This window comes from Lathamus discolor, chromosome 4 (genome assembly GCF_037157495.1).
Source record: "Lathamus discolor isolate bLatDis1 chromosome 4, bLatDis1.hap1, whole genome shotgun sequence".
NCBI classification, from domain to species: domain Eukaryota; kingdom Metazoa; phylum Chordata; class Aves; order Psittaciformes; family Psittacidae; genus Lathamus; species Lathamus discolor.
Genome location: NC_088887.1, coordinates 27,705,686 through 27,994,043, shown reverse-complemented (window position 1 = coordinate 27,994,043; position 288,358 = coordinate 27,705,686). Strand labels below are relative to the sequence as shown.

Below are 288,358 nucleotides of genomic sequence, written 5' to 3'. Positions count from 1 at the left end.
GCAGAGATCAGAGTGAAGTAATGCTGTGGAACCCGCAGCCATACCACATGGGTCACTTGGCTATGCAGCCTCAAATAACTCCTATGGAATCTCATTTCCAAGATGAAAGTTCTCAACAAGAGCTCTGTATTTTGAGGAGGGCAGGCAGAACCGGTGTAACCAGCTGAAGTCCTAGAAATTATGAATGAACATTCATGCGAAGATGTTTTCATTGTTCAGCTTGGCCAAAACCTTGCTCTGACTTTGTTGTTCTCCTTGTTGAGGGAAATGGGTTGTAGTAAGCACAGCTATTCAGACTGCAGTTTCCTACATTTGTGTCACTCTTTGGACTTTAAATTAAATAGTGAAGAGACAAAGGAGACTTGGCAGGCAGTCACACTCACAGCAATCTAATGTCATATGGGTTCTCTGGAAGAAAAATGTTCTGAAACAGGTGAGATAATGTGCTTAACTTTGACAAAAAACAGCCACTAAGCACTCTCTGGACAAAGACTCTCAACATTTTATCATCGGTACAAGGAAATCAATACTTCTAAAACATCTGACTGTGGCAATGGCAGCTGAAGGTCCATGTTGACATCAAAGCAGATTTTTGCAGTGCGGCTTTGAGTTCTCAAAGGCCACTGTTTTTCTGTTTCTCTCCAACCCAATCAGGTTCAAAGAGGTGGGAGGTCGGCTTGCAGACACCTCTTGAACAGTGAATTCCTTTAATGCAGCGATAAATAAGTTTTTTCATGTTTCCCTAGCTTTTGGTGGAAGGCCATCGTTTCTTCATCTATTATGATTATCAAAAGAATCTCCAATAAAACTGTGCAAACAGAACTGCAATAATCATATCTGTCTTGGTAAAAACCCAGTGCTGACATCTCTCTTTCCCAGAGGAAGGGATACACTCGGTGTTTTCCTAGAAGCTTTTCATTATTACGTATCCATGTATCCCTGACCTCCCGTTTGCCTACAGCTGAAGATGAGACTGAAAGAATTAATAAATAAATACAGATTTTTAAAAGGCTTGTAACTGCTTGAAATGCTTGTGCCGTGAGCAGCCCCAGGTAGAACACTGCAACAGGAAAGTTCTCTCTTACAGTCTATTCCATTTAATTGGTGTAATTCTCCACACAGCTTAATCATAATAATAACTCCAGAATAACTCCAGAAGTTAATTCTAAGTAAAACGTGACTCATACATAGTTGCGTAAAACTTGCTTCCCTGGGATTCAACAAGTTTGTGTTCTTGCCTTTCTCAGGAATGTTTTCACTCCAAAAAAAAGGGGGTTCATCATTCCTGACCACAGGAACTGGAGTCTGACCTGCACAACCACACACAGCCCAGCTGACATCCCTTACAGCTAAATGCCTTTCCAGTAAAGATCTGCCCCATCCTGTCCATGCTAAAGGTTACCTTCCAGGTAGCACTAGGGAAGAAGCCAATTTCTTCCTTTTCTTTTAGATCCTCACTAACCTGAACATAATGACTTGTTTGTATATGCTGCGTGAAAGTTAAACCACTAAAAACCCAGCTCAATAGGACATTGTTTACACTGAAGCTACTTTTTAATGCAACTTTTTAATTACTATAATATCAATTTCTTGCTTTTGCAACATTAATTAATACCGCTGCTGCTAATGGAAGTGGATATAGTTAATAATGTTCCTTGTGGGTTTTTTCTCAGTATCAACCATAATGTTTCTCTTTACATTACAGAAATTTTATGTCTGAACTCTCTGAAATCACATCAGGCTGAACCCTGCACTATAACTTGTCATAAAGAACAGGTTGCTTCTTTGGGGAAGCAGAGATAGCCATGGCTCTTGACCTCTCTACAGAAAGGCAGGCAGACAAGATCCTAGTTCATACTGAACAAGAGACAAAAGCCAGGTCTCATATTTATCTCTGTGGATCCAGAGGACATGGAACCTGTTAGTGCAACTCAGCAGCCTTGACATCTTAACAGTCTTCAATCTCTGCTCAACGCCCCTGATAGAGCTGACGTACTGCGTGAGCCATTTTCTCATAAACCGGATCTAAATTTGAGCTTCTTATAACCTATCATTTAAACTGCTGCCTGAAGAGAAGACAGTGTTTGTGTGACATCTGTCCTGTGCAATAAAGTAAAACAAGACAAAACTCAATTCGTGCAGCCAAAATGACACTCGGTATTTGTAGTACTCAGCAGTAAAGAAAACTTTATTTTCTCATTTTCTCCCCTCTCCACTGATTCAGTAAAATCCATTTCAGAAGCTAATCATATTTAAGTAGCTTAACTTATTATAGTCATGATGGCGGGCAAGCACACTTCAGTCTAATATCCAAATTATTCTCAGGGAGACAATCCATTGTGTCAGCTATGATCAAAGTGTCCATTTATATTCACAATGCTATATACAAAATGATTTAGTTTCAGCATCTAGTTTTTTTTTTAGCCATAAATGATTATGTGATAAACAAATCATTTTGAACATAAGAGAGTGGTATCATGGTAAACATTTCCCTATGTCTCAGCTTACTTACTAAGGGATGTAAAAAATCTGAGAAACCTTGATACAAAATGGTTCTCTCAGCTCCTCAAGAAAGAGAGAGGATACAGGATATCTTTACTACATTTTCAAAGGCACATTTAAAGAGGGAATACCATTAGAAGTGATCCTGCTGTTCTCTGTCCTTCCTGGAGTTGTACTCCAAGCATAGATATTTTTATGTTCTTGCTTTATCTGTAAGCCTTGTTTTAAATAAGCAGCCCAAGAAATCAAGAGCTTTTATGGTGAGCCTTTGCTTTGTATTGCCTCCCTAATTAAATAAGTGGGCCTCTTTTCTGAATGAGATTTCACATTTATAGCAGAAGAAGGCATCCTCTTCATGGGAAGCTGCAGAATTGATTTATGTTTTGGAAGTAAAGAAGTTTCTGTGAGTTCTTGGATAAAGTATTGTAAAATAACACTGGCTCTCTGTTAGCCATTTCTTAGTTAAAGAAAACTTCATCTCTCTGTTAAATACTTATGCACATCTTTAGTCTAATAGTCAGCATTTATCCCCAAATTCTAGTCTCAGTCAGAAAAAGATCAGTCGGTACAGCTCACACATATGAAAACCTTTTGTGGGCTTAGGTTAGTATCCTTGTGTTCAGATCAGCAAGAGTTGAACATCCGTGGGATTATTAATGTTAAACCAGAGAAGCAGCTATAGAAAGACTCAGGAAAAGCGTTTAAACACCCAAGGTGTCCTTGAGATCCTAGGACTTCTAGAAAACATTGAAAAGTGTGTCTTTCTTCAGCCCAGTTCACAGATTTCATGCAAAACTTCATCTACTTTATCGTATTTGTCATCTCTGAACAGTATCTGTGGTCTTTTTTTTGCTGGCTCCCTTTCAGTTGTAGCCAAAGTTGCATGTCTGAATACTGGTGCAGGTTTTGGATAACACCCAGTTGAGTCTCAGGATGTGGAGAACCTCCTGTTTCCCCAGCATACAGCTCTCCACCATTTTCACAACTGGATCTTTGTCTTCCTCAGGAAAATCTCTCCACTCTATTTTCAGATGCTCCTGCAACAGCTCCCTTGTACCTGCTGTGGATGCCTGGCTCTTCTGGCAGCAGCCCTGACAGCACCAAGGCTCAGTGCTTGTGCTTTGAGTCCTCTTCACCTCCTCAGTCTTTCCTTCAGCGTGGTGGCCAGAGGGGCGCTGAGCCTCACACCAGCCCCAGTGAACAGTTCCTGGGTACAACGATCAGATGCAGCATGGACCAGCGAGCCCATGGGCAGCCTGCCCACAGCCAGGCTGCATGAAAGAGCTGGGCTCAGGGTGCTCCATGGCTCCTGTCCCCAAAGCCAGGGGATAGTCATGGATAGATTTGATTTAGTAGTACGCCACCAACCTATGCGTATTGGCTTTGATTCCAAAAATTGCCGTAGAATCTGGGTCTGTGGCAGGTCCTTTCTCTGGTATGTTAATATATATATTTATATATATTATGCACTGAGCAAACAAGTATTTTTGTTTCTTTACTTTGTTTGAAATTCTCAGAAAATGTTGAGGTTTGCGTACGCAGGGATGCATGCTACCAAAAATATCATTTGATATTTGGTAGCAGAATGATTGGTTCCTGCCTTTTGTTCTGGCCCCTGTCAATTTACATCCCTGTTGGATTTTTTTAAAGGCCAGTGAAATGGCCTTCATCCAGGCAGCAAGTCACCCTGGTGCCATTAAAGTAAACAAGAAAACAAATAAAAGCTACATCTGTCATGTTGCCTGAGCTATATTGATGAGAAGGGAAACCAGACCATAGAAGTGATTATGTGTATTGGATATCTGACAGCCTACTCTATCATTGGTCTCTGGCTTAAATACTTTGCTAGAAAGAGGACAATGCTGCCTATAAAAAAGAAGGATTATCTGAAAAGGAAGCATACCCTGCTTCTTGAGGGTCTGGGCTTTTTTTACTCAGGCTTTTTTTTTTTTCCTCCTTTCCCCTTCCCTTGCTTTAAGCTAGATAAACATGAAATTTACTGACTCTCATACAAAGTGTTGGCACATCTCTTTTAAAATATGCCTTGTTTAGGCTATCTGAGGCTCTGAGCTCCTGAAGAAAAATCTGCCTATTACAGAGCAGCTGTTAGATAACTGTTAAACTAAATTAATCCCCCACTAGAAACCTTATTCTCCTCACTGCCTGCAGGTGGATCCTCCATAAAATGTGTAGTCTAAACACCTGGGGTGGGCTTCAGTTGGTTAAATATCAGTCCTCAGGGTGCCTTAGCTTCTTCAGGTTCACCTGGAAGGGCAGTGTAGGGCTGGCAGACATGACCTGGGAGTGGTGAGGTCATACATCTTCTGAGGTAGCAGGTAGGTTAGGCTGAGGGTACCCAAACGGTATTGCATGTCTGTGGCTTTGTTATTGGTCTATACCTACAACACTATGGTTAGCAGAGAGGGGTAGTCCCCTGGTTTCCCCCTGCATGTTAGTGGGGTATATGCCTTGATGAAAGATCTGCAGCTCTTGAAATTTCAAGTGAAAGACAAGAAAAGCAATGTAAATCTCTTGGCTGTTTCAGTGCAGACAAAAAAACACCCTGTAAGCCGTAAGGAGTTACAGCAAATTCAGTTGTTCTTAGCATGCGCTGTAGCTCTGGGTAGCATCCATTGAGCTCTGCTGTTGTGACAGCAATGAAATCAGTTGGGGGTGGGGGGGTGCATGCATCTATAAATTGTGGTCATTCTCTGGCACCACAGTAACTGCAAGAGCTCCAGACTGGTGGAGTTCTTGAGTGTTCAACTCCTGCTTCAAGAAGGCAAGGACTGGGTTTTAGATCTGACCCTTTGCTGAGACACAAGTCACATCCCGATGATAACACTTCTGTTCCTGGAGCTCCTCAGACGTGCACTTTGTGGTATCCGTTAAGACTTCTTGTTTTGCACAGTGGTATGGCAAGCCATTCATTTCATTCAGAACAATAGCTGCTTGCCAGCTTTTGTTTTCTGAGGCATGACAGAATTGCTTGCTTTAGTGACACAGAAACAAGACCTGCTCTGCGCGTAAGCATGTCTTTACACACAGAACCATAGAATAGTTAGGGTTGGAAAGGATACATATATGCATGTGAGCAAACATGTACCTTTGTGTATGAGCATGTAAAAATCCTGGAAGGGGGAAGGGAAAGTGCATAAATATATGATCTCCCATCACAGCAGCACAGTAATTCCAATGGACAGGAAAATCCCCACTGAGGTGAATCACTTGCCAGCACACTCCTCCGCCTGTAAGACCCAGAAGGTAATATGAAGTCTGCTCCCTCCCCGTTATGTATGGGGACGACATTGTTCAAGGAATAGGAAAACTGAAGGGGTTTATTGTCAGTACCATTTTCTGTAACTCCATTTTCATGCTTCAGTATTTCTGATGTAAACAAATCTAGCAATAAAAATGAGAGCAAACTAAATCAGAGGGAGGGACAACTGTGGAACAAATCCAGTAGTGCTTTTCAAAACATGTGGCAGGAAGAGTTCTTAATTCTTCAGCTGCCCAGTATTGCCCCTAAATAGCCTTAGTAAAGTAACAGCTCATTTTTTGTAAGTAAATGCCTACTGTGTGGCACAATTCTGCAGAGCATCGGTGCTATACCCTATTGCAGACAGCTTCGTGGGCTGCAGCAGGGAGCTGCACCCCTAAACAGGGCTGAATCCTCAGCCATTGCCAGCCTCTGCCTTATGGATCTCTGAAGTGCTGGGTAGTTCAGTTCCTTGTCTGATAATGGTATAACTTCTTAATTATACCATGAATATGTGAGGGAACTGCTCATCTCCGAAGAGCGTGGATATTAAAATTAACACTATCTCAGTTTTCTCTGTTGCTGTGTGGGTACCACTTCAAAAAACTAACATGGAGCAGACAACTATCAACTGAGATGTCAGAAAAGGCAGTCATTAGAGCAGCTGGAAAGGCTGCTATTCATTGCTGAAGGAAGTGTTTGCTTAGTCTGTGTCTGCAGGTAACAATGAATCTACTAAAATAAACTCTGGATTCATTTCCTGGCACTTCATTTCTTTAACGCTTGATCTCTCCATAATAAAAGGAATTGTTGTTTGGGTTTAAAGGATGAAACATGAACAGGTCTCTGAAGCTACGTATTTTAAATACTGTATTTATGAAGAGTAGCAGTGAGGGAACCCTTGTCTCTTCCATTTATTATTCTTCTGATCAGCCAGGAGCTGGTGTGAGGATTTCAAATCTGCCATGTTTCAGGAAGCCAGTTATTGCATGATGGCTCCTGTTTTGTGCTGCTGCTGATACGTGTTAGATTAAAGAGGGACAGCCAATTCTTGGGTTTAATCCTCAATCTTATAATTCTGGAGGCAATATCATATTAATTCTAGTAGAAAAAGTGTTGAATAACTTTATTCACTCAGGAGGAAAAACTGCTGTTTCAGAATGAGGCTTACCCATGAATAAGAAAAAGAGCAATACAAGAAAAGTCCGCATTTTGGGGCATCGTCCCTAAAGGCAAATAAAGGCAAATAAGACACATCCTTGTGTCGACTGGCATTAATCACTATGGGTTTAATTAATGCTTATTGGCTAGTGGTTTGGACTTTATTTCATGTAAGAATGAGATCTAATTATAAGATCAGTTAGGAGAAATACAAAGTATTTCATTAAAGATGCCAGATGTTCTCGATGTAAATTGTTTTATAAACAGCCAAACATCTTACTGCTGAAACACCTCAAAAGTATCACACTGCGCTGGCTAGAGTGTACTGTAAGACTGTATCTTTCCTCTCCTTCTTGAGAAATGGCTCTTGGTCCAGAGTTCTGTAAATGACTACTGGAATATATGAGTTTGGGATGTAGCTCGTATTAACAGGAGGTAAATCTTCCAGAGACATGAAATTCACACTGACTGAGGTTTCTGTACTGGTCGGGAACGAGTGGCTGTGCCAGAAAATGTGTGAGCAGCCAACAGAATTCATCCTATTACTGTCAAAGTGCTGCCAGCACATGCAAGTACAGAGGTGCAGGAGGAGGACGAGGCAGTGGCAGCCCCCGTGGAAGCACCCTGACTCACAAGAGCCCTGTTAGGAGTGATCCCTGCTGCCTGCTGGAGAAGCAGCAAGAAACGTGACTCAGGTCCTGCAGGGCTTCTCCTTTGGCTGCCTCTTCTGCCTCTCTGTCAGGGCTGCTGCCATTCTCTGTCATCAGCCCCAGCTGCCTGCTGCTCCCTAGCACTTGGGGGTAGCAGGCGATGGGCAAAATGAATCATCACTTACCTGGCTGTCTGGAACTGCTGGATGCAGCCTCTGCACCCTCTGAGGTGCCTCTGCTGCTTTCTGGTCATCATTTTGGGATGCTTTCTGGTTCAAAGTGGCCTTTTACTTCCATGCAACTGTGTTGAGCATTTCCCTTTCAGCCCTTGCTAATGACATTTCTTGGGTACTAAATTGACAGAGAAAGGCTGGATTAATTCAAATGTATTTCTTTCTAATCAGAAATCATCTTAAAGAGGGATCGGGTGCGCAGACCATTAACCAGCTTTAATCATGAGCCCAGTCCAGCCTCTTACTTGCTGTGGGATGTCTTGAGATTTAACCCCACCTGTCAACTAAGCCCCACACAGCTGCTCATTCACTCCCCATCTCCCTCCCCAGCAGGAATAGGGAGAGAATTGGAAGGATAAAAGTGAGAAAACTTGTGATTTGAAGTAAAGATGGTTTAGTATGTAAAGCAAAAGCTGTGCATGCAGGCAAAGCAAAGCAAGGAATTTATTCACAACTCCCCATCAGCAGGGGCTCAGCCATCTCCAGGACAGCAGGCCTCCACCGCATGTAATGGTTACTTGGGAAGACAAATGCCATTGCTCCAAATGTTTCCCCCTTCTTCTTCCCCAGCTTTACATGCTGAGCATGGTGCCATATGGTGTGGAATATCCCTTGAGTCAGCTGGGAGTGGACAGGGTCACAGCTGTGTCCCATCCCTGCTTCTTGTGTACCCCCAGACTACTCACTGATGGGGTGGGGTGAGAAGCAGAAAAGGCCTTGTCGCTGTGTAAGCACTGCTCAGCAATAGATAAAACATCCCTTTGTTATCAACACTGTTTCCAGCACAAATCCAGAGCCCCACACCAGATGCTATGAAGAAAATTAACTCTATCCCAGCCAAAGCCAACACAATACGTAAGCATAAAATACATAAACGTAGATATTTCACTTCTAACAGTTGTCAATCAGTACTGTGTGACTCAGTGATAAAGACAAAAAAATTACTGCAATGCAAATACCCATTGGAGTACTTAAATAAATGGGGATAAACTCTTTAAATGCCTTATGTGCACAGTGCTGATAATTATAGCTAGTTTTAAAAATACGTGTATTGTGATTCTCAGTTCTGTCCTAGAATAAAAACTAAGGATTCTTCTCTATAGCTGGAGGAAAAAAAATCTGTTCTTCTCTAAAAAGACTTTTCCAACATTACATTTTTGTGCTGAGTAAGTGTATAGCATCACAGTTTTGTGGGGGGGGGTGTGAGTGCGGGGTGGCTGTTTTCCCAGACACTGGTTAAAGAAGTCTTGTCACATGGCTCTGGCTCTCAGTGCATGCAAAGGATGGTTTCAAGAAGACTTTCTAAGTGCAAAGCTTGTATGATGTATTTATCAAACGTGCTTCCTGACATGTCGTCTTGGAAAAGGAAGGGAAGCAGCCAGTATGCTGGCCTGAGGGACTTGACTACGAAAGGTTCTGAGCTATTATCTACAGAGAAACAGACTTTTAGGAGACTTGGCCACCTACTCCAAGCGTGTGCTTGGATGTTGACCTGGCACTGCGGAATTCTTTCCTTATATTTTTCACCTCCAACCATAAGACTTCGAATCTGAATTTGAAGTTTATCCTACCAGTGCCAATGAGGCTTTTGATAAAGAGAAAATATTGGATTAAGCTGAAAGCACCATTAAATATTGAAGAATACTTACAGTTGCAAATGTCTAGAGGAAAGACCAACCCTTTAGTAGGACAGTCATTAAAGGAAATGACATGTTACATGCAAGATAAGAAATTATTCGAAATAATCTTCGAGGCTGGATCTTCTAGAAGCAGATTAAAAGCAGTTTAATTTTGACAGTCTGAGTCCATCTTGGAAGACAGATATATTTCTGGAGATAAAAGTCTGCCTTTGAATACTCCCAAGATCAAGTTTGGCAATATTGTGATCGTATTCCTTCACGTTGGTATGACTTTTCACTCAGGAATTAATGCTACTGTCCTGTTTGCTGCCAGACTTCCAGTAGCTGGAAAGGAGATGGTGAGATTTGCTACTGTAGTGTCTGGATTCTGAGTTGAAGTAATTCAATAAATGGGGCAGAAATTGAGCATGGCATATGTGATGCTCATTTTGATATACTGTTGAGCTGTTACTCCAGGCTTCGACTGATGCTAGATGCTGTCTTCAGGAATGATAAAAGATGGCTAGTTAATCTGATCTGCATTCTCTTTCATTGTGTGTTCCACAGTGTTACATTAAATGTACTTCTATTTCATGTTAATCCATGTGGGATATTCTTGTTGCATGCAAAAGCTTGCTTCTGTCTCTCCAGCATAAGACCTTGTCCTGTTTTATTTTGGTAAACATATTGTGTGGGAGGTGATAGGAGGAGGAGATGCAGTGACTCTGATGTTGTATTTTTAACTAGAGGCATAGTAAAACGATGTTGATACGGTGGTATAGCTGTGCTCTGCGGCTCACCCTCAAGCCTTAATCACAAAGAAAAATGGGGGGTTGGGGAGAGGTGAGTGAGCACTGAGGGGTTGTTCTTGTCCTCATGAACACACAAAACTCTTCCCAGTGACCTGTGCTGAAGTCTAGCACACGTGATGAACATGGGATGTAAGTGGGATGTGCACTACAGCTCAGCAGATGCTTCTGGTCCCTACAACTTGGATGTAGTTCCAGCTGGTAGGGCTTGTAGGTTGATGTGGTTCAAGAGAGTCCACATGCATTTAAATGTATTTAATACTGTTTTGAGACATTCTTCTCTTAATATGCAGAATTATCTCCTCCCCACTGTTGGGTCACAGTTTTATGGTGTCCCATATGGACTCTGTGTGTGATATTAAAAGGCACAAAATACAGGTAATGCGCTTGGATAATTTCAAGCAAGAATGATTTCTTCTCAATTGTCAGTTTGACTTTATAAAGTGAACTGGTGAATCCTTGCTTCTTACCTTAGGTGGTTTTTGGCCTCTCTACAATCTCAGAGGAATCATTACATCTATTTATAGTATTCCTTTTTAAGTTTAACTTCATACTGTATAGACCATAAATGTAACTTAAAATAAAAGCCAGCTTGTATACTAGACTGTATTCCTTTGGCAACAAGCAAAATGGATTTTGTGGTAAATTTTACAAGCATCAAGTCTCATGATAACAGGAACTGAATATAGTGTCACCCCACACCTGGCAACAGCAGTGTCTTACTGGAGAACAAAAAGGATATGATATATAAACTTTGAAGATAAAATCAGTTTTAGCTGTAGAGGTTTAATTTACAGGCAGGGGAAGAGGCAGAGCTGCTGGGTTTAATTCATCCCTAAAAGATAAAATGAAGTAAATGTAAAATAGGGGTGACTAGACAACTGTAAGGATAATGATGTGTAAGTGTTGAAATACAGTGAGTACTGGGGCAAAGCAGACTGAATCTTTGGAATAAATCCAGAGCACCACTGTATTTTTATGGTCTTCCAGGGAATCCTAAGTCAGTCCAGCTCTTGGTGATTTTTGCCTTGCATCCAAATGAATTCCTCTGTGTGTGTCCAAGTCCTGCCAAATGGAAATGCAGGATTGCTAGTAACAGCCTGTAAAGCTCCCCATCGCCTCCCTTTCATGGGTCACTTGAAATGTTGTGCTACATGTTTGCTGCTGTCCCCTTGGCTAATACCATGAGGAGCAGCTCTAGTGAAATAGGCATAAACAACTACAAATTGACTTTCAAGTGGCTGTCAAGCACCTAGAAACCCACAGCTTCTGTTTAATGGAAACACAAAGCCAACTCTGTGAAACCCTAAAGGCAGCCAGAGTTACAAATGTGACTGGTGTAGCTATTCCATTGAGGTACAAAAACACTGTATTCAGAGCCAGGCTTGCCATCAAGCTCACAGCAGAGCTCAGTGTTTCCAAGTTGTAATTCAAAGGATTTAATCCTTCTGAAGGAATATCTGTATGATTGCAGAGAAGAGACCTTCTTACCTTCATTATAAGGTGTTATAAATAGCTCCACAGAAAAATGAACCTCTGCTACATCCATGAGATCTAATAAATGTATTACTTTAGTGTTTCTGACACAGTATGACTTCAGCCACTGATTAGATCTGTCTTGCGTATGCATGCATAGAGCGCAGTGATAGAGATGGATGTGCTTTCTCAGTTGAAATAATAGCAAGTTTTCTTAATACTGAGTTCTTTATTTTAAGCATACGGTGCAATAAGCTTTTATTTGGTTTATCTTAGTAGTTACACCAAATCTACAAAATACGGGCTGATATCTTATCTTATTCCTCTTTAAATAAAATACATCTCTCAGAACACTAATCTTCTCAGTGACCGTGTCTACAGCTTTCCTTCTGTGCTCAGCAGGAAAGTGAGATGCCTGCTGAAGGCCTTGCAGGGTCCAAAACTGCGTGTTTTGAAAATGTTAGCTTTGCTGAGGGCTTTCTGTCATGAATTCTCATTGCAGATAAAACGATTCTGGGGGAAAGGGGAAACACTGAGGGACTGGAAAAGAATAAAATCATAATCCAGCTTTTCTAGTAACTCAGCAGTGCCCATAAAACTCAAGAGAGACGGGAGCCTATAAAACAACAGCTAAAAGAAGTGTTTGATTTCTGTGTTAACCCTTCTTATTTTTTAATCTACTGGATTTTTCCCAAACACCATAATGTAAATAAAGGCTCAGAATGCTAAACAGCTGATGTGATTTTGCATACCACTTTACACCTAATGTGTTGCAGAGAAAACCTTCTTTATAAATTCAAGGAGCTGTTTTGCATTTGGCATTTCTGATTCGTTGATACCTCCTTGCTAAGGAGCACAGACTTTTCAACCAAAAGAAAAAAACCCTTCGATTCAGAATGAGGGTGAATTATATGTAGCCTTTTCACTAGCCTGGCTGGACTGTTTTCAAATCCTACTTTAGTTTGATCCATAGCAATTTGCTTTCATAGCGTGGGATATCAGCTATTTCTATAAGTGATCAGGCAGGAACGTTTTCTTTAGGAAGGCATTGTACTTAATGGTCTGAAAATTATTCCTTCAAATATGTACACTCAGGCTCCTAAGGAGTGTGTTAAAGGATGTAATGTAGCCATAACAGTGTTGTTCTTTCTTAGTGTTTGTTTCTCTTGGCTTAACTATTAACTCTTTACAGGCTGCAACAAATTAAAATCTGATCTGCGTGGAATTAGGGCTGACACATGTTGGGTACTTCTGAGGGAGGAAAAAGCCATGTCACCCATTTTCAGCTTGCACGATCTAACTCGCCAACACGCATAGTGGAACCGGTGTTCCATAGAACCAGTGTGGTTCTGTGACCAGCGCATGCCTGACAAAATCAGATCTAGCTTTTCAGTGTGCTTGTGAGGTGGTGATTCTTGGCAGCTGTAGTGAGGAAAGATGAAGAACCAAAGGGGACATTTGTGACTTGACGTTCCTGGAAATCTGTACGAGTCAGCCACTGAAAGGAGGATCTCCAGACCTGTAATCCTGTATCTTAAAGTAACCTGACTGAACTTCTGTGAGTGCCACTTCAGGGATCTTGTGGCACTCCTGTGCAATATTTTCCTTTCTAGCCAGGTCTGCAGGATGTTCCTATTTGTGTGGTGCTTGCACAGGACCGCCGTGTGTTGATATATGACTATGGAGTTAGGCTGGCTTTGATGCTGTCCTGGTCTATACTAATGGATGTACAAAGTGGGGTAAAGCCATGGCTGTCCAAAGAACTCCTACTCCATTCTACAACTTTCACTGACTTTGATGGAGTCAGATGTTTCACACACAAATACTCCAGTTCCTTGCCCGATAAACTGTTAATCTATCTGTAGGAGGGCATAAGGCTTCCAAAATCCATAGGTGTTCTAAGTAGTAATAGTGATTAGATAATCTCAATTTACTGTGTTCTAAATAAGTATGGAATCCACACTATTCCTCCATATGTAAATGCTCAACCTAGTGTTACTGTCAATGAGCCAAGGAAACATTGCTCACATCTCTAATTCTATAATTTCTCCCATGCCTAAGAAACAGTAGTCATTAAAAAACTTAACTATAAATCATGCTATAATTTTGCAAGGAAGCTCAATGCAGTAGCAGACCTCTCCCACATTTTGAGAGACAGACCCGACTGCCGCATGAGTGAGCTGGTGCAAGATCTGCCTAAATGAAATCCCAGGTAAAATGGATTATTGAGGAATGTCGCTTTCTGCCAATAGCAAAGCTGCTTCAACACGTGGACAGATAGAAGCAAGAAGTGAGGAGAGAACTGTGAGAGATTCAGAGAACTGGGCTTTGGGGTGGGGGCTGGGGAAGAAAGCCTAAAGCACATGATAAAGCTGACCTAGAACAGAAGTGTATTATAGCAGTGTGTAATCTCTACTCTGCCATATACTGTATTCTTTTACCTATAAATTTTATCACTTGCCCTGAAAGATGAGGATGTGAACAGTGTCCCTGATGAAGTGCTATCAGGGACACTTAAAAGAAGCTTCAGCCTTTCCCCTTATCCTGCAGAGCTTTGGCTTCCTCTGAAAATCAGAGGTCTGCAGACTCAAGGGAATAACTTTGGTCAGTCTCCAGCTGGAAGACGAAGATCCTTCACAGCTCTCACCTGCTGCTCAGAGGGACCTGCTGCATGGCCTGTCAGCCTGTTCATAAGAGACTTCTGGTATTTTATGCACCATCTATTTCCTGACTAGATGTGGCTGGAGCTCCACTGGATCTCCCAAAGATGCTGCCACACTGCCAAACATAACACGAGGCCAGAAGAATGCTGATAGCTTGTCATAAACAAGGAAAGCTGGACTCTGCGAATTGCCGGAGGGAGAGCTCCTGGCTGCTGACACATACCGTGCCAAGGGGAACTTTGTCACAAGCTTCATCTGTTCTGTCTGGGAAATACTCAGGTTGTGCTTGCCCTGGGATACTGCTCTGCGATGTTGCAGGGCGTTGATGCCTGGTCTGCCATCACCCTGCAGCAACTGTGGATAATCCATCGCTTGAAGCTGGGAATGAAAACACAGTGGAGCCCATAGATACAGGGAACCTGCATGATCAGCCCCTCTGTGCTGGCGTTGGGAGCCTGGTTTTTTCATCTCCTGAGACAGCAGCTGATCTTTGACAGATATATACCGGAAATAGATATACGATAAAGGAGACAGGATGTAGCCTGATGAAAAAAGGCTTTATTTACTTCTCATCAGGCTTTATTTCATGAAGATTTTAATCTCTTAAAATAGATGATATATAAAAAAAATGAGAAAACCAGCCTACTTACAACCTACAAATTTAAAAGTACTATAAGGAGTAATATTACACTAGCATAACTATAAGGACTAACAGGGCTATGATCTTATTGGCATCATGGAGATGTGGTGGGACACATCCTGTGACTGGAATGTTGTGAAGGATGCAGGCTTTTTAGGAAGGACAGGCAGGGAGCAAGAAGGAGGTGTCACCTTCTGTGTCAATGGCTGGCTGGAGCATATGGAGCTCTGCCTGGGGATGGATGAGGAGCTGACTCTGAGACTATGGGTCCGTTAAAGGGAGAGCAGGGACAGGGAACATTACAGTGGCGGTCTGCTACAGGCTGCCCAGCCAGGAAGACCGAGCAGATGACCCTCTATAGACAGATAGGAGCAGCCTCATGTTCACAAGCCCTGGTCCTCATGGGGGACTTAACCACCCCAATATCTGGTGGAAGGACAACACAGCAGGGCACCAGCAATTCAGGAGGTTCCTGGAACTTACTGATGATAACTTCCTTCTCCAACTGATAGAGGAGCCAACGAGGAGAGAGGCTGTACTGGACCTTGTTCTCACCAACAAGTAGAGGCTAGTGGGGAGTGTGAAGCTCAAGGGCAGCCTTGGACGCAAAGACCATGAAATAATGGAGTTCTAGATCCTTAAGGTGGTGAGGAAGGTGCACAGCAAGCTCACAACCTTGGACTTCAAGAGAGCAGGCTTTGGCCTCTTGAGGGATCTGCTTGGTAAAGTACCATGGGAAGAGGGGCCCGAGAGAGCTGGTAAGAAATATTCAAGGATCACCTCCTGCAAGCTCAGGAGCGATGCATCCCAACAAAGAAGTCAGGCAGGAATGCCAGGAGGCCTGCATGAATGAACAAGTTTCTCCTGGGCAAACTCAAATACAAAAAGGAAGCCTACAGAGGGTGGCAGCAAGGACAGGATGTCTGGGAAGAATACAGAGAAATTACCTGAGCAGCCAGGAATCAGGTTAGGAAAGCTAAACCTCACACAGAATGTAATCTGGCCAGGGATGTCAAGGGCAACAAGAAAAGGTCCTATAGGTACATTGGTGATAAAAGGAAGACTAGGGAAAATGCAGGCCCTCTCTGGACATGGAGAAGGCTGAGGTACTTGATATTTTTTGCCTTGGTCTTCATTGGGAAGTGCTCCAGCCATGCTGCCCAAGTTGCAGAAGGCAAAGGTGGGCACTGGGAGGAAGAACTGCCCACTGTAGGAGAAGATCAGATTTGAGACCATCTAAGAAACTTAAAGGAGCACAAGTCCCTGAGACCTGATGAGATACATCCACGGGTCCTGAGGGAAACGGCAGATGAAATAGCCAAGCCATTATCCATCATATTTGAGATGTTGTGTCAATCCAGTGAAGTTCCCACTGACTGGAAGATGGGAAATGAAATCTCAACTTTTGAAAAGGATAAAAATGAAGACCCAGGGAACTATAGGCTGGTCTGTCTCACCTCGGTGCCTGGCAAGATCATGAAGCAGATCCTCCTGGAAATGAGCCAGCAGTGTGTGCTTGCAGCCCAGAAAGCCACCGTATGCTGGGGTGCATCAAAAGAAGTGTGACCAAGAGGTTGAGGGAGGTGATTCTGCCCCTCTGCTCTGGCAAGACCTCACCTGCAGTGCTGCGTTCAACTCTGGAATCCCCAACATAAGAAGGATTTGGACCTGTTGGAGCAAGTCTAGAGGAAGCCATGAAGATGCTCAGGGGGGTGCTGGAGTACCTCTCCGATGGAGACAAGCTGAGAAAGTTGGGCTCGTTCAGCCTGGAGAAGACTCTGCGGAGATCTCAGAGCAGCTTCCAGTACCTAAAGGGAGCCTACAAGAAATGTGGAGAAGGACTTTTACAAGGGACATGTAGTGACAGGACAAGGAGGGAGATTTAGAATAGTTATCAGGAAGTAATCCCTCACTATGAGGGTGGTGAGACACTGGCAGAGGTTGCCCAGAGAAGTTGTGGCTGCCCCATCCCTGGCAGTTGGTTGGATGGGGCTTTGAGCAACCTGGTCTAGTGGAAGGTGTCCCTACCCATGGTGGGGGGTTGGAACTGGATGAGCTTTAAGGTCCCTTCCGACCCAAACAATTCTGTGATTCTATGGTTTATTATTTTTTTTAGCTGCACTTTTCCCTTGCTACCCTTCAGCTCCTGGTGCTCACTTCTCTCATGCTGAAATCTCAAGGAGGTTTCTAGCCAAAGGTTGTGATCGTATTTCCTTAAGTGCCCTTGCTAATCAAAGGTAATTGCAAAGTCAGGAGGGTTTCACTTATAATCAGTTAAATGCTTTTGCAGTCAGTTGGTGTTCTGCAGGCTCATTCTCGTGAGCTTGAAGGAAGCTCACTAAAAATGGAAACACCAGACTTTTCGCAAAGTTTATTTGGGGGGGGGGTTGGTTGGTTTCGGTTTTTTGTTTGGTTTTGTTGGGGTTGGTTTTTTTTTCCCCAAAACCGATTCCTCCTAATCCCAGAGCGGAAAACCCAACTCTTATGCAGAAAGAAGGTAATTTATGTTGAACCTTTGATGCTCAGTAATCATGTTGTTGATGTTTGATGATGGGCTCATGTACCAAGGGTATTTCCAAGTTAGAGCAAGCAATTTTCAAGTAGTGAATTTGCTTTTCTTCTTCCAGCTAACACTTTTGTCATAGAAATGACTTCTAGTATATTTGGCTGCACAAAGGAAAGAGGACTCTTCCACAACTGTTTTAGCTGGTTATTTAAGCCATGTGAGAATCTTTAATCAGAGTTTACTGAAATTAACAGAGAAATTGCAAGGTTATGATGTTTGCACATATTCTTGGCTTAACATACACTGTATTGAGAGATTTGTTTGTGATTTCTCAGTTTTTGTTGAAACCACTGCTTCAATCATTTTAAGAAATGGCAGCACAAGGAAGAAATCAAAAGATTAAGAGGGTGGTTTTCTTATTGCGTAAAGACCTAGCATGCTTTCAACTTTCGGAAAATAGTTCGGAAAAAAAGCAAAACCCCTTTGAAATTTGCCTTCAAAACACCAAGCTGCTAAGGTTTTTCCTGGGATGAATGTTTCTGGGATAGCAGAACAGTGACACTGGCCTAAGGCAGTGTTTGACATCAGAGGCCACCTATGAAGATACAGCACACTTGGCTTCATGATGTGAAAATCACAGTTACTTAAGCGGAGCTCATTAAATCGTGGATTTCCCCTTTTTTCACGCAACATCGGCATTACAAATTTTTTCAAAGAAACTGTTTGATTGAATGAATCCAAGTGAGCTGCTGTTCCTTTTTTAATTTTACCCAGTGCTTGCAGACCTCAGGCTCCCGGGGACTGTTGTTCAGGGCTTTAAACTTGAGCTCAGGAGGTTAGCTAACATTGATCTCGACACCCCCGCCCCCCCTTGCTTCCTGCCTGACCAGACAATGCCGTTTTGGTTTTTTGCCAGCTGTTTGAGTAGTGAGTGATTCCTGCAACCGCAATGAGGGTGCTGCCGCTGTGTTTCTGTCAGGGGGGTATCAGATGATTAGGAATTGAAAAACCCCTGCCTTTGGGCTCCCACAGTTCTGTGCAGGCTGGGCTGCTTTAAGACTTCTCGGTTCTGGTGCAAGCTTAACGTGTAGGCAGATAAAGATCTTGGTCATGTGTCCATGGGTGCCTGGGAGAAACCCCCAGCTGCTCCAGGGAGCTGCTGTGGGGCTTTGGCAGAAGGCCCGGGCTGAGTGGCCCTCCACAGCCGTGGTCCTCCCTGCTGAGAAAGCCCTGCTGCTCGAGTCCAGCTTTTGCAAGCATAATAGGCAGTTGATTCATAACAGAACCAAGCACTTTGTGCTGTTTAGAGGAGGGGAGTCAGGGAGCAGAAACAGCAGAAAGTCACCCATATGCAGATGCTCAAACTTACATAATTTTTCAGGAGTTAGAATCTACGAGGAATAGCTGGCAAACCTTTTCTCACAAACCTGAACAAAAATATGCTTCAACAGAGAAAAGTGTCCAAAGCTACATATGATATTGGGGTTACATCGGCTACATTAGGTGCACTGTTGATCATTTATTCGTACATGATACAGTGAGGTGAATACAGAGTATTGAGCACAGGGATTTACTCTTACAGCACAGTCATGAGTCTGTCACTACGGAAACTCCCAGGCACAAATGTGATCCTCCGTCTCTGGGACAGAGGATACCAAGTACTGAAGTCACAATAGAGTAACAAGGACTACGAAAGCACAACTTTCAGTGCCAGGTTTGTGCTCTGAAACCCAGTAAACTGTTTCTGTCTTCTCAAAACAGGCTTTTGTCCCGCAGAAACTCTGATTTAAATGATGGAAAACTGACACTATGTTTTTCTGACAGGTAAAGCACAAAGCATAGCATATCATCAGTCAGCAAGCTTTGAGTATTTCTGTTTTACCACAGAAAACTGTTGTCTCAGCCTCAGTTGATCTTGGTGATCTTTGCCTGTATTTCTGCAAGTTTATAGGTTTTGGAAGCCATTTTGTATGTTATGCCTTGACACTACCAAGATTTTCTGCAAGTGTCTTTAACACTGACATGGTTTTTAAGTCCTTATTGTGAAGTTGTTACTGGTTTTTGTTTTGGGCTGTTTTGATAGCCCTGTGCTCTTTTAGAACGAGCACTCAATGGAATTGAAGAACAAATAAAAATAAGCATCACACATCAAGCATTCTCATAAAACCACCCCAGACTTGTTCTGCCTACTAACCAAACGGACTAAGGGATGTCTCAATTACTTCCTCCTAATGTATTAGATTTTTGCTGTGGGCTTTGCCCTTCTTATTCTCCCCTCAGACAGACATGGATTATTGAGATTTATTCCAAGCTGTATTGATTTGCAATGCAGAGCTGTGGCCTGTCCACATCTGAGCTGCCACCCCTTGAAAAATTGCTGTATCTCATAGTATGGTAGCAGTCAGTGGTAAGAAATTTAGAGGAAAGAAAAAGCCATGGGAACAACGCCTCACAAACTTGTTATATAGAGTTACAGCTTCCAGTTTCATTAATATTGTTAGACATTACTGACCTTGTCCATAGTCTCCAGCTATTCAGCTGAGGAAGCTGGGTGTGCACAACAGCACAGCTAAGGTCGAAATGTAGTCTTACATTGATGCAACCTCACTGACTTAACTAGATATGACTGAGAATAGCATGTGGCCAGCTAGATGACATAGAAGATAGGCCAGGCTCCTTCTTTCAGTGGATAATTGTAGACCCCTCCCTTCAGAAGCTGCTTGTAACACCACAGTGTTGGAAGAGAGGGAGAAACCTCTCTCTAGTCACAGTTGAGTGATATGAAATTCAGAGGGGGAGAGGATTTGGACACACAAAGATTTTCTGTTCTGACCTTCAGACCACATTTAGGCTCTGGAAAGCTAACAGGGCACCTTATGCTGGGCCAGAAGTTGATGCATTTACCCTCCCATCGTGGAGACTATGCTGCCCTGAAGCAGCTCCTGTGAAGGTTTTGTCTGAACACATCATGTTGCCAGCTGCAGTAGAGAAAGTTCAAAGGCTGTTCAAAAGTCCTTTGCTGTAGGAAGAAAAGGTGGAAAGCTGTAAGAGAAGGGTGGTGTGGGCAGTGGAGGCACTCAGGTCACCCTCCATTGCAACATGAGATAATCCCTATTTGCAAGGCAGGGCTGCCTTCTACCATTGGTAGATTCAGTGTTTAGCTCTGGATCCTATTCTGGATGATAAATCCCCAAAATCTGTGTCTATGGACATAGACACTGAGTTTAATCAGTGATAGATGATTTAATAAAGGCAACATAGGCCAGTAGTCTGTTAGGGGCAGAGATAGCTGGAATAATAGAATAGCTTGTCAAATAATACAGTTACTACCTGAGTATTACAGAGCAGGGAATACGGTGTTTTTTCCCAGAGAGGGAAAACCCATCGGAGTTGAAAAGCAGGTATTTTCATATATATAAGTATACAGGTACAGAATGGAATATACAAAGGCTGTATGTGCAAATTTGTTTACAGCACTGTGCTATTCATACACCTGCTTGGGTTCCCAGTTTAAGCTTTGCAAGTTAAAGATGCCACAGTGCTTGTAAAAGACGTGCTGTTTTGTATTGTCATTTATGGTGGTGGATTTTCTTCCATCTCTAAACTGCAATTAAATGTTCCCACCATCCTGTAAATTAGCCTTTCTCTTTTTCTCTCTCAGATTTGCAACTCTGTGTTCATATAATCCTGTAATTATGTAACTATTTTCATTTCAGCACTGATTCAGCAATGTACTTCAGCATATGAATAATCTCTTTGAACCCAATGGGACTCCTCACATGCTTAAAATTAGGCATGGTTTAATTACTTCACTAAATCAGCAGCTATACTGGTATACAGAAATGGGTATAAAGGGAGGTGGCTTGCATCTACTGTAAACACAGTTACTGAACTGGACATTTCTAAACTCTAATTTTACCTTCCTTCTCTGTATGTTTTCAGCTGAATCACAGCATTGGAGACACAATATGTGAGGTGTTGAGACTGAATCATGTCTTCTAAAACTACATCTTCTCTAGGGGCAAAGCAGTTTTAAGAGGCTTAAGCCCTCACTTGCCCTGGGTGCTGGTTTTGACTGCCCTTTCAGGCATGCCATTGCAACTGATTGCAGACCAGCACCAGAGAGGGCGCTTTTTTAATGTAAAAAAAGTGAATTGCTGCGCTTATCAGGATTACGACATAATCTCATATTGCATAGATATATCTCGGATGGTGATAAACCACGATGTACGAGCAGGAGCTGATAGTGGAGATGGAAAGACTTGAGGCCACCTCAGTCTACTACTGAAAAAAAGATATGTATTTATCTACATCCTGAGAAATCCCTACTGTGGACTTTTATCCTAAAATTGTGTATTGTCTAGGACCTGTAACTCTAACAGCTTTAAGCAAGGCATATTCAAGAGGTCTCTAACTTTTCCCTTATGCTATGTGAACTAGGAAACTCGAAGCATAGCCACTTATTTGGAATTACAGATTTTCTATATTCAGATGAAACAGGACAGCAAGAAGTACTCTTGAAGAAAATGAGAACAGAAAAGAATAAAATGAAGCATTGCAGACTGCATTTAGTAGCAGAATATGAAAGTCTGTACAAAGTATCTCCAATTTTCACACTAGGAAATGGAAGCAAACAGGCCGAGTTCTTCAAGTTAAGTACAAATGAATGACTCCTGAGGCCCAGCATTGTGATATTTTAAAGAATTTTCCTTACTGTCATAATGTCTCATCCTAGCATAAAAGAGCTTTCAGAGAGCAATGGTCTTACCCTGAACCAAACAGGACTGCGAGCTTTGAAGTCTTTGGTACTTGCACAGTGATGATTTTACAAAGATATTAAGACAAAAAATCCTCTGCAAGGGCAGGCAAGGACAGAATTCTGTCCCAAAGTCAGAATTTAATCTTAGCACACCAAGAGCACCAAGAAAAGTGTCAAATTATGCTCAAAGACTATTAAAGGCTATTTTAGAGGCACAAAATCCATACAACAGTTGTTAAAGTTCCCGTTTGTGGCTTAATATCCACTAATGGAGATGAACTTACCTGAAGCTGTGAATAAAGAGAGGCTGCCCAGACAAACATTTATGGAACAAGGTGGCCGTCTGCAGGGAGCCTGGATCTCAATTAAAAAGCCAGCACATGGCCCCGTAAGAAAAAAGAGGACAAAAAGTAAAGAGGAGGGATATTTTTACTCCTTGGCTAGGAGATCTATTTGGAGATGTTCATGGAGTGAATGGGAATGGACCCCTTACGAGGAAAAGAGGCTTCAGAAAGGATCAAATAAGAGGGAATTTGATCTATTTGTTTCACAGATTAGGTTCTGAAAAACAGATCAGTCTGTTAAGAAAAGGCCTGACTATTGGGTTCTATTGAAGTTCTGTTTCATGTGGGTTTTAATGGTAGTGGCCCAGTGGTGGTAGCACTGCTGCTAGCAAAATGACTAATGCCCTGGAAGGTATTACAGGAATAATTTGCCATCTTGCAGAGCTCTGTCCATAACTTCATGAAATGTTTTTTTGCATCAAACCCTTATTTTCTGCCTGAACAGTTTCTAAACAGTTAATGTTGATTTACAGATTCATTGGATAGAGAATAAATACCCTTCATCAAATGAGATGTGCTTTTTTTGTCTGAATTTCTTTAGCTTTATATATTAGACATCATATGAGTCAGTTAAATAGGTCTTTTTATATCTCATTCCACCAAAAACATTACTGAGGAACTGTATATTATATAGAAAAAATGCTTTACCTTCTGATGTTCTAACAGCAGTCACCTTTGACTCCAGAGCTAGGCTACTGTAGCTCAGGGAATCCAATTAAACAGCCTTTGTATAAGAAAAACATAGCAATATTTGGCACTTCAGAATGTAATTTAACTACCTAAAAGCTATTTTATGCAACCTAAATTAGGATTATAAACCTTCTGTTCCTACTTACCTATGCAGTTTTGCATAAAATCGTCACTTTTGCAAGCAATAGGAAGGAACACAGGTTGGGATTTTTTTATTTGATCTTTGTTTTGTTGTCAAGCAGTGAGACTGCAGTGTTCCCACAATTTGGACGCTGCTACAGTGAATTCCTAGGCACTGGGCCTACGTGGAGCAGTGGTATGTGCTGGCTTCTCACAAGCTGCAGTGGGAATAGCCGAATACCACAGAAGGGATCCAAAAACTACACAGCTTGTCAGCCTATATTCTGTCCAAATGTAATCTTAAAGAATATGAGGATAAGGGCATATCATAAATTCTGCCTTTTTAGGGCTCTGTATTTTACCTGTGGCTCCATGTCTTCCTCCAATTAGGATGCCAAGTCAGTATCTGTGCGTAATACTTTTGTTTCTTTCCAAGAATAGATCAAGGATTGTTTTCTCTTCTAAAGCATCACTCAAGAAAAGGTTTTCTGTCTTCTGTTGTAAGTACTAACTGCTGAGTGTGGCAAGTCTTTGGTAATATACACTGGAACAGGGAAGTGGGGTGTCCTCATTTTCTCTGCAATGACTATTTTGGACATGTAGGTACTCATATGATTTGCCTTCTCAGATCTTCCACAGTTTCAGCAAAAGGGATAAGGATTATGGCTCCTTGTTCCTGTGCTTCCTTTTCATGGAATCCCTTGAGTGGGAAGGGTGCTTAGGAAGCCTCTGGCTCAAGCTCCTTCTCAAAGAAGGATGAGCTTTGGGATCAGGCCAGGCTGCTCAGGGCTTTCTGTATTTGAGTCTAGAAAATCACTATGGATGGAGGTTTCTTTTCTTTTCTTCTCCCATGGATGACAGCCATTATCCTGGTGATAAGACCATTCTCTTGAAGTAAACAGGCTGAACAGGCCCCAGAAGAATGGGGGTTTTGGCATTTTATATAGGGAAGGGTAGCAGCACCATCCTTCTACCAAGGATGCAGCCAGTACTACAGTCTCTTTAGCGTGGTTGTCAGGTGCTTTCTGAGAGTGTATGTTGGAGTATGGGTTTCAGGAGGTGCTAGTAAGTATTGACTTTATGGTTAATTTAATGGCAGTAAAATGTCAGTTAAAATGGAATTTAACTGTATGATTTCTTTATATACATAGGGACACGTCTTCTCTAACGTACTCTTCCCTCGTCAGTGGTCTTTTCCTGCTTCAGCTCCTTGATATGCTCAAAACGTCCTTCAAAAATTGTACTGAAGTTATGTTGTGGACAAACTCTATCAAAATTAAAGGACAAAAGGTTCATTAATGTTGATGAATAATGAATCATAGGATGTTGCCCTTAGATAAACCAGCTATAAACATTAATACAAGTGACCATTTAATGTAAATACAAGTATGATGTTATAATTTATTTTCTGTTTCCTTCTGTTTGCTAATTCATTGATGTATTAAATTGCTTAACCGGAAAAAAGACTTTGCAAATAACTATTTCATTTGATACTTATGAATTATTAATACTAATAGTTTAGGAATTGAAGAGTGGAGGTCAATTGGAATGATGCTACCACCTGTGACACATGGTTTTCTCAGCTTGCCCTTATCTTCCTGTTGCTCAAGATTTAGATCAGCACAGGTCTCTTCATAATCTCTGATTTGCGTGTACTATATCTGGGCAGGACAAAGATGAAACAGCTCAGAAGAGCCTCCTACTTACCATGTGTCCTACAGTCTATGTAAGTAACCAGTATACTGAAGGAAGAAGGAAAACACCTCTGTCCCCATGTATGAAAGTGAAATAGATTGGTGGAGCCACACCCTAAGGCAAGGGCAGAGGGAAGTGGTTCAACAAGTGATGGATCCCCTTCCCTCCTACCATCAGACAGAAGGAGAGAGCTTAATGGACAAGGATGTATGGAGGGAGGTCCCTCCTCGGAGAGGTAAGCGAAAACCCTCACAATCCCTTCCTCCCTCCCAATTGCCCTTGAATAACAGGTACGAGGTCTTGGAAATTCAGGGCCAGGTGAATGGAGATGGAGAGGCAAATCTATCTAGTGAGTCACCCAGGGCTAGTCACTCACCCCCATGCCTCAGAACTTCCCCAACCAAGAAGAAAAGAAGAGTAATTGCGGTGGGTGACTCCCTTCTGAGGGGAACAGAAGGGCCCATTTGTCGACCGGATCCACCCCACAGGGAGGTCTGCTGCCTGCCTGGGGCTCGGATTAGAGATGTTAAAAAGAAACTCTCTGAACTGGTGCAGCCGTCTGACTACTACCCACTGCTGGTTTTTCAGGTTGGCAGTGACGAAATTATTACGAGGAACGTAAGGGCAATGAAGAGAGACTTCAGGGCCCTGGGACGGCTGGTTAAAGGGTCTGGAGCGCAAGTGGTGTTTGCCTCCATACCTGTTGCAAGCGAGGGTGAAGGGATATATAAGAAGACTCTGCAGGTCAATGTATGGCTACGTGACTGGTGCCATAGGCAGGGTTTTGGCTTTTTCAATCATGGGCTGCTGTATGAGACACCTGGTTTGCTGGTGGCAGGTGGGATACACCAGTCCCAGAGAAGAAAAAGGGTTTTGGGGCAGGAGTTAGCAGGGCTTATTGACAGGGCTTTAAACTAGTTATGAAGGGGGGAGGGGATTTAACTGGGCCTGTTGGGGACAAGCCCAAGAGGAACATGCTAGGGATTGAAGGATGGCGGGCTAAGGAGGACGATCAATCTCTTGTTTCACCTGTGGGAAAGGATAGCTTTTTAGACCCTGCCCCGCAGGGGAAAAAGGGTACTAGGACTGGCTCCCTGAAATGCCTGTACACCAATGCACGCAGCATGGGGAATAAACAGGAGGAGTTAGAAGTCTGCGTGCGGTCTAAAGGTTATGATCTAGTGGCAATTACAGAGACATGGTGGGACAGTTCACATGACTGGAATGTGGTCATGGATGGCTATGTCCTTTTTAGGAAAGATAGGTCAGCAAAGCGAGGTGGTGGAGTTGCTCTTTACGTGAGAGAGCAACTAGAATGTATTGAGTTCTGTCCGGGGTCGGATGAGGAGCAAGTGGAATGTCTGTGGGTATGAATTAAGGGGCAGACTGGCACGGGTGATACAGTTGTGGGGGTCTATTACAGACCTCCTGATCAGGACGAAGGAGTTGATGAGGCTTTCTACAGGCAACTGGAAGTAGCCTCGCGACTACATGCCTTAGTCGTCGTGGGGGACTTTAACTACCCCGATATTTGCTGGAAGACTCACACAGCCAGTCATTCACAGTCTAGGAGGTTCCTCGAGTGCATTGATGATAATTTCTTAATGCAAATGGTGGACGTACCAACTAGGAGAGCAGCGCTGCTAGATTTAGTACTCGCCAACAAGGAGGGTTTGGTCGACGTGGTGACGGTCAATGGCAGCCTTGGCTGCAGTGACCATGAGATGGTGGAGTTTAGGATCCTGTGTGGGAGGAATAGAATAGCTAGCAAAGCCACAGTTCTGGATTTCCGAAGGGCCAACTTTGGCCTCTTCAGTCAACTGCTAAGGGAAGTCTCATGGGAAAGGGTACTAGGCGGTAAAGGGGCTCAAGATAGTTGGTTAGCATTCAAGGACCGCTTCTTCCAAGCTCAGGATCGGAGCGTCCCAATGAGTAGGAAATCAAGTAAGGGACCTAGGAGACCGGCGTGGTTAAACAAGGAGCTGCTGGGCAAACTCAAGTGGAAAAGGAGAATCTATGTATTATGGAAGGAGGGGCTGGCCGCTTGGGAGGAATATAGGACAGTTGTTAGAGGATGTAGGGAGGCAATTAGGACAGCTAAGGCCTCCTTGGAACTCAATCTTGCTAGTCGGGTTAAAGACAATAGAAAGGGCTTCTTCAAATACATAGCAAATAAAACTAACACAAGAGGCAATATAGGCCCACTGCTGAACGTGGGTGCCCTGTAGACAGAGGATATAAAGAAGGCAGAGGTGCTGAATGCCTTCTTTGCCTCTGTCTTTACTCCTGCAGACTCTCCCCGAGGGCCCCGGATTTCTATAGCCCCAGAAGGAGTCAGGACAAAGGAGGAGTTTGCTTTGGTAGATGAGGATTGGGTTAGGGATCAGCTATGCAATCTGGACATCTGTAAATCGATGGGTCCGGATGGAATGCACCCACGGGTGCTGAGGGAGCTGGCGGAGGTCATTGCTAGGCCACTTTCCATCATCTTTGGTAAGTCGTGGGAAACGGGCGAGGTGCCTGAGGATTGGCGGATGGCAAAGGTCACACCAATCTGTAAGAAGGGCAAGAAGGAGGACCCGGGTAATTATAGACCGGTCAGCCTTACCTCCATCCCTGGAAAGGTGATGGAACAACTTATTCTTGACTCCATCACTAGGCATATCAAGGATGAGGGGGTCATTAAGAACAGCCAACATGGTTTTATGAGGGGGAAGTCATGTATGACCAACCTTATAGCCTTCTATGAGGAAGTGACTAGGTGGAGGGATGATGGTAGAGCGGTAGATGTAGTTTTTCTTGATTTCAGTAAGGCATTTGATACTGTCTCCCACAGCATCCTCATAGATAAGCTAAGGAAGTGTGGGCTTGATGATCAAGTAGTGAGGTGGATCGAGAACTGGTTGAAAGGAAGAAGGCAGAGAGTTGTGGCCAATGGCGCAGAATCTAGCGGGAGGTCTGTGACTAGTGGAGTCCCTCAGGGGTCGGTGCTGGGACCGGTGCTGTTTAATATTTTCATCAATGACCTGGATGAGGGAACTGAGTGCACCCTCAGCAAGTTTGCTGATGACACAAAACTGGGAGGAGTGGCTGACACACCAGAGGACTGTGCTGCCATTCAGCGAGACCTGGACAGGCTGGAGAGTTGGGCGGGGAGAAACTTGATGAAATTTAACAAGGGCAAGTGTAGAGTCTTGCATCTGGGGAAGAACAACCCCATGTACCAGTACAGGTTGGGGGTTGACCTGCTGGAAAGTAGCGAAGGGGAAAGGGACCTGGGGGTCCTGGTGGATAGGAGGATGACCATGAGCCAGCAATGTGCTCTTGTGGCCAAGAAGGCAAATGGCATCTTAGGGTGCATTAGAAAGGGAGTGGTTAGTAGGTCAAGAGAGGTTCTCCTCCCCCTCTACTCAGCCTTGGTGAGGCCGCATCTGGAATATTGCGTCCAGTTCTGGGCCCCTCTGTTCAAGAAAGACAGGGAATTGCTTGAAGGAGTCCAGCGCAGAGCCACAAAGATGATTAAGGGAGTGGAACATCTCCCTTATGAGGAGAGGCTGAGGGAGCTGGGTCTCTTTAGCTTGGAGGAGACTGAGGGGTGACCTCATCAATGTTTACAAATATGTAAAGGGTGGGTGTCAGGATGATGGAGCTAGGCTTTTTTTAGTGATATCCAGTGATAGGACAAGGGGCAATGCGTGTAAACTGGAACATAGGAAGTTCCACGTTAACATCAGGAAGAACTTCTTTACTGTAAGAGTGACAGAGCACTGGAACAGGTTGCCCAGGGGGGTTGTGGAGTCTCCTACACTGGAGATATTCAAGGCCCGCCTGGACAAGTTCCTGTGTGATGTACTGTAGGTTACCCTGCTCTTGCAGGGGGGTTGGACTAGATGATCTTTTGAGGTCCCTTCCAACCCTTGGGATTCTGTGATTCTGTGAAAATTTATATTGGATGTAAGGAAGAAGTTCTTTACTGTAAGGGTGGTGAGGCACAGGAATGGGTTGCCTAGGGAAGCTGTGAATGCTCCATCCTTGGCGGTGTTCAAGGCCAGGTTGGACAAAGCCTTGGGTGACACGGTTTAGTGGGAGGTGTCCCTGCCCATGGCAGGGGGGGTGGAACTAGATGATCTTAAGGTCCTTTCCAACCCTAACTATTCTATGCTCTCGCACTAGCAGATGGGTTGAGATATAGTAGCTTTAAGGACTGTATACATCAGAATTTGTTTGTTCTGCTGAATTGTATGCCATGCAAGGTACAGAAATTTTATGGTTGGTGCTGCTGTTGGATTCTTACTAGTATTGCTCTGATTTCTCACTGCTTATTAAGAAATTATTCATACTTGTGATGAGCATCATACAATGACAAGTCATACAATAGCATTTTTATGCTACATCTTTCCAGCATTCATGAAGCTGTTTGGTTTTGCTTTAAGAAAAGAGAGTCTGAGTAGCTGCTCAACTTCTCCCTCTCTGACTTCATTTTTATTTTCTCATGACCTAAGTTTTCAGATGTTGGGCATAGAATTATTATGATGTAACTCATGATCACTTGTGGAGGATTGTCCTTTCACGACAATCACTAACTCATGATCACATTACTGAAATGATGCATTATGGATTATAATGTTTTACGTTAGGAAGGTGATTTCTAGCAGAGTACCTTCAGTGCAGCTAGACTGCAAGCAAACACCTCTGTTTAGTTTTGATCATGGATTACACTGGAGTGGAGAAGCTGCTTAACAAGAGCTCATCAAGGATCCTTTGGACGCAGGGTCTGTGAAGCATAAACAAGGAGGTTATATTGTGACCAGCTCCCAGAATTAATCTGTTTCCTATTCATTCAATAAAAAAAGAATAAGCTTTTCTCACTCTAAAACAGCTTATTCGTTACTTTGGAGAGCCAAAACCCCTTTGGTTTAAAAAAAAAAAAAAAAAAAAGGCGCCTAATTTTTCCTCATAATTTCTGTTAAACTGTTCCATTCATGGTAAGGCTCAGTTGATCTTAATAAAGTTCTATCAGTAATGCGTTTGACCCAGTGAGTAGACTTTTCTCCTACATGTGTTTGTTTAATTGCTACTACCTTACAACTTACCAGCTGGTAATATTCCTGTTTTGTATTATACATGGGTATTGTTTTCATGGGCTTGAGGATGGTTTCTTTACCACATCCTAATAAATACCATGATTACCATGGGGCCCTGATTATAACCCATGGGCAGTACATTCTCCTCAGTCTTCTGAGTAAGAATCCTCTTAAATTTCACAATACTATTCAGAAAAAAAACCCAAAAAGGTAAATGTTATTTCACTTTGTATTTTGTCTTGTTGGCATTCATTGTCCCTGCTCTGTGGTCAGTACAGTGTGCTGCAAGGGATTTACGACATGGTTAAATCTGTTTTAACCATTAGAGCCCAGAACTGCCTTAACGTCTTTTGGCAAAATACTTTCCAGGGGCCCAAATAAGCTTTTGGATTTGATAATCCCCATGTTGATATTGTCAGCGAAAGCTGATGAGTGCTTGCAGCAGGAGTGGCTTTGTGCTCAGATGTACCAAGTATTTGTCATGTATACTATATATTATTGGTGTTTTCCTACAGGTAGTCTGGTAAAGATTTAGTATCCTCAGTGTTTTGTTTTTATAAAGCTTAGAAATGTAGTTAAAAAGGGACAATGGAGGATTCTGGAAGAAGCTTGCAAGCAAAACAACCCTGAAACTGCTCTTAGAGTTATTTTGTTGTGGACACTTGTTCAGCATCACGTGAGACGGTAAAGGGAGAAGTATGTTTCTGGGATGTTGGCACGTAACTAGGAGGAACTGAAAAAAATCTCCATCAAAAGCAGTGTGGCCAGCAGGTCGAGGGAGGTGATCCTGCCCCTCTGCTCTTGTGAGACCGCACCTGCAGTGCTGCTTTCAGCTCTGGGGCCCCAAACACAAGAGGGAAGTGGACCTGTTTGAGTGAGCCCAGAGGAGGCCACAAAGATGCTCCAAGGGCTGGAGCACCTCTCCTGTGAAGACAGGCTGAGAGAGTTGGGCTGGTTCAGCCTGGAGAAAAGAAGGCTCCAGGGAGACCTTAGAGCAGCTTCCGGTGACTAAAAGGGGCCTACAAGGAAGCTGAAGAGGGACTTTTTACAAGGGCAGGTAGGGACAGGATAAGGGGTAATGGTTTCATACTGGAAGAGGGTGGTGAGGCGCTGGCACAGATTTCCTAGAGAAGCTGTAGCTGCCCCATCCCTGGCAGTGTTCAAGGGCAGGTTGGATGGGGCATTGAGCAACCTTTTCTAGTGGAAGATGTCCCTTCCAGTGGCAGAGGGTTGGAATGAGATGAGTTTTAAGGTCCTTTCCAACCCAAGCCGTTCTATGGAAAGAGCGAAAGAATTAATTTCATATAAGTCATTTATATAAAGGCACTGATACATAAAATTAAGAAAAATGTGACTGTTGACTTTTGTTCTTAAGTGCTTTTTAATTCTCAACCCAAGAAAAACTTCTGGAAAAATCAATGCTTGTTAGCAGCTGCAAAATTTACTTTTCTACTCAAAATTTTGTTTTAGTGAATTGAAACTTGCTTTTACAATAGTATAGCTGCTGCTCAGACCTTGGAGGTAACTTTCTATTTATTGCCAGCACTCCAATTCAAAACTGCTGCCTTGTAGCATAGCCACAGGACTTAAGTTTTCAGACTAGGTCTGCCATACATTTTCCATGAAAAATAACAAAGGTCAGTGTTTCTCATCTAGAAACCCTTAGCCAGGACATCATCTATTTCATAGATTTACTTGGCAAAGCATTCTAGGAATGTAATCATTTGAGATGTCTCACAGACAAGAGATAAGTGCTGTTACATGGAGGTGTGTTGCTAATATTGATGGCCAGAAAGTAATTGCTTTGTGGTTACTGGTAGTGTGATGTATACTTGGATACACACCCAAAGAGCAGAAAGCAGGGAATGATGGATTTAGACAGATAGCTCTGATAACATCTTTGCTGTTCTGTTAAATTATTAAAGGCTACCTTGGCTTGAGTGTCTCCAAGCAGAGACCTGGTTCCTGGGGTCCCTGCTCTTGCCTTTGCCCAGACTGTGGTCCCCAAGTGCTGGCTCATAGCCATTTAAAGCCTTGTATCTCTTCAGGATGGGGGTCAGAAAGGATGTCAGGCAGGACCAGGAAAGCCTCTCCTGAGTCTACCCCTGAGGTAACCGTGGTTTCTGCTCCAGCACAGCACAGCCCTGGGGTTGTTGGACCGTGCTGCAACTGCATGTTGGGGTCCCATATCATTATCCGAGCAGGATGGACACCTCTGCCCCTGCCACACTGTGGGGTGATGAGGAGACCCAGGCTGCCAGGGGGAAGCCTGGAGCTGCTACATCTGTTTTCTGTTCAGCCCGGGTGACAAACAGGAATGAGGAAGTGCAGGCAGGGGTACCCTGGGGAGGGATGTTTAGAAACAGTGAAGGTGGAGCTGCCCAACAGCCCTGCAGGCAGCATTTGCCCTTCCCGTGCAGACTGTTTCCAGAAAGACTGTGCTGAGCTCCTGGGGGAAACTCCTGTCGGAACTGGAGTCATCAAAACTGTTGTGAACCTCCTTAAAAGCGTAAGGCTCCTGCCCTCCCTGGGCATGGGATTGCAGTTCTTCCCATGTGCATAAATTTGTGCTGTTTCTTTCTCTGCTGCTTCCTATTTTTATTTTGCTCTAGCCAGTATTGGGAATACAAACTGAGGCATATGTTGAATTTGCCATCTCCTAATCTTTAAGCTGACCTGCAGCCATAAAATCAGGGCATTTAATATTTTTACTTCTGCATTAAGCATTCCATGCAGAGTCTGACAAGGAGGCCCCTCTTGGCACATCACTCTCCACAAGGTGCTGAATGTTTTCGAGTAAGGAATAAGTCTGGTGAAATACCTGGGTTTTGTTATCCCAAATGAGCTGTGTGTTATAGCCAAATCAAAATAGTTTGCTTGGGGCAGGATGAAGGAGGGGTAGAAATGGAAAACTGAGGAGGTAAACTCACAAATCTGAAAGTAATAGTAGTGCTGCCTTTGCCTCCAGAGCCTTTAATTTCTCTCTGAATGCTCTAACCCTGTGCTTCCGGGTAATACAGAGTGAGGGGGACCATCCCTGTCAGTCTAGGAATTCAAACGGAATCAAGCTGCATGTTTTGAATGAGATGAAATGTACTGTGGAAGATTCTAATTCCTGTAAAGCAAAGATCTAAAGATCTGAAAATTTATCTGAACTATATGTGCATGTAACCTTTTGCTTCTCTCACTGTTCAATGAAAATAAACCTAGCTTTTGCACATCTCTGTTATGGAGCAAATGCAAGAGATGGTGCTAGAAAGGCTTTATATCCTCAGACACTTCCAGTAAATGATTTTATAATACCACACTTGTGGCCTGCCTCTTCATGCAAATGTTTATGAAGCGCCCAATGTATATCTCAAAGGCACAGCAGGGACAGATGCAGTTCTTTGAGTATGACCTCATTAGGTCCTCTATAACTGTTTGAGGAAGTCTTGTTGAAAACGGTTGCCTTCAAGCAGTATCCTGGTTGTCCTTCTGCATATAAGAGAATTGAGCAAGAAGCTCACAGTGGAAAAAACCTCAGAAAATTCTAGTACAAACACAGAGCTGTTGAGCTCAGGATGAAAGCACCAAGAAGGCATTTTTATGGCGAATTTTGTGAGCTTTGTGCTAGAGCTTTCATAAAATATAAAATCACTTTCTTTCTGGTTAGGTTCTGTCCAAAAGAAAAGAGGATTTAGTTTGTTCTTTGTAAAATAAATAAAAAACATTAGTCAGATGTCCCGTCAGTAAGGATGGGCAGAAACTGTGTTCACTGGGCGCCACACAGATAAGAGCAAGTTTGCCCCTATTCTAAAAGCATGAAGATTTGGAGGAGGCTTCGGTGTTAGCCTTTGGGCTCCTATGAAAACAAGTGTGTGTCTTTAATTTTCAAACCACAATTATAGAAATGAACCACCAAATTGTGGTAAAACTGAATAATTTCAGAATAATACTGACATCCAAACAAAAGCATGAGCCAAATTTAGGAGTACAAATTCTGCCGTCCCGTTTAACCACAGCATAAAATGTTCCCTCTTCCTTAAATAAATGGTTATGATCATTGCAGGTGCTACCTGTTCCTAAGTGTTGTTCCTTACTACCTCTCTAACCTAAACCTGAAGCTCTGGAGAGCAGGCGGCAGCAGGAGACCAAATGTTGTGCCTGTTTCTAAATATATACATGCAAATGTGCTAGGACTGAATTGGCTGAAAATGTTGTTTCTCCATGTGGAACACTGAGGGAGAAGACATTGCTTTTCACATGGATTTCTTTTCTCCTTTGGGATCATTCTAACAAATTGTTTTCTGTTTGGGTGGAAAAATCTATCTGCCCTTCATTCCAGCTGATTTTAATTCCCCCGTCACCTGTGCTGCTAGGAAAGCAGCAGATAGAGAGGGCCAGGTGAGGAACAGGAAGCAGAGAGCAAGGAAAACACTTATTTTTATCCAATACTACAGTTGTTTCCCTAACCCTGTGCTTGTGTATGGATGGCTGGTTTGGAAGGCACACCATAGGGAAAATAAATCAATAACAGGTGTTCTCACAAGTTTGGAATTAAACATTTACAAAACACAGACAGAAAGCTGGTTTTGTGGTCACATTTTTTTCCACTACCCAAACTCAGTGGAAATTTTCATGACACTTTTCTCAGTTTATAACAAAAGTTTGGAGATTTTTAATTTCTTTATGGTTCTAGATGTGACTTTTGAAATTGGCCGATGAATTTCATTGGGGAAAGATTCTGATGTGCCTTCTGGGTAACTGTTAAGGAATGATGAATTCCCATATTGTAAAGCTCCAGATTTTTATTGTTGTCACAAGGCAGATAATCTGACAACTGATCTTACTAAAGGATAGAAAAAATAATGCAGTCAGTATAGCCTTGGAATGTGTTTCCTTTAACATCTATCAAATGCCAATTAAAATCTTCTCACTAATGCAGTAATCTCTGTCTTTTCATGTAAACTGTATTAAGTCTACTTCTGATTGACTTAAATATGTTCATTAACTGGAAATCTGAGGGGCTGCAGAAAAGTGTTATTTCATGAGCTATCCTTTGAGTCAACCCATATTATTCCACTGGCAAAAAATGTTGTAAACCAGCAAGAAACAAACGAATGCCTAGAAGCCAAAGGCATGAATGATGTTGTAATTATACTTATTAAATCTGGACAAAGAGCCAGTTCCATAACTGCCTTAGGTCTCTACTGTGGCTCACTTCTGCGTGACACAAAGTGAGAGGCATAACTTTAGGCAACCTTACCACATGTCAGAATAACTTCCCTAAACCAAAAAAAAAATTACGAAGTCAGGGGTGTGAGGATGACACCAGCTCTCAGGGTGTGAGCTCCAAGCGGAGCAGGAGAGGATTCATACCATGCATGTGTTTGGACAGCAGTAACTCTTCTGAAGGGAATGTAAAGACCTCCGCTGAGCTTTGCTCTGGGTACTAAGGCCCCTGGTGTTACGCTGGTGCTCCATAGTGATGTGCAGTGTGGAGTTCCCTGACTTGCTCTGAGCAAGAAAGCTGTGGGAGGGGTACTACCCCAAACCCCAGAGAGACAGGGCACCATGTTCTCCAACTGCCCTTGCTCTACTCTCCCAAAGCCTGGTATTTCTGTGTTGTGTTACCTAAACTTTCTGTTTCTGCTGTCCTTAGCACCTGTAGCTCTTAGCTGATCCTCTGCTGAGGGTTTCTGCAAACCAGCCAGGCATGAGGGGGAAAGCACTGATAAGAGAAGTGAAGGAAGAAAGGTGTGCTTCAGAGATGCTGCCTACCAAACACACAAAGGAAGCATGCAGAATCAGACAAAAGGCTGTACAGCAGAAATTGCTCTTGTCATCCAATGTACTACTCACTGCCTCAAGGAAATGAGTTGCTTTTGTTTTGTTCCTGTTTTACAGAAAACATGGTGGTTAGTATGCCCAGCTGAACTTGGAAGAATTTGAGCTAACTTGTTTTGTCAAAAAAATCACTCCAATATTATTTATTGAAGTTGAAATATTACTCTTCTGAGAAGAAATGGCTGAAGAATAAGCATCTGAAAAGGGGATATTCTAAGGCTGTCTCAACAAAAAAAAACCAACACCAATGTCTTTGGGACAGAAATGCATCTTGTTTTCAAGAAAGGTACTCTAAATGTATAATACCTGCATGTCGTATTTCAAGTCCAGCCAGTAACTCAGAACCACACAGCCACGCTCTCACTTCCCGCTTCTTCCTCCCCCTGCTCCCAGAGGGATAGGGAGGAGAACTGAAAGAACGTAACTCCTACAGGTTGAGGTAAGAACAGTCTAGTAACTAAGGTATAACACAAATCACTATTGCTACCACCAATAATAATAATGACAAGGGAAATAACAAGGGAAGAGAATACAACCGCTCACCACCCACCGACCGATACCCATCCTCACCTGAGAAGTGATCTCGCCCTCCCAGGTAACTGCCCCCAGTTTATATAGTAGGCATGACGTGCTGTGGTATGGAATGCCTCTTTGGCTAGTTTGGGTCAGGTGTCCTGTCTCTGCTTCCTCCTGGCTTCCCCTCCTCCCTGGCAGAGCATGAGGCTCATAAAGTCCATGGTCAGACTAAACATTACTGAGCAGCAACTAAAAACATCGGTGTTATCAGCACTGTTCTCAGGCTGAAAGTCAAAACCACAGCACTGCACCGGCTACTAAGAAGGAGAAAAATGACTGCTACAGCTGAACCCAGGAGAGTATCCACCCCTTATTCCATACCATTCACGTCATGCTCAGATCCCACACTTTTCAATACACCATCACTCTTATCTCATATATATATATATATATATACACACACGCACACATACAAAGAGAGAGATATCATTCCTTAGTGCATGAACGCATCCCTGTAAAGCTGCTGAGTCCATTCGGTCCATGATGTCAGGCTCCATCTCTTGTAACAGTCTTTCAGGGCAGGAGAGATGGCATGCAGTGTTGGATTGTTGCTTGCTGATGATACCACAGAACTTGTCGGGTCACTGCTGAGCTCATATGGTTTTGGCAAAGTTAATTCTTTGTTGGGATGACGGTAGGAGGGAAGTCAGGGCCAGTCGCTGGTGACCTGAAGACATCTAGTTGATGGGCTATAAAAGTATTACACAGCAGGCAACAGCATACAATTGCATTAATTGACTGTTTTACCCTAAAATCAAATCCCCTTGAGGTATACATTGGACTTCCCCATCTTCCCGCATTACCCACCAAGTATATCCGGGTCCCTGAGCAAAAGCAATCCCATGAGTGGGTTTGCCTTTACCTGAAGCAGGAATAACCCAGACTGTCTTCCCCAGCAAATTCTTCATGTGCACCACAGGAACTTTGTCCCCCTCTACAATATGTAAAAGTTCTGACTGGGCTGGGCCAGCTCTGTTGGCAGATCCTCTGGTGTTAACCAACCAGGTGGCCTTTGGTAAGTGTGTATCCCAATGCTTGAAAGTTCCCCCACCCATTGGTTTTTAACAGCCCATTGTACCGTTCCATTTTCCCAGAGGCAGGTGCATGGTAAGGGATGTGATATACCCACTCAATGCCATGCTCTTTGGCCCAAGTATCTATAAGGTTATTCCGGAAATGAGGCCCACTGTCTGACTCAGTTCTCTCTGGGGTGCCGTGTCACCACAAAATCTGTTTCTCAAGGCCCAGGACAGTGTTCCGGGCAGTGGCGTGGGGCACAGTGTATGTTTCCAGCCATCCAGTGGTTGCTTCCACCATGGTAAGAACATGGCGCTTGCCTTGGTGGGTTGGTGGGAGTGTGATATAGTCAATCTGCCAGGCCTCCCCGTATTTGTACTTCAGCCATCGTCCTCCATACCAGAGAGGCTTTAACCGTTTGGCTTGTTTAATTGCAGCACATGTTTCACACTCATGAATAACCTGGGCAACAGTGTCCATTGTTAAGTCCACCCTTTGGTCACGGGCCCATCTATATGTTACATCTTTGCCCTGATGGCCTGAAGTGTCATGGGCCCACCGGGCCAAAAATAATTCACCTTTATGTTGCCAATCTAAGTCCATCTGAGCCACTTCAATCTTAGCAGCTTTATCCACTTGTTGGTTGTTCTGGTGTTCCTCAGTGGCCCGACTCTTGGGTACATGTGCATCTCCATGGTGTACCTTCACCACCAGGTTCTGCACCCAGGGAGCGATATCTTGCCACAGTGCAGCAGCCCAGATGGGTTTACCTCTGCGTTGCCAGTTGCTCTGCTTCCATTGCTGCAACCACCTCCACAGGGCATTTGCCACCATCCATGAGTCACTATAGAGATGAAGTACTGGACACTTCTCTCGTTCAGCAGGGTAACTGAGGTACTTGGTGTAAGATCTTGGATGGCTTATCCACTGATTTTAATGCAAAACAAGTGTAACATTTTCATTTTATTCTCTTTATCCTAGCTGAAGACTGGATCTCTTGACCTTGCGAAGTGGATACGAATATATATTTGCACAGCAGCAATGCTTTAGATTTTATTTTGACAACAGAAGTTAAAAGTCACATCAGCATCAGGATGAAAAGCACCCTACTCAGACTTGTTGATATAAAATAAATCAGTGGGTACTAAAGTAAAAGATGAATCCCTGAGGCATCTGGTTACACATAAGAAAATAATGTCCTGTGACTTAATTCCTTGGACTTTCAAATATGCACTCAGGTAAAAAGTGTATGCAAATTTACTTACACTGTCTGCTGCTCTGATGTTCCGACTGTAATGGTGTATATGCATTCTTCTAAATACTGTGTCTCCCTATTTAAAATTCAGCCCTGGATTTGGATGAATACAGTTTGAAACTGTCTTAAATCTACGATACAGAAAACAGCTGTGGTAATTGATCTATTACATTGTCAAAAGATACACTGTATAGACAAGTGAGGAAGAACATAGAAGATGAAGGGTTAAGTGACGATGTGAGCAGAAACTGAGCTCGAAATTGGAGCTGTTCTAAACTGAGAAAACAACATAGCTCCAAGGTGTTTTATGACTTGAAAAGCTATTCATTCTTTACATAACATTACCATTAGTTACCTATGTAGGTTGTATTATAATAAAGCTGAGAGTTAACTGAACCTTACATTTTATAGGTGCATGTTTAATTGAATTGTATGTTTTATCTGTAGTAATAAAATACGAGACTCATCTGAGTTAACACACAGTTTTACAGTTTTAAGGTCTGAAACATCTCCAGCATTTCCATTCAGGGCTCTTTGCTATATGAGCCATAACATCCATCAGGGGAAAGTGCTAATCTCCAAACCTTTTCATTTGCAGCTAGAAAGCTATCCTGCTCATCATGCTGATGCTGTATTAAGCAAGTAAATAAACCAGCTTCCTGTTCTGGAGTGAAGTGAACCTACAGACTCAAAGGAAAATTCTCCTAATCATCACAGAGCACTCAGCTTTGCATGTGATTTAAATCTAAAAGCACCAACACAGGATAGTATAATTAAAATGTATTTTCAAGCCATGCTGAAGGACACGCAACTGTTTCCTGTTGATGCTGGAGGACAGAGGAGGACACTTTTACATAAGACCGCATCACATGAGAAACTCTTACTTAACCATCTGCACTGTGCTTGCAGTGTTTTGTTTCTAGCCTTTGTTGACAGAGAATAATCTTTCATATTTCTCCCTATTACAAGAGGCTTAAAAGCGCTTTATTTCAGGTATAGCCCAGGAAAAGGCCTGATTCAGAATGTCCTGCTACTTGAATTTTGTCACCAGAAGAGCTGAATTTGTTTGATGTGTACTTCTAGACTATGATTCTGCAAACTGAATTTCCAATATTTTTCCAAGGAAAACCAATGATCTGATCTGTCACTGCTCCCTTATTTTAGCACAGTCACTTGTCATAGAATCATAGAATGGTTTGGATTGTTAGGGACCTTAAAACTAGTATAGTTCCAACCCCCTGCCATGGGTAGGGACACCTTCTACTAGACCAAGTTGCTCAAAACCCCATCCAGGCTGGCCTTGAACACTAATAGGGTTGGGGCATGCACAACTTTACTCTTTGTCCTTTACTCTTTTTGAAAACTAAAAAAGCTTCAACCCAGTTCCCCCTCAAATCAGCATAGAACCCCCTCTTTTTGATAATGAAGTTGTCTTCATTTGGCAAAGCTCTGCATTCAGCTCTGTAAGCGGTCCAGTTGCATCACCATGCTTAAAAGGAGTCTGGGAAGTTGTATGAGATCATCCAGCACATTGGAGGGGCCTAAGGGGGCAGGAACCTGCCATACCCCATCTACAGTTCCTGTGGCTGCATCTCAGACACAGCGCATGATCCCAGGTCCAGGAAAGGTTTTAAACCAGAACATCCACTGGTAGGCAGTTATGTTGAAGCCAGTGCTATGCCTCGGCTGTACCAGGCTCCATGACAGAGAGCTGGGGTGAACCAAGTGTACTGAATGTCTCAGTTTTCAGGGCGTGCTGGAGTTTGGCCTATTTCTGTTTGTGTATAAATGAGTCAAGGCTTGTATATGGATTCAGATTGCTTTCAGTCCATCCTGACGTCTCCTGAGCTCTAGCTACAGAGGCAGTACGATATGAAACTTTTAAGCTAGAATCAGGTGTGGCTGAAAGGCATTGAAATTCAGCTTAGCCAAAACTTGTGTGAATAAGGAATTATCTGGACAAAACAGACCAGGAAACATTTCTTCTGGAATTGGGTACGAAATTTCTTTGCAGTACTTTAGTGTCCATGAAAACTCAAAGATTTTCATGTCCACTTCTGTTATTGATGTCCAAGATAGTTTTTAGAGATAAGTTATCTGATATCAGTTTATTTCATTTTCTCTAAAGGGTTTGCTGTATTTTGGGTGTTCTCTGACTGAGCTGGAAGAGAATGAAAGAAATAACCTTTTTTGTTATTGTTGTTTTATTGCTATCATATGTTAGTTTTCCAACTACGATGGATTTGCAGTGGATTCTCAGTGCTCCTGTAGCTGCTGACTTCTCTATAAGCCAGTGGAGCCAATGACAACCTCTACAAAAAGAAATCACTACTTGTACTCTGAAGATCATCCTTGATTAGTAATGGTAATGATTTGTATTCATCAGAGGGCAGAACACATCTATCATACAGATTAACAATCTGTTTCTCTCTAAAACACTGCTAGTAGAGCAAGCATCTCTAGCTGAAGCTGAAGCCTTAGTCTCCCAAATACAAGTTTCTCTTGTCTAACAATGTTTACCATGTAGATATGCAAAAACGTGTAACACTATACCCTTGATTGTAATACACAGTGGAAATGTAGCTCTTGATAATTTTTTCTGAGGTTTTTAGCTTTGTGAATTCTAAGATAAACAAAACCATAAGCTGACTCTTAAACAACTATCTTTTATTAGAAACCAATGCCTTGAACAGTCATTCCCAAGAGAAATAGTATTACACTGGTAACAGGAAATCATGAGTCATTTATGTTAAGGTTTGGTCTTTGAGTGTAAATTCTCTTTGAGCAAAGATAGTATTCTTTCATCTCTCTGTAATAGCACCCAGGGTTTGAATTTGAGACATTGGGTGTTGCAGTAATGTATACATAATAATGCATTCCATGCACATTTACTGCACAGATTTGCATGTTATTCATTTCAGTTTGCACCCCGGAAGAAGAGAGGAACCAAAGATTATTTAAAGAAGAAATATTTTGTTATCATGCCCTACCAGCCTTCCTGCTGTCTGTGCCGAGATGACTGGCTGTGTGATGAAAGGGAGAGCAGCGGGTGAGAGGGTGTTCTATACCTTGACTTTAGCAAGGCCTTTGACACTATTTCCTGCAGTATACTTGCTGCCAAATTGGTGAGATCTGGACTGAATAAGTGGACAATAAAGTGGGTAGAAATTTGGCTGGACTGCTGGGCTTGAAGGGTGGTAATCAACAGTACAAAGGCCAGCTGGCAGCTGATTACTAGTAGCATGCCTCAGGGGTCAATACCATGGCCAAGACTGTTAATGGCTTTATTTATAATGTGGACAATTCAACTGAGTGTGTGCTCAACATGTCCCTTCCAGAGTAAATTATTCTATGGTTATTTTCATTTGGGAACTCACCAAATAGGTAGGGTTGCACACAAGCAGATGTAAATGAATTCACTCAGTGAATGTGCTAGCTCTCCTTGCTTTTAAGAAGCACTTATTTCAGAATAGTGCTTGACAAAGTGTGGATGCAATAACACACTGACTTAATCTATAGCACAGCACAAAGAAAGTGGCATAGGACCAGGATGGACTAATCTGTCCTGAACTGGTATACTCCTGTTGGCTGAGGTGCTTCTCCTGGGACTGACTCTTATGTGAAAAAACAATCAGTAAATAATGGTCTTTGGTCTAATGGTCTAACCTGAAGAGGTAAGAGCATACAAGTAGGACATGCCGTTTTCCTGTGATTCAGCATCACCCTCAGAGATCTGCCAACTCTTTCACTGGATAATTCGTGTTTCTTTATGACCTGCCCTAAAACCTAGATCTGCCATTTTTTCTCAGAACAAAAGTGGCATAAATACCACTGTTGTGGGCATTTGTATGAGAAAGAAGTATTGCTCTGTAGTAGACAAGAAATTTAGTATTTGCATGGAAAACAAAAACTTCCATGTCCAGGAGAGAGGTAGCAGACAGTTTGTTCTTAATAGTTTGTCCTGGGTTCAGCAGCAGCAGTCATTTTTCTCCTTCTTAGTAGCTGGTGCAGCACTGTGTTTTGACTTTCAGCCTGGGAACAGCACTGATAACACCAATGGTTTTAGTTGTTGCTAAATAATGTTTACTCTGACCAAGAACTTTGTGAGTCTCATGCTCTGCCGGGGACGAGGGGAAGCCAGGAGGAAGCAGAGACAGGACACCTGACCCAAGCAAGCCAAAGAGGTATTCCATACCACAGCACGTCATGCCCAGGGAGGTAACTGGGAGTTACCCGGAAGGGCACAGGCTCTCTTCTCGGGGTAGGGCTTATTTCAGCGGGTGGTGTCATATTCTCTTCCCTTGTTATTTCCCTTATCAATATTATCATTGGTGGTAGCAGCAGTGATTTGCGTTATACCTTAGTTACTGGGCTGTTCTTATCTCAACCCGTGGGAGTTACATTCTCTCGATTCTCCTCCCCATCCTTCTGGGAGCGGGGGTGAGGGGGGGAAGGAAAGAAAGAGGCAGGAAGGGGGGGAATGAGTGAGCAAGCTGTGTGGCTGGGTTTAAACCACGACATGGTTTGAGGTCTAGAAATTTTTATTGATGGGTTTTGTGGCCCTCTGTACCAAAATAGTTGTATTTTATCCTTGAAGCAATATGTGATTTGAGAAAAAAAAAAAAAAAAAAGAAAATCCCTTGGCATTATATCCATTGGCTAGTTATTTCTAGACACCTATTCCCACCTGCTGTTTTATAAACTACAGATTTGAAACATTTCAAATAGAACGCAAGACACTCATTTTTCTGTTCCCATCTTCTGTTTTCAGTGTGCCTGATGTACATGATATGAGTCATCCCTGTTACTTTTACACTTCCTGACTACCAGTAGTTTGGGATGAAGCTATTTTTTTTCCTTCTCAGCTGACATTTTCTTTGGGAGCAAAGGGCAGGGAAATATTTTAAAGTAAATTTAGTGTTTAAGAATGTTGCTAAAATAGCATGGGAACTTCTTTCCTCAGTGAAATCTGAAAAAGGCATAAATTTCATCCATTTTTTTTGCTGGTGTTCTTCTATCCTAACCTGAAAAGAAAGCCTTAAGGAAAAAGAGGTCTTTTAATTTTCCATACCATCTGGATTTCTCCACCCCATGTTTTCTTTGTCTTTGCCCTTCCAGTTTTTATTCCTGCTGTTTCTATTTTTTTAATTTCTTCTCATTTATTCATCCCACCTATTCTGTCTCTCTTACGTGCTTTCCCTCATCTGCATTTCATTTTCCATCTCAATTTCTCAGCTTCCTTCTGATTTCTACCTTCTACTTGCTCCTAATTCTTTTCTGTCTTTCTTGGGTACAAAGGCTCTAAATTATATGCCAAGAGTAGGCAAATATCTCATATTGTAAAACCATATTGGCCTTAATGGCTACTGGCAAAAAAAAAACCAAAACCCCCCATAATACTCAAATGCTCTGTCAATACTCACATCTTTTCAATACTCAAATATTCTCTTTCAGTTGGAATACCTTTTCCCCTAGATACTTCCCATATTTTTGGTTATAGAGATGGAAGCAAGAAAAGTGAAAAATATAAAAAATATAAATATAAAATATAAAAAATATAAAAAATACATATGATCAGGCGGTCTGTAACAGATCCCCACAGTAATGTCTCCCATGGCTGTTTTCCCTTTAACCCTGACCCACAAACTCCTTGACCAGAGGCTTGCCAGACTGGTCAAGGAGGCTTTAAACTAGATGTGTTGGGGGAGGGGATATGATTCCATACCAACACACCCAGTCAATTGCCAACACCTATAATAAATGCTCCGAACAATGTACATATATTCCAGCCACTCAAGCCAACAAAACGGCTTCATCTGGAGCTCGGCTCAGATGCCTCTATACAAAAGCCCGTAGCATGGGGAACAAACAAAAGGAATTAGAGATGTGTGCACGTTTAAGGGGGTATGATATAACAGGCATCACAGAAACATGTTGGGATGGCTCCTATGACTGGAGTGTTGGAATGGAAGGTTACAGGCTCTTTAGAAAAGACAGGCCTGGCAGGCGGGGATGGGGAGTTGCCCTTTATGTTAGGGATAGGCTGGAGAGTATGGAACTCTGTCTGGGGACAGGTGATCAGTTAACAGAGAGTTTGTGGGTCAAGGTTAAAGGGAAGACAGCTATGGGAGACATTACGGCGGGGATCTGTTACAGACCGCCTGATCAAGGAGAACCTGTGGATGAAGCACGCTATAGACAGATAGGAAAAGCCTCACACTCACAGGCTCTTGTTCTCACAGGGGACTTCAACCACCCCGAAATCAGTTGGAGCGACAGTACGGCCTGGCACAAGCAATCCATGAGGTTCCTCGACTGTGTAGAAGACAACTTCCTTCCGCAAGTAAGAGGAGCAGACAAGGAGGGGTATCATGCTTGACCTCATGCTCACCAACAGGAAAGGGCTCACTGGAAATGTGACACTCCAGGGCAGCCTTGGATGTGGCGACCATGAGATGGTCGAATTCAATATCCTCAGGACAGTGAGAAGAGCGTGCAGCAAGCTCACTGCCCTGGACTTCAAGAGAGCAGACTTTGGCCTCTTCAGGAGCCTGCTTAGTAAGGTTCCATGGGATATAGCCCTGGAGGGCAGGGAGACCCAAGACTGTTGGTTAATATTCAAGGATCACCTGCTCCAAGCTCAGGAGTGCTGCATCCCAACTAGAAGGAAGTGCAGCAGGAGGGCCAGGAGACCTCCTTGGATGGATAAGGAGCTGCTGAGGAAAATTCAGATTAAAAAAGAGGCTTACAGAAGGTGAAAGTAAGGACAGGCGGCCTGGGAAGAATACAGGGATGTTGTCTGGGAAGATAGGGACCAGGTTAGGAAGGCTAAGGCGCAGTTAGAATTAAACTTGGCCAGGGATGTTAAGGACAACAGGAAGGTATTCTACAGGTATGTAGCCAATAAAAAACAGACTAGGGACAACATAGGCCCCCTGAGGAAGCTTTCGGGAGAACTGGCTACACAGGATTTGGAGAAGGCTGAGGTTCTGAATGACTTCTTCGCCTCGGTCTTCACTGGCAAAGGCTCTGACTGCACCACCCTGTTCTTAGAAGGCAGACGCAGGGACTGTGAGAATGAAGACCTTGGGCCCACTGTAGGAGAGGATCTGGTTCGAGACCATCTTAAAAATCTGAATGTGCACAAGTCCATGGGACCTGATGGAATCCATCTGTGGGTCCTGAAGGAGCTGGCGAATGAAGTTGCTAAGCCACTGGCCATCATATTTGAAAAATCATGGCAGTCAGGTGAAGTTCCCAACAACTGGAAAAAGGGCAATATAACCCCCATTTTCAAGAAGGGGAAAATGGAAGACCCAGGGAATTACAGACCAGTCAGTCTCACCTCTGTGCCTGGCAAAATCTCGCAGCAGATTCTCCTGGAAGGCATGCTAAGGCACATGAAAAACAACAAGGTGCTTGGTGACAGCCAGCATGGCTTCACTAAGGGGAAATCCTGCCTGACCAATTTGGTGGCCTTCTATGATGGGGCTACAGAATTGATGGACAAGGGTAGAGCAGTTGACGTCATCTGCCTGGACCTGTGCAAAGCATTCGACATTTTCCCACACGACATCCTTGCCTCTAAATTGGCGAGACATCAATTTGAAGAATGGACCACTCAGTGGATAAAGAACTGGCTGGATGGCTGCACACAAAGAGTTGTGATCAATGGCTCAGTGTCCAGCTGGAGACCAGTAATGAGTGGTGTCCCTCAGGGATTGGTGTTGGGACCGGTCTACGTCACTGACATGGACAACGAGATTGAGTGCGCCCTCAGCAAGTTTGCTGATGACACCAAGCTGTGTGGTCCGGTTGATATGCTGGAGGGAAGGGATGCCATCCAGAGGGACCTCGACACACTTGTGAGGTGGGCTGATGCCAACCTTATGAAGTTCAACCATGATAAGTGCAAGGTCCTACACCTGGGTCGGAGCAATCCCAGGCACGGCTACAGACTGGGCAAAGAAGAGATTCAGAGCGGCGCTGCAGAGAAGGACTTGGGGGTGCTGGTCGATGAGAAAATGAACATGAGCCGGCTGCAGTGTGCGCTCGCAGCTCAGAAAGCCAACCGTATCCTGGGCTGCATCAAAAGAAGCGTGACCAGCAGGTCGAAGGAGGTGATCCTGCCCCTCTACTCTGCTCTTGTGAGACCTCACCTGGAGTATTGTGTGCAGTTCTGGTGTCCTCAACATAAAAAGGACATGGAACTATTGGAACAAGTCCAGAGCAGGGCCACGAGGATGATCAGGGGACTGGAGCACCTCCTGTATGAAGACAGGCTGAGGAAGTTGGGGCTGTTCAGCCTGGAGAAGAGAAGGCTGCGTGGGGACCTAATAGCAGCCTTCCAGTATCTGAAGGGGGCCTATAGGGATGCTGGGGAGGGACTCTTTGTCAGGGACTGTAGTGACAGGACAAGGGGTAACGGGTTAAAACTTAAACAGGGGAAGTTTAGATTGGATATAAGGAGGAAATTCTTTCCTGTTAGGGTGGCGAGGCACTGGAATGGGTTGCCCAGGGGGGGTGTGAATGCTCCATCCCTGGTGGTGTTCAAGGCCAGGTTGGACGAAGCCTTGGATGAGACGGTTTAGTGTGAGGTGTCCCTGCCCATGGCAGGGGGGTTGGAACTAGATGATCTTGAGGTCCTTTCCAACCCTAACTATTCTATGATTCTATAATCTACTATATTAAAAGACAAATGCTTCCACTAATGTAAAATGCTACTGCCTCAAACAAACAAATCTGCAGAGTCAAAACTTAACTTCTCATTCATTCTTTCTTGCTCATTTTTAAGTACAGCTGCTACTGAGATGAGACCGGTACACAAAGCTCACTGCAAGGAACAGACACAATTCATCTTAAAACACTGTGCGACTGTCATACTTGTAAATCCTTATGACAGACTTTTTTTACATTATAAAATGTAAAATATACATTTTATCGCTCCATACTTATTCAGCCATTTTGTTTCATTTCCACAGTCACAGTCCAGAGCAAAGATGATTATCACTTGTGTGATGTCAGAGAGACAGCGAGAACATTAAGCACAAACTCTTAGCATCTACCTACAGCAAATATCATAAGTAGCTTTGGTTTGCCCCATCTGATAATGTAAAAGTCTTCCACAGGCAAGTTAAGTAATGCACAGTGTTATTTCAGAGCAACATTTCTTTCTGTAAAAAGCACTTGCACCATTATTTCCTTTCCCATTCCCATTTTAACATATACCCATTTTTAAGAAGAGCAAGATTGGGGGTTTCTTTATTTCATAAAGCCATGATTCGTATTCTCAGGTTGGGAGGGTGTTTTTGCATCATTTCTTCTTGTGGAGGCAGAAAATCTATAATCGCCTTCAAAAAGAATGCATGTCAGAACCTGACAGAGTGAAAGGTATCCCTGCCATCATGCGTATGACTCCAGTAGACTCCACAACTCTACTTCTGTCTGTTGTAACCTTAAAAAAGCCCTCTTAAGATTGGACTTTGGATGTACTTTGAAGTCAGCAATTCATTAAGTGTGTCATTCAGGTACAGACTCAACCTATAAAACATTTACATTAGTTAGAAAAATTTATCCTTTACTGACAGGAACAATGAAATAGGCCCATTTTTAGAATGCCCTAAAAGATCACTTTCCACTTCAACACTCAACCACAGCAAAGTTTTACGGTACAGATGTTGCTTCCTCAAATAAGAACTTGCCAAATAGACAAAGATCTATGACCAGACTGGATGAAGACCATCCACCCACAACTTCTATTTGCCAGGACGGTAACCTTGGTTTTTCAGCTAGACTTTGCAACTGATGCTGAAGACTCTGAGGGATCATTTCAGTGGTGCTTCTGGTATAAATAAACCCAGTAACTTGATCAGCTGTGCAGCTTTAACATTTTTATCAGGAGAGTTCCTTATAAAAATTTCAAAAATGTTACATCTGGTTTATTAACTGCAGGAGCTTAAGGGGACTTTTACTAAAACACTTGGATTTTTACATGCTCTGGAAGGGGAAGAGGGATTTAACTGCCTCTCCTCCAACATCCAGTCTTACTGAGCCCAGTAAAGCTCATTGTTTCATTGCTCACAGGTAGACACCTACTTGTGAGCAGATGCTGTTCTTTTCAGTGGGTTTATTCAAGTGTTTGGAGTTGTACACTTCCTTAATTGCTTTCCTGAATTGAAACTCTGAGATGACATTCTTTTGGTTGACTCTGTCGTTTCCTATTTGGCTGCACTTCTCTTCACAAAAATGATTGTGCTTGCTCTCCAGTGTCTCAACAAGCAGTCAGAAATGCCTCCACAAATCTTTGAATGCCAATACCAATGGCAAAACAAAGGTACTCCATAGCACTTTAGATTTGGCATTTTCACTTTTATTGATAAAACCCCATTTTTTTTATCAACTGCATTTGTCCTTTCTGATTTATTTTTATACGCACAACTTTTAGAATCACAGCAAAATATGATTTACAGAGTTATGTCTAACTGACTGTAAGTGGGAATATCTAAAAAGCAGGAGCACTGTTCAAAGCACTGATTTTTAAAGATTCATTAGCTGTGAAATATATTCATGCTTCTTGGCTTGTTTCTGGTTTTCTGTTCACTTCTGTTATTTAGCTCAGCACAGCACTTGCTTTATTGTGAACTCAGTCTGCCCCAAAGGAAAAAAAAAAATCAGATCACTCTAAATCATATCTCAGTAACAGTAAGAGATAATATCTTCTGTTTGTTATGCCTGCAAAAAAAATGCCTAGGCCAACAGGACTGCCAAGGCTCATAAAACTCTTGCATCTCTACCAATTTATTGGCATGACTCTATCATACCTTCCTTTGATGTTTACTGGCTCATGCCAGCATTAAATTCCTTTGATTTTAACTCTCTGTGTGTGCTTAGGCATCTTTTTTGTAGTGGATCTTTTTGGTTTGTTACATTTATGTCTGTTTTTTCTAAGGAAATTGATGCGCAAGATTATCTTCAAATATGGTGTTCTGAAAAAGGGAGGGTCTGCTAAGTTTGATAAGCTCTTTTCTTTTTTAATATTGAGATTAATGTGGACTTGAGTCTAAAAAGATATGCTCCAATATTTTCTTACTTGACAAATATTTAAAGGTCATTACTTCAGATAGTCTTCTTTTTTCTTTAAAAGGCGTTGAATCTCCTGCTATGACGAGACCCAGCTCTTTATAGTAGACAACATAATCAGCCACTTTCATTATTATATTGTATGATAGTATGACTTCATTCCTAATGCAATTTACTTGAATATTTTGGCAGATGTGTGCATGAGACTAGAGGAGCCGAACTTCTATTAAATCACATCCTGAAACAACAGATTGTGTTGTAGATCTAGCTATGCAGAGGTTTCCAGCTCTGCTCATAATTTACTGCACATTAAAGAAGACATAAGGAAAGTACACCCTCCAAAACACTGAAAACCACTCTATGATATGACTAGAAATGACATGCATAGATAAGCAATCTGCGATGAAGAGGTGTACATAGCACTGCTACCTAGTCAAAAGAGGCCAGTAAATGTGTCCACTTGTGATTCCAATGACAGCACTTAGAAGAAGCAAAGACTTATTTTGTGAAAGACATCTTTTTCTTCTACTTTTATGTGCATATATACTGCCTTTTTTAGGACAAGTGACAATACCAAAATGTGATTCTTTCTGGAGGCTGCAAACTGTGCCGGCGCTGTAGGGTTTTAGGAATGTGTGTGCAAATGTGTTACTGGTTGCTATACAGTAATGAGGAGAGGTCAGAGAAGTTCTCCTAGCACTTGGAATGAAGTCTTGTGAGTGTCTAAAGAATTTCCATTAACAAATTCAGAGCAGCCTCTGAGATCTGTGTCTCTGCCTAAACATAGGGGTACTCAAATGGCAGAACGCTGCTGAGGATGAAGCAGGATTGTCAAACACAGGCTTCAACTCCAACCTCAAGGAGTACTGAGGTAACTTTTAAGATATCTTGGGTTGAGGGACAAGTTCCATAACTTGATAAAATGTTCTGTGGAAAATCAGAGTGACTAAAAACCTGATAAAATGTTCTGTGGAAAATCAGAGTGACTAAAATCTGCATCAATGTTCTTATTTCATCCTTGTACTTTCTTTTGCATCTTTTCATTGGTGTTATCTGTTCTAGATCTAACGTCTTTGACTAGGATAGTTTCAACTTGAATTAAGTCAACTTTAAACTGATCACAGGGCAGAAATATTCTATGTGAAGCATTAGATGTAAAGCTTTCTGTACTTTGGTTGTAGAGAACTATTATTAGCACAAACCTGAAAGCATTATTAGTTCTCTACAGCATCTAAAAAAACAAAAGAAAAATAATGACAGAACTAATTTCATTCTGCGGACCTTGATATTTGAATGAGCTTCTCTAATATGCTGAGATTAAAAATACAAGCCAATATGCTCGAAATGTGGGATCATTAAGCTCTGAATGCCATGGGAAGATAAGCTTATCTCACCTTTAATACTATTTCCTCTTTTCTTGACTTCCTGAGATCTTGACTTAAAGATATATTTAAAGAAGAGAAGAAAACCAGATCAAAACATAATACTGGAGGTGCCACCTTGGTCAGCAAATCAGTAAAAGACGTACTTAGATCTGAATTGAGTAATATAACAAAATACACCAACGACTGCAAACCTCTGATGAGAAAAAAAACTCTTAAAACATACCAGACTTTCATGACTTTGAATAATCTTGTGTTTAAATGCGTGTTTGAATGCATGAACTCAGAGATTACACAGGGCAAAAAACAGCCCCAAATAAAATCAGAAAATGTCTTACCAAAATTTGAATAGGAATATGCATCCCAAATATAAACAGAGACATTACTTTTGTAAGTAGCTGATTGTTGGTCTGCAACACATTAAAAAATAGCTGCAAAAGCAATAGACAATAACAATTGGATTTTGGTTGGAATAGAGACCCAGTTTGACCTCCCATGCCTTAAATGTCACAGAGTATCTTTCTTCTACCATCAAGATCCAATGAAAACTTAAGGATAGACTCTCAGTCTCCGGACATTTCTCTTATTTGCAAAAGATGAACTTCAACAGACACTTCCCACTGAAGAAAAAACAGCCAAAAAATAAACAACAACAACAAAAACCCAAACCAAACACCAAAACAAAACCAAAGCAATACTTAATGTAAAGCTATGATTGAAAAAAAGTAAAAGATGAGGAAAAGAAAAAAATAAAAGGTGTTATTTCCTCTATTGCCTGGTGTATTTTAAGCTTAAGAATCAGAAATCAGGAGGCTGTGACTGTGCTTAGCTTTTGTTACTTAGGTGTTACTGAGAAGATTTCCTGGGTCTATCTGGCACTGCATTTGGGGTTTTTGGTTTGGAGTTTTGCCTACTTAGAACTTGAAAGCAAGAGAAACTAGTGTTGGTTGCAGAGCTGCTTCAAGCTGTCTCACTCCCTAGACAAGATAAAGAACCACCTCCCTTAGACACAGCTTCTTCTTACCACTTCCTGAGGGAAAGTGTTGCACAGGTACTCCTTCCTGCACCTCACCACTTCAGAACTGAGCCTCCAAGACTTCCAAGAGCCTCACCGCAGTCAGTAGGATTATTCATATGTTATATATTGACTACAGTAAATGTAATGGCTCAATGCCAACAGCTATTTGTCACAAAGAGATATTCTTTTGCAGAAAGCAACCATATTCAGCAGCAAAAGGACCATTTTGAGAAAATGGGAAGTAGAAATCTACCTGAACACAGAAAAGAGATGGGTTGACTGCCTTGGTTGATACAATAATTTCTTTTAGGGAGCGGCTGACTACCCAGGACTAGCTTCTAGATGGCTCTGTTAGAGTCCTCATCCGCCCACTGGAAGCATGGAAGACCATTAGAAGAGAGTCAGTGGTGTCTAGTGAGCTCAGAAATCCTGGGGCTGTGCTACTGGGGCAGTGGAACTGTTTGACATCCATTCTTTCAATTCTTTCTATTAATGAGAGCAAAAAGTGTTAAAGTTTGACTTGTGTTTCTTGTGTTTTAGTTTCTAGTGTAGTAACCTATATTTAACTTTAACTTTCAAAATTAAAAGCCTGATCTTTTCGGTTCCTATTTCTACTATTCATTTAAATAAATATACAGATGGAAAGATATTTTCAGAAGTGCTCAATGTTGGCTTCTATTCTGTGGAAGTCAGCAATAAAACTCCTACTGATTTTTACTTGGGAGTAGAACTACGTCAACTCTGAACAGTTTAGAAAAGCACAACTTTAGCATCATTTTGACTAAGTGCTGCCCATCTATAATCTTGAAGAAATTAAGTCAAAACATTTAATTAAATATACCACCATATTTTCAGTCCACACTTTCTCCTTAACATGGATGCCTTGTCTGCACAGGCAGAGACATACCACAGAGTAAGTCAAATACTTCCCACGGATATTGCTGCTTAATTCAAGCTGCTGTTATGACATTTTATGTAGCTCTCAAAGTTTACCTGAAATGTGCTGGAAATACACCAGCCATTTGTATCCTTGCTGCTACACATAAGTTCTTTCCTTTTTTTTAGTTTTTAATTCAGATATCTGAAGGAATTTAGGTAATTTATATTTGAGCTTGAGCAACATACCATTAACATCCCACCTAAACACAGTAGCTGATGCACTTCTGCAAGAGCAGAAAAAAGTATTCTTACTCATAGTAATTCCTATTTATGCCTATATATCTATATTCATATATATGTACCTGTACATGGACATACATATTTTGGTAATGTAAGCACACTGACTTTTAGTGTCTTTTTCACACTAGATTCAGGATATTTCCTGAAGAATGAACCTGTGGTTCCAATGATAGTTTAAGCCTATGTAGGCTGAGATGACTGCACAAACAAATCTCACAAAAAAACCCAAACTGTGTGTTTCAGCCAAATCAGTTCTGAATGGACTCATTACCTACATATCGGTCCTGGAGTAAGACAGAAGGTGGAAAAGCCAGGCTGAAAGGAGGGATAGGTCACCCACACACAGGCTGATTTAAATGGCTGTGGAATTGCATCAGAGTATCTTCAGTGTTTTTTTTTACATGAACTGGAGACTGCAGGATTGTTCTCTCCAAACTCTATCTGGTATCTGCTAGTTAATAAAAAGGCTTTTGTTGATCATGATGAGATGTGGGTCAGCCTGCAAGCATGTACTAAGTGCAAGAAATGTCCTGCTTTCTTAAACATTTTTCATGAGATTAAGTGATCAGTGACGACTCAGTCAGTTCTGAATGTCGCCAACAATGCAGCAAGGCTAATGTGTTCCTGCCACCAGCCCACATGATTAATGGGGGTCAGGGCTGCTTTTCTCATCTAGATGTATAGATCTAGATCAATAACTACCTTAACAGATCTGTAGCTAAAAAATACACCATAGTGAGTGTATCATATTATAAATATTTATGTGTGTATATGATATATATATTTAATATACTCATGTATAGAAATAATTTCTGGGCAGAGAGATAATGTTTAAGCCAGGAGGAGGGTGAAGGAATAGTTACTTTCATAGTGTGACAGTAAGAGCTCTACTACATGTGGTGTAAAAAGCATAAGCCAAATGGAACAAATTAACTATTGGACCCATTAATGTTTGATTTATCTGCTTAATTACCTGCAAATTTTATTCTTTTTTTTTCATTTGAGACTTTAGAGGCTGCACATCAGCATTTATATCTGTTTATTATTTTCAATATATTTAGGTTTATAGCCATGGTTTAGTAGATATACTGTACAGCTATTATGATAGAAACACTTGCACATTATGTTTTGCTAATCTGCTAATTCTAGTAGAACTTTTCATTTATTTACTCTGCCATAAGAATTCCTCTTCTGTCTCTGGAAATTGAATTTGTATGAGGTTTCCTGAATGTATTATGTTCAAAACTCAGAGCAAATGACAGCGATATTTGCCACCTCAGCTGTGCTGTACAACTGCCTGCCACCTCTTAAAACATGCAGTTTTGTTTTTTAATTGGAAAAACAATTGAGGCTCCACTTGGGGCAATGAATGTGCAAGTAAGATATGTCAGGTGATTTATTTAAACAACCTCAGTGCTTTCAGAGTCATTTCTCACGTTCTCAAAAGTGGCTTTAAATTAAATGAAGTCAACTTTGAACTAAGTGCTTTTGAAAATAGAACGCAGTGAGCTTTAACTGGATTTTAGCTTTTACAGCTTAATCTGATTCCCTCTGTGACTGCATAGTGCAGTAACTCACAGTAAACTGAACCCAGAGTTAGTCTGTGGGGAGGTCTTTCTTTTGTGTACAAAGATAGGCTTTCAGACATAGGTGTCAGAATCTGTTCTCTCTTCTATTCTGTGTTGCAATCATGAAAAAAATAGATGGTTCTTGAAATGTCTAACATGACACTGATCCTCTTTAACTTCATGTGTTTCCATGCTAATATAAAAGCCGCCACATCACTTTCAATGCTTCACTAGTAGCTCATTAAAAAAATGCAAAGAATAATGTCAGCATCTCTGTTACAGTGAATATTTTAACGTTCACACCTCTGCCAATGGGTGCATGAACAGCCACGCTGTGTGAGCTGCATAGGTGCTGGGTGCCTGGGCCCTAGCCCGAAGGCAGGGAAGGGGCAGCCCTGCAGCCCTCCAACCCCGCTGGCTGCTGAGGCATAAGGTACAGTGTGTACAGGCCCTCTGCATCCATCGTGAGCAGGTTGGGATACTGTGTTAACAGCTGATGAGAAGAGCCTTGCTTTAGCTTGTCAGTACACAAAGTCTAGTTTTATAGCCTTTTTCAATGGAGACAGTGAGCGCCTGTCACAAATTCTGCTTTGGAAGAGGAAATTTCATCTACTGTCCTACTCCCAGTATGTTTTTGTGTCTTGGCTGTAAGTCAGGGAAAGATATGTCCTTTTTTCTTTATTATTTTGCGTGTGTGTGCATAAAGGAATAAGGCAGATGTATGCCAAATCAACTTGTAGTAATATTTTAAAATCCTTTTACTGATGGAAATTGCAGGGTGATTACAAAACGCAGAATATCTAAGAATGGCATTATTCTTGTATACAGAACAGTCTGTGGTTCTTCATTGCAATTGCCCCCCGCCTCCTTCTTCAGCACAAAACCATCCATTACAAAGCTCCTGCAGTCACTGATTTATGGGCTGGTGATCAAACTTTCATGCTTCTAATATTGTGAGTATTTTATAAGAGATGGTTGCAATTCCTAGATGGACTGAGCATGTCTGTTCCTGTACTGTTGTGCAGCTGCTTTATTATGCTGCTGGCCTCTCATCAGTGATTTCGGTCTTACTATGAGACTCTACAGAAACTAATATCTCGGAAGAGTTCATTTATATTTCGATGATCACCTAATCTGCATAGCTGCACTGCGCAATATGCTTTGTAATAACAGTTTGTGATACCCATGAGCTGATAGCCATCCTGCAGCCAATTTTCAAGGCCATGTGAGATGATACCGGTCTTTGTCCCAGAACGATATCAACTGTCTCACCAAGTAATCTGATCATGTGTGTATATTAGCCTAGCCACATTATTTTGAGCACCAGCTAATATATGAGAAAATGCCTCAGTGCAAATTTCTGAGGACACTGAGTCAGCCTGCCTGGCAAATGTGAATTACAGCTGCAGGGAGGGTCCATAACAGGACTCAGCAAAGGATGTAATATTTTGAAGCTTCCTTCTCTTCCCCCTTCTTACATTTTATTCTGCAAAATAAATTCACCTCTGGATGATAACCATAGGAGGCATGAGCAATCTCTGCAGCACGTAATAATACAGGAAGCCAACAAGAAGCATTACTTTTCATTTAAAGCACATTTTTTCCTTTATTTTCAGGTCTACAACTTGGCTTGAACTGCAGATCTTGAAAAAGCTACCAGATTTTTGTAACAGGAATGGAGTTGTCTTTTTTCTGCACAGGCTATTCCATGACACTCTTTCACAGTCTCCCAATATGAATTTACACACGGCAAGTTACAGATGCACACTTTAGCCTCTGCCTCCCACTCCTCCTACCACAAATGCTGCTGCAGCATGGCACTGGGAATGCAAACATATCGGCACTGTGGAGGGTGATGCCATTTGTCAGAGTGAAAGCCCCAGTTGTTTACAGAGAGAGCATGTGGGGCTACAGCAGCGTCACTGTTGTTCATAGCTCCCATTTCCATCCCTCCAGCTGGAGCCAGATTCTTTCAGGTAATGCTTTTAGTTTCTCAAATGGCTGTATAGGGAATGAAATGACAGAAACCTGTGGCACATACACACCCAACTACTGCTGAAATCATTGTACCCATGTAAGAGTTTCTTGGATTGGGTGTTTTTTGTCCACATTTGAAGTGCAGGCTTATGGCTGCACAGACTTCCTTATCACCTGCTTAATATCGGTGGAGTTGTGTTCCAGCTAAATTTGTCATTTTATAACATAAAGGCCTCAGACTTCACTTCCTCTGAATAGCCTCTCTTGACTGCTTCAGCTTTTCACAGCCTTAAGAAAACCTAGTATATTTTTTTTCTTCATGAACAGTTGAGGAAAGGCTAGTTCATGTGGTGAGTTAAGCCTCCTATAAGCAAGTTGAGGAATAGGGATGCTTTTGTTGAAATTTCTTGACAAACACATGCTGTGCATTAAGTTGGGTCCACTACTGTTCTTAAATTTATTGGTTTTAATTTCACCACTGCAAACTAGCTGACACCTTCAAAATCAAGTCAAGCATTGTCTTTGGGTCTTGGAGCATCTCAACCTGCTGTGTTAGCAATTAGCAGGTATTTTAGGATGTGGGGCACTGTGCTGAAAGAATCAAAATAACAATTCATTTTCTCATTCTGTACAAATGTCTTCAGTTAACTGAACTTAGAATCAAAAACGTATTTTATTTATATATATACACACATACATCATCTGCTGAATTTCCTCTTTGTTTCTTATTTCAGTTCCAAGACAGTGTTGAAACAAAGCACCATGTCCAACTGTACAGAAAGCTCCTTTTACCCAGCTAGCAACCTCTTTTTTTATCTTGGGATCCATTCAAATATCCATGGAAGGCTTGTGTGGCCTAGAATTCAAAAATACCAAGACTTCTGTTTAATAACTTCACTACTGTGCAGTTGGTTGATTTATCAGCCACACTCTTCTCTCATGTACAAAGTCTGTAAGGGACATAATGTGTGTGTTAGTATGGTCAATCTCATACAAGGGAAGAGGAGGTAACAAGAACCCAAAAGCTGGGAGGAGTGTTCAGGAAGTCCTGGTCTTTGGAGAGGGCTGGACACATGTAAGACAGCAGGACAGCTCTGGGCAAAGCTGCAGAAGAGCTAGATCCCATGGACAGGAACCTGTGGACAAAGCTCTAGAGCTGTGTCTGTGGAGAGATGGGCAAAGCACCAGGCAAGCATAGGAGGGGATAAAAATACTAAGGAAATCTTTAACAGAGAAAAAAAAATAAAAAAAAAATTAATGACTTCTGAATAGTGCTTAAAAAGCTTAGTAGTACACTCAGATATTGAGAGAAATCAAATACATCCTGTTAGTTGCCTCTGCTTTTGTGAAATATTAATGATTTGGGATATTCACACCACAAACTGCAATGTTGTTTTATCTGGGAATACAAATCACAGTAGAATAAGCTGCTGAAAAGAGGCTGAAAGCACCATAACCATTTCATCTGGTGGCCTTCATAACATGCAAAAAGCACATTGTAACTTTCAGTTACAGGCGTGCAAATAGCTAACTATCATTTACATAGTTGCTCTGGAGTTCCTGTGGAGTTAGATGCTCTCAAGAGCCTGCTTTAGCCTTTCAAAAATGCTGATTGTCCTCTGAGCAGTGCTAAACAAGACTTGCCTGAAAAAAAAAATGGCCTGTTGTACTGTAGGGTGACTTTTTTTATTTGTTGGGAAAAGCATGTTAGCATTGAGTTGTTTGCATATAGGACGGTGAGGAAAAACACCACCAGAAAGCCTGCACCTGCAATACTTTACTGGTAAATTGACCACAAGCTATGAGGCTAAAATTATCTAGGAAGATTCAGTGCATGAAGTGGTGAACAAAAAAATAAAGGAATGTTAAATGTTTAGCCCTGATTCTTCTAGGAATATCTCCATTATGTAGTAATTGGGTGCACAACACCAGGGGTACAGAATCAAACAAAGAAGCAGCCATCCTGAAGATCTCTTCTTTACTGACATCATCAGCAAACAACAGCAGCTTCTGTCAACGAAGGGAGAAGCTGTAATAACACTGTATCTGTTTGGTAAGGAGTGATGGCCATGTATGCTCACATCCTAATCACTGGAGCAATTACTGTTGTTTGCATCTCCATCTCATTTCCTCAGCTGAGCACTCCTGGGATTCTGGACTGTGATTTCATTAGTCACTTGGCTCTGCCATTTGCATTGTGTACCTGCTCCAGTAGATACCATCTACTCTTAATACTTCTGTGCTATGTAGAACAAATCATTTGCATTTGAGTAGGTCGCTATGGCTACTGCCTACCTAACTGTGTACTGCACCGGTAAAAGCCAAAAACTGACGGTGCTTTGCAGAATTCAGACAAGGATCAACTGTTCACTATTTGAAATCATATCCACATCTATTGTCATTGTCATTGCTAACAGCATGTACTTGTGTAGGGTTGATTAGGTAGAATCTTCCTCTTCCTCTTCCTAGTTCGGATTAATATTTAGAGAGTCTCTTTCTCAGGGCTGCAGACTGACTCCAAAGGAATAAAATGTCTCTAGAGGACACCTGCATGACAGTGAGCAGATTAATTATACCTGCAGTGGTTCAAGGTGTAGCACAATACCTAAAGGTTTCCCATTAAAATTAATTCCGTACTATTTGAAAATACAAATTCCTGCTGGAGTTGTCTGAAATAAATCTGGCAATTTATGCTGTAGTAGTTTTCAGAGTACAAAAAGACTCCTTAACTGGGACTAACACAGAAGGTGCCATCTCAGTAGGATCCAAGACTTTAACCTGCAGAGGTTCTCTCAGAAACACTAACCCTAGTGCTTTGTTCTGCTCTCTCTATGAATCACAAAGGCAGGGAAAATGTGTTATCCCCAGCGAAGAAAATGGTGAGCACTGAAGTGAAGCAACTCCAGAAGGAGACAGTGAGTCAGCATCAAAGTCTGAATCAAAACTCAAGTTTGCCAACTTGGAGCCCTCTCCTCAGAGTTGAGAGCAAATGGAGGAATCTCCATTAAAGTACTCGCTGTAGCATTGTACTGAAAGAATCTGTCTGACGAATCACCCTTAATAAGAAAAAATACACCTGAGAATTGGACTAATAACACTAATTTTGTTGATGTGCATGAAATAAGCATCCACCATCAGAAATTCAATGAACATTGGTATATTACATGTATTCTACAAAATCACTTGCACTTACTTGCAGATACCTGACAATGCTGCCATTGTGTCCATGCCACAGGCTGCTTGTCCCCCTTCAGAAAACATGCATGAATCCTTCCATTACAACTCTCTGCTGGGAGATCCATGGAAGCATCAAGGGCAGGATTATTGCTTAAAAGTAACTGAAGCATGTCCCGAGGGTTGCAATACTGCTTTTGTTTCCCCCAGAAACACCTTCAATGAGATATTGTTTTGGGAGGGGGGCTGGAGAATTTAAAAATTTCTCTCTCTCCACCAAAAGAAAGGACTCTTTTCAGGACAAAATATACATCTGACCTGACAACGTGCTCCTTTGGTGGGTGTGGGAACAAAACATAGGTGAAATGCCTCTTCACTTATTTACCACTGGAATTTATTAGGTTATGAAGCAGGCTGAGGTGTTTTATTGCCTATTGTAGAGTAATATCAGCATTTGTGGATAAGGTCCACTTGCTTCACGAGTGTTCAGTGAGAAAAGTGTATGGCTGAACAATATTTCCATATAGGTAATATATTAAAATGGAAAGGCTGTAAAATAATATTAAACATCATTTGCACATACACAGGCAGAGCACAGAAGTGGTCAAAAAATGAAACTTGACATGCATGCTTGCTCATCACTTTGAAAGTTATCAGATTAAGACTGAATAACAAAGCTCAGCAATTAAAGAGAAAATCACATCTGATCGAAGTTTGGGATTACACGCTGAAAGCATTTTATTAGATTTGAAAGTCCCATCATGCTGTGATCCAGCTTGTGCTGCTCTTTTCCTCGGAAAGACCATTTCCAGCGTTCACCCTGCTGTGAGGCAGTAGCGGGCTTCATTGGATGCCAGCTGGGATAGCTTCCAAGGCCTCGTAGGACTGAATTTCTATACTGAGATGGCAAGTGGGGAAAGCAAGGAAAAAAGTGTATTGGACCTTGTGTAGAGATCCTGAAAAGAGAGAGTGGAAAATAGGACACAATCCCTGCTTTGTTTCCTACCGGCAGGTCATCTCCGAATTTCATACACCTTAAAAACAGCTCTCAGAAGAGTCTTTAGTTATGACCTTTCAGTGTGGCTAGCTTCATGAAATCTTAGCAAATATTGTCACTGGGTTTCGGATGTTGTCACTGGATTTTGCATACTGTCACTGTTTTTTATTGGCTGTAAATTGAAACACCTATCTTACAGATGTCTTTCAGTACATTTGCCTTTCCCTACGTTTCCATTTGAACTTCCCTGCTCTCCCCCAAGGTGTGCAATCCACTTGTCTGCCCCACTCCCAGCCACCTGGGAGAAAGGACCTCCAGTCTGCCCACTGTGAGGAAGGAATCAGGCTTGGCTCATCCAGAGAAGCAGCAGTGGAAATAATGTTTGATTTTAGCACTAGGAGGAAGTGACTACAAAGACCTACCAAGCCAACTTACAACAAAAGGGCTATATGAATCTATTTTAGTCTTCCATCTATTCCATTTGAAATTTTTTATTTTTATATTCCCCCCCCCCCCCCCCCCCGAATTTGCAGAAAGCTTCCTTGTGATTGCTTCCATTGTTTCCGGAAAGAACTGGTTTTGAATCACCTCCATCAGCTTCAGCAGGATGTTGATCATCTGCAACCATGGCACTGCCTTTCCAATGGCTGAGTGTAGAAGCCAACCATTTAGAAACGTGCACAGCAAATCCTTCCCTAACCCCTCAAAGCCATGTGATCATTATCCCAAGAAGCAGAACAGTATTACATTATTACAGATAAACCTGCCACTGTTGCTGTTTAACTCAATTTATAGGTTGTGTTGTGTCATTGATGTGTGTTTCTTAAAAGCACCTACCACTTGCACTTGTTGGATATATTTCAGATCTGTATGTCTGGAGGGGAGGGAGGAGCCTCATCTGTTATCTGCCTGTCAGAGATATCTCAAATTCAGTAAGCATGACAAGCAGTTCCCCAAAGCCTTCATACATCACTGGTTTGTTCACTTGGATGAGAAGATTCATACTGGTCTAAGAACAGTCTTCTAACAGTAGAGAGCCTGGCTATGGGGACAAAACATAGCGTGCTAGGGTCTCCCTCAGCATGTTGTAGCCTGCCTGCACACAGCAACTCGGGTTGCTCTCCCCTGGTATGTGAGCACCTGTCTGCATCCGGGGCAGCTTTCGCCAGGAGCCTCGGTGGATCTAAGTTCTGACTGCAACAGAAGATGAGTGTGACAGTGGCAGTGACAACAACAGAGCCCAGGCTTCTCACCTGAGCCATATGCCAGGGCGATGCCCACCTCCTGCCGCTTACGTGGCCTGGGTGCAGGTCCCTATTACAGGGTGGGTCCACTAGCGGCCACCTTTGGAGCCCTGGTGGGAGCGGAGATGCTGCCATGGAGTCCACCAGTCAGAGGCAGAATGGGTCAGGTGGTGTCACACTGAATTTCAGATACAATAGCAGCTGTTTCAACATGAAACTCTCCTAATACTCATTTTCAGCTCTCCTTACAGGTTTACTATACCAATACCTGAGAAGCCAAGGAAGTAGTTTGCTTTGTCCTCTTGATTACAAGCTGTCTGACAAAAGCCCTACATTTTACCTTTATTTCTTTCTCCTTCAAGTGCAATAAATCTCTGCTCTGCCAATGTCCCCATGTGCCTTTGTTACCGATAGCAGTCCCACAAATTCCGCATTGATCTTGCAGTTAGCAGTGGGCAAAGGAATACCATGGGGACCACAGCCGCCTCCCTACGCTGATAAGCACGAGGCTTAGGCTTCTGGCACTTCAGGTACAGCCCGCCTGTGCTTGCTCATCACCTCCAGCTGAATAGCGACTGAAGATCCCAGGCTGGTGTGTGGCCTTGCCAGGAAAGGCAGAACTTGTTAAATAGCCTCTAAATCACCTAGGTGTTTGGATTTGGTGAGTTTTTTTGTGGACGCCCCGCAACCGTGGCGGTTGCATTCCTGTACACAACACTGCAGAAGGGTGATGGTGCACCGAAGCCCAGGGATTCCTGCGAGGGCCCTCCTGCAGCGGCAGCGGGCAGGGCGGTGCGGTGGCTTTAAAACGAACATCGATGGTGCCCAAGTAGCCAAGGAGAACGGTTCTGCAGCTGCGAACTACCGCTACGAGGGCATCCCCTCCAATGCTTTAAGGCTAGCCTGGGAGCCAGCCCGAGGCCGCACCAAGCCGCCGGGCCCAGGCCTGAGGAGCCGGCTCGCTGCTCAGGCCTCACCCCCCGGTGGCCGGGCACAGGGCCGCGGTGCGGGGGACCCGAGGAGAAAGGCGGGGTCGCGCCCGGCTGCCCGGCGCTGAGGGCCTCCGGCCGCCGCTGCTCCGCCCGGGCGCCGCCGCTAGGGGTCTCCGCGGGGCGGTGAGAAGCGGGCCGGGCCGGGCCGCACCGCCCGCTCGGGGGCGGTCCGGGCCATCAGCTGACCGGCCCCGCCGCGCCGCTCGGCTGGTGCCGCCGCAGCTCAGTCGCTCTCCCCGGCAGCGGCGCGGCCCCGCGGATTTACAGCCGGACCCTGCCGTCTCTCGCCGGCCGGCCTCCCTCTTTCCCTTCCTCCCCCCCTCCCGGCCGCCGCGATGCTGCCCCACTTAGCCCTCCTGCTGCTGGCCTCCGGCGCCGCTCGGGCTCTCGAGGTAAGCGGGGCAGGGGGCGGCCGGGCGGGGGCTTCCCCGCCGTCCTCCTCCGCTTCTCCGACGCTTTGTCTGCCCGCAGCCGCCTCAGCACCGGGGGCTCGGCCGCCGCGGGGCGGGGCGGGCGAGGTTCGCCGGCACCATCAGGCAGCCGGGTGGCGGGGGGCTTCCTTCCTGGCTGCCGTCGCCCTCCTGCCACCGAACAATAGGGTTGCTCCCGCCGAGCGGGGCGGCGAGGAGGAAGTGGGCTGGGAGCGCCGGGACTGGCACCAGCCGCCCCCGCCACGCGTGTCCGCGGCCGGCTCCGTCCCTGCTGCCGGGGGGGGGGGGGGGGGCTGCTCCCTTCGCTGTCCGGCTGCCGGGCGCTGCCCCGTTAACTTCGGCCGCCTCCCGTGGAGCCGCCTGGCGCGGCTGGCGGGGGTCGGGGCGTCGGCGCCAGCCGACGGGCAGCGTGGGGGAAGGGGCGAGCGCGCCCCGCGGGGCCGCCGGCTCCGGCGAGAGGGCTCCTCAGCCGGGGGCTGGGAAGCGAAACTTTCCCTGCGTGTGCGAGCGCTGCGGGCGCGGCACCTGGCGGCATCCCCTTGTGGGGCAGGAGCCGGGGGACGCGGAGCCGGGCTGCGGGGGTGCCGCCGGGGGAGGGCAGGGCAGGGCAGGGCAGCGCCTCCTCCATGGCGCACCCGCAGGCAGGTGTGCGGGGCGGCGGTGGGGAGGTCCCCGGGGGCTGGCGCAGGGTCCCTGCCGGTGCGGCCGCGGGGCTGCGCGGGAAGGGGGCGGCGGCCGTGCCGTGTTCCCTTCTTCCCCTCTGCTCCTCGGCCCCCCCCGGGCCGGTGCCGGGCGGCACGGAGCGGCGAGAAGATGGCGCCTCTGCAGTGCAGCAGAGAGGCGCCGCCGTGCGCGCTGCGGCCGCCAGCCGCCCGCGCCCCGCCGCGGCCGCCCCTGCCCGCCCTGGCCTGCCACCAGCCTCCGACCGGGGCCCCTCTGTGTGGGGCTGGGGGTGGGAGGGGTCTCCGGTAGCGCTCCTGCGGCCGGGGGTGCCAGCGCACCGCGGTTCCTGCCGGGGAAAGGGGAGCCGGGAGCATCCCGGTGAGGTGCGCGAGTCCCGACCTCAGAGGGGGGCAGGTGTGGGTGGTGTCGGTGCTCCCGCGCACAAAAAGCTGTGGGAGAGGAGAGTTATCTCTTGGTCTCTTTTGATCGCTGGTTAGCAGACCTTGGCCTTGAGACCTCCGGGTTTGTCCTTCTCTAGTATTAACCCCTGCTTCTGCATCTGCGGGCTCAAGGGGATGGGAGAAGTGAGGTGAATGCCAACCTTGAGACAGGAAGCAAAGCCTGAAGCTTGTGCTGTCCCCTGGGGAGGGGGATGCAGCCCTGCGGCTCTGGTGCCCTTCCCAGGAGGGACCCTGGTACCTGACACACAAGAGGAGACAGCTCTTCATCCTGGCTCTCCATCGCTGGTGCCAAGGCTGCCAGCCACAGGCTCTCGCTTTGATGGGTGTTCTTGCCAGTGTTGAGCAGCGTTTATCAAGCTGAGCAGTTGTAAAGATGCTCAGAGGTTTAAAGCTTCCAGTTCCAAAAGTCATTTGGGTTTTGTCAGCTTGATACAACCATTTGTTGTCTGAGCGCAGCAGAAGGAAATCTCTGCCTTGGGTGCACAACTGAAGTAAAAAATGTGGTTTTACTGTTGAGACTGTGTGTCAGGATAGACCACGGAGGGATGGGCATTTCTGTTGGGTCCCTGTCACCCTGGCCTTACAGATAGGTATGTAGGCATTGCCACTGTAAAGGTGCTCACAAGAAAGGGGGCTTGGATTTTGCACCAAAACCGTTCAAAGGAGAGTCTGTACTCGGAGACCTCCGCAATGGTGTCAGCCTCAGTGATAATCCAGAATATTCAGAGACATCTTTCACCTTGAAGCATTTGCTTCAGTGGGCACTGATGTTTTTGCGACAGCTTTCGATCTTGTTCTGTCATTCCACATGAAACATCTGAAGCTTTGCATTTATCCGTTGACATTTTGGAAAGTGGTTTTGTCGTAAAAAAGTATTTCATAATAAGAATTGTGTACATACATTAACTGCACTGGAATTGTCTTCTTATACTAGAATGTGAGACTGGTTTTTGAGTTGGATTCTCTTTAGATCTTCTGAAATGAAACGTTTTTCCCTGGCATTTTAACAAGTGCTTTGCGGAAAGCAGGAAAGAACCTGCACTTTGCTTTCACAGTTACAGGGAATGGTATAAGGAGGAGGGAAAGCAGGAACAAAAAAAATTCTTTCTATATTACACATGAAGAATTCCTTTCTAAATTTGCAGGTAGATTAATATTTATTTATGCAGCTTTAAAGGAAATACACCTTAGTGATGCTGTGGTGATGGTGTGGTTGCTTAGCATGCTGCTTCTGCCACTCAGGTGAATCATGCTTACTGGGGTTAGGAAATCCATTAGCTCAGAGCTCTCATAATTTTCAAAACTTGGATTTTTCAGTAGCTGTTTTTCCATTTAGTATCTTGCCATTTATTGCCTGATTTCAATAGATAAATTGACAGTAATTATCCATGTGAATTTATGTGAATGATCCATGTTCTTGTAATTGGCACACTGAGGTTATCGGGATTTCTGCCATGCCTGTTCTGCTCGCTGCTCTAGCTCCGTGTTTGTAAGTGAGACCTTTTACCAGCTGACTGAAATCAAGGTAACGCATTGATATCATGCAAGCTGGCTCTTGGAAGGTTAGTTGACAAAAATTACATGGCCTGACAGCTTTTTTTTTTTTTTCTTTTTTTCAGTGGATAATGTACTTCTTTATAGGTTCTTATTTTTTTTTCCCTTAATTTTTTTTAAGTGGAAGACTTCAAATACTTCTTTCTTCCTTGTTTAGTTTTCAAGCAGACCTTCAGAAATGCCTTTGTAATGTGGGAAGGTGAATGAAGCCTTTCCTTGCCTTCCATTACAGGCGTTTGGTTTCTCTTCCCATTAGTTCTGTTCCCGAATTCCCCTGGTAAAGCCTTTGTGTTTGTTGGAGGGTCCCTTTTTACGCTGCCTGTTTAAAACGCTGCTGTGCTGGGGTGGGTGGCTGCGTGCGTCAGTGGGGCAGGGCAGGCGCTGTGGATTCTTATGCACCATCAGGACCCTCAGCAGTCAGGTGAATAAATGAGATGAATGAAAAATGCAGCATCTCCCTTGCTCCCTCATTTGCCTTTTGTTTGATTAACAAGCTAGAGATGATTTTGAGACTCGCTTTCTCTTCAGATGTGTTTTCGGGGTGGGGGCGGGTGATCAGCTATTGTGCTGCTTCACAAAACAGGTATGAAAACATGAGGGAGCTGACAGATTCTTGTTTCCATTTTTTCCCATGAGCCATTTATATGACAGATGCAAGTGATCTTTCTTAATCAGTTGTAATTGATTGGAGTTGCCTTGTGTGGCAAACCTACAAGAAGTATAGATCATCTTTGATGGCTTTTCATGACTTCCCTTTGCATATATTTAAATAAACTGTAAAGGATAATAAACAGTTTGGTTCGTAAGTTGTACGAAGAAAAGGGATGATAGTTTCTTTTAATTGGCAGTTCTTTTCCAATACAAAGCCTAGCAAAACAGCTGAAGAACATTGTGACTTCATGTAACTACTTCGTGAATTGGCAGCTGTTTTTCTGATCAGAGTAATTTCTTTTTTCTTTTTTTTTTTTTTTTTTTTTTAAGTTACTCAGTAGAATAATTAACACAAGCTGTTGGGTGTGGAGACTTGATTAAGAAATTACTAGATAGGATCACAGGATCCTTCAGAAGGTCTCTGGTCTGAACTCCTGCCCAAAGCAGGGCTAGCTCTGAGATAGACCAGGCTGCTCAGGGCTTTCTGCAGTTGCGTGTTGAAAATAGAGCTCCAAAGAACAGAGTCTGTGCAAGCTTGCTGGGCACCCTGCCTCATCCACGTTTGGTTTGGATGGTTCACCTCTGCATTTAAACATGTCTCCAAGCTGTTACTTGTTTATTTTTAACACAGTGTCTCTAGGCTTAATTTATATCCTTAATCCTGAATTCTTTGAGCAAGTGTTGTTTTGACATGTTACATCTTCCAAGAAATGTATGTAATATCCAGGAGTCAAAAAAATTGTATTTGGGTTTAATAAAAAAGTATTTGTATCTCTCAAATGTCTGTGTATATGTGTACCTATGTATGCATACACATTATGCATTAAAATCACCTGTGTCTATATAATTTGTGAAAATGTAAATTGAAATCCCTGATAGATTTGCGTAATTAATGTATGACATTAAAATCACCGTATGTGTACATCTGTGTATATACATTATATTAGTGTATAGGATGTATTCAACCAGTAGTTACTTACATATCTCCTTATATCCAGATAATGAAGAGATGAAGTTCTAGACTGCTGCTGATAAAAATATAATTGGATCTGTATATGGTAATAGGTTCATTGAAGTTAGGTGAGCTATCTGGTGTGGTTTTAACACATAAGTCTAGAGCTGTATGTTATTGGATTTGAAGTCTGGGGATTTTGAAAAAAAATCCCATGGTGTAAGAAGATTAGAAGTAAAGCAAATTGAAAAAAATACTGAATGACTTCCTGTAAGCTTGGTTAACTGTTAGAGCATGCTCTTGCAATGAGAGTTTACAACAGTTGCTGCCAGGCTGAGGATTGCCAAGAGCAATGTTGATAACAAGCTTGGGCCTGGAATATTTTGGAGACAAGGGACTCCTCTTAATAGAATATAAACTTTCACCCTGACCTGCTTTTTGGTTTTGTTTATAACTGAATGAAGTCTTTTGATGAGGCCTTGTTCCCACAACTTGATCTAGAATCCGCCCTCCTTCCCTGATTCTCCTTTAGAAACACCTACAGTTAATGTTCGAAAACAAATTTTCCGTCCCTTTTGGTGATATCAGACCAGCTGAGAATATCAGCCGCTAATGGCTGGTATATGGTTTTGAGTCTTCAGCTCTAAATAAGTCGCTTTTCTGCCCTTGATTATAGTGTGACATTGGTTCCAAAACCTGGATGTTTGTCAATTTTTTTCATTAATTTTCATTTAAAAATAACGTTTAGGGACCAACCTGATTATTAAATCTTGTGCTCTGCTGTAGATTCCAAAAACTCTGGAGATGCCTCCAGTATACCAGAAATAGCTTCCTTTTCTTGTGAGAATTTAGTCATATAACAAAAGAGAAATCAAATAAAGGAGGATAATAGCCTCTTTTCAAGGGGATCGATTGTAAAGACAGTCAATTAGTGCGTGTGTGTGTATATATATGAGTGTTTAGTAAAAAAATAATGCCATACCTGAAGCTCCTTGCTATGTGGAGCATATAGGATTGTTTTGACACACTGCATGTTGTGAACACATGCCTGACAATGATTCAGACAAGTACAAATCCAGATTTCACCTGATGGAAGTACTGGTAAGGGGCAATACATTCTGCATTTTAATTTAATCAGTTAAATTTAATTAATTAATGTAATTAATGCCATTATCTTGCAGTGGCTCAGAAAATGTGCTTTTCAGATGATAAGCATGAATGCAAAGGTATGAGAATAAGTGATGCTTTTTAGAAAGGGGGAAAACCTTAAACCAGCTGCTGGCGATAAGGACACTGCTGTTCTACAGTTGTATGTTTTAGGCTTCTTGCCCTGCTTTGATTAATAGAAACAGGAGAGCGATAGATAGAGGTATTGATGGTTTCTTTACTGTAGCTCCCAGTGTAACAGCTTTATAAGTGCTGTGATTTCTTCTGAGAAGCAGGACTTCTGGCTTTTGACTTCTTGATAGTCTTCCCAGCAAGTTCAGGAGAACTTGATCTTGAGGACTTAAAAGGTAGGTGTTGATTGCGGTGATTTACAAGGCTGTCAAAAGAAGCAAACCTTCTAGTGAACTGATGGCATTCCATGGACTGTGGGACAGCTGAGCTTTAAACAGAGGAGCATATGAACCAGGACATTTTTTTTGTTACTGGCTGCTCCTTTCAAGTGGTAGTTAAACACTCCTGTTCAGCTGTCAGCCTGCCTAGCTCTGGAAGTGGCTGCTGAAAGCTGCTCTTCTGCTTTCACCAATGGCCACCGCTACGTAAGCTCAGCCTTTTCAGTGCTCTTTAACCCATCTCTGGGCTGGTTTTATCTTATGTCATCTTATGCCACATTGAAAGAAATAAGCTGTGCTTTCTTTGGTAGATGTCATCTTCTGCCAGATGCTTCAGAGACCGAAGCTGGAAAATGGGCACAAGCAATTGAAGTAGCCCAGCTGAAAGAGCAAGGAGCCGCTTTGGGGAAAAGTGTGAACCTCTAAAACCATGTTTGCTGAAGTCTGTGTAATAGCATTTAATTAAGGTGTTAGTCCGCTATCTTCCCTCTTGTAACCTGCAGCAAGGTATGAGCAGTCTTCTCACAGCTAACTCTTCTTTAGTTCTAGATTGCTGAAAGTTAGCGTCAAGTCACTGCAAAAGGTGGAAATCCCTAAGGGGCTTCATTCAGGGATGGATAACTATTCAGTTTCCACTGACCCATTTTGAGCTAATCCAGATAGGAATTCTCTATTTGTCCTTGTCTAGTCTGTCTTCCCCTAGAGCAGAGCTTATCTATTCAACCACAGTAGATAACGTGACAGGAATGGGGCAAACCTGGCTGTACCTGTTAGTAAAGGCATTTAAAAATTGCTCCTTTTCAGAGCAGCTACCAGTGTAATCCAGTATGACAGTATGCTTTACGTAATTTCTGTTTGGAATTGCAATCAGTAGGACAAAGTGCATGTTTAATAGGAATTCCAGATGGGTTCAGGGGGCAGAGTGAGCCAAACCCTGTGTTGTTTGGGAACTGTATTAATACTGGACTTCAAGATTTTTCAAACTACGAAGGAGGAGTTTACAGATACACGGCTCAAATTTAGGTAATACAGTTATTTGGTGCTAATAGATTTGAAATACATGATTAATTTGGTTTGTTTTTTTTTTTTTTGATAGAGGAGTTGTCTCCTCGTTCACCTTCAGAATTTAGTAGTGGTATCCAGTGGACACACACAGAAAAACAAAACAAAAAAGTAGAGATGGGACAGGATTTTGGAGTTACTCCCAATCTCCTGGTTATGCTGTCACATTGTGTTTATTCCTGCAGCAAACCTTCTCCTACCTTATCAGCACATTTTTGAAGTAGAGATTGCTTATTCTGAAGCTCTGACCCTTATAACATTGTGGTGTTTTTTTCTCTAAATAATGATTTCTGCAAAGGGCTGATATCCTCCCCCCAGCCCTTGCTTTGTCAGATACCATAATTCAGTTTTGAGACAAACAGCTAACTTGTTCTTTCTATGCTTAGTTGAGTAAATTTATTTGTAGTTTTAGCTTTGGATCTCAAATAGAGATTACTGAGCTGATACAGTAGTTTTACAGCATTCTTCTTTCTCATTGTTTGAAAGGTAGCTTGGAAACATAGGGACATTTGTTCCCTATGTCTTATCTGAAAACATGGAGGGAGGGATTTTTTGGATGCATAATTGTTAAAGGTTTGATTCTGTTGTAGTTAATTTTCAAAGCTCCTTGTAAATGAAGTCATGACTTCCAATTGTTTGTTTTTCCTTGGAAAAAAGACCCCCTCTTTTTAATATGCATCCCATAAAATGCCTGTAAATTTTTTCTTATAAAAGTGAAAAATACAGTTGTATCTTGGGGAAGATAAACTAGGGAAAAGAAGAAAACTGTTAATGTAGCTAAAAGGTGGTGGCTTTAACATTGCATTTGTTAGTTTGGGTTTGTTCATAGATGTTGTAAACCTAAATGTACTAAATGTTGATTGGTCATAGTTTAATTGTTGAGTACAGAAATAAGGAGGTTTTGTGCATGCATAGCATTGGCAAGCGTCTAGACCTGTAGCATGTGTTAAGCTGTTGGGTTGTTTCGAAGCTTTTTTGGTATTTTTCTGCAGCTCTGGAGTTGTAAAGCCTGGAAAGTCAAAGACCAAATAAGGGACCCAGAGTACGTGGAGTGTTTGAGGGAGTTTTAAAGTTCCGAAGGTCCCCAAGGGGACCTAGACAGTGGCAGTCTCCTTTGCTTTTGTTTAGATTCATTTCTGCTTTTGCGTTGAGTTCTTTTGTTTCTCATAGTCGTGATATAAGTTGTGGGGATCTTGTTTTCCTTTTCCTGATAGCATTAATGCCTGAAAAGCCAGTTGCCATGTGCAGTGCTCTTCATAGCTGTGATCACATCTCTGAGCTGTTGAAGTGTTTCACCTTCTACTGCTTTAGCCTGTCATGCCTGTTTGAATCTAGGCTGAGGTGACATCTCTGATAAAAATTGTAACTTGCGTGGTTGAGTTACAAGTTGTTTTATTTTGGTGAATGGCCAAGACGAGATGGGTCAGCATGAGAGGGGTAGGTGCCCATTATGGGCAGCTCCTACTGTGTGGTCAGGGAGTGAAGGTTATGGTACCCATGTGTGTGTTGGCCTCTTGTGATCAGCTCCTGGCTTGCCATAGCTGACAGGCTTTATTAAGTCCTTAACAAATTAAAGGGGGGGCTTTCCTTTGGGCAGAAGAGCTAATGCCTTTCTGAAGGTGTTTGCAGGAAAATCCGATAAACAGCTGAGGCTGGAGAGCAAATGTAATCTCTGATGAACAGCAGGGTAAAATCAAGGCATTTTTACTTTGAAATCGCAATCTATTTCTGAAAATTTATTTAAATGAGATTCAGGATTTGTCAAATAGCTTTAGATTAATATATAGTTACAATACAAATTCTAAATTGCTAAATTCCTGTTTAAATCTAACAGAACTTCTGTGGGTGATGGGCAGAAATAGTGAAGGTCAAGACCCAGGCTCTGCAGACTGAAGCTGACATACGCTGCTTGGCTTGCTGAACCATCCTCTTCTATTTGCGTGGGGTTGCGCGTGCTTGAATATAAATGCATACATGCATGTTTGAAATATGTTTTAAGGAAATTGTATCTCTTAACTGATAAGAGGAAGAAAGCTTTAATTAAATCTGTCACTTAAGACTTCTGAGTAACGAAAGGCTGTTATGTACTCCCTTTATAAGTAGAAAGGCAAAATGTGACTTAAATGGAGCAGTTGACTTGTGGGACTCGACAGTAGTGGGTAGGAGTCTTCTGTTGTAAAACTGGTGTTTGACATCAAGGCTAGTAATTCAGTGGCCGTCTCATTTTAATGAGGGATGTTGAGGCCTGGAGCCTGTATGGAAAATGGGCCATGGGAAGAATTAGTGTTGGGTGAAGCCAGCAGTGCTTCCTGCTGTTCCCCCTGCCCTGGGCTCCTCCTCTGCCTGCATCTCCTGCCCCCTCGCCGCCCTGCAACTGAGCAGTAGGCTTTGCTGTGGGGCAAGTTTCGATAAAATCAATATAGATTTGATGTTACCCTGCTGTGTGCTAGATGTGGGCTTGGGAAGTTGAGCCCATCCTCTCTAAGAAGGGCTCAAGAAAGAGAAGGCTGAGGACAGGAATTACTCTGTTGCTCTGACGGATAAAGGTAGTAACTGGGGGGAGGGAGGAGTTTTTAAATTCCATCTCCGGAGGTAAAACCAGATGAGAAAAATGATCTGTAATTTGTCAGGAGGAAGACTGAACACTCTTTAGTTGCTTTCACAAAAAGGAGGTATTGGGCAAGGAAAGGCATGCCATGTACTGCTGTCTTGAAGGCACTTAGGAAACTGGGAACCTGTTTTTGACAGTATGGGCTTGGGGCAAGCTGAGAAGGGAAACACATGTTTTTGGCTCCAGATGTGAAGACTCAGCAACTAATTTTTACCAAAGAAGTAAATGCAAGATGTTGGGCTTAATCATGGTGAACAAGAGAAATGTAATAGCTTGGGATGTGCAGGAGGTCAGATCAGATGTTCTCTGTTCAGATTGTGGGATTTAAATCCCATACCTATGGGGAGCTTCCAGTGCCTTTAAGCATGTGCCCCAAGGGGAATACAGCAGTGTCCAGTCTAACAAGATTTTGTAGACAGTAACACTGTTTGCAAATACAGCATAAGTTATTTGCTTGTTGATTTTAGGATAAGAGTTTTGGTGTTATCAAAATATAATTATAAGCATTAAACTTGATTTACTTATTTTATTTAAACCTGTTGTGAACTGCTTAGTATGGTTTGGGATTTCACAGATAATTGCTTTACTATTTGCAGAACTATTCAAAGAAACAATTGGAAAGTGTCTGTTCTTAGCGTTAAGTTGTGATAAAAGGTAAGTGATAAGCTTTCTGAGCCCTTTGAAAGGTATAGGGATTTTATCAGTCCTGCTGAAACAAAAGATGTTGGAGCTGTACATGGCTGGGCTGGTTGGGACTATTTCTCATGCTGCTGGGTAGTGCCAAGCAGGTTTGGATTGTATCTGCTTACGTCTTTGCTTCATGCATTAGCCCAGCTCTGTGGCTTTCCAAAACAGAAATTTTAAAAGAAATAATTTTTAAGGAGTTGGCTTGAGTTGTAAGTGACCTTAACACATAAGGAATACTTTAATGCATTTTCAAGCCTTCTCAATTTTCAAATGGCTGAGCCTGCAGAAGGCAAAAACCTTGGGAGGATGATCACTAAATAATGTATCTTAGGAGCGATAGTTCCCCAGTGTTTCTGTGACAGCTGAGGCTGATGTAAAATGCCATGTGAGCCCTTGGGAATGCTGCATTTAAGCTGGAGTGCAGACTTTGGTTTTGTCCATTACTTATGCTTTTTAGTTACAGAGAATAATTTGGGTAAGGAATTAAGCACATCAGAAATCTGCAAGTTAATTTTCAGTGTGGTACCCTTGCCAGGAGTGCCAGCAGCTTTCCCTGGAATTAGGCTTCTTGGCAAGGTATGAACTCGTCGAGGGAGATGAAAGAAAGCTGAAGTGACTGTGGGTGTCTCTGCTTATCTCGCCACTCCGTCAGAGTACCATGTGTTTTGTTCAGCCTGCGCTTGTCTGAAGTCTTAAGATTTGCTTTGAATTCTTGCCTTTACTTTGCCTGTTCCAGAAGAGTGTGTAGAGACACCTCTTAGGTTCTCCCTCCCCTTGCCCAGCGCTGCAATTCTGGGGCTGCTCCTCTGCAGTTCTCCTGCCCATCTTGGCTGATGGATGGGTGTTGTCAGGAGCTGTCCCTCCAGGGCTTTTGAGTGTCTTCCACACACGTGAAAATTCCTGTTCTTATTTATTGTGCCATCAATAAATGCTTTAGTAATTAATGTTAAATATGTCTTTGGGTCAGTGCTGTGTCTGTCAGGTCTTTTTTGGTATTCAGCTGCTTTTGTCTTGCTCTAACAGTTTTAATTCTTGTTTCAGGAGAAACAGTGCAGTATAAGGTTTATCTAGGAAGAAAAATCAACAAAACTCAGTAAAAAATACCCCAAAGAAATGTCACCCCCAGCTGTCACTCTAGCTGTCTTACTTCAAGAACCATAATGGTGTCACTGGTTTCCTAATTCAAAGGCTGCTTTTAATCATGTCGGCAGCCAAATTGCTGGTCTGCCTGAAGGTGATCTGCAAGGGAGTTAAAAATGGGAAGACCTTGTATGCTGCCCTGTGGTTTGTGACTTAATAGTTTTCGTGAGTTAATGGGAAGAGGCAATAAACAACTTCAAGAGTGTTTTTTGAGAGTTAGTGAATCTCTTACAAGAATCAAGTGCAAGAGTAGGGAGAAAGCTATACAATTACTAATTAATCTTCAGGTGGTTTAGCACTTAATTAAAATGCCTATAGATTTTGTTAATGTATAACTTGCAGATTCAATCTTCTACTGCTTTGTTTGAATTAACAATGTATGTTGTAGGATACCAGGTTCCTTTGCTAAACCAGGTGGTACAAAAATCCAGAACCGATGGGGATTTTTTTGAATCAAAATGTTCAGAGAAGGAAAGGGCTGTTTTTTCAGCCAGCCATTCCCATGGCTCCAATTACATGTTATGAAAAAAGCACATAAAAATTCCTCTGGGAAGCGCCTCTGCGTTTTCAGCCCTATGTAGTTGAATCACTTATGGCATCTAAATTGGTACAGTGTTGAGAACATTGAAGGTTTTGAATTGTGTGTACCACATCCCCTTTGTTCTGCTTGTGCTTTGAAAGGAGAAAATGCATCTGAGGCAGGAAGGATACACAGGTTTTGGGTAGCCTGCCTACCTTGTTGAGATGTGGCTCTTCAGATCCATAAAAGATGCTTTTCTGTGTGCGATTTTTATGTTTCCTTTAGGATACTGGGGAGGACACAGCTTTCTGAAGAACTTCCTTTAAAATTATGGGTTTTGTTCTTGGAAATGTTACTTTGGAAACTTTGTTTAAATTGGAGGTTCGGTAATGGGTGGGTTTCACTGATTGCAAGTCTGGTATTCTGGTTATATGCTCATGTCTTTCAGGGTTTATCTTTGCAGTGGAAATCTTGAGTATGAAGAACAGAAGATGCAAAGAGTGTAGAAATGCAATAGGGGTTGAACACGTATAGAGTTAAACTGAGACTTTGCATGTCTTTTTAAACATTTTTGTACAAATCTGTGCTACTGGTTTGTTTTAGTCTGCTTAGAAATTTACCCTCCCCTCTGTCTTTTCCTCTTGGACCTGAAATGATACTTCAAAAATTTCTTCGTTTAAACAAAAACACAAAAAAACCCCAACCAAAGCGAATGATTTTTTTTTGTTTGTTTTGTGGTGTTCTTTTAGGGTGTGTTTTTGGTGTGTGTTTTATGCCAGAGGGGTAGCTGCCCCTCTGACATACTTTATTCTTTAAACTTCCCAGACTGATTCTCCCATCTTTGTCAGATCACGTGTATTGTATTAAAATGTTTCTGGTGCCCAGAATAGTAAATACTGGTCTTTTTGGTTTTGGTCTTAGCCAGGTTTATGTACAGTATGTGATGTTAGCTCTGTGCAATGCCTAGATTTGGTTTAAGCGTGCAAGCAAGCTGTATTCCTTTACAAGTAACAATAATGGGCAGGTGGCTTGTAAACCAGCACTTGACAAGTTAATTGCATGAGTTTCAGTACACCTAAAAAAAAAAACCACCCCCCCCCCCCCCAAATGGTATAATGGCTTTGTTTTCAGAGGCAGCACACTGGTTATGAATTTGTGTTTGCAGAATAAATAATGCAGTTCTACAGCTTGCATTGTTTTGATTAGGCGTTCAGAAATGCTTATCATAATTGCTGGATTGTTGGCACTTGCAACAGGCAGCTGGGAATTTTTGAGAAATTGCTCACTTGTGGAAAAATGAAGTTTTGTTTGAACAGAGCTAAAAATGCAGTATTGATGAAGGAGAGGTTCTTATTTGGAATGAAAATGACTCATCACAGCGAGCCTGTACTGTCCCCTCAGTATTCAGCAAAGTCTTAATTTTGTAGTTGGTTTCGATGCTAATGCAAGCAATGTTATGACTTGTGTGAAGAAATATGCTGGTTTAATTTTGTAGACGTGGGCTGGTTGCCTGAAACTGTAATATGTAGCCCAGTTGCACTTGAAGGTACACATAGAGCAAATACCGTGTTAACGCTGGTTTAGTGGACACACCTATATCTCAGGGTGGATTTCTCTCTCTTACTGGTTCTTAATGATGGGAGGAGATGGGAAAGATGCATTATTACAAGCAAAGCATGTGATTTTATCACTAGGAAAGGTGATGCTCAGTGCATGCCTCTGTTGGCTTTGGTGCTGGAAAGTTTTATTAACTCGTGTTTTTGTATGCTTGGCATGACTGTGCCATCTCTGCTGTGCCTGCCACCTCTGCTCCCTGGTCTCTGCCTCCCTTCTTCAGTCCTTGTCCTCAGAGCCGTGGTGCGAGCCACAGGTTTCTGATTTATGCCATGATAGAAGCGCCTCTCTTGAGCCCTGTGCAGGGATGGAGTTTCTGCCTTCTGCCGCAGATTTTGGTTTGCGGTAGCGAGTGGGTGTGCTTGACTCGGATTGTTGTTTTCCCTCCTCTGTGTGCGAGCACATACAGTTCCCACACAGATAATTTTTCTGAGGTGTCAGAAGGAAACAATTTTCTCTCAATGAAAATTAGCTCTTAAAATGATCTTTAGAAGTGGGGTGGGTGAGTATCTACTGATTCCCTTCTCCTAACTGATGCAAGACCTAAGAGTAGGCTTTGGCAGGGTACTACAGCTCCCCTACTGGATGCATCTTTTTGTCAGCTTTGCCCATACCTTGAGGAGCTGAGGCACTCCTGATACAGTTGAACAGTTGTTATGGCTTTGAGGGAGTCTGCCTCCCTGCCCCTACCAGTTCTGAATGAGTTTATACTACATGGCACTGGTTGTCAGTTTGCCAGCAGGTCTCATTGGTGTCTCAGCTATTTCTAATAACTTTGTAAAAGTAAGTGAAGAAAAAAGACCAGCATCCAGAAGCCTAGCTATTTTGGACTAGGATGTGCATTTTGTGCTCCTATGTTAGAGCCTCTTGGGAGGTGGAAGCAATCATGTTGAGCCTTGTTTGGCTATTTTACATGTGCTGCTATCAGTTGAGAAAGTCTATTGAAAAGGCATGTTAAGCCTTGAAGGAAAAGATACCACAGCAAGCATAGAGAATAGAATGGGTTTGTGTTACGATACAAGGTGAGTTGGTACAGCACTTTGGCTTCAAGAAACTTGGTGAGTCTGATTTTTGGTGTTCCCTTTTGATTAAAGTTGGTGGCTTTATTCTGTGCCTATATTAGCATTTATGTTCAAATCGCAACCATGAGCAAGATGGGGCTGATGGGTTGACTTGCTGGGCTTGGTGCTGTGCCGCGCTGCAGCGCGACCTTGGAGCATGCTGGCTTCTTCATGGTGGAACCCGACCAGAAGATGTTCTCCAGGAACACACCTGAAACATGCTGGCCCCTCATGGGTGTCCGTGCCACATGGCTGGACTAGGTGTGATTGGAAGGAAATGCACTGAGGACTGGTAGAAGCACAGCTGTTCTACTTTGCAGGTCCTTTCTGTGTCTAATGTAGTCCCAGCTGCAGCAGTGGTGGGAGGGACAATGTCTTCCAGCCATGGCAGCTTGTAGGGACACTTAGTTTGTCTTAGGGTAGTGTAGTCACTGAACCATAGTCAGAAATGCAACCGCACATGCAAAAAAGAAAACGTATCAAACTGCTTTGGAAATTTCCTTGTGACTGGTGATTGTAATGCAAGGAGTTGATGCCTCTTGTGTCACCCATCTAATATAAAGGCACTGGGGTTGCCGTGTCTGTTGGCCAGAAGTCGTGAGTACACATCACTGTCCTTCTACTAAGGCTCCTAATGAAGGGGATGAGGGATATGATCTTAAATAGTGTTTGTAAACAGAAAAGTTCAGCTTGCAGATGATGGTTTTTTTTACACCTCTCCCCTTTTTATAAGGGGGAAAAAAAGTGACCATTTGGAAAAGGTCAGTTAAAACAATTCGTATCTCTTCCAAAGCACTTCAGTGACTCCTTCATGTAATCTAAAAGCACATTCCTCTGAGGGCAGCAAGGGCGCTGTCACATCCGCTGTTGCAAATGCATTGGCACTGAGGAAACGTGCTGAGCCAGCATGTGGCTGGGACCCAGGCTCCCCAGGCATCCCTTCCTAGCCTCAAGGGGTTTGTTGTGTTCATCATTTAAAGGAGCAGTGCAAGAGCAAGAAACAGTTTCCTGCCTCCTTTGCGGTAGCTGAATGCTTTCTTTCTGGCTGTGAAGTGGATGTTTTAATAACGTTTTGATGTGGTTTGTATGTTATGTTTATATCTAGGCTGAAGCTGGCAGAGCTGGATGCCCAGCCTGTAGGGGTGTGTGGTTTTGGTTGGATTTTTTTTGTAAGTACTGACTGTGTGGAATCTCTAATGAAATTAAAAGAAATTATTGCTCACTTTAAATAGAAAGGCTGGCTTAGGCTTTCTTATTTTGGTTTTTTGTTTATAAATCCTTGGCAAGTCATCTCCTGTGTTGTTACCTATTCATTGTGAAGATGTTAACAGCTTCAGAGATGTGAAAATAAGATGACCCTGGCTAAATGGGGTGATGACCATAGGGTAGAAATAAAAAGCCCATGGTAGGTGAAATTCAAACAGTCTGAGGTGGCACGGCAGGCTGTTGGGGTTGCGAACAGTGTTTGTGCTTGTGTGTTGACGTGTATGCATACTAAAGGTAACCAGTGCTAATTATGGCCGGCTGTAGAGGGCCTATCTGAGGAGAGGGTCGGATGCACAGGGCTCATTGGTATCTCTGAATTTGTGTTTGCTCACTTGAGTGGAAAATGTAAGCTTGGGGTTATCTAACACACCTCCCCTTAATAAACAGTACATTAGATTCAGCCTGCTAATACTGTCCTAAAGTTGACCTTTGCAGTAATAAAGTTAAAGGTGAAGTGTAGCAGGTCAGATAATACTGAGATGTACTTGCAGGAACTGAACGTGTACAGCAAGCTAGCATCTCTAGACTGATTTGCACTGATTTGCAGTGTCTTTCGCCATCATTGCTGTTGCTGGAAGAAATGTTCTGTCTTACCTGTAATTGTAAATGAATTGGGGTGACAGAGATGCTGCAAGGCTGTGCTCTGCTGTGTGTCACGGCCTTAGAAAGGAGATAAGATTGGAGCTGTAAGAATATGAAGATGAACAGCTGCATATGACAGCTCGCATCTGAGTGTTAGGCTTTTCTTTCGCAGAAAGAAAGCAGTATTTTTCAGAAGTCTAATAAGCCTTAATGGATGCAGTAATGTTCTCACCTAAGCATTACTTTTACTTGTGGTCTTCAGATGTTTGCTGAAGTTGCTGTTGCAGTGTGTTAAGTTGGCAGCAGAGGGGAAATGCATGGAGGTGGCTGACAAAAGCAAATGTCAAGTTACAATTCTTGAATGAGGATGAGATGAAAAGTCAAATGTTCTGCCTGTCTTAGAGAGAGATGTCTTAACTCTTTAATGCTGAAAGCAGGCAACCCCCTGGCTGGATCCCTGGGGGGTCAGGCAGGGTGGTATCATGTTGTAAAGGGACACAGAGGTTAGTTTGCTTTGTTGCCTCGGGTTTTGCCTCAGTTTTCAGATTCTGAACTATTTCAGGGTTGTGTTTTCAGTGTGTGAAGCATACTTGTTTGTTCTTCTAAGTGTTGTCCTCATTGCAAGTTGGTGTTAATTAGGCCGCTGCTATATGTAGTTTTTGCTGACAGATGGGCTTTGCACAGACTCGTGCAGTGTGTTGCTCTGCTGTGGCTGCTCAGTCTCGTGTACTGCCAGCTTGGGCACTTGCAGATGCCTCTTAATCGATCTGGTCTCGGTGCGACCGGATCCAATGCCGCTCTGTATGATCTTGTTACGTTCGCATCCTGTGGCTTGCACTGAGTGTTTTGATGCCTGCCTGACCACAGACAAGTTAATTTTCTGCCTTCTGTAATTTGTTTGTGATAAATTGAATGGAGAATTAGAAAATGGGTAACGTTCCTGTAATAAAAAAATCCATGTGATCCATGCATACAGTGTTGCTGTGGTGGCTCAAAAAGGGTTGTCTCAGCCCTTCGTGCTGGTAGCAGAAGAGGAAGCTCCCCAACTGGGTTTGTGGTCCAGTTCATCACCATCCTGACTTAAGGAGCTAACAGTCCCTGGGATTGTCTAACAGGTAACATCATTCTTCAAAACAAGAAGTCAACAGAAAATCTGCTTGGAATTGGTCTGTCTTAACACGAGCGTTTTGGTTTATAGGTGGTTTCTGTAGCTTCAGTGGCGGCTAGTTTTGCGAGTAAGCATTGTTCTGCTCCAGGGAAGCGAGGGATGCTCCACACCAGTGTGTTGATCTGGCTGGGCAAGGAGCATTTTGCACTTTGCCTGTGGGTTTGTTTGGAACACTGTCCTGAGGTTACTGTTTGTTTTGTTTGTGAGAAAATAATTCCACCTTTTGCTCTTTAACTTGTGTCCTTGGCAAACTGGCTAGAGGTCTGTATTGTCCAGTGGATTTAGCTAGTGTATGGGGTGGAGTTGTCATTGCTGTGCTGTTGTGTATATTGCAGCAGTCTTGGTTGTGCAGAAAAATAAAAGACTGTCTATTTTAATTTTCCTTTTTGTCTGCCTGTTTCCCTGCCCTCATCCTTGCCCAAAGGTCGGAGATGGGTATTCTAGGCAGCATGTGTACCAGTTTTTGCAAGGAGTAATATTGCCTTTGATTCTTCAGGTTTGTTAATATTTAATAATTATCAAATAGCCAGTTATTTAATAATAAGGGTTTCATTATTTGTTTGGAGTATTGTGTTCAGCTCTGGAGCCCTCAACATAAGAAGGACATGGACTTGCTGAAGCAAGTCCAGAGGAGGGCTACAAAGATACTCAGAGGTCTGAAACACCTTTCCTGTGAAGACCAGATGAGAGAGTTGGGCTTATTCAGCCTGGAGAAGACTCTACAGAGACTTTGTAGTAGTTTTCCAGTACCTAAAGGGAGGCCTACAAAAAAAGGTGGAGACTCTTACAAGGGCCTGTAGTGACAGGACAAGGAAAATGGCTTTAAACTGATAGAGGAGAGATTTAGGTCACACATTAAGAAGAAATTCTTCCCTGTGAGAGTGGTGAGACACTGGCAGAGGTTGCCCAGAGCAGCTGTGGCTGCCCCATCCCTGGCAGTGTTCAAGGCCAGGTTGGATGGGGCTTCGAACAACCTGGTCCAGTGGAAGGTGTCCCTGCCCATGGCAGGGGGATTGGAACCAGGTGATTTTTAATGTCCCTTCCAACCCAAACCATTCTGTGATTCTGTCCTTGTTAAGGTAACTAAGTTTCTTTTATCTGGTAAGGGTGATGTGGAGGGAGACTGCAGATCCAAGAAATAAATCAATGTTTTTAATAAATTTTTGGTGGATGTTTTGTAAAGCTGTTTTGTGTGAGATACGCTTTTTCTTTAAAGTTTAAAGCAAGGATTTAATTGCTGGCAGTTTCAAACTGGGTTTAGTTTCATGGCCTCAGTGAATTTGTGAAAACAAGATGATACGTTTAGGAAGGAAATTATTTTGGTTAATTGTATTAAGGTCAGCTTTGATAGTTGAATTAATGGAGAAATATGTCTGTATTGATGAAAATGTGATGTTTCTTTCTGATCTCTTGATTGTGAAGGTTGATGTGGAAAAAAGAAAATTGAATAGAACATAAATAAACTATTTTTGTCATGGAGTCCAATTATAGTTCCTGAAGCTGGCTCTTGACAGCCGACTTCATTCCAGGTTCTGCACTTATTTTGGTATTCCTTGAAGCTTGGTAGACATTTAAATTGATACCGTCTTTGTGTTTGCTCTGCCTCAGTCTGTTTGTCCATAACAGATGTTTTCCAAAGCTGAATGGGTTATTTCAGATTGACTAGTAGCAAATACTTTCTGTGATGCTGTAATCTTACATTTCCACCTTTCAAGATTCAACAGAACTGCCTGGGAAAGCCTCGAAAGTGGGGCGGGCTAAAAGGAGAAAAAGAGTGGGCATCCTTTCTCTTCCTCTCCTCTGACATCCCCTCAGTCATGTCCCCTTTCTCCTTACTGCATTTCCTCTCCAAGGAAAACCTGTAGTGGTTTCTTCTGAGGGGAACTGTAGGGAGTATTTTTATTACAGCTGATCCCATTTTACTAATGGCAAGAGAAGAAAAGTCTTGTGGTAGCAGACCCTACTTTCTGTCCCTTGTAAACCATGCTGTGCAAAGAGAGGAAGAACTTACCTTTGCTTTGCACACATGCTTTTTTATTATATGATGAAGTAGTAAAGAAATTGCATGTGCAGGTTCAGAATGAAAACATCAGCCATGTAACACTGATCCATTCCGAAAATGAATGCTTGTGTTGGTTTGTGTTGCGCTGGAGACCTGGGATTTGTGAAAGTCTGAATGGCAGCTGGAACAATGCACGTTTTGTAGCCATGTGCTGTTTTCAGCAGAATAAAGAATGAGGGAAAGAGTGCTTGAATGGTGGTCTGGAGAAGCTATTTGGTAAATAAAATTGATTTGGCTGGTTTGCTTTTATAGTAGTTTGCTGTTAACTCTCCAGTTTGCTTCCCATAAAATTTTAGCAATAGTAATTTGCGTCTTAACTTTGTCTTTCTGAAAATACTTTGCAGAAAGTTTAATATGCAGATAGTACAGTAAAAATAGTTCCATATCCCCAAATCTAGATTTACAGAAACAAATTTTTAGGATTTTTCAACCCATCTGGTTAAAGTTATGTGCTGTGTTTGAGTCAAGCAGTGCCACCTTTGAGCAAGTCACAGTGGGGCGAGGGCACTGATAATTTTTAACATGCTTGCCACCTTGGCGGATAAAGCAGAGTAATGTGCTTACTGTACTGTGGAATACCATCTGAGAGTTAATGCATTCTGCTGGTGTAGCTGCATCCCCAAGGGATGTTCCTCCTTGGAGGCTGGGGTGAGCCCGGCATGGCTGTGTGCCCTGCAGGCACTATGTACTCTCTGCACTGCGCTGTCCTCTCCAGTGATCCTAACACTTGGTGTTATCTGGACTTCTAGAAATGGGTACTAATTTGCTAATGTATTTAATAAAATACAGTGTTTTGGGGGAGCGGGAAAGACATCCTTTGAGGGGATCTTACTGTAGGAACGTTTCTAGGTATGTCCACCTCACAGCTCTGACCCAGATTTTCAGCTTAGTTGGAGCGGTGCAACATGACCACAGAAAGTGTGGTCTAAACCCTTGCAGGTCTTTAATTCAGTCTCCTCTTCAGTGGCAGTGGTGGCCTTTCAGTGGTTCAGAAGGTTGTTTGGATACCTCTTACTGAAGCGTCTTCCGTTTCCCTCGATGCAGAAGTACTCTCTCGGTGACCTGAATGGTCCTGAACCTAGAAGAGAAACACAGTGGTGGTTTTCTTCCTCCTTTACAGCTGCCTCTGGACACATCTTCATATTGCTGTTTCTGTGCCTTGTTTTTTCATGCAAGCCCTGTGCAGGTGATCAGTGAGCTTTTTCATGCTTCAGATGTTGCTGTATGTGTAATCATATGCATCTGTTGTGTGGTTGTTGAAATGGATTTACAGTGTCTGTTTATTCAGGGTAGTCGCTTTTGACAGATTTTAATGAAAAGTTGCTGATCAAGAGTGGGTAGATGCATGTTTGGACAGCTTGTGTCTAAGAAATGAGAAGGTTGCCTGAGCTAGACATAGAACATAGTATTTGTATGAAGAAGAGCTTTCCAAGTCCTGTGAAAACAGGCCAAAAAGGCCTGGTGACACGACTGCCCTGAAATCTTGCAAACATCAGGAAAAAAAAAAAAGGTATGAAATCCCCACTTGTTTGGAAAGGTTTAAGAACTGATGGCATGACATTTAAAACAAACCTTCATTTAATTTATTCTGCTATACAGTGTGGGAAGAAGTGTGTGTTGTAGACTCTGAACTTAACAGGCAAACATTCGAAGATCTGCTGAGATGTTGAAAGGCATGGCTATGGAATTCAGCTCCCTATGAATGTGTAAGGACACACCTGTTGAAAACAATAACTCTCTTCCTGTTGAAAGCTGAGAAATTGTTGTAGAAGAACTAAAATTTTCACAGTAGTTTGCATTTGGAACTTGATAAAGTGAACAGGTGTTTGCCAAGGTCAGGAAATGGTGAGGGGAGGAAAAATCCCTGTGTGATATTTTACCGATACTTAGTGCTCCTTGGAGCCGGGGATGAGTTCATTGCTGTAATTTACTTCTGAAATGTAAAGAATGTTATTTTTTTTTTATTGTGATTTGACAACTGAGTTCACTTTTCAAAACCTTTGTGTTATATTGATGTGAATTAAACCACTCGAGTTATGTCTGCATCATGTGATAAATTACTTTATATGTGTTTCATGTGTGAAAATAATAGGATGTTTTATATAAAAGTATGTACATTTTTAAGGGAAGCAAGTCTTTATAGGTGCCCACAGCAGGCACTGGGCCTTCCCTCAGGAATTTGATCTGTTCAGGGATCAGTGTGTGAGACTAAGAGACTGCTTGAGGTCTGTGCTAAAGATCTGCAGTGAGTGCGTCTAAAGGAAGTACATAGACTGGTTATTCCTATGGCTTGTCTGAAATACCAGTATTCTTTCACTGTTACTGTACTGCCTCTTGGCTCATTTTGTTAGTTTAGATTTGATGTTTATTTTCTGCCTTTATGTAACAAAATATATCTGAAGCTAAACTTACGATGATGTTCTTGGTTACCTTGAAATAACTTCAGCTTTCCTCATGTTTATAACAGTGCAAGTAGAAAACCAATGCTGGTGTTAATGGATGATAGTCTCTATTACATTAGCAGAGGGAAGAACTGTGTAATGTGCACTGGCTGACCCCAGAGAGTGAGGATGAAAGATACTGGTGACCATGTCAGCAAAAAGGAAAACTATGCTGTTGGTTGGAATGACTTGAGGGGCTCTTAAAAATTACACAGTTTCCAAAGTAATGTGGTTGCTGATTTTGCCAATACAGAGCTATACCATGAATGCCCATTGGTATTGGTATGAATGTACATCCTGGCTGAGGAAGTTGGGGCTGTTCAGCCTGGAGAAGAGAAGGCTGCGTGGGGACCTAATAGCAGCCTTCCAGTACCTGAAGGGGGCCTATAGGGATGCTGGGGAGGGACTCTTCGTTAGGGACTGTAGTGACAGGACAAGGGGTAACGGGTTAAAACTTAAACAGGGGAAGTTTAGATTGGATATAAGGAGGAAATTCTTTCCTGTTAGGGTGGTGAGGCACTGGAATGGGTTGCCCAGGGAGGTTGTGAGTGCTCCATCCCTGGTGGTGTTCAAGGCCAGGTTGGATGAAGCCTTGTGTGGGATGGTTTAGTGTGAGGTGTCCCTGCCCATGGCAGGGGTGTTGGAACTAGATGATCTTGAGGTCCTTTCCAACCCTAACTATTCTATGATTCTATGAATTTAACAGTTGTATGAAAAAGGTCAAGATCAACTCTGTGGCACTTTCAGATCATCAAATAATGCAGATGAGATTGTTCATAGTTAATTAATGTTATCAGATGAGAGAACTGATTCAAATAAAACAACGTAATAAAGATGAAGTGCTGTTTTCTTACAAATAAGCTGACTAAAATCATTACATACCATTAAGTACAAAACCCCCAAAGCATTAGCCCTTTCCTAAGGGAATAAAAAAAATAATCTCCAGTTTCTTTAATCATGTTGAAACCACATACTTCAAGACAAAAATGCTCATTTTTCAATGCTGCCATTATATTCCTGATACTTTGAACACAAACCTTTCAAAGAGTCCAGATTTTTTGTTTGTCTTTTAAGTGAATAATCTGGAACATTAATACAGCATCTTGCTTCATAAAACTCATCAGATGTAGCATTGTTTCTTCATTTGTGACAACTATTATCAGCATGATGCACTTTCCCAACTCCCACTGTTTTACTGAGATATAATAAGTTTTTATTGAGATACACTAAGAGTTTGTGAAAGATGTCACACACTCTCCACTGACAGAGGGGAAGAAAAATTTTTCTGCAGTAGAGCTCCAGGCTCTGTAACCAAATGAAAGTCCTACTGAACACTTAGGATGCCTCGTAAGGGACGTACAGGCAACCTTTTTTCTGCTCACTAACAGAGAAACAGGCAAGATGGCTGTCAACTTTTATTTAAGTCTAGCTAGGTCACAATGTGCAGTGAAAGCAGAAATAATGTTTATTTTACTTCACTTGCTGCAGTGCTTAAGGACTCTAAGTAGGGATGCCGATGCCTCATCAGGAATTTGAGCAGAGTACTAGGTGTACACAAGCTATCCATGATCCGCACAGTATGGCAACACATAACAGGTTATTTCCTCTCTAGTCCTCTCCACAGATTTATCTGCAGATATTAAAAACTCTTTATGACCTACACTGACAAAACAGTTACCCCAAGCTGCAACATAGTCTCTTTTCTGGATGTTTTTTCCTCTTCTGAACAATGTGCTCTCTGAAAGCTGCGCACATTTGTTTTCACACACTCAATCTCAGAGCAAGGGACCTTTAAATCTGGTATGTCTTTTACAACTGGGTTTCGCTTGTCATGCTGAGAGGTTGAAAGAAACTGTACCACTAAAAACACAGCACAAGATACAGCTGACATCAGATATCACCTTAAAACTGTGCTCTCATTCCATCTAAAGGCTAAGATATTCTAGAGCAGCCAACCGCTGCCTTCCTATTTCCCACCTTCAGAAGACTCCCTTCATGCTCTCCTTTCCATCTCCAGCCCCGTTCAGTTGCTGAAACAAGCAGCAGCTCAGAATATGAGCCGTGATTATTTTGGTCGAATTCCTTGAAAATGCCAATGGGAAATTAAGAAAAGAGTAAAAAGACCACAAAATGGTTTAGGTTGGACCGGACCTCAAAGATCATCTAGTCCCAACTGCACTGCCATGGGCAGGGAGTGCACCACAGAGCTCAAATGTCCAAGCAGGTAGTTTTCCAGCTTCATGTTAGCCTTGACACTATCTCAAGCACTACCTTCGTACAGTAAGTCACCAAGGACTGCTTAGTGCTTGCAACCCAAACTAGCTGAAAAGGTCAGACTTGCACTGGAGCTTAGGGTCCTTCTCAGTGGTAACCACCATCTTCCAGCAAGAGACAAGCTCAACAGTGAGCTACAGGCAAGCAGCCTTCCCACAGCTCTCCCCTTCCTACCCATGAGGTCAGGAAGACAGGCATAGCTTCCCAGTGTTTGCTGAGGTGTCAGGAGGGTTCAACTTAACACAGTGTAGCAGCACAGTGTTCAGACCCAGAAATCCTGGCAGCACTTGGGAGAGGATACAGCGGCTCTCTTAATTGTGCCCAGCCCAGGCTTAGGCAAGCATTCATCATCACCTTTAGTCTGCAGTGATCAGGTACTCCACACAATGCAGGACCTAAAACAGAGGTTTTACTGAAAATACAGCAGTTTCTGGTATAACACAGAATCATAGAATAGCTAGGGTTGGAAAGGACCTCAAGATCATCTAGTTCCAACCCCCCTGCCATGGACAGGGACACCTCACACTAAACCATCCCACACAAGGCTTCATCCAACCTGGCCTTGAACACCACCAGGGATGGAGCACTCACAACCTCCCTGGGCAACCGATTCCAGTGCCTCACCACCCTAACAGGAAAGAACTGTCTTCATACGGGAGGTGCTCCAGTCCCCTGACCATCCTCGTGGTCCTCTGGACTTGTTCCAACAATTCTATGTCCTTTTTATGTTGAGGACACCAGAACTGCACACAATACTCCAGGTGAGGTCTCACAAGAGCAGAGTAGAGGGGCAGGATCATCTCCTTCGACCTGCCGGTCACGCTCCTTTCAATTACTATGAATTTGGAATAGTCTCTAAGGATGTTCATAAGCCTTCAAATCAAATGTCTGTGAGAATCTCTCTCCTGTTCTCACTGTTGTCAAGATTGAGAGCAGTTGCTATTAGTGAGCAGACCTAGCAGAGAACTCTTGGGGTCTTTAGTATAGTTAAAAACCCCAGAAACTCCCATTCTGAATTTTGGCGTCTGGCTCACCTCTTCAGTCAGTTACTTTCTCTGTCCTGGCCTGCATGTGAAACATTTGTGTGAGCTTCTGTTAAGCATAATAACAGCATGTCCTCTCTTGGAAGAGTGAGAGCTGTCTGGCACAGTTTTTCTCATGTTTCAAAGTTTTGCATAACTAAGCTTGTATGAGATACCTACTGCTGCATTATCAGGAAGTTGTTATAATAACTGGAAGAAAGTCCTTGAATTAATAGGATCTAGTCCTTCCCCCAAAACCTAAGTAACAGTCCGGGTACGCCATGTGGTCATGGCGCTCTAGTGCCCAGTAAGATCAGAAATACGGAACCCATGGTGGTGATGCGTATTGTGAATAGGAAAGGGAGAACATCAGAACGTGCTTTCTTTTCTGTGAAATCAGAAAGGCTTTTTGTAAAGACCATCTGCGGAAGAATTCAGATGAAGGCTGTGCCTTTAAATGTACATTTTTTAGACCCAAAGAACAGTTGTTCTAAGATACCCCACAGGTAGGGTTTGAAAATTTAAATACATGAATTGGAAAAATTCATGTACTTGCGTAGCATTGGCCTTCATGTATGGGGCAGTTGGCTCCTGTTCTGTAGTGCTTCCTGCATATTAGTTTAGGGGGGTTTGGTTTTGTTTTAGGGTTTTTTTGTCTTTTTTTTTTTTTTGTCAACCTGAGTTGCATAATAGATTTTGAAAAGTTGTAGACTTCTCACAATTATGTGGTTCTCTTTCCAGTTCTTACGTCGTTGGAAATTGATTTAAGTCTGACTGAATTCCCTTAAGTCTGATTTTTGGGTTGTTTTACTTAGTTCTTCAAGCTGAGGAGTTGTATTTTACAGAATAACTGGCTTGCATGGTCAAGCCAATAGCTCCTTTGGTTTATTATTTGCAGTAAGATTAAGTCTCCTGGCTCCTGGGTGGTGGTGTGTGTTTGTTTGTTTGTTTAATTATTTTATTTTTTATTTAGTAACGAGTGACTCAAATACCCTGAAAACAGATCCAGGGCAGGATTTGTTTCAGCATGACATGTCTAGTAATGCTGTATTAATTACCTTATCACTATTGCAGTTGTGAGGAGGTAGAATTTCATATATTTTTGTGGAGGGAGGGTTGAAGGAACTGGACCTTCTATTCGATTCAGAATGAATCAAAATCTGTCAACCATCTATTTGACTCTGCTATGTAGCAACTAGTATCCGGCTTCTGTACGTGTTTGGAAAGTAACCCAGGTAATTCGCTGTGTTGTTTAATCCTAGCGTTGACGTATTAGTTCCTTTTGGCTTGCTCACGTTGGTATTTTTGTGAGCTAAAAAAGGTTTGTCTAATTACAGATGTGTTGGCATCTTGGGTAGGGTAAATAATACCTTAGGAAGGTTCTTACGGACGTACTCTTCCTTGTAGCAGTCAGAGAGTCCTCAACTTGGTAAACACTAGTGGTTAAAGTCAGCAAATGCCAGAAATACCTTGTTAATTCATCTCCACATTGTTTGTGGAATGAAATTGGTAGTAGTAATAGTAATAAGCCATCCAGTGCGACAACTTTCAGAGAAGACTGTGACTCACAGGCCTGATGCTTGGGCAAAGAATGGACCTTTGGCATATATATGGAGTGCTGTAACAGTGCAGAATAGCTGAAGCGCTTCATGTTAAAACTAGTGAGTTACATCAGACTTCTCACATGGCTCTGTTCAGATGTTTGTAGTTCAGCCAAATGGCAGCAGAGGAGGATGCCAATTCTGCTTAGTTCAAAGAATAACATAAGCAATGTGGTCGCTAAACTAAGCAGTTAATTTAGCGATATAGGTTGTGCCTCTGTGCTGAGGGCAGATAATGATCTGTATGTAAAATAAATAATGACAGTGAAGTGTCAACCTCAGAGCTCCCTTTGAAATGCAGTTGATGAAGGGTGGAGGTCCTGTTTCACAAACAGAACGTCAGCTCTGCTGGTAGTGGTGAATTTCTGCTCAGGTAGATAAGGGTTTGTTCAGTCAGACTGTAACACAAGAAAAATCTGCTGAGCAGATGGGTTTCAGCTTCTGTTCCTTCTTGGAGGAGCTTACAAAATGTGCTGTATATTTCCTCCACTGCAGTAATAATTCTGCAGGTTTAGAGTAATTATTTCAGTGTTTCATTGTTGTCTTTCTGCAGCAGGAAAATGATGTAAGCCTGCAGGATTTTCCAAATCTGGAAAATCTGCTATCTCTGAAGGAGGTTTTTCAGGAAAACTCGGGTGCCTTGTGTACTTTAACTCACTTTGTCTAATTACGATAGTGTCAAAAATACAGGATGTTTTTTATTGCTGTGTAATAAATTAGTCATAGAAGAGTCATGTTTGGAAGTGTAATTTTGAGTATTGTGGTTTTCATACTGGGCATTTTTTTTAAAGTTTATTATTATTTATTTAGAAAGTTACAGGGCCAAGCATTTAAACAGAGCCCTTTGAAATGGGACTGGGCTGTAAACAAAGTCTGCCATTTGTCCTGGTGGCATCCCGTATAGAACCTAAAAAGAATAAAAACAGTGCTGAAGGAGTAATTTAAATAACTTATTTCCTTTCTTCCTTCTTCAAAATCCTTCTAAATGAAAGATACGATTCTGTGACAGGTTGAGTACTAACAAATTTTATGGAATGGCAGTAAGATGTAAGTATCCCTCAAATGGAATAGCATCCTCTTTGCAAACTATCCTTTTGCAGCCCAGTTTTAGCAGGAAAAGTTGACAAAATAAATAGTGTAAAAAAAGCAGCAAAGATGTTATACGGAAGAATCCTTTTTCCTTGAGATGCTTAGCTGAATGAGGAACTGGAAATGTGATGAATGAGATGTGAAGCCATCTTAAAGTCAACAGCTACTTCGCATGAATTCCTGAATAGTGAAGAGAGCTATTTTGTTTAAAAGTAAGTCAGTAATTTAGATAGCACTGACATTTGAGTGATGTGGTTAATTTGAGAAGCTGACATTGCTCAAATGTTAACTTGTTTATCAAATTTCTTGAACTAGGATTGTTCCTCAATTTTTGACCTGGCAGATATAACTTAAATTTGTTTCATGGGTTGGAGTCTGGCTCTGCATATGGTAATTTTCCATTTCACATAATTCACTCTTTTGTAAGAGAAAAGGTGCTTTAATATAAATGAGAATTAGACATTAGACCTTATTTAGAACTCTTGTGTACTTGCTCTTGCCATGTAGTTTCAATTTTACATGAGTGAGTTTCATGGGTATAATAGGATCCCAAAAGCTATTACTGAGCTTGGAATAGTGAAATGCAGTTACTTTTTTCTTATACTTGATATGTTTATTTAAGATAAAGTAAGTGATAGTGGCTCTGAGTGTTGGAGTAGAAAATAAAATGCTGGAATTAGATGGTTTGTACTGAATTATTTCAGTTGAAAACCTCAATTGGGTTCTGTAAAACAAATTCTTGTGCTTGTTTTGGGGTAACGACAGGCTTTCAGGTGATGACATTTAAATGCAGTATCATAACATTTCTGCATTGCTGGTCATACCAAAAGAAATCGTAACACTTGTCATATATATATTGGTGTTATTAAACACTTCTTTTGTCAAAGTTGCACACTTGTTGGATTCCACTTTTTTCCTTCACTTTTTTCCAAGTTAGATGATGGAGGATATTTAATTTTTATAGGAATTGGTGTGTTTTCTAATTTTGTGTGAGTTTTGTTTGATTTTGTTGGTGGTTTTTTGTTTGTTGTTTACCCTGCTGCTATTAGTCAACACGTTATATAGCCATGTAAATGACTAAAGATAGCTTCAGCATCTTAACTGAGGGGCTTTTTGTTTAAAAAAACCAAAGCAAACCCAAAACCAAAAACCCAACAAAAAAACCCTTCTTAACACACTCTTAATTTTCTTTGTAAAATCTTGATTTCCCCCCCTGTTCCCCTGCTGATACTTTCCTCACATTTATGACCATGTTCAGAGATGCTGGGGTTTGTAGCTGAGTTTCAGTTTTTCAGAGTCCTCTCAGGAGCATGGAAATGTTTTCATGGTGAAGCTGGACAGGCTCTGCAGGGGCCCAAGCTGGGGAAATCCTTCCTCTTTTGGGTGTATGCTTGCACTTGTATGCAGGTCTGTTCTTCGTTACAGATACGATAGCAAAATTGCTGCTGAAGAAGTATCTCTTGTAAACACTTGGTTTCTAGGTTGCTCAGCCCTTTGGGGAGGGGAGCACTCTAGTTCCCGTTTGCTCCATGAGATACCTTTGAATGCTCAGCACTTAGTCCTGGCTTATTTTTGGTTTGGTTTTGGTACTTGTTTTGATTCCAGGGTAGACCGATGCCTGAGCCCTGGGTTCAGGTAGCATGCTACCAGTACTTGGAATGTGACCTGAGGGAAGTGTTAAAACTAAGATGTATGGAATGAATACAGCATATGTAAATGGTATGGGTGGGGACAGTGGTCATCTGCCAAAAGATAGTTTTGATCAAACTATTGCTTTCTCTGCAGCCTTGGAGACAGATTCGCTTTTGATATATTTGTAGAGCAGGCGATCCTTCGAGCTACTGTGGAGAAGTGGGCAGTGTGCTGTTGTGATGCCCTTTTAGCATCGATATTGGATTCATAGCATGCCAGGAGGACTATAGACAGGTATTTACGCTTGGGCTAAATAGGTTATAGTCAGGGCAAATAAACATCTCTGATTTTCCAGGAGCTTTTCAATGGAGGTTTTTGTTTCTCAGCCAAATTTCAGGTGCTCTTTAGTTTACAGAGTGCTTAAGCTTCTTCAAATCTGATGGTGTTTTGTAAAGGAGATCTGGGTCTTCCCAGGGATTTCTGTAGTTTAGGGACATGTCCCTTTTACTGTTTGACAGAAACGTTTGTCTTCAGAAGGGAGCAACTATACTGAGCTGTTTTACTGAGCAACTGGTAAAATGTTTTTTTTGGCCTATTTCAGTAGGCTGTTGACAACAATAATTGATGCTGCTGTTTGTATATTAACATTATACAATAAAACCCTGTTTCTGAATTATTCATGTTGATTTTGACAACCTCTTGCGACACAGTTGTCTCCAGGGAGGAGTAGAGCGATGGAAATGTTTCCTTGGTTTTGAGACAGCCATCTTAAAGTTGTGGGGAGACAATAATTCGACATTTCCTCCCTTTCTGGTTTGAGTGCTTTATTTTTTATTTTTTTCCCTTTTTTTTTTTTTTTGTCTGATTGCATTTATAAGAAAAGAAGAGTTGGGTTTTTTTTTCTTTATGTATGTATGTGAGCAGGATTTTAAATATAAATAGACTTTTTAAAACATTTGTGTTCTGTGTAGGTACCTCATAAAACTAGGAGAACTAGTATTCTATGGCTTAAATTGGAAGGTTGGCAGTCCATATTCTCTTACACTCTGCTCTAAAGTGAACGGTTAACCAGCGGGCAAGAAGCCATGGATTTGTGTCTGGTGACATGAACCTGTATTAGCATGACATTTGCCTGCTTTGAACTGCAGACTTGGAATTGAGGAGTGATCTTCACTTCTAGGGTGCAGCAGACCAGACACAGTATAGTGGAAGAAACTTGGTCTTAACCAAGTTTAACCAAGGTCTTAACCCTGTTATCTCCCAGTTTCCTCACTGAGGGTGTGAGGCCAAGCAGAGGGTCCTTTTACACTCAGTACCTTTAGTTTTAGTGCCATTCTTTATACGAGAAAATAGCTATGAGCAGCTCCACTGCGAAGATAGAATTCTGTTTTGTTAATAGCCATAGAGGAGGCAAACGGCTTTGCACACAAATTGGTGCTGCTGCAGTTAGTGGAAAACCTCAAATTTCAACATGAATGTGGTATAGAAGTTTGGACGAAGTACAGGCATGGTTTGGAAGGGTGGCGTGTTACTTGAGTATGCTTAATGCTTCACAAATTTTGAGCCCCTGTTTGATTTTTTTTATCGTCAGCAGAAGTTACTAACCTTAACATTGTAGTCACTGACTTCTTGGTTGAATGTCTTGAACTGGTGTTAGCATTAAAAATGGAAAACAGTGAAGGATTATTTTAATCACTTCCTAAAATAAGGAGGACATTTGTTGTTCTTGAGTATGGGGGTTGTTATAGAATGTCCTCTCCTTGAAAGTAATTGCAAATGAAGCAATTAATACAGATTAAATACGCTTTGAAGGCTTATGAAAGTAGCTTCAGGTTAGTGTTTGCAGAATAAAACCTAAATCATGGTAGCTGTCTTAGGGACCTCTGGGGAATGTTTTTTTTTTTTTTTTATGTTTCGATGTTTATAATAGCACATGCAAGGTCTGGTGCTTATTTTCATATTATGTTGTAGTCCTTAATTATAAGTTAATAGTGGAGCTATCTGGAGTGAAGTTGTGCTACTTTAGCCTCGATGGAAAACCTCTTGAGGGTAAAAACTTGCAGCCTGTGTTTTCTGAGTACAGCCTTAGTTGTGAAAAGAGCTAATGCTTGCTGTTGAAATAGGGATTATGAAAAGCTATTAGTGAATACACTAATTACTTTTGTAACTGCAGAAAGCAGTGACACAGAGAGTGGATAGGGAGAGGGCTATGCTTTCTGTCTGAAATAATGGTGTTTGATAGGAAAAAGCCGTTTGATGTTAAAATTAAGTGGTAATGAGTTAAAAAAAAATCTCACACTTTGATAAGGTAGACAATTCCTTTTTAAATTTCATAATTAGATAAACTCAGTCCTCTGTATTCTGCTACCAAAATCCTTTTTGAGTGTCTCAGAAACTGTATAAATGGCATCCAGCATGCCTTACGGATGTGGAGTGCATGGACGTACTAAGGACCCTTTGCACCGCTCCTCAAATAATGTGTTAAATTACCAGGGCTGAAGATGGGGAAGCAGCGGTACCTCTGTACTGTAACTTAGCATGGGAAGGAAACAGATTCCCTACATACTAATCTCTTAATACTTGCATGATGGGTTTTCTTGTATTTAGTTTGATATTTTGATATCAAACAAGTACTTGGAATGATTGTTTTCCTTCTCAAAAGAATCAGAAAAATACCATGAAACTTTTGTTTTCAAAGATGTGCTCCAGTAATTAAACAAGGTCACTCAGGTATATTTTCCAGGACTTAACCTTCTTTTGTTCTCAACTATTTGACACAGTCTGTTGGGAAAACAGCTGGATTATGTCCGTCGTCTTTCCATATTCAAAGCAGTTATAACCAATAAGCAGTTATATATCTAATGGGCTTTCTCTTATGGAGTTATCTTCTGGTCCCAGTCTTTAGTGTCGATTGGATTTCCTTTTTTTAATATCCCCACCTATAGGATGAGTTCTTACTATGCTTTCTCTTTGAGAGTAGGCAAAATGCTAAGAATCTATACGTGAAAGGTATTTTAATTTTCATTACTGTCAAATAATATTTTAAATGTTTCAGCATGTAGCTGCTCATAAGAAGGAAATGTGACAGAAGAGCATGCAGGAAGGTGTGCACAACTGGAGGTGAAATGAGTCTGTCAGCTGAATGACAGGCCCAAGCGATGCCGAAACTCTTTAAGGGACAGCCTGCTGTCAGCATTGAGCATTAGCGTGGCTGTGGATCCTTTCTTTCCAGACGTGTACCCTTGCTACACTTTTGAAAGTTAATAATTAAAAGATGTACAACAACTTAATAATTTTATTTCCTCTATAAAAAAATGTCAAGCTGGTAGCTGAGCATCTTGTGATGTACTAGAGTAGTGTATTTATACAGAGCTCTAAATAGTGTACAGTTGATTGAAGTAATCTTTCAGAATGCATTAGTTGCCATTTTTAAAATTCAGGTAGTTCCCATTCTAGAAATAGATCTGTGATCCAGATGTTGTGTAGAAGCGATGAGTAGCGTTTTATTTGCAAACTGGATATACTGTGAAAACCAAAGCATAACTTTGGGGTTACTATGAGCCGACATGCTGATTGGTCCTACTGTTATTTAATGATTTGCCAAGAGGCATGGAAGAAACACATGCTACTTCTTCGAGGTCATATGCAAAATAGACAAAAATAATTTGTGATTAGTTCTGTTAATAAGCTTGGAGATTTTTACTTTTGCAGAATACTAATCAAGCAAATAGTTGCTGTTAATGTCATTTGTGTGGCATGAGTTATTCTTTGGGAGACTAATCTGCCCAAGAGCTTTAGGATTAGTCAAGGAGAGATTTGCCACTACAGGCGTTACTGTAACAAACTGGACTGTAGCTTTATGCTATTCAGAATTACTGGATAAAAGCTGATTATCTGTGTAGATCAGTACTCTAGATTATTTAATTGCATTGTAATGCTGATGATTTTTCTTGTCAGGAAATGAATGTAAATGAATTAAACCACTGGCTGTGAAGAAAATGTGAATGATACATAACATTCTTCACAAAGTCGCTTATTTAAGCTGGATATACCATTTGATATGACCAGTGATTCATGAATTTGTGTGTTTAAGAATGTTATGGCAGCACGTATAGGACAAATTACCACATTTAGTTTTATCTTACTCTCCTGCCATTTGTTGAGTTAATTTATCTTTTGAAGTGCATGTGTTCTTAAAAAAAGTGCTGCTTCCTTCCCCCTATCTCCCAAAATATTGTTGTTCAGTCCTCTTTATGATAAAACTGCTGTTGGATCTCTCTGTTAAAGTCAGTAATAGTTCATTAGGTTTACCTTATCAATAACTTATGCAGACTAGAAACCTCTCTTGAAATCAGCTAAGTTTAATCTTTTTAGCTTTCATTTTGGTTTAACTTGTCAGTGTTAAGTTTACTGTTGGGCTCAATGATCTCAGAGGTCTTTTGCAACCTAAATCATCCTGTGATCTAAATGTTTAGTTCTGTTGACAGTGTGTATTAATTGCTCCAGTATTTCTTTATGATTAGAAACATTTAGCTGTCCTAATCAATATGAAGAAGTGCTATGCAGAGCAGTTCATCTGTGTGGCCCTGCCAGCTCAAAATACAGAAAGCTACATGTGATCATGACTTGCTTTGGTAATGTCATTAAGCTGGGAGATGTAATTTTTGAAGGAAATGATATTGTAAGTAGACAGTCACAGGTTGTCATATTGTTAGAGCTACATTAATAGCATTCTAAGTAAATGGTCCCTTTGTCTTCTACCACTTTAGCTGCCTTCTTAGCTTCCTTAGGTGAGGGAGAAAATAACCAAAAGTTCCCTATTACAAAGCCACTAGGCAAGGTCTCCATGAAATTACAACTAAAGATTTTGAGTGAAAAAAGGTAAGTAGATCTCCTACTGCATTATTAATTTAATAGAGATCTCAGGTGGACGAGCTGACTGTGAGTAGATTTCACATTCACACACATCACCTGTGGAATGACTCGCTTCTGTTTTTATTGAAGTTTTGATAGGGTTGCGGTGCATCTATAAAGAAAGAAAATCATTAATTTGGAGGATTTTTTTTGCAAGTATTTGATACAGATGTGTCAAGTTTGAGATGTTCTCCAGTTTCTGAAGATGTTAGAGGGAGTAAGCCTGTGATAGTTTCACTAATCAAAGCAAGCCAGACAAAGACCAAGGTGTCATCCTGGTTACTGGAAAATCCTCTAATCACCCAGTGGAAGGACAGTGATGGTTGACTGTTAAATCATACAGTGCTTACTCCTTCCACTGGAGAAGAGAAATTGAGATAGTAGAGGGAAATCTGTGCCAATAGAAGTGTTCCTGAGGGCAGGAAAATTAATGTTCTTTTCTTAAAAAAGAAAATCTAAAAAAAAACCAACCCAAAAACAAAACCACACAAAACCCCAACTTGTCTTAATTGTGGCATTTTAACTAACAATGCTAAGCGAATATGTTAGGGTAGTTAGATGTTGACTCTGCAATGTTTCTTGGTGGGATTTTATTATTCATGAAGCTGTTTTGTGTTTGTTTAAATAAAGAGTAGGGAAACACAGATACAGGGTTTGCATACCTCGTGTGAGACAGTAATTCTGTTTCTTCAGTTTTTCATTAATTTTTAAAATGTTTCTAATATTCTCCTTGAGAAGCCTTCTAGCTAAAGATTAGAAGTTAAAAATAGATATTTAAACCTAATTGAATACTCTGCTGTACCTCAAGTGCAACATGTTTGCCTTTGGGGCATATAGGCCAATGGAGAGCCACGGACTCCTCTCAAGGAATTTAGCTTGAAGAGGAGATGTATCTTTGTGTTGGGTTTTCTCAGATGGTAAAACTGAAGCGAGTACTTTCAGCTTATACCTTCTGAGGTTGGCTACATGGGAGAGCAGAAGGCTGAAAGAAAGAACTCTTGACTTGTTTGCCTTAATGCTGCAGTCCGATGGGAGTGATTTAAACCAGTGTTGAGGTTCGTGGGGGAGGAGTGTTAAGGTGGTTCATAAATACATATAATGAGGTGGGAAGCATACAGATATTCCAGAAGTGTATGTAATTGGGGAATAGTTGAGAGCATCTCTGATGTTTGGCTCTATACCCCAGAAGATAGGGCACTTAAAGGGGGGAGGCAGCTGGGTGGTGCTGAGGCAGGGTGTTGTGGGGAGCATGCCCACAGGAGGTGAGGAGAGCACTTAGGGTGGCCTGTCATCAAACTGGGTGTTTTAGTGCTTGTTTGGGTAGATGATAGTCTGTAATAGCTGGCTGTGAGCTAGACTTTTAGCAGTCCCATTTTGATACCATCCCAGCCACTGCATTTTAAGATTCAGTTGAGACTAATCTTACTTGGAAACTGCTGCTTTTAACCCAGGTCTTTATAAGGCATGATAAGATACAGCCTGTGTGCTAAACATTGGAGAAAAGGTACATTGTGGGGTTTTTTAGGAAGCTGTTGGGGAAAACTTGTTACTTTTTTGTTAATTGTTAGTGAACTCTTCCCCTCACTACACTTGAGTACCTGTGGAAAATAAAATTCTGTAATCCTGCTTCAAGAATGATCATTGTTGTGTGTTTACCCAACTTGATAAGGTGACTGTATTTGGGCAACAGTTTGGTTACAGCTTTAAAATCTGTGTTACACTATTGTGTTCTGGATTCCTGTGAAGACTGCATTGATGCTTCTCAAATCTGCCTGAATCAAACAGTTTCAGCCTTTGCTGCCATGGGTGGGTAAGCCTAGGGTTTGATTCAGGCTTGCTTGAGCTATTCCTGCTTTGGATGGACTGAAATGTCAGGCGTGGAACTAAACCTGTTTTTGTTGTTTCTTCTTCTTGCAGGTGCCAGCTGATGGAAATGCTGGGCTGTTGGCAGAGCCCCAGATCGCCATGTTCTGTGGGAAACTCAACATGCACATGAATGTGCAGAACGGAAAGTGGGAGTCGGACCCCTCTGGCACCAAGACCTGCATTGGGACAAAGGAAGGGATTCTCCAGTACTGCCAGGAAGTAAGTCCCATCCTCGGGAACAGCTACGGTGGTTCTTCTCCTGAAGCACTAAGCTGCAGGGGTGTCCTGGAGAGCTGAGTCTGTAGGGACATTCCCTATTTTCCTTTTTCTCTTTCTCTCCTGCTCCATTGTCTTTTTGTCCTTTTTAAAAAAGCTTTCTCTGGAGCCTATTAAACAGCTTCAAAAATTGGTTGCTGGGGGAATTACAGGGACTGTTGTTGGACAATTTTGTCCCTGTGTCTTCTACCCATGGGGGATAATTTTTGTTTAGTATATGCAGAGTGAGCTTCTTACAAACTATTTTGAATAAAGCTGAGGTGACAGTTTATTCTTTAAAATGCCTTTGTTCTTTCTGGGCTGATCTTGAAAGCATCAGCTGTAACGTCTCTTTTGTCATCCTGCCATGACGCCGAAATACACTGGGGCGGTCCAGAGTTACTGGTCTCTGCTGTGCACTGAACCATTCAGGTTTTCTAATAGATAAAGCTTGCCCTACACATGAAGTCACAATGACTGATTTCATATTTCAGAGCAGAAACTTATTACCACTCCCTTATGTCCTAAGAACAGATTGTGGATCTAATTTTGTTTTGTCTCCATGCTGTGATACTGTGATAACCTCGTACCAGTGTGTGACAATGTGAAAAGAAAATGCGGATTTCATGCCATGAAACAAAAGGGCATGGCTTGAGTTGCTTTAGTCCTTATGTCTTTCTGTACCACCTCTGCTTTTATTATATTTTCTTTTAAAGCAGAGGCTATTGCTTATTGCCATGGCAGTAGCTACGTTGCTTCCTAAATGTCAAATCAATTCCGGTGAAAATGCCTCTTTAGAAAGCAAGATAATTCATGCTTCAGACCTCTGCTCTCTTAGCATCTTCATTCCTGTCTTTTTACCCATTGATTGTTCCTTCTGTTTCTTGCCGTGTTTTATTTGGGTTTTTTTCCTGGGTTTGGGCTTTATGGTTTAGAACATTCATTTTAATGTTGTATTGGTTACTAAAATTATTTTCACCAGTAGCTTTGTCTTTTTACTGAGTATTACTTTGTGAAATTAATACTTTTGTTTACTACTGACAAAAATACCAAAGGTAACCTACTAGTAAGGTTTTGAAGGTTTCTGTGGGCCCTCTGTTGTCTGATTTATATAAAGTTTATTTGTGCATAGTGAAATTACTGAAGGTGAGGAAAAAAGTAAGAAGATGGAAGTAGAGAAACAGTTAATAAATGTCCATAGAGTATTAAATCTCTATTTAAAGTTACAGAAAGAAATACATGAATTTTCAGGAATTAAGAGTAGAAAGTTTGGGAGGTTTTAAGGCATGAATAGTTCAGTAACTTGGCAGTTCAGTTACAAACACTGCTGGTAAGGAAGGACTCCAGAATGAGGCCTTGGAACTGTAAATCTCAGCTGGATGTCAGGTCATTTTGGAATTGTGGGTGGCATTTAAAAAAAAAACAAACAAAAAAAACCCCTCCCACACCCAAACAGACTCAAAAACCCCTCTTAAAGGGAAGAGGAAAGCAGAAGCAATCAGAAGCTAGCAGCCGCATACTGTTAGATTACAAAGGGAGTAATAAGGAAAATATTTCTTTGACTGCATGTGAGGAAAAAACTGCTGTGAGAGTGGCCATGGTGTGGCACAGGCACCCAAGCAGGCTTAGAGTCCCCATCGTTGGAGACTAGGAGAGGTGAACTGGGCAAGGGCCTCAGCAAATTGGTCTGGCTTAGACGTAAGCCCTGCCTGGAGCAGAGGAAGGTCTGGATGACCTCTCTAGGTCAATTTAACCTGATTTTTTTTTTCTTTGCCAATCTGAATTTTTCTCCTGACACAAGAAACAAGAGACCTTTGTTATGTGTGGTTTTAAGGGTAAATACTGAAACTCTGTTGTGGTGGTAGCCTTGATTTGTGTACTCAAAAGTTCTTCAGCTTATTATTAGACGATCATGTCACAACTTAAGAGATTCTCTTTAGCTACAGTTAAAAGCACAGCTTAGGGCGTTCTGCCCTGTTGCGGGGCAAGGTGCTGGCAGGTTTACTCCCTAAAAATGAGGTGGGCATCTTACACATATATAATCATATAGATTAGCTAAAATTGGTGTGTGATAAAGCAGTGTACTTTCATTAACCTGAAGTTACCAACTCTGCTGTGTGTGCTAAACCATAGAAATCGGGCTAAAAAAACCTTTTCCATGCTCTGCTTACCAGTATGCTTCCTGCTTCTTGGTGGGAAACTGCTGGTGTCCTGGCTCTTCTGCCCTGTCCTTCCCCCATGCATGCCAGCAACTGGCTGTAGGATGCAAGGCCGGATGCCTGGGTGCTGGGCAGAGCACTGGGCTGGAAGGTGCATGGAGTACAGAAGAACTTAAATTTCTCTTGCAGAGATGTATCAGGAGCCTTGTATTTTTTCTTGAAATTGCCTTCATTGCCTCTCCTTGTCCATTGGCAGCGTAGGTGGATTTTGAAGTCTTGATGTAGAAAGTAGCAGTTGAGGAGCATTGCAAGGGCAGAAAGGAAGGAATGGGGAATAAGCAGAACCACCTACATGTTTTAAAGGTTTATATGGCTTGTTGTTGCTTCGCTTCATTTTGAGTGGGAGCTCAGTGCAGCACAGGAACTGTCTGAATTTATATTTGGACAAAACATCACACAGTTTAAAGATGATAAAGCTCAGACTGTATGTTACTAATTCGAAAGGAAATGGAGATACTTGAATGCTGCCTTCTAACTTCTTTGACCTCAGTTAAACTCTGTTACTGAATAAGTGGTTGTGGAAGCACAGTACACCCATCTCCTCTGCCTTCAGACCTGCACATTCTCAGAGCTCAGCCAAAGCTGATGCCTTCTCTTCTTTTTTCTTTAAATACAAGCTAATCAAGCTTTCTTGGGTGGAATGAGATGCTGGTTACAGAAGTACTGTTTACTAGTGGTTTTTCTAATGTCAAACTAGCTAGCATGCCTTTATATTAATTGTACCTGTGCTGAAAAGTAAACTGGCATGGTTGCTGCAGGACTTGAATTTGATAGCTGCTTGCAGATCATGCCCATGCAACATTGCTTTAGTGTAAAGGGAGTGGTTACACGTGCATGTGTGCCAAAATCATCAATGTGGTGTGAGTGTAGCTGACACTTCACATCAAGCCATCAGTCAGTCTAGTCCTGCTGCTGACATTGCAGTACCAGCTGTTTTGCAGGGATGTTGGAAAAACCCTGCCATACACGATTGCTGGATAACCAGCCCCTTGGGGAAGGTTTCTTCCTAACAGCCTCTAATGGGTGATTAGTTGATGTCCTAAAATAGGTAGGGACCACTGCACCTGGAGTTTGCTCTTTCTTGTTTTGTGGAAGAAGCCAGTTGCCCCCACCCATACGTATTCAAGCACTGGAGTGGCATATTAGGGTTGAAGGAAGGTGCATTTCAAGGCCCATCAGCTCCTTGTCTTGCTGAACAGTTTTCATAAAACTGATCTGGAGCTTGCCCTTTGGCAAAGTTTGTGTTTTCAGAGTCACGTGAGTATGCAGAGTAGGAGGTTAATTTAGGTGTGCTCATTTCCCTGGCGTATGTTTTATTAGCAGTTTTGAACAACTCCTATGTTCTAAATTTTATGTCTAGCAATTAGGATACATTATATGAGTTCCTTGAAGGACTGAAATCATTTTGCCATCTGTGCTGAGCTTAGTGTCCAAAATGAATTGTAAAAAACAATACAGCTGGCAAAAAAATTTTGTCTAATACATGTTTTTTCCCTACTCACTTTAGTTTGGAGGTGCTCATTTCCATTTTAAGTATGCATGGAGCTGTTCTGTTTTGGGTTGCTCTTAGGTTTTTTTAATGCTTAGAATAACTTACAGATGTAGGGTGTATGTTTGCTCTGGCAGGTGTTACACCTGGCATCTCTAAAACCGTATCATGACTGCTTGATTTTTTTGGTCCACTTTCTTTCTAAATGCCGTTGAGATCCACAAGCTTTTTTTCACTGAGCATGTATTTATTAAAGTCCTCCCCAGAAAGGAAAAAGAAAAGAATTAATAATGCACGCTGCTGTGCTCCTAATTGCATCTTTGTGTTACGTAGAGCAGAAAATAGTAGGGTAAATTCAGATAACAGGTAATTCATTATAGCTGTTGACAGAACAGTGTTGACATTTCTAATCTCTAAGCATAATACTTTTTAAAATTACCCTCTTGTCATTTTTATCAAATATTCTGTGTTTATGCCATGTGTTTCACCAGCAGCTTTGCCTAAACATGAAGCCACTTCTTAGCCAGATCCAGTACAAGCTGGAATGTGACCATAATAAGGCCTTGAAATTAACTTGCCCTACAACTCCCCAGCTTCAGAACAGTCCTCAAGTCCCCTCTTTTGTAGCTGGGTTGAAAAGGCCATCAAACGACTTCCCTATCTTCATTTTTACTTACTTGCTTGGCTCCCTGCCACCATTTTCAATAATCCTTTTACTCTTGTTGCCCTGGGCCCATGTCAGGCAGAATCAGACAGGACTGATGGCAGCAGTTCCCTCCTTTTCCAGTCTTTTTCCTTGTTGAGAGCTTCTAAAGGTTTGTTAAAGGCTTGTTGAACTGCCAGGGATGCTGATGTTTTAAAAAGGAAAAAAAATAGTTTGGTCTTCTGAGAAGAGAATTTGAGATGTGATGAAGATGGTCTTGCTTGCTTTGGTAATGGTTTCTCTCCATGTTACGTTGTCATTTTCATCCTAATACATCGTTTTTATCTAGGCTGCATAATGTGCTCTTTCTGGTTTCTCAAACCAAATAGCCATTGTATTGAAGAACAAAATCAATTGTAAACCTGTACCGCTCTAAATTCAGCAGCCTGAAAAGCCATACATTTTGCTCTGAGGAAAATGATCCATTTAATGAAACATCATGGAAAACATACAGATTTTTGGCAGCACAGATTGTCCTGAAAAACAAATGACATTTTCAAGAGAAATGTGTGTTGGTATATTCTGAGACGTGTACAGTCATGCTTAAAAGTTCAGGTGAACAGTATATTAGCACGCTTGGCATTGATTATTGAGGTCTTTTTTTTACTTAGCTTTTGGTCCACAGCACAAGTTGAATTAGTTCATGCTGTCTGCCACTGCTTAACTCTCATTTGCTTCAATGGAGGCTTAGATTTTGGAAATGCAGGGTCTGCATTTTGAAGCAACACTTTTTTTCTTGTGGAAGGTGGCTGCTTCTGCTTTGAGGCTGAGGGAGGAAAAAGGGTGAAAATAGACAAGGATTGCATAAATATACATTTAGGCAAGTTTGTGCTGCAGTGTTTAATGAAGCTGTGATGCTGCATTTTCCCCTAGATTAAATTTGAATTTTGCAGATATGATGGACTAGATGACTGGTTCAACTTAATCTGCGGGTTCCACCAGCACAGTGTTTGTGCCAGGAATGCAATTATTCATTCTGTCCTCTAAAATACATGAATGTAAAGGCTATACGCAGGGTAGTCCTATTGCCTCTTCTGGTTCATAGTTGGACTAGCAGACAGCCATATAGCATGTGATGAAGGTGTCAAAAGAAATCTGCTAAATTGGAGATAAAAAAGACAAGAAGATGGTGTTTTACACTGTCATCAGCATGCTGTGCTCTGTGCTTGTGGCTTTTCTCCTCAAGCAAAGAAGGACCAGCTAACCGTGCTTGCACAAGTCTCTCTGCATACATAGGGAAGGGAATGAAGCTCTACTGGTCCAATGCTTGGCCTTATTGGAGCCCAAGAAACTTCCGAGAGGGCTGTGTAGGTTTGGATGAAGTCTGTAGAGTTGTTACCTCTCCTGCCCCTGGTGGGGACAACACAGCAAATCTTTACTGCTGTGTTTCACCATTCTTTTTTCCCTCCGGCACACAGAGTTACAGTAGTAAGTTGTCTGCTGTTTCCTTTACAGATACATCTCCCAAACATCTTATGCTATGTAGCTCTGAGGTGGACTGGTAGCAGCTGTCCTTCAGTAAATAATATGATAAGCCTAAGAGGTATTAGGCATAAAGTGTGATGATTACCTTAAGGAAAGAAAATGTATTATAAATGTACAGCTGTTACATATCAGCCCTTTTAAGGAGGAAATGTCGTTGCTGATGTACTTTCTTTTCCTCTACCTTTTTAGACCATGCTTGCATGGTTTGGCACAAATCTATCGCACTTTTGCTAAAGGTCATTCTGGGACCTCTCTAACTCCTGGCAGCTTCCACTATGATGTAGTTTTTATTCTTAGGGGGTTGGTGTCAGAGGTAGGTCAGTTTCTTGATCCAGCGTCTGTGTTAGCACTGGCTCATGGAGAGGTATTAGCAGTAAGTGGACAAAAGAGGAAGGAATAATGCTCTGGCTATATCAGACTTGTGTCCATTTAAGGGCACTGAAACAGCAGCCCTAACATCTGCAGGTGTACCTCTGCAGTTCAGCTCCCTAATTTTGGATGGGAGCAAGTGTGACTCCTCCTAGGGAATGGTGGTCCTGAGAGCTGAGAGGCTACCTGCAGGGTTTGGAGGTCTGTGTGGTTTTGAGTGCTTAGAGGGATTGCAGCTCTTTCTGGTCTTCCTACAGAAGACAAGAAAGATGGAACAGAGAAAGACACAAGAAGTCTCTGTGCAGGATTGTGTGTGTGTGTGAATAGGGAGTATAGTTTGCGGCTTACTGTTTTTTCTCCTGGTGGTGTGGTGGTAGTGGTACTCAATTCTGGGGGTTTTCTTTCTCTTTTTTTTATGGGGGAAGAAGCAAGCAGGTTTCTTTTTTTTTTCTTTTCCCCCCAACCCCTTGCTTTTTTAGCTCTCCCCCATTTCACCTGTGTCCATGTACTTTGAAATACATGGAAATCAGAAATACCAACTACAGATGTGTTCATTCCACTGTAACAGTGCATGTGAAGCTTATTAGTGGCAGTCAGTGGGCTGATCTGTCCGGACTGGTCACACAGAGTAGGTTCATGTTCAGAAGTCTGTCTTTGCAAGTAAAAGGACATTACACACACAGCTTCAGTTGCCAGTTCTGTAGGCAAAATTAAAAAAGGAAAGACAGCTTCTCGTGCTGTGTAGCTTTGAAGCTGTCCGGAAGGTGATGCTTGCTTGAATTCATAGCAGGGCAGTGCTGCTAGACTGGATGGGAGAAATGCTTCTTGATTTCTAGAACATTCATTTTTTTTCCCCAAGCAGCTTATTACCACCACTTTGTAATTCATATGGCAGCATAATCATCTGGTCAGCTTTTATCCAATTAAAATTATTGTGTAGTGCTGTACTGAGTGCCTGCTTTAATATTCCAAAGACTGAATACCTCTGGCTAAAAAATTCCACTGATATTCTGTTTTTATAGATTTACAGAAAATTGTTCTAGGTGGTTGTGGATTAATTTTAGTTATCATTATGAAGACGTTTCTAAATATCTGGCCAACTATTGATGGCTTCATCCACCTTTTTCCATTTTGTATAAATATAGCATGGGGTTTTTTTACTAGTTTAAACAGAATTTTAGCCTTTTGTTTTTTGTTTTTTTTTTTTATTTGAGGAGGGTGAAACCTTAGGGTAAACCCTTGCTAGGGAAAGAGAAAGACTCCTCTTTAGCTAAGACAGAAGCTTCTGTCAGAAAGATGCTGTGTAGTGTTTAGAGGATGCATTGCCATATTTGTTAAAACATCAGCTTTGTATTTTGTGGGTACTGATAACTGTTGCATATATTAACAGGAGAGAAAAAAAGAAAATTACTTGTGTGGTAATGATAATACCGTGTTTGGTTTTTTTTTTTTTTAACTTTTTTTTTTCCTTCTGTTAATCCAGATATGAGAAAATACAGTCTGATACACATTTTTATTTCTTGCTAGCTTAGGGGTTTTTTTCTATAAATGTCAGCGTAGGTCAGAAGAGCACTGACCCCATGGAAATGTGATGATGTGCGAGATGTCCCAGTTCCAGTTGTTTGAAGAAACTGCACAAGGTTTCCACTAGAATATAAACCAAGGCAATTTAATTTGGTTCTTGTCCTAAGTCGTATGTCTTCATAAGCATTTGTAAAACATCTCATGTCCTCCATTCATTATTACTCCCTTCTTCCATTTGGCCTGGGAAGAGAGCTTTGCCAGAGAGTTGTGGTCAATAAATGACTTCTTTGTAAATTGAACTTTGGGTTGCATATGGGAAACTATAATTTTTTGAGGCAGCATCAAGATCCTTAAGTATTATTTTGCTTTTCCTTCTTTGAGCCAATTACAGACTTTTTAAAAAAAAGTAATTTAAAAAATATTTTGAGCATTTCTTTAAACATCTGTGAAGCGTTGCAGCTTATGTTGCTTGTCCAAGTTCCCACACAGCTTGGCAAGTCAGTATATGCCATCAAAGAGGAATAAAAAATGAGAAGGGATCATCCAAGGAATAATGTTTATGCTTCTAAACAAGGAACCTAAGAGGATAGAATAAGACTGATCTTATTAAAGCTGAACTTGTAATATCTTATAAGTTAATATGTGTATACTTTTTTTAGTGTTTTAGAGGAGATTGTCATAGAAACTCGCATTTTAAGCTATTTCTGAGAACACATTAGTGGATATGCTAATAAGTGATTACTTGAAGTCTGGAAGATGGCTTTTAAGATTCTGGTACCAGTATGGATCACAGCCTCTCTGTTGAGCAGCGGGCTGATGTGTTCCTGTCATGGTTTCATTCCTTTACCCCCAGGCATTTCACACGAAGAGCACTGCTCTGGTTTGGAGTTCAGAGCAACATGGAAGACGAAGAAGTCTTCCATTCAGCCAGTTTTGAATTTCCTCAATGTCCCCACTTTTGCATACTTTCAGCTTCAGCATCCTGAGCTGTTGTAGCTTAAGATCTGTAGCAAGAACAGTCTCTCTGAGGAGACAGTCATATTATGTGAGCTAATTTTAGAGTTTCTTACAAAACTAAGGAGTGCTGCTGCAGAGCTGTTTAGCAGAAGTGTTGAGTTTAAGCAGTACGTGCTGTTGCAGAAAGAGTCAGTTTTCTTCCCTCTTCCTCCTCATTCCTTCTCTGCCAGATTTTAGCATATGTCTGATCTTGCAGTGAGGAAATTTAGGGAGCTGAACTGCAAAGCTAAACCACGCAAACAAACAGAAAAAAACATGAGTTTCTCTCTCAACCCAGCTCACCGAAGGAGGTGGAAGGGGAAAGCAGGACTTCTTATGACAGCTGACCAGAGGGTGGCTTTGCTGTAGTGTGTGAACAGCCAGAGAAGGAGAAGCTTTTTAGCTATTTCTGAAGGCACTGCATCTTTCTGCCTCTTGGCTTTATGTGTTTTCAGAAGAACACATCCAGTTGATCCCCAGATCCCCCAGCAAGTTTTCTCTGGCGATAAGACAAAGACAACAGGAGCAATTTAAATGGGAAAAAGAAAGGATGTTATTAGGTCTAGCAGATGTCAAATCAAGCCTGTAATGAAGAACAGGCCACATGTTAGAGATGCAAATGTGGCTCCGTGATTTAATTTTGGGCAGCAGTAGGGCCATTAGTGGAGAACAAACAGGTTCAAAATACCAGAATGTGTGCAGAAAAGGAGAGAAAAGAAAGCAGGTGAAAATGAAGAAATGTGAACAAGGCTGGTATTTTTAGTCAGGATGATGACAGCAGGAAGGACAGAAAAGAACTGGTGGATGAATGAAAGACTGAGAAATTTGACATATGCAGTATCCCTGTGGTGATGATCTGATCTGAAATGGAGTTTTCTTGGATCACGTGATGAACTCTATTGCCACAGGCCTGCCATAAGTATTTTGGCAAAAAGGATATGGACCCTCCGTATCAAATGTAGAGTGCTATCTGCTGCTTGTTTTGTTGTTGCTTTTGCTTTTGCCCTGGTTTTGCAGCTGGAGGTGGAGTGGGCTGTTCTCAGGAGCATCAGTCTCATGCTGTTTCCTAAGATTAGGGTTCTTCGTTGCTTTTTAGCAAACATAAATCCTGTCTTAAATGTAATGCAGAAGTGGATTAGATATTTGCAAATTAATGGGATGTATTTACCACACTGTTGCCATGTCATAGAAGAGGGAGAAGGTCTGGACTGCCTTACAAGGGTGTTAGAGGGTCAGCGTGGTAGTTGCCACAGGGCTGTGGGCAGTAGGTTGCAAACTGCTTGCACTGCCCTAGGAGTTTGATACAGAGCTGTTTGAAGTCTGTGTAAATCCTTACATTGACTTTGCTGCTTAAATTCGTCATTGGAGAAGGCACTTCAGTTTAGTTTAATGTCTCACTTTCATGAGTACCAAAGAAATTAACGCTTATCTCTGAAGCAGTTACTCTGCTGAACAACAGAAACTGCTAAGCCACAGAGCGCAGTAATAAAGTAGATTGCATCATAACATAATCCTGAAGATAAGAGCATTTAAAGCTTTGAACTGCTTTTTTTCATTTCCTAAAGTTTCAACAGAAGCGTAGGTGCAGTTCTGCAAGGTGAGAAGTAATCTCTCTCACAGAATGAGCCAATGCAGTACAGAGTGCTAAGGGTTTTTTGTTTCTTCTTCAGTTTGAAAATCCTTTCCATCAAGAAGTACTTGATGGAAAGGTCAAACTTGATTTACTTATTTTTACTTGGTCCAATTCAGTGAACTTAGTTCCTGTTGGTGAAAGGGTGCCAAAGATTTAATTAATTTAATTTAACTTAATGTGTTGTTTGCTGGTCTTGCTCTGAAACAAAAGTGAAAGAAGAGACATATGATAAATTATCATACTTGCTTTTACTATTAAAGTTCTTTTTGGATTTTAAGGAATCGGCAAGTTGGAGGATCATGTAAGAACAAAAATTACCTGATTGTGTTAACTGCTACCTGAGTTGGGATTACCCTGACAACTCCAAATAGAATTGTTCATGTAGCAGTTAATATTAAAAAAATACATTTTTCTACTGGGCTGCTGTTCATGGTGCCAATCTGTTAAATACTGTTACAGGAAACATTTTTGGTGATGAAGAGCATGATGCCAAAGGCTGACTTTGATAGTACTTGTCAGACGGTACTTGGAGCTCCTTGTTATTCTTTCCTTGACGCCTTTGCCATGCTCTCCCGTGCAGAATATGCTGGGTTTGAGGTGTTTAGTTGGATGCAGCCACAACAGTTGCGTGTTAATTAGTTGTCTCAAGCAACTGATTAATTGGGGAATTGTCACACAGTGAACAAGAAGAAATGATAGTGGACTCTGGTAGATTCCATCAACACCTTTTGTAAGTCAGTGTACTCAGCATGTGGTGTCCTCTTCTGGGCATTTGTAGCTTGTTTTCTTAGCTTCAGAAATGTTTTGGAAATGTTAATCTGCATAATACTAAAATGTCCTCTTTTTTCCTTTTTTTTTTTCCCTTTTAATTGTTTTTTTCTTTTCCCCTACCAGCAGTCAGAGTGAAGTAACTGAAGGTTTTCATATACTGTTTACTTTGTGAAAGGTTTTTGTGTGGCTGCCTGGTAGGAGGAGCCTGTGAGAGGGACCTACTCTTCATCTGTGCAAAGGGCACTAATGTCCAGCATGGGGACAACGAAAAGCTCAGGCAGAAAGAGGACTGATGCTATATGTCAGACCTGCTCTCTCCATTGTTTTTTTTAAAGCATATTCAACGAGGGTCATGCTTTCTTTCCTGTTTTCTAATGTTACCATACCATTTTTCCAGCGTATCTTAACAATCAGCAAGACAGGAAACCAACTTGAGTGCCAGCAGTCAGGAATGACTGAATTTGCAGTCTGAAGCCTAAGTCTTTTTAACACAGTAGAGCATTTTCTATGGTCATGTCTTTGTATTTCTTTGGAGATTGTGTCTCTGTGGGAATGGGGTACTAGCTTAAACTGAAATTAAATCCTATTGCACATCTCATTGCTGTCCCCTTCGAAAGCAAAGTCTCCTACAAGCTTGAGGTATATGAAGTTCAGAAAGTTGGTGCTAAGCTCTTAAAAATGATAGTAATATTTACTTACTCCACCCTCATGTACTTGGAGATGGTAGAAGCTGTTCTTGTATCATGCTTTAGGACCACCTTACTTGAAGTAGTGTGGTTCAGCTTTCTAGTAACAGAGCAGTTCACCCAGGGTAGGAGTTACAGCTTGGCAAATAGCTGTGTCATGCTCTCAGTAACCTGTTGATGCTGTTACTCATGTGAAGTAGACATCACTTTTTAAATTTCATGTTTCATACGGTACATGCTTGAGCTAGTATACCTTTATTCACATAGTGCGTGGACTGAGATTTGCCCTTTTGGCTATGACAGTATTGGGCCAAGATGGTTGCTCTCTGCTCTTGGGTGCTCACCCATGGTGTGAGAGAGTTGGGAGATCTGCTGGCGAGAGGCATGGCGCAGAACGACATGTGCATGGGCATGTTCCAGCTGTGCAGTATTTTGGATTGGAAAACAGATGCAGGATTACACCCCTTCCTACTCTGTCCTGAAAAAATTCAGGATCAGCATGTCTCGGGGATTCATAGTCAACTTGGATTTTTTAAGTATAAACTAACGCTCCCTTTATCCATCTTGCTTTTGAGCACCTTCAAATGCACATCCCATTTCTGCTGGAGAGTAAGGTCTTACATATATTGGTGTGGAAGTTTTGTTGGATCTGACTGGACTTAATGTTATGCCACAGCAGTGTTGTTCCCTAGGGATTAACATCACTGTGGTCGGTTGAGTCATTGGGAACAATTTGAAGTGCTTCTGGTTTCTCCATTTGGCAACCTTCCTAATCCTTTTGAGATTGTTCTTTTGTAGGAGAAGGAAAGCAAAAGAATAAAAGAAGCTTTTTGCTTTTCTGGCTTTCTTTGAGTTGGTGAATTCAATCTTTCTTTTAGAGAAGTCGGTGTCAGGGTTCCCATTGACTTCAGTGGAGTATGCAGTACAAGGCCTCAAAAAACGTTTTGCCATCTGTATGGGAACAGACTGCAGGAAGAAGAAGGCTGGGAAGAAAATGTTTAGCTTCTTTTTAGGTGGGGGATGGAGCACTAAGATTGTTTGTTCTTTGGTTTACACACTTCTGAGCTGCTTCTGTTAAAGGCACAGATGCCTGTAGACAGCCCAGTGACTGGGAGTGTTGTGTACATCTAGACTTGGTGCTTATATACATACTTAAGATTTGTCAGCTTTTGTCAGAACCATTCCCGTGTCTGTGAGGTTCAATAGCCAGCTCTGCAGCAATGTTTGTTACCTGTGAAGTAAAAAGATTACTCAAAAGCTTTGGTCCCTATTCTCTCCTCTGCTGTTGGAAGAAGTTGCAGCCTGTGAGTAGTGGGGGTTGCTGAAAACATACAATGGTGGAGTGTGGGTCTGAGGGGCTCTGAGCTCCACCTCGTGTGTTCTTGCTGCTGGAAAATAAACCAAGCCAGGTGGGTCTCTTGTGGTAATGCAGCACCAGAGGGGGGGGTTCTGCTACATTGGTTTTCATTCTGAAAAAAACAGTAATAAGGTGCTGTGATTTTACTAATAAAGAGTGCAGACTGAGTGTTCTGCAGCTGAATTGCCCTGAGAGACGATGAATGTGTCCTTCTATTTCAGATCCAAGACTAACTCAGTCTGTCACTACCAGTGTTGCTCCAGTGTGTGCATGCTGCTCTCCGACAGATTGGAAGTCTGTTGGAGAAGAGGGATGGTAGGGCTTCACTATATGGTAAAGCACAGATGATGATGCACACTTCATTTCTTGCTTTGCTGTCAAACAGGCAATTACCTGTAGACTCCAGGTCACAACTTCATCTGAAGGATCATTGGCTAAAAGCTCTTGTTCTCAAAAGGGGAGATGGTTGCAAGGTTCTCCTGTTAAATATCCTTCATGGACTCAGGATGGCAGCTTATTTCTTTAGCAGCTACAGTATTTAGCAGAAAACTGGGATTAGTTTGGTTTTCAGTCCAGTTTAGCAGCTGGAAATGAAGCACCAACCAGTCCAAGCTTTGTTACAAAGACATTTGCAGGTGGCAGTTGTTACATGCCTCTCCATTCCCTTCTTCTCTTCTGTCAAGTGCAATTTATGAGTAAAAGTGAATTCTAAGGGATCTGGAGAGCCATAGTACTTCTAATGGCTAGTGAAAATTTCCTAATACCCTGTTGGACATTAAGTAATGCTCCGTGTGTGTTACCAAAGACATGAGCAGTAGATCCTGTTCCATATAGAGCAGAATTTGCACCATGTATGTACGAGCTGCTTTCTCAGCAGATTTTCTTCCTTGTGTCACCTGCTGAGGTTTCCATTGCTTTCACACTGGAAAACTGTTTCAGATTAATAATGCAAGTACAAGCTAAAATCCTGAAAAAGTCCATGTGGATCTAATCAGGCTGAAGTACATGTGTGCAGCTTATTCAACATTCAGACTGCAGTACTGAAATGTATTGTCTGAGTTTTGAAACATTGTTATTTTACAGTCTCGTACTTGAAACAGACACATGTGAAATGTTAAAGACTAAATTAATTTCTGTCTTGGTGGTGGCTCCAAATTGTGGTTCTCTTGAGTAGATAAGGCTTCAGAAATGCCTAAGAGACAGTTTCTATAGATGAGTTTTGACCGTGAACTTCATTTAATCTGATATATGGTTAATATTGCTAATGGAAGTAAGAAATACCTGATTTATCTTCAGACATGTTTTCTCCAGGTTGCTGTCCTAAGAGAGCACTTTGCAGGCAGAATAACTGTATCTGTGCAAGAGAGTGGTGAGGCAGTTGACTACTGTGGACCAACTGTTCTGAGAAAGAAGTCGGATACTAAATATACTGTGTAATTTTAAAGCTGTAGCCTATATAATGTGTATTTCATGCACAAGCACAAGAATTATTGAAAAACATTACTGCTTGATTTAAGAGGGAAAAAAGTGCAGTGTCATCCTGGAGCTACTCACATAATCACTGTAGGTGTCCTTTTTTGAAGAACCAAGGCAGGGAAATAGAAAACTGAATGCACATTCCTCTGCCATTCACAAACAAGAAATGTACCTGATCTGAATGTTTTCTACAGATGTGCTCCCTTTAGCTTCATTCTTCATGTTCAACTTCTTTTTATTACTATTATTTTTAAGGTCAAGTTGTATTTCAAAGCATCAGGTAGTCTGTTTCTAACTTGCGGATTTCCCAGACTTTTTCTGTATTCCTTTCACTACAGGACTGAACCATGCATGGTTTCCTTGTATTCTGGATAATGGAGTACAACAGTAGTTTCAGCGTATGACCTTACGTTACCACTTCACTTTCTTTGTACTAGAGCCTGAAGCTGATTTCATGAAGAGGGAACTCAAAGCCGCGTTTGTCTCTTGGGGCATGCATACAACTGAATCTAGGCTCTTAGATTAATAAATTACCCTTTGGCTATTTCCCCAGTAAACTCAACAATGCATAAATTAATTAATTATTAAAAGTGAGTTCCCAGGCCTGTTACTTTGCGACAGTCCTTGCATGGCGTCGAAGACAACTTTGACATAAAGTAGGTAATTTTGTAAGCAGTGGAAATTGGAAATTATTGAATAGAGGACAATTTTTTTTTTTTCAAGTGTAGCTTTATAGATTTTATGGTACTGCTTAGGGATATTTTGTACTGTGATGTACTCGAAGAGCACAACTAACAACTTGGTTACAGTCACGTGTGTTCCTGTTTGACAGACAGGTGGGAGGTTTCTTTAGGTGAAGCTCTTGAAACTAGTTCAGGTAGGTAATTTGATGATTTAAAATGGGTATTATAGCCCATATTTATTGATTATTTCTTTCAAAAGCTAGGGAAATGGAAATTGTAGCTTTCCACATGTAGTGATTTTCAAAAAGCTATTAAATTGCTTAATTTCATACCTTTAGAATTGTACCCCAGGTTTAGGCAGAAATTGCTGGTACAAAATCTGTTTCTTTCCCTGCTGGCCCTTGAAACACTGTGGTACCTGAGCTGACGTGCTGTTTCATCTTCATAATGAAAATACAATTACAGGTCAGACTGCTGTTTGTTTGGGTTTTGTTATTTCTTTTGGTGGTGGTGGTGTTTATTGTTTGGTTTGTTGTGGGGTTTTGGGGTTTTTTTCCTTTTTTTTTTTTTTTTGGGTTGGTTGGTTGGTTTTGTTTTGTTTTTTTAATGTTTGCTTTTTTAGAAGAACAGTCCTACTAAGGACTGCTTCTCCAACATCAGGTAGCTGAGCCTTTACTGCAGTTCCTTGGATGCTGGTACTGTAGCTGGCACAGTTTTGCTTAAACACCTGTGTAAAACTGTGTATCAGTTATGTTGAACAGATCACTGTTGGTTTGTATATTGATGTCAATGTGTATTGATGTCAGCTCCTTCCTTGTGCCTTACCTTCCTCCCACTGACGTGTGCTGTTGAAGAGATGGCAGCCTGCAGGAGAATCTGGAAAGCCCGACCAAAGCTCTCTAGCTGCTTACACTGTCCCCATCTTCCTTGATAGAGGGACCCAGTGCTTCAGGCAACCCTTAAATCCATAAAGAGGGAATGGGGTGGATGAAATCTTATGACTAAAAGAGGAGGTTTTTATTTATTTAATTATCTGTCTATCTGCCTTTCTATCTGTCTATCTATCTATCAATCTATAATCCTGGCTGCCTGTTATTTCCCTCTTGCGAAAACAGGAGTCCATATCCTTTGTACATGATAAAAATATCCTGTTAACTTCATTAGATATTATTCCATTTCACTGCTCTAATACTTAATCTTATTCCTGCATAACTTTAATTAAAAAATATGAACGTACAAGCAAACAAAAAAGGACAAAATAGAACCTTCCAAACCCCAAACTGTTAATTGCTTCTGGTGATGCCACAGAGTAACAGGCAGATGTAATCTCGTCTGTGTTTGTGCTCAAGTGGAGTAGAATTGTAAACAGGCTTATGGTGGCATTGACAAAGCGGGCCTTGCTGTCTCCCTGTGAGTAAAAATTGCTGCTGCAAAGAGCTAGAAGTGCTCATTGCATTTAAACCAGTAAATGCTTAAGGTGGACAGGGCAGCAGTTTAGAAGAGGCCATAAGTCCAGCTGTGTTTACTCTGAGGTTTTACAGTATGAGCAGCTGGATATGCTTCATAATTACACAGGAGAGACTTTAGCAGAATTTGCCTGACAGAGCTAAGATTTTTGGTTTGGTTTCCTTATTGCATACAAACATACTTGTGTTATAAAATGAAGGACTTGAAATGTGGTTGACCATGCAGCTTTACTTCTGCTTTTGCGGACTTTTGTCTTCCCTGTGTGCAGAGGAAAGCACTCAGAGAAAGCCAGTGTGCAAGTGTTCAGTTAAGTCTGTGTTAAGCCACAGGGCTCTGTGCATGAATTAGGTTGAGTAGGCTATCACACATCTGGCAGATTTTCTGAATGCTTTGATTACAAGGTAAGTGGCAGTATTCCATGAAATTCCAGGTTAAGGCACATTAGGGATTTTTAAGAGAAGATATTGTGTACATATGAAGCTTCGTGTGGGTGAACCAACTCAACTGGCCACTGTACCAAAACCAGCTCACATTTCTACCACTGTCAGTGCCAGAATGTCCTGGGTTCAGCTGCAGCAGTTATTTTTAGGCTTTTTCTCCTTCCTAGCAGCTGGTGCAGCTGTGTGTTTTGGCTTTAGTGTGAGGACAGTGCTGGTAACAAACCCATGTGCTAGTTGTTACTCTGATCAAGGACCACACATAGCATGGGTTTTTTGTGTTGGTGCGTCAAAATCTGTCTAAAGCTTGCATGACTTCCACTCTCCACCTTGCTTGGCAGTGAGGCACTGGAATGGGTTGCCCAGGGAGGTTGTGAGTGCTCCAGCCCTGGCAGTGTTCAAGGCCAGGTTGGACAGAGCTTGGGTGAGATGGTTTAGTGTGAGGTGTCCCTGCCCATGGAAAGGGGATTGGAACTTGATGACCTTAAGGTCCTCTCCAACCCTAACTATTCTATGATTCTATGATTCTGTAATTCATTGCAGGGGTTATGCCTGTGCCTCTAACATCTGTGTTTGTGCAACAAGACTGCAGAGCTGATGTACCAGAGGTTACTGTTCTTTAGGTTTACAGTGGCTGCTGTTTCACCTGGTTAGCCTGCAGACCTAACCAAGGGTTATGGCTAGAGCGCGGTGCACAGGAAGCAAGGGTTAAAAATCATACCTGGGGCCAGCAGTTGCTGAAGAAACAGGCAAAAAATTAGGATAGCTGGTTGAAATGGGAGGGATCATAAGGGTAATAAGCATCCATTGCCTGCGTTGTGTGCTGAATGTGTTAATGGGTGTGCAGTACAGTGATTGATTTTTCCTTATTCATAAATAAGAGAGCTTAAGGGAGAGTATTTCCACAAGACTTTGTGAGGCTCGTGTTGTTTTTCTCATGGAGGTTTTTAGTTTGACATAATTTTTAGTCTTTAAATTACATGACTTTGCAGCACTAAGTAACAACAATAAGAAAACCAACACAAAAACCAACCAAGCAAACACCAACAACAGCAAAACAAATCCCAGACAAAACCCCAAACCACCACTCCTTAAAAATTCTTGCTTCCTGAGTCCCAATTGCAATTTAAATCTTAGTGAATAAGGATTGAAAATTACCTTATGCTGAAACCCTCTATAGTAATGTAGAAAAGTGATTGTAAAAACCAGTAATAAACTAGAATATTTTGACACGAGACATGTGTAAGAACTGGAACCTGCATATAGCTGTCTAATTTCCAGATACAAGGCTGCAAAACTGAGAACAGGGCATTTCATTCAGGGTTGGCGGTGCTTGTGTCATTGCTGCTCATGTGATACCAGTACTGCTACAGCTGATCTGGGACAGCTGGGACTCCACAGCATCGCTGCTGCCGAAGTCATGGGTTGGAAAGCTTGCAGAGACACTGTTCATGGACCCACAGGAACAATTACTGTGTTCTCTGTGTGGACATGCCAAACACTTGAAAATGAGTGCAGCGTGTCTGCTTGTTGCTGTTCTTCAGTAACATACCAATGCAAAACACTGGGAAGGAGCTGTTCTTCTGTTTCTTTCTGTGTTTCAAACATGTAGGTTGCTTTCAACCCTCTGACAGGAAAATCCTCCAGAAAGATTTTTTTTATTATTATTATTTACTTGAAGATACACTCTAGAAAGAAATAGAAATAGTTTTGATCCAGCTACAATTTGTTAATCTGGAACTGAAGGCTTTTTTTCATAGTTGAAGCTTTATTTAGCTATCCTTCAGATGTGCTCGCTGTCAAAGGACATTTTCCACAAACCATTTTAAGACCACAGTCTTCCTAAACACTTGTGGTTATTTCGTGCTCGCAGTAGCTGTTTGCAGACTACTTCACTGAAGTGGTAAAGAAAAATCACTTAAAGCACAGAGATAAATAGTTACCTGTGTCACATCTGTGACTTTGGTTTACTGTTTAAAAAAGTGACTCGTCTGATAATTTCTGTGAACAGTTCTCAATGTTAAAGTAACATGGATAGTGTAAGTATAGAATACTCATAGTACAAAGTTGCATAGTCCAGTTGAAAGTAAACTTGCTCACAGACCAACTTGTTTGGTTGGGTTTTTTTCCTTTCTTGGGGGAATGTAGGGGACAAGAGTAAGCAGGGAGATTCTGGATGTAATACAAAGTGTATCCTAGTTTGATTATCTTCACCTTTCTTTAAGTAAATCAAGTCATTCAGATGATTCAAATTGTTAAAGGTGCAGCTGCTAAAGCCACCCTAATTAGTTTCTGACTATTTGCAACAGTAATTTCTTATTCATTTATTCTATCTGTATGAGTATTCTTTGCTAGTCAGTCTTGCATTTAGTTTTTAATACAGATACTGTCACTGACTGTATGAGACAGATTTCAAGCAGAATGGCAGCTCGTAAATACCTGTCAGCTCTGGGGTGCATTAGCACCAGTTCTTCAATGGCACGTTGCAGAGAGACTGGGCATCATGCTTGCAGAGAGTCTGAGCAGACTCTTGTCATTGGGAGAGTAGGAGTTGAGTGTTACAATTGAATTCAGGCTGGCTTCAAAGTCTTGCTGTGCCAGGTGCTGAAGCTTAGGGTCAAAGAAGATCTAGAAACCAAATGTGTCATCTAATTTAAGCCAGGATATCGTGGGTAGGTACAGCAAACAACTGAAGGACAAGGAAAGAGGGTGGAAGGAAATTATAGTAAGAAAATATGTCCACTTCAGACTGATACAGGATTTGGTGCAGTTAAACTAAAACACATCTCTGATTTGGAACAGCATTCAAACTGATGTGGGATGCACTTTGGAGAAAAAAATGATGGTGTTTAAATAAAAAATGGCAATTCATTACATGTTAATTTTGCACCTTAATTTTAAACAGTTTGGTTTTGCCTGTTGCCAAGGTTCTCTGCCATTCCAAATTGATGGCAAAGATGGACACCAGTTCCTGATTATGCCTTACATTCTTTACTCTAAAATAATGTTTCTTTCTTCCTTTTTTTTTTGTTTGTGTTAAGTGTAACACTGTCCTGTGTTTTACAAGGAGTGTGTGTACTTCTGTGTATTTGCAAGTGCGTGGATGTGTGTGTTTCACTCCATTAGTAACTCATATCATTTGTTGTTCTGAAGCTGAATCTTGATCTCTTCCCTAGGATGATTCTGCTTTTGGAATATAGAGGAAAAGATCCTTAATTTCAACCAGAAGTAAATCTGTATCACTAATTCCAGCCATATACATTATAATAGTACTGCAAGTTTTGTATTTATTTCTATTGTTATTCCAATTGTGTAATAAAAAAATGCATCAGTAAATTGAAATAACTCCACTAGTGAAATAACTCCTAATCATCAGCTAACCTTGTAAACCTTTCAAAAATGTATTTGAAAATATGGTAAAAGAAGCAATATTCTGAATGGTTGTAGTTACTCTAGATGATGAGAGACATAATGAATAATACCAAGAGGTGAAATACTATGGTTTTAAATGTAAATGTCATTTAGTATGAGAGATGATTATGCCTCACGATTATGTTCAAGTATTACTTCAGGATCGCATCAAGAAGTACAGAGTTAATTTGCTGTGTGTTTATGACTGTGTAGAGAAAAGCCTACTTGTATAATCATATATCGGGGATTGATTAAAAAAAGGAAATATTGCTCAGAGATTTCACTTGTGTTTAATGCTGATGTTTGAGCCCTGGCGAAGTATTACCCTGAGAGGCTGTGGAGTCTCCATCCTGGAGATACATGAGCTGTCTGGACACAGTCCTGGCCAACCATCTTGAGCAGAGGAGTAGGGCCAGGAGACCTCCAGAGCTCCCTTCCACCCTTAACCAAATGCAGTAAATCAAGACGTTCACAAGTTTTAAATTTATGAAGGTGGTTGTAAGCTTCAGCCAAGCTTGGCCACACTAAATGGACTGTGTGTCGAGTTGGGTCCTTCTGCGCAGGATATGTGATCTCCTCACTGCTCTTCAGCTCATTGTCATCTAAGCCCCCTGAGCTGTTATCCTCACCACTGGGGCTGGTATTCCAGGAGGGCCTCACCTCCCCATGCCACCTGGGAGCAATGCCTGCCTCTTGCCCATAGCATACTTGTGACTGTCATCCCCTGGCCCAGCCGGGCTTTCCTGAAATAGTCTCCCCACCCCATGTGTGTGCCCGGCATTCCCGGTGTGTGCACCCGCCTGTGTTGGCTGTGCCAGAAGGCCTCCCGGCTGGTCTTCCTTCTGCAGGTAGCTGTGGTGGTGGCCACATGCGTGCTGCTTTGTTTGTTTTCCTTGGTCGTATCTTTCTGGTTTTCCTAGATTTGTTTCAAAATAATCCCTATTCTCCTGTTAGGTAACACATACTCAACTAGTTTATTGTAGCACTGTCACCACTCTATCAACACCTTTGTATGCAGACGGATTAAAATGCCCTTTCTTTCCTTAAGCACATCTACGTTTGAGTCCTGAATCCATTTGTCACCAGGCTTGGTAGTGGTAAACGAGAATGTAAACAAGATTACACTAAATTCTAAGTAGCCTGAGTGCAGAGGCTTTTTAGATGTTTGTTTCTGAAGTTGGTGTAATAGGGGAAGCTTAGTAATGAAAATGGAAGTAAATTAAGATCTAGGTGTAACTTGATTGACAGTTAAAATTTTTAGATTATGTTGACCTCTGTTTCTTCCACTGTTTCTTTTGAAATATACTAAAGGAATTACCCTGCAAGCAGGTGACAATAACGTTGGAAGTTTGGATCTCCTGTAACTTCCTGTTCCTGCTTGCCCTGACTCTCTAGAAGGAGCAGTGGCTCATTAGGGACACTAAAAATAAATGCGAGGCTCATTTTTCTGTGCCACTAAGCAGGTCCCACTTCAATTCAGAGCAAATACCTTATGTAAGTGTAGTGAAGGGAACTTTCCTCAGTGCATGCACACTGCTGGCATTAACCTATTGATAATGAAATCCAAAGCCTGTTTTCTGTTGTGAAGGGTGGACGGAGCTTTGTGTGAGCTGTCAAAAGTAATTAGGAGTTTAGTAACTGATGTAGAAACAGAAGAGGAGGGTTCTTTGTATTTCTTCGCCCTTGTGTGCTCTTGACAAATTCTGTTAACTGCTTAGAATTTGGTCCACTGTACTAAGCAGAACCTAAAAAGGTGGGCTTGGCAAATGTAAAACATAAAACACTGATTTCCCTCTCTCCCCTCCCAATCCTGTTCTTTCAGTAAGGCTCTACAGTAGTAGTTCTCCTTAGGAAAGCAACCAAGTGTGTCTTAATTCTCACAGATCAGAATCCTATTTTCTGTCATTTTAAAGCTACCTACATGTTACTGTGGATGCATAAATTGCTTTGAGGGTTTTTTTTTCCCTTAATTTCTTTTTTTTTTTTTTTTTAACATTCCAGTCAAAACTTTGTGAGATTTTTTTTTTTTCAGTCATCTTCACTTAAGGCATTTACTTCCTCTGTACGTGACAAGTGCCGCTTAACCCCAAGCAACGTTAAAATGTCTCTGGTGAGAACATCTCGGTGACACAGTGATACATCAAGTGCGTGGTTTGTGACAGCATGCAGTATTACATAGCTGTGGGCTGTAATTATTCAGATGTGATGTTTGCAGGCATAAGAACTTGGAAGAGTGCAGCATGATGATGCTAAAGGCATCAGAGAAGGATCTGATTTTCTTGCATCTTGGCTTGTTAGCTCCTCAGGCAGCCATGATGCCCTGTGGTGTAATATTTGTACAGTAGCTGAGGTGTGAAATTTCCCAATCATGGTGACCTCCTGATCCGTTTTTGTAGTGCTGTGACGAGAGTCAGAAGCATGAGCATGTTTGGTGGAGCTGAGGGGACCCAAGAGAAAAGAGAAAGAGATTGCAGAGGAAAGGGGAGCTTTCCTTGAATTTGGAGCCTTGCTGTTCCAGTTCAGAGTTCAGTAATTGAAGCACTGATGGAGCAGAGGGAGCAGCAAGTTCCTCTGCTTTATACAAGTACTGTAAAAATGGTGATATATTTGTAATGTGGACAATGACCATTAGCCCTGGTCACCTGCTGACAAAAAGAACAAAGCAAAGCTGCAGTCTTCTGAGTGCAGGAAGCTTTCACTGTTAAGTTCTGAGTTCTACTCTGTGGGCTTTCTTAAAGTGAACTGTATCTTGTGTGCTGGGTTAATGTAGAAGGTTGCTGTCTGAAGCCTCTGCACCCACTTTAATTGTAGTGAGCTGAATGTGCTCTTGAAGCTGTCAAAAAAACGTATCAGATGGCTTCTGTGAAGTACTTATGCAAAGCAAGAGGTATCTGATTAAAAAATGCTGTTTTGTAATAGAAGGCAAGGTTGGCAATCAGTCTCTTTAGCATCAAGTGCATTGTTTTATAGTGTTTCTTTCTATAGTAATTTTCTTGGCACTGTTACTGTGCCTGGCCTTGTTTTGTCTGTTAAACTGTTAATATAGTTCAGTTTTACAATTATTTTAGTGGCTTCCTGTTTCTTAATGGAAGTAAGAAGTTTGACCCAAGTATTTCAAATTATGCTGTGATTACTTTCTGTTGTTACCATGCTTGTGACCCAGTCCACGTTCATTCAAAGACTACTGATCTCACATCTGAAAAGGCTGTACTGTTGTTTATTAGTGTCTTTTAAAGTTTGAAACGAGCTGCAGTTCAATAGCCTGCATCCTTCATTACATTATAAATCTTCGGTCAGAGGAGGGCCTACTGGGATGCTGTGAGCTCGGGGAGATAGGTGATTGAGATAAATCCTTTTTCCTCAGGGCACTGCTCCTAAGTTTCTCAGGGTGATTTTCCAAGCATTGAGTTTAGACTCCCAAAATTCACCAAATCTCAGCCCAGCTCTCTTTAGCTGGAGTCATGTTCCTTTTCTACAGGGTGTTTTTGGACCATCTCCAGTTACTTATTTTTCCTCAGGCTTGTTTCTATTTCTGTCTGTCTTTTCCACTGGTAGGTGTAAGTAGACTGTAGTTTTCAGTCCACCTAAATCCTCAGATCTGACATACTTGGAAATTGGTAAGGATTGCTTGAGGAAAGGCAAAGGAAAACTAGTACCTTCTGAGTATGATGTCAGGGCAGATAGACTGCCAATTTGAAAACTCAAAAGTGAGAGCTATAGGCTGTGTTAGCAACTGCTGTGGTGCAGTGAGAGTTGGGAATGAAGCAGCAGGGGCTGAGCATCCATGCTGGGTGCACTGTGCAGGCTTCGCTTTGGTTAGCTCTAGCCTGCTGTGGCATGGACTAACTATCTGCTAGGTGTGCTCCAGGAGCACATATTCCCATTAAGTTTTATCCGTAAGGAATGCATTTTGCATGCTCTGAAATTCTTCACAGCATGAACCACAGCACAGTGTTCAGACAGTGTCTCTCAATGGACCAAAATGCACATGTAGAAAGTGACAGGGAGGTGGGTCTGTGTAAAAGGTTAGTAGCTCAGACCTCTTCTTGACAAAAGAGGCCAGATAAGCCCTTACTGACAGTAAAATTAGAAAAGGGATAAAGGGACTGAGGGACATAAAAAACCAAATACGTGGCTTGATCAAAGCTGTGGCTTGCCAATAGTCATCCAATTTGCTGGTGGCATGGTTGTGGGCATAGAAGAGCATTGCAGTTTTAAAAGCAGACAGGATTTTGATCTCAGCATTTTAAGAAAGTTGGGGATAGGTTTATATAGGTGATGTAAACCTAAATAGGAAAAACTGATTCAACAGACTGTTAATAGTACACAGACTGCAGTGGGATAGTATTATGATACTTGCTAAAATTATTGTAGGAACATAAAAATATGCTATTAATTTTAGATGCATGGAGATGAGGAGTTTTCCAAGGAGAGCAACAGCCTAGACATGGAGGAGAGGGTATCTTGGCCAACTGTAAAACCTGTTTAGCTGATCTCTATCTTAAGCAAGTGTGATCTCTAGCTTAACCAAGTTGCATTTTGACAGCCAGCTATTGGCCACCATAGTATTCTGAGCTGGCAGCTCAGATGGTGAACAAACACACCAGTTTTCCAGGTAAGTGCACATACTCATACCATGAAGTAAAAACATTACTTAGCAGAAGAGGAAGATGGTAGGAAAAGAGAGTATTGTATTGTAATATCCGTGTTACAAATGTGTAACAGTATTGCATGACCCTGTGATAACATTTGTCTTTTTTACACTTCTAATGCTAGGTTTACCCTGAATTACAAATCACCAATGTTGTTGAAGCCAACCAGCCCGTTACAATCCAGAACTGGTGCAAGAGGGGATGGAAGCAGTGCAATAGTCACCCACATATTGTGGTTCCCTACAGGTGTTTGGGTGAGTGACTGTTTCAGTCTGTCTTGCTCTGTGTTGTTTTTTTTTTTCCTTTTTGGTCTGTTCATTAAAAAAGATAGAGAATAAATATCTTTTATACCTCTGTGCTGTCATCTTCTCTGAGATGGGTTTCGCCCAGTTGTTCAGTCCTTTGGAACTGAATTAACTGGAGAGAAAATGCACCTGCTCTTCCTGATACTATATTCATGAATAACTGCAAACCAGGTTTCTGCTTACTACCCAATGTTTGTCATTTCCCCTCTTTTTCTCCAGCAAAGACATGCATGTGTGCACCTAGTTTACTGTCTTTTTGCTTATAAACCATTACCGTTTCCCTAAATAAATACCTTCCTCCCCCTCCCCACCCACATTATCTTTTGAACATCTAGTAATTGGTCTGTGTTGTGGTTTAACCCCAGCCAGCAACTAAGCCCCGCACAGCCACTTGCTTACTCCCCTCACAGTGGGATATGGGAGAGAATCAGAACAATAAAAGTGAGAAGATTTGGGCTGAAATAAAGTGAGAAAAGTGGGTTCAAGTAAAGGCAGTTTAACAGGAAAACTGAAAGCTGTGCATGTGAGCAAAGCAAAACAAGGAATTCATTCGCTACTTCCCACTGGCAGGAAGGTGCTCAGCCATCTCCAGGACAGCAGGGTCTATCACGTATTAACAGTTACTTGGGAAGATAAATGCCATCACTCTGCGCATTTTCACCTTCCTCTTTCTTCCCCCAGCTTTACATACTGAGCATGATACCATATTGTACGGAATATCGCTTTGGTCAGTTGGGGTCAGCTGTCCTGGCTGTGTCCCCTCCCAACTCCTTGTGCACCCCCAGCCTACCCACTGGTGGGGTGGGGTGAGAAGCAAAAAAGGCCTTGGCTCTGTGTAAGCACTGCTCAGCAATAGATAAAACATCCCTGCGTTACCAATGCTGTTTCTAGCACAAATCCAAAACACAGCCCCATACCAGGTACTATGGAGAGTAATACCATTATCCCAGCTAAAATCAGCCGGGTTGACTGTGAATGTCAATGGCAATCTGTTTTTATTGAAAGTAAGCAAGAATTAGATTAGAAATTCCCGTGTTTCTTTCTGCAACTTTATCTTGTAGCAGTTACTTGCTATTGTCTCCTGTATCCTGGTGCTTTGAATCAATTCAAGTTTAAAAGGGAGGTTCATTCCTTCATTTTTGTTTTGTTAAACTTCTGACAGCATTCAGAAAACAATTATATTTGCTGTTTTCATTAACATGCTAGGCACAACATTTTGTTGAGATTATTCCATGAACTATTTAAATATGCGGGTTTACCACTGCCATTTAAATTGTGATGAATTGGCTGCCTAGTTTCATGTTTAAATGCTGTAGTTCAGACTTGGAATTTGCCCTTCTCCTAAACCAGGACGGCTAAAATGTATGGAAAGCGGTTTTCAGGCCAGTTACTGCATGAATTAGATAATGAAAGAAACTGAGAAAATACACAATCTTTCTCAAATTTCTGTTCGTTTTTGTGGAATAGGCAAAACACATGGCATGTTCTGCCTGACGCCCAGGTAGTGAGGGTGCCAATTTAACAAAGTAGGACTGCAGAGTAACTTAACAAACATGCTACTGCTATGGTCAAAGGTGCCAAAAGAGCAGGTGTGCAAAATCTGGACTAATTATTAGGGAAACTGTATTGTTCAGTAAAGTGTATAGATCTCCTGTTTGTATGGATACAAAATAGGTGTTTCTAAACCTTGAGTTTAGTAATGTTGATGTTACTGTAGGTAACAATGACTAGTTTATTCTGAGGAAAAAGTGTTCTAACTCAAGACTTGGTGGGGGGAAGGGCCTGCCTCTAGTAATATGAATCCTGACTATGGGAAGGAGCCTGCTGCTTTCTGAGTGTTTTCCAGACTTGTGTGTGAGGCAAGTTGGTCACTTCCACCGAAAGCTTTAATGCTAAAAGGGACATGCTTTTCTACCCTTTTGTTGCAGTTTTCTTTAGTTTTTCGAAGGACAGAACTGCAGTCTTACCTGGCTTCATCACGATATATTTGATCAGGTTCCATGCGAGTGCAATTGCACTAATCAGAGGTGTGGCAAAAGATCATCAGTCTAGTGGAACTATAAAAACTGAATTTTATTATTTATTGCATTGTCATCATAAGTAAAGCTCTGAATTATGATCAGGGAACTATTATGCTCCGGACTCTATACTTATGTAGATTTGGTCAGTGCCCTGGAGAACTTAGCATATAATTTAAGATGAAAGGCAATGTCATCACAAGAGCAAATGAATATAAATTGCCCATGAATAAATTTAATCTGGAAATTACAAGGAAGTTTAGGCAAGAGTAAGGTGCTCCAACAGTTGTCTTGTAAAAGGAATAAGAAGTCTAGTAATTTAGAAGGAAGTTCATAAATTTATGATAGTCCTCTATGTGAAGCTCCCTGCAGGAGTAAGGAGCTGGACTTGTCTTTCCTGAGGTGTGGTTTTGAATGAAAAGCTATCAGGAGTTCAATGTCATGTCTGCTGTCTTAGGTAGCGAGGTAGGCTTTGCTTGCTGGAGGCAAAATTTTTAAAGACATTTAAGTGCCTCATGTCCATTAACGCTTTGCCTTTAGCTCCTATTTGCTATTTTAACCCCCCCCCCCGCTATTTTTTTTTTTTGTCTAATTTCCTCGTACTTGAGCTTATGCAGTTGTGCCTGCCTGTTTGTGTTTGTCATCCTTCTCCTATGCTGCCAGTCGTCTTTTGACCATGACTACAGTAAAACTAACAGAAACAAAAGCCTTAGATACCGGTGTTCCCACAAGTTTACTGGAGAGGGAAAAGTGGCCACATAATTACTTCCACTGGAGGAACAATGGTGAGCAGGCTGTTATCTGTCATGTGTCCATCAGCCAACCAGCCTTCTGCTTGTTGTGTATGGTTAAAGTTAGACTTCCTTGCATGTGGTGAAAGTGCGTTAGAGGAGGAGGCTGGAGGAGTGGGTCATTTTCCCACATGTGGGGCTGGGAGTACAGCCCATCATGGGAAGTCAGGCTTGCTCAATATGCAGCAGTGGGTGTTCATCTGTTGCAAGCAGCCCATGTTCTCTTCTCCTGTTGGCTTACTGCTTTCACAGTGGTGAAGCTGGTCATGAGGTGAACAGATCCTCTGGAAAGAGCAGAAGTCTTGGAGGATGGGGAAAAAAACTGTTGTTTGGGGTTTTTAATGAGAACTGTTAATTTAATTTTCCTGTTGGACAGTTACCCTTTTGATTTATTACTTCAATTTTTCTGTAGTCTGAAAGTTGTGGTCAGATACCTTAAATACTCTGAGTCCCTTGTACGTCAGGGGACCTGAGTATTCAAGGTATTTGACAGATTATCTTTTTAATAATTTTATGCAATATCATGTTGGGGCTTTTTTTTTGGGGGGGGGGGCTGGTAACCTTGTAGCCTGCACTGACAGCTTAATAGGAGGATACTGATTATAGTAATTATCACCATAAGCAGTACTATGTCTGCCTTGGAATATTTTTCCTAAATTTTATGTGTTACAGAGTTCAGGAGTTCTGAGAGCTTGTTTTTTGGTAGTTTCTTTTTTTTATATCTGTCTCCTGTTAGTACTTCTTCAGTGTTAAAAGATACATTCTCAAGAAGTTTAATGTTGCTGTCAGTGCTGCGTGTGGTAGCTGCTAGTGGGCAATTTCACAAGTCGGGCACTAGCAGTGCCCATTCCTCAGTAATTTTAGTGCAAGCAGCCCCCTCATGCCAGACCACCATTAAATCCACGGACTCTGGTCAGAATTAAGATGCCAGAAGGGGGTTTGGCAGTGGGCAGCTCATTGCAGGGTTGAGTCTTACAAATTTCACTTGGCTGTGACAATCGCTTCCAGGATCTGGAGTCAGCTTATAGTTTTATCCATCTTGACATTTGCTTTCCGCAGAGGTGAGAAACAGCGAGCGACAGAAATGTGTCTGCTTTCAGGCCAGAGCATCTTCACAGTCCATTTGCATCCCAGGCTTCAGCCGAGGCTTTCTGAGACATGCAGAGAGCATATTGCTACAGCACTTGGCTGCTTCATGAGTATTTTTCTCTGAGACTTGTGCGTGATGGTAGTTACTGCAGCTGTTCGTAGCAGTATACTCTAAGTAATATTGATCAGATTTATTAGATTACACAGCTTCATATTTTATTTTCTTAAGTGTGTGCAACTAAAGCATAAAACCAGTAATTTAAATAGAATCATGGAATCACAGAATGGTTAGGGTTGAAAAGGACCTTAAGATCATTAAGTTCCAACCCCTCTGCCATGGGCAGGGCCACCTCGTGCTAAACCGTGTCACTCAAGACTCCATCCAACCTGGCCTTGAACACTGCCAGGGCTGGAGCATTCACAACTTCCCTGGGCAACCTATTCCAGTACCTCACCACCCTTACAGGAATAAGGCAGAATGAAAGCCTCTTATTTGGGTCAGCCATGGGTCTTCGCAGTGACCACGTAAAAGCACCCCTAAAAATATTCTAATTGAACCCAAAGAAGAAAAGCATCTGGTTTAATTTAATTTTAAGACAAGATTTGGTGCCTTTGTGCATGGCTTTGCAATGTTCTTAAAACTGTAAGCTTCTAGAAAATGTTCTGTGCAATAAATATGATTTACTGATATATTCACTGCGTGCTTCCAGGGACATGGGGGATTACTGCAGTTTCAGCTCATTGAAGAGGGGAAGCTTCTTGTGAAAAGAGAATTGTTGGGTAAATTTTAGTTACCTTTCTGAACACACTAAAGGCATTTGGCTTAAAACTGTCTTTATTTTTATCTTCCTGATTTTAGAAAATGACATCTTCCAGTGTGTGCTTGTTATGACTCAAAGCTCTGTTAGCCATCTTATGATAGAAATGGGACTCTAGGTGGAAATTTGGTCTCTTGAATGATGGTGTCAGACTGCTGTCTTCAGGGGAACAAAAAATCTGGGGTTTGAGGTTGGTTTGAGTTTTTTTGGAGGTAGGATGTGTTTGCTAATATGAAGAGTAAAGGGTTAAATTATGCTATTTGAGTGAGGAGTGTGCTGTTTGACCTACAGCCACAAATGTGCTTTGGTGCTCAGGAAACAATTACGAGCCGTGAGATGTACTGGTGGAAGAGTGAAGATCTGTAGCACTTCCTTGGCATGGTGTTGAGTGCGTGCACTGGCATCCTCACACCCTCAGTATGCAAAAAGCAGGTGCTTTTAGGACAAGCCCTCCAAAATAGTGACAGTAAGCTTGCTGTGGGGCATGACTGCAGGCTTTCATCAGGTAGTGCTGAGAAGCCCAGGAATTCCACTTTGTTGTATGGAAACTGGCCTTGAAAAGTGTCCTGGCTGCAAACCTGGCCTTGTTAATGTTGGAGGGAGATCTGTCACCAGTTGCAGCAGGGGGGCAGGATTCCTGCCTGTGTTGGGGCAGTGTGGGCAAAAAGCAGTTCTAGTTTGCTCTTTCCTCCCTTCATTCTTGCCTGAGGAAAAGCAGCTGGTGAATTTGTGCAATGTGGGTTGTGAAATGAGGTAATTCACTCTGTTCCTGGCTGGCAGTGGGAGGAGGCATTCTTCTCCCAGTGTTTTGATTCTTTGAATGCCTTGGATAAATGTATGGCTACACTTCTGAATAGGTGGTGTTTCATTTACTGTTGGTGAAATACGCCAGAGCCTAGCTGCTCATAGTGCAGTGGAACCCTGGAGAGAGGAAAAGCTAAGTTATGCAGATGTCTGTGGATCAGTGTGTGGGCATGGGGAACAAATAACTGTGACGTGGGGTAAAGGGAAGTTACAGGGGCACTGATTAACTGGGCTGTGTAAAGTGCTTGCTTGTGTACTCACATGTGACTCTTTCATTATCCTGTTAATGTATGCTGCTAAGCACTGTATTCAGGCAGTGTTTGAAGGATCCAGATGTATTGGAATATCATTATGTATGTAGCCTCTGTCAATCAAAACGTGATTACTCGCAATCATTTGTTCATAAAGAAGTGGATTAGGTTATATGACAAGTATATTTTGCTGTTCGTTTATGCAGTGAAAAGCTGGCTTCTGTTTCTTAGTTTTAACAAAGACGTCTTGAAAATATTTATTAACTTGACAGGCTTTATTATTCTTAACAGCTTGTAAAGTTAACCACTTGTTGATGTCAGAACAAAGGGCATACTAAAAGTTTTGATACGCATTCCTAGCCAATAATACCAAAGAAAACACTGAGGTGTTATGCCTGGAATTAATCATTTCAATAGAGAAACAGAGACATATGTAATTGTCAGTTCTTTTGGTTTATCTTGTAGGTCACTTGGCATTTTAACTGGGATTTTTTCACATAAGCATGTGAAATGCTGTTTTCTCTACTTCATGACATTACTTGCCTGTTTTTCTCTTTCATTCCTTCCCCCTCTCAGTGCAGTGCACCTGTTTCTGGCTGCAGTGGCTTCTCTTCTGGGTACTTTGGCTTTTCCATGCAGTGCCTAATCAACAGAATGACATTAAATAATTGTCTCAGAGTTCTCCTGTCCCTGCTAGTTTAGCTGCCTGCCTTCAGCTTGCCTCAGTCTCTGCTCAGCCATGTCAGTGATGCAGACAGGCCACACACCGCACTCTTCCTAAAATACAGAAGCACAGTTAGTTTCAGCCTACGTGACTCCATCGCGTCTGTTTTTACTGACCGTGGCAGCTGACGGGACGGAAAGATCTCCAAAAATACTGACAACCTGAATTACTTAGTGGGTTGAGCACAGGTAGAGAAATCCTAGGCACAGTGAAAGGTGCAGCTGTTCATTGGAAGAAGTGTTCCATCTCTCTTGGCTCCCTCACAGGCAATGTTCCTCCCTGCTAGTGGTATTTTTGGTACAGTGCCGGCAGGCAGACGAGAAAGCCTTGCCTGCACTGGCTAGGCACACGTCTTTGTGAAACTGAAGCGCTGCAGGGATAATGAGGTCTGCTAACACACTGTCTTCCTTCCACTGCTGCAAAGCCTTGGCAGGTGCTCCCTAGCCAGGTCCCTGCCCACCTCCAAACCCATGCTTGGCTACAGGCTGGTAGCTCTTTGCTGTTGTGTCAACAATAGGGATTTTTCCTGTTTCTGCATCCTCATGGCTGAGATAACTGGGGAAAGCTCTTAGGGCCTCAGTTCTTTAAGTGTGTTCTTAAGTGTGCTTATGTGCAGCACTGTAGTTAAGAGCATGCCCTGATATGCTTCATTGAATAGAAATGGTTTTCTGTTATACCTGAACTCTGGCTCAAATTTTATGGTCAGCTTCTGTAATAGAGAAGAAAAGAGCTGTTAAGCATCAGCTGGATTACTGATGATGCATACAAACAATAGTGAGTTTATCTTTTTATTGTAGCTCTTAGCAGATGTGTTGCCTCATGGTTTATAACTGAGTCTTTCCAACTACCTTCTTTGCAGAGCAGGACTGTATGAACTGTTAAAGTGGACTTTTGCATGTTTAAGGGGGCAGAATATCATCTGCTTGGAGGAAGAGGTGGGGAGTGGGCAGAGAAATCCTGAATGTGATCACCCATCAGGAGCATGAAAACTTCTTCAGGCAGTCATGGATCTGTTTCTGGAGTTTTCTACCTCCTCACTTCAGCCAAACATCAGCTCGTCTGTTGGTCTAGACAGATCCTAGCTGAAGGCATAGAAACCCTGAAGTGAAAAAATACAGCAAAATTAGCATTCTGGTGGTGGCCAGAATATGCCTTTATTAATTTACCTGATTAAGGGTAAATATAAAACATTTTTGCATAAGCCCATGAAAAGAAATAAATCTAAACTTGTGTGTTTCTGTGCATTTATAGGGTGTATGTTTTACTTGTTTGGTGACTGCAGTAAGGTTTTAATAAGAAAAGGATTTGTGGAACTGGTCACAACACAAACACTGTTTGAGATCTTGAATGTGACAGGTCTGCCGAGCTACTCATAAAGCGATAAAAAAATTGCTTATAGGTACACACTGAAAATGAGGAGTATATTTGTCCCTTACAGTGGACAAAGGAAGCCAGAACAAGTGGTGTATACACTTCAGTGCTTTATATAAAATCAGTTAAGCACAAAAAGGACTGAAAGAGTATAGTAATGTTGAAAAGAGCTCAAAAATTAGGAAAGGAGGGAAGCTAAGGTTGCCTCCTAACTGTAGTTTGACCCTTCCTGTGCAAGAGGTACCAGGGAGGCCTCAGTTTCAGGGCAGCCCCATCTGCCTGCCCTATTTGACTGTGTGCATATGAATGAGCCATGAGGTGTTCCCTTCTGATCTTCTAGCTTGGCCTCTCCTGCAGCCTTAGTTACTGCTCACCACTCAAATCCTGCCTGAAGGCAAAAGTAATTTTCCTTTTAGAAATTTCTCTAACCTTACCCAAGGACTTTGGACACACAGGTTTAGTTTTATAACCCTTATGAGAATGAGGAGCATCATCCCTAGTTTGTAGTTGAAAGGCTGGGGAGAAGTTTCAAAACCCAAAGTATCTATTGGTAGTCAGGCTCCAAACTGTGAAGTGTTTGAAACAGCATTCATGTGTATGTGCACATATGCACAGGATTCTTTATGAAGCACACCGGGTGTGTTTGATTTTCATAGATGTGTGCATTCACAGGCACACAGCCTGTAAGGAACATGTGAAACCACTGTATAAATCTCATAGCTTGTTCATTGTATGCATCCAGCTTTTGGAACAGACAAACCAGGAACTTTGAGTCTGAGCAGCTTTGAGGTGTCACAGAGCTGAGGATTCTGCTAATTAAAGTGTGTTACTTGCTTACCCTTCTAGGAAGGAAATATGGGGAGAGGGAGGGAAAGGAAGTGTACATATTACCAGATATCATTAAACTGGTTTGCATTTGAAGCATCTTCCCACAGATTTCTCTCACATAACAGAGCAGTGGTAATATCTCATGCTAAGTATGTTCTGGTCTCCAAGGAGGATTGAATGTTTCAAACAGATTTGATAGTTTTTAACTGCAAAGGAAGAGTCAACATTGGGAATCACTGGGTATTTCTAAAAGGTTCTGGGAAAGAGACTGGAAATGCATTTCAGTAAGCTTATTTGAGGGGTGGGTGTGTGTTTTTGAAGTGCTGGAATAGGCATAGGGATATTGGACTTGTCAGGGAGTATGATACTGTGCAAGAGGCTCTTTCAGTTTTGGGGTTTTTTTTAAAGGAGTAAGCAAATGGATAGTGTGTCTACTTTGATTTTCCAAAAGGAATTTAACAAGGTCCATTACCAGAGGCTGTTAAAGAAATTAATCTACCATGGAATAGAAGAGAAAACTCTTATGTGGCTAAATAAGAGGAAAGATTAAAAAAAGGCAGGAATTAATGGTCTGTCCTCAAGGTCGAGAAAGATCACCAGTAGAATCTCAAGAGATCAGTTCTTGTGCCTATGACGTTTAAAGTCTTTGTGATTTAGAAAAGAGGGTAAATAAGTGGCCAATTTAATGATGACACTAAGTTGCTCAAGTTAGAATTAATAAAGGCAAAGTATGAAGAATTTCAGATGAGTCTTTGACTGAAGGTAAAATGGCAGGTGAAAACTGATGTAGTAAAGGCAGTGTACATGGATGAAGCACAAAATAAATTTATCTCATCTAGTGTATACAGTGATACTGTGATTAGCCTCTAACTTCTCAAGACTGATACCTTGGGTATTAATAGTTCTGTGAAAACATGAGTTCATTGATGCCAAAAAAACAGTGTTAGGGATTATTAGGAAAGGGATGGGAAACAAGATGTAGAACATAACTGTACCACTGGGTCAGTTACAGACTTCCCTGTGTTTGTGAACACTGTGTGCAGTTCTGGCCTTCCTCATAAGTGTATAATAGAAACTGAAGAATTTAGAGCGATGGTGAGTGCTTGAAGAATGACATGGCTCCTGTAGAAGAAATAACACAGTCTTTCCAGCATAGAAAGGAAGATGTCTGGAGGCTCTGAAATGGCTTTGCGAAGTCGTGAGTAGCTTGGAGAGGATGGATGAGTAATGGTCATTCACCATATGAGACCTCAGGTTATCAGATGAGACCAGCAGGCTTCAGGCCCCAGGCAAGCAGAAGTCATCGCATAGTTGTAGATTTTGTTGCACAGTGTGTATGTGTGTGCACAAGCTGCTCATCTTCCTGCCGCAGTGTCTGGTGCGTGCTGTGAGCCTATGAAGTTTCAAAGCCCAACAGAACAGTTCATTGCAGGATCACTGATGAGGTGTTAGGAACCTCAGTCTTGAGTTGGTTGAGGTGGTCGTCAGACATTGTCTTGAAGAAATACTCTTGCCTGCTCCTTGACACTTTACACCCTTTATTGATGTTGTGTTGAGGGTACCTGCTGTGGAACATTTGAGCTAAAAGTTGGTGGTTTTTTGAACTGAGATACGTATTCTCATAATTATGTAGGTTCCTCTCCTGTGTGAAAGAGTGCTGCTTACCCCCATCCTTTCTAACCTGCTCTTCTGTTTTCCTGTATCTTGGAGGGCTGCTTTTGTCCTTGTGCTGCTTTTGTTGCCAAGTCTCTCTCTCACTCCAGGTTTTCCAGCCTTGCTCCCTTCTGTGGCTGACCAGGTGCTACTGTCTTGTCATTACCATTCCACTCAGGTCTGCTCACCCCAGGCACTGATGTTTCTCTACCTCTCCTTTCCTTCTGAGTAATCTTCTTCCTAGCTAGGCATCGGTTTCCTCAGCATGTCCTCTTCTGCTTCCTCTCAGCATCTGCTATCCAAGCTACTCTTACTTGCATCCCCTTCCCTGCTCTTCATCAGCTCTGCCATGCATCTCCTATCGTCTCATTTCAAATGTCACTTCGATGCTGCCTGAGCCAGGCAGGTAGCGAGACCCTGTGATCCTTCCTGGGATCTGTGAGATCAGTCCAGTGTAGCACAAAGGCAAGGTAAGACTCTCCTGGTTTTGGCTGGGATAGAGTTAATTTTCTTCCTAGTAGCTGGTACAGTGTTGTGGTCTGGATTTATTATGAGAATCATGTTGATAATACACTGATGTTTTAGTTGTTTCTTAGCAGTGTTTACACACTAAATCAAGGACTTTCCTGTTTCTCACCCCACCAGCGTGCAGGCAGGGGGTGCACAAATTGTTGGGAGGTGAAACAACTGGGACAGCTGACCCCAAATGGTGTCATGTTCAGCGTATAAACAAGGGGCAAAGCTGGCTGGGGAGTGCTACTTGGGAACTGGCTGGGCATCACTTGGCAGGTGATGAGCAACTGCATTTTGCATCACTTGAGTATTCTAGTTCATTTACTAGTACTACTGGTAGTATTTTCCCTTCTGTTCCTTTACTATTAAACTATCTTTATCTCAATGCACAAATTTTGCTACTATTTTTCCCCCCAGTTCTCTCCCTATCCCACTGCAGGGGGGGTGAGGGAGCATCTGTGTGTGATGTTGAACTGACTGTGAGTTAAACCATGACAAGCACTTGAGAGGTCAAAAATCCCCTCTTCTCACAGCAAAAACATGCTCTGGGTTCTGAGCAGTAAGGTGTTTGTGCACACCTGCCAGGGCTTCATCAGATGTAAATAAAGCGGTAATTGCCTCAACTTTCCTTCTATTTTATATTTTGTTTTCAATGGATCCCAATAATATTTACCTTATTGGAGTGTTCTCAATTACAACTATTATAGACAGGCTGGCAGTTGTTTCGGATGTTGCTTCATTTGTGTTGAAGGAAGATCCTATTGCTTTCTTAGATGACCTACCTGCTGTGAGATATTCTACTTAAAGCTAGCTAAACTAAGATGACTTTGTACAACAAAAATGGTCGTTGGTTTCCCCTTTTGTGGTATCTGATTAATACTGTAAATGGTCTTTTATTTACACTTTGCAGTGAAAAATGCAGGTCTGTGATTCCATATTTTCTTACAGCTACATTGAATTCTTTTTTCTTAAACAAAAAACACACCACACCACCCCCCCCTTAAATCCTTAAAATATTTTTTTCCCTCTCCACTATTTCTATCCCATGTGTGGCTGTCAACATAGGATGAGTTGAAGATTTCTTCTGTCTTTATTTGAAGTTCATTATCTTGTAGGCAGGATGCAAGAACATTGTTGTCTCTTTTTAAAATGTTAGCATTGTTGTTCTTCCAGTGCATCAAACCCAGCATTATAACTGAATGAAATGGGGTTTGAAATCCAAAGGAGAAGAATCATAGAATCATAGAATGGTTACAGTTGGAAAGGACCTCAAGATCATCTAGTTCCAACCACCCTGCCATGGACAGGGACACCTCACACTAAACCATCCCACACAAGGCTTCATCCAGCCTGGCCTTGAACACCGCCAGTGATGGAGCACTCACAACCTTCCTGGGCGACCGATTCCAGTGCCTCACCACCCTAACAGGAAAGAACTTCCTCCTTATATCCAATCTAAACTTCCCCTGTTTAAGTTTTAACCCATTACCCCTTGTCCTGTCACGACAGTCCCTGACAAAGAGTCCCTCCCCAGCATCCCTATAGGCCCCCTTCAGAAGAAGAAGCTGCAGGAGTGGGCAGAATTTTAGGGAAGGAGTCTTTTTGTTATAGGTGATGCTATTGAAACCACAGTTCCAAAATCTTGTTGGAGAAGTGGATTAGGCTTGTGACATGCTTTTAAAATACACATTTCTTGACTGAGGCTGCACTGTCCTCTCTCCCATGTAGGCAGGAAATAGTAAGCAAGGTAGCAATGCTGCTTGACCATTCCTTTGTGCAGAAGCAAACGACTGAATTCTTTGGGAATGCTGGGCACAGTTCCTTGGGTTTTTTGTCTTTGAATATGTCTGTTACTGCTTCTAGAGTGCCCTCGGGTCTAGGAACAGCTGAACCACCTCTCATTGCATGGAACATAAATTGGCTATGCTTCCAGGGTATCAACAACCTCTCTACAATGCACCTTGAGTTGTATTTTGTGTCCACATTGTTTCTTTCATTACTTTCAACAATATTATTGCGCCCATGTAATTTAGAGCTGACCTTGCATTTAAGCTCTACCACTTTGAATTTAAGTTCTAAAGTGGTTTCTAGATTATTTTTTTTTGTCACAATACTTCCATCAAGACATCAGAATTACTGTTCAACAAAAATGGAGGGGGTTTAAGTAGCACAATAAAATGGTTCTTAATTTTTTAACCACAGCAACAGCAACAAAAACATGTGCTATAACCAATAATATATATATATTAGGTTTTTGTTGTCAGAGTGCTGGTATAAATTAATGTCCATATTTGTCTCTTTAATTTAGACTGGAAAAACCCTGTATTTAACGATTGAAGTGGCTTTCTGTGAAAAGTATTTTGTCACTCATTGCAAGACCTTAAACATCTGTATATAAATATGTCCTTACATTCTCATCCTGAGTGGATAGCCTGCCATTGGGAGGAAACTTGTGTCAGAAAGTTCATCTGTAACCTTGGAAAAGTGTAAGCAAAATGACTTCCAGTAAGTGTGGGGAAAAAGCTTGGTTATTTTTCAGCAAAGTATTTCTCATTTAGGGCACTTTGCCCTTCAGGTAAAGAGGACCAATAAACCTAGTACTTACGATGTGACAGCGCAGTGCCACAGCATTTATCTGCACTCAAAGGATAAACTATCCATAACTGGCAAGGGAGGGGGAGGCATGGCAGCATTATAGGGCTGTGCTTGAACTGCTGGAAGTTGCTCAGTTCATTCATCAGACCTCATCCTGACAGCCTTGGGGTGAAGGAGAGATACAACCTTGTGCTGGACCCAGCAGCTTTCCCAGGAAGTGGCAAGCTGGTATTCAAGGGCTACAGGGCTGTGTCCACAGAGCTATGCTGGGATGACACCAGCCGTATTCCCGCTTGATGGATCGCTGAGCTCAGAGTGTGTCTCTAGGGAAGAGTTACAGCACTTCATGCTTGTGTAAACATCCGAAGTCTTCGCAAGATGAACATGCTGACATTTGAAGGTCAAACATGCTTCAGCACTTCCAGTCCCTCATACACAAGCACAGGCATCTTTATCATGCAAGCAGAAATTCCCTTTGGGCTCCATTCTCCCTCACATGAAACCTTATACTTGTGATCAGTGTTAAAAACTACAGTGTAACAGGAGACATTTTGTGGTGAAACGTAGGGGTTTGTTTTCTTGCAATTTGTGAGAATGAAGCATCCATTTACCATCTAGGAATTCAGGTTTTGATGAATCCATGTAGACAGCAGATTCTCTTTGAAACTGGAAAAGCAAGCTATTTTTAGTATGCCGTGTTGTGGGGTAAGTAGCAACAGAAACTCAAGAACTTTCTCATGTAGTTGCATTTGGCGTTTTGTTGTTTTTAATAGAACTGTCCCGAATTCTTTCAATTCTTGCTTTTGATGAGTTTGATGGGGAGATAGGGGATATTGTTTGGTTTGGTTTGTGTGTCTTGGTTTTGTTGGTGGGTTTTTTTGTTTGTTTTTTTTAAAGTTTGCTTTTCTTGAAGCTCTTCAAATTTGGACACATGATTTGTCAACAGCCCCAAAACCCAAGAGCTGATTAGACTACAACTGGCAGCCCTCCATCCCACCCCTCGTCCAAAAGAAGTAGAACAGTAGTGCATGTTTTTTGAGGAACCGTTTTGACTGTGTAAGATTTATTTTTTTTTTTGTGCCCTGAAAGCACAAAAGCTGTGTGTGGGGGGGGGGGGGGGGGTAAGTGGTCAAGATGGACTGGGTGGTTCAAGGAACTGCCAGCTCAGCCTCTGGAAGCCAGGGCCTGCTGCTGATGGGAAAGTACTCTGTCCCCTCCGAAGTGACCTGTTACTTCCTACCATCATCTTGCCTGCCTGCCAGTCTTCTCTAGCCTGTTGGTATAGGGGGTATCACGAGTTTCTCTAGTTTACTCAAGTCTGTTGTTACAGGCAGCTAAAGAGCAGCTACAGTACTTGGGAGTAGGAATGTACTGGCATTCACTTACCAAAGCAAGCATCTGATGGGATTGTCTGGATGTTTGCGACTTTTTAATCCTATGCTTACATTTATTCATTTCCTCTCCATGAGACGGCTTGCATTGATTTTATTTGAATGGGACTGTACTCTGCTCTTCTCCGCTTGCACCTGTGTTGGGCTAAAACTGAAGAAACAAGCCAGCGCAGGGGAGTTACAGTGATGGAAGTGAAAACTGGTTCTGCAAAGTGGTTGTGCATGACCAGTTTGGTTTTTAAACTTCTTGATCTGCTTATGTGTAGAACGTACCAGCATAATACTTAATAATAGCCACAACCTACTTGTTAGCAGAAGTAAAGCTAATAGCTTTAATACTCCATTAGCTTAAAGAATTGGTGCTGGGTTACTGATTACAGTATAGTCTTTCCTCATGAGTGGTTTCGTCTGTATTAGTGAATGTATGAGCAGTTCTGCATCTTGCTCTCACTGTGGATTTAAACTTCATTCAGACATTTTGAGTTTTCTTACTGACCTTCAGCTTGATAAGTAGTACATTTTTTAAGAATGCTCAGAATCACTTGGAAATTATTAACGATCACTAAGGGAACTTAAAGGGCAGTTTGGTCCAGTTAAATATGTGAACCTGGAGCTAATGCAAAGTACTTCAGTTTTACTAGAACATAATGGGTATGCTTAAAAAAAAATTATTTACCATCGTAACCTTTCTTCTTAATCCCCTGAATTTTTGTTGTTGTTTTCTACCCAGGAATTTTTTGTGTATGCCTAAAAGCTGCAGACTTGATAGGAAGGAGTTGTATCTTAGTTCTGTACTCAAACCTGGCCATTAAATATGCTTCTGAATTGTTTAGTTTGAAATACCAGAAGATAGCAAAAGCCCGTACTAGGGATAATGAATGACAGTTGTGATTATTGGAAGTTATTTACTTTCTGCATTAATATGTTTGATCTTTAAGTCCCAAAAGCTTTGTCAGCAAGTTCTTGATATGCAAAATATTTAAATTACCCAATTTTTCCCTAATAGATCATTGCAACTAGGTCAACTGAAAATTGAATTATAACAATTTGATATCAAAGTTAATTTTGGTAACACAAATTAATTTTGGCTCTGTAATAATACTGACTTCTATTACTTTTTCCAGAAGGTACTTGGGTGAATATATTAGCAGTTACTGCTCCTTAGGAACTCTGATCCTCCATACTTTGGAGGAGACTGGCTTGTATTTTCCCTGGGCTGTTGAGTTGGTCCTATATATGAAGTGGTTTTGTACCTTTATATTGCAGTTCAACCTAGGACACAATTTCTGAATAGATGGTATTTTGTCCCTTCCCCTCATGACTGTTCCTAATCTGTTAGAAAATGATTGATTATTTACAGTCAGCTCTCTGTGACTACAGCTGTTTGGAACCAGTCCACCCAAAAGAGATTACAAGCCCTTTGGGAAAAGGACTATCTTACTGTGTTTATGATGCTTAACACAGAGGAGCATCCTGCACTGTTGGTTGAAAGCCTGTAATTTCACCTTTCAGTACAAATGAAAAATGATCAATAGTATGCATGTGAACTTACAGCCAGAACTGTTTCCTCTTACCTGTTTTCTTGGATTTGTTTATTCAGTTTGTTCTGAATATGGGATAGGCAAGATCATTCCCTTTGCATAACGTGGACTTTTTTGTGTGTGCATAGTTTCCTTTTTGGAGGACAACCTTGAGGAATATTTCCTTCTTACAGTGAAATCCCTCATAAGCTCTGTAATCAACCTCAAATTCTGCTCCCTGCATACGAGGCAATTTTTTACATCTGTTTTATAACCTCACTAAGCTTGAATTGAATTGCATACATTTTCTTTAGTTTGGGAAGAAATGAAGTCTTTTGGGCAGGGTTTCCATCTTGTGGTACCTGCACTACCACAGGGAGGCCAATAGCTATCCGAGAGGGCATAGAGCCACCCTTTTTTTGAGAGAGGCAGTGACTTGGGTTGGCCTAAGCCAGTGTAAAATAGCATTTACACTATGCACAGTCTTTGGAAAATGCAAGCTCCCGTACTCATGAATGGCCATTTAGCTACAAAGGGTGGTTTTCCTTAGTTGTGTTGGGTTTAATACTCTTATATACTGAGTTGACTCTGAAAATAGAAAACAGCATGTGTGAATCACAGTCATTGCTGTATTGTTTGTAGAGCACTGATGTGATCAAACTTTAATGTTTCTCTTCAGGTTTCAAAGTTTGGGCATGGGGAAGCTAGGCTTCAGTCTGGTTACAGTGTGAACTTCCCGTCCACGTGCCCTTTTGCTCCATTCTGTAAATCATAACCGTTTTGATGTGTTGCTTTGTCAGTTAGTGTGGGAAGCAAGGTTTTTAGATTAAAACCTGATTGAATCTTAAACTAACATTTTTTTCCTGTAGCTTACCAAGAACCTTTTTAGTACTTCATTAGTTCTCCTTCATTAGCCAACAGTGATCTCCCAAGTTGATTTGGCATATCATAAAGGAGTAATACTGAAGTCTCATATACCTTTCCTTTTGTTAAGCTTTAAAATGGTAGGCAGCTGCAAATTTTTATTTCAATTTTCAGTTATGTAACTGCTCTCAAAATTTATAAAATGTCTCCTGTGTCAAGGTGTTTCACGAGTAACTTAAATTCTAATAAAAATCGAAGCCGTAATTTCAACTCTAATGCCATTTTTATTATGTCTGAGCAATTGGCTGCATACAATTACTGTTATTTGGTCTGTTACAAGAGAAGCAATTTACAGCAGGTTTTTGTGCATTATTATTCGTAAGAAAAATGTGGTCCAGAATACCATGCACTTTGCTGAGTCTGGCTAAGTTTAGTTATGGGCATCCGAGAAGTGGGAGGATGCCTTTCTGACCCTCCTGAGTGCACTGAGGTCCCCCTCCCCTCTTCCAGCGATATGCAAGGTGTCTCTGAAGTTGCTCACTGCCCAAAAATCCTCTGGTTGTCAGCTGCAAGTCTGCAGGAGAAAGTATGAATGATGTCTTCGCTGTGTGTGCCTTACCAGTTGTGACCAAACATTCCTCTGGTTATGTGCTGGTTATGAGGAGATAATATCTGTTTGGGACACTGGTGCCTAGAAACACCTTCCTCCCCACCCTCCTCCCGACTCCTGAGTGTGGGCCTCTGATTTTGTCTGCCCATGAAGCTGACTCTGCTATCACCTTTGTTTGGGATAGATAACAAGAGAACAAACCATTCAGTTAAACTTACATGATCATGCAGAGTGTGTGAAGGTGCCTGGGAACTAGGCAAGGCACCACTTTCTTGATGGTACTGTAGTTGCAACAGCTTCAAAAACCCAAGCAGTAGGTCACACGATGGGTGCAGAAATAATGATGTTTTGAAGGCCAGTGTGACTGAAATGAAGTCAAGGGTTGTTGCTACTTTGATTTGTTGCTAGCATAAGGGGAGATTTAAGGTATGGATAGAATCATGGGGTCATTTATGATGGAAGTGGCCTCTGGACTTTCTGAATCCAGTTTACTGCTGGAGGCAGGGCTGATACTGAATTTTAACCAGCTACTCAGGGATTTGTCTGGTGTGATCTTGAAAACCTGCAAGAAGAGATTCTGCAAACTCTCTTGGCAGCTTTTTCCCTATGTTTAATTATACTTGTGATTATTCCTCCACAAGTTTACCTGTTTGGGATCTCTCCTGTTTCACACTATGGCCACTCTCTGTTCCTGCAGTGCAACGCTGTGAAGCAGCCCACTGTGTCTTCTTGATGTCTCCATGGGTATGATCAGGCAGATACTAGCTCCTTTGAAGCTATTTCTTCTCCAGGGTGAACAAGCCTTACTCCCTCAGTCTCTTCTCATAGGCCAAGTTTTCTGGTCTCCTCAGTAAACCCCTGTTGAACTCCTTTTCATCAGTATCTTTCTTGTACTGGGATGTCCTGAAGTGGACACAGTACCCTAGATGCAGTCTAAGGAGCGCAAAGTACAAGGGGTTAATCACTTCCCTCAATCTACTATATATGCTTCTGTTTGTGCAGCCCAGGCCACCGCTGGGCGTCTTTGCTATCAGAACATGCTTGTGCTCCACTTGCTCTTGGCCCCAGCTGAGACTTTTCTGCAGAGTTCCTCCCCAGCCTGTATCATTGCCAGGGCTTATTCCTTGCCAGGGCTTACTCCTTCCCAGGGGCAGGACTTGGTGTTGAGTTTCCTGTCAGCTTACTCCTCCAGCCTTTCTGAATGGCAGCTCTGCTGGTAAGTGTGTTGGCTGGTAATACAGCGAAGTCCTTCTCCTAGAAGTGGTGACAATTTGAGTGGAAGCTTGGTCTTTGGCAAATAGAATATTTAGGGCTCAGCAGTATTATGGAAAGTGATTGTTTAGGTGGCTAATAATCAGCAAGGTATTTTTGCTAAGGTGATCTTCAGCTGCTATTTATGGAGGTATTTATTCACTCATCAGAGCCCTTGCACAAGATGGTATTGCAGAAACAATTACCACCTGAACTCGATTTCACAGTGATCTCTGTTCTTTGCCAGAAGAGAGTGAGCGAGCAACAACTGAATTGAATTACTGCTGAAACAAAAAGAATCTTTTTTTATAAAGAAACATGCAGTATGAAGGTGTTTGGGAGGAAGGATGAACAGACAAATGATCTACCAAAAATATAAACCAGACATGAAATCTTACTGAAGTAAGATTTTCTTGTTTAAAGTGTTTTGTTTTAACAACATTCCCTCCTTCAAAATGTTTTATATTCCTCATTGGAATCCTAGCGTTTGAAATGGCCAAACCTTCAAGGCATCTATAGGATTTTCATTCTTTCTACCTATCTATAAGGTTGTGGTCATTACTCCCTCTTAGACATCAGCGACTAGTGTGACCTTTGCTAGCCTTACTCCTGATTCCTGATGCTTTACCATAGTTACTAAGAATTGCCCAATATCGCACTGTCTAATAATGCAAAGTGCAGTGGGATTACTGGTCCCAGTTGTGCTGAATTGTTTCCAAGCATTTTAACCTTTATGCCATTTTACTGTTTGATATGTGTCTTTAGCAAGTCACTAGTATGCATACATAAGTTATTAATGAATTAATCCAATTACTTCTTCCTGCATGCTGTTTCCATATCAGAGCCCATTTTCCAAGCATGTCTTGCATAATGAAGTGCATGAAGTGTCACTTCAGCCAGAAGGGAGGCACGAGTTTAAGCTGCTTGGAGATTTGCACTTGCAGATCTTGCTGCAAAACATATCTGCTGCCTGCTGTGAGAGAGAGAGCAGAAACAGTGACAACTGATGTGCAGTTTGTCATGCATCTCAGCGGCAGCAGAACGTGATGTTAATAGCTGGAGTGTTAAAATTCATGCTTTTGGTAGCATTTATAAAGCATAATCTGTTTGCAATTCACCCATCTTATAGCTTGGAAAAAACTCAAGACAGATGGGGAAAAATAAGATTCACAAAGATATGATTGCTTAAGATTTGGAATGTTAAATCCACTTTTGAGAAATATTAAGTTATACTTGATATTTATAGTTACACATAAGGAAGAGCATTAAAATGGGCTCCACAGTATCTGTCATCTTTATTTATCAAATCATGATATGCAGTTTTGCTAATGATTTCTGAAAGGTTCTTAGGAATGGTTTTAGTTTTTAAAAGCCACCAGCTTTTTTTTCTCCTTTGATATTTTTGGAAAACCAGCTTCATTAAAATCTTGCTGAGTACAGAGGAGAGTGAATGTTGCCTTGAATAGACCTGGGAATGGTTGACTACTTTCCTACTTGAGATAAATGATTTAGCATACAGATTGAGAACAGTTAAAACCATTGCTGCTTTTACCAAGGGAATCTTACCTTACTAAAAGAATCATTTGCAAATTCGGGGAGGCTCTTCTGCTGCATCATTCTGGTAATAGGTCCTCAGCATGTGGTGGGGGGCAGAAAACTTTTGATTTGCCTTTCTCTTTCATTTCCTATTCCTTGCACCCCACACATTGCTTTTGGTACTTGACAAGGATGTGTGCGTTTCCCTGTGGAAGAGAAAAAAAATCAACCATTTTGGAGGAGAAGTGTTTATGAAGAAACCATTTCAGGGTTTGTTTTCCATGCAAACTTTCGGGGGCACGGGTAGTCAGGTTACTGTTATCTTTTGCCCCCGCAGTTCCTTCCCAGACTGAGTTGGTTGGTCTTTGAGGAACAACATTTCTGTGTTTGTTTCACTGCAGCTTGCTGTAAAGAGCTACACAGAGACAGGATGTTTGCCAAACAGAATGGCAGCTGGCATGTAATGGCAGGCATATAACTGCATCGTTCCGACAGTTCTGCATAAACAGCCTGCGCATACTTCCTTGTCGAGTAAAAGTGCTGTTGTCATTGAAGGTATCACTGTCCTATTTCCCTCCTGATTTTTTTTCTCCTTACTTGGTTGTGGCCCAGGATACTTGAAATAATGTCCACTGTCCTGGGATTCTTGACAGAATCTCACTAATTGTTCACAAATGGTCTAATTAAGCCTTTCACATTTCGAATTTGTTCCTTAGAGTTTTCCAGTATTCTTTTTTCAGGATTATTCATTTTTGTGAATTTTACCAACTGTCGTCTGTACATCAAGCAATTTCCAGTCAATTCTTGGGCTATTCTTTCCCTCCAGTTTGAGGAACCCAGTAGTGTTCCCTCTGTTATGCTGTACATAGAATCAGTCTTGTCTGACTTACCTTGGCTTGCAGCACCTTCCAGATTTTCATTGCCTGTTCTTTTTATAGCACTGCGGAAAATCTGTTTTAGCTAGATATACTGCTGTTAGTTTAGATTGGCACCTTGAATTCCCCCCAGATAACCCCTCTGCTCCAAAAAACACTGAAATACCCCAGCAAATTACCCTGTGGCAAGCATCCGCAGGTAGCATCCTTCACTTTATAATCTTGTTTCCCACTGTAAACAGTGAGATTCCTGTCCCCAGTGAGTTCACCAGCTCTTCAGAGCAGTTGACCATGTCCTGATGTAGATGTATCGAACAAGGCTACTGCAATGATGGAGTCAAAAGTAAAAAGTCAATCTGAAAAGTCTGGGGTTGTAGAGAGGAGAGGGGAAGGAAGCAATAAGCAATTAAGCACGGTAAAGGAGGAGGGTGTTTTCAGGTGTTTACTTGGACAGTATCACTTAGGAGCTCTGTGACTAAGGCAGGATGGAGTCAAGCTATCCAGAATGACATTTCTAGACTTTTTTTCATGCAGTTTCCTAACTATTTCCAAGAAATTAGGGAGGATTGTATAATTGGAAGGGAGGGGGCTATGTATTCAGCAAATGCTCTAATTTGTGGCAGAAGCTTTGCAGCTATAACCAGTGCACTGAGGAATTGTGAGGGAGAGCAGCTCAGTCCTGAGCTTTCTCAACTTCCCGAGCTCGATTTTGCAGCCTGCTTTTGGGCCCATTTCTCAGTAAATCATGTTCAAGAGGCAGCATTCTGATTTGTGGTGTGGAGAAAAAAGTTTGCTAGTGTGAGTGATTGGTGCCTAGCAAAAGCAAACTGAAGGGAAAACCCTTCAGGTAGTCTGTTTTGGGGGACCTTTCCTGCTGATCACACTGGTAAATTCTGGGTGGGTGTTTTTTTTACTTTGTGGGCTTTTTAGGAAGATGGGGCAGGAGGAAGAATCCCAGCATAACCCGTAATGGCATAATCCATGATGCTTGGGTAATGGGTTTTAAGCACAGTTCTGTAATATTGCGTTAATGACAGAGAGGGACAGAAAAGGCATCTTACTGTACTCTCAGCAAGATTGTTCCTTGAAGATAGGAATGACAAGTGGAAAAAGGAGAGAAGTAAATGAACTTCATGCTTCAATGAACCATTGAGGTGCGGCAGACCTCTGAGGAATGTTTATATGCTTTGTCTATAAAGATGCCAGAATGTGTGATGATGTGTATTTGAATCTTATTGCATGTAAACAGATGTATCTGTTATTGGCATAATGCGTCAAATCTGAATGATGCTTGTGTTCTTGCCTGGGAAGTAAGACAGAAAATTCAGTCAGGCAAGTAAGTAGCAAAGTGAGCAGAAAGTCCATTTATGTCTATGATCAAGGTGCTATAAAGGAAGGAAGAGAAAGGTTTGAGAATAACCCCTTTTTATGTATGGTGCCTCATGAAAATGAAGACCTAATAAACACCATGAAATACAGGTTTATTTCTTGGTATATAGTTCATTATTTTCATCCAGACAAATGTATGTAAGAGATTTTAGCCCTTCAACTTCAGAATTTTGTGTGAGCTATTTGGGCTTTCCAATGATCACAGAATCACAGAATCACAGAATCCCAAGGGTTGGAAGGGACCTAAAAAGATCATCTAGTCCAACCCCCTTGCAAGAGCAGGGTAACCTACAGTACATCACACAGGAACTTGTCCAGGCGGGCCTTGAATATCTCCAGTGTAGGAGACTCCACAACCCCCCTGGGCAGCCTGTTCCAGTGCTCTGTCACTCTTACAGTAAAGAAGTTCTTCCTGATGTTAACGTGGAACTTCCTATGTTCCAATTTACACCCATTGCCCCTTGTCCTATCACTGGATATCACTGAAAAAAGCCTAGCTCCATCATCCTGACACCTACCCTTCACATATTTGTAAACATTGATGAGGTCACCCCTCAGTCTCCTCTTCTCCAAGCTAAAGAGACCCAGCTCCCTCAGCCTCTCCTCATAAGGGAGATGTTCCACTCCCTTAATCATCTTTGTGGCTCTGCGCTGGACTCCTTCAAGCAATTCCCTGTCCTTCTTGAACAGAGGGGCCCAGAACTGGACGCAATATTCCAGATGCGGCCTCACCAAGGCTGAGTAGAGGGGGAGGAGAACCTCTCTTGACCTACTAACCACTCCCTTTCTAATGCACCCTAAGATGCCATTTGCCTTCTTGGCCACAAGAGCACATTGCTGGCTCATGGTCATCCTCCTATCCACCAGGACCCCCAGGTCCCGTTCCCCTTCACTACTTTCCAGCAGGTCAACCCCCAACCTGTACTGGTACATGGGGTTGTTCTTCCCCAGATGCAAGACTCTACACTTGCCCTTGTTAAATTTCATCAAGTTTCTCCCCGCCCAACTCTCCAGCCTGTCCAGGTCTCGCTGAATGGCAGCACAGTCCTCTGGTGTGTCAGCCACTCCTCCCAGTTTTGTGTCATCAGCAAACTTGCTGAGGGTGCACTCAGTTCCCTCATCCAGGTCATTGATGAAAATATTAAACAGCACCGGTCCCAGCACCGACCCCTGAGGAACTCCACTAGTCACAGACCTCCAGCTAGATTCTGCGCCATTGACCACAACTCTCTGCCTTCTTCCTTTCAACCAGTTCTCGATCCACCTCACTACTTGATCGTCAAGCCCACACTTCCTCAGCTTATCTATGAGGATGCTGTGGGAGACAGTATCAAATGCCTTATTGAAATCAAGAAAAACCACATCTACCGCTCTACCATCATCCCTCCACCTAGTCACTTCCTCATAGAAGGCTATAAGGTTGGTCATACATGACTTCCCCCTCATAAAACCATGTTGGCTGTTCTTAATGACCCCCTCATACTTGATATGCCTAGTGATGGAGTCAAGAATAAGTTGTTCCATCATCTTTCCAGGGATGGAGGTAAGGCTGACCGGTCTATAATTACCCGGGTCCTCCTTCTTGCCCTTCTTATAGATTGGTGTGACCTTTGCCATCCGCCAATCCTCAGGCACCTCGCCCGTTTCCCACGACTTACCAAAGATGATGGAGAGTGGCCTAGCAATGACCTCCGCCAGCTCCCTCAGTACCCGTGGGTGCATTCCATCCGGACCCATCGATTTACAGATGTCCAGTTTGCATAGCTGATCCCTAACCCAATCCTCATCTACCAAAGCAAACTCCTCCTTTGTCCTGACTCCTTCTGGGGCTATAGAAATCCGGGGCCCTCGGGGAGAGTCTGCAGGAGTAAAGACAGAGGCAAAGAAGGCATTCAGCACCTCTGCCTTCTTTATATCCTCTGTCTCCAGGGTACCCACTTCGTTCAGCAGTGGGCCTATATTGCCTCTTGTTTTAGTTTTATTTGCTATGTATTTGAAGAAGCCCTTTCTATTGTCTTTAACCCGACTAGCAAGATTGAGTTCCAAGGAGGCCTTAGCTGTCCTAATTGCCTCCCTACATCCTCTAACAACTGTCCTATATTCCTCCCAAGCGGCCAGCCCCTCCTTCCATAATCCATAGATTCTCCTTTTCCACTTGAGTTTGCCCAGCAGCTCCTTGTTTAACCACGCCGGTCTCCTAGATCCCTTACTTGACTTCCTACTCATTAGGACGCTCCGATCCTGAGCTTGGAAGAAGCGGTCCTTGAATGCTAACCAACTATCTTGAGCCCCTTTACCGCCTAGTACACTTTCCCATGAGACTTCCCTTAGCAGTTGACTGAAGAGGCCAAAGTTGGCCCTTCGGAAATCCAGAACTGTGGCTTTGCTAGGTATTCTATTCCTCCCACACAGGATCCTAAACTCCACCATCTCATGGTCACTGCAGCCAAGGCTGCCATTGACCGTCACCACTTCGACCAAACCCTCCTTGTTGGCGAGTACTAAATCTAGCAGCGCTGCTCCCCTAGTTGGTACGTCCACCATTTGCATTAAGAAATTATCATCAATGCACTCGAGGAACCTCCTAGACTGTGAATGACTGGCTGTGTGAGTCTTCCAGCAAATATCACAGTAGAGCACATGATGTATCAACAGTAGCGCTCCATGTCAATGACTTCATTGTAGTGGCTTTTCTTTTACCTTGATCTTATGTCCCAAGTAAGGTCATATGTTTGTGAAAAGTACTGTAATTGTTTTCTCAAAATGGCTCTAGGAGCATCAAGGTGCTAAGACGCAGTACAGCTAGAATTGCCATTCAGTTTTTAATCTAATAGAAGAGCTTTGCTCTGCCCAAATAGTTGACTTTTGTGGCCTAATAAATGGCTAAATGTTGTCAATAGTAAAGGTGGTTTACTTGAGAGTGCTTGCATCAGGGTGTATTTGTCTCTATGTTTGCCAAATACCAGAACAATAAACCACTTTTTAGAGGGTGTACTCTCTTTACATTTTCAAGTTTCTTTTCAAGCAGGAATCCAAGGGTATTCAAGGGCTACTTTGAAACAGAAAAGTACTAAAGCAATAGGCACTTGCTTTGATGCTGCGAAAATGTCTGTTGGAGAGCCATTGGCCTTATTTTTAGATGCTTAAAACATAGTGGATGGTTTTGCTCCAAAAATAATAAAAACCCCAGCTATAGTTATGGAAAATAACTTCTTGGAACTTTATGAAGACAAAAGGATTGGTACAGAGACATGTTAATAGTACTGGTGTTGGTTTCAGCCGAGCCTCTGGAAGGTGGAAGAGCTGCTGTTCTGGCCAGAGGTGGCTCCCTTGTGCCTCCTGCCCTTCAAATGGGGGTCTGTGTTGCTGTCCATCTGCCATGCCATGAGTCTGTTACTGAAAGTCATGCTATAGGTTTCAGATAGAACAGTGGAGTAGGGACAGTTTTCTTACAGAGCTCTCTTTTGGGCACAGTCTTATGGGCAAGAATGAAGCCAGTTACTCACCAGTAAAATACAGATGATCCAAGCTGCCAGACCACAGATGTCATGTTTTATCAGCACCACCTTGCCTTTCTCTTGGCTGATGGATAGCAGCTAGGTAGAGGCCTCTAACTTTGGTGTTTGGGATGGGGTCAAAGAAGGTGGTTTTGAGCTTTTAAGGCTAGCAAAACCGGGCTCTCCACCTCCCTGCTGGTGTCCCTATGTACAAGCTCCCTTGAAGTGTGACTTTCACTAGTGAGTACCTGGGATGGGGTTCAGCATTGTTCAACACTGGTCTCAATGCTTGTAAATTACTGGGGGATGACATACACTAGGGTGGTATTTGATACCTGAGTGGGTACTAGTATTAATATTGGCAGCTCTTCATAGGCAATGATATAGGAAGAAATTATCTTTTGTGGGTGCTTTTACATACTTCCTGAACTCTGCTTCTTTTAAACGTTCATTTAAAATTAAATTTGAAATTGGAGAAATCTACAAAACCATTGTTGAGGCTGTTAAAATCCTGTAAACTAGACTGAAGATCTTTTGACATTACAGCTTAACATATCTCATGCCCAAGTTCAGAGGAAAGCAGTGCCGTGGGCCAGAGCAGGTATCTATGCCCAGAGGGTTTGGAATGGCAGCAAACCCTCATTCAGCCTGGGTTTTGACAGGCACAGCCTCTCCCTCTTGATCTATAGATAACAAGTCTAAAATAGTGAAGTACACTATGACTGGTTCTGTATGTCACTAGATAATTGTGCTTACTGAATCATTTTACTGAAAAATGAAAAACATAAAGCATCTATAGGTGCTTTGCATCTTCTCAGCTTTTCTGGACTTCTAAAGAAAAGAAAAAGCATTTTTCAATAAAATGTTGCTTCTTTGCACTGGAAACCAATGTGTTTGCCTTGCACTCTGATGCAGATTGCAGTGAACTTTTAATTACCAATGTTTTAAATAAAAGCATCATACGGAAAGACTTATATAAATACATAAACATCACCCTTAATAAAAATACTAAAACTGTATGGCTGCTTACATAAATGTAATAATACATGTGTAGCATAATATGTAATAAGTAGATGTTAGTACATTTGTATAACTAAATGTTGGGTAGGCACAAGAACTAGCAGAGGTGTTGTGGGGAGCTGAGCTCTTGTGCTTGGGGAGCAGAGCAGAGCAAAGCCAAGCCAAGGACAGGGGAAGGCGCAGGGCTGACCTGCTCCTTGCTGCACTGTGCTGAGCACGTGATGGCTCAGGGTAATCTATGCAAAGTCACAGTGAAAAGACGCATCTCTCTGAATGTTCTCAAATATGTGTGGTGCAAGCACTTGAGCTTGTACATGCTTAGCAAGGGCCTTGTTCTTATTGTTGAGACAGAAAATGAAGCCTCGAGTCCTAGAGCCTCAGCGTGTGTGCTGCCTGCTCATGCAAAATTTAGCACAGGCTTTGTTTGAAAGTATTCCTCAGAACGTAATTTGCACATGCTTGTTCGTAGGTTGGGATTCTAACCATCTGCCTCCATCCAATGTCATGGATTTTGCTTTATTTACCTTTATTATCTAATCTTTTTCTGTGCAGTGGTGGATGGATTCTCAGATCTCATCTGGTTTATGCAGTGCATGGAAAGTCTGATGGTCAGGACTGTCTCTCTCTCAGGATATAGTATTTTTATATTTAATTACTTTTCATTGATACTGTACCTGCCATTAAACAGGTAAGTTAGTCATCTTATGAGTGTGCCCAGTTGCTGAGCCTTTTTCTTCCTAGAGAAGATTTAAAAGTCGCCTTCACTATAATCTTAATTCTTACTAGAGGTTGATTCTCGATGTAACGCTTTTCTTAGTCGTTGCTGTGTTGAAAATGAGATTTCTGAAACAGAACTTCCGGTCTTACAGCCCAGAACCTGTTGTTGTTCTAAGAGTATTTTTCACAGAATAGGACATGCTTGACCAAAATAAAATTATTTAACAGTAAAATGTGGCATCATAACCTTTGGCAAAATTGTCTTTGAAAAATGTGAACTGCTGCTCTGTTGTAATACACCAGGATGGGGTGATATGAAGAAGTATGCTACAAATGTAATAGAGAATTGGGCCTCAGGAAAGGGATTACTGACATTAGGAAACAAATAATGAGAATTATAAAATTAAATGAAACTGTGACGTACTGTGTTAGCACAATTCATGTTCTGCTGTGCAGTAAAAGAAGGTGCAGGTTTGAGTTAGCAACTAGGAACTTACCAAAAGGGAAAGCAGTGGATTGTCAGCCTTCAGCTAAATGAATGGTAGGCACAGGACGGTGTTTTTTAACGTGGTAAAGTGATCTCTGCCCAGAATTCCCCTTTGGGACTGTTTTTGCCAGACTGGTTAGAAACCCACAAGCCAGAAAAGTCCCGTTTTGTCCAGCCCTTCCCTGCAAGAGTGGGTAAACAGGTACTGGAAAACAAGAAGTTCTTACACTTGTGTGTCGGATCACTTGAGGGAGTTTGTTGATTTAGAATTCACCACAAGACAGATTGTGCCATGGTGGTTTATTATTGGAGTACCTCAGCAGAGCACAGATGTATCGCTATAATCAAATACAAGAGATGCTGAAGAAGGCAGAAGAGTACAGGAAGAAGTGATAAATACAAGACCAACAGAAGTAGTGCCGGTGGTGGTGGTGATTTCGTGGTGTGGATTTGGTACAAATTCTGTAGACCCTTCCATCCCTGGCATGGTTGTGGTTTAGCCATGGTGTACTGGCAGCTGGATAGGGCAGCGGTGGTAAGGTGCTGGTAAGGACCAGTAGACAGTGTGGGGCCAGGGAGGCTTTTAAAGCAGTGCCACTACCTAGGGAAATGCTCATCCAACTTGAGCCTCACAGGCAGGGTGTGAAGGACAGTGTGGTGGGGTGCAAGTTGGTATGTTGCTGTACTGGAAGAAAAAAATAATACTGGAGTTGAATTATGTGTAGTGATCTCAGCACCTGACAGTGGAAATTACAACCAGGGCTGGGCTGGGATGATCCATCAGCCAAGAAAAATGCAGTTACCTCAGTCATGGCTTATACTGGCAAACAGGAGTACTGCTGTAAATTTTCCTTATTTTTAGAGCCATGCACATTGGCCCCCTCTCTCAGGAGGCACAGGATTGGTTGTTCGCTCTGTGTATGCTGTGGGTTACTTGTTGAAGAAAGCAAAGAATCTCCAAAATCTTAGGATTCAGCAGCGTTGAAAGTTAAATATGCACTGGAATGACACAGGTAGAAGCTTCTATACGAATCAAAAGTGTTTGATGTGCTTCTTTCTGATGGATTTGTGTTTCTATTAGACTAGCCCAGGCAAAATAAATGTTGCAGTTGTCAAGTGGATTCAGTTTAGTTCATCAAACTGCCACTTGAACGTTAATTTATTTAAAGCAGCAACCAAAATAGAACAAAAGTTCAAAGCTTTGGATTAACCTTTAGTAACAATTATAATGAAATGAATGAATAAAGTTTCCAGCACATGGACTCTTTGCATGTGTAAATAATGGGCAGAACTAGGTTTTATTTGTAATAAAAAATTGAATTGAAGGCAGAAGGTATCGCATGCAAAGTTGCAAGTGATTGCTGCTGCCCAGATGTTCACAACCCTGAATAATTTATTAGAATTCTGTATAATGAAGTGGTTAGATTAAGCAACCACCCTTCTCCCCAGCTCCTTCTTTCCTTCTGAAAGCCATAGGGGAGCTTGTTCCAATGGATTGCTTACTTCTCTGAAATTCAGAAAGTGGTTGCAAAATGGAGCCTCATTTGAAATGAGAATTTGGGTTGCTGTGGGGATGCTCTTACCTTATTTTCAAGGAATCTGATTTTATAAAGCAGATGCACATTTTGTGTATAAAAGTCAAATCTGATACTCTACATTCAATTATATCCAAATGTCTTGTGTTTCCTTAGTGTACAGCTGTTCAAGAAAGCGGGAAGTTTTCATCGTTTAGGTGGTTTGGGGATTTTTTTTATTTTTTTTTTTTTGTAGTGTGTGTGTTGGGGTTGGGGTTTTTTTGGTGGGGTTTTTTGTGAGGGCTTTTATTTGTTTTGTTTTTAAATTTACTTACACACTCAAGCGTACTGTTAATGACACCGCAGCCCAGGCTGCATTGCCCAGAACTTTGGACATGCAGCTTTCCATCTTGCATTTGGTGGCTGTAACTCAGTGGTACATCCATATTCGTTACTTTGGCCAAAGTGACATGGGGTTATTTTTGTCAGTGATGAGGGATGCCATTAATTGCATTCTAACTTCAGGCACATGGTATTCTGATGATATTCTGATAACTGCAGGGAGTTAAGGTCGATGGAATAGCTTCGTTCAGAGGTTATCTGTTGGTTGTGTACACATTTGGACTTGTGTGCCTGTGGGTGTCAGAAGTCAGATAGGTGATGCCAGCTCACACACATGCTTGTGTGCAGCCTCTGAAATTGGATGTAGTTTGCTGGAGTAAAACACACTCCAGGAGTCTGTTTTGTTTGTTTTATAGAGATGTTTGCCTTAAAGACTGAACCTTTTGCATGCTTGAACAGCCAGAAAAGTGTAGCTGCAGTTCTGTATGCAGTCTTGCGTCCCAGGAGAGCAAAGTCAACATACTCTGGGAGTCTTCAGCAAAACATTCATGTGCGCGCTTAGTGCTCAGGTATTTGACTAAATTGAAGCAGTAGCAATTGCCAGTTACTTACGTACTGAGTGACTTCGTGTATGTGGCAGGATGGTCCCCTGCAAAGACAAGTACCACTAAAAAAGCCTTGCAAATTTATTCAAATTTCAGATTTGGGTGTGATATCACTGGCAACAGACACTTGTTAACAGAAGCTGCAGATTTTGTATTTTGGGTTACAGGAAAGTGTTTTAACCCACTACTTTTGCAAGTTTGTCTTGGAACCTTTAGAAGCCATTTCTGTTAATAATTTGTGGCCATTGTTTGTCACTGGAGGATAAAGTTTACAAAATCCTTTTTATCCTAGTAAGCTAACTGGCTTTTAAATGCTTCAGATCAAAAGCAGTGAATTACAGGAAGGAATTCCATGTGACATACACATCTTGGTGATTCGCAAAGATGCATACAAATACTTGTTGAACTCAGCTTCGTCCCAGTGCATTGGGCATTGGTTATTTTTTACACTTCGTAAGCCTCAAGGGCCACTTCATCAGCTTCCTGAGATGACCCACTGCTGAAACAGTAAACTCATAGTAATCTTACTTTGATTAATTAACCTTTACTGCATCCATGAGGCCACTGGCCACCTTGGTTCATTCATTTAATACACAGAGGCTGCAATTTTTTGGAGGTTATGGACAAAACGTGCTTCAGGGAGCTGATGATTTCTGCCAGCTGAGTCATCTGCTTTCACCATCCAGTGTCCATTCAGTGTATCGATGTCTTGAAAGTATTCTGTAATATTTCATTTTAAAAAAAGAAAAATCTTCAAAGGTGTTGGAGGTTATTTCATTGCAATGCCAGAATTATACAGAATTATGGTGATTTTAGTTCAATAAATTGTTACTTATCAGCTGAGTTTCTTCTTACTTGTCAGTACTAAAGCTGTGAGCATTGTATTTTTCATTAGTGTATAAATTTTTGTTCTACTGCTAAAGACAGCACAATCTCTTTAGTCAGTTGTGTCCTTGATAAAGAGCCTTTTTCCCCCATTTCAACCTGTCCAGATACTCAGGTGATCCATGAATGACCTTGTTCTCTGGCTAATGAGCTCCACTTGCTCATCAGCCTTCTGGGCTAGCCTTAGTCTGTCTGGCTGATGAAAAGAGGTTGCAATAAAGAGGCTGCATCAACTAAAATAGCTAAGTGGACTGTACTGCTGTTCATGTTGTAATTTAGTAGAAATACTCTCAACTTGTTTAAAATAAGGTGTTGGTGTCATATTCTTTTTGTGTGGAAAAACTAAATATTTCAAAACACTTAAAGCCCTCTCCCTATCGCTACTCGGATGCAAAATATAATTGTCTCTCCCTGTCCCTGCGCTCCCCTTCCAGAAGCTGGATCCATCAGCACGTAACTTCATGTTGCACCACATATATGTCTTTGATGGGTCCTGCCAGTTTCACACTGGATATGGTAAAGTTTTCATCATGTAATACATCACTGAGATCAAAGACAGGAGCTACTTTGAAATGGAAGGTTTGAAGAAAGGAGTAGCAGAAGCACCATTTAGAAGTTGTTCCATTCTCTGCTGACAGACCCTGCCACTCATTCATGGAAGCTGCCCCGTGTCTGGCTAAAGGTTTAACAAGATGAGGTACTAGAAACAAAATTAACATTTTTTGGGTTTGTTTTTCTTTCAGTGGGCGAGTTTGTGAGTGACGCTCTTCTGGTCCCAGACAAGTGCAAGTTCCTTCACCAGGAAAGGATGGATGTGTGTGAAACTCACCTGCACTGGCATACTGTTGCGAAAGAGGTATATTCATCTGTTTTGATATTTCCTACCTTCTTTCTTTAGAGCTGTGTCACTCTTCTGAGGATGAGTTTAAGAACTGTGATGAACGTTTGAGCAAATGGTATTTTGTTCTGCTTTGTAAGGGAGTCTCCTGAACACACCAGTCCACTATTAGATATTTAACTCTGACACTTGGAACGATGACCATGTTTCATAGCACTGGATTTTTTTCTTCACGTCCACTCACACACCCACCATATTTTCTGCCTCCTTTGGCTTCTTGTGTTAGTGCTGCTCTGGAGCTGAAGATGGATTACTAATGCCTAGGCTTTGCCTTTATCATTGTCCTCAGTATCGATATTGGTATGCCAGGTGCTTCACAGAGATCAAACAGACTTTCAAGAATGTGATACATGAAATTCAATGTAAACGGGTAAGAGAGCTGATAACACATAAGACTAGCTGAATGCATTTTGCAGCCAAGCACAGAGTTTTTACAAATCACCAGTGATTTACTGAAAACAGAAATAAACCTAATGTTATTATTGCTAATGCATTTGGACATTTTTTTTTGTCCTTATGTAGAGAGGTTTTAGGAATAATAATGGAGATGAGCTATAAGATTTCTGGCTGCTTTTAATTGGAACCTCTTAGTTTGTATCTTATCCCACCTTCTGGAGATCAAAATTGAAGTGTGCTCAGCAGTTTTTCAGATTTTCAGTTTTTGCTTGAATCATACTGTTGTTCCTCAAATGAAGAGTTGAAGGCACCAAGCTTCATGCAGGCAAATCCTAGTCTGTTTTAAGTATATGCAGATTCGGAATGGCATAGCCCTGAAGAACATTATCACTGTGCACTATTCAACTATTTTCCTTTTTTCATCTGTCCTATATCACTACAACTTTCTGTCCTACATCACTATTTCTTTAAGGTATAATTATGCATTACTGTTTTCCAAGCAAGGCTAGAAGCTGTCAGAGCAGATAAAGTGTGTTTCCAGTATGATAGGTATTTTAAATGTTAATCTGTCTTGCAGTGAACTCTTCAGTAGCATTAATACATCAGGATTAATACATCAAATTAAACAATATTCTGCCTTCAGGTTTGCTGTTTGTGGGGCAGAGCCTGTGAGGATTTTACACAAGAGGGTGTTGAGTTGTCATGTGTATGGGAGGAGACAAGTCTTTCTATAATGGAAAAGGTTAAAGGGCAGGGAAGGGGAGAGCTTGTTGTTTACAGTGGTCATGTGGACAAAGGTAGGGAGCTGCTTGCCATATGGGTAGTGAATGCATACATGGCTATCTTAAATTGTCTCTCAAAACCCAGAGACCATGCAGTTCACCAGCTTCCAATTCCTAGGGCAGTACACGGCCTCTTACATTTTCTTAAGATCTATGATACTTTTCCTAGCTTCCTCCATGACAAAATTATTGCTGTTTTCTTTCTATTTTCTATTTTCTATAGTCTTGTAGTGAGAAGAGTATGAATCTGCATGACTATGGCATGCTGCTGCCCTGTGGAATTGACAAGTTTCGTGGTGTGGAGTTTGTTTGCTGCCCGTTAGCGGAGGAAAGTGACAATCTTGATTCAGCTGATGCCGAAGATGATGATTCAGATGTCTGGTGGGGAGGTGCTGATGCAGACTATGCTGATGGAAGGTTAGAGTGACTTTCTATCCTTCAACTTGTTATTATCACTGTATAAAAATGCCAAAAATCTGTCTAAAAGACCTCAGTGTGTAAGAGTCACTGCTCCTTGTATGTGAACTGGCAACTACAGTGGTAGGAAACATCAGTGTTCTTACTTATTTTTGACTTGCTACGGAACAGCTTTTTGTTAATAAGCTTTTTGTTAATCTCATTCTTGTGCTTTTGATGCCCTCATCATTTCTTCAGTGAGAAATATTGTCATATTAATAACAAAAATGCATAAGTGCATACTTTCTGACAACTAAATGATAAGTGCTATACTTTTAAGATGCTTCATTTGCAGTCCAGGGTACTGCAGCAGATACTCAGCCAACATAACTGTTGGAGGTTTTGAAACATCTTCATTCATAATAGGTATTAACCATGTGCCATTATTACTGTAAGAATATTTTTCTGCTGACACTTTCTAAATGTGATTTAAAAGAAAATCTGTTTTAATATCTAGCTTCTGACAGATTCACTAATACACTGCTGTCAAGATGGGGTACGGAGTTTTCCTTTTTAAGATAGCAGTGGATGGGAAAATACCGTGCTTGTCTTTACCCTTTAACATCCCCCATGCACAAAGGCTAATTTTGAGCCAAATGCAGGTTATGACTGTGTTTTAACTGAGTGGTCTGGTGCTGTGAAAGCCTTTTCATACTACTCTTTTGAGCATGTTAGCACTTACGAGAACAGAGTATAGTGTTATGTTCTTGCAGCTGAATTCAAACAACTCTTAAGATGCTTTCTTCGTATAACTAAGATCTACATTCCAGTTCAGTTTATGCTCCCTAGACTTATGTCGCTTCATACTGTACTAATGCAGTGTTTCTACTTCTTAGTTTATGATACTGCATCTTTTACAAATAATATACAAAATCCAGACCTTCAAGCTGATTACTAGTGGTTTCAAGGAGAGCCCTGAAAATACATGAGGACTGAATCAAGTGAATAATGTGGAAAGTTAATAGATAATCCAGATGGAAACAAGTTCAGGAACAGTGCAGAGATGAAGGACAGAGATTGAATTGCTGTAACTTGGTGCAAATAGGTGACATTAAAACAGTGAAAAATTAGAAACCGTATCATGGTGGGCATCTAAATCTTTCCTGAGAAAGCATTACCAAGTGTTGCAGGGAAGAGTTCTTTGTAGATAACAGAATAAATTTAATGAAAATACGTATTTCCAAATTGTAATTTCCAGTTTTCTCTCATAAATTGGAGTGGATGGTCAGGACTGCTTGATGCAAGAAATCAGCATCAAGCAACATTGCATCTTCCACCTTGACACCTTCAGGCTTTTTTCTGCCTTGTGCTTCCAACAGCTGTCGGAGTGTCGCAGTTTATAACCCTTTCACAGCCTTTGGATTGTTACTGTGGCACTTCTGTGTATTTCGTTTAGATATTGATTGGAACACATTCTCTTAAAGTAAGAACTGAGTGCAGACCTTGTTCTAATTGAGGCAAATTTGCCTTTTTTTCATCATCTATATATATGTATGTGTATATATATATTTATATATGTATGTATCTGTATGTATCATATATGTGTGTATGTGTATGTATACACATACCCAAGATAGTATCTTATATACCTATTAAATGTCTTATATATATATTTATAGCTATATATATAAAATATGTAGATAAAAAGCATTTCTTTCATATATTTGATCAGAAATTCCTGAAATATTTTAAATAAGAGTTCACAAGGGTATGTATAGAATACCTGTTTGTATGACAGCCCATTTCTGTCTTTTTCATATTTGTCACTGAATGTTTAATTTACTACTCTAGCCCACTTTATTCCTCATATAGCAGTTTAGTATCTGAAGAGATGAGTTCAAGAATAACTTTATAAATTTTGTATCCTCTAGGAATAGAAGCTGTAATTGCATTTGAATCTATTTTTGAAGCTCCAAGCAAATACTGAATTTTTTTTTTTTTTTCTCCTCCCATAGAAGTGCATGCAAAAGGAAAATTAAAAGATCCTTTTATAGGGCACTTCAACTGCAGATGAAGAGCCAAGCAATTTGCAGGTCTTTTACACTGACTAACTCATATTTCTTGCTGCCTTTTCAGCTACCCAACTGCATTTTAACCATGTGTACTGGTGCCAGAAATACTCTTGAAATTTAGTCATATGGAAAAAAAAAAAAAAGAAAAATTACTCATTTTTTATGCAGCAGTGGGTGGTAGTTAAGATTTTGTGTGTGTATATTCATATATGTATGACCATATGTTTGTGTGAATGTAAATATATATATGCCTTAGTCCTAAGCTGATTGTGAGAAAGGAAGTGAGAAGTAGGGGCACACTTGCCTAATGCTAAATTCACAGTACGCTGTGCACCTCTGTTTCAAGTGCTTACTAAAGTCTGTATTTTTCACCTTGCATGGGTGATCTCGCACTGACAATGTTTGCTTTGTCTTGAAGCCTTCAAAGAGTTCAACATCCCTTTCTGTGTAAATACCTCCTCAGCGCGACACTGTACGAAGGGAAGAGAAGGTGCTGGTAGCTTGTGCACCGGCTAAAGCTAGTGCCACTGCTTAGCAGCTCTGAAGCAAAACCCTATCAGAGGAGTTTAGGTTTTTCATGGAGCCTCTGTCTGAGCAGGGAGGGGTTATGTTCTTAGTACATCAGTTGGGCAAAACACTATCAAAGTATTTTCCTCATGCAGCAATAGCTTCTACTTGGGTTAGATCAGCAAGGTGCAAGTTGTCAGTCTCTTCCAGTTGACTGCTTTTAAGGCACACTGGGAGCATTCCAAATCATGCTGTCTGTTTTAGGGAGGGGAGCACTCACTAATCCTGGGGAATACTTGTGTTTGCTTTGCCATTTTTGTGACTACTGCTGCAAGTACTGGAAAACACTTTTATTTGTGCAAATATGTGAAAATTAGAAGATAACAGCTGGTCTTTAGGAGAAGGATTTCATGCTGTTAATCTGCCACAGGTTTGTGGTGGGAATTCCACAGCATTTCTGTTGCAGCAATTACGAGATTGACCTTTTTTGGCCATTTCTAACCAGAAGGCACTTTTTCTGGCTAAAATTAGTTGTCAATACCGTGTGAGTACTTCAGTAATTACCTTTCTATTTTATGTTTTTCTGCTTCTTAAAAATCCAGGTTTGGTTCTATTGTACAAATAAGGCCATGCGTATCTCCATGTCTTTGGTATGTAGAATCGCCAGGTGGGCCAGCTAGAACATAACCCACTCCTTGCACCTAAGTAGAAACCAGTCTTCTATAAATTACCTCAGCTGCAAGATTCCATATTTTCATGTTCCTTGTTTCTCACGTCTGGCTGTGGAGAAGGCTCCACAGCCGGATGTGATTTGTCTTTCACCTTGCCCTTACCCCATACTACTCTCAGGGAGTGAAACCTCCAGGCTGGCTGCTTCATGCTCCCATCTCTGTCAGGTAACCCTGGAAAACACTGTGCACAAACCGCCTCCCCATCAGTGGATAGCAGCAGGGTGGCTGCTGTGTGCCTTGTTGTGTGGGCCTTCAAAGGGCTGTGGCTGCTTTGAGATGCCCAAGTCAAAGTGAAGGTGTTTGAAGTGGAGGTGCCAACCTGAAAAGCAAATGATTATATCCTTGTTTCTCAAAAGTCCTGTTGTGACAAAGTAGAAGCCAACAAATGCAGGTGATGTGTTTTGAAGTGACTTTGTATCTCAAACTATCCATATCTGAATTTTAAATACCTGCATATAAGATTCTGACTATTTAGGGGAAACTACACTTCAGCCTTCATTTTGTAAACGCCTTTTTCCAGACCGTGTTGTGTTTTTACCACCAACACTTGCCTCTAGAGCACGGTGTTCTGTTTTTCATTTTATCGTAGGTATTTCCTTCGGCACAGGAGGAAGCAAAGCTCAGCAGCACCTTATATCTGTGCCATCAGGGGCAGGTGGAGGGAGCTTGGGCTGTGATTCCATCATAGACGGACTTTCTTCCTACCTGGTGTCTGACCACCACCTTGGTCTGGGCGTAAAAGGATGTGGCTTGCCTTGTGGTGTGGCTTGTTGGTAGCACCTGGGGAAGGGAAGGAGGCTGTATTTTGGTGACAGTATAATATACCCCTTTTTTGTTCCTGAGACCAACAGGCAGGATCTGCCCATGCTTTTGAAATTGCATCATGTCATGCTTGTCCTGAAATAGCATTAACTGACTAAGAGGTCACGAGCACTTTTCAGCAGTGGTGTTCTTTGTTGTTACGCACACCTTTAATTAAAATTTACCTTGAAGACTGCCTGAGGGGCAGCCAGACACAGGTGCTGGTTTCAATATAGCTGCAGAGCTCTCCCTGCATAGCTACAGCTCAGTCAAGTGACCTGCAAGCTCTGGCTGTCCTTGAGACTCGGCACAGCCTGGCGGCCCTCCTGCCTGGACATGGGCACTTGCTGGAAGCTTTGGTGTCCTTGGTGTCCAAGGTTGAATATCTTTAGGAGTGATGGCCAAGCTGGAAATTTCCAGGGTTTGTCTACATCTGTCTCATATGTGCCTGTCCTCTCACTGTGTGAGAGACCTCCCAGGCTTTCCTTACCACTGGGGAAACAGGCTGTGGTCATTTTCCTTCTTTCACAGCAGGAAAACTGAGGCATGATAAGTCTTACTGTTGAGGGTTATATCAAATAAGTCCCATGGCTCAGGAACAGAAAGAAGATAATGCCTTAACTTTAGCCGAGCCTTATTTTCCTAGGCAATCTGAACATATTTTCAAGGTCTAAAATAGGAGATTTCAGTTCTCATTGTTGCTCCCTCAGCAGGTTAGGCCAAATTAATTTTGTCTGTTTGTTGTATAAAATGTATGTTGGGGCTGATGTAACAATTGGGTAGTGTTGTAAATGTCGCACAGGGTGCAGTGTATATTATAAGGGTTTGGTTTACAAACCCTCATAAACTCCTGCCAAGTGATTTTTATTTTTTTTTTATAGGATAGTTAATACGGTAGGTTTTTTACTACAATCAATAATACAAAAGGGTGCAGACACTTTGTGCTTATAATTAGGCATTTTGTGAAGTAAAACTAAAATAAATGTGCGCTGCATAGCATGGTAATCATGTTCTCTGTTTTTGCAGCCCTGTACCAGACTGAGTTTAAGGATGAGTGCTCATCTCCCAGATGCTGAAAAAAAAGTTTGTTAAAGTGCTGTGTGGTTTTTGACTGCATAAAGAGTTTGGGTGCTTTTTGTCAGCGGTACCTGGGAAAACTGACTTTTTTCTTGATTTCCTCCTCCAACTCTAATCAAAGAAATCCTGAAAGGCTTTAAAAACTTGTCAATTCTTTCTAATGGTGAAAGCAGTGTTGCATATGTGCCTGTTATACTGAATTATTTCCAGGTGAGTCCCTATGCTTTTAATTATCAGTCTTGTTCTAGTGTTTGGGGAAGAGGAGTCACAAAGGCCCAGCAGAATTGCTTTGCTCAGTAATTTGCTAAAGATGCTCACTTGACATGTGGGAAGCATGCAAGTAATTTCTTTCACTCTTTAGCTCTTTTTCTGTTTTTATCTGTGCCTTCAGTGGTGTAAAGATGTCAACACACGTTTTGCCTAGTGTTTTTGCTTCAGGAATGTCTGTAAGTTAACCTCAACATCAAATTAGTTACAATTGAAATTCCCCAGAGTGTTGTCATTAAATCAGGCTGTCACAAGGTGTGTTTAAATTGGCCATGGTCAGTGCTCTGACCTGATAAAGCAGCACACTGAGTCCTTGTGCTGTGTCACACTACTGCCTTGACACAAAGTAGGCAGACAGGCAATTGGGATGTCTGCCTGTGCCATGTATTTATGAAAAATGCTGAAGTCTAAATCCTGACACATAAGCAAATAAATCTGGTAGTATATAAGAGTCAGTATAAGAATTTTGAAAGCCGTCTTTAATGTGTTTAATCATTTCTGTACATGGGAAATACTCTTTCCTTTTGTAAGTGTAGCTGTGACTAGCCTACTGCTTAATTCTCTTTGGGTTCCTGCATGCCACGAGGATGATCAGGGGACTGGAGCACCTCCCATACGAAGACAGGCTGAGAAAGTTGGGCTGTTCAACCTGGAGAAGAGAAGGCTGCGTGGGGACCTAATAGCAGCCTTCCAGTACCTGAAGGGGGCCTATAGAGATGCTGAGGATGGACTCTTCGTTAGGGACTGTAGTGACAGGACAAGGGGTAACGGGTTAAAACTTAAACAGGGGAAGTTTAGATTGGATATAAGGAGGAAGTTCTTTACTGTGAGGGTGGTGAGGCACTGGAATGGGTTGCCCAGGTAAGTTGTGAATGCTCCAATCCCTGGTGGTGTTCAAGGCCAGGTTGGACAGAGCCTTGGCTGACATGGTTTAGTGTGAAGTGTCCCTGCCCATGGCAGGAGGTTTGGAACTAGATGATCTTGAGGTCCTTTCCAACCCTAACTATTCTATGATTCTATGATTTAACGTAGGCAAGAGTCAGAGACCTGCTGATGTTTTAATTGTGAATGTGGGTAAAGCAGGTAAATGGTAAACCGAGCGTGTCTGTTCTTCAGTGTTCATCAAAAAAGGGCTATCCCAAACATGAAACCCTCTTGCTCCATCTCTCCCAATTACATCTCCTTGTGTTCCTCTCTCACCCTTCTTTTTACCCTACTTACCTCTTCCTCCCCAGAAGATGTATTTGGAAATACAGCATGAAATAAAAGTCTTTAAGGAATTGTTTGACCCAGGTGTATTTTTGGCCATTGCATATTAACTAAACAGAGAGATTAAGAGAGCTAAGCAAAATGCTGTAATCTTCTTTATCTATTGCTCTGATGGGTAATCTGATCTCTTTGGTGTTTGAGCTACAAAGAAGAAAGGCAGATTGAACATGGGAGGGAAAAGGTGAGGAAGACTAGGAGGATGAAGATATGTATTGTATGATGTTGGCGTGGATTGTCTCTTCCCATTTTGAAGATAGGTTTCTGTGTTGCATCCCCAGATGGGATGGACAGACTTTTGATCATATGATTTGTGTTGGCTGTCAGGAATTGGTGGTCATTTCTTTAATTACACCTACAGGGAGGTCGCATTTCTGACACCTGGAGTAAACCCCTGCTTCGGCCATGTGGACCTTGGGGTGTCAGTCCCCATGTGGTGGGGAAGTTCTACACTGCTGAGGAAAAGTCAGGCCCTGAGTGGTGTCATGATATGAAGTGATCGTGTTGAAGAAACAAGGCAGGGGGCACATCTTTCTGAGGTTCTCACAACTGAAGTCCTTCAATTGTTTATTTCCTCATACTTGCATCTAGTATATAGTGACATTGTGTTTCTTGAGCATTCCCTCCTCCTCTTCTATTGGTCTTACTTTTAATACTGTCTTGCCAGCACTGAGTCAAAAATCCAAGCCTTAATTAGAAGCCCAGCTCTGAGCCCAGAAGATTTGTCCAAAAAAAAGTAGAAATGGGATATCTGGAGTCCTTTTGATGTTTTGGCTATTCTAAAGCTGAAAAAAGAGTTACTGATGAAGAAAAAAGGAAGGTGCTGAGGCTAAATTCTTCATTGGGAACGTGCTCAGTGGAGCAAAAAGAAAATTAAAATTTTGTCTCTGTAGAGTGTTCATCTGTTTTCAAGCCATCTTGTTACTCATCTTTAACAACGAGTTCTTGTTGATGTAAGCTTTTTCATTAAATTGGAAAGTCACTTTCTTAATATTTCAGTGAGAAATGCTCCAGTGAGAATCTCCTAAATGATTCTTTTAAAAAATAAATAAATCCACCCCCTGCTTCCCAGCACTTGAGCTGTTAATGCTGAACCAGATGTGAAGCTGGACAAAGAGTCTATACTGCAGGTTCTGACTTAGAAGCAGCAAATGACTTGCATTTGGATGGCTAAAAAGAGTGCACTTTTCCCATGCTGTGCTGACTGAGCTGCAGTCTGTTCATAACCCCTGGAAATGCAAGGAAAACTGAACCTCGTGCCAGTAATGGTATGCTATTGCGGTGGTTCAGGGTCTGCTTGGTGGGGAGCTCACTCGTCCCTGACACAGGAGCAGAAAGGGTTGCAGCCAGGGGCAGTGTTCTCATCAGCTGTCCTAATACAAATTGTTCTTAATTGCAAGCCAGTGCCCTCAAATGAACACCAGGAATTACAAACTTGGTAAGTTTTTCTTGGTTTTTTTCCCTCCTCTGCAGTTTGCCTTCAGCATAGGTTAACACCAGTTACTGGAATAGGTGAATTTTGCAGTACAAGATTTGTCCATCATTAAATTGGTTTGTTAGAGAAACTGAATTCTTAAGTATTTGAATGATAAAACCTAATTGCTTTTCTTTATAAATTAAACTAAGTTGTCACCAAACGTAGGGATAATGTTACTTATGTTGAATAACTCCAAGTATTCTGTCCTGTTCACATCTTTTATATGCTATTAGCATATTGTATCTCATATTCTTACATTAATTGGGTTTGTGTCTCATGTTGGCTGTTGTTACTTAGTACTCAGATAGTTCATCATGTATTTTTAATAAGATTTTTTAACCTTTTTTAATGTGGAGGTTATGATAGAAACACCAGAGCATTAATGATTTTAAAAAAACCAAAGTGTTGGATTTCTTCTCAGAACAAGAAAAGTTAGAACGGAATTGATGAAATCGCATTGCTGTGAGAGGTAATTACAGCAGTGCTGAGCTGGCAAATCCAATCACCATTTGAGTATAAAGCATTAACTGAAGTGATGGATGAAGCTATGGGTGGAGAGAATTAATGTAATTGAGGAGGTGATGAGCAGAAGATAGCCAGGCTTTTGTGAGCCCTGGTGAAAGCAGTTTGCTAGCTGTGCAGGCTACTCGTATGACTCCAGTGAATGTTAAGCTGGTTTCAGGAAGTTAATGGCATCAAACTTGCACATGTAGTAGAAGGTTAACTCACAGAGAAGGGTTCCCTTTATTTTGACCTCACAAAAGAGCCATCAGCTGACGTGTTTTCCTAAAGTCATAGGCAAAAATTTTATAAGCAAAAATTTTATTAGCAAAATTTTTTTTAAGTTGTCACTTGCAGTGATTTGTGCTGACTGAAATATGGGAGAGAAAGGTTTGTGTAGTAATCAACTCAAGAAACCCTTCAGATCTGTCTGCGAGGTGTTCTAAGTTCTTGTGACATCATGGTATATACCAGCCCATTTCAAGCACTATACTACTTGTAAGGCATGGGAAAAAAAAGGGAAGTGAGAAATTTACAGCTGGGTTTTTCAACACATACTGTCACATCAGCGTGACTGTACTGATGGATGCATTCTGGGTATCCCTCCATGACGTTAACCAGCAGTTCCTGCTGCTGTTTTACATCTCAGTGATATTCATGTTCTGTACTAGAAATAAGAGCTCAGCATTGGGGTGGTTTGTGGAAATCTAAATTATTCCACCTCTCGTGAGGCTGTGCTATTAACAGCACAGTGTAGTAAAAAAACCCATAAAAAGGCACTTTCTGTAGTAAGTAGGTTTTTTCCTCTGCCTTCTAACTAGGGCTGCGCACTTTGAATGAGTGGAACAGCAAAACCATATAGGCTTGTTGTTTTTTGTTTCCCTAATAAAAAAGGTTTCAGCCCTTGAATGCAAGTATTTTGGCTTTGGCTTTGGTTACATAATAACAAGCCGTTTCTTCGCATGCGATCTCTATTTTGAGCACTACTGGTAAAAGAGAACAACACTCGTTTGTGACCTAAGTGAATATGAAAAGGTTAAAACAGTGAAATGTTGACCTGAAGATCTGGATCTATGCTCGCTTCTGCCAAGAAAGTCTTCTACTAGGCTTAGCATGCTGTGGCTGCCATAAAACACCTGGGACAAAAGATGCCTCTTATGGCTGCATAAGTGGACGTAATCTGCTCCATAGAAGTCCTGGCCTCCAACAGCTGCTGGCAGCTGTGTTTAAAAAGTTGAAGATGGCACATTCTCTGAAAAATGTTATTCAGTGTCTTGAACGCCCAGAGTTACTGCATGCTTCTGGTATGTCTTTTGTTTGCTTTCCCAATTGCAAAACAAAGTTGTTATTCCAGTTTTACCCAGTCATTGTTGTGTGAGCATAGCAAGATGATGAATTCCACAAACAGGGCAAGTACTTGGTTTGGTACAGAGTTCACACTGACTGCCTCAGATGAGCTGTAGGATAGCAGGTTGGACAAAGAGCCACTGAATACTCTACTCCAAACACAGTAGAAGTTTTGTGGAAACACACATGTTGTAACAGAGCTTTTTCTGGTAATTCTTGAGCTGGTTGAAATAGGGCTGCACAGGTGACCTTTACTCTGCCCTCTTCCATCACATTCAGTCTTAATGCACATTTGATGTTGGGATTTTGAATTTAATATTTATTCAGTGTCACCAGGTTCATAGAGCGTGATTTTTATGTACTTGCAGGTGTGTTTACTTTCATAGTTTTTATCATCAGCAAAAATAATCAAAGTGAAAAAGAGCATGGGTTAAATACATTATTACTCCGTCCTTCTCTAAAAATGACGTACCTCTGGCTGAATCTTCCAAAGAAAACTGTCAGAGCAGTGGCACCAGCAAGGGCTCTATTTCCAAGAGAAAACTGGGTCAGTTTTGAAAAAGTGTTCCTGCGTATCAGGCAACAGGTACCTTGTGTGAAACATGAGATCAAATGTTACACGCCACCTCGTACGCTCATCTTTTTGAGCAGGTTAGCTGTGGAAAGAAGTTTCTGATGGTATAAAGTACACCTTCTCGTTTAAGCGTGGGGACTAAAAATAACTGTACCTGTCAGAGGCAGTAGGACAAGGAACGCATGTTTGTTTTTTATAAATGTTCTATTTAAAAATTGAATTGAAGGATTTTTAGTGCATCTTTTCTTGTTTTCTGTCAGTGTTAATGAAACCAGGCACATCTTTTGTATTTTTTCTGTATAAAAAGTTAATAAATACTGTAAAAGCAGAGAGGTAGTCTGAAGCACATAATTCAGTTGTTCGATAAAGTCTAAGAACTGAAAAGCAGCCTACATAGTGCTTTTTGAAATAGCTTATTTGCTTTTTCTATTAGGAAATGTGAAAATAAACATATTTTCAACCTCCCCAGAGAAGGAAAAGAAATAGGAAAATAATTAGAAGTGACAAAATGAATGTATGAAAAATACTAGGCAACATGAATTGCTTGTCCTGACTGGCTGTGCAATGGAGGGTGGCTGTGTGAGTTCTTAAAAGTTTAACTGTCTCTTAGGAGGTGTTTGTGTGTCTGAATATCACATTATTTCTTCTCGTTGTGAGATACCTGATTTACTAACCTAGTATAATCCAGCCCCAATGAAAATAACCAAGGCAGTTCTTAAGCAATTTGTGCTTTTGTAGTTGCTTAACACACAGACCAGAAACAACTGAGGTATCTTGTGGGTCAGACTTTTTCAGTTCTGTAGATCACTGTAATCTTCCGGACTTTGATGCCAATAGGCCATTTAAAAGATCAGTTACATAGACTGGATGTTTGGCACAACACTTTTCTTTCCTGGCTCTGTGCCTAATCTCACAAAACCAAGTCAACTTTATTTTGACTTCCTTTCCTCTTTCTATGCCATGCAAAATTACTTTGTTAATTCTTGTTTACATTACTCAGTTTCACGTGGCTGGTATACTCAGCTTTGTCTTGAATTGTGCTGGTGTGCCATAGTTAAATAACAGAAAGTACAGTGAGGTGAGTGCTCATGTGCCAAAGTGCACTGTTGGCTTAGGTTTTAGCTTTAAGTAGTTCCTGGGTTGACTCATATGTTTAGTTAGGGACACTATTCAGAGGAATGCGGTGATGGGATCAGCCCAGGTTCTGGAGAACTCTCATCCTTTGGTCAGAACTTTTTCTAGCATGCAAGGTTTGGAAGAATGTTAGGTGGAAAATAACCAGGCCTCCGATGTGCAAATTTGTTGAGGGAGAATTTGGTTACTTGCCTGTTAGCTTTCTGATTTGCCCTTAATCAAAAGCCTGGTAATGAGGCCATCTCAAATGCATTAATCTTCTTTGGATTCCAGGCATGTGCCCTGCTCTTGTATTTTGCTTTGTGTTTTTGTTTTTTTCTTTAAGGCATTGGCTCTTAGGCATATAGAGGTTCACAGTTGGGTCTGCCCATTTCCAGTCCCACAGTTAAAAGAGCTTTGTGCTCTGGAGCTTTACTATAAATGGGGAATAATATATATATTTGTTTTCATCATTAATCATCTTCTGGAAGCAAAGCTAGACCCAGGCTGAATACTTGGCAATCTAGTCCCATCACAGGTTTCCTGGAGTTCATTCTGGGATGCTGTAGAGGCTGTTGAGGGGTGGGGGATTTTGTGCCTTTGGAAACCTGAAGCACAAGAGACTGGAAACCTGCAGTAGTAAAGGTTATGGATGTGTAAATTACCATCAGTTCGGCCTGTTAGAGTGAAAGAGCCCAGGCTACAAGTTATGTGCAGCAATTGCTTCTACAGTGTCAGTTCCCATAGCTGTCTAGAGCCGCCATATGTGGCTTTGTTCTCTGTAGGCAGGCAGCAGCTTGTTGCTACTGTTGATTTGGTTCCTCTCTTGGAATTAGTTTTCCCCCAGCTGTTTGCTCAGGCTTGGTGATTGGTAAAAACCACAGTCCAGATGGAATCTATTTGTGATGAAATACAGTTTCTGAGTGTAGGGAATGCTAATCTTTCCAGATACTAAAACATCTGTCTGGAGCACCTTTTTCTTACCCACTGATGGAGTATATGTTTTTGCTCGTTACTTGGCAAAATCACAGTTTAAGTACATCCAAATGGATGAGCATTTATTGCAGAAAAACATGATCTGCTTCCCAATAAAAGTAATTAGTCCATAATTATTTTTTACCCTAAATTGGAAGCCTTTCCATGTTTTTGTCTGAAGTTAATAGCTGAGGACAGAAACCTCTTCTTAAAATGTAGCTTATGCTGTGGCTCTATGAGTTCTGAAACACCATTAGGAAGAAGACGCATCATTCTTGTCATTTCCATCCTGCCCGTCTCTATTCCAGGTTATTGGAATACAGAAGGGAAACTTTAATTTACTAATGTTTTCTTGAACAGCAAGAAGTAGTACAGTTTGCTTTTCTTCACTTTTCCTCTCCTTCACCTTTACAAAGGAGCAGAAAGATACGTGCTCCTGAATGAAGGGAATAAATTGCTGCCAGCTCTCACTGAAGTGATGGATTATGAAAAGGAAGTTTTTAGATATGCGTTACAGATCCATAATTTAAATATTGCTTATAACTATGCACTTAGGTGCATATTAGCAGGAGCTGTACAGTTTTACTTGTTGTAAAACCAGAAATACACCCATTGGAGTGGTCAGTTTTTTCTGTTAGGGTCAATGGAATCAGTGACTTCTTAAGGCTGCCTGAAACCCTGGGATGTCTGCGGCATCAGATGTAGAATCATAAAATGGTTTGGACTGAAAGGGCCCTTAAAGCTCATCCAGTTCCAACCCGCTGCCATGGGCAGGGACACTAGACCAGGTTGCTCCAAGCCCCGTCCAACCTGGCCTTGAACACTACCATGGATAGGGTAGCCACGGCTTCTCTGGGCACCCTGTGCCAGGGCCCTGCGAGTCCTTGCTTGCCTCAGCAGAGCTGCGGGCTCCTGGGCAAGGCCTGGTGAGGGCTCAAGGCTCCATCGGTGGTTCTCACCCCTCGGAGCTGAGGTTCCTGTACGCGGGGTTTCCCCTCGCTGCTCACCTCGGCAAATGACTAATTGGCAGTTTCAGATGGTGATAATACAGCTTTCACTTGTCAGTGTATCAGGGACTTTTTTGAGCAGCCTTTGAACAATCCTGTCACTGGCACCACTATGTGAAGGCAGAATGTCAACAGTTTCTTGAGAACGAGACACTGCAGTCTGTGGTGCTGATAAAACCCTGGCTGGGACAGTGTCAAGGGAATAGATAGAAAAAGCTGTGAAGGTGTCATGGTTCCAGGAGAAACCAGCCCGAGTCATACTTCTTTACTGAAGAAGGGAAAATGTAATAATAATACCAGGAAGTAAGCTCATCGGCTACGTGTATTAAATAAAACTCCGAAACTTCTAAGGGAAGTACCAGTATCCACATTCATTTGGTAGTGTTTGTTTAAAGTGGTGGATTTAAACTGGTTAGGGAGGTGAAAGGTGTGCAGAAGTTAGATGTGTTGTCTGGGAAACAGCGCTGTGGTGGTGCAAATTGAGTAATGTGAATGGTACTGGAGCATTTAGCATGACAGGGAGAAACAGCCCTGCAGACTGTGCAGCAGGGAAGGGTTTTGTCCCCATTTGAAGAGTTGATGCTTTATTCTGGATCTTGTAGTGTAAGTTCATTCCCTCTTTGTCATCCCTCTCACATGTGTGCTCTGTGAAGATAACAGTGGTTAAATCCAAGGAATCAAAACCAAGCATATTTTTTCATGTTACTTACAGACGTAGTACCTTTGCTAACACTAAAACTATGTGAAATTTACCCGCTGTCTTTGTTTGCAACAGAGGCACATCAATACGTAGTATTGTTTATACTAAACCTGTATCAAGCTTGAGGCTCAAAGTCCTCTGATTACAGACAAATGCTGGGAGACCTGCTCCTTCCCGATGGCCTTGGGCCCCTGAGGAGTGCTGCGAAGGGACTACTGGCATTGTTGGTTTTCTCATGCCCGCCGTAACCATGGCCTCTTGAGAAGATGTGGTCATCTTCTGTTTGCACTGCAGAGCATGGCTGCTGTGACTGACTTTGGAGTGCGTGACCTAGTGGGTAGCCTTGGTATCTAATGTGAAGTTGTTTTTGTTGTTACTGTCAGGCCTTGCTAGGGTACTTCCCTGACTTGTATGTTCACGCTGTTTGGTCTGTTACACTGTGCAGTATAGCTGAGCTTGATTAAACCATCAGAATAATGCTAGTCTGGTTAGTTTCTGGTATTCAAGAAGAAACTTGTTAAGAGAGCATAGAGCACGTCATCTCCCTGTCCCCTTCTCTTTGGAAAACACTACTAGTAGGGGAAGAGATTAACTCATCCTTGTATAAATAAAAGTAAAGTAGACAGCTGGAAAAATAATTATTTTTAGAGAAAGCGTGCAGTGCTTCTTTAGAACCTGAGTATAGCTTCACACTTCTGTACAATGAGATTCTAAAGAAACCTGTTAAATAGAGAAATGACCTTCTAAAGCCTAATGTCAGGCATCTTAATTCTGTAAATATATAGCAAGTCTTTCACTTCCATTTAGGTACCTAAATCTAAGGCAAAAACACTTCTGTTTTTATTTTTTTTTTGTTTGTTTGTTTGTTTGTTGTTTTTTTTTTTAAGCTACTGCCCTTGTGATGGAGTCTTGCAGAAGATGTTGCTAGCAGAAATAGTTTTTCTAGGAGTGATCAAAGTAGTGGAAAGAATATTCTAGTATGGTTTTGTGCTGGCTTTTTAGAATATTTTCAGGAGCCTGATCCCATAAACTGGTGTAGTCTTCCATCTCTTCTGGGGTTTTCTACATTCTCAGATGTCTAGCTCTTCAGAAAGCAGCAAGTCATAATGAGGATGCAGGTGGGGGCTGCCCTTTAAGCGTTTACTTCTGGTAAGCTACTGGAGAAGAAACCAGGGACTGCTATAATGGCAGGCACAGCCAGCAGTGCACACAGAGATTCGTCATCTTTCATCCTGTCCCTTTCACCATGACACTCCTGAAAAAAAAAAAGGTGAAAGAAGGCAAAGGAAAAATAAAATCTTAGCCTTGATGCTGAGAATTTCCCAGCAAAACGCTGTGGGCTGACATAGCAGAGTTGATTGCTTTTGTGTAGCTAAAAACAGATGGATATTTGATGCATGCATACTAATTACTTTTGAAGTGGCTTTCCATGTGACTAATTGACTTTCCTTTGTTTGTTTCATTATGTTGTTTTTGTTGTCCTTTTTTAACTTTTATGAGCTTGGCCAATATCTGAGAGTGATCATTCACGTGAAAGGAAGAGGAAAAATAATTGTGCTTTTTCTTAAAGCATGCTATATTTGTGAGAGAAATACAGAGAGCAGCTTTCTTTAATGTTGAAAGGCATATAGTCTCTGATGCTCTTGATCAAAATCTGGATATCTTACACTCCATATGCCTAGTTTAGTTGTCTGTAATTAGCCAAGACTAGAAGCCTGGAGATGAGAAACAGCTACTGGAGGTTGCAAATCCACCTCATTCTTGCAGTTGAGAGGTGATGGTGTACATACAGTGTTTATTTCATACTCATAAAAAGGTGAAATACTTTATAAAAAACTTAGTTAACTTCAGTATTCCTCCTCTCATCCAAGACCAGTTAAAGTCCTGAGGATTTTAGGTGAATATATGAATTTGAAGCACTGTGATGGATAATAACATTTAGGCCAGAAGTTTGGGGTTTCCTTGTACTGGTGCACGTGTTGCCATCATGATACAGGTCAGTACCATGGGTCTTTTATGGAGGCCCTACGCATCAATGAGGTATTGCGAGTGCAGAGATCTGAGCTGAGCTGAGCTGCTCGTGCTGGAGACAAAACCTCAAAGATGAAAACTATCAACAGTCAGCTAAGTATCAGTTGTATCACATGTCCACTGTCTCTGTCCTGTCCTTTGTGAAAGCAGACAGCCCTGGGCGCAATGCCAGCTCTTTGCATGTAGGAATCGCATACAGTGTGCCCTGTATGCTTTTCCATTCACACATAACACTTTTAAGAATAGAACAAAAACTCAGCAGTCAGTGTGGGCAATTTCAGGTTGTTTCAACACTTGGTAGTCCTCCGTGAAAGGCATACAGAGTAGTCCACAGTGAGCCTCTGGGTAAGATTGCTCCTGCTTGAGAGTCCTGAGGAGCTCTCATTTTGCTGTGCATTTGAACTTGAGTGCATTTTGAGCTAATGTGAGCATCTTTCAAAATAAGTGAAAGAAGCTGGAGTGTTATTTAGCTGTCGAAATACAGTGTTGCTGATTGGGATTCTTTTCCTATCCCTGTGTAAAAGGAGTAGCTGCAGTCTGCCGTCTTCCTAATTTTCTCACTGTATTGCTTATGATGACTTTTGGGGGATTTTTAGCATTTGTGATTTCTTACTTGTTGGGATATTCCAGAGTCCCTGATCCTTTCTTTTTTATTTAAAGGGAAGGAGGATAGACAAACAGGTAACTTCTTGTCCTTGCAGAGTTTCTGAATAAAATGTTGAAGTAATTTTGTTGCTGACACATCATTATCTTTTTCTTCATTTAGTGATGATAAGGTAGCAGAAGAGCAAGGAGCAGAGGAAGATGAAGAGCTAACCGTTGTGGAAGATGAAGATGCTGATGACGATGATGATGATGGTGATGAAATTGAAGAAGAGACAGAGGAAGAGTATGAGGAGGCAACTGAAAGAACTACCAGTATTGCAACGACTACCACCACAACTACAGAGTCTGTGGAAGAGGTTGTCAGAGGTAAATTCGTGGGCATTTTGCTTGGGACTGGAAAACTGATCCTGCTGCTTTGCATGTTTGCCCTTTATGACAAAAAATGTTCCAAACAGCAAAATATCCGAAGTTGCAGCATTGTTATTACGCTTTGTCTTCTGTAATTTGTGCATTGAATCCTCTCCCCTTTCCCATTACAGATACTCTTTAGAGGTGTCTGTCTATGAAGTGTGGCTGTTGTGTATGATGTGAATTGAAGCAGAAGGGTTGCTTTTGTTTTAAAATAACATTAAATAAAATTTGACTGCCATATGTAGCAAACAACACGGGGAAAGTAGGTGTGTGGGTTATCATGTGCATGGGTTGCAGAAGGATGGGCAGTGTCAGCTCAAAGCAGGAGGTAGCACTAGCTGGTTTGGTCTCTTACGTGAACAGCAGTGGTTAGTCATTTTGTGTGATTTCTTTTACATACCTGCTTCCAATATTTCTCCATGAACTAATAATGCAGTAAATTTGCAGGAATTTAGAAATAATTATACAGAAACATGAACCACAGCATCCTCATAGATAAGCTAAGGAAGTGTGGGCTTGACGATCAAGTAGTGAGGTGGATCGAGAACTGGTTGAAAGGAAGAAGGCAGAGAGTTGTGGTCAATGGCGCAGAATCTAGCTGGAGGTCTGTGACTAGTGGAGTTCCCCAGGGGTCGGTGCTGGGACCGGTGCTGTTTAATATTTTCATCAATGACCTGGATGAGGGAACTGAGTGCACCCTCAGCAAGTTCGATGACACAAAACTGGGAGGAGTGGCTGACACACCAGAGGACTGTGCTGCCATTCAGCGAGACCTGGACAGGCTGGAGAGTTGGGCGGGGAGAAACTTGATGAAATTCAACAAGGGCAAGTGTAGAGTCTTGCATCTGGGGAAGAACAACCCCATGTACCAGTACAGGTTGGGGGTCGACCTGCTGGAAAGTAGTGAAGGGGAAAGGGACCTGGGGGTCCTGGTGGATAGGAGGATGACCATGAGCCAGCAATGTGCTCTTGTGGCCAAGAAGGCAAATGGCATCTTAGGGTGCATTAGAAAGGGAGTGGTTAGTAGGTCAAGAGAGGTTCTCCTCCCCCTCTACTCAGCCTTGGTGAGGCCGCATCTGGAATATTGCGTCCAGTTCTGGGCCCCTCTGTTCAAGAAGGACAGGGAATTGCTTGAAGGAGTCCAGCGCAGAGCCACAAAGATGATTAAGGGAGTGGAACATCTCCCTTATGAGGAGAGGCTGAGGGAGCTGGGTCTCTTTAGCTTGGAGAAGAGGAGACTGAGGGGTGACCTCATCAATGTTTACAAATATGTAAAGGGTAGGTGTCAGGATGATGGAGCTAGGCTTTTTTCAGTGATATCCAGTGATAGGACAAGGGGCAATGGGTGTAAACTGGAACATAGGAAGTTCCACGTTAACATCAGGAAGAACTTCTTTACTGTAAGAGTGACAGAGCACTGGAACAGGTTGCCCAGGGGGGTTGTGGAGTCTCCTACACTGGAGATATTCAAGGCCCGCCTGGACAAGTTCCTGTGTGATGTACTGTAGGTTACCCTGCTCTTGCAGGGGGGTTGGACTAGATGATCTTTTGAGGTCCCTTCCAACCCTTGGGATTCTGTGATTCTGTGATTCTGTGTAATGAGCTGTATTGGGTGAGGGAGGAGGAAATAGGAATGCGTTGCCAAAAAGAGGAAAACGTGTAGTGAGAGAGAACTCTTTATTTCTAGAATTGTTTTTCATTATATTTTGTAGTTAACTGCATTTTAAATTTTGAATTTTACTGTAGTCCATAGACAATATAGCAACATAATATATTTAAATGCCACATTTCTTCTGTGTTACATGTTTGAATGAATTATCCTTATGTTTCAATTTTAGTAACTAATGGTTTGATATTATGTGAATCTCAGTAAGGTATATACCAATTTCTCTACCAGTCAGTGCTAGAGATAATGGCATAAAATGAGATGAAAGGCTACAGTTGAAAAGAAAGGAGTTGGGATGTGCAGGAGGGAGAGGAAAAATGACCGTGATTGGGGCAGTCATGAAAGGAGGCAGAAAACGTCTGGCCTGGCTCCTTTCCTCTCCCTTTGCTTTTGCCTCCCTTGCCTCTAGGGATGCTTGGGACTGAAGTGCCAGAAGGGTCCCCCATTTTGCGTGTGGCAGTGTCCTTTTCTCTTGAATCCTGGTGCCAGTATATGGCAGAACAGGTATGGAGCAAGGACTGATGGTGACAATTCATCACACATGCTAGGGACAGCAGGGTGCCATAAGAGTGCTTTGGAAAAAAAGCAGAATTATGTCCTTTAGTTTTTTCTGTTCAAGTCTCTGTGCAGATAAGCTTGCTAATCAAAAGCCCTAATGCTTTGCAAAAATCAGTTGCAACTGTTTCTTTCTAAAGGTGGTAACGTAGTCTTCTGCGTTTCTGCCTTATATAACAGTATTGAGTGCTTTGCTCAGTTGTTGGAGAGCCATTTCAGTGAGGAGGGGGCGGGAGGAGATTATGTTTAAATCTTTAAACCAATTAAATATATTTCCATATGTGAGCTTTCACCACCTGGGGATAAAACGCCCTGTTCTCACTGCATATTGAGAGGGGAGGAAAAAAAAGGAGTACACTTGACGTTAATGGGATTTTGGATGAGTGGAAATGAGGACGAATTAGGTAGTACGTGTTCTTTACTGAGGTTGACTTTTCAAACAGGTTAAGATGTTTAGCCTTCAGGAAAGTAGTGTGTAATAATAGGAATGTAAAACTCAAAAGAGATGAGGCAAGTATTGAAGCCACCCTTTAAAAATCCTTTAGAAACATACACACTTGCTAGCTGACAATAAAATGCTATTGCCCTGTTTTTCCCAAGTCTAAAATTTCCCATGTTTTTTCCCACCTTGCATGACTGAGTGGAATATGTGTTGCTGCAAGTGAGGTGAGGGCAGCCTGTTACCAGCATAAGTTTGTGGTGTAGTTGTGTCACAGCCCTTTGGGTTTTCTGACCTCCAGCCCTCCTGGAGAGCAGGATTGCAGAGACTGTCCCTGAGTATGTAATTGGTGTCTGACAGAGTTGCACTGTTGCAAAATGTTTGTTTATTTGTAAATGTAAAAGTGTCCAGATAACACAGAGCCTTGGTCCTTCCTTTTGCTTCCCTTGCTGCACTTGAGAGAAAGCTTCTTACAGGGTCCCGTCCTCCTGATGCAGCCAGCAGATCCAGCATAGGAGCTTCTGTGGTGAGCATCTGCCATTGTCCTGCTGTTGCACACAGAAAAGTTTGTCACAGTCAGCACAAATGAAAGAGGCAGAGGTACCTTGTAGGTGATACCCATACTAAGAAGTGGTCCATACTATGGAGACGCCTTGAAAGACTCTTCAGATGGGTTTATGTTTTGGACCTTCATTCCTGTGGACGTGAGCTCCATTCAGGCTACTTTTCCCAAGCATTAGTCAGTGCAGTTCATAAAATATAGCCTAGGATGTTCTTCACAGACGCTTTACAGCCAGTTTTATATATGCTTTATGAAGCTGTAACTAACATTGTGATTAGCATTAAAGAGCTCAGACAGTGGGTTTGCCCACTTTGAGAGGAGTTGTTTTTCATATGTGAAATCAGCAAGGAGCAACTGTTCTAAACCAACCCATAAATTAGGATCTAATTGTGGGCTGTACTGAGCACTTTCTCCCCCAGATTGGTGGAATGATTGCCCTCAACCATAAATAATTGGAAAACATAAATGTTACGCTTTAAAGACACTTGAGCTATTGAAGAATCAGTTTTGTCAGGCAGTTTTATTTCCTTGCATATTTTAATGAATTGTGATTAAAATAGCAATAGTAGAACCATTTGCAAACTTATTTTCAGTGAAAAGGAAGTTAGTCTTGCCTAGAGAATGAGAGAGGTCATTGGCAGGAAGATAGGTTCTTCAGCAAGCATATTTCTATGAGCTATAGTGTTTATCAAAAATGTGAATATACTTTCCATAGGACAGTATTTGCCAGTATGCACTTTCCTACCTTTTGTGAGAGACCATCTTTACTTTCTGGTTCATATGGAGTTTAAACTTTCAGATATGCTCCTGCTGGGCTTCAGATGTTAAATCCAGCCAATTGTGGATCCAGGGATCCAGACAGAGGAATTAATGTCAAATGTACATTTTCACCTTAGTCACTGGGAGATGTTATCACTGAATTTGTGAAATTGTGCCACTAATTGTGGCTCATTTATGAAGCCCTGCGGAAAACCATGGCTCTTGACTTTGTCTCCATGTGGAGCAAGGGAAGTGACTCTCTGCTGACCAGGATTTAAGCAAAGGAGCGGTTTGATGCCTGCCGTCACGGCTGCAGTGTCACGGGTGTTGCAGAGCTGCTCCTGAAGCATCCAGGCTCCAGGTGGTGGTTCTAGCGCATGACCAGAGCAAGCAGGAGCACTGCTTTTCCATCATCTGCAATTGTTTGTGATGTTGTTTCTGCTCTCCTTCAGCACAGTAGGTGACAAGAAAAATCAGTCTCTTCTGGCGTACAACAAAGAAAAAGCGATTTCAGCTTAGTGCTTCCTGTCAACATAGCGGTCAATCAGGTCTCATTTAAAGGAGAGCAGTGGGGTCAGCGCAGCAGCCTGGCAGAAAACAATTGGCAGCTTCTTTGCATACCTGTCAGCAGGTGCAGGGGGATTCAGCAGCATGAGCCTGACCTGCTTCATGTAGCATATAGTGTTGTTCTTTAGCAGTTGGTTTTGCTTTCTCTGGTTTGGCTGGGTTTCTTTAAACAGTTAAACAAAAATTGAAGCAGTGCTGCTTGATGTGACATTTTAACTCTTTACAATCTGGAGTTGCATGCAACAGACCATATGCTAGTTTCCTAGCAAGATAAAAGCAGCCTGATGTTTGTGTGGTAGCTCTCAGATTTATTGATCTCACATGGAGTTTTTTAGCTGAAGACTTTTAGGTCTGAAAGACTTTAAATCCATTTAGTGACAGTCACCATCTATTCTAAAGCAAGGGAGGTTAACCCTGATTACTAGACCTATTAACTGTAAATTTTGGGATAGTATTAGTAACATATGCTAGACTGATTGGGCTTTTTTTCACCTCCATATCTTTGCCCCACTTTCTTGTTTGAAAGGTTATTATCTTTCTTTTAAAGTAGTAGTTCCTTCTTGTTCTTCATTTGCTTCAAGGCTATGCAGTACTCTGTAGTTGGAAAGTGATAATTTGTGATTGTATTCCATATTATGAAGACATCAATAGGTTATTATATGTCTAGTAGACACTATGATCACTCTACTGTGTTTTTGTTAGGAGATCTTCATTAAGAATGATAATCTACTGCAACATATGGACAAGAGCTGATAAAGTTAACCTAAGGGATTTGCATTAAAATAACTGATAGCTTTTAATTAGGCATTATAATTTAAAACTCCACTGTTCCACCATAATATAATACTTCAAGATATATTGCTATTGGAAGAATTTATGATCTAGTAATCTTGTTGATTGACAGCAATGTAGTACTACTATTTTGGGTCAAGGGCAAAGTACTGAAGTACTAAACACAGTAATAGTGATGTTTTACGTAAGGTTGGAGAGTGATTTCATTTGAATTATATCCTGCCAGAAGAGATCCCCTAAGAATCTGTATCCCTAGAGAAAATACCATTTTACTATATTGGATGTGTCGGTTTGCTGTGTAAAAAGACTGGAATGCACTTCTGGGCCAATCGTCATATTCACTGTCTTGCCATATTAGCATAGTCATGATATGTAAGAATGATACCTTTGCTAAAATACACATAAATTCATGACATTTTATTGGCCTATATTTAAAATCAAGCTGGGCTTTTGCTGGGGTTGTGACCATCAGTGATAACTACGGGGCACCTTCGTTTAAATTGTGTTGTGCACAGGTGAATAGAAAATGTATTTTCATGTATTTGTTCCACTTCAAAATTACAGGGCTTTGTATTCTAGTCAAGTATGCAATTAATATTTTTTTGTATTTCAGGTATTCCCCTCCAGTAGCTGAAGAATAGACATTAGACAGAGAAACTGAATCTTAATTGCACAGGATGGAAATTACAATTTTAGGGTATTTAACAGTTTTGGAAGAGCTGTTCTTCGGTGTTACTTTTAAAAGTCATCATTTTGCTTTTTTAACTTTCTGTGTAGAAAGTATTTTAGCAGTTGTGTAGCGTGTGCACCAACTTTATTCCTACAGTATATGCCAGCTTCACAGCTGTCTTCTCCTAATTCCAGAAACCCCTTCTGAAATTAGCTTTTGTCTTTGAATACTGAAACTAAAATTTGGCTGCCTCTTCTAACCATATATTCAGAATGAGGAAGCTTTGTTTCAGTGCAATTATCTTTAAATATTTCCTTTTGATTAATTCATTGAGGAAAACAGTATTGTGCCTTTTTGGAGCATGAACAGTATAACTAAAATTAAAGCAGTGCCTTTACTGGTGTCTCATTTTTCTAAGCTAGTTAGAAAATGGAGACTAATACAGATAAATGTATATTAATATCCCCAAACTATAGCTCTCAGTTCCTGAAGACACGGAAGCCAGAATTACTCTGGTTGTAATATTATATATAATTACTGTGGCTAAATTAAAGAACTTGTAATATTTATAAGCCCACATGTTGGTATCTTTCTACTGCAGTGTTAAGGTAAAGAGGATTTTCAGAGGTATAAACTAAACATAGGACCCAACTTCCGAGACAGGCCAGACCTTGTAGTCTGTCTCCTCCTGTTTGTCCTTTTTTCCTTAAATCTCTCCAAATTTAATTTAAGGTTAAAGGTTTGGGACTAATTGTGCCAGCATTTAAATGAGCTTAGTTCTCATCATAATGTAAATAAATTCAAATCCTAAAGAAAATACTGAACAACCCTGATGTTTATAGTGATAGAAGTATGTAAATGTAGCTTTAATTCTCCCCCCCACCCCTTTCCCCCCATTAGAAGTTTAAATTTTATTTCAGATTCCTCAGTTGAAAATGTTGATGCTCACAGAATGTTAGTCTCATGAGGGGAAAAGAGCATGGAGCTGAAATTTTAAAATAAGGCAATTATAATTTCACTTTGATTTAAAATTGGTTTTCTTCAAGGAACAGTAAAAAAAAAAAAATCAACCCAAACAATTTATATGGTAATGAAAACCTCTAAAATGCCATTCAGAACCATATTTTATGTTTGCCTTTGTAAAAATTGATCATCTAAAGTATCTAAAGTGTTTGCACATAAATTCTAATTAGGTCTACTTACAGCCTTTTGGTAAACGAGTGTTTATGGAAGTACTTTGTGTATAGGCACTGTAAATCAGTGTCCACATACTTCAAGACTGTGTGTTTCCTGGAGTGCTGAAGACTGTGCTTTTCAAAGAAAAAATAACACAGTACCGATGTTTAGTGTAACTGATTAGTTTTCAGTATATCATTTTAACTGTTAATTTAAAAGTAAATCAAAAAGCTTTGCAACAGCACTGTTACTTGGGGAATGGTCTACCTGCTTGGTTAGAAACAGCTCCTTTTTGCATCAAGAGGCTGGTATAAGTACAAGAAGCTTGGAATGAAGAAAGTTGAATTATACTTTCCTGATATCTCAGAAATAATATGCCATATCTGGGGTTTCAGAGAAGGAAGATAACCAGCAACTGTAATCTTTGGTTTGTGGCACAAAGAAGATGAGGGAAATTTTACTATTTAAGAAGGATGGTTTTGAAACTGTGTCTGAAAACAGAATTTAGACTACTTATGAACCTGGGTTGTGGCAAAGGCTTGTCTTCTTTAATTTTATCCAGTTTCATGGATCCAAAAGCAAAAATGCATCTTTGGAGGAGGAAGAGTGAGCCAGTTCCTTAAACAGAGCAGAGCTCTCACCATTAATGCTGTACTGCATGCAAATTTTTTGTGGTATCAAAATACCCTAAATAAATACCCTAAGTAAAACTGAATTACACAGTGGCAAAAAATAACTCATCTTTTAATCAGTTTTCTGCAACAAGAGTAATATATGAAGCAAAGACAGCTTTTAACTTTTTGATGAATTATTTAGCAGTATATGCTGCCTGCCTGCTGCTAGTATCTGTGAAAATACCGTAGCTCATCCATCACAAGCATTAGTTGCTACACTTGGTGGCAGTGGGAGGGGAAATGATATTTAGTTTAATAGCCCAAGGAAACCTGTTGAATTTCCCATCGCTATACATCATTTCCCCATCTTCTCAGATGACATGCTACAGGTGAGGATTGATGTGGTAGACAGGTGATGTGGAGGTGATGTAGAGGCATGGGAGGAGCAGCTGGCCCACCAACAGGAACAATGGAGCCAGTTCCCAGGTGTGGAAGCTGGTTTAAATATGTACCTTCACCCCAAAGCAGGGGTGAAGGAATGCCTCTCTGGGCTGTCCACAGAGAACAGGCAGTGATGGATGGTGATGGTGACACTGGGAAATGGATAACCTTTGCTCATGCAAAAAATATCTGTGCTGCTCTTTCTGTGAGAGAGATACCTATAGGAAATTTCAGATTAAATCTGTCAGCTGTTAACATACTGATAACACTGAACAGTCTAAAATGAAATAAATTAGTCTTTATAGCAGAACTGCTGTTTTGGGGGAAACCTAGAAGGCGCTTACAGTGTGAGTAGAGCTCAGCCCATGCACAGTATTAGCTAAGAAAGACTGGGTTATTGAGACCTTTGTGGGTTTTAAGATGACATTTCCTGTCAGCAGAAATTCTCTTGATTATACCTGTCTCTTTAATGTCAAGAGTCACTATTCGTTTTTAATTGACATGTGGCAGCTCTTCCAAGGCTGTGCAAAGTTAGCTTTGCATCAAGATTTGACAGTATAATAGGACAGCAGGGCTGGATTTGATTTAAAATAAATAGGAAGAAACACTTGCATACTAAATGTGCTGTATAGTTAATCATATGGTAGTATTCAACTAATTGTAATTAATGTCATCTGTAAGTAAATAGTCTTCTTACATTTTTTCTTAAAGAAAAAAAATAGTACTCCTTCATCCTCTGCTGTTCTTCCCCCCTAATTACTTGGTCCAGAATTGCAATGTTTGTAGCTCATTTTTGATGGTTGCATACACTTGGTTCTGTTTCTCTTAGACCAAATGCATGCTCTCTGAAATTGGTTCTTGACATTATTTACAGATATGATATGTGAATACATTAAACACACGTCAAATTACACCTTTATTATTTATTTAAGGAACTATAGGTATACACTGACTGCCCATGACAATCGAACGTAAAATGCATTATAAATAGCAGTGCTCCTGGGGACAGTGAAGAGATGTATCAAGACAGACTCTGAAAAGCATGATTCTTTGTAGCCAGCATCTAAGAGGTGATGAGCATGCAGGGGATTTTCAGTGCTAATGCACTGATATTTCTTCATACCTTTCAACCCTTAGGGATCTGCCTTCCACAGAACTCAAATAGATGCAGGGAATTTAGAAGGCTGTAGTTGAACATACCGGTTTTTCTGCCTTTTTTCTGCCTATGCAGTGCGTGGGATGAAAGCAAATGAGGGGCGTGCTGCTGTCGAACATTATGTGGACTGGAAACTACTTAAGCAGCACATTGAAAGATTAAACTGGTTTTGTCTGTTTGGAACATTATTGGTAAAGGGCTGTACGTTTACGTATGTAATTGGCTGAATTCCAAATTGCAGGCAGGATTTGCTTTGTCTTCCTTTAATTTATGTGGTTTGGTTCTTCCCTCAGGTTTTCTTGTGTTGCAGGATATAGGCAGAGGCTGTGGCAGCTCACAATGAACACAGACACAGACCATTTTAATTTTTTCCCCAGTATATATTTACTGGGGATGAGATTTCCTATGGTGGATGAGTTAAAGCTGTGGCAGCAATTTTATATATGTGAGCCCTCGAACTGTGAATTAAAAGCCCTGTGAAGGCAGCTTGCAAGAAGGAGTTTCTTCAGCAATGGCTTTATATAAATAGGTGTCTGAAGAGAATTTATTTTCCTCTATAAGTCATAAATATTTGGGGTTTGTTTTTTCTTTTGTATAAGCTAGGAAACTTCTCAGGCTGGGCAGGGAGGGAGTATGTATCTAAAAAACAACAAATGAAAATATGGCTTCTTGTGCTTTCAGATGTTCCCCTTCCAGATGGGTGACACCCTTCTAGCACCGAGTGTGCTACTTGGGTATGAATCTGCCTGAGGCCATAGGCAGACCCCATGAACAGGCAGTGTTTGTACCCATCTGGCCTGGAAGCAGGTGAAACTTCATAGTTGTACCATTGCTACCATGCTGGAGCTTGTTTCAGGGCAACACCCCTCACTGCGTGCGGATGAAGTAGCTAAAAACATAAAAGTATAGGTAGGCTAAGGTGACTTGTTAGCACCAATCTGAGTCAGTTCAGAATTGTCTCTGGGGTGGTTTTCTGGGGAAGGGTTTGCTGTTCCCCGGAACACCTCCTTGGTGCATCTCCTTCCTCGCTTGCGTGCGTGGACATTGAAAGGTACCTAATTAAGAAACCAAAGCAATACCATTTACATGCTAAATGTGGTTCCTCCGGGTCTCCTGTGACTAGAGGTGTGCTCTGAGCAAGCCAAGACTGGTCCCTGCCGCGCGATGATCTCCCGCTGGTACTTTGACGTGGCCGAAGGAAAGTGCGCGCCCTTCCTTTATGGCGGCTGCGGTGGGAACCGGAACAACTTTGACTCGGAGGAGTACTGCATGGCGGTCTGTGGCAGCGTCAGTAAGTGCCCCTCCGTGCCTCCCCTGCTCCTGCTGTGCGGGAGTGGGCCTGGACTCACACTAACCTCTGGCCGCGGTCTGTCCAAAGCCTCTGCTCACCAGTAGATCCTCACTAGCCTCTCGCTAACCCAGCATGGTAGTGGGTGTCTTGGTGCTGTAGATGGGGGTTTGCAAGTAGTTAGCTAAAAGCTTAACATTTCCTTAGTCAAGACCTTCGCACTCACCTCTTAGTTTTCTGTCAAAGCGTACTGACATTTTGTGTATGTCTGTGTGGGCATGTGCAGTGCATGTGCAGGAAGCAACACAAACGTTAGATAAGCCTCAGGTAAGTTTAAAAATAGCTCATAGTTTTTACAGTGTATTTCCATGTATTAAGTCTGACCTTTTTTAATCAAAGCTACATCATTAAGATAACAGAATGTTCATTTCAAGATTATTTTTGGTTTTTTCATTCCAATTTGATTGAATACTTTGTGTGTGTTTACAGCAAGAACAGGAAAAATAACACTTGATTTTTTTTTAGGTTTCCCTGAGGATGAACATGGATGTGAATCACCTCCCACTTACTTTAACACACCATATATTTTAATGATCATTTTCCCTGAAGAAAGAGTGTTTGCACTGTGAATTTTGGTTTGAGAAGGATGGCTTTCTCCATCACAGAGCACTGAAGCTGATGAATCAGATGCTGAATTTATCAGCTGAGTTTTGGTTTGAGAGCCATTAGTGCCACTCCCCTGCTGTCTGCCTTAGCAGCATGTACTCTTGGGAGAGTATTGGCTACAATTTACATCTGACACATGAGATAGTGAGTTCGTATCTCACTGCCCTGCCAGCTCACAGGGCACAGAGGAGCAGAGCAGAAGTTCCATGTTGGGGCTCCTTTTAGCAAAATATTTTCTGATCTGTGCCTAGGACTGTTTGCAATAAGTAGAAGGCATAAAAATGCAGACAAACACATGCAGTGCCCTAGCGAGGTGTACTGTGTGTGTGCTCAGCAAAGGAGCCAACCTGTATTTTATTAGAGCAGGAGCAGACATCACGGAGGCAGAATTGCTGCTCTGGTGCTCCAGCTGTGTTTCATCTTGGCATCTTTTTAAAGCTGTTCTTTGCACAGCTCCATGGAGGGACATAGAGAAAAACTACCACAATGTGAGTAAGGGGGATGCCTCCTAGATAGTGACCAGATTTTGCAAGAAGACAGAAGATGTAGTGAAGAGAGAAAGAACTTCGCAGTAGATTGGAGTGAGGTCTGTAATATATTTGCTAAAAGAATGAAATTTCGAGCCATTAAGTTTCTGCAGAAGGTGAGACATTGCCAGATGCAAAATGTGGTTTGTATCCGATTGCGTGCCTTATGACAGGCAAGAAAAACTGGGACTTCATAACAAATTAGGGCAGTAGTAGAAAAAAAGAGAATTTTAAAGAAGCAATATTTACGCCATGAAAAATGCAAGGTATGTGATATTGACGAGCAGTTGATATTGTAGATGTGGAAGGAGGAAAGAAAAATAAACTGAAAATAGCTGGCTGATGCAGATTGGAAGCATAGAAAAAGCACTGCAGTGAGAGAGATGTTGAGCAATAAGCCTGGACTGTCCACTTCAGCTCTTGTACATTTAGTTTCAGGTAGCCAAGATGAGGCTGTGTTTATTCTTTACTGTTGCGGCCAACAGAAAATTTGTAAAGGGCAGTTACTTTTTTCAGTCACACATGGGTGAGTATCATGCGTAAGTGGTGATTGGATCCAGACATGATGATGGCTGTCAAAACTAGTAACGGAAAACAGCTGAGAAACAGAACCTTTTGCTGCTTTGCATCTGGAAGTAGTCTCATTTAGCAGGGGAAGAATGACAGGACTGAACATGATTTACTTGCACAGAAGTGCTTGCCTCTGTATGAGGCAAATGAATGTCACCTATCTCTGATAGTACTCCTCTTGTGACAGTGCCTGTTACTTTCCCCAGAAACGGGGGAAAAAAAGGCGAGGGGGCCGCTTCATCCTTATGTTTCATGTCCAACAAGGTAAGACTAAAAAAGTCAGCCTTTTCACATACCTGGTAGGAATTAAGAATTATTACTGCCTTTGTCAGTGTTGCTAAAACAGGTATTTTTTGAAGGCTGGGCAACAGCATAAATAAAGACTTGTAGATCTGGACTCCTGCTACATGCAATTTTGTTGAACATCCGGTTTTTACAGCACCTTTTGTCTCCTGCCCTTCAAGCTGAGCCATGTGAATGCATCTCTTTCTCCAAATTCTGCAGTGGGACTGTATGCAGACTCAAAGATCTCCAAAGATCGTGCGTCTTGCATACAGAGCTGTAGTTACTCACCCAGCACTTCAAATCTGAGAGTTTCGTTTCTGGCTTGTATAGTGCTGCAGAGTTACTACACATAGGGAGGGGTGTTGCTGACTAAAAGAGCAGTCACGTCACAAAACAGACTTCATGAGAATTATACTTACGCAGTAAAACTTGGATGGGTGAGATTCCTATTTGTCACTTTGATAATGCAATCGTGTTGCCTTTCATACACAGGTTGTAGGTGAAGTCATAGCACTGGCTGCTTGTAATAGCCAGCCAGCAGAGTTTATTGTGTTGCACTTCCAATCAACCTAGTGATCTTTTTGCAGGAAATACTCTGCTAAAAGGGGTGACCTCAGCCATGATCTTAAAAATAATATTATGGATTAAGTGAAAGCTGGAAATAGATTTTCTTCCTTCCTCAGACCTGTCTGTTGGCAGCAGCAGTTGTTCAGCTTATGCTGTTTGGGAGGAGAAACGATCTTGTCTCCTAAAACTGGCAATTCTTTTGCAGTGTGTGGAACCAGAAATTCCAGATTTGCTATGTGTCATATTCATTAGGATATTGAGATAAGCCCTGGAGATTCTTCTCTATCTCATGGAAGTTTGTTTTGTTACATTTTGTTTTTCCTTAGGTTCAGTTCAGTGAAACAATGCCAAGAGCATTACCATTTGTATTCTTTCAATAGTTAACTCGGTTTACTTTGGGATTCCCAATTTTTGGTTTGAGTCATTTTCTCTTTAGGGAAAATGGAGTTAGGTTGAGTGTTTGAGCTGCTTAGCTTCATTTGCGCAACTGGTGGTTGAGGAAAGGTAGAGTTGGTCTTCTCTTTTAAAATAGATCTCCCAGAGGGCTTTTTCCTGTTTCCGGTTTGTTTGGGTTTTTTTCCTTCAGTAGTTTCTCAAACATTTGCATCTATAGGGTACATTTTCCTAGCTACTTTACTTACATTTTTGTTCCTGTATTTTCATGATATTTCAGTCTGTTCTGTACCTTCTACACACCTGTTATTTCTATCACTGGAAAAGAAGAAAATAAAAATAACTTTGTTTTCTTCTGATTTAATCTGCTGTCTCAGTATCACCATGATGTTCCTCCTTATTCTTCATCATATTGCTGAATGGAAATGTCAGTGAAAGTAGTTAAAATGCTGAATACTATATATTTTAGCACTTCAGTGACATCCTGTCTTTGGTACTGGTCGAATATTGTTGAAAGAGGTCTTTTCATCTGGCTGTAGCACAGACACCACCCTCACTCACCCCAGTCATGCAGAAGAAGAGAAAAATGGTGGAGAAGAGTTTCCATCTAGGCCACCCCTGTTCTGTCACCCTTCACCCTTAACTTAATCTTTCTATTTGGTCTTTGTGCCTCCACCCTATTCATTCTTATTTATTTACTCTATTCTTTATTCCTTTTCTCTCCAGTATTCACATTATTGTTTCTCCCTTGTGTGCTATTAAAAAAAAAAGAGTGAGCCTCTCTTAGGCAGGAGAGAAGATGGATGCTAAAAGCATGTCTTTCCTTTGTCTAGCTGTTGTTTGCTTTGCAGGAAAAGCTAGTTAGATTTTAGATAGAGTAATACAAAGTAGTGGGTAGCAGTTGGGTTTCTTTTGAATAGTGGGCAAAGGATGGAAGGGTGGGATGTGATTTTATTTTTCATGTAATGCATTGAAATTGGACCAAACCAAGACCTGAGGATGTTCTGTTGTTAGAAATACTCATATACTCTGAACACTGAATACTAATATCCTGAACACACTGTCAACAGAAAAGAAAAAAAAATCATGCTTTATTCTGCTTCCTTACTAAAGTCTCTTTGCCGTGATCTGAAGAGGTGGGTCTGTCCTGTCACTCTAAGCCTTAAACTGTCTACACTGTCAATGAATTTGGCCAGTTCTCTGAGGTCTGACAAAAATCATGTCTGTTGGGTAGGAGCTACTACTGTCAAATTTTACCATTCATCACCCAGCTACATGGGAATTGAAATAAAATTGCCCTAGAAGTAGAAGGCTCTAAGGATCTTGTTACTGATTCCTTCAGCCTGCCAGACCACATGCTTGCTCTCTATTGATTTTTAATAAGGATGTTCAATACTATCTGCGGTTTCTATTCAGTATAAGAACTCAAACTTCTACTGTGTGACTGGCCATAATGACTTCTTTGAAATCATTAGGATCTGTCAGGCAGTTAATTTGAATTTAATGATCTCAGAATGGATACATATTGACAAGAATAAGCAGGAGATGATAAATTGATGTGTCCCGACTTCGGATGGGATAGTTAATTTTTTTTCTTAGTAGCTGGTGCAGAGCTGTGTTTTGGCTCTAGTCTGAGAACAGTGCTGATAACACACCAATGTTTTTAGTTGTCGTTAAGTATCAATTACCCTGATCAAGGGCTTTTCAGTGTGTCGTGGTTTAAACCGATCCACACAGCTCGTCCACTCACACACACCCCCCCCGCCCCGACCCTCCCCGCTCCCAGAGGGATGGGGAGGACAATCAAGAGAATGTAACTCCCACAGGTTGAGATAACAACAGCCCAGTAACTCAGGTATAACACAAATCACTGCTGCTACCACCAATGATAATATTGATAAGAGAAAATAACAAGAGAATACGATACCACCGCCAAACAAGTTCGACCCCTGCCCCGAAATAAGAGCGTGCCCTTCCAGGTAACTCCCAGTTACCTCCCTGGGCATGACGTGCTGTGGTATGGAATACCTCTTTGGCTTGTTTGGGTCAGGTGTCCTGTCTCTGCTTCCTCCCGGCCTCCCCTCGTCCCCAGCAGAGCATGAGACTCAAAGAGTCCTTGGCCAGAATAAACATTACTTAGCAACAATTAAAAACAATCGGTGTTATCAGCTCTCTGCCCAGGCTGGAAGTCAAAACACAGAGCTTGCTCCAGCTACTAAGAAGGAGCAAAACGGCTACTGGTAAACCCAGGGCACAGTCTCTTATGCCCTGCCAGTGAGGAGGGGCACAAGAAGATGGGAGGGAACAGAGACAGGACACCTGACCCAGGCTATCCAAAGCGCTATTCCATACCACAGCACGTCATGTCCAGTGTATAAACTGGGGGTGTTGCCCAGAAGCAACCAATCACTGCTCGGGTTGGGCTGGGTATCGGTGGGTGGTGAGCAGTTGTGCATCATTTGTCTTTCTTGGGTTTTATTCCTGTCTCTCCTTCTCCTGTTACCATTCTTCCTATAATTACTAAATTTTACTTTACAATTATTAAATTGTTCTTAGCCTGCAGGTTTTACCTTTCTCTGATTCTCCTCCCCATCTCATGGGGAAGGGGCGAGGGGAGAAAGCAAGCAGCTGTGTGGTACTCGGTTGCCAACTGGAAGTAAACCACAACATGCTGTTATTGAAGGAATTATTTCTGTCCTGTTGTCACACTAAGAAGTAATCTGTTGTATGACTTGTTTCTCCTGTCTCTTAATTGTTGCTTGTGAAACATCCTTAAAACTATAGAAGGGGCTAAAAAAGACCAGATTTTTTTAGTAAGCACTATTTTGAAATTACATTGATGTTCAAGTCTTAACTTGGGGACACAAGGAGCTTCCAAGCTGAGATCATTCATTCTCTTAAAATGTGCTTCATTTGTCAGCTGTTGCATAGGAGAAGGCTCTACCAGCAGGTCCTACAGGTCCCAGGGTGCATTCAGAGCAGAGTGGAAAGAATTCGTGCCACCGAGTTTTCATATGTTTTTCATCCGAAGTGGGAATGAACTGTACTCTGGTGGCACAGTCAATTTTTGTAAACTTTGATGTATCATTGAAAAAGCTTTTTATAGAATAGGGAGGTTTATCATTGTACTGAATTCCTATGGCTATCCAAAGAAGGAACCGACAGGCTTCGGTGTTATCTTTTCCCTCCTTCCTTGTGTAAACCCTGTAAACCTAATCGTAAGCTTAAATGTTAACACTCTTTATTTTATCTCTGATCGTTTTGAAGCACTGTCACAGATCTTCGAGTGAATTTAGGTAGAATAGTATTTCTTCTCTAGGCTAAATGTTGTAAATGTACAAACTTGCTGTATCTCTTGGTGATTTTTAAGTGTCAGATACTTTATTTCAATTTCAAATTGAAGAAACACAATAAAAGCTCCGATTTCATAATATAGGTGAAATTTCACAGCAACTTAAATATGGATTAAAACTGTGCACAAAACTTAGACTAATAGGGAGAATACACTTACTGCTTTTCATGCAGTCTAACTTCAGCTTCCTACAGATTACTATCCATCCATCCCTGATAATTGATGAGATCAGTCTTAATGTGTTTCCAGATCATGCTCTTAGAATCATAGAATAGTTAGGGTTGGAAAGGACCTCAAGATCATCTAGTTCCAACCCCCCTGCCATGGGCAGGGACACCTCACACTAAACCATACCACCCAAGGCTTCGTCCAGCCTGGCCTTGAACACTGACAGGGATGGAGCATTCATAACCTCCCTCTTAAGTGAAGGGAAAATTCATCACCTAGCATTTTCCAGTGTCCAGTTTAATTTCTCTTCAGAGGTAAGGCAAATGATCTGTATCTTTTAAAAGCAGCAGCTTATGAGATGATACTCCCATTGTCAGTAATTTGCTTTATCCATTTGTTACTTGTTAGAGATCTTGACATCTCACCAGTTAGCAGGAAGTAAGTGTTTTGACAGCTAAACTTGCATGCCAACTTCCAAAGTGTGTCTAACACATTAAAGAACAGCAGTACATTCCTGTAGGCAGAATGGTAAAGTATACCAAATTTATAGTTAGGTAACACATTTTAATCCTTAATCTTACTTACTGGGTGATTACTCATTTTATCTGTACAACCACAGAGCCAGCTTGAGCTGGGGGTCAGGGAGGAGTCTCAGAGACAGAAACCAGGCCACGTCTAGAGTATGTTCGTTCGGACATCAAGTTTTTCGACAATGCACTTAGTGGTGGAAAATACTCATTGCAGCAAATAGCTACAATACTAACTTGTCTTGGAGATACTGCAGGAGACATAATTGAAAATACAGAATTCTAGTGATAGCATTTCAGAGCCTGAAAGTCTGCCTTCATAAGTAGTGATATTGCAAGGAAACATTTTGCATAAGAACTGCGAATTTGAATGAATTAAAACCCCCAAGTTATTACACATTGGCCAAAGCCAGTCACATTAGAGCAACCTGTTGCTTCATCACAACAGAATCTTTATATTCAATTGTCCTGCTGTTTCCCAGAATTAGCGGTAAGGGGCATTACCTCTCAAGACTTGAGTGTGTCCCTCTCCCATTATCTCCATCATGAATTGGCAGTATTTGCTGGGTTTAATTTTCTCTAGCATAAAAGCTCAGCTGAATGATACATTTTGATAAAGTTGAAGCCAGTTTCAAATAGTGTAGATGAAATCTTAAGAAAAGCATTTTTGCAGTTCTTCACTCATTGTGGGTGCTGGACACATCATTCACTGCCTAGGACATGAAACGGGATGAGTTCTAATATCTACTGAAATTGTTAATTTTTACTGTCATCTTCAGTGGAAGCAAGTGACTAATTTCTGTTTCAGCAGTTTCTTCATCTGTATAGATTTGCACTTATATTTTACCCTTGAACCACATACGGAGACAGTGTTGGACTGGGCCTATTTAAAAAGCAATTGGGTAAACTTTTAAGGCTCAACAGGGAAATGATGCAAATGTTTTCATATACAAGATTTAGAGTACTGATAATTTCAAGCACTAGGAATTTTATTAATGTAATGTATTACTGTAGGCACTGTTTTTGCTGTACTTGTTTAGTCGGGTCTAACCACAGTTGGGTTTTTTTTACTCTGTGGAACTTCATGACATGTTTGTAACCTTGGCAGAAGGCATGTTGAGGAAGATACTTCTGTCAGCTATATGTTCTCATTTGATGTAATAGGTGAAGAATTTAATGGGTTTTTTCCATCATAAATATTTAAACTTATGGTGACAAATCGAAAGAGAATGACCTTGAAGCAGTGTATTGCGAAGATGCTTTAGTGTATGCTTTGGGGACCTCCTCCCAAGCACAAAATGGATCGAAGAACTCAGATGGGGGTGATCAGAGCAATTAATGGTCAAGATGAGTGTCAGATGAGTATGAGCAAGAGAGAATTGCATTTGGCAGGGCTGGTGAAAAGGAAGTTGTATTCATGGAAATGCAATGAAAGCATGATTGCCAAGTCCTAGCTGTGCGTGGATAGGAAATGTGTCTTGATGGTCGTACACAGAAGGGTTCTTATATGAGAAAATGTAACGTAAACCTAGCTTAGGTGGCAAGTATCAACATTAATCAAGGCAGTGGGTGACAAATAATATGAGCAGGGTATGTTTTGTTGTTTCTTTTTTTTTTCCTCTCCAAGAAGAATCTGTGGGGGATTTCACTATAACATATCGAAGAAAGATAGGATCGGTCTTTGCAAAGTGAAGTTCAAGAAGGAATGTAACTCTTAAAGTATGATTTCTCTATCTCAGTACACTTAATTATATTTTCAGGCTGAGGTTGCTGCATTGCCCTGTAATTATTCTTCGAATGCTAATGCAAATTATGAAACATTACAGAAACTATATGCAGTCTTTTATGACAAAATAGCCTTCATGGGTAATAAAAACAATGAGATAACCCAGTTATTAAGAAAGGAAAGAACATCCCTCTGGAACACTGGGTTCTCTTTCATGTGTTAACTCTATTCATGTCACCTGCATCTGCAATCTTTCAATTAAACTAGTGGACATTTTTAAACAATGTACTGTCTAATCTGCTTTAGGAACATTCATCTAATTTATCAGAATTTTAGGAGCTATGAGGCAGCTTGAAATTGAAGGTAGAAAAGTCGAGTTTCAGAACTGGCGATTTTTTTACTGCTTCAGACATGATCCCTGAGCATACAACCACTGCTGTTACAGGGGATGTTTTTTCTTAAGTCTGTACCAATGTGCATGTTAACTTTTTCTGACAGAAGAGTATGTTTGGTTTTATCTCGCCTGTTAGTCCATGTTTTGTGTTTTCAGAGTCCCTACCATTGTGGTCAGAATTCTTCAGTTGTTATGATGAAGACTTTACTTTCAAAGACTTTTTTGGGTGTCTTAAAGATAATTGTCAAAATATGAGGATAAAGTAAATGTGGAAGATAAATAAAACCCAGCTGAGTGGCTGTGTGGTCAGGCTGAGTGATAAATATGTGGTTGAAATGGATGAGCCTTAATATCCATCAGTAACTTAAAGGGAGTTCACATTATTGAGCATCTTTGCTGAAAATTAGAGAATGAGCATCTGGAGTTGAGTGGCTGAAGGACAGGAGTGCCACGCTCTGATCTTTATGAGCACAGTTCACTGCAATACAGTTAGCTTCCAGGCAGGGAGGTGTGCTGATGAGCCATAGGGTGAAAGATCTAGCTCCAGGAACTCCTGCCAACCCAGGTGGGTGATGCCAAACCTTGGAGCACAGCACTGCTGTCTATTTGTCGCCAAAACCTGAAAAAGAAACCAGCAGCAGTAACGTGCTGCTTATAAGTAAAATGGTAAAACTGGGGACAAGTCCAACTTTCATTCTCACGTGGTCTCCTTAGTGCTGTTGACTGTTGGAGGAACTCTGTCCTCCCATTTATTCTTCAGTTTTAGACAGGGTTCAGAAAGTAGTCTTGGTGGAAGCACGTATGAAAAGAAAGTAATTAAGAGTGAAAAGGAATGGCAGTTAGCCTGCTGGTCCCACAGCTCACGGTGCTAAGAATGAGAGTAGTTGTCTGTCTAATGCAGTGGATTATATGTAGTACGTGAATACACTTACTGTTCCGTGCTACAGTATTGATCTTTACTAGAAAGCATACCAGTTGGGCACACATTTTTCTCCAAGTAATTAAATAATCTTAAACTTTAAAACTTCTTATGTAAAAACTGTCCCGGTACATCCATTTCCTTATGTTTAAAATTGTGGTAATCTGGAATCGTAGAATCATAGAATAGTTAGGGTTGGAAAAGACCTTAAGATCATCAAGTTCCAACCCCCCTGCCATGGGCAGGGACACCTCCCACTAAACCATGTCACCCAAGGCTCTGCCAGCCTGGCCTTGAGAACTGCCAGGGATGGAGCATTCACAGCTTCCCTGGGCAACCCATTCCAGTGCCTCACCACCCTAACAGGAAAGAACTTCTCCTTATATCCAATCTAAACTTCCCCTGTTTAAGTTTGAACACGTTATCCCCTTGTCCTATCACTACAGTCCCTAATGAAGAAGCCCTCTCCGGCATCCTTATAGGCCCCTTTCAGGTACTGGAAGGCTGCTATGAGGTCTCCATGCAGCCTTCTCTTCTCCAGGCTGAACAGCCCCAACTTCCTCAGCCTGTCTTCATACGGGAGGTGCTCCAGTCCCCTGATCATCCTCGTGGCCCTGCTCTGGACTTGTTCCAGCAGTTCCATGTCCTTTTGATGTTGAGGACACCAGAACTGCACACAATACTCCAGGTGAGGTCTCACAAGAGCAGAGCAGAGGGGCAGGATCACCTCCTTGGACCTGCTGGTCACGCTCCTTTTGATGCAGCCCAGGATACGGTTGGCTTTCTGGGCTGCGAGCTCACACTGAAGCCGGCTCATGTTAAATTTCTCATCAGCCAACACCCCCAAGTCCTTCTCTGCAGGGCTGCTCTGAATCTCTTCTATGCCCAACCTGTAGCTGTGCTTGGGATTGCTCCAACAATTTGCTACAGTCTTACATAAACCTTTTCCAGCTTCATTTGTCTTGCATCATTCAGCTGGTAGTTTGTCTGTTTTGTAATAAAAAGGTAATAGTTATTTTCATTTCCCATTGTTTAGATTCTGTTCACTCATTTTGCCACCCTGCTTTAAGCAGAGTAGCTTATTTACAAAAGAATGGGGATACCATCTTGTAAAAACAGCTTATTTCATAAGGTAGCAGTAGCAATAATAGAAGTCCTTCTTGCTAAAGATACTCCATATGCAGTTGTGATTGCCAGAAGTGCTATAATTAGCTGTGATCCTAGTCAACAACTGAAAGCTTTGATCTTAATCCTTCATTAATGAGGCAGTTGTATATGTGGAATTCAGAGGCAATGAATGCATCCACTGGATACTAAACTGTAGTTAGGTAACACTTTCATTTCAAATGGTTTCCCATCTTACATGCTATAGCCAGTCTCATTCAGAAAAAGGACATCTACTAATCCTTTTACTTCGTATGAGATTGGTGAGAGACCATTGATATTGTGGGGCTTTTTTCCACTGGAGATGCTGATATGGATTATTTATTTTTATGCAAAATCATGAAAGAGGATCTGGGGGCATATTGTTGCATTTTTCTTTATTTTTCCCCTGGTCTTTTGATTATTAAAAATTGTTGTTAAACAGCAAAAAATGTGTAAAGTATAATTTGGCCATGTTATTGAACCTTGTGTCTCCAGGAAGGTTAGGATTTTAAAGCTTAATAAAAACTAAAAAAAAAGCCCAAACCAACCCACCCACAATTGTTTGGGAATTGACAGGTAAAATGAATGCAAGTGTGAAGAAAATGTCACCTGATACTGCGTTTCTTCCACACCTGTTAAAACACACTTTGTCAGTTATCATGCGGTACTAGAATGACTTACCTAATAAAACTAGCAATGCATGAAAAATGAAACCTCCTTCTAAGAGCAGATGGGGTCATAAAATGGAATCAGGCTGCAGATTCTTGTGAGCAGCAAGCAGGCTGGGAGAAAGCACCCGTTTTACTCTTTGCTTTCCCACCTGTTCATTGGCTGGGTTTTGGAAGGAGATGGTGAAGCAGGATGTTTTCAGGGATGCTTTTGAGCAAATGGGCATATATTTGCATAAATTGTTCAAATACTTAATTGCACATACTGCGAAAGTGGGTGGCTCATTTCTGGTCTGGATTGCCAGCTTATTTTCTGCTTAGCTTTGGTTTCCGACCATCAGACCTCGGTTGCTTCTTTCTGATAAAGCTATTGTCAGAAATCTTTTCTCAGCAGAGATTTTCTAAATCAAATTAGTAGTGTGCTCCCTGGTGGGTGAGTGTAACTGATTGAGCTTCTTACCATGCGGCTGATTCCCCAAGCTCCCATGAGCCCACATACCTGTTCCCAAGCCTTCTTTCTCTTTAAGAGCATATAATGGAGAGCCACATGTGGCATTACACTAGCCATTTGCACCAGGTCAGGGGTAGCAGCTTTCTCCTCCTACACAGTATTGCTCTTCAGTAGCATTCCTCTCTTCAGCTTGGCTTGAGAGAGCAGTTTGAAGTCAGGTATCAGTGTATTGGCTGCATCCTTTCCCATGCTCCTGGGCACAGCCTGGCTGCCTTAGGCACCCCGGTCTGTGGCCTTTAATGCCTAGTCACTGGTTGATATGGGTTTGCACAGCTTTCAAAGGGGCCTCAGTGCTGTGACATCCTCGGCACCAGGCACTGAAATAAGGTTTTCAGGTTCTCAGCACCCACTACTCTCACCCTTTCGGAAATGCAGCAGCAAGCATCCCAGTGGGAAGAAAGGGAACTGTCTGAAAATCTAGCTGTAAAGGCCATGTGTGTGAGACAGGAGCTTTGGAAAATCGGACCTTAAATGTACAGGTGGCTTAACTGATCCCAGTGCAAATGCTGGTGACCTTTTTTCCAGTTCAATAAATTAAAGGTTAAATTTGCATAATTTATTGGACACTTATTTAGATCGTCACTTCTTCCCACTCACATTTGTACAGGCTTAAGTTAAAAAAAAAATAAACTGTAAAAGGTGGTGGAGAACAGCAAATGCACTAGAGCTCTCCCCCATTCCATCTTACCATGATAAACCCTGCTGTGTCCTGCAGAGGCAGCAAAAGGAAGGTGTAAGCAGAGATGAACGCTCTTCACATTGAGCTGGTTAAACTGTGGAACTCATTGCCACACCGTATTGTGAATGTTAAATCTCATGCAAGTTTCAGGGAGGTGTGGAGGGGTTGGGGGATAAAATTAAGAGTCATGGAAGGAAAATGCCAGCAAGGTCAGTTAAACATTGCAGAAGAGTATTCACTGCTCTTGCCTGGGGGTGTTTGGTGAACCCCTGTCAGGAAACAAGGAGCTTGTAGAGGATGGCCTTTGCTCAGTCTGACACTTAAATTTTTTTCTGCTTTGAAATAAATTTTCATTTTCTAAACAGAATTAAAATGGACTACACTTAACTGTAAACATTCATTAATAAAGATAAACGATAAAGATTCAGTTGGTGCTTCAGAGATTAAAAGGCAAACATATATGGAAATACTTCTGAGCATTACAGAAATGTTTTCACTTTCAGTCCAAAATTCGGGCAGTTTGTTTTTTTGGAATCTGCTGTCACTGGATGTAGCCTTTCTGCAGGCAGCACTGCACCCCAGCACAAACCACATCATCATTGTAGATAGGTTGTTATCATTAAATGTTTAAAAAGAAATATTTTTTTTATGCTTTTAACAGTATCAGAGACTTCAAATTGTCTGAAGTTTTAAGAGAAACCACTGAAAAGATGCAGAGTTACATTCCATTATTGTGATTTTTGTGACTTGTCGGGAAGCTCAGTTGTTCCTGCTCAATTGTTACAGTGATTCAGTAACAAAGTTTACATTATGTAAGTTTGACATTAAATATTTATGAAACAAAAAATGAATATGGTGGGAGGAGTGAACGTTTGCACTACCTAGGACTTGTGAATTGCATTTTTTTTTTTTTTTGGTTGCCGGTAGATTTTGGTTTGTTTGAGATAAATAAGGTCTTTCCTTTGATCCAGTGAGTAACTTCCAAAATCCATTGTGCAGTCTGTACCAGCAGCAGACAAAGCCATTCGTGCCCATTGTAGAGAACATGTAGAAATACCTCAAATGCATCCAAGGGCTTTCTGTTCATTTAGGTGCTATTCTGTTTTGCTTTTGGGATTGTACTTCTAAAGTAAAGTTGGAGGAAAAGTTTTTATTTTGGGTTAAGTTTTTCTTAAAATTTGAGGGTGTATTTCATTGGGACTAGCATGTTACACTTCTAACCTGATTTTTTAATTTCCCATTAAATAATTTAGCATACGTGTGTTTGTATTTCAGCTTGTTTTAAGGAAAGTAGTCATAAATAAATGCTGGTTGTTATTACTCAATCTGACCTTCAAATTGAAGTTTGCTTTTGCTGAAGAGATTGAGAAGTGTTTGAGGTGTGGGAGAGTTCTGGGTTTTTCTCTACCTGTATTAGTTTATTTACTAAAATGTGTTACCTCTGTAAGTGAAGTTAACCATAGTACATGAAGTGAAATGTATTTTAAAACAAAAATCCTGCACAGCTATGGGTACAGCCTTTGTTTGTCAGACTTTTTAGACTAACTTTGCAATTACTGAAGTAAATGTGACCAGGGATATGAAATTAATTATAGAATAAAATATGTAGGAGCAGTCTAGTTCACATGAAATAGCTGGAGAGTTTTTTTTAAATGGCTTTTACGGCCCTGGCACAGAACTCTTAACTCTAGTTACTGCAGGGGTCATTGGATGTCACTGTGCACTGAGGGAACTGTTGCTCGCTTTGCTTGAATTACCCCAAACACAAATCTTTCCACTAACAGTGTGATAGGTATTGCCTAATTATCCGACAGGAATGGCTGGCAGTTAGTGCAAGGTTGCTGATTATTTCCAGTATCCATGAGGGGTTTTCTTTAATCAAATTTGTTACAAATATTTGTGAGACCAAACTGTCACTAAGGGAAGGATTTGAGGCATTTCATTACGGTACCATGGGGTCCATAGGTGCTTTAAACGTATTTGCATTGCACTCTATGTGTGTTATTGCAGTTTATCTTTTAAAAATAAACTAATATACAAAGCATGTAACTTTGCAAAGGGCTCTTTGATGGCTTATGTACTTGTCATTACCCATCTTTTTTTCCTTGGAATTTCAGTGTTGGCTGCAGTTTCTGACCTGTTCTCCATGGAGTTTGTCCTGGTATATAAAACAGGGCAGGTGAATTCCTTGTATATTTATATATATTTGCTATGTGTAACATATCCACTCAAACCACATTTTTATATCTTCCTCTGAGGTTACAGGAATGGATTCATTCCGAGGAAATTAGAACAGATGTTTCATGATTGGTGCAAGTAAAGTTTTACCTGTACTAAAGTAGAAATTCTGCTTTTCTTTCCCCCTCCTTTCCCTCTCCCTGCTTCAAAATTCCACCTCAGTCCCTACCACAGCTGCTAGCACTCCTGATGCTGTTGACAAATACTTGGAGACACCTGGAGATGAGAATGAACATGCCCATTTCCAGAAAGCCAAGGAAAGACTCGAAGCTAAGCATCGTGAAAGGATGTCTCAGGTAAAGGGAAATTTCTTCCTAAACGTGACAGTTTTGTCTGTTGAGTCATAAGATGCTTGCGGTCCTTCATCATCTTAATTCCTAAGGCTTCAGCCAGCTGCCCTGCTTATTTGCAATACTGTAGATACACCATTTACAGCTTTTCTGACCCTTACCTAAGAATTCAGCTGCTTGGGACACACATTTGTGGTTGAGTGGCACCTGTGATCATAAATCACCACAGTTACTTGTGCTAGTAAAAAGAGAAGCAAAGTCTGATAAAAATTGCTCTCATCTTTGTGGAGAATGTTTGGTTTGTGAGACGGTTCTTGTTTCTAGGTGAAGAATTTGACCATTTTATTAGTCATTTTTGCCGCAGCTTGTTATTAGGTTCATTCTCTGTGTGTGCGCGTATATGGTGAGGCCCTGGGTTAACTTAAGATCGCATATGTTCATCTAATGGTCTTGAGCCTCAGGGTAACATGAAATGCATCTAAAGCCAAAGAAAAGAGGAAAAAATAGTTCTTTTGAACTGAATTAAAATCCAGCTGAATCAACCCTTTTCTTTCATTTAACCAAAAAGATTTATGTAGCCTGAAACCGTAGTTTTTAATCCTATTTAACACTAAGAGATGAGCTATCCACTCTCTGAGAAATAATAGCAATGCCAATAAAAAAATTTCACAGTTCTGCTCTTATAACAACAAAGAAAAAATGTAAGAGGCTTAAAGGAAAGCCTGTGGTGCGTATTTTTTAGGATGGAAAAACCACCAAAATGAGTGTAGTACAATTCAGATGCTCTGCATATATCTGTGTAGGTATTTTACTATAGTTTTTCATTGTAACTCTGTTCCCCCATTGCATTTTCAGTGTTTGTGACACATTAACCTTTAGCTCTGTGCCAAAATGTTAGAGTAAGCCTAAAATGAATCTCTTAGTATAAGTCCCACTGTATTGGCATTATAGCTATGCTTGTCACTTTTCTAATAAATAGGGCAGGGCATCTTACCTGAAGCAGTCATATGGTCAGCGCAGATCACATACTACGAATATGACACTTAATAGAAAGGAAGATGGGTACTTCTCATCTGCCTCCATTTGGGAAATGTTGTAGCAGAAGAAAGCTGTCTCCTTAAATAGGGAAAATAGAATCATAGAATGGTTTTGGCTGGAAGGGCCCTTAAAGCTCATCCGGTTCCAACCGTCCTGCCATGGGCAGGGACACCTTCCACTAGACCAGGTTGCTCAAAGCCCCATCCAGCCTGGCTTTGAACACTGCTAGGGATGGGGCAGCCACAGCTTCTCCGGGCAACCTGTGCCAGTGTCTCACCAGCCGCGTGGTAAAGAATTCCTTCCTAATAGCTAATCTAAATGTACCCTCTGTCATTTTACAGCCATTCCCCTTGTTCTGTCACCTTTGTAAAAACTCCAGCTTTCTTTTAGGCCCCCTTTAGGTACTGGAAAGCTGCTAGAAAGTCTCCCCTGAGCCTTCTGTTCTCCAGCCTGAACAAGCCTAACTCACCCTTAATGTGCTATCATTTCCTTTCCTCTGGATGATTGAAGAACTTCATTAAGACAACAAGTGGCCAGGTGCAAGTGTTGCTGAGTGTGGGTGCATGAAGCACCCAGCTCGGAGCCGGCCTGAAGCCACGGGGTGAATCTGGAGGGAGGTGAGCATGGTGAGCTGTGGCTTGCAACGTAGCTGCTCTCTCAGGGAGCATGTCATTCCAGTCTTCTTTGTAACAAGCTTCTGTGTGCCTGTAGTTTGAGATTAAACTGGGAATCAGGAGGATAAAAAAGGCAGTCATCCTGCCTGGCAGAGGAGAGGCTAGGCATGCAGAGGGTTGGCAGGTAATGCAGTCATCACCCCATTATTGCCTCCCCTTGAAATAGCCCTTTTTCAAAGACACTGTAGGGGTGGGTGGCTTGAAAGCAAAGGACACGTCAGTGCAAAAGGCAGGTTTCCCTGTAACAGTCCTCAGATTCTCACCACAGTTTCAGGTTTGTCTCTAAAATCCCAATGTGTAAAGGTCCAGGTGAGTAATTAACGGCAGTATTTGGGTGAACCATGTATTTTCTATCTTCTGCAGAGATGATGGCTTGTAAAAACCAAGTGCACGGGCACCCAGAAATTATCATGCAGAAAGACCACACAGCGTCAGTGCTTGAGACTAAAAGAATAAACTGGGAAAAGCACTGAGCCATAGCCTCAGAAAACTCGTGGGTAAATGCACTGCACATTTTACCATGCACAGAAATGAAAGCTGTGGTTCGGGGGTTTGACTGAAGATCACGTTGGTGCTGCCTGTGCTCTGCCCTTGTTAGCACGTTCCCAGCCATCCTTTCTGTCAGTGCTAATGAGTGTGCAGCTTCAGGGTGAGGTAGGTCAGCTCTCTCATCTCACTGCAGTGCTGCTGTTCCGAAAAACAAGTAAAATAACCAACTGTGGCCACTTCAGCACAATGCTGGGAAGCAGCAGCACGATACGGGCATCAAGAAGGAAAGATCTTTGATCTGTAATTTGCTTATGCTGCTTATGAAATCACATCTTGAAATACGTATGTCTTGAAATACACAGAACCCCTGCAGAGCTTTGTAGAAGAGAGTTAGCTTAAGTTTTTAAAAGTTAGTTTTCCCTTCCTTGAATAATGTTTTGTATAGTGCCAAACTAGCTCTCCTGGTTAACATTTCAGATGTTTAAAAAATGTAAGATCTTATAGGGAAGTAGAAAAGCCAGCTAATTTACATTCAGTGTTTCTTCACATGAACTGGTATCTCTGTGTCCCATTTCACAGGTGTCCTTTTCTAGCGATGTACTTAAAAATTGCTTTTTACATTTTCTTTAAAATCAGGTATGTTTTTAATACATATTTAACGAAAAATTAATCTGAAGCTGTTTCTTGCTATGTTAAAAACAGAGGACAGTGCTAAGTAAATTAAATCAGTAAGTTTTGCTGTCAGTGTTTTTCTCTAAAAAAGAAAAAACCAAACCCTAAACTTAACAAGTGAGAGTCAGTACCCAAGTGCTCCAGCTGCACTGAATATTTGTTTTATTTTATTTTTAGCTCAAAGTCCAGTTCTTTCAGCGCTGGGAAATGGGAGCTTATGAAGTAGCAACAACGTCCATTTTTCTCCTGTTAAAAAGAGAGGAAATGATCTGTGGTTTTAGGAAAATGATAAGTCAATCTTTAATCTTGATAAATGTAATAATCTGACATAAGTTGGTTTGTTCACAAAATACAGATATTTATCTAATAAAGCAGCTAGTTTTAGAAGTGTTTGATTGAGTGCACACTTTACTTTGCAACAGCCAATTAATAAAAAAGAAATCAGATGCATTCTAGTTCACATATAAAATGTAATCACCTAAGAAGCAGGGAAGCTTATCATTAAAAAAATAAATGGAAATTAAATATTTTAACCTAAACATGCCACCAGGACAAATGCAGATACTCTGTATGTTCTCTTTCCGAGATTTCCCTTTGTTTACTATGAAATTCAGACAACTTGTATTTCTTTTTCTCCTGCATTAAGATATTCACACAGGCAGGGGACTCTCTGCTGTTTTTATATGATGACCTGATGCTCTTCTGTTTCAGTCTGTTTTAATCCCTTCTGCTCTTATGTGTCCATCCCTTTAGACTACAGACCATGAAAGTTTTTCTGTATTTATAACTACACTGCACCTGGAGCAGCAAGGCTTATAAGCTTTTCTAGGCAGAGAATTGTACTAGCATACAATTTTAAGCTTTCCCCAGGAATTATTAATGCAGCTCCAGATAACAGCAAAGCTACATTCCCACGCAAACAAGATAGCCATTCAGCCATGCATGTGTAACCTTTAAATGTATGTGTCAGAGAATAGCAAACAAGGAAGAAAATATGCTAACTGATTGCAGGATGCTGTGGTTCTTGTTTCCTGTTTTGGTGTGATTCCCCTTTTCCTTTTTCTAGTCAGTTAACTCCCGTACAGCTCCCTCACTTACATAGTTGCTTCTAAATAGCCTGGTGGAACCAGGTATTGAACCTTGCTCAAAGGAGCAATATCATTTATCCATTTCTCTCCTCAAACATTTTGTGACTAAAGGAGATGCCTTAAATTTATCTCGTGTCTTAAATTTACTTATCCTCTGGCTGTTTACAGTATTTTAGGAATCATAGCAAGTACAGTACTTATTATAGGAATTTAATGATGCCTTGTCTCCTAGAATAGTCTTGCTTCTTGGAAGTTCATTTCCAAAGCAAGCATCTGCAAATACTGCAGTCCCCAGCCAGCCTCAATTGGGCTGGTGTTAAATCCAAGACTTTTTTTGGATCATTGCATGCCACTAGTTCAACATCCCAGAGAGGTCTTCCGCTGGTTTTTAGTGTCAGTGGCACCACAGAATAACAGAATAGTTTGGGTTGGAAGGGACTTTTAAGGTCATCTAGTTCCAACCTCATGCCATGAGCAGGGACGCTTTCCAGGTTGCGCAAAGCCACGTCCAGCCTCATCTTGAGCACTGCCAGGGATGGGACAGCCACAGCTTGTAACACATAATCTCAATCTACCCTCTGTCAGTTTAAAGCCATTCCCCCTTGTCCTGTCACTTCATGCCGTTGTAAAAAGTCCCTCTTCAGATTTCCTGTAGGCCCTTTTTAGTCACTGGAAGCTGCTCTAAGGTCTTCCTGGAGCCTTCTCCTCTACAGGCTCAACAAGCCCAACTCTCTCAGCCCATTTCCATAGGAGAGGTGCTCTGAGCATCTTTGCAGCCTTCTCTTGACTTGTTCAAGCAGGTCCACATTCTTCTTGTGTTGGGTGCCCTAGAGCTGAACACAGCACTGCAGATGGGGTCTCATGCGAGCAGGGTAGAGGGGGAGAATCACTTACCAGGACTTGCTGGTCATGCTTCTTTTGCTGCAGCCCAGCATATGGCTGGCTTTCTGGGCTGCAAGCACATACTGCCGTCTGATATTCTGTTTTTCATCCACCAGTACCCTTAGGACCTTCTCCTCAGGGCTGCTCTCAATCCACTCATTACCCAGCCTGTATTTGTGCCTGGGATTGCCCTGACCCAGGGGCAGGGCCTTGCATTTGGCCCTGTTGAACTTGATGAGGTTTCTACAGGCTCACATCTCAAGTCTGTTCAGTTTCCTCTGGATGATATTCCTTCCCTCCAGAGTATCAACCACATCACTCAGATTGGTGTCATCCACAGGGTATATGCAATCCCACTGTTCATGTCCCTGACAAATATGTTTAATAATACTGGTCCTTGCATTCCCCAGATCCCGCCATCTCTATTACTGTTTGCAGGAGGGCTCTTTCCTTCCTTAAAATCTTCAGGTTAGTAGGAGCACCCCTCTCAGTTACAGTCAGGGCTCTTTGGAGAGGTTTAATGATGCTATTACCAGAAAACAGGGGCAAGACTTAAGTGTGGAACAGAAACCCTTGACAGATGTAAGCATCTTATTGGCTTGACTTTGACCTTCTAACTAAGCAAACCTTCAGGCAAGCTCCTCTGCTGGTCTGATTGCTGTAACTCAAGTGTCTGTCATAAATTCTTCTATTGCAGATATGCTTCTGTGGGAGTAAATTCTGCTGTTTTCAATATAATGAGATTTGTGTACTTAGCATCTCTCTTAATAATGAATGACATTTTTCATGCTTCCTTTTTCCCTCTTGCTGTCCTCTACAGCCCAATTTCAAAAGGATGTCTGCCAGGCAGTAAGTCCTGAGTTCTGAGTTTGACTTTGAAATGGCTTGCTTCTTAAATCTCAACCAGAAGTTGTCATTTTCCCCACGCAAATCCGCCAAGCCTTGAAGAGCCATAAATCTATATGGCTTGATAGGTCTGTGCTGTCAGTGGAGGAGAATAGGTTTATAAGGGCATAGAGGCCAAGTTCAGCCTCTTCCTGCATATGCATATCTGGGGATTTTTTTTTACCTTTCTTGCTCTTTGTATTCCTAGAGTGCTATGGCATATTTCTTAGTCACTCAGAATTCTTTAAAGCTATGACCTTCAGCGAGGGCAGAAGTTTTCTCTGGGTGGTAGCATGGCTACCCTTAGATAACTGTAGGGAAGCTGTATCTTCAGTTACTTAGCATAGCAGAGATGCTTTCAACTATTGAAGTCTTCTCAGTTGCAAAAATCGGCACTCAAGGAGCAGCAGTCTTTACACTGAATATTGTTTCTGCAAACGGCCATGTTGTCCTGTATTTTTCACAAGCCATTCACTCTTGTTGCACCAGAGCTGAACTCTGAAGCCTGTAATTTACATCCTTCCCAACTAGTTGTGTATGCTGTTAGTTTATCATCCTGCCTTCCATGCCTTAAAAGGTTTAGAGAAATAAAATGGGCAGAGACACCTGATCTAGCCAAAGGTCTCCTTATCACATTACCCACAGTACTTGTTTTCACGGTATGGATTAGCAGAGGGTTAGTCTGGGGGATAAAGATGGCAAGGGAACTGTTGTTCTGAAAACCCATCAACTGCTCATTCAGAGTGAAAAAGAGCATTAGGCAGATGTCAGAGATGTGATTTGAAGACATGAAAGGAGGGAGAAGAAAATCAGGAAGTTGCTAACCTAGGCCAATACTTCTGTCACTGTGGTTTATTACTTGAATTAATGCCATAATTTCTGGGTCTTCTGTAATGCTCACATCTTGGCACCAGTGACATGTCAGCTCTCTAGAAAGGTGCTGTCTGTATACATGAATTTTCTCAGCCACCACAGTCATACGGCCTAAGCATATAGAGAGAGAGGTGAATACCTAACTTAATATTATTACTTATGCTTACGGTGCTGCTGTGTATTTAATAAGCTTTTTCCAGAACACAGCCGGGTCTCTGAATTACGTCGGTTCATGTCCTCGAGTACTGCTTTTTCGGGGAAGCAGTGAAATCTCCTGTGCCCAGGTACTGAGAAAGTAACTGGTGGTAGGGCAGTCTGTAACTTCAGTGCGCTGTACATCGTGTTCTCTGTCCTCACCTCAGCTGCTTGCTGCAACCCCTTGCAAATGAATTTTCATGTCCCCTTGTAAACTTGCATTTCCTAGCTCCTTAACGCTTGGCTGCAATTTGCACATCAATGTGTATATGTCTGATGGAAAGGTAAGATAAATTGAAGAGGTACTTCTAGGCCGCCAGTTTATATAGGTTGCAGTGTGATTCTTGGGACTTAAGTTTCATTTTACAATTCCCAGTAAAAGACTGATGTCAAAACTTAACTTCAGGTCTTTCTGCTCACAACTGCTGTCTAACCATTCCCCTCCTGGAGACCAGAAGCAGGCAAATCAATTTCTCACTTTAAACTTTTCAGCATCACATTAACTTCCCCAAATATGTGTCTCCACTCTCTTGGTCTGTTATTGAGGCCAGAATCTGTTATGGATAAATAATTTCACTGACATTGAGTTGATCTGTTTTTACTGTAACTGATTTAATGCTGTCTTGAAATACATGGCAGGGTCAAGAGAAAGATGAAAACTTGACAACAAAATCCCATACGTTGTGTCAGTCTTGAGTGTAGATGTCTGTATGCTGGTTAATCTACATAGGACTGAGAAGGGATTATATTTCAAGGACTGGGACTTGTAAAAGTCTTCTTTCAGCCCAGGCTTGGTTGTTTTCTAAGGCACAGGCTCAAGCAGATACCCTGAGGCACCATCGGTGCTCTCCAGTCTGTCCCTCGAGGAACCTGATCAGCCGTGTGCAGTAAGTGGGAGAACTGGAGAGCCTGAGACAGGAGTTGAGTGCTGGAGGCTCAACTTGCACGTATGAGAGACAGCAGGTCTAACTTGCCCTGCCTCTGATATTAGTCTTGGTAAAATTTCAGTCATGCATGCAGACTGAGCTTTTCCAAAATCCACTTTAGAAAGTGTGCGTTTGACTATTTCTAGTGAACAGTATGAAAGTGTGGGTTTTGTAACAAAGAAAGAAAATGCACATTCTGAGTTATTGCTTCTCTGTTTCTTCTGTCATCTCTTGACATTGTGCTAATCCTGCAAATAAACAAGTCACTTGTGTGCATTGCATTTGGTGAGAGCAATTGTTCCTGCAGAAAATGTGCTATCTGAGGAGATCGCTGTTTAGGTGTGAAATGAGTAAAGTCCCTAAGAAAGACCAGAGAAGGTTTCACATGTCATGGACAGCAAGTTAAGAATATCTCATTTCCTGATTATTGAAATACTGCCCTGTGTTATCGGAGGATGTGGCCTCTCGCATTGCTGAAAGAAATGGTACTGAAAGTTCTCCTACATCATTTTTCTGTCAGTGTTGTACCTGAGATATAAATATATTCAGTTCCTGAAATGTGGGACATTTATTTCTGGACAGACTAGCACAAATTCCATGTAATTCTTGATCCGTCCTACTCAAAGGCCAGCAATGTAGTCTGAATAAATCTAAACATTTTTGTGGTGCCAAAAACGCATCTGTTAGAACGAGTTGATATGCCCTGATTTTGACCAAGGATGTACAGTAGACAGATGTGTTTCCTTTCAGTCTGAGGTGAAAAGGGGTTTGTATATTCATCAATAGTTACTTTCATTTCCCTCGTTTGAGGAGTGGCTATTTCACGTTGGAGTTGTGAGAGCTTGGCACGATGTTCAGACACAGAAGTGCCATCTTTGTTTAGCTTAATAAAAGGATCATACCGTAGTTAAATGTTGTAACCACTTTTTGTAGAGATAAAAGGAGGAGAGGAATATAAAAAGATGACTGTTGAGCTGCTGTACTTGGCTGTTGCTAAGCCCTGAGACAAGAGAGGAAAATGGGAAAGTCACACTTCTTGTTTTGTTCGTTAGGTCATGAGAGAGTGGGAAGAGGCAGAACGCCAAGCTAAGAACTTGCCAAAGGCTGACAAGAAAGCTGTTATCCAGGTAAAGGAAAATGCACCACAACCTTATCAGCTGGGGCCGCAGTTAAAATACAGGTGGTGCTGGGTGTGATACAACTTTAAAACCTATTTCTATGGGGATTTAGTGTTATTCTCTGCTCTTGCTGTTGCTATTTCTGTTTCCAGCTGTTAGTGGCTGCTGGGTGCCTTTCACTTTGCAGCCAGTCCCTGGAACAGCAGTGGAGGCCATAGCTTAACTGCACAAAGGGGTAAATTTCTCTTGAATTCAGATTTGCTTTCAGTGAGAACTGGAAAGTCAGTTCCCATGGGCCCCTTTCAGCATTTAGTCCATGACAAACTCTTATAAGCTGCAGAACCTAAGCTTAAAGCAAAGATAGAAAATGTAATTTAAGGAAGGAATCACCATCAGTTTTATCTGAAAGATAAAGCCAAGAAGTACTTTATCCAAAATGATGCTATAAATCAAAAATTCTGACAAGCCAGATACTCCTTGAAGCTCACAGTGCCTCTGTTACTCAGTACTGCTAGAATGATTTCAATGCAAAACTATAAAAAGTGGCGTTCAGAACCAGATTGCTTCACACATTCGATCCCACAGCTTTGCTCTCTGTGCATTTTACCCAGTCAGTCTTTTCCTTTATTGGAATAAGTTTCAACTCAGTTTTTCTTCCTTGTAGCCAAACTCCTCCTCTAGGCACAATTCTCTAGCGCTGAATCACTGTCTTGAAGGTGAGGGGCAAATGAAGGATTCACTGGTGGTTGTGCTGAACATGTCAAGATTATTTTATTAGAGTAATAAAATATGGCCGGGTGTTAAGAAATAGAGCGCATTAGCAGTTCCCCCTGAAATCAGTAAAAAGTGCATTCAGTGGAATGTTCCTGGGAGCCAAGCTAGACTGACATGGGGAAAGATTTTGGTGATTTGCAGGTGAAGGTGTTCATGCCCGCTGTTCTCTCCTGATGTCTTTGCTGTTCCTGTTGTGATGGATGTTTTTTTCAGCATTTCCAGGAGAAAGTGGAATCACTGGAACAAGAAGCAGCAAATGAAAGACAGCAGCTGGTGGAGACTCATATGGCACGGGTGGAAGCCATGCTGAATGACCGTCGCCGCATTGCTCTGGAGAACTATATCACAGCCCTGCAGACTGTCCCACCCAGGGTAAGTGCAGTACCACATGCTGTGTCAGCCGTGTCAAAATCCCTGTAGTCATCCTGGGGAAAAATAAGGTGTGCCCAAGTACAGTCCAGCTGTGGAGCAGTGAATGTGTGTTCCCCATGCAAGAGCTGCTACAGCAGTCAGCTAGTTTGAAAGTTCAGACTGTTTTCATAAATGTAGGCACAAGCACACACACCCCTACATGCCTATAGGTAGGTAGATACATCCGTAAATACACTGAAGCAGGTAATGTCAAAGTGATTCGGTTGTCAGAAATTGTAGCTGTTCATAGATCCTGCAGAAGGATGGTGAAGCATCCCTCCAGGTGATGCCCAAGTATCACGTCAAGATGGAGCTTAAGGGTGAGGGTGGTTGTGATTTTCTGTTTTGTTTGTTGAGCTGTTGAAATGTGTGTGATGAAAGATCGTTTGAGGATTGTTAGGTGGCATGAAGATAGCACAGTCGCAGTTCAGGATTGTCTGCGTTGGATGCAGTGATGTGTAAACACCAAGCTGAGAATGTAGACTGAGTAGAATCTCCATTGAGTAGTGTCTACATATTTGTAATATTAGTATTCAGTACCAGAATTAACTGATCTGTGACCTCCAGAAGAGAATCTGCACAAATACATGGGAAGACAAGTCAAATGTTTTATATACCTCTTGCCTCTTGAGTACTTCCTAAGTGGAAAAACTACCATGTTACTAAAAGGCTTTGGGGTCAGCAGTGTAAGATGTAGCCATTAGATCCTGAATTTGGCCTCACAGGGAGTTTCTTCAATATGGCTAAACTGGTAAAATTACATGTTTTAAATGAATTTACTTCTGCAGAGAAACCTGTATATTTGGTGAGCATGGAAAAGGGATAATCACCTTGGTTCTTTGTCATCATCTAACTCTTTTCTCCACCCAATAGTGCAAAACTCTTGGTTTTACCGTGGTGACAAATGAAAGAAAAATCTTAGGTGTAAGTGTCGTGGGGTGACTTCAGAGTAGTTGTGTTAAGAGTTAATCTGTATTTTGCAGCACAGTAATTTGTGGAAAACTAAGCTAGTCTATTAAGTTGTTAGAGGAGGATGTTTGCTCTGAGTACAAGATGCATATTGTAAACTCTGGCTGTGGGAAAGGTAGTGAAGGGCTTGGGCTCACTAGCAGACAGATTAGAGTTACAGGCTGGGGTGCAGCTTCCTTCAGGAAACTGGAGCTTGCAGCTCAGAACTGAGAGTGAGGTGAGGCGAGTGCATGGACTAACTGCAGGTCATGTTTGCTCTCTTGCAGTGTGGTTTTGAGTGGTTCAGCTGAGGTAGGATTTCACATATGGCTTTAGCCTTCAGCTGTTGCTGTGACATTGAGCCTTATGCAAATGTAATCCTGCCTGAAATGTATCCTGGGCAAAGCTGGGTGTGGATCAGGCTGACAGCTTGGTTCTGCAGGTATCTCAGGTTGTGGAAGGTGAAGATGGGGACCTCATATAACAGCAGAAGCATGGTAGTAACATCAGCTGGTGTTGCTACCAAATGGTGACTTATCTCAAGAGTATTGGGGTGAAAAGTTTAAGTAATGTCTTCAAATGGTTCTTTTGCCAGTCGTGTTGATGGTACTGTCCTTGCCTCAGCATTTTTTGGTTGTGTGCTCTGTAGTTACCGACAGTGCAGGCACGGGCCTCTGAACTGCTGGTCAGATGTGTGCCAAAGCACAGGAAAAAAAACGACCTTGAATTCAGCAGGAGGATTTATCTGGATTTATTGTGGGACAGAGGGTGAAACCTGAACAGTGATCGATGATAGCTGAACAGCCTAATGAATGAATCCACTCTACTGACTGCTTTGCAGGATATGGAGCCAGAAATGTGAATCTAAACTGTGCATCTAAACTTTGGCTGCCTAGACAAAGAGAAAATGGGGAGTAATGGAAAATTCAACTCTGATATTCTAGCTGAATTTCTCTCTGGCAGTTCCCTAGTAAACTAAAAGTACATCTGATGAGACAGCATTGTCTTTGGAAGAGAAAGTCATAACTTCCTGGTGACTTTTTAAGTAATCTTACAAAAGGGAGGTTTTTCTGGAGTTCCCCCCAAATGTTTTTAAAAGCCTGTTTTGCTCTTAGTATGTTTCCTACAAAGCTAGATTCTGCATATTTAAAGCCATGGAGTCTCTTCCTCAGATGTTGTAAGGACAGGATTTGGGTTTAAATAGAAAAATAAGTTAAGCTTTTTTATTGGAGTGCATGTCTTCTGCACACAGCTAGTGAATGTATATGTATACACCCTAAGTCTGGTGTATATAGATACATATATAGATGTGTGTGTGTGCGAAAAGTATTTTCCATGTGCTGTTTAATAGCTTGGGCATATTGCCTTGTACTTGAATTTGAACATTTTCCAAGGTTTTTTTGGACTTCTGGCAGGCCACTTGAAGCAGCATGATATCATTTCACTCTTGGATGTCTAGTAGTCCGTGACCAGTCTTTGCCTGCAGATCAGTTATCTTAGGAGTACGGTGAGTCTGGCACTCCTGGTATCATCAGACTGATCATGGGATGTGATGCACGGTTTTCTGTGAGTGGTGACAACCTGATCTGCTGGGAATGCTGTGTTCTGCATGTATACAGATTATGTGGTACTTCTGTTCAAAGGGTGGGATCTCAGGGGAGCTGAAGGGAAACTTCCTCTGCCTCGAAAGGTCCTGAGCTACAGACAGGGAGGCTGTCTGTATGAGAAGTAGTATCGTCATTTACTTGCTCCTTTGGATGAGGCTTTCCTTATAGGGATAGCAAGGTATGGAACTAGGAGAACCTTTTGCTCTGAGTCAGTAGGGTAGTTCTTGTACACACCTAGAAAACAGCTGCGTTCAGTGCCATCCTACCTGAAACTACAGAAGTCTGGGAATCTGTAGCTTATGTATTGGACCAAAAACTTCCACTGCAGGTTTTTGTCACATGTTAAGCAGATGATTGCCCAATGCTGGTGTTGGAGGCATGTCTCGGAGTACCACTTTGGGCAGCAAGGGAAACAAGGGAGAGCGTGCAGAGAAGAAATTCCATAGCTCCAAAGTCTACTAGGACATAAATTTGAGCACAACCAAATATTTGTACTGTTCTGTTCTCAGAGCACTCTCATGCGGGCTGCCCAGAAAACTCACATTTGATCCTCATCCCTGGTTCCTGATGCAGCTTAGCTGTGCTTCTGCGCTGTGTTGCCTTTGATAATGGGGTGCAGCTGTTCAATATCCAGTGTCAAAATACTGCATTGTTTCATCCTGCTTGATGGTCTTACTACAGAAAAGGAGGATTAGTGGCAGCTGGAACCAATATGCCTGTAGTTTTTAAAACAGTTGGAAATTTTCCCCTTCATTTTGCAAGTTAAATAGAGGAACTCAGATCCATCATTCTCTGTGAGCAGATTGATTCTGTAATTTGCTGCTGTTCCCTCTTTCACATGCATGTCAAATTTTGCTGGATTTACACCTCCTTGTTTAATCTTTGTTGGTAAGGGAGGCACATTCTCTGTGGGAAGCCAGTGGCAGGGGGCAAAGAGAAGCAGAAAAGAAATCCCGCTCCTAGCGGTGAAATAAAGGGTTTCAGAGCAAGGAAACATACAGGAAAACTCTGAAAGGTAATTAATTAACCTAGTTACTTTGCACATAGATCAAAGAGAGCATATATCATTAAAATCACTTTAAAAAGCTTGTCTTCTAATTTGGCACTATTTTACTGAAATAACTAAACTACATTTCAGTAATTTACGTTACCAAAATGTAATTTATTGCTGAACAGAACAGAACAGGATCATTAAGGTCAACCTTAGCATGTGCATCAATTCGTTTGAATTTTTTGTTGCAGTTTTTTTTCTCCTGTTGTTGCTGTCTTCAGAATTCATTCTGGTACCTTTTGTGCTATGGAAGCAGTGTTCATGTGAAGAGAGCACAGCGCAGGCTGAAACTAGTCCAGTTTGGCTATTTGGCTATGAAAGAGGAATCTGTGGAGGGGCCCTTAGTGCCTCTGTGTTTGGAAAGCTTGAAGCCTTTCCTGAGTCCAACGAGGTTGCTGTGGAAATATGCAGTTGGAGGCAGGCCAAAGTGTTGCTGCTGATCTAGTGATAAAAATCCTCCTGTTCAGTAGGAAAGAGCAGTCCAGCTCTAATACTCCACCCTCTAGCTCTGCTTCTCCAAACCCGTAAACTTACAGCTGTGGAATTTCTCACATACACTTAATTTTGTAGGATTTTTGGGAAATAGTATGGATTTCCGTTCTGCTGTTAAACCATGTCAGACTTCAAGAAACGCGGTCGTCTAACTCCGTTTTCCAGCAGCTTCTGAGGCTTTTATGTGAATAAAATAAGTGCCATCTTTTCTCCCCAGTCTGTGGGCCTGAGCAAATGGTATGGTCATACACCTAGGCTTGCCAGTAGTTTTTATGTACAAGCGAATTGAAAACAGAAGAGATGATTTCATATCTGCATTAAATTCTGCAAAACTCTGGCAGGTTCATTGTATTTAAAATGCAAAGGTTTAAAAGAATGAGCAGGAACAAAATTCATCCGTAGTTTGTCCAAGTTCAGTAAGTTCAAATCCTGAAAAGCAAATAATGAGATTGAATCAAATACTGTTTTAATTCTATTCTTCCCCAAGAAAAGTCTTTGGGAAGGTAGGCAAAGGGAAGTTTTGGGTACCACTGTAGCCATGTGTTTGTCTTATGTGGAGTAACACGTCTTCTTACAAATTAACAAAAATTGTAGAAGGCATCTTTAACTCCACATGAAAGATAGCTGGGTGGGGGTTTGGGTTTGTCTCAACCATGACTAAAAGTCCTGCATTCATCCTTGTTAGTCTTTCTTGAATGTTCCTATAATGAACTACTACTCCTGTGTCAAATATGACCTGCAAGTTAATATCGCAGCAGATATCTGTCTCATACGGTATACAAGGTATTCCTAATAAATGAATGAAAAGAAGAAATTGTTGCACATTTCAACAGCAGCAGTCATAAAGGGCTGGTGATTGATTTTTCTCTAAAGGCAAGATTAAATAGCACAATACAGCATTGTGAAACTTTCCCATTTAGAGAGAATTTTGAGCAAATGACAAGCCAGCTCAGAACTTCCCATGGAAGTTCCCTGGCACAGAGCCAGGAAGTTGCATTTTAAATACACTGAAGTGTTTTAATACGATTTTTGTGTTGTTTCTCTGAAGTCTTGGGTTTCTCTGAAGTCTTGGATTTCCAGGAGGAGAGTGTGAGTTAGATTTGTAGCAATCCAAAGTACTTTTGATGTTTCCATTTTCTGAGCCCAGTGAAATTGCACTTTCATTACTCCCTTAATCTGAAACAGTAGACCAGGATCACCATAGGGTTCTGGGAGGGGGGATGACAGACACACTGTATGCATGCATATATATTCATATTTATATTAATATGTTGTTCATAATATTTGATTTAATCTGGTTTGGGGGCAGTTTAGGTCTCATGTATGATTCCTTTATGAGGGGTGACCTTACCTTGATGCTGATGCCACCCAAAATAAAAAGCACTGGGTGACAAGAGATGGCCTGGAACTCACCACCAGGTAGCCAAGAGCCATCAGTGCTTTCTGCTTTGTTTGGACTTGTGCCTTGTACAGCTGGAAACATGTTAGCTAGCTCTCTGGACTGTCTGATTAAGCTTTCAAACCAGGGGGTTGCAGTACAGGTCCTTAACTCTGCCCTGACACATATGTATGCATATGTATGTATGTATGTGTGTGTGTGTGTGTGGATAGATAGATTAGATAGATAGATAGATAGATAGATAGATAGATAGATAGATAGATAGATAATTTAGTTAGTTACGGAAAAAATTGTCTTCCAAACAAGAGACAGGGTATACTGTGTGCAGAATTGGGTAGAAAATTAGCTTTTTAATGCTGCATTGTCAGCCTAGGTAGTCTGTAGACCACCCGTGTAGTCTGTGGACCTGTCTACTTTGTACCAGATGTATTGAATGCATGCTAGTCCCAACATGCTCTCAAAAACTGTAACAAATAATACTTTGAGAACATTTTCTAGTATAAACAGGATTTTAAATTAACAACTAAAATACCCACAGACACCAGTACATCTGTTGGCCTGTCACAATAGCTTATAAAAGGACTATGACTGATCTGTGTTTAGTTTGAGGTTAAAAAAAAAAACAACAGGTGTTTGAATCTGCCGAGAAAGAGGAGTTTTGGTATGAATTTCATGGAAGCAAACGGCGCAAGAGCGTATGCTTGAGATAGTCAGCAGCAGCATGTAATGGTAGCATTCACGCTGCTTCACCTTGCGTTGCCCACTGCACGCCTTACTAGATGGGTCAGTCAAGGTAACTAAAAATATGGGCATAACAGGAGTTGTGTTGGGAGTATCCTGTCTGTTTTCAGAGGAAAACTGAAAAAAAAAGCCAGCAAACAAGTACAGAAAACTGAAAGTAGTGGAATTATTTCATGAGGCTTAGGTAGCCCCTGGTGGCTAATACAAGTTAGTTATTCTGTGGCGTGGTTTTTAAAGTAAGGTGACTACTGACATGAACACACCAAGTTTTCCCTGGCAAAACATGCAGCAGAATTTCAAGTACTAAGCCCAGAAGTTTGTAATGGAGTTTGGAGGTTGGTACATGATTTATGAAGAGCAAGAGGTGCCAAGCTGGCCCTGGAATGTGTCAGCCATTTGTTCTGCCATAGACAGTGTCAGAGCTGAGACCTTGGGATCTTAATTTAGCTGATAATAGCATCACTTTGAGTTATAATTTAATATGAAGGTTCCTGCCTAGGGTTGAAGTAATAGATGGCTGTGGATATAATAGCTTCAGCTAGAGGGTCTGTCTTCATCTCAGCCTGTGGAGCCTTTCCTCACCTTTGTGCCTGGCTGTTCACTGTGACCTCTCTGCTCTACCATCACAAGAGTTCCTATCACTGTTCAGTGTACCAGATTTGGGGGTGAATCGTGCTTATAAGTGTCTCTGCAAAAACTGCCTGCATGGGTGGCATTTCAGAACCAGTTCATTCAGTAATGACATTTAAAAGAAAATGTGTATGAAATAAAATACAGAGGTGGGATTTGGGGTACTTTTGCTGATCCAAAAATTTGTTAAAACTCTGCAAGCAGTAGGTCTGCAGTTCTAGGCATTGAGGAGAAAATTATCAATTAATTTACTATTGGGGGTTTTTACTACTCAAGTTGCATTCAGTGTAGACCTTGGTCCTTGTTTGGTCATCCACACTCAGGTATGCAAGGCCCAGTGGAAAGCTCTTGCTGGCCATCACCAGCTCTGGCAATTTCAACTTCAGCCGCAGCCCTGAAGCCATGTGGCAGTAGCACTGGAATGTTGTTGGTAAGGTTGGAGGTATGACCTGATCCAGTGTGAACAGGACTTCCAGCAAGGAAGCAGAGCTGGTGTAGTGTATGTCAGGAGTTCAGGGATTACCACCACCTTTTGAGGTTTTTTGATCAGTATAGGAATGACCTTATAATATAATAAGAATTATGTAGTATAATATAGTGTATAATATACTATATATAAAGTATAATATTACCTTAACAATGGAGGCAGGGCATGTTTCTTAAAAGGCACAGTGAAGACATTTTTGGCCATAACGAGTCTGTCTGCTAAGACTTACAATCCGTTTCAGCTTCCACTTCAGAGGAGCCTGATTACATCTGTACCTCATGTCTCGATACTGTGTTCATGGAATACTGTTTTTTCCATAGATGCCTGTGCATCCACCCTAGGAATCTGGCATGTGGTGCAGTGCCCTGCTGATTGGGAAAGCCTTGTGCATCTTGCAGGGTGACTGAATGCTTCACAAGGACTTCTTAGCTTTGAATCACTTGCTGTTAATGTCACAAGCTTTTAGGCCATGTGAGACCGCTTGACCGATAGTTACCATCAGGGTCAAAATGTGCATATGGCTAGTTTTAAAAACAAAATCCTGAAACTCTCTAGGCTTGTATACCTACATGCAGGGAGTTTCTAGTGTTTGGGGGGTTTTGCTTGAGAAAAACCAAAGTCTCTAACCCTGTAAGGAAACATCTTTCATTTAATATTCTTTCTTCATTGTCCTAAATTTGAATTACAATTTTTGCTGCCATCACAGGGAGATTTTTTGAGCAGACATGCTAGAGGTATGCACATCCATTTCTTCTTAATAGCAGTAAGTCTGGGACATTTCTCAATGTTAGAAAAGGCGCTGAAGGTAGGTTGCAAATTTACCCAAGTAATTACTTTTTTTTTTTACTACTTTTAGTGGTATTTGAGTGGTATTTTCAAGATTATTATCCTATTAACATGTCTACTTGTGACTCTTAATGTCAAAGTTTCATTGACATATTACAATGAATGCAAACACACTAAAGGAAAACAAAAATAGTGCCCTTCTGTCCTAGACATTACACTTGAAATATCTCATGAAGAAATAGAAATTAATCCATTCTCTCTAGTCTGCCTTAACCTGGTGTGTCTGGGGGCAAGGAAAGCTGAATGGTCAGGAAAGGTAACATTTTCTGCCTTCAGAATTTTATTGTTCTTAAAAGTTTCTGGTCTTCTGTCCTTGATTCCTGTAAAGATTTGTGGTTGGCACTTTAGTTTGGCCATTACCCAGTGTTGTGAGGATTACTTACCTTCCACCATTTCTCCACAGTTCCTTGCAACGTCATCCCAGGATGCTTGTCTTTGGGGACTTGGCGTTATGTTCCTTACGAATGAGTTTTCAGTCATGGAGCCACTAAGTTTAATCCTGTGGCAGGGAACAGCTTCACATCTCTATTTCTGTCTGACAAATCTTCTTCAAATAACCTCTGCTTTACTTTTCTTTACATTTTAAAATCTCTTGCTTCTCTTAGCTGAAATTATTCTTAAATCTTTGAGCTCTGTAGCTTAGTATTCATGTCTTGTGTAAATGTTAAATTCATTTAGGCTCTATATTTGTCCATAAGTTTTCTTAAAACTTCTACTTCGCCCACGGTCCTTCCTGTTTCAGAAAGCTGTGCACAGAGCCTGTGATGCTTGTCACTTCCCCACCCTTTTCACTATGTCCCTGCCAGTGCCCAGACCAGCTGTTCACCACTTCTGCTTGTTCTTGAATCTGCTGCACAGTAAGGTCACCTTTCCCTTTCTTCTCACCTGCCTAAGCTTCATGCTTTTCACTGCTCAGCAGCTCCAGGTAGGATGCGCAAACACAACAGCACAATCCAGGGGGGAAGAATGTCCAGAATCCATCATAAAAACTCAGTTAAAAATAAATGTCTTAGCTGGATGCTAGGGAATACTTACCTGTTTGGGGACTGTATTATTGTATGGAGTAAGAAAGTAAGGAAAAATACGCATTTCTTAGTCTTCACCGCTCCATTATCATTCTGTGTATATTTTCAAGTTCCCTTCAGCTACAGACCTTTCCTATGTTTGCATTCAATTGTATGCCTTAAGGCATATTTTTAATAGGTTTTACTAGAAAAATCACCTGCAATGTATACGTAATACTAGGATTTTTACCAAATCTGGCACCCAAACTGAGTACGTTCAGAAGAACCAAGTAGGTGCCCCTTTTTTCTTGTGGCTTTTCAACCAGTTGTGTATTCTGCATGTGTACTTTCTGTACTTCAGTTAAATGGTCCCTTTCCTCTTTTTTTTCTCCCTGGTGTCATACCAATAGTGACAGGACAGGAGTGTCTTCAGTTTGTTTGGAGGGGGTTGGGGTTTGGTTTTGTTTGAGTGGTTCTATGTTTTGTTTTTATGTTTTGCAGTCAAGTCTGATAATTATCCTTTGGCTTAGATAGAGCAGCGCGTTTCACATGGTCTTCTGCGCAGCTGTTGGGCAGGTTACTTTCTGTACTTGAATGTCTGTGGGTGCATTCAGTTTACTGTTGATAAAATTTACCAGTTGTGATCTTTTTTTAGTTGCCAAAGTCAACTCTAGTTGACAGATGTTGATACTGGTTGAGTATTTAATATAGTAGAGCATATATGGTGAATCTTTGAAATGCTTCCAATGGAGTGTCCAGATTTTGGGGTATCTTCCGGGAGGGATTTTCCTGGTGGTGTTGAAGGTTGTGAAACTGGGAGCTTGAATCATGGGGGCTTCCAGGGTTGTGGGAGAGGAGAAATAAAGTCTGATGGAGAGAACTGAAGCAAAGCCCAAAAGAAATTGATCTTGGGTGTCCGTTGCATATCACACTAAGATGGCACCTGCTGTCTTGTTGGGCTGATAGTGTAGCAGTTACATGAGAAGACCCAACAGCCAAATTTCTCCTTATGGCTGGGGAGGAAATCTGAACGCTTTCCCCAGGGACCTTATCTACTTGCCTACAGCTACTGTTTAATGGTGCGTTCCGCTGAATGGGCTGAGTGAGTGAATGTTCCGTAGGGTAAGAATTTTCCTTATGCATTCGGAAGATTAACTGCAGGCACCACTGGCCAACTTTTTTTGGAGTGGGACACATTTGTAATGCAAGGAACTAAAATGTGTTGCTTTAAACTGATTTTTCCCCACATATTTTTTCCCTGTAGCCTCGTCATGTATTCAACATGCTGAAGAAGTACGTGCGTGCTGAGCAGAAGGACAGACAGCATACTCTCAAACACTTTGAACATGTCCGCATGGTAGACCCAAAGAAAGCTGCCCAAATCAGATCTCAGGTAATCCCCTCTGAGGGTTAATGTGTTTGTATTTCTTCATAACCATTGTGAAGTTTCTGACAACTTACTTAAAAAAACAAAACCAGACAAACCTGAGTCCGTTCTGTGGACAGCTTTACATGCAGTAATAATCTGCTTTCTGGCAGAAGATTAGGGCAAAATGATGTGGGAGTAGGGTGGGTATAATATGTCTTCTGAGAAGGACTGAAAAACAGCTTTTTTTTCTACCCAGACAATGAGTCAGTTGTGAGCATTTCCTGAGGAGCCCTCCAGAGCACTAATGCCCAGAGCCTTTATTAGTGCTCTGGGAAATGTCAGTAATAGATTTAGTGACCGCACATGGTTATGCTTCCCTCAGCTGAAGTGATAGAACCAGAAGTGGTGTAGCCATCTCACTGCAACCAACCTTTCTATAGTTATTGCAGAGGTACTTGTAGTGCCTATAAATGTGATTACTAGAATGCACCGGAGTTTAATGTGTTCTTTTAAAACAGACACTCTAGTTCATGGCATTTTAACTGCTGAATGTTACTGCAGTCCTCAATGTGTATGTTTGGAACAGTTTTTATGTTGCCTTCATAAATCATGGAGGATGAGAAAGTAGAAGAAAAAAAAGAAAAAGATTGATGTAGATGGATTTCAAAACAGCAATTAAAATTGCAGGCACAATGGATAATCTGATAAAAAAGTGCAATCTGCTGAATCTGCTGCTGTTCCCTCTGCAGGATGCAGTGGGAAGTGCTGATCCAGCCACAGTTTTTGAACTGTTTGGTATTGCCGAAAACCAAATGTTAACCATTTGCCTCTCTGAATGGCACAATTTGCATGTTAGACTTTTCAAATGTCTATTCCAGCCAGACCTGTACATTGAGATTGTGCTGTCGTGAAATTTCTAGAGTTAGAAATGCTGCACACTTCCAACATTCTTCCGCAGTGATGGTTGTCTTTCCCTTGTCTTAAACGTTAGTGCATGTCCTTTTGCATCTAACATGACTTTTTAGTTTCTATATCTCTAGACTACTTTATAACAAAACACAGTGAATTTTTGCAGACTACAGATTGTGTGGCAGCACAGGAGAAGATTAGAAGCCGATATTTAAGTGCAGTGTATTGCTTAATACGTTTTCATAGGAATGAGTATAGTGGCTTTGCTTCCAGAATTGGTCAGAAGATTGGGGGAATTTAGACTGAAGGATCTCTCTGTGAAAATTGTTTTCAGTGGAACATGGAAAACAAAATATTTTGTTCAAAAGCATCAATACTGTATTTGAATTTGAAGAAATCATGCCATTGTTTCATTAAAATTGCTGTCTGCAACCCATTTTCCGTTTTAGGCTTACTTGCTTTGTCAGTCTTCTAAGATGCACCTCAATTTCCCTTTCTGCTGAAGAGAGGTGATACTTGTGGAGATTACCCTGGGGGTGCATATATCATGGGATGTTATGACTCAACCCATAGCAGTGTGCGGGAACCTGAGGCAATAGAGTTGTAATCACGAGATAATGCAGTAATGCTGGGTGAAAATATTATTGTTTTCAGCTGAAAAAGCTTGCAAATATTTTTTACCAAGAAAATTGAAGGTTTTTTGAGAGCTGTTTCTTTCTACAATATTAGGATAAAGGGAGGAAAAACTCACACAGCTGAAACATTTTCATGCAGCAGTCATTGCACCTCACTTGGTTTGCATGTTATGTGAAAACTTACAGGTATGGCTGTGGATTTCTGACACAGTAGCTGCTTGTGTACATGCTCTCCCTCACAGCAGCTATAGACCCCTAGTTTAAATAACTGCATTCCCATGGGATTTCAGATAGTTGCTATGGAAGAGGATCTAGAGCACTATTTTTGTAGCAGCTGTAGGAGAGGTGAATTTTGCAATGGATTTGACAGTTTCAGTACATAAAGCATACTAAAATCTTACACCTTACACAAGTGAAAACTGTCTTGTTCTCTATAACCTTTGCAATTTGTAATAATGTCAAATTAACAGTAGTATTCCCCTTCTTAAAATACTTTTATTTCCGTAGGTCATGACACATCTACGTGTGATATATGAACGCATGAACCAGTCTCTCTCCTTCCTCTACAACGTGCCTGCTGTGGCAGAAGAGATCCAGGATGAAGTCGGTATGCAAACTATTAATGTAGAAACAGGAAAAATAATTCTGTGATGAGAAATTATCACCAAAAGCTAAAATACAGCATAGAATCATAGAATACTTCTTACTTCTCATATTAATACATTGTCCCAGCTGAGAAACAGGACAGTAAATTTGGCAATGTTCTTAAATTATAATGTAAATTACAATGAATACTTGGAAGACATATCCTTTATAACCTGTGCAGTGGCATCACCATATTGTTGTAAATGTCTTCCCTGAAATACGTTAATTTACATTTGGAACCTCCATGCTAAAGGGACACAGCTGTTGACAGTGAGATTTAGCAAATCCTGGGTTTGGATATTTAATTTACATGGCAAATATTTACATTATCTGTTGTAAACATTTTGGAAGTCCCTCAACGAGTTGCAGACCCAGGCATCTGAGAAAAGTGCAAGTATCAACTGGAAATTGCCAAGTGCAACTTGGCAGTATCTTACTGGTCATCCATTTAGTTCTTGGTTAGTTGATCAAATGGTTCTCTCCTCCGTTTTTTTAGCAGCACACGGGCTAGGCTGTGGACTAGTCAAGTAGCAATAGTCCCATGGCTGCATCTTCCTCAAGTGCTGTCACGGCAGATTTAACTATGAGGGAAAATGGTCTTTCCTACCACTCACAGCTCCTGGCTGTGAGTACCTGCAACAGAGGTGCCTCTGTCACAGCATTTGGCTTTTGCTGTGTGCTGCTGTTGCACCAAAGCATCTTCACTTAGCCTGTGTTAATTTCAGATACAGTCACAGCTCTGGACATCATGTTGCTAATGTGCTTCTGTAAAAAAAATATATATAACCGAATGCAAAGGCCGGAAATAGGATGGTCATTGTCTTTGAAACAGGTTTGTTTTGCAAGACACAGTACTCTGCAAAATGGCAGTTGATGGATTAGTTTCACATATAACCAGCTTGGGCTGACTAAATAAATTACTGATTTCTTTAAAACACAAGGGAAGGAGGCAGGTGTGCCATTGCAGTAAGGATTAGGATGCTTTGAGGATGCAGGGAGGGGATGGAACGAGAGTAGTGGTAGTCATTTGCACAAAGCACAGGTTAGGAAAGAGATAGGCTTCTACTTGAGAGGGCTGGGAATGAGATCAGGAAGTTTTGGAAGGGGTTGGGAGGAAACAAGAAGCTGAATTAGTAATTAATCTTCACCATGTGTTTCTGTGCTCCACAATTAGAAGGCGCAGTCAACAGTCTCAGTCTGTAGCTGTGCAGAAAAAACACCTTATTGGTCATTCGGAAGCATATCATTTCTGTAGTGAAGGAGATGCTGGTACTGTTAGGTCCTGGAGATGTCAGTTTGCTATCATTCCCTTGGGGTTTTTTATTTGAAGTTTGGATTTCATCTGTTCTTAGTAATGGTAATGTTTATTGGTGAGGATATTCTAAATTTTCTTCTCCCTCCTAAATACTGAAATGAAGTGGGAATTCCAGAGGCTTTGAAGTGACATGGGAGAAAAAGTCTGCTAAGCAGTTCAGAAAAATCTCACTCCAAATTTCAAATGTAATACTGATTTTTAGGGGGGGGGGGGGGGGGGAAGAGCCCAAAGTTAGTGGGATATTTTTTCCTGATCGGATGACAGAAAGTAAGATATCTCAAAGAAAAAGTCTATCACAGTCTCTTGAGTACTTTTTCTCTACTTTAAGGTTGCTTATTTGTGGAGGGGGTTTTATGTTTTTTTGTATACTAAGAATTCTTCAAAGCCTTGCAGGGTTTGAAACAATGAAAAGTAAGTTCTCATACTGGGAGCGGCAAAAATTAAAGAAAGCACTATCAGATCTGAGCTGTACTAGGTAAAATAGTTTTCAGTAATGAGGGGAAAACCTGTTTTCTTTCAGTATCAATGTTCTTGATGGTGCCATTGGCTGTATACTGGGGTTTACACTCTGGTTTTGGTGAAAGTTTGTTGAAGTCATTGCCATCTGTTAATTGAGACAGTATCTTCCTAGCTTTGAGCACTGATCTGTTTCAAATTCTGTTCTGAAATGATTGAGGTTTTTTTTGCTTCTGTACTCTTCCTAAACCCATAGCAAAGCAAATCTCTTACAGCTGCAGAATCTGTGGAGAAGTAAAAAACTGTTAAAGTTGCACTTTGTAACATTCCCAAGTAGAGCTACAACTTCCATTAAAACACGTTTTGTTAGAACCATTGGCTTAGAAAGTCTGAGTAAGTGGAGAAGCTGAAAAATGACCTAGGTAAGAACATCTTGCACACACAGTATCTGAATTACAAGTTACGTATAAGGAAGCATTGTTGGAAATAGCTATTAGGCTGGGATGCAAGTTAGATGGCTAATGGTTTAGTTCAGGGTTTTTGTTCATTATACTTTCCGTTTCTAGTTCCGTACTTTACTGCAGAGGTCTTCATGAGCAGTTTTCACCTCGAGGAATTAATAATCTTTGGTTTAGAAGACACAGCTCTGACATAATTATTCCCGTAAATGAACAAATAGTTCTGTGAACAGAAAAATAAATGACATCTAGTCTCCTGTGAATTTGTACTGTGGGTTTAATCCTCTTATATCTAATAAAATGCTGTTTTTTTACTAGATACTCTTTCTGGTAGAAATATTATGCCCTATTTTGCACAGCTTCTCCATTATTAGCTGTTGAAAATTTTGAATCTCAGGTCTTGGGATTTAGGGTTTTTTTTTAGAAATTGTACTAGAAATATGTCCCTTACATCTTCATGGCAGTCCCCTTCCGAAGGCTCATCGGTGAGAAATAGGTGGTGTTCTGTCGTGGGAAGATACATGGGCCTGAAGATAGGATGTAAACTTGTAATTTCTGTCAGCTATTTTTGGAGACTGGCTGTTTTCAGAACTTCCATAGAGACAATGGCAGGAAGTTAGGGTAGAATTTAAAAGGGTTGTAGTCTTTACCTGCAGCTCATCTGTAGTCCTCATCACCAGCTGATGTCCATTTGCTTAAACAGAAGATGTCTTGGAATTAGTATACAGATACAGAGGAAGACCCACAGCACTCCCAAAGGTAGAAAGCAGCACTTGCATGAAGTGAGGATGTTTTGCAAAGCCTTCGCCCAGTGTGTGATGTACAAATGGCCCATTAGGGTAACAGGCACGTGTTGTAGCAGCGAATTCCAGATGTGTAAGGAAGAAGACTGCTGGCTGTCTATTGTTCATGTTAGGACAGGAGAAGAAGGATCAGTGTATTGAGGTGCAGAAAGAGGTCTTTCTTACTATGACTGTTATGACAAGCCTTGGAAGGCACAAGCAGGTCATTTGTGTAGGAGATCATTTGCCATTCTGGCTTCAAATGTGTTTTCAAGGGGCAGTGATGCAAATGTGCTACAGACAAGGTCACTCTTTGACAACTGGTGTAGTTCTTGGGTTAAAATAGTGTTCCTCATGGGTGGGGGTATGCCCCTTAGATATGAGAATGGCACAGAAAAATCTAAGAGATACTTATTTGCAGCTGCAGGTAGGCAGATTATTTGGTTACCTAGGTATTCGTAGTCACCTTTTCTCTGTGATAATTCTCGTACACTATTCAGTACGTACAGTAGCTCAGAGTGAGCAATGCAGGCTTTAAGAGAAATCAGTTCCTTTGAGCACACCCTGCTTTAAATCCTTATTTGATTAGACTGCTTATCCGTGTACGTAAAAGGCAATTTATTGTTGGGAGTGGCACAGTTTCTGTATCACAAGCAACGTCAGAGCTTTGTGCATCAGTCACATGGACAGGCAGTGAGATGAATTTTTAATTCTGCCTTTGCTGCTCTGTTTCCATATTGAAGTCCTCAGCTCCATGTTTTGTAGCCCCACCGATGAAATATTCAGCATTGCCTACTGCAGCAGTATCCTAAGCTCTGAAACATTCAGTGATGAGCAGTAAGAGAGTATGATTTCATCCATCCCTTGACAAATAAAATCAAGCTGTTGTTATTTTACTATTCTGTTCCACTGTGCCTATCCCGTTCTTCTGCAGCGTGATCTGCATGCGACGCTCACATTATATACCTGGGAGAAAGGCCAAACACAAGCAGACCCCAGATCACTGCTTGCATTCAGATGCATACAGTGTGCCATGGGTCGTGTGCTATTTCAAGTATTTGTGTGCTCCAGCTTAGCATGACAAGGTTTGAGCAAGAGAGATTTGCCTCTTGACATTTGGTTCACAACTTCCTGCAAAGATTTTTTTTTTTTTTTTTAAGTATTTGTAAAAAGGTGTAAATATAGGATAAGCTGCAGACTAAAGATGTCCAAAGACTTGCTTCCTTTTAACCTTTCCTTTTGAACCATTAGTTCCCTATACCTACCAGTCCACATCTGTGGAGGGCAAAGTTAGCTCTGCCTTAGCTGGTTCTGGCCTTTCAGCATTTATAAGACTGCTGATTTCTTGTTTCTAGCTGCTGATTTTGACTTGTAGTCGATCCACAGCCTTGCTGCATTTGTTGCCATGAGTTGAATTAGGTTGCTGTTCTCCATTAATTCTGTGGTATCCTTAAGAAGCTTTGAGGGCATTAGCTGCTTGCCACGGGCTGACAGTCCAAAGCAAAAACTATTGTGGTTTGGGGATTTATGTTCCAAAACTGAATTACACCCTTGGGGCCTTTGCAAAAAAAAAATTCTCTGTCTGTCCTGTTTGGTGCCATTTCTTTTGTGATTGTTTTCTTCATCCTCTCCCTTGAAATGCTATGAGTATGTAATTAGTAATGTCTTTCAGTACAGAAGTAATGGGACTTCGCAGTGTCTTGTTTTTCTCTAACTCTTCCTTGTACTTTCTGTCGTAAGATTTAGCTGAAGGGAAGAGATCTACCTTCAGAAAATATTTAAGATCAGGAAGTGATGCTTAGGATTTCTGCACCTTTATTGAAGTTGGATTGCCATATTGAGGTGTCAGAATAACAAAGTTGGTGTATGTTAAACATGTCAGTAGCATGTTACAAGGATATTGTAAGGTTACCAAGGGTATTGGAATGGCATCAGCAGAACAGTATAGTTTATATCAAGTAGGAACAGTAATTACGACTCAGTTTCAGTACATTACACTATAAAATTCCTGAAATTGCTTGTTGGTCATGGAGGTGGCAGTTCTAGTCTGCTTCATGGGAAGCCGTTCTAGGCTTCTTCCTAGACTAGAGGCAAAAGTCCTGGTAGCAGTCGTTTAATGCAATTAATGTCATGTATCAGAGTGGTTATAATGCCTTAATTTTTATTTTTTTTCTGGTGAAGGAAAACAGATGTTGAAGCATGGGTAAATGAATAAGGACTCTAGGATCTATCTGTACTGGGAGAGACCAAGTTTAGTGAACCAGCATAGAGAAAGATGAGGAATTGTCATCGGTGTTCATCCTCAGGACAGTTGGGTTTTGCACCAGTTGACAAACCTGCTTAATCTAGTCAATGTAAATCCTTCTGGGTCTGTCTGCAGTAGCATTTTAGCTCACATGGGAGTAGAGTTTGGTAACAGATGTCTCTGTTGTTCCTATTTACTGTGTTCCACTTCACAGCTTGCTAGTATAAGCATAGGCTCTGACTGTTCTTGAGAACAGACACTGGGGAGGTCCACTTGATTGCTAAATAAAGGCACTTCTAGCACTAGATGGAGGTACAGAGAAGCGCACTAAGGACTGGAAAACTAGATACTTTTCTTTCTGAAGAAAAGCAATTCCTCTCTGGTTTTGGTTATCAGTACTTTCCAGTTGGTATTTCCTTGTATATAAAGGAGTCAGATGGAACTGAGCTATTTCCCAGGGTAAGATAAACAGCCACAATTCCAGTGCACAGTAGTTACAAGAGATCTCTACCTGAGAGAGTTTAGACAATTGCTGTTAAGTTTTCTGGAGGTCAGCAGAATTGTTTCTGAATTGCCCCAGGCACTACGCTAGTACTTGAGAGGTAGCGTCTTCAATTTTGGACACAAGCGAATGTCATCTTTGCCAAACCAAAAGTGTTGAATTTCCACCTTTGTTGTTTTTAAAACAATACATTTTTCCATGGCAGAAATTCTTCCATTCAGATTTGGTGGGTATATCTATAACATACAGAAATACCTCAGTAAGCTTTAAACAGATTTTCTGGAAGTAGCACAGTTATTTGCAGGTCTTACCCTAAGGTACTGTAAAACCTACATTCTTGTTTTCAGGAGACTCTTTGGTGTGTCTGTGTTGTATCATACAGGCTTCCCATTCCTCTCTGCCCTTTTTGCCCGTAAGGATAACAATGCAACTGGAACAAGCAGTCAAAAGCAGCCTTCAGAGAAAGTATATTTGCACAGGTACCCTGGAGTGACTTCCAGCACTAACTATGCCTGTGCTTTTTCCCCACAGTTGAATAGGTGATTTGTTAGAACTCTACTAAAAAATATATTGCAGGGTCAGTGGTTAAAAACAGTAGGGGTTTCTACCACAAAAGCAAATGAATTCTGTGTTAAGCTTCACACAGCAGCGTTTACATAGATGGATTTTGTGTGCTTAAATACTGACATGGCGTGGGCCAGGTGGACTGCCTGGTAAGCAATGAAGACCTCTTCTACCAAGGACATTTTTAAGTATTTGGCTTGTTAATATATGTATATGCACCTCAGCCTTTTTTTCAGTTGTTGATTTTTGGTTTTTTTTCTCAATCATCACAAGCTTATGGTGTTTACTAAGCCACCAGTTTAACCACTTCGTTACCTCTATAAAATATTTTTATGATGATTTAAATGCCATAAATAACTCAATAAGATACCATTGAGCTATTTGTTGGAGCAAGGTGATGTATTCTGTTCACGTGGGGAACCAGCTGATGTCACAGAATCAGAGAATGGCTGAGGCTGGAAGGGACTTGCAGGTGGTACAATAGTGACACAGGTTGCCCAGAAAGGTGGTAGATGCACCATGCCTGGAGACATTTAAGGCAAGGCTGGATGTGGTTCTGGGCAGCATGATCTAGCTGAAGATGTCCCTGCTTGTTGCAGGGGGGCTGAACTAGATGTCCTCTGAAAAGCCTTTTCAACACAAACTGTTCTATGATTCTGTGACTTCTGGAAGTCATCTGGTGCAAGCCCCCTGCTCAAGCAGGGCCAGCCAGAGCCAGTTGCCAGTGTTCAGTCACTCTCACAGTAAGAGGGTGTTTCTGGATGTTCAGGGGGAATCTCCTGTGTTTCAGTTCCTGCCAGTTGCCTTTGGCCCTGCCACTGGGCACCGCTGAAGAGAGCCTGGCTGTGTCCTCTTTGTGCCTTCTTTTCAGGTGTTTATGCACATAGATAAAATCCTCCCGAGCCTTCTCTTCTCCAGGCAGAGCAGCCCCAGTTCTCCCAGTCTTCCTCTTAGGAGAGATGATCCAGTCCCTCTGTGTCCTCTCTCCAGCATGTCCAAGTCTCTGTCATAGTGGGGAACCCAGAACTGGGCACAGCACTCAAGGTGTGGCCTCACCAGTGCTGAGCAGAGGGGGAAGAATCCCTTCCCTTCTGCGGGCAGTGCTTTGGATACCATTAGTCATCTTTGCAGCAAGGGCATGTTAATGGGTTGTGTTCAACTTGGTGTCCACCGGGACCCCCAGGTTCTTTTCTGCTGAGCTGCTTTCCAGCGTTTATTGGTGCATGGGATGGTTATTCCCCAGGTACAGGAGCAGGCCCCAGCACTTCTTGTGCAGCTAACTTACTGTCCTCCTTTAGTGTGCTGTATTTTAACAGGCACATGTAGTTGCCAGATGGAAGGACAGTTCCATGTTGCTTTGGAAATTCTGAATGGCATTCAGGATCTTGGAAGAGCTGAAGAACCTCAGTTACTTTTCCAGATTGAAAACTCTATGTCCTTTGCTGCAGCATAGGGGAGAAGGGAAAAAAACAACCTGGAAATAGATACAATGTTTTCCTCTTCTAAGCATCTCTTATTTTCTGTCCAGAGTATTTAACTGTGGTAGAAAAATAGGCAGAAAATAGTACATGATTAAAATAGATATAAATATACTTCATTGACGTTGATGTTCTCAAATGCTTTCATTAGCAGCATTCTGTATCCTCCCCATCTTTTGTAGCTAAATGGTCTATTGTGTCTTGTTACGGGCACTAATGTTCTTCAGAAAAGATATGAATCCTGAGGTTTGTGTGCACAAGCCCTCTTTTAATCTCATAAATATTGTGAACATGACTTCAGTCAGTAAAAGAGCCAGCTTCCTCCAGTCTTACAGATGCTGTGAAAAGTATAAATGGCTTCACATGACTTTGGATTGGGGTGGCTTTTCATCAGGGAAAGAGATGGGACATCTTGTTTTCCATCCACTCTTCAGAAATTTCATCAGGATAAAAAGGTCTTACAAAGTTTATTATTTTTTCCTCTGGTTTGGAAAACACTGTTCTGTTTCGCTTGCACCTGTAAGAAAATCTCATGATCCAAGTGTTAGACAAAACCCAGGAGCTTCTGATAATAGCGGTGGACTCGTAGATTATAAACAAAGTTGTTTTTAATTTCTGGACATCTGCTATTTCAGTGGCTATTTAAATCTTTCATTCTAAATAATCCCTCCTTTAGAAGGGGAGGTTTAAAGGTGCTGCCTTGATTTTCTTAAGGAGCTGATAGCTAGAACACTGTCCTGTATTGGTAGATCCTTCTTGAAGTCTATTCTGTATCCTTTCCGTTACTCTGGCCTGAAGTACCTTTTCATAGACACTTCTCTTTACAGAACAAGTTATCTTGCTGTTTAAGGTCCCACAGAAAGTTAATGACCAAAAGACAACTCTGAGCTCAGTGGCAGCTGGTTGAAGAGTATTATTTCCACTGGTAGAGGGGCTAAAGTTGTATGAAAATGTTGAATATAGGAGTGTGTGTATTATTTTAAATCAGTATACTGGATATGTTTCATTTTTAAAAGCATCATAGGTCAGGATTACCTCATAGTTAGATTTGTTCATAAACAGTATTTTAGCTGATTTCCTGCTCTATTGCATCTTCGGTGTAAGTGTAAAGCAAAGCTGGAGCACTCATAAAGTCCGATTTTACTGTTTTATGAGGGGGGATGGCTTCTCTCAGCCTTTCTCATTTGTATTTCCTGATAATTGCTTCTACCATTATATTTTAAGAAACTAATAAATTAGTTCATAGTGTGCCAAATTTAAGATGTCATTCTTTTATTGGATGGATGACAGAAGTCTGAAAAAATCTTGCAGTTGTCCAGCTTGCATGTATGATCTGAGAGCAAGTTAGCTCAGATGAGCTTGACTTTCCGAATGCATAGCTTCCATTCAGACAGGGAGGCACTGGCTTGGTGAAACATTGCCCACTTGCAGAAATGTCATTGCACTTAGTTACTGAAAATCTTCTTGGTGTACTGAATAGATGTGTGATATAATTCATAAATATGTCATCTTCTCATCGTCTTAAATCAAGTTAATGATGTTAATGTCCACTAGTACTTAAACAGCCCCAAATCATGGGAGCACAGACACACCTACAGCAGCTTTCACTTTACTGTTGAATAACAGATTTTCTTTTCCCATTTACTTGGTTTGGAAACACAGTTGTGTCATTCTCTGTGAGTCACTAAGAGATCAGATTTCTAATAGGGAGTGTTGGATTGTGAAAGAAGCAAAGTAATCATCTTAATTCTTACATGCCAGCAGATTTTAAGGGTCCAGTGAGAACCAGTTAGACTGTCTGCAAAAGCTATATATTATAGCTTTATATATTATATATTACAGAGCTAGTGTGTCAGTTGTCATTCCCACAGCAGTTTCTGGAATTGTTATTTGGGGGAATTCAGACACTGAAGTCTGAAAATGCATCACTATGGGCAAGTATCTGAGGGGGAGCGCTAAGTATGCCAATGATGTACTAAGGTTTGTTTTACTCAAGCATAACTTCCTCTTTGGAGGAGCAGAGTGAAAATTCACAGGTGCTTATAATGGCCAAGAGTATCTGACGTATTCTTGCTAGGCAAGCTGTTACTATTGGGATAGAAAGGGAGAAGAATTACAGAGGATGTGTGATTTTTTCAGAACGGCTGGATTGATGGACGTGTTGCAGTAACCTCCTAACAACTAGTTCCCATGCATGTGGGATTATAAATGAAGCAATCTTGCATCAGCACAGCTTTTTCCTGCTGTGTGAATCTTATATGCCCAATTTAACTGAAAAATTCATTTTCCTGAATAGTGCTGCCTAGCTGGGATTCCAGTCCTTTCACTGTTCTGTTTCCTTCTATTAGATCATGCATATGAAAGCAGCATAAAAGCCATCAAAACAGGTCATATCCTGCTTAATGGATATATTTGTTGAATTAAACAAATTCATCTCTTCAGAATTCTCTGACAGTCAGGATACATTTGGCCTATCAAGTGCTAAAACTGCACTTAATAAATAGGCAAAATATATTTCATCTTGAGCAGATGCTGCATGATTCAGTTTTGGTAAATTCTGATTTAAACTATTATAAGTGACTCAAATTGCAAATGCTCTCTGGGTTGCTCAGGTGCAACAAATTAATGTTTAGATTTTTATATTTTTATGGACTATTTAGTGATTCACCAGTTGCCTCCAAGTTCAGTAAACATCAAAAATTGCTGTGGGATTCGTACCCTTAGAAGTTTTTATAAGAAATGAGGGGTAATGGATGTTTTTTCAGGGGCTAGAAAGTGGTAGATTTTTAGGTTCTACTGCAGGTTTGAGTTTTACTGTGTAGTACAAGGTTGGCAAATCTGATCATTTTAATCGGTAAATAAGACTGATAAGTAATTTATGAGTAAATTAAGTATATTTTCAGAAAATGAGGTAATAAAATTCCATATCAGTTTTTCATATAAATGCTTTTTTGCAGGACAGTTTCACTTAGAAGCCCTGTGACCTGCTTATTTAGGATGGAAATGTACTTTGCTTTTTCTAATTCATACAAGAGGGTAATAATGAATGCTGATTCATCTGGCAGAAATGTCAGTGATGATTGGGGGGGAGCTGTTTATTTCTTTTAATCTAGACTCCTCAGCCTATTTTAAAGCACTTAATTATATGTTAATTTGGAATTAAATAAGTTAAATTTAAACCTTGTGAATTTGTTACAGTGCCTTACGTGGATCAGAATGATGACATACAATGTATATTCTTGAGTATGGTATAGAGTTTCAACAGGGTCTTTAATTGGCACAAGCTTCTGGTTTTGGACTTAACTTTATCCCACAAACTTGCTTTAATACTCCCTGCTTTGAACCGATGGGAAAATGCAGTCATTAATCAGAAGACTGGCCATTAGATGTTTTTAAAAATCATAAATATGCACACATCTGTAGCCATCTATTGATTTTTAATTTTATTTAATAACTGAGTTATGTAGCTGAGGGTCTATAGTAATTCTGATATTCTTTCACTGAAGGCAAAGAGTGTCATAGCTGCCTTCTTATAAAATTAAACAAAATATCGAGACCTAGAGTTTCATGTAGCATGCTGTAAAAATGAGAGAGGGTGACTGTGATTCTTCCTTGATGAAGTGGTGTGGAAATTTTCATGAACCTTTACTCAAAGCTCTCTGAAATTGCATAGCCCTCTACAAAACATTAAAGTCCATCCCTAATGAGAAAGACACCTCGGTCATATTGAAATTAATCGTTACATGGTAAAAAATGTTTTCCTGAATTGGATCATCCAACCTTTGAACACTGTTTAATACCAGGAAATTGCTTATATCACAGTCTATCTGCAGGACAGTTGCTATGTATTGAAGTTAAACATCCTTGGGTTTTTTTGTAATTTCAGACAAATAGTCTGCAAGGCAAATCCAACTGCAACATTATTACATGTACCTGCTTATAGAGGAGATTCAACTTGGGTTGCTTTTATAATGCGATTTGGGAAACACTGAAATGCACAGATGCCAGAAGCGGAGAAGCTGCGAGAAGTGGGAAAGAAATTAAAGGGATCAAGTTGTGATCTTTGTAAAAATACCAGAAGCATGTTATTTTTAGTATGGTTCTAAATATGGCAGCTATTCTTAAGTTCAGAGGTGTCATTCTTCTGAAGTTTGGTTCTTGGGCAGCAGGGTATTGTCTAAGGCTATGGGATGGATGATTATTCTCTTACTATAGGGAAAATTTCTTAGGTGAGCTGCTTCATAATACCTTAAATGTTTATTTCCTGAGGAGCTGAAAAAGGAAAAGTCTTTTCACCTTATTGAACAAGATTATGAGGCACATAAGAAATTTCTGAAATCTGAAAAACTACTGCTGCTCCTTACTCTTGCCCTAATGGTGAAGTTTCTAAAGGACAGGAAATAAGAACTGTGAAATACTGTTTTCCATCGTTCTTGCTCTTTCAGTCTCAGTTTAACCTAGAGAGACATACTGCACTGTAAAAGTTTCCAGATAAGGCAACCTGTGGCGTAATTTCACAGGCTAGGCAGGAGAAGAGAAGAAAGCTTACATCTGACGGGGTGGTCACGTTTCTCTGTCAGTATGGATCTGAGCATGGCAGGTTAGGCTCATTTCCAGTATTTCACAGTAATTATCTAGCATACCGCTCTTCTGTCATCATTGTCAAAGAGTGCAGGCAGCAGAACCACTCACACCTTCCAGTAGGCTGGTCACTTTCAATAAAGGTGTCATGAGAGTTGCTCTCTAAATTATATTTGACTTGTACTGTATAAATGCATGAGTTCAACAGTGAATGCCACATAATTGTGTTTTGCAGCTTGATAATGTTATAATTATGACACCCAGTAGTATGTAACATTACAAATTTACGTGCTTCATTGAGCAAAACATGTTAAAATAACAATATGCTTGAAACTCAGTGGACCTTAACTCTCTGTGGTAAGGCACAGACTTCAGTGTGATTAGATTTAAGCACATGCTTAATTTCCTCTAACTTGAGCAGAAGCTGGAGGAAATACCCATGGTATTTTCAGGTATATTCTCTCCTTTGACCTCAGAGGAGGAATTCTAGCTTGATGCAGAAAGTTATATATATGAAACCCACAGGATATACAAGTGACCTAACTACCTTTCTGACTGTAGAATTTGCATTCATCATAGGTACAGAAAGTCCTTAAGTGTTACTTCTCTAAAACACCTTACTTGCATTACTAATACTTTGTATTTTGGAGTTCACTACATAAACTGTGTATTTACGTCTCCATACAAATTACCTGTGGGAAAATAAAAGTGCTTTCTGAATGTGAAATACATCTGTTCATTTGGAAGTGCTGCTGCATAAGTGGGTTACGGGTATGCTGTCAGATTATGTAAGAGCTCTAATGTAAATGCAGATGTAGAGGTGAATAATGTTTTGGGTTTGATTTTAAGTATTCACTAAGGCTAAGCTTTTAAGGAGGCTTTGTTTTCAAATTTACCAGTTTGGGGGAGTTTTGATTCATACAGCTGATAAGATGCAGATGTTCAAATTTAGTTAAAACCTGACTGCATTACATCAGTGAAACTCCTTCTAGCACATGATCATGTTGAAGATTGAGCTGTGACATGTTGAATTAGCCCATAAAGTAGGCATCATGAAAGCTGCATCTAAACGTGTTATCTCTCATCACATGCACTGCAATAAATGATTGTGTAAATGTTCTTGGTGAATCCTAATTATGATATACAGCACTTGCATGATTTAAACTGTCTTCAAACTGGTATAAGATAATATGTGCGCACCCACGAATTAAGCCAGCACTATGACCCAGGCACTTGTTAATTTCTGACGTTAAGAATAGTGAGGTTGCAGACACTTAAATTTTGCCTTTTTGAAAGCACATGTTCAAAAGCAACCATAACTTTGGGAAGAACACATGTTCAGTTCAGACTGAATGGTCACTGATAAGATGGTGAATATGAGGCAGTAAGACTCTGCGTTTGTACCAGTTTGAGGTGGTTCTCAAACCTGTCTTTGTTGAATCAATATGTATTCTGTCATGTAGATACTGTTTTACAAAGGAAGTTGGGTGTTGGGTCAAAGCTATGTCATGTAATTTGACAGTGTCTTAATCAGATGTGTTTAGGGTGCACTTTGTTTAGTCTGGTTAAGATCTTAAATTGCTTTATAGAACTTCCAAAATTACAGTTGCCAATTTTAAAGCTGATTTTCAAGTAAATTCAAGAGTCTTACATACAGCAGTTACTGCAGAGCTTTCCATCTAGTAAAGAAAACACTAATAAATTGAGCTGTTATGCCAGTTCAGCGCTGGGGTAAGTATGCCCCAGAGTGCAACACTGGAAACAGTGTTGTATGCCAATAAAAAGTAGATAAAGTTACAAAATAGCATGGGTTTTGCCACTCTAAGACTCCCATCACCTCTGTTAGGATTCATCATGGTACGTTTGCTAGTATAGTGATCTTTGCAGAGCTCTACGAGTAAAAGTGTGGTCTAGGGCCATTGTGGACGACTGGCTTGTAACAGTCCAGTGTGCACCAGAAGATTCTGTAATAAGTTTTCTTTCTTTTCCTCTACTCCTTCTTTCTTTTGGCTCTGTGTGTCTCTGTGGGATAAGAGAATAGTCTTGAAAGGAGCTCGCAGTGGTATTGCCTTTCTGTCTAGTTCACCACATGTATTTTCACTTCAGTTTTTCTAGATGCTGTTGTCGAGTTGTGACGACTCATGGGGAAATGCCTGCAGTGAGCCCAAGAACGAGGTCTGAGATCCCAAAGGTTTTTCCCAGGTCATGGCTGCTTTTGAGCACATGCTTTCAGGGGGAAAAAAAGTTTCAGCGTCCTCCTTTTTCTTCTCCATGGCAGGACATGTAGGACATAGTAGGACACTACAAGGAGATAATAAGCTGGGCAACATAAAGTTTATTGTAGGACGATTGTTATGAAGTTTTTGTCCTGTTGATTTGATGGGAGATGAAATTTGGAAGAGCAGGCCCAGAATCTCTCTGTTTTCAGCGCCTAACCATGAAGATATTCACCACACAAAGAAAACTCCTGAAACAGTCTTGAATGCATGTCCTAGCCTGCAGCTGTGTCTGTACCTCTGCTTGTTTAGAGAATTGTCTTTTGCAGGGTGGGGGAATTCAAGTTGGCAACTGTGAAAAGGAGAGCGAATACTGTATAGCTGTGTAACAGCCAGTCTGTATGGCTTTCCATTAGTGTAACTGATGATTGAAGTAGTTATCAATACTTGGAGCAAAATCAACACTGAAAAATTGGTCTTGGACTTTGCCAGCTGGTGTGGATAACCGGACACCCTAGGGCAAACTTTTTTAGCAGCAGTTCAGAGACCGAAACAATTGTTTGCAAATGATTTACTCAGTGCAGACACAGCTGCCTCAGTCTGATGGACTCCAGAGTGGTTTCTAAGCCAGGCACTTCCAGTTTCACACTGTCGTTCAGTGTCTGATTCATCACATCAGATGGACTCATTCATTTTGGCCATTGTTTCCCTGCTTGTAAAATGGTTGCAATCATAATCTGCTGGTTGTACTATCTGTCCACCTCACTTGAGCTATTGTGTGGGTCAGTTAATGTCTGTGCTCTGTGCCACAGCTGAATGGGAGACAATGGAGCCTGCAAGTGCTGGCAGTGACATCCTCCCAGTTGGGTAGCATTGAGAGAGAGACTTTGTGTATGCATCCCTCCCAGCCTCCTGGGGCTTGGATATAATCACGGTGTCATGATGGGAGTTGAGTACCTCCCTCTGTCAGGCATGTCTGTACCACGGTATTCAAAAGATTTTACTGAGGGGTCTGAAAGATCTGGCATGTACAGAAACTTAGATGTTCTTTCTCATTTTTAATACTGGGAAATAAGTGAGCCTATACAGAGTGACAGAAAGATTTTAGCACTAGCATGGCGATTCCTGTCCCTGAATTGCTAGAGTTTAGATGGGCTGTGAAGTGGTGACAGTCAGGGGCCCCTTAACCAAGTGAAGACAAGCCATTCTTAGTAAAAGCTCTTGTATCATCAGCTGTCATGGGTGTGCTTAAAGTGTGCAAGCACTTAAACGCTAGTAATGTAACCTTTACAGTCTTTGATTCTGAACTATTTAGCTCTGTAATGTCTTCTTACTAATTACATTGGTGCATTATTAGCAGCTATTTATCTCCATTGTGGTTGCTTGCTTACTTGAACATGCTGTTGTGCACCAAGTTCCCTCAAAGTACTTCCAAATAGTGTGTTGTTCCTACAAAAAACTGTCAGTGGAGAGGGAGATGGAGAGTAGATGAACTCTGATATGAGAAGGGAGTTGGAATAATGAAGCACACACTGCCTCCAAGCTTGTGAGTTGGACAACCTATCCTATACACCTGATGGAGCTAAAAGTGCTTTGATCTCATCTTGTTTCAAATTAAAAAACACACAACCTAAATAGTACTGCACTGCTTTAGGTCCTGGTTTCTTGTAAAATAATTTGCCTACAAATGTCTATTACTGCTAAAGATTTTTATCAAAGAGCTACTTCAGTATTTTGGCAAAGTTAGATATGTTAAAAGAGTAACTGCTTCTTTAGATTCAGTGTGTTGTTGTAAGCCAAATTTAATATAGCAACTTTTACAGTGATTTAGGATTTAAGAGCTTTGATAGTGAGCATTTGAGAGGAAAGGGAAATAACAAAGACATTGCTTCCTGTGGGCTTTTGCTGACTTAAAGCAACATGTTGAGTTGAAGGGAATTGATTTGTGTTTCCTTTAAAAGTGGTGGGGAAGAGTCCAGGGACTCGCAAAGCACAGACGTGTGATCTCTAGTGGAAATGGTGGTGGGGAACGGTATTGAACAATTCTGGTTCATGTTGCAAAAATGCCTTGCTTAGCTGCAGTGCTTATCACATAGTTTTGATTATTGTAAGCCTTTATGGGGTTTTTTTTATCATAATAAAACAGAATCGTGTAACAGTAAATTATTACTTCAGTAGCATTGGAAATATGTCCTCAGAAATGCAGGCTCTTTCAGGTAATTTCTGTGTTGAAATTCCCTTCCCTTGCAGATGAATTACTTCAGAAAGAGCAAAACTATTCTGATGATGTTTTGGCCAATATGATCAGCGAACCCAGAATCAGCTATGGAAATGATGCTCTCATGCCTTCGCTGACAGAAACTAAGACTACAGTTGAACTTCTGCCAGTGGATGGAGAGTTCAGCCTAGATGACCTTCAGCCATGGCATCCATTTGGTGTTGATTCTGTTCCAGCCAATACTGAAAATGAAGGTATGTACAATAAGGGGAGAAACCACAGAATATTCTGAGTTGAGCTTTCTGGTTCTCTTCACATTGTTCCCTGAAAATTGACGTCTTTCTGATGTAAGCAGGATAGAGTTCCTCAGATGTAAGTTTAGAACTTGTCTGCTGTGTTCCTTTGATGGAACAGAAAATCCTAACTAAAATTTGGAATTTAGACACACAATAGCTTTCAGTGTTGAGCTTACTTTCCTTGAAAAGCAAATCAAAATAAATTACTGCAAATTATGAGTGACAGTCTTAGAAAATATATGGCAATTAGCTAAGGAAGCTCAGGAAGTTGTTAGATTTGTGCCATGATGAAATCAGTGTTTTAGTTAAGGAAGAGCTTTTTATTTGCTGGTACAATAATTATTACAGATCCTGCACAATCCTAGCATGAGAGTTTATTTTATTTCCACACACACACTGGTTGTCTGGAATATACTGCAGAAATATTCCTGCATAGTCACAAATGCAACTAGTTAGTGAAAACTTTTTTTCCTGAGTATTTCATGTTGCTCATGGACTAATTTATTGAAGTGGCAGCATACTTCTTTAATAATTTATGCATAATCTGGAATTGGTAGTTAACTTAGGTGCCAGAGCCAATTAATCAGAAACCTGAGGGACTTCGATCCTGTCTTTAAGGTTTCTCCCATTGTGTTTGTTTTCATTTATCAGTTCAACTCCACTGTCATTAGTGCTAAATTAATCACATTAGTGAAAGTTTGTTACTGCAAAGGAGCAGATTCACAGAGGCTGGAACTACAGAAGTCTTTTTTCAGGCAAATTTATAATTCCTAGCTGAACTGCACAGACATTAACCTCCCTCAGAAATCTCTTGAAATCACTGGCTTAGCCTATACCTGCTCTCAAAATGAGTTTTGGTACCAGTCTTTGTTAGCAGTTAGTCTCAGCACAGCATGTGACTGTTGGCAACTGGGTGCCTGGGAGATGAAACATGGGACATTGATTTGCCAGGTCTCAGGTTGATGCCAGGTGAAATCAGTGGAGTCAGAACCAGTTCTGTCGTCAGAGTGGGTCATCCCCAGGAGTCAGAGGAGGCCAAGATGAAGCAAAAGAGCATCTGAGCAAAGGTCAAAAAGTCAGTGAAGCAAAATTTGAGGGGAAGAGGAGAGTCTGGTCAGGAGTGGGGCTAAAATCAGACTGCCAGGGGGTCAACACTACAAGTAGGAAGCAAGTGAAAGCGCAGAAGGAGAGCTGGCACAAACTTAACAGACTGGCCAGCAGCAAGAACCGGAAGGCAGGAGATGATGACAAGGACTCCAGATATGTCTGCAGGGCACTTGCAGCCAGGTGATGTGCTGAGTGTCTGAGAGCAGCTGACTGGATTGCATCAGGTGCTGGTGAGTAGTACAGATGGCTGACCAGGCTGGCCGGTGCTGTCTGTCCTGCAGGAGTATTCCAGTACAGCTCTGGCTGCCGTTTCTCCCATAGCTGAAGCATGCAGGGCATCAGTTTCTATACCCACTGACTGCTTTCATGAAACTTTATGAGGATTAATTACCTTTGAAGTCTGTCCTCCCAGTTTTCAAAATGTAACTGATTTCAGTCACCAAGTTCGGAAGCTGCTGGGTAGACAGGTGCACCCAGACATACCCACAGTATAATCCTTCAGAAACCTGGCAAAGGCCAGAGTTTAATAATGAAAAGTACATACTTTAGTGTGGCACTGAATTCCCAGAGGCAGATACGTTGAGTATGGTTCTTTCAAAATGTATGACATCAAATAAGAAACAAAACCTCTCCTGCCTTGAATAAGATGCTGTTTAATTATTAATCCTGTGTATTTTAATGCACTGCATGGTTTCTTGCAGCACTTCTTAATATTTACTGTGGGAACATCTTTTAACTTTCATACCTTTTAAGTTGTTGGGGTTTCAGGTTGGGGTTTATTTTTGATGTCAGGGTTGTATTTGTCATAAAATTACCGCAGCAAACAATTCTGTTGGGCCAACCATTATCAGCATTTAAGTCTGCACAGCTAGACATTATTTGAAGACTTAAACCTCTTGAGTCCTCCTTGTTTCTCGTTGCCCTTCTCTTTCTACTACCCAGACCACAGTGTTGTTAATGTGCTCATGCCTACAATACCTTTTTTCTCTCTTTAGATACCCTCTCTACACCCTTGCCCATAGTATCAAAGGGAAATTTCACAGCCTTGTCTTTTTCCTTTGTCTTTGTCTCTCACCTCTTTGTTTCAGAAACCCAGGACTAAATGTGCCATTTGTCCTCGCTTCCCATGCCTGTTTTTTTCTGTGGCCATGGTCTAATCGCAGGCTTTGTCTAAATTGCTTCCAAAAACATCTCTCTGTCTTGTTATAACATTTGGAAGTAGCAAGAAGGAAATAACAACTGACACAATTTTGTTCTTTTTTTCTCCTTTCCCTCTCCACTGAAGGTCTTTTTGCATAGTCTGTTTTTCACACAGTAAGTTCCCCTTATGTAGTGAGGTTTTTGTATTTTATGCAGTCATTCAGAGCAAGTAATTCCTGTTTCTTAACAAATAACAGTTCATCAAAAAAGGTGTAAGTTCAAAAACAGTGTGCTAGGGAAACCTCAAATACTGTAATGTGATTAACTGTTGCAGTATTAGTGACGATTCTTTGCTGCTGGGAGATGCTGAGCATACCATCACAGGTAAGAGAACTGGACATCTCAGCTCCCATTTACTTGGGTGAGGGCTGAGGGGGGCTCAGCACTGTCAAGAAAATCACAGCGTGTTCCACACAGACAATGTGGTATCTGGGAAATCTGCTGAGCGGTTGGTCCAGAAGATATCAGAGACTACCAGAGGAGTTTCAGATGTCAAGCAAGTTACCAGTTCATTAGTTGATGCTGTTTTGGTCTAGTTTGAAAGCTGAAGTCAACTTTGTTTTAAACTCTGCTCACCACAAATCCAGAGTGCTAACAGCTAAGCATGCGGATAGGTTTCTAGGTAGAATGAGAGCCTCAACTTCCTCACTGCAAAAGAGCTGCTGCACTGGATAAAAAATAGTTCTTCAGTCCTGAGCAGGCACACCAAGTAAATCATTCACCTCACTGCAAATTTGCATTGCTGTCAAAACAGATTTCTAATGGGACCATTGACATGTGGGAGGCAACTAAACAAACCCTGCAGCTGGCTGGATTAGGACCTGGGATCCCACCCCCTCCAACACAGTCACAGCACCAGGCCTTGTTTTTAAGGAGCCATTCAGGAAATGCTTAAACCAGAACATGGAAGGAAATGCAGCCATTAAGTCTTAGTTTCAGAGTATCCAGTATTCTGCATACAAGTGATGAAGTTAAAATACTACAAAAAATACCTTAGGTTTGTCATTAGTTCTCATGCCTGTTTTCTGCCATGGCCATGATCTGATCCCAGCTTTCAGCCAGAGATATTAATAGTGTATTGGATTGGTACATTGCCATATTATCTCATGGCTTCATAACTCAATTTGAAATTTTCCAGTCTAAACTGCATGTTTAGATAAAAGGATGGGGTTTATGCAGTTTACTCAAATTGCTTTTTCTGATGAATGAGTGAAAAATAGTCTAAAATTAAAAAGACCTTGAGAGTGTAGGTAGCTCAGTATTTTTTGAAAGAATTTCTTTCCTTGTAGTTTCACAGTAAATGTCCACAGAGATGAATCCAAAGCATGACACCATACACAACACAGCTTGCGTGGCTGAGCGTATGTCTAGCGTATTGCAGTACAAATCAGGCTAACAAAAAACGCTGTCTGCGGACACTGCAGAAGGCACCACCAAACTGTCAGGAAATTGTCTTAACAATGAAAAATGCACCTTCAGCAGTGGGGGAAAACCCCAATAGCTATGAAGCTCTAACAAGGCCTGTGATCATTTTGCCAGTGGGTAACTGGGTATAGTGTTTTACTCTTTGTATTTTACCAGTTATAGTTAGCCTTAGTGATAAATTACTTATCTGAAGTGAGATTTTTTTTCTGAATGTACTGTCTTTGTCTTTAAGACTGGGCCAGTTACTCCCTTCAACACTCTTCTTGGTGGTTGAACATCATATACCTCTCCTCACCTGCTGGTTTGTACTAAATTTGAGCTTTTTGACTCACCTTTATTTCACTTTTGAAAAGAGAAGCAACGATGTTCTCTATTTCTCTTGAGATGCATTAGCGTTGGATACATGGTGGGTTGTAGAGCCTGTATGAAACCTCCATAGTCAGTGTAAGCAGATACCTACCAATTGTGAGGCTATTTGGAAAATTTTCAGTCTTAATTCTGTGTATTTCTGTGCACATGGAAGTGTGTTGAAGAGAAATACGATTCTGGAGCATCAAAATGAATGCAGTTTTCATAATAATACAGAGCACATCTTACAGTTTCAATTGTTAATGAAAGCTGTAGTAGGTTTAAACTTCCCCCCTCTATATCAGCTGTTGAGAGGTGCTGTGGTCCAGCAGGGGAGGCAGTGAGGAAGCCCACGGACAAGGTTTTCAGAGTTAACTGCCCAACTGGGGCAAGAGCAAGCAGGTTTTGAAATGCAGCTGTAATTCAAAAGGTGGCAGCTCACCAGAAACCAGCCTTTGTTTGTATCGTGCTGCTTGGGGCACGCTGTACTTCATTGCCTGGGATCATGATCTGCTTTGGAAGACCTTTTGCTCTGATCTTTTGCCTTCAGTTTTCCCCCTGCAGCTGGTTTGTGACCTCAAGAAGGTTGATTTAGTTTTTGTGTCAGTTATGAAATGTGCCAGTGATGTTTGCCTTTTCCTCTGTAGAGTGCTTCCAAAACTATAGATGGCAAGAAGAATTATTAATACTTTCACTAGACCCCACAAATACTGCATTACGCTGAGGTCAAGTCTGCGCTACTATACAACAGGAATTTCCTCCATCCTTTTCTGCTTTCACCTTCACCCATTTTTATTGCTACCCACAACCTGCTGTACCAGTTCTCCATAGCTATGGGCATGCAGGGTTACAGATCGAGAGGGAAATAAGACCCCTTAGTCTTCTAGGGAGGAGGCAGACACCAGAGCAACAGAGGAGGGTTCTTCAGGAGCAGTTTGAGTAATGTTGGACCTTGGTTATTTCTTCCATTCAGGCCTTTTCACTGAAGATTTACAGCTGACCTACCTGAGGGTTGGTGCTGACAATATTGGAAAACCTAGCAGAAGACTGAAATAGGGAAGTACTCAAAAATGTTTTTATTTAAGGATGGAAATTGGTTTTTGTACAGCAGTATGTAAGGAAAACAATTACATGGTCTGCTAGTGCCACTCTGAACTGCTGTGAAGAAGAGTGGTTTGATGGCTTGTCTCTGCAGCACCAGACCAGCAAGCCCTATGAAAATTTTGCCCTTCTGGAAACAGAAGCAAGTCAGATACAAGGATGCACTTTTAGTCTGCAGCTACTATAAAGCTTACTGTTTTTTCCCCAGAGGCAGGAGATATTGCAGTCATGTCCTGTGTACAAAGGACATGGGTGCCACATAGGCATAGTAGGTTATTTATCAAACCCATAGGAACACTAAGCAAGTGACACAGACTTCCTGAGAAGATGGGCAGTCCTGTTACTTAAATCAGCAGTATCATCAGGTTTGTGTGATCTCCTGATGCCAAATGCGGTGAGCAGTTCTTAGTGATTGAAAACTGTGGTTTTGTCAGGTTTCCTGTGTTATTGTGGTTCATTACTGCTGATTAGAAGGTTCATACTTGAATCCAGGAATTCAAATGAGAGAGAACATGTTATTCTAAAAATTCTGAATTCTAAGATACAACAGAATATTTTATTTCTGAATTTTAGTTTCTTTCTGACACCAGCATTTGGGTAGATGAAGAAGGCAACAGTATTGGAGCAGAAGAGAGAAACAACAAAACAGAGGGGGAAAATCTGAATATTTTAATTAACTTCTCCAGTATGTTTGAACTTAACTGAGGTAGTAGGTAGCGACTTAAACAGCTCCTAAGTTTTGCAAATCCTGTTTTTCTGTTAATGCCAGTGGGTTCCATCAACCTTAAGTTTCAGCTGATAAAGCCTTAGTACAATAATACAAGAGTTTTGTAAAACTGTGTATGGCACACAGTTGGGAAGAAAATGGTGTTTTCTTTTTGCTTCCCTTTAAAAAATTGGAAGGCAAATATCCTGTCTGCAAATCTGAGCACATTGCAATGAAGTATTGATCATGTTTTCAAAATGCTCTTTACTTTTTTCAGACCTTATAGCTAGTGCTGTAAAGGATCCCTGTCGAAAGGAAAAAGGAGTTGGGGTTCAGTGAGTTTGTAAGTGAGCATTGATCAAGAGTAGCTGCAAGATCTCATCGCGTGCATTCTTGCTGCCAGATCTGATCAGCAATTGGAAAAAGTTTGCACATCATGAATATAGCTTCCCTCTGCAGACAGAATTTTTTTGATCTTGGTTGTTTTTTCACTTTAAGCAGTAACCAGAATATGATGTAAAATTGACACATCAGCTGTGACTCTTTCCTTTCAAAGTGACGTCCATCCCTTCCTTTTATTTCCAGGATTAACTGAAGCTGTTGCTTCGGTAACTTTGTCTATGCAGTAAGTGTCTCCTGCACTGTCCCAAGAGAAGAGCAGTTGACTTTATCATTTTGGGGGATTTTGTTTATTTTTTGTTTGCTTTTCTGTTTCTTTTCTGCACATGCCCAGTTGAGCCAGTTGATGCCCGCCCAGCTGCAGACAGAGGACTCACCACACGACCAGGTATATAACTTGCATGGCTTTTACCTAACCTGTGTTTTCCCCGCATGCATGTGGTCTGCTTGTGCTGAAATGATTACCTTTGCTTTTGTATAACCCTCTTTTAAAATGTAATGCTGTGCCTGAACCAGGGAAGCATTCCCACACAAACCCCGTGAACCTGTGTGAGTGCTGTCTATACCAGGCGTGTTCCAGATATGTACTTGCAGAGGGAGTGGGACCCAGAGACCCAGAACTGATGCTTGTATCAAGTTGTCGTCCCTTCAAGCAATAATGCCTTGGCAGGTGCAGAAGATAGTAGACATGGCACCCCCTAGTGCAGAGAGTACTTTTAATTTGGGAATGTGTGATAGAAATGTTGAATCCTCTGTGTAGAGCATACAGTTTCTTGAAGTTGAGGCTAATAAAGAACTCACGCATATCTTCATACAGGGGGCATCAATGTTTTTTACTGTAATATTTTTCTTGGCTAACCAGGTGTCTAAAAATTGATACATATATGCTCCCTCTGGATTCTCTAAGGACACCTCTGTACAGCTATTCATTCCATTCTAGGATGGAGAAGGGTAATCATTTGCCCTCTGTCATACCTGTATCTTCCTCTTGATTTCAGAGTAATAGCAGATGACTAGTTTGGTGCATCAGGCTGCAAACGTTTGGAGGAAGTAAATGGGACAAATCTGATTTTCAAAGTAAAAAAGTGCTTTTCATACTATCTTCTTTTGCTTTTTAGGTTGATTTTCCTCTTGTATTTGTTTAGGATTAACTTGAAATGGCAGATTCCGTTGAAAGCAAGCAGCCTTTAATTTTAGAAGAGCTCTCCAGCACAGAGTGGATGAGATCAGTATATTTTAGGGTCAGAATTATTTTAGTGTCACAGCATCGTTATGTTTTTTTCTTCAGATCAGATCAAACTGATCAATCTGTCTTCTTTTTCCCTTCATCTTTTCCTCTACAAATGATTATTAGATAGCATCCTCCCAGTGTGTTTATGCCTTTCTGATAACTTGCCCGTATCAAGGTTTGCCAGGTGATGTGCTCCTAGCACTGTTTTAGGAGTCTGACATCTTGTGTTCAGAGTCTTAATTCATTCCATGAAGAGAGCCTGGAAACAGGTACGGAGTTAGCTGTCCAACGGTGCCAAAAATTATGGGATCAGGGAACATCTCTGCCTTCTGGATTAGATTTCTTCCCCAAGAGCAGTAGAAATACCATCACAAATGAAACCAAGTGTGTTTAGTCTGAATTTTGTAGTGTTAGTTCAATCTAGGAATTTTCTTGTAATATTGAAGTTTGAGACTGTTAACTATTTTAATTTTCAGTCTTGAAAAATCTCCTGTTATGAGGCCCCTATTTATTTCTAAAGATCATTCCTTCCTCCCTTCTACTCCCTCACACATACACACACGTGACAGAAGCCTTTGGTGTCCCTTCTTTAGAGAATGGGTTTTCTCACACTGTCACTCTCTAGTTTCATAGTGAACTTGTGTGTTCTAGTCCACTCTGTCAGAGCACTTTGTTGTTTGGGGTAATATAAATAATACTGAAAGTATGGCTAGCGTAGGTCATGAGTGATCTTTCTGAATGATACATGTGGAGAGGTAAAAAATATTTCAGCATGTGACCATTAGGGCTTGAAGTTTCCAGCAGGTACAGTAACTTTTGCACTATGAAAACCACATGGGTTGTTTCCTCAGTTCTCTGCTCAAGTGCAAAAGATGTACTGTCCAGGGACCTGTGCTGCCTTTATCACTTTTAGCACAGATTTTAGGTGCTGTGAAGGCCCATTCTCTGCTTTTGGCACAGAGTGAATCCCTCCAGCCTGTCAAGGATGCATGCTACATTCCCCTGTAGAGAGATGATGCTTGCTTCCCTGAGAGACTGGAATCTCTCACTGCTGTGCCTGCATTCCGAATTTCAGAGCATAAAGTGTATTACATGGGCTTGTGAAATGGGGATTTTGCCTCTTTACAATAGTGCTAAATGTAACAGTAAGCAAAACATTTTCTCTTCACTGTTGGTAGACCTTAAGTTCCTATGCCTTTAGTCACCGTGTCCAGACTTCTACAAATTTGTCCTTACTGATACAAATTCTGGCAATAAATGTCCACCTGATTTTGTCTCCCTGGAGCCTTCTGTTGTCCAGGCTGAACCAGCCCAACTCTCTCAGCCTGTCTTCATAGGAGAGGTGCTCCAGTCCTGGGAGTATGTACATGGCCTCCTCTGGACTCACTGCAACAGGTCCATGTCCTTCTTGTGTTGAGGTCCCCAGTACTGCAAGTGAGGTCTCAATTAAACTGTGAAATACAAAAGGGATTCCGATAGTTTAAAACTGTGTGCTTTAAATTTGTTTTACTTGCTAATTATAGATAAAACTTCTATGTTACAGGTTAAAAAGGGAGAAGAGATACTGGGGTTTTGCAGTCACTGTATCTGTTCTTACGGTTTGAGGCTAATTTCAAAAAAAAGAAGAAAAAAAAATGAGCATATTATTTTACAATGAAAAAGCGTTAAAGAGGGACCTGGAGGCAGATTAATGCATGCAGCTGCTTGTAACTTTTTGTTTTAATTGCCTAGATTCTTGTTGTTTTTCTGAAAGGTTTGCCCTTTTCGTAGTCCTGACTTTCCAGTTTGTGCTTCTAATTTATTTGCTCAAGTGAACAGGCTGGTGACCTGGTTCTTTAGGGTGAAAAAACAGGTGTCATGTCAACCTGCAACAGCCCAAGCCTGGAAATAAGGACAAGTGAATATTCTGTAGGTGTTCAGAACCCTTGAAGAAAGTCAGCTCTGAAAGGACTATGGCAAACAGAAACAAGTGCCCTTTTTAATCTTTACCATTTTCATTTTACCACTTTTCACCCATACAACATTCTTACAACGATTACATTTTTCTTACTAATAGATGAAAATCTTTCAGATGACATTTGTGCATTTCCCAAAGGAGAGATAATTTAGTCACAGTACAGAAAAGAAGAGCAACTTAGTTCTCAGTAGTGTTTGTGATAACTAGGATCTTGTTATTTCACCACATGATTCTCCTTCAGAAAATGAAGTCTGTGAGTAAAGTGAGGAAAAGTAGAGTCGTGCAGTCCATAGAGCAGAAAAGCTTATGAGCAAGGGCCAAGTGTAAAGGATTTACTAAAATCTAAGCCAGTTGTCCCTTCCTCTGTTGCACTCCACCTTAACTGTCAGCAGTCAGAGATTGAGTTTGAATCTGATCTACATCAGTCCCAGGAAGAGAGTACTGTCAGGGGGACTTCCATTTCCTAGTATAGATACAACATCTATATGATTCACACCACTGTTTGAAAAGGAGCCTGGTTCTTCAACATACTGTCCTTCTACTTTTTAATACACAAATAGGGGAACAAAAATAAGAACTATGCTTAAATCCGTTTGTTGTCTTTTTCCTGAAAAAGGTCAAACTCAAGGAAAATAGATGTACTAAGCAGTCATCACTGAGCTGGTTTTTAATATAGCGCAAAATAAGAGCTTTATGATGTTTCTTGCTCTTTATAAACTGTTGTGTACAGGGAGACATTAGAAGGCTTCAGTCCAGCTTGAGAACTTCCAGAGGAAGAACTTAAAATAGAAATACCTCTTTCCTTGATAGCCTAACTATAACAGCTTTTTCAATAGTGTTCCCTTCTCACCTGTGCCCCAGAGATTGCTTTTTCAGGACAAACATTTAATTTCTTGCAGCTGAATTCTGGGTTTAATAGTAACTTTTCTGTCTTTGTGTGTATATATAGAGATTATTCTTATTTTATACATATATTTATGTATATACACACATAAAGATACATACAAAAACATTTTTAAATACTCATAAGCAAGATCGTTTTTACTCATGTTAATTCTTCAGGTCTGATCTCTGGAAACTGAGTGAAGATTTAGAGAACCTGCATCAGAATGGAGGCTGCTTAGTATCAGCACGTTTTCTGAAATTCAAGGTGATAAAGCAGCCAACCAGTGCTCTGTTCAGGGTTGATCATATTATCATCTGCTGCACAGTTGCAATTGTAATTATACCACTAGCAGCTGTAATGATATCATTCTCAGGATGACCATTATTCACAATGCAAGGATTTTGTTATATTAACTGTGTTGCTTTCTTCCATGTAGTATAGTGTGGAGGTTGGTTTACATTCTCCCAACTCTGTTAGTTGATTGTTTTTGCAGTCAGCCAACAGTTTCGAGGAGACATTGCATATAAAGCTGCTTCTGTGTCTGTTGGCCTTCCGCTGATAAATCATTACATGTCCGTCTTTACTGCATTATATAGAAAGCTGAGGGTGTTTTTTTTCATATGTAGTTGCAGAGGCTCTGAGCCTGATAGCTGTTCTGCAGAATCATTAGCACATCTGCTGCAGTCTGTATGAGGTGAGGGCATAGAGTAGCTTAGTGAATTATTTATGATTTTCTTGACAGAAATGGCTAGGGTTTTTTTTCCTCTCTTAGTGATATTAGTTCAATACAGTTAACTTAAACCAATTGTCTGCAGCTACCAAGTAAAAATCATTAATGGATTTTTTCCATTAGATTGCTTTGTTTTGTAAATTAGATAGTTACTACCTGTGACTGCAATTATCTGTGCATATGCACAGCATCTGCATCAACATACCAGAAAGATTACCAAATTTTACTTGTTTTGATTATTCATTTTTACGCACATTTAAAATAATCTCTGGTATTCTTAGAAAGGATATCTCATACTAAGTTCCAATGAGATTCTTTTTTTAAAAAAAAGATAGCATTCTTTTTTCACTTATTTTCTGCTTTCTCCAATTTGAGAGCCCTGTAGTCATCCACAAAGCTAAAGCAAGCCACCATTTCACCGACTTCTAGAAAAGACCAGAAAGTTTTAGTTCCATGCAGTCTTACAAGTACTTAGTCCTCAAGGATATTTGGGTTGTCCTTGCAAAACTGAGTATATAATCTTCATTCTGCTTTCATTTCAAAATGAAATGACCTGTACAAAGTCATAGAGTCATATGGAAGTAATAGTTGGAAGAACATGTAATTGTTCAAACACCACATTCCTTTCCATCCACCCTTTTATTGTAGATGAAGCTTTACCCAGATAAAGCTGTTTACTACACTTGTAACAGGCCTTGATTCAACAAATCTTTTCTTGTTCTTGCTATAACTCAAAGACAGTTCATGGACATGCAGTTAAATGTTTTCCTGAACGCAGTCATTTAATCTGTTGCTTAAACATGCTACCTTTCATTTTCTCTATGTAGAGACCACCCAGGTCTGGTAGTTTCAACTGTGCTTCAGTTGGAGGTTTAATTTTTAACTCCAAAAGAAGCTGGAAAACCATAGGCACAGCTAAATACTGTTTCAAATCCTTGCAAAACAAAAGCTAGGCTGTTACTTAACTGCTAGTGTTAGCAACTAGTGTAGTAGATAATGAACACCTAATTGCATCCTTGCTGGAATTCATTCTATTCCCTTATTCTTCTTAAAGACTAAATTTATGTTACACAAACACAAAAGCTCTCTGTGTACGAATAAGATGTTCTCTAAAGGAACTACTTACTTTATTTTTATCTGAGTAGGTTTTAACTCCATGGGGTTTTTCTTCCATTTATTTTTCCTTTAAGGGTAAGGAACAACAAGGTTTCCATGTGCTGCTGTCTTTGATGTTTGGAGATGTGTGTGTGTGTGCACGCACATGCACGTGTGTACACACGTATGTATAAAAGCAGTTAACATTGCTAATTGACAGCAATAGAATTAAGTGCCATCGTAGCTTGTTTTGCTGGATTTTACTAGATGCTTTTAAGCCTGTGTTTTTGATGGCTAAATAGTTTTGTCAATTTTTCTAAGGAGTTTCAAGTTAATATGTTTGCCAGCTCAGTTGTAGCATTTTTAAATTTAAGTAATTAGGAGCACAATTCCCTAAAGATAGTATGAAATTCATGAGGAAAAGCACTAATAATTATCATTATTTGTGAGGCTGTTGCTCTCACTTTTCCTGCTTTACATTGGCTTTTGTGTCTGGGTACTTTAGACTTGCTAGTGAAAAAATATTATTTTGTGTCAGAATTAAAGTTCTTATAGTTAATTTTTTTTGTATGCTTGGTCTTCAGCACAAGGGTAGAGTGGTATAGGTAGTAGCCTTTAGCTGTTTGCATCTTAACCTGGTTCACACACCTCTGATGAGGGTTCCTTCTTCAGTAACTACCTTTGAAAAATAACTCTTTGATTTTACCATGTAGGTCTAAATATGTAGTCACCAGGACAAGAAAGTGAATTAATTGGAAATATAGAGAAGCCTGTTAAATAGAAAGTCTAAATTCTGTAAAGTAACATGGTGAAAAGGCATTTATAGGCCCAGATACATATTTTTGTCTCATGCCAGGTGCTTAATAGATTACAGTCCTGCTTCTCTTACTGGGTAATCAGTTATTTTCAGAAGACTGCCGGTTTACCCTAGTCATACTTCTAAAAGTTGTTTTCCTCAACTCAAAGGGAGATAGGAGGAAGGAAAAAATTGCCATCAGGTTTGTTAGTACAGTTGAAGATTTTTCTGTTTCTGACCTTTTGCCTGTGCTACCTACCAAAACTAAGTTTTAATTAGTCATTAACTTCCTAATAGCAGGTCCTACTTTGTGTTCAGACCTCCTAGAGGTTTTATGGATTGGTAAGGCCAAGTAGGCCACCAGACCTTGGTCACCTGGCCCAAAGCAAGATATTTCTGCCTGATATCAAGGCAAAAGGTTGTTTAACCCACTGCATGCTGGAAGTACAGCTCAAATGCTGCTGTTAGATGGGAGTGAATAAGAGGGGCAGCCCAGCCCTCAAAGAGTTGTGGCTTTAGGGAAGCCTGAGCCTGCACTTGTCCAGCAGCTGAGACTAGTGATGAATTTATCCTCTGTCACTGATGTGAAGGCTCCTGACCTGTTCTGCCCCCTGAAATGGTGCTGTAACTCCTGCCTATGGCTCTGCTTAGCGGAAGCTAAGACACATGGTCTGAGCTGTCGTAGCTTGCTTTTAGTAAAAGTGGTCAGACCTCAAGAGCAGAAGTATCCAAGTTCATTATCCTGCCTCTAGCAGTGGTGCATACAGGATACTTAGACTTCATGTCTGCCTTATACTCCTGGCACATCCACTGAGCTTTTGGCAGCCAGCATTTGATAGGTTCTAGGACCACAAATGGTATTGTCACTGTTGTTCTTAGTAACCATGGATGGAACATTCTTTTTTGCTTGTGTTCCTTTGTATTTTGAACATCCTTGTGATTTGTGCCAATGAGTTCCACAGTCCCATTTTGCATTATGCCAATATATATACTTTCATTAATTTTTAATCTGCTGTGTCGTAGCCATGTTAATGACCTGTAATTTCTTAGAAGAAATAATGAATGACCATTTGTGTAGACTTTTTCCTTGTCATTCACGGTCATGTAGGCCTCCCTAGTGTTACCCCTGGGTTGTCTGTTCCAGTCTGAAGACTCACAATTTGTCTGGTCCTTCATGTACTGAAACCATTCCATACCAGTGATTGTCTGTGTCTCCCTGCATTGTTATCTTTCCTAGTTCTGCCTTCGGTTGAGGTGGGGCGTCCAGAATGGATGGCCAGATTTAAAATGAGGATACATCATTTATACAGCACTGTAACAATGTTTTCTGTTTTCTCTGTTCCCTTGTAATTATGCCTTTCTCTTTGCCTTTTTGACTGCTACTGAGCCAACTGCCCACAGAGTTACCCACAGTGACTGCAAGGTCTCTGTCCTGAGTGGAACAGAGATAATTAGAGCCTATTGTTGTGTATGTATTAGGGCTGTGTGTCCCTGCAAGCACCACTTTACATTATATCAACATGAATATAATTTCCCTTTTATTGTGCACTCAGAATCTGTAATATCCTTCTGTGGTTCTTTGCAGCTGGTTTTACTTTGACCATCCTCTGTTTTTCTTTTTTGTCAATAAACTTTGTCACATCACTATTCACTCCCTTATCCAGATCACTTTACAAACAGCACAGCACAGATCCTTGTGGGACCCTGCTGGTAACCTTCCTCCATTGTTTAAAATGGCTGTGTATTTACACTTCATTTCCTGTCTTGTAATCGTTATGGAAAGTCATGTAGGACTTTCCCTTTCAATCTGTGTCATCCAAGCCGAATCACTGTTTCCCATGTGCTTCCTAACTCTTCCAGTGACCTCTAGGAGATCTGGGAGGCAGGACTTCCCTCAACAAAAGACAACTTGATTCTTCACTGATTTGTGTTGTATATGTACAGATATGTTCTAATCAATGTTTATAGCTTCAGTGAATTTGCCAGTTGTAGCAGGAGTGTTGTGCAATTCCCCAGGCTCTTGCCTTGGGGAAGTTTACATGTGGTGCTTTTGCCAGCATGTCAAAGGTGCAGCAAGTGTGGCTATGCACAATGTCAAGCAGCTGGGAGCTGGCCGCCTCATCAGCCGCTACAGCTCTGGGCGGTGAACCAAGTCCTGGGAAAGCCCTTTCCCCCAGCTGTTTAATTAGTGCAAGACACTGCTATTCTACAGTTGGGTTTTTCCCCATCCCTTTTGATCCTGAAAACGAAAAGGATAGAAGAGGCGTGCAGCCAGATACACGTTTTCATTTTCTTCACTTCCCACTGATGCAGGTGTAGAGGCTATTTTGAAACGATGTGCAAAGGAGAGTAAATTTTATTCATAGGAATAATCTGGAAAACCATGGCTGCTTCAAGGATAGAATGTTAAACCTCTTTTCAGGTACCACCTGGGCTTTATTTTCTTCACCTCCATGTGCTCCTGCATTTCATTGACAGAACATGGTGGTTTGTTTGCAAACTGCAACTCCTCATGTACTTTACGGTTCTTACATTTAGAAATGCTCTCATATATAAATGTTAAGGTATACTTGTGTCAGTACAGTAATGTGGCATCAAAAATCAGATGCTTAATAAAGAAATTTGAGATCTTTAAGTAAGTGCTTTATTCCTTAAAAAAGAAAAAAAAAAGGCATTTATATGGTAGAATATATGGGCAGTCAGACTGCTCAGGAAAATAACCATAAACACTTCACTGTGTGAGGATGATTCTTGTTCTCTCCTTTGCATGGTTTATTCTGAAAAGAAAGATCAGAACTCTTGAATTAGATTGTCTGTACAGGCCAGGGAAGTTCTTGGAAAGGTCTGTTCTTGCTGACTCACAATACACAAATAAATCAGCATTTAATGAAAAAGAAATTGCACATTCAAAGGGCAATAATTGTTGCTTTGAGTGCAACTTCAGACTGTGGAGCTCATTGGCACATAGAAGTATTCAAGAATTTATTGAGTCCAGAGACACAGTGGAGCACAAGAGCAGTCAGTAATGTTGAGAATTTTGAAAAGAGGTTCTTCCTCTTTATCAGAGCCTAAGGTCAGCCCAAAATACTAAGAAGGAAGGCTTGGGGAGAGGAGGCGGGGTGCTAAAATGCTAAAATAAATACAGACGAGGAATTAGAGCCAGTTTGTTCTTATTACATTAGATAGGGTGAGGAAATAACTTCTCATAAACACCATGCTTCTGCAGTGTTTGTACCTCCAAGAAATACAAATGTCATCAGTTGGTACTGAGCAGGAAAATAACCAGCTACATGAATACCCATATGTTCTTTATAAGCCAGAGCCAGCTTTTCAGGACAAAACATTCATTCAGGACACACATACAGGTTGTACTGCTTAGCTGGTTTAAGTCTGGCTCATTCTCTACAGGCTATTTTCTAGGAGAAAATCCTGGTCTTCTTTCCAGTTAGACAACTGTAGCATTTCTCCTTTACACCAGTAAGGGGAGAATGGACTGCCAACTATCTACAATTAAAATGGCTGCAAGCTTTGCTTGCTTGCTTTATGGTGTGCTTCTAATCAAGGACAGTGACCATGCCTCAGACAGAAGTCAAGACTAGAATCATATTAATTCTGAACAGTCTAAAATACAAAAACAAGTAAGAACTGTGTAAACCTGAACATTTTAATAACCCTTATTTGTGCATGCTTGTGTAAAAGGTACAGACCCACAGGAAGCACGAAAATATCGTATCTGGGGTTCCCACCTTACACCGTGGTTGTGTGTTTTTTTTTCCTTACATCAGCCTGAGTTTAGGGAGGAGGAAGATTTCAGCCTAAATACCAAATTTTCTTGACATTGTTAAAGAGGCTGTCAGAGCAGATGTGTCTGCATCCTGTGAGCCAATTCAAGAGACTTTTAGTGGTCCCTTGCAGCTTAGTTCTTGCATTGTTTCATGCTGAAAGACTTTGATGCTTGTACCAACATAGCTGCAGTGGATTAAGGAATGTTCAACAGAGGAGAAATTTTACCAGCTCATTCTGTGTCACCTCAGTGGGACTGAAGCATCCAATGTACCTCACTTTCCTCCCAGTTCCCTCTCACACTGCACCACACGTCCTCCGCGTGAATGATTGCTCTTGTAATGGTAGAGGTGAGTAAAATGTAATTGAGTCGATGACTTTAATGAATTATCATTGTGGTGCAATGCAGGTTCTGGGTTGACCAATGTTAAGACAGAAGAGATCTCTGAAGTGAAGATGGATGCGGAGTTCAGACATGACTCAGGATATGAAGTTCATCATCAAAAGCTGGTGAGTGAACAAATGGTGCTTTCCACATGTCCATTTTGAGTTGCCAATTCAGTCTTGAACTAAGGTTCAGTTATGGCCATGTTTCCCCTGTGTGATGTGGATACTGAAAGATTTCATGTGAACAGACGATGATTTTTCTGGCTCTTGTTTAAATGAGGGTAAACTTGGAATAGTGTCAGCAGAGACAATGGAAAGCCATTAAGTCTCAAGTGAGAGGAAATGCTGATAGTGCCTGCATTGCACTGCCATGTGACTGTATGTGGTCATACGGACAATGCTTGTCAAACCCTTCATCCGTCATGGTCTCGTAACTAAAGAGAAGGTATGCAGAGGGAGGAGAATGGTAAGTTTAAAAAGAACAGAAGAAAAGTGCTGTGAAGACCCGCAGCATGATGCAGCAAGAAATAGTGACACTGTTTCAGGAATAGATTCCTTTACTGTCAAAACAGATGGTGGTGGTGCATGAAGGAGGCTGAACTCCATGGAGCATAACTTTTTGCAATATTGCCTACTTGGGATAAGAGGAGATTCTCTACTGGCCTTAATTATACTTGGATTTATCTGTGTGTTTTGTTCCTTAAGGTATATTAAATTACTAACAGGTGAAGGGCAGGTAGGAGCAAAATGTTGCCTATTTGAACTGTGCTTCTTATGAGCACAAAAGTAGCAACCAAAAATAATGTAAGTTAGAACAAGCATTTCCTAAAAGCTTTTTTCAATCCCTTAATAAGTAATGAAGAACACACACAGCAATGTTGACTACAAACCTTTCCTGCTTTCTCTTTTTTAAAGGCATATTACGTGATGAGATTTCAGTTCTATGACTTTCATTATCCAGATATTAAACTTGAAAGCTTTTTTTCTCAATATATTCTTAAAGCTAAGTAGTGCTGAAAATTAAAATTAACGTGGGACTCAAATTTGCATTTGAACTAGGCAATCACTGCGTGAAGAGATATTCTGCCATCTCTTTGATGCTGAGAACGGAGAATTCCCAGTTTGACAAGCTAATCCAAAATGCATTAGCACTAATTTGGGAAATTCTGACATGCTTGCTCAGATGGGTTAAACATCCTGATGGAGTAAACCCGTGCAGTGTACTGAAGGGAAGGCACATGCAGGAATGTATTTCAGACACAGTAATTATTGATCCTGTGTCATATGCACTTCCCAGCAGCAGCCTTTAATGTTTAAGTGGTTTGACACCATCCTGAGCAGTTTGATGCTGGAAACAGCCCTTAACCGTAGTGGCTGATGGGGAATGAGTTGTAACCCCTGCATTGGGTAATCTGTGTTATGCTTAAAACAGGATCTTTCCAGTTTTTTAAAGCATTTTATGCCATACTTCTTACTCACAGGTACAGCTGTTATTTAAATATTGGCAAGCTGTCCTCTAGGTTGCATTTTCAGTTGAAACTGAGCAGGGAGACTGGTATTTCTGAGAAAGTAGTGAGTGATGCCTTACAAAGTATTGCTTGCTTACCACATGCCATATCCTAGCTAGTGCCCTTCTCCATTAGCTTCAATTCAAAAGCATTAAACAGAAAATACTTTTTCATCTATGTTTTCCTCCTCTGTGCCCTGGTAGGATTTATTGAAACGGTCTCCTTAGGATATAGCTTTGAATTCAGCTGTACATTGTATTTTGCACGCAAACTTCTGAATTGAGCTGAAATTGCAGTGATTTTCTCCTTTATGGATGTTCATGTTTTAACTGTACATTAAGTTGGTATTCATGGCTCAAAGTGCTTAAGGCCTTCTTCTGTTGCACATGTATATTAGCTGGGACACTTCAACAGTACTTCTAAATAGTACGGTAACAGAATTTCAGTCCTGGGCAGGTAAAATTGTCAGAAGAAATTACTACTTCATTTCAGCTTATGCCAACACTGCCCGTTGTGTGTATGTTCTAGTGAATTCTTAACCTTGTTCAAACACATTTTTTGCTTATGAGTAGGAACAATATAAATATTTATACTGCATGCTTTAATACCTCTCTGAGGAAGGTTGTGTTTCTTAAAGTGCAAATGTTATACAGCTCATTATAATTCTCAGCTGGTTTCCTGCTTCCCTCTGCATTTTTGTTAAATACTTGTCAAAGTATTTAGTCTTTCAGAGTGAGGTAGTCTTACAGTTCTGTGAATGTAATCTTTTTTGCCCATTTTGGTTAAAGATAATAATAGCAAAAGGCTGCTATTGACAAGCAGATAAAAGGTTTGTAAAATATGCATAGATGTGAAGTAATCTAGCATATTGCTTGAATGCAAAACAGGACAGTGAAAAAAAGCACCACTTTTCATACCTGCTCCTGTTGCTGAAAGTCTTACTGAATGCATGGTAAAGCATCTTGCTGTCCTTGTTGTCATCAGTATGTATAATTCAGGTGGTCTGTGTTGTCACACAACTGTTACCTCATCTATGTCTCACATGAGCATTGTCATCACCCATCTCCCTTTACCCTGCAAAATCTTGAAGCATCCCTTGATGATCACTTAAATCAGCATGGTTGGACTCTGTCTTGTTGGTGTAAGAATCTTCTTCCAACCTCAACCACGTGCAAGTTCCACTGTTGTCCTACAGGTCTTCACTACTCTTTGATAAAAGAAATGCATCATGGTCCAAACAAGGCACATGGATGTAGTTTTGTGAGCACTTTAATGATTAGCATTCTAAAAGCTAAAAATCTGTATGCTTTGTGGTTACTCCTCTACATGCTCATCAGTCATTTTGCAATTATATTGACTCGCTTACCCAAGGAAAAAAGCAGCTGCTATCTTAAGACCTGTGTGAAGCAGAAACATGGAGATGAGTCTTCCCCTTAGCCACCACACTGCTACACCAAAGGCAATCCAGATTTCACAAATTGCCCTTCTCCAGCTGTGAGAGCATTGTGGTATAGCAATCCAGTTTGGAATTTTTGGAATGATGTGCAGTAGTGTTTAATTACTGATATTTCAACAAGCTTTATATTGCTGGACAGGTTAACCAAATATTCAGTGAGCTTTTTATTAGCCACCTTCCTTTATTTTTCTTTTTAGGTGTTCTTTGCTGAAGATGTGGGTTCGAATAAAGGTGCCATCATCGGACTTATGGTGGGAGGTGTTGTCATAGCAACAGTCATCGTCATTACTTTGGTGATGCTGAAGAAGAAGCAGTACACATCTATTCATCATGGAGTTGTGGAGGTAAGAAAAGACTACCAAGCACAACTGGTGTCACATGTACAACAGTCAACACACTGCTCTCTCTATGAATACATTTACAAATGAAGAAACCATGGTTTTGGCAAGCCTCATGTTCAGAGTTGGAGTAGTTGCGTCTAGCTGAGTGGAATCAAATTGCCTTATTTAGTAAATGCAGGCACAATATAAACCATATTAAGGTGGATGTAAAACCACAAATATCTCTTCTGGAATTATCCCAGATCAATTACCACATAATGTGACGGTTCATTTTATAGGAAATATAAGTAGGCAATGAACAGATACTGCACAAGAGGAAAAATCTGGGTTTACTGTTGTTGGGAGTTCACACGCAGAGAATTCTTTATTTAGCTTGCAAATAAACATTTGAGGCAGCTCTTCTGTGAATTGTGCTGTACATGACAAGGATTTTCCCTATACAGATACTTTATTACTTTTTGTTCTATAAACAAAATTTCCTTTTGCCACTAACAGCTTTTGATTTATGGGTAATGTGAAACTCATAGATTTGAGAAACAAATAATACATATGAGGTTTTCAAAGTGAAAACCCTTGTCTTCCCAAACTACCAAGTAAATTTTTGGTCAGTTTGCAGCAACTTAAAATGCTTCATCTGTTGCTTGGACTTAAGACAAGATCTCTGTAAGCAGAAAAATTTAATTATGAGAACTGGAAGGGGGTTCATACAACTTTTTTTTCCCTCTTGCATATTGATGCATAGTTTACTGTGTGAGTGTCTGGTTTGTGGATGGTATTTGTGCTAGCAAGGACTAGAGATGCATGTTTTTCCTTTCAGGTCTTGTTATGTTGATTTCACCTTGAGTCAAATGAACCTAGCTTTGGTCTTGCTAGAGACATACATGCTTCCTGATGCATGTATTCCATTGTCTGGGGCAGTGAAGGGTCTTAGAAATATTTCTTACAAATACTTGAGTAAGCCTTTGCACAGTGCTTGTGCATCCCTGCATCCGTGCTGTGGTTGCCCATGTGGTTTGAAAGGTTCCAAAGAGACATGGTCAGAAGAGCACCAACTGTTTGGGGTGAGATTTGAGCGGACAGCAGAATATTGGACCAAGATATGCAGAATATTGGACCAAGAGACAGGAAATAGCAAACAAGAATTTCAGTTTTAACTTTCCATATGAAAGCTTCCAGCGCATTTTGTAGAAAATTGTAACAGATTTTAGTTTTAAACCACAAAGTTGATAGCTGCTGCCAACAGTTGCACATCAGACCCTTTGGCTGAAGTAAGTGACAACAGAATAGGCCAGGAGGCTTGCTAGGCCAAAGGCCTCAATCAGACATTGAATGTAGACAGACCATTACTGCAGTAATACCTTAAAACTTCAGGTGAGCTTTACCTGATAGAACAGCATGGCAAAGATAATCCTGGATTCATACAGACTTTCTTCAGTGACAATGAATTTGGAAATGTTGGACTAGAAATAACACACGCAAGCTGAACAAGTAATTCATGTCAAAATGACATTATCACTTAGGGAATAAAAAACAATTTACAGATAAAACCATAAAGTCATAGCATGTGGATGTACCAAGATATTAGTCGATTTATAGTATCACACTGTAGACAGTTTTGCCTTGTAGATTTGCTGCATTGTGTCTGGCATTGGCAGGCAGGATTCCTCATTCTGCCAGACTTGCTCTGTGGTCTTGGCAGACTGCATAACCTGACTGTCTGAGCTTGCCTGCAAGAAAGGCATAACATCTATATTTTCCTTGGTTGGTGAAAATTTTGTAGCAGTTATTTGGGAGGGAGGGAATCCATCCAAAGTTCCATATAAAATCAATGTTTAATCATAAAGTGTTTTCAAAATTAAGCTGTTCCGTTCTAGAGAGGATTAATCTATTTAGCAGCAGCACACCTTTAATGTGCTACACACAAAAAGCATGAAAGAGCAAAATCACTTGATGTAAAAATAACTGTATATGAGATCTAGGTTGGCTGAGTATAGGGTAACAAATCGTGCAACCTGTTCTTTGCATGTCAGAAGTTACTGTGAGAATTTAACTCTGTGAAAATGGATGCAAGATTACAAAAGAGGTCCTGTTCCACCTGTATGCTTATCTTCCAGAAAGTCAATTCTGTAGTACTAGTTCTCATTTCACTATGATTTCTGTAACAATAGATGTTATTAAAAATCCTGTTAGCCTTTTTTGAAGCTCTGAGGAGGAATATACTTGTCCTGTTTTGAAAAATTGTTGTAATGATTTTCTCCCACATCTGAGAATAAAAATGTTTCAAAGCGTTTCAGCTTCCTCAGGAAAAAGACTTCCACAGCTAAGCAAATAACTGACTGAGGAGTTGAACATTGCCTGTTATGTGTGCACATAGGAGCTGTCTGCAGGAGGTTACTTCCTCCGTGAAAGCAGGTGGCAAAAGAGGGATTCTCACCTCTCCTGTGCTCTGGACAGTGGCTGACTGTCTCAGCTTGTCCTCTGTGAGAATCTTCTCTTTGAAGTTCATTTGTTACGGAGGCACCACCTCCAGCAGCAGTACGTGGGGAGAGGTGACAATGGGAGGGCTCACAGCAGTAGCAGAGATGACATTAAAATTGCTGTAGTACTCTCCAAAGCCGATCTCTCAAGAGTCTGATCTGCAGGTGTATATTAGGCAGCATCCATTTACCATTGTGTTCAGTGAATCTCTGAGGGCCGCCAGCATCTCCTGCCTGTTTTATTGATATGCCCCATGTGTACAGAGGCAGCATGTGAATTTTGCTGCAGCATTGCCATCTCCCTGACTCAACGTTAAGATCCATAGGCTGGTGGAGCAGAAGGGGATAGGTGGGCAGACAGTCTCAACAGAGGTTATATACCCATCCGAGCTGTTTTCTCAAGAGGCATCATGTTGTAGAAAAGAGAAGTCTCAAGACTGCTTCTCAGCAGACCAGAGTACCCACACCTCTTACGTGCTGCGTTCAAGTTCTGTCACCTCCATAATGGGTGCAAAAAGCTTCTTAAAATGATAAAGGGCTTTAGGGATTTACTGACAAGGAGGTAATCTGGTTCAGAGCATGTTGTTGGCAGAGCAGTACCTAGGACAGAGGTTGTAAGGAATATGAGGAAGAGTTTGGCAGAGTCAAAATGGGTAAAAGGGAGTAGAAAAGGCGACATTGAGGATGAGTGATAGTGCACGTAGGTTGGCAGCTAGATGGATTACCCTGCAGCAGACAGCTACAGGAAGGAGAGGAAGTACCAGCACTAGTCATTTTGAAGGCTAAAGGGGAAATATAAAGAAAAAAATTGACTGCAAGTAGGAGCCTCAGTAAATCCCTTTCATCTATAAATGCCGCATTTCAGAGGTTATTGGACTTTCACTACAAACTGGTTTTATCAAAGTGAAACTCTTTAATACGGAATATTGTGCAAGGGCATTAAAACATCAGCCTAATTCTACTGTCCTTCCTCATATTTTTTCCTAATCTCTTTCTCCTCCCTGATTTTCTTCCAAGTTTCTCTAGTTTCTTGTCAATTCTTCAGCCTCTTCTGCCTTGCACTTTCTTTGATTCTCTTTTATTTATGTTGTTGTCTTAGCCCATTTCTTTCCCACAAGCAGGTTATGCTGTGTGCTTATCACGTCTTCTAGTCCTTGAATAAGAAGTGCTGAGTGGGAGGCTTAAGCTAAACTGGGTACAGAGTTCAATACAGTGTTGTTTGGAGCTTAAATATGAAGTACAGCACAGGTTTTGGCACACCCCTCCTCTGCATCCCATCCTAGTGGGAGAGCCTCTGAGAAAGGAAGATGCTCCCAGGCATGTATCAATACACAGAGTTTCCTGATTCTTCAACCCCAGAGCTTCATACTGCGCTTTAATTTCATGCTAGAAGAGAATCTGTCAGTGGGTTTATTTGTGAATAGTGAAGGTCTCGTGTCTTGATTTGGAGAAGCAGTAGATACTTCGGTAGCGTGGTATTGTGCACAAGAACTGGGACTGAATTGATGCTGCAGCAGCCGCTTCAAGAATGAAAGGAAGGGTGGCTTTTCCTGTGCACTTGCTTTGTATTCTTATTTTCTGTAAGTGCTGCAAAAGGCTACACGGACGTTTGCTGTTTTCCCTGCTTTGTTCTTCCCTTTGCAGCCCTGTTAGTGACAGCTCCAGCAGCAGCAGATGGCATATGGCAACATTGTCACAACGGAAGTAGTTAACGCTGTGAAATTCGCATGATCCTCAGGGCAGGGGTTAGTCGTTTTGTTGGGACCTACTGCTGTTACACTGATGACATACATTGAAAACAAGTGCTCTGCCAAACAGCAGTAGCGTTTCTCACTACTTCTCACCCTGCCCCACCACTGCTTTCTCTGCCGGGCATAGGTGAGGCTTCAGAGGCAGATACAGACATTAAAATGCGAGTGCGCAGCTGTATGCTTGGTGCTGAGCACCTTGTTGTACAGGAATATCTTGGGGATTGGGGTGTAGAGGTTGAAGAGGAGACCGGGTGTGAAATTCCCTGGGGTTCTCTTGTCCTTGATGGATCCAAATGATTGTTGACAGCCAAGCTGAGCACTCACCATTCATGTGGGCTGACTAGGAAGAGCTTGCATCCTTCAGGAAAGTAAATGTCTTTTGTTACTTTTGGAGAGGGAGGGAGCAGGGAAAGAAAAACAGGCTCCCTCCTGCCCCCCCATAAATGTCTAAAAAAGGGAAATCTGTAAAAAGCAGCTTAAAGAGTGACTTCTCTATAAACAGGATCTCTCTGCCTAAGAGCATGTCACAGAAGGTGAAGAAAGAGATGGATTTGGGACTTGTTGCATAAGAGAATTACTTCACACAAATGCAACTTGAAAAAAAAGGGGGAGGGTGGGGGGAAGACAGCCTTTAATGACAGTATTTTAACAACAAAAAAGGTCAAGTTACATTGTGGGATCAGAAACAGAGCACTGTGTCAGCCTAGGCCAGTGATCCATTGTGTCTCTGCCGGCAAGAGTCAGGGGCTTGCTGGAAAGCTCAGGGCTCACAGCTACAGAGTTTCACAGCAGCTTGCAAGCAAAAGCAGTATGTGGCCCTTAAAGTTGGGCATTTCACAAAAATGTGTAATTATTGTGTAAGAAAAAGGGATTTGATGGAAGAAACAGTGTTGACTGAAAATGCAGTTTGAGAGTTGAAACATGGACAAGGAGATTTGGAAGGGACACAGATATGAAAATGGATCAGATTTGGGGTTAGCAGTTCATCTGAGCAGTCCAGTACATGTGCTACACAGAGCTATTTCTTCTCTTCAGAAACAGACAAAAGACCATCAGGAGGGAAGATGGCTCTGACAGGAGCCATTTTCTGGCGGTACTGTGGGAACAGTGCTACTGTGGTATAACCTACCTCAATAAGCTGAACAGCCTGCGTTTGTCCAAGTCATGGAAGGACATAATCTTTCACCAGGGAATCGGGAGGTCATAGGTCTGTCCTCACTAAGCTCTTCCCAGTATTATAGAGTAGATTTTACATGAGTATCAGACATAGGTACTTCTCTTTTCTTTTTTATTTAAAGATTGGAGTAAGTTGTGTAAGGCTTCTTGACATAATACACTTTCTATTATCTAAAAGGCTATTTTCATGCTAAATGTAAATGGATGTTTTTCCTAAAGGTCACTACATAGCGGAATCCGAAGGAAAATGTGCATACCTAGAGTTTTAGGCACTTCCCTGATGTTAAATTTAAACAAGGTAAAATTAGCTTTTTATCTTCCCTCTTAAGAGCTGTCAAACACTGGAGATACCAGATAGCAAGTGAAATAGCTGACAAGCAGGCTTGCTTAGCTCTGCTTTCATAGGTGGTTAGCAAGATAGCCAGGGTATGGTAGATTTGAATACACAACAGCTATTGAGCTTGTATGGGAGGTAAAATACCTCATTAACATTTAGAGACTGTTCTTGCCCTCTCTAATTTGATGGAGTTTTGTATTACTGTAATGTTCAGTGAAGGAAGAAAATAATTTGTGGAGCCGCGGCAGGTATTCAGTGGAGAAGTCTTGACTGAGGTGTCTTTATGCCTGCATTCCAAGTAATCAGGAAAGGTCAATTTTTGTTAAGTAGAAATACTTAAACCAGTGCAGACACATCAAGGGTTTTGTCACTAAACTGAACCAAGCTCAGCCTTGGAGCCAGAGGATGTCTATTTGCATGAGTGCAGTGGGCTCTTTTGCTCACCTTGTGCCTGGCTACTTCTGGCATTTCCTTGTGACCCTGATTTTTCTCAATTAATTTTTTTTTGGTCTTGAGATCACAGCACCTGCCACAAATCTGAGAGCACAGCACAGACAGAAGGCAGCTTCAAGCCACTTCCTTCCGCTAAGCAGCAAGCTTTTTCTTTTCTTATGAGGTGCAGTTGGTTCTAAGTATAGATACTGATATATATCTGAGGGCGGGGAGAAACCTAATAATGAGGGACTAGTGGGATGATGCAAAACATACCCCCTTTTTTGTTGGTGGAGTTGCATGCTTCCTGAGCCAGACAACAGAAACCAAAGCTAGCATTGTTGAGTTGGTCAGCTGGTTTTGAAGTCCTGCAGCAGTTGTGCAGAATCGTTCCTTTTGCCTTACCTTCTCCTGCGTGTTACTCTGTCCGAAAAGTGAACCATGACTGTCCAAGCTGGAAAGAACACCTCTTGCTCGTCAGAGCTCTTTGCTGGTTTCTCGTTTGTTGCTGGGTGCAGGGCCTTCTGTTGATTTTGTCATGATGCTGCTCACAGTCCTGTGTAACTTGGAGAGAAGAGCTTTCAGAGACAGTTGTCTCTTCAGACAAAGCAAGGGCCTCCAGTTTTTAGTTTTAATACTCGGTTTAGTGGAGAAGTATCCCTATCACTTGCCAGCCGCCTTGATTTTAGACTTTTATTTAGACTTTCTTGTGAGATTTGGGCTGAGCTGGCTCAGGACCTAACTTACTTTCAGGCAGGGAAGAACCTGTCAAACAAACTCTGTCTTGTGTTTCATGTGGTGTACAGGGGGAGGGTATGAAGTACGTTGGATGGCTGTGAAGTGGGGAAATGTGGGGTATGCTGTGAATGAAGCAAGAATCTGACGCTGGTGGTTTCTTCTCACGACAGGTGGATGCTGCAGTGACACCAGAGGAACGCCACCTTTCCAAGATGCAGCAAAATGGCTATGAAAATCCTACCTACAAGTTCTTTGAACAGATGCAGAACTAGGACACCACAGCAGCCTCATGAGTTGGACAGCAGAATGATTGCTTCACTGCCCATCGGTGTTCAGTTATAGAATAATGTGGAAAGAAAGAAAAACACTCTGTTTTATTATTTACTCATTCTCGCCTTTTGACAGCTGTGCTGTAACACAAGTAGATGCCTGAACTTGAATTAATAAAATCAGTAATGTATTTTCTCTCTCTTTCTCTTTACATTTCAGTCTTTACACTACATTATTAATGAATGTTTTTTGTGTACTGTAAAGAGGTTAGCTGTATTTAACTAGTGCATGGATAGATTCTCTTTCCCAATTATTTATCATGTAGCTCCTTAGCCAGTTGTATATTATTCTTGTGATTTGTGACAAAATTAAGTCCTAATTGAAATATGCTTTAAGAATTGATGGGGGATGCTTTCTGTGTCTGTGGGGGTTTAGCTGCTTCTCTTTGCTGAGCATTTTTTTCTGATCACTATGCATTTTAAAGTAAACCAACATTTTTTAAAAAGTATTCCAGATGAGTTACTGAAATTCCTTTCCTCTGCAGCTGCATTTTATTGTACAGATTGTTGCCTCTGCTGTATTAGTGATGTAGGAATCATGGGAATACACATTCGTTTCTTTGTGCCTGTTTTATGTGCACACTTTAGGCATTGAAAGGTAAACTTTATTTTCTTTTCCATGTATCTTTTTGATCTTAAAAAAAAATACTAAAAAGAATCCCTGTTAATTGTGAGCACTTCTGGGGTGGGGGGGGGGGAAAGTGCCTGCTGGTTGAAAATTAACAGGGATCCTCTGCAGGATGATTGTACAGAACCATTGCTTATGAATTGATAGCTTTCTACACTGTGTTACATAAATAAATTAAGAAAAAAAGTTTGGGCAAGAGTTTTCTTTGGAGGCAGAAAATGATTCTGAAAGCCACTTAAGCAGGCAGCATGGATGTTTGCATTGAGAGGGTTGGGAAGGGGTTTTCCTACAGGGATTGCGGCACTCACAGTCAGACCAGAGCAGAAGGAAGGTGGCAGCAAGATGGGGTGGGGGAGTGAGGGGCGCTGACTTCAACACTCCCTCCCCACTAGGGTGTTGTCTCTCTTTTTTTTCTTTTCCTCTCTTTCAGTTTGTATAATAGTCTTTTAATGTAAATAAATACATTCCTGGAGGAGCCCTGTTGTGGTGGTGTGTTTCTGTACTGACCAGCCACCCTTGCGCATGCAGGAGCGTGGTGTGAATGACTAACCTGCCTCCCCATCCCTCCCCAGCAGCGACTTGCCAGTAAGTTCCACCCCACCGCTGCTCTGCTGCTGCCAGCTTTCTGGCAAGGTAATGCTCTGCAATGTGCCTGATAGGTGAACACATGGAGGAGAGCTCATGACGGTCCAGCCTGGTCCTGTGCCATGACTGCAGGTGCCCAGGGAGGGTAAAACAGCACCACCCATTAGTTTGTCTCAAAAGCTGCAGGAAGAGGGCAAAGCCAACGGTGAGCTGTGGTGCATGAACCCCAGCCTGGCGCCTTCTGCTCATTGCTGGTTGGAAGCATGGCTGAGAGCTTCCTTCAGTGCTTGGCCCTCTAGGAGAGGGAGAGCACAGCAACCTGTGCCACAGGGTTTGTCTGCTGAGAGGTGAGACTGTGGCGGGTGAGAAGATCAACAGGTTGTTGATCCTCAAGGTGGCCTCTACCCCGCAGGTTGAGCTTGGAGATCAGCCAACAGAGCTACAGGCTGGGTCATGAAGCAAAACTGGAGATGCGTGTTGCATGAGAAAGCAAGCTAGTTATTCTTTCTCTGCAGCAAATGAGTTAGATAAAGCAGGACTGAGAAAAGAGTTAGGAGTAGAATAAAGATAGCAGTATCTATCCAGGGAAAGGCTCTTGTTAGCTCGTTTTGTCTGCAAGCCGTGGCAGCCTCTTCTCCAGCATTGCCTGCAGCTTTTGTCTCCCCAAGATGAAGCGTGGCAGCTGTGGGGCTGCATAGCTCAGGTGAGCAGCTGAGTCTCGGCTAAGAAAACTGTAGTTTCCATCCCTGTTGCACTGACTCTACATTCCCCATCCATGTCTCCCGTAAAACTGCTGACCTGCGACACAGTTGTGCTGGCCCGCTGAGCAGGAGCAATGGTCATTCAGCAAGGAGAAAGCCAGGGCAGGTAGCTTCACAAGCCACCTGCAGGGATTCAGGATGATGAAGAGGCACTTGCTACTCTGAACCAGTAGCAGGAAAAACTTCAGAGCTTCTCATTGCCTGTCACCAATCGGGTGTTTATTCCCTCTGCTCTCCCATCCCCGCTGTATCAAAGGGAAGTCAGTGCAAGGGATCAGAGCCCTGGAGTACGAGTGTCCTCAGAGAATTTACCATCTCTGGTTTTAAAGCCGGGCTGTTTGGGCCAGAATAATGGGTGGTGGTGAGCAGAGGTCCCAAATTGATCCAGAACAACCAAATTATTGGGTTTTAATTTACAAATATTAAGGGCTAGGCCTGTGTCTGTCTGTGTAGGTCTTGTTGTACAGGTCATGCATACCCCTAGAAAGGAATACATAAGACTCTTCTCTGTGTGCACGTCCAGTATCATTAAAATCCCACTTTGAGCGGAAGACAGGCCGTAATTCAATTTAGCATGGTCTCATTAAAGGAGCTTTATGAAAATTCTTTCTAGGAGAGCTGGACTAATCCATAAGTACAGAGGGCCACTGGCCTTTAGAGCAAATCCTGTTGATAATACCATAATCTCATGCAATCCCAGCTATAGAAAATGCTACTGCTTTGAACAAAAACTCCCAGACATCAAGCTTCCTGGTGTGGAGTTATTTGTCCAGTGAGACAGTGGTGCTGCTCTTGCTACTCGTGGTTGACCTGGTAATTAATCACTCAGTTTTATGCGCTGATTAAGTAATCCATTGTTATGATTCCCTCTGCAAAGGCACGTTCCTGACAGAAAGGCAACGCGCACCGTGACATGCACATAAAGCACAGTGGGGAGCAAAGTTCCTGAAACTTCAAGAGGAATGCTCCCATGGCTGCTGCAACCCGGAAAGCTGCCTAGCAGTTATCACAGCTCCCAGGTAATAGCAGCAACCTCCTCTAGCCATGCATGCTCCTTATTGTGGGAAGATTGTATTAGAAGTGAATAAAAACAGTTTGACAGGTTCATAAGGTAGAAAAGCTGACAGAGGACAGTCACTAAGCACCTCACTTCCAAGTGTGGGATTGATTGGATATCACCCACTTCAGCAATAAACCAAGCAGGGCGGTTGTGTGCAGCTATGGGCTGGAAACAAAACTCCTCTCTCGAGCCCCAAGGAAATTACTCTGGGTGGGGAATAAATAAAATGCAGGCAGCTCTAGCTGTTGAGTTGATACATTTAATGGGAAAAGTTGTTTCTGCAGAATGGGGTTAGGGAGTGCTAACACTGCAGGTCCGTCAGCAGAGCTGGTGAGGGTGACCCTGGAAAGGAGAGTGGTGCTGGGTAGGGATGAAGACCACCGCCACCCTCCTCAGCCACTCACACCCCTGATGGCTGTTGAAGATGCTGGCGGTCCCACTCTTGGTTGGTTTGCACGGACCCATTCAGATCTATGAATACCAGATCCAAGGTGAAGCTTCACACGTTATCAGTCACCTACTAGAGGAGCCACACCAAAAAACACCCTAGCCCTAAACTATGTGCAGTGCTCTGCATTCAGTACCTGGCTGTTGCTAAACTTGGTTCTCCAGCTATGGGGTAGTCTAGTAGAAGCGAAGTGAGGCCTGGCGTTACCCTTGCGGAGAACAGCTCACGGTGGCTGTTTTCCATTACGTCTGCCACGATCTTCACATAGCTCTGAAATCTCCATCCTCATTATATCTGCACTTACCAGGGCAATTTTAGGGCCATCGCTGTTTGGGTGAAGGACTCATTTTTATTGTCTGAACTAATGGATTTTGTGGGTGGCAAGCTGCTGTTAAAATGTCTCCAGGCAGCAAGATTGAAAACACCCTAATGACATATGAGAACAGGTTACAAATAATGCTGTGTGCAGCATCCTGGCTGCATTCCTTTGCAATTTTTCCACTTGAAAGTGAAGGTCTCGATTTGGTCAGGCCAGGATGGGTCCTCTCTCTCACTGCTCCCCAGTAATTCTCTCTTCCACCTTCTTCCTAGAAGCAGCAAGCTCTAAATCTTCCTTGCAACCTCCTACATTCCTGTGAAATGTATCTGGCTGACTACACAGAAAAATCTTTAAATGTTCCAAATGTAAGCATTGTGATTTATATAGAAGTAATAAAATAGTCTGGCTTTAGTGGGATTCTTAGTTAAAGCTGAATTTGGACACTGCATTACAGAACTAGTCTCCTCAGTGAGAGCTTCCTGTGTTTGTAACCCTGTTTCTCTAAGGTAGCTCAATGGATAACGCATCCACCCCGGTTGCAGGGAGGATATCACCTGGCTCGAAAGGAAAACTTCACTCTACTTAAATGCTGCTAATAAGTAAATAACAAAAATAAACGAGAGAGAAAACTACTGGCACAGGGCAGACACCGCTCGGCAGGGCCCGACCAGCACCTGCAGGAAGCAGATCCTTGAAATAGCTGTGGCTCTGCTGCTGGTCCAAAACAGGACGTGGTAATTATGGCTATTTTGAGTCCCTGATCACCACACTGAGCCCATCTAACTGTGCCTCAGCTATAGCTCTGGGGAGCATTTCAAGTGTGGGATCTTTCTCCATTTTATTAGGTTGAGGCAAAATCCTGTTTACCCCATGTGCTTCTCCTCTGAAAAGGGGTTGTGGAGAGAGCTCTGCACCCCCCCAACCCCTGCCAGAGATGGGAGCAAACCAGAGCTATGGCCAGCAGTGGTCCCTGCCAGGCTGTCAGGAGAGGGCTGGGCTCCAGCAATGTAATTTGATGTCTAGAACCCCTTGGAAACAAATGAGCAAAACACCCCACAACCTAGAACAAACAAACGCTGAATCGGGTGAGTTTGTTCTCCCTTGTACAGCCTCATCCCACAGCCTGCTTTATAAAAAGTTAGATTTATTTTTATGGCTACCTTGTTACGTAAAGGAGCCGGCTGGCCCCTGGTGAGGAGATGGCCGGACCTGCTGCTGCGGGTTGTGCTGGTCGCCCCAGAGCAGCAGCCACAGGGACCCTTGGGCTGGTGGCTCTGGCACATGGCTGGCAGAGTGGCTTGTCACTGTGTCACAGGAGCACCCAGCTAGCGTGGAACTGGTAGCCCAGGGTGCCCCTCGAGGGCTGCCTGGAGGCTGTGTGCCGAGCATTGTGCCTTGGCCTGCCATGCTGCTGGGCCTGCGCCATGTTGAACACAATGCTCCTTCACAGGCTGTTAGTGCCCCAGGGGCACAGCTGGGCTATCTGCAATGTGCAGGCATTTTAGGCTGGACAGGATCCACCCCAGTCGAGCGTGCTGGTCATGCTTCTTCTCATGCAGGCAGGAATATGGTTGGCTTTCTGGGCATCAATGTATTGCCAGCAGGTCAAGGGAGGTGATTCTCCTCCTCTGCTCTCGTGAGACCCCACCTGCAGGGCTGCGTTCAGCTCTGGGGCCCGCAGCACGAGCGGGACATGGATCCGTTTGAGTGAGTCCAGAGGAGGGTCACAAAGATGCTCAGAGGGCTGGAGCACCTCTCCTGTGAAGACAGGCTGAGAGAACTGGCTTTGTGCAGCCTGGAGAAGAGAAAGCTCCAGGGAGATCTTAGAGCAGCTTCCAGTGCCTAAAGGGGGTCTACAGGAAATCTGGAGGGGGGCTTTTTACAAGGGCAGGTAGGGACAGGGAGAAGTGTAATGGCTTTAAACAGACAGAGGGTAGATTTAGATTAGATGTTAGGCAGAAGCTCTTCCCTGTGAGGGTGCTGAGGCGCTGGCACAGGGTGCCCAGAGAGCTGTGGCTGCCCCATCCCTGGCAGTGTTTAAGGTCAGGTTGAATGGGGCTTTGAGCAGCCTGGTCTAGTGAAAGGTGTTCCTGCCCATGGCAGGGGGTTTGAACTGAATGAGCTTTAAGGTCCCTTCCAACCCAAAGCGTTCTGTGATTCTATGAAAATCATAGCACTAGCGATGGCTAAAATCCTACTCCATGCCATACACGTGTGGTGCCTCATGACCACCTGCAGGGACTCTGCTTATTGGCACTGCAAGGGCTGGATCTGGGGAGATGAATCACAGCCAAACTGACTTTAGCTTGTGGGGAGTTATCACAGAGCCCCTGGTCTGCTGCCAGTGCTCTCTGACACAACACTACAAAAGATGACCATCACCTGCTTTGCAGATATGACCATTGGAAACCCCTTATGTGTAACAGAATAAAGTCTCCCCAGAACTGACATAAACAGAAGACTGAGCTGCAATTATCCCAGTCTTTTTTAAAATGTCATTTGTGCCCATTACTCACTTAGAGAGTAATTATAATACAGTTTGTCTTTTGTTTGCATAGAAAACCTGCAGTGCCAAGGGACTTGGCTGGTTGTGGTAACAGGGTTGCTAGAAAATCTGCTATGAAAGTCTGTGGGCAGCCTAAATTCATTAACCAAAATAGTTTAGCAGTCAATAGCCTGTGTTTTATAAAGCCTAAGTTTTACACGGTTGACATGAAAAGTGTATATAAAAACTAGATATAGAGAATGAAGCTCTCTATTCAATGCCCCAGGATAGGTGTTATCCTTAAAAGACCCCATAAATGAAAGGGAAGTCAGGATGAGCAAGCTGATGACAGGCAGCAAATAAGAGCTGCTTTCCCTGAAGGAGGGCTGGCCAAGCTTCCTTTGCTGCTTGCCAAGGACAGCCCTGAAGCCGCAGCTCTGGCTGGCCTGGTCCAGAGAGGGTGTCAGGCTGTCCTCTCTCAAATCTATTGATGCTGGGGCACACTAGAGGTTCATGTGCCCACAGAAGGTGGAACAACTCAGCCTCTTGTGGGAGAAGGAAACACCTGGAGCCACAGAAAGATTTTCTCCATGATCCCAATCCCACTTTATGATCTGTGGTTTATCCAGAAAACAACCACACCCACACCCTGACTCTCTTCATCGCATATCAGTGCACTAAGTAGGGACCAGAGGACATCTTTCCAAGTGTGTAGGACCTACAAGTGGAGGCTCAAAATAGAGAGAGAAAAGTCTGATTTGCACTGTATTGGCATGACCAAGGCTGTCCTAAGCCCACCCAGAGGGTAACAGAAAGGATAAGGAGTAGCAGAAGCACACAAATGGATATACAGTTTCAGAGCAAAGGTCCACATAAGCCCAGCATCCCACTAGTGACCAAAACCAGTAGACTGGGGAAGGGTGTAAGAGATTCCTAGATATTCACCATACATCTCACTGTGTCAGGACTCCTTGAAAGATGCTAGTGACTGAGTGTACGGTAACTGTTGTAAACCTTGGAGAACACGTAACATCCACAGATGGGCCCATCTGGAACACAGCAGTGCAAGGTGGGGCTTTGATGGGATGTGGGCATATTGGCCCACTTTATAATACAAATATCACAGCAGAGTGTGTCTAGCCAAGACAACTGCTACTGCCTTGGCTTATACTGGCATTTTAAAGCAGAATCACATTTATGACATAGAATCATTAGAATAAAACCCAGCATTTTTAGTCAAGCAACACGTCTGAGAATAAACTTGCTTTAATTTGGCTGAACATACACTAGTCCCACCAAAGGACTGAATCATCATTCTGAACATGGCATTGATCAAAAAAATATAATGCTTAAACATAATGGTTAAATAACACAGTGCAAATCAGAATGATAATTTTGTGGTTTCCTCAGAACTCCCACCTTCTCTAGCCTTCTGGCAATATTAGGGAATTGGGATTTGGTATGATTCTAGCTGAAGTTGCTACTGAGCTCATGGCTCAGCTAGACAATATAAATGCAGATTGAAGGTGGTTTCGGTTTTCAAATTTGAACCCCAGACAGAAAAGTAGTCTTAGTACTGTGGCAGGTGGGTAAGTGGCATTTTGGACTTCTTTCTGAAATGCCATGTTAAAACGCTACACGCAATTAGGAATCTATGGGATGGTTGAGAATAGAACAGCCTATGTATACTTGAGCTCCAGTCACTGGTTGAGGCTAAAGACATTCATTAAGGCATTCAGAGAGCTTCCATTCCTCACTCATATTTCCTTATACTTTTTAATATAAAACAAACAAGGGGCAAAAACCTCAACTGTATTTTACAAGCAGAAGAATAAAACCTTGAACAGTTTCTGAAAGGAAGAGACAAACAAACCTACTTTCTGGGAAGGATTTATTGCCCTACTTCAGCAGGAAGCAGAGACAGAGCTCTGAAGCCTGAAGGATACAGAATAAATACCCACATCCTGTTTTTCTTGCTGGTTTGCTGTAGAGATCTTTCCAATCATTATCCTGACTGTGAAATCTCATCTAAGGTTGGGAACCAAACGGTAAAAAAAATCCCAACAACACAGCTTTTATCTACATCAGTCTTCTATTTTTCTGCCTAGGTTCATGAGCCCTGGCATATGGCTTTCATAGCCACATGTGAGAGCTGTAACAACTTTAGTTGAAAGGAGAGTTCTGCAGCATTAGCAGTCCTATGCATTCAAAACACGTGCTTGAGCAATACAAGATCCTGAGTTTTGAATATATTATGCATTCTTATCTGCCTCCTGATTTCAGGGCCTTGAAGGCATATTCGTATCTCACTTCTAAGCGCTTGGCTGCATTCGCATGGACCACAGCCTGCTTGTGATGCTGTGGTTAAAGCACAAGATGAGATGCTTCTGAGATCAGTCCAGCCCATCATCAGCCCAAATTAAATCCCTAATGCTGCTGAGACTGACACAGAGCAGAAGATTATATTGCCCTTTTGTGACTATAAAATTGCCCTTAAAAAAAAGGGGGGCATGCTTGCAAAAGCAAGCAATTTTGTGTCAGGAAATCTTACCAAGTTAGCATACCTAAAATACATACCTGTTCAAAATGCAGTGCCTGTATGCAAGGCAAGACACCAAGTGTCAGGGGTTTAGACTCAGAGGTAAGCCTGGAGATTTGCTTTTTCCCCAGTAAACTCTCCTTCTTAGCCCAGTAGTATATGGCAATACAAACACAGCCAATAATGAATCAATCAATTTCTCTTGCTTGCTGAGAAGAAAACCAGAAAGTGCTATTTTGAAGTAATCGGGAGCCCTTTGAGGTCCGTGGTTCTGTAGCTTTATAAAATGCACAAGATTCTATTTAACATGGACGTTTATATTTGAAAGTTCAAATTTAAATACGCAACTCAGGAAATATTCTAAAGTCAAAGGCCTCTATCACATAGTCAACTACACTAAGCATACACATATGTAGATGCATCTCCGTGAACCTCTAATTATAATGAACATTAAATATACACGCAGTGTTGTCAAGTCGGTACTAGCCAAATGGCATTTTAAATGCCTCCATATGCCTTTGACTGAACTACTTTGTAAGTGTACACAATAAATTCCTCAACATTTTGCTACTGCATAATGTTTCCCTTAGTTTTACAGTGCTGCAAACTATTACGCAACTCAAGAACAGACTCTCGCTCCATTAACACAAAACCATGGTTTTGTTTATAAATCTGCTCAGATTATTTCCCTCCATCCTGGCTGCAGACTGTCTGAACTGTAAACTCTTCAAAAGTGTCCTTTTTTAATCTCCTTTGATGGCACATAGCTGAAGGAAACTCTGGTCCAAAATTGGTGTTCCTTCAATAATCATTAATTACACCTCAATAAGCACCGTTAGCATTTTCTTATCTGTAAGCAAAAGTCGCAATAAGTTTTAAAGCAGGCAAGGTATTGTCTCTGTAAACAAGTAACATACTTCATTTTGTATCGCTTACAGCCTGGGAGCATTCAGCTCTGGCTTCATGAAAGTGGGGAGTGTTTGGGTCTCAGTCTTGCAAAATAAATGCAAGTTCTTCCAGGGCTGAATTATACAGAGCTGTAGAAGCAACTGCAAAGGAGAGCAAGGGAACCATGAAATACAAAAGCTGTGCTGCAGGAAATGAGTGCTGAGATGCATAGGAAACTTCATGCTGCTGCTGCTGCTTTTGATGAAGAGAAAGCTGGTGTGACATCTGGCTCAGCCTACCTTAGCAGTTAATGCAGTATTATAAGTGTGGAACTGCTGATCAAAGCATTTGGTCCTGAGGCATCTCACGTCCCCATTACAACCTAAATTCAAGGTGTTTATTTCAGAGTATCTATAATCCTGCCTTCAGGGCTAAACAATTCAACTGCACATACAGTCTGGCACTTGCAGGAGCCAAGTGACCCCACCAAACCCTATCTCCCTCACTTGCCATTCCTTCTAGAAAGAACCACACTCTCTTCATCTGTCTTCTGTCAATGTGTCACTGCCCACATCAGTTTGTATGCACATCACTTCCCTTGTAAGGCTTGATGCCAGCAAATCTCTGTCTTTCCTGGTGCAGCTCCTGAGTGGCACCACAAAACCAGCTTCTCCTCTGCCTCCCAGATCATATTTGGACAGTGTGATCTGCAAGGGGCTGTGGGCCAAGGGCTGAAGGTGGGAGCCTAGACCTGAGGCAGTACTGGGAGGACACCTGATAACTGTTGTCCTGAGATGTTTTTTTCCAAAGGATGAGGATGGCAGGATTTCCTCCTGATGGCCACTGTGCTTGAGTATGACAAGGGCCTTAGGGACACATGGAGCCACATCACCCTTGGGCAGACTGGCAAACATCCAGCATCTTGGTGTAAGTGGCCACAGTCAAGGCCATCAGCTATGAATGCAGTCCAGTGCTCCATCTCACCTTTTGGGAGCTTATCCCCAGGATCAGAAGTGGAGCTACTGCCCTGTAGCATCTCACCATGCAAGTCCTGCTAGTCAACCGTTAACCAGTTTGGGGTGGGCAAGACTGCCAGGGTTTGCCAGACAACCCTCCAGGCTCATTTCCTTGGAGCAATGCGAGTGGGAAAGGCTGCCAAAATAAATGTAACTCTCCCGGCCTTTGCTCCCCACGACAGCCATCACAGTGGGACCTGCTGGCTGTTTGCACCTTTCCATCCCAGTCTTAGCTCAAGGGAGGCCCTCACTGCTCTGTGAGAGGCTGTTCCTTGCCAGAAGGAGAGCCCTGTGTGACTGATGGGGTACCAGCCCTCCCATGGCGTCCAGCACATGGAGCCAATAGCTGTTATTGTTGAGATCCACAAACACACTGATCACCAGGTGTGGATTGCATAGCAGGGCAGAGGAATATGTTTAATCGCTCATGCTTTTGTCATTATAGTTAATGTAATGTCAATACAAAGAGACTCCCCATGTTTGTCTCTGTGATCTTTCCCCACTGCCCATCCTTGCAGGAGGTTTATTCTTGCCTTCTGACATCCTTCTCTAAGATTAGGCTGCTCCACTCTCTCACTCCTGAGTAGTGTCCAGCCTACAAGCACGGAACAAACAGGGTCCCTTGCGTCACACCTTCTCTGACCCTCTGCGATTTGGGCCCTTACCTCTCCGTCAGGCACTGGTACACTTTTGAAACAGACTTTGCAGGTTCATGTCCTCTGAAAGGGATATATATGATATGAACCAAAACCCCTCTGAGAAACAGACATGTCCATGGGGGAAATGGAGGCTCTCAGGGGGATTGCTGCAAGCCAGCAGGCAGCAGTTCCTAACCATACCACTGGAGACAACACAATGCCTCTTTTTCAGGTGTGAGACACAGTCAGTCTTTCCTGTCTTCCCCTTTCTTTCCACCCCTCCTTCCCACTCGGTAAGAAATGTTAGCTCTACCCTCAAAATGCCAAGTGATTTTTCAGCTATTCCTGTCTTGAATCTGGAACAAGCTAAAAGTAGTTGAACACAAGTCAGCTCAGCAGGAACATAGATTTGCTTTCGCCTGACAATTACAGATATGTTTTTCCTTTTGGACTTGCCTGAGTTCGCTCATTGTAGTTAATGTGATGATAACTACTTTCCCCATCTAAAAAGCATACAGGGCCAACCTCTGAATTCACCAGACACACCATCAAAAAGCAAAAGCTGCATTCGGTCTTCTTACTGCTATCCAGTCTTGTGAGTCCAGGCTATGCAGTCTCTCAATGCTTTTATGCTTTTACACTATACATTAAGGTCAGTGGAGTCAAGCAAATTATTCATCTCAACCCAGAATTTATACATTTGTTCACAAGAATTGCATGCTAAACTAGATCACCATTGACTGAAATAAGAGAGGAGACAGCCAGCATGGTAGGATGTGGGGGGCTGTAGCTGTTACAGACATGTCTGGTGGCAGTACAAATGGTAAAGATCCCAGTCAGGGAACTATAACCTTGACCTGAATGGGAGAAAATCATCTCTCTCTGTTCTCTGGGTTCCTCCTGCTTGCTTTTATCCACCTGAAGCGTAGGCATCTGCTTCTGTGTGGCCTTTTCAGTGACTATCACGGCTCTTTGGGACTCACCCTGTAACTGTTATAGCTACATGATAGAGTTTTAAAATGAGGCAAGATGAAGCGGAGTAATTAAGAGTGCTAACTGAAGGGGTCACTAGCTCTACAACAAGGACTCTGGTTCAAAACTGGGAGCAAGAGTACCGAATTAGAGCACAGCAGCTAGCAAAACCATAAGCTTGGTGAAACAATGGTTAATGTATTATTTATTCACCAGTTGGCCAAAAAGGAATGCCAAGTAGGTAAATTCATTGACAGAAAAGTCCAGTTCAAGGGAGGAAGAAAGCAGGAATTCCTACAGGCACCACTTAAAGCCTTTTGCTCAAAATACCTGGACAGTGAGGACTTTTTAAAGCTTTTTTGATGGCTGCCTCAGAAAGCTTCACTTGACTGTAACAGCTATTGGTGCAGAGCTGCAACACTTTCCTCTTTTCCATTCTGACTGTAAGACACCACCTTCACCTCTATGCCTACAAACGATTAGTTCGACAGCTGGTGTGTGGATGCTGCTAGTCACACCGGAGGAGCAATGGCAGCACACACACTTTGGGGTGTGAGCTACAAAGCCAGCTGTCCCACGCTCCCTCCATGGGCAAGGAGACAGAGCTTCTGGGGTGAGTCAGGGAAGGCAGTCTCAAATGCCCCCCAGCATTCAGGACTGGGTTCCACAGAGGAGATTAGAGCCAAAACTATCCCAGGCAGGCACAGCTTCTGCTCTGTGGCTCACTCAGAAATAACTCATTTGTAACTAAGTAGTACCTGCATTTTAGAAATGCAGGAAGAGAAGTACTGTCCTTTGCAGAATAGGTGCGAAGGGGGCATCTTTCTTTATAGAAGGATATAAAATGGTAAAGCAGAAAGAAGGGGCAATCAAAATAAAAACTGAGAGTTGCAGATGACTAACAGCACACTGCTGAGAGCTCCAGGAAGGGTTTTCCTCCTTCACGGGGAACCCTGACTGTAGCTTTGCGGAGAGAAACACAAGTGGAGAAGAAACCACTGAGACTGACTTGCCATTCCCAAGACATCCCAGCTAGCTGATGATCCACAACAATTTTACCTTGTACTGCAAAATGATTTTTGCCTGCTGGTACCTGTCCCTGAATGAGCCACAGGCAAACCCTACACCCAGCAGTGTGATGCACAGATGGGGAGACAGGGATGGAGAGAAGTTCTTTTTCATTTGAGCAGATCAAGACACAGCTGGAAAATAAAGTCTGTCTAAAACACCCGCATTTGGCTGTCCAGTTCATTAGAGGAAGTGTTTCAGACTAAGGCACTGTTACTCAACATTAACCATAGCATCATCATAGAATACCAGGTTGGAAAGGACTTCAAGGGTCATCTCGTCCAACCTTTCTTTATGAAAACACAGTATAGACAATACTAGCCCGACACCCTGGGCTATTAATTATGGAACTAAACCATAGTCACGTGGCAACTTACAGAAACCTCAGTAAGGAGACAGACAAAAGAAAAGGTGATAATATGCACAGCTTACTTTAGATACCACCATTTCAGGAACCTATTTTTAACCTCTTCAAAAATGCATTTACACATCCTACACATTAGCTACATAATCTCTTCCTAACGCTAACAAGCCAACAACCTTCTCTATCAAATGAAATATAAAAAGCTCATCGACTGCTTGGAAAAAACATGAAGATAGCATCATTTGGAGAGGCCTTGGGGCAGGGTGTGGCTCAAGAGCTCTGAAGTTGTGATGCTGGATGCAGAACTGTTAGCCACCACCTCATCATGGCCAGAGTTCAAGGTCACCTGCGGAACCTCACGGGCCAGCAGTCCCAGACAGGGGAAAGTGTGTGCATCTTTACACCACAGGCACTCAGTTTTCATTCACTCCCTCAGGAGCTCAAGGGGGCAGACAGGACCATCAGGTGCAAGGCAGGGCTAGAAAAATTCTTCAAGAACAGGTCCATAAACAAACCCCAAAGGCGCCAGGGAAGGGTTTTCCCTCTAACAGCCCGAATACAGTGCCTGGGAATGTACGGAGAGTGAGAAGGAAGGACTGCCACTGGTAGCCAGGCTCACATGTTCACTTTAAATGGCATCTCCCGCTGGTCCTGTCAGAGTTAAGATGGCGGGCGGCTGCAATGGCCCATTAATCTGATTCAGGGGCACATTTGTCATGTTACAAATAACCTTCAGGGGGAGAAAAAATATGAAGCCTTTACACGTGACTGCAGAAAGTGAAAGAGGCAAAGAGAGCACTTGCGCTCCCAGGAACTTCAGCAGTGCTGGCTACCCCAGGAGCTGCTTAATTACACTGTTAACCCCACTTCCCTCAGGGGCTCTGCAGCCAGCTAGCACTGGAGAAGCAGTGGGAGTAATATTTCAGATGGACTGACAGCAGAGATCACTGGTAGGGTCATTTTGCTGATCTCTTTTCCTTCTCTATGTGCATTAGAATATTAACATGAAAATTCAAAAGGTGGCAGTTCTGGAGCGGGAATGGGTACTGATACAGAAGAATAACACCACAGTGCTGACATAGAATAAACTCTGACCAGGGAGAAGTTATGGGTATGCATGGCTGGTGTTCCCTTCACTAATCAAATCTAAATCAAACAGTGCAGGGAGTGAGGGAAGTTCGGGAGAATGTCTAACACTGACACGAGGGTGCAGTGCCTCAGACATTGCTGAGTTAATGGTTTGCTTTTCCTCTCTATGCAGAGCCAGTCCATGCCATGCAGTCTCAGCTCATCATTGTAGCAGCCAAGACGTGTATCACTGGGAACAGTGATACAGAGCCAGGGAGGGAGATGGGTAAATTGCCATGGTCTGATCACTTGGCCACCACACAGTGCAAGGAAGACTGATCTCTGTTGGTGCTGAAGTGGATGGATGTAAAGTGGAGACCTCTGTGAAGGTACAATAAGCAAGCTTGCACCATGCGGTAGCACTGAAGTTTGGGGACCAGCTGCTGAATTGAACTGTTGCACATGGGTTTGTGATGCTATAGTTTAGACCAGAGATTAGCAGACCTGTCTTCAAGTAACCACCAGGGATGTGGCAGGGCAGACCTCTTTTCTTTGCTTGCACCCTTCCTGCTGAGCAGTCACCTGCTCGATAAGGCTACCTATACTACCACTTTTGCTTCATACCTGTGTCTGTATGTGTACATGGTTTTTCCCTATCAGCAGGTGCCTTCTCGCAGTGAAGGGCCTTTAAATGCAGGGTTACCTTTTTTACACTGTCCTTAAGGTAATGTAGCATTCAAATCCCAGTTAGGACCTCCATGCTCTAATAAGATTTGTAGCCAGTAGGACTAAGGCAGCTTTATAAAAAGAACATGAAAAAAATAACTTACTCCTTTTGATAGCCACAGTTATTTTTGCTGGTTCTACCTAAAGGCAGTGGGATGCTACCTGCAGTTATCCGGCAACAGCTGGGTCTTATCTTCTCTTAGGGCTTTACCCAGTGGATTTGTCAGGGGAAGCTTTCCAGTCTTGAGAGGAGATAGGCAGGCTGGGAGCCTCAGGGAAGCACAGGAAGGCTCAAGAATTCTACAGATGATGAATTCCTCACTAATCTTTTGGATTTCTCTCCTTTTCATGTCTCCACAAGGTCACATTGTTGAGGATGCTGAAGCTGTAGGCTCAGACTATGCCAGTGAGAGATAGGCATCAAAACAAGCTTGCCAGACTACCTGAAATACCTCTTTCTTTCTGAAAAACAGACAAACAAACAAACTAACTGAAAAAGGCTTGATCATTACTGAGAAACTCACTTAAAAATTCTGTAACCAAATCCTATGACTTAGCACAGTAAATATCCCTTAACCTTTCCTGCGAGGAAGAAGATAGATGCTAAACTGGGCTGTTTACCCCTCTCCTTTGTCCTGTGCTTTACCCCTCTCCTTTGTCCTGTGCTTTCTGCTAACCTCCCTCTGTGCTGGGCACTAT

The 288,358-nt window shown here is 41.6% G+C and overlaps 1 protein-coding gene and 1 long non-coding RNA gene across 7 annotated transcripts; both read left to right on the top strand.

The window, feature by feature from the left end:
• The first annotated feature begins 32,629 nt into the window (after positions 1 to 32,629).
• LOC136012588 (uncharacterized) lies at positions 32,630 to 39,819 on the top strand. Of its 2 annotated transcripts, XR_010611838.1 has the most exons (4): positions 32,630 to 32,719; positions 36,100 to 36,478; positions 38,614 to 38,870; positions 39,486 to 39,819. It is a non-coding gene; the product is annotated as an uncharacterized LOC136012588 (long non-coding RNA). The 2 variants fall into 2 exon arrangements; XR_010611837.1 differs by lacking the exon at positions 39,486 to 39,819 and having other exon boundaries at positions 38,614 to 39,339.
• Positions 39,820 to 63,661: 23,842 nt separating this feature from the next.
• APP (amyloid beta precursor protein) lies at positions 63,662 to 273,197 on the top strand. 5 transcript variants are annotated; one of them, XM_065676756.1, is made up of 17 exons: positions 63,662 to 63,889; positions 100,429 to 100,596; positions 126,115 to 126,244; positions 158,997 to 159,109; positions 160,553 to 160,746; positions 177,938 to 178,143; positions 188,709 to 188,876; positions 204,372 to 204,505; positions 213,274 to 213,348; positions 214,336 to 214,485; positions 224,994 to 225,122; positions 227,150 to 227,249; positions 244,135 to 244,356; positions 251,019 to 251,072; positions 261,572 to 261,672; positions 264,711 to 264,857; positions 271,936 to 273,197. In XM_065676756.1, exons 1-17 carry the CDS (start codon positions 63,833 to 63,835, stop codon positions 272,035 to 272,037), a joined length of 2,250 nt encoding a protein of 749 aa, XP_065532828.1. In that variant the 5' UTR covers positions 63,662 to 63,832; the 3' UTR covers positions 272,038 to 273,197. The 5 variants fall into 5 exon arrangements, with proteins under 5 accessions (XP_065532828.1, XP_065532827.1, XP_065532830.1 ...); XM_065676755.1 differs by having other exon boundaries at positions 214,327 to 214,485; XM_065676758.1 differs by lacking the exon at positions 188,709 to 188,876 and having other exon boundaries at positions 214,327 to 214,485.
• The last annotated feature ends 15,161 nt before the right edge of the window (positions 273,198 to 288,358 follow it).

Bases quoted from the DNA above. Each gene is read 5' to 3' on its own strand.
- APP (XM_065676755.1), top strand. From the start codon at position 63,833: ATGCTGCCCCACTTAGCCCTCCTGCTGCTGGCCTCCGGCGCCGCTCGG. The intron at 159,110-160,552 runs GTATATTCATCT...TATTTTCTATAG, and splicing joins GGCATACTGTTGCGAAAGAG to TCTTGTAGTGAGAAGAGTAT. The intron at 160,747-177,937 runs GTTAGAGTGACT...TTCTTCATTTAG, and splicing joins GCAGACTATGCTGATGGAAG to TGATGATAAGGTAGCAGAAG.